General features: G+C 41.2%; 4 protein-coding genes, 1 long non-coding RNA gene, 1 other non-coding gene and 4 pseudogenes across 18 annotated transcripts; 5 read left to right on the forward strand and 5 right to left on the reverse strand.

Annotated features, from left to right (window-relative positions):
• Positions 1–41,979: 41,979 nt before the first annotated feature.
• LOC118605449 lies at positions 41,980–45,887 on the forward strand. 2 transcript variants are annotated; one of them, XR_004952163.1, is made up of 3 exons: positions 41,980–42,581; positions 42,663–42,966; positions 43,060–45,887. It is a non-coding gene; the product is annotated as an uncharacterized LOC118605449 (long non-coding RNA). The 2 variants fall into 2 exon arrangements; XR_004952162.1 differs by having other exon boundaries at positions 41,980–42,966.
• A 7,564-nt stretch (positions 45,888–53,451) lies between these two features.
• On the reverse strand, positions 53,452–54,470 carry LOC107506407 (annotated as a pseudogene).
• An 8,068-nt stretch (positions 54,471–62,538) lies between these two features.
• On the reverse strand, positions 62,539–140,730 carry POLR1A (RNA polymerase I subunit A). Its single transcript, XM_036223933.1, has 34 exons — positions 140,654–140,730; positions 132,554–132,758; positions 131,410–131,559; positions 126,901–127,008; positions 125,901–125,986; positions 125,677–125,780; positions 121,086–121,172; positions 119,784–119,889; positions 119,328–119,490; positions 116,744–116,914; positions 116,490–116,612; positions 114,169–114,399; positions 108,115–108,369; positions 104,298–104,489; positions 94,732–94,881; positions 93,472–93,655; positions 90,976–91,058; positions 90,701–90,859; positions 86,202–86,300; positions 85,060–85,212; positions 83,659–83,741; positions 81,085–81,250; positions 80,032–80,253; positions 78,964–79,178; positions 76,599–76,766; positions 75,595–75,730; positions 74,961–75,118; positions 69,345–69,471; positions 68,013–68,123; positions 67,115–67,423; positions 66,062–66,262; positions 64,643–64,760; positions 63,947–64,111; positions 62,539–63,570 (listed from the first exon to the last, which is right to left on the reverse strand). The coding sequence occupies exons 1-34, from the start codon at positions 140,728–140,730 to the stop codon at positions 63,470–63,472; spliced, it is 5,166 nt and encodes a 1,721-aa protein (XP_036079826.1). The 3' UTR covers positions 62,539–63,469.
• On the forward strand, positions 70,370–70,488 carry LOC118605980 (annotated as a pseudogene).
• LOC107506049 lies at positions 95,915–102,543 on the reverse strand (annotated as a pseudogene).
• A 376-nt stretch (positions 140,731–141,106) lies between the features above and the next one.
• On the forward strand, positions 141,107–169,350 carry PTCD3 (pentatricopeptide repeat domain 3). 3 transcript variants are annotated; one of them, XM_036223934.1, is made up of 24 exons: positions 141,107–141,264; positions 143,549–143,619; positions 143,704–143,740; positions 147,401–147,446; positions 151,991–152,059; positions 152,552–152,656; positions 153,808–153,931; positions 155,495–155,610; positions 156,554–156,624; positions 157,950–158,037; positions 158,447–158,507; positions 158,766–158,848; positions 159,527–159,671; positions 160,327–160,377; positions 162,225–162,314; positions 162,611–162,639; positions 163,511–163,617; positions 164,358–164,436; positions 164,534–164,624; positions 165,511–165,596; positions 166,126–166,274; positions 167,740–167,781; positions 168,216–168,374; positions 168,657–169,350. In XM_036223934.1, exons 1-24 carry the CDS (start codon positions 141,122–141,124, stop codon positions 168,757–168,759), a joined length of 2,145 nt encoding a protein of 714 aa, XP_036079827.1. In that variant the 5' UTR covers positions 141,107–141,121; the 3' UTR covers positions 168,760–169,350. The 3 variants fall into 3 exon arrangements, with proteins under 3 accessions (XP_036079827.1, XP_015992063.2, XP_036079828.1); XM_016136577.2 differs by having other exon boundaries at positions 143,567–143,619; XM_036223935.1 differs by lacking the exons at positions 167,740–167,781; positions 168,216–168,374; positions 168,657–169,350 and having other exon boundaries at positions 166,039–166,220.
• LOC118605882 lies at positions 167,203–167,339 on the forward strand. The gene has a single exon (XR_004952279.1). It is a non-coding gene; the product is annotated as a small nucleolar RNA SNORD94 (small nucleolar RNA).
• A 4,293-nt stretch (positions 169,351–173,643) lies between the features above and the next one.
• Positions 173,644–210,155, reverse strand: IMMT (inner membrane mitochondrial protein). Of its 9 annotated transcripts, none has more exons than XM_036223954.1 (15): positions 210,002–210,155; positions 201,001–201,074; positions 200,042–200,231; positions 196,086–196,197; positions 194,025–194,126; positions 193,579–193,674; positions 190,874–191,010; positions 187,251–187,354; positions 185,879–186,014; positions 185,221–185,350; positions 181,254–181,268; positions 179,731–179,954; positions 177,227–177,358; positions 175,973–176,102; positions 173,644–174,583 (listed from the first exon to the last, which is right to left on the reverse strand). In XM_036223954.1, the coding sequence occupies exons 1-15, from the start codon at positions 210,044–210,046 to the stop codon at positions 173,970–173,972; spliced, it is 2,241 nt and encodes a 746-aa protein (XP_036079847.1). In that variant the 5' UTR covers positions 210,047–210,155; the 3' UTR covers positions 173,644–173,969. The 9 variants fall into 9 exon arrangements, with proteins under 9 accessions (XP_036079847.1, XP_036079846.1, XP_015991995.2 ...); XM_036223953.1 differs by having other exon boundaries at positions 194,025–194,129; XM_016136509.2 differs by having other exon boundaries at positions 194,025–194,162.
• A 160-nt stretch (positions 210,156–210,315) lies between these two features.
• Positions 210,316–223,739, forward strand: MRPL35 (mitochondrial ribosomal protein L35). Of its 2 annotated transcripts, none has more exons than XM_016136525.2 (4): positions 210,316–210,761; positions 218,583–218,772; positions 219,432–219,576; positions 222,301–223,739. In XM_016136525.2, the coding sequence occupies exons 1-4, from the start codon at positions 210,710–210,712 to the stop codon at positions 222,487–222,489; spliced, it is 576 nt and encodes a 191-aa protein (XP_015992011.2). In that variant the 5' UTR covers positions 210,316–210,709; the 3' UTR covers positions 222,490–223,739. The 2 variants fall into 2 exon arrangements, with proteins under 2 accessions (XP_015992011.2, XP_015992021.2); XM_016136535.2 differs by lacking the exon at positions 210,316–210,761 and adding an exon at positions 213,423–213,517 and having other exon boundaries at positions 222,301–222,645.
• LOC118606268 lies at positions 222,847–222,962 on the reverse strand (annotated as a pseudogene).
• Positions 223,740–227,636: the final 3,897 nt, after the last annotated feature.

Here is a 227,636-nt window from a genome sequence, read left to right on the forward strand (position 1 = left end):
TCTCACTTTTCTTATTATTTTTGCATTGCTCTGGTATATTGATAACCTTTGGAAACAAATGAAATCATTCTATTTATAGCATTCTGTTTTTAGTAGTGGTATTTACATTTACAAAATATAGTAATTCTCAATCGCTGAAAATGTCAGATCCTAGAAAATGTAGCATTCCTATGTACGATGTCAACATCATTCTCTAACAGTTGTTTCCGAAGATTCATTTGATGAATCTGATTTATGTATACATTTCTATTACATTAGGATTAGAGACAAGTTCTGTTTAGAAATGACTCCAAGAATAGTTTTTATATTGTGTTTTCACATCAAAAACCGTCAGATTTGCTTCAGCCTCAAAGTGCATGTTTCCCGTAAAATTAAATTAACGCTAGCTGCAAGCTGCACTTTTTATTTCTAAACAGGAAATGGGTTAAGAGAATTATTCCTAGCTTATTTGAAATTAAAACTTAACTAGGTATCTGACGGTCTTACCCAGGGACACTGCCTGAGGACTGTCTCTTGCAGAGTGAGGTCAGAGTGGGTTTGTGCCCACCAAGTGTCCTTCCCTAAGTCACTTATCATCTCATCTTTTATCTAGAAATTTTGTCTGAAATCTTGATAATATAAACACGACTTCTCCAGCTGGTAAAAGACAATCAGAAGTGCCAGCATTTGATTCGTCCTGAAGCAGGATTAGAATCCTTGACTGTGTCGTTTGCCTTCAGTTCCAAGTACAGGAACAGGGGCTCACCATCAGGGTAATGTTCAAAAGGCAGTGTCAAAGGAGGTGAGGCATGCACCCTAAAAGCTTTGGAAAAGCCAAATTGTGTACTTGAAGAGAGAAAAGCAGGAGCTCATCTACTGAGCTGGCCAGAATGGGAGAACCTAGAGAGATGAGAGAGTAGCAAACTGTTATGGAACAATGGGGAGATGTGCAGAAATTTGTGTGACATGGGCCAATACTCAGTTGGATTTGTACCCTTTCCACTGTGTGTGCTAATAATGACAGCATGACCCCTTTCCGAACCCCATATAAATGACATGATTGAGACAGCCAATAACTTTTCTTGGGTAAGCATGATGTTCTGAAATGAAAGCAAGACGTTACAGCAGACACAGCAAATCTGGTGAGTTGATAACCGCACTCTTTCCTGTTGGATCTGGACCCCGCCTCAGAATCATTCTCAGCACTCTGCACTGTCCTTCATAATCAACATAAGACCCTTATTCCATCTCTGTTTTATAGCTGCTCATCCCACCCTTGTCCACTGCCTATTTTTGGAAAATTCTGTGGGACTCAAGTCAAATGGTCCGATTTTGTGAGGATTTTTCCTTTATAACTAAGCTTGATGCTGATGAGCAGTTTTCCGGTCATTATTCCATTCCCCCTTTCCTGAAAGGGAGGCCCTGCTGGGAAAACAACACAGGCTGAGACATGTAGAGTCTGTAGTGGAGGCCATGGGAGTGATCCTAGGAGTGTTTCTTATCTGCAGCCTGAGTCACAATGTTGGAAGGAAAATGTCAGGCTTGTGTTTGCATCTCTAGCTTTTTCAAAAGTCAGATGAAAAGTTATTGTGGTCAATCACACTGCGATATGTTGATCTGACTAAAATTCAACCTTGAAATAGTACATATTTTCATGCCTAGAAGCTCAATCTAAATTGTTTCTGCCTTGAATTGCATAATTTACTTAAAAATTTCAGTGTACCTGTCTTTTGCTCGGAAACCTTTATGTTAACCTTTGACTCGAAACACTAAAGCTTTGGAGAATATGATGAAATAAATGTTACTGTCTTCAATAACACATTTAGTGCTGTGTCTGAAGCAGAAAGATATTCAATAGATGGTAGCAATGTTTATTCTGTTTCATTATGTTTTGGCAAATAAACATTTAGAAATTTTATATCTAAGCCAAAGGGGTCGGAAGAAACAGCAGTCACACCTGTATTTGAGACTCTTGTAGGAAGTTTTTAAAAAGACATTAAATTACTGTCCGAGGTTTCTCAATCCTGACACTATTGATATTTGGGGCCAAATCATCTTTGTTGTATATAGGGTACTCTGGGCACTGTAGAATGTTTAGCAGACTCTTCAGCCTCTACCCACTAGATGCCAATAGCATCCCCTTCTTAATTGTGACAATCCATAACATCTTCAGATATTGCCAAATGTCCTCTGGGGAGAAGGAAGGTGCAAAATGAACAACTGATCATTGCCAAATCCTCTGTATGAACTGTAACAGAGAGGAACAAATTCTAAGGTCAACCACAGTGTCTTATAAAGAAGTAAATCTGTCACATAAGAGGCCTTTTTGCCCACCTCTGGTCACCTGATAAGTTGGAACATGCTCAGATCAGCTTAGCACTGAATCTGTTAGCAAGTAGCCATCCAGAGTGATTATTCCCAGCAGAGATATCAGAGAAACTCTGCCAATGTAGAGTACTCGGAAATGCTGAATATAATATAGTTTAAAATGTCTTTTTAAATGTAGGGTGAAAGTAGTGGGAAAGCAAGGAAAGTCCTCAGAGGCCAAAGATGAGAAAACTAAATACAGAGGTAAGCAAATGCCGAAGTCAGAACTCATCCTGAAGCTATCTGCTACTCCCCAGGGCTTAGAGCTAGGTTTTGATAGGCCTCATACACTGGGAACAAGTGGCAAACTCTGGGACCTCTGTGGGATGGAAGTAGGATTAGAGCCTCCTTCATCAAGCCAGTACCTCTGAACAGTAACTAGTAAAAATGAAAACCCACCCTCAAAGTTCTGTCCAGGCCTTGGCTCTGAGTGGAATGGAAAAAAAAGATCTCCTCTACTAATTTCTAATCATAAACCTACTCACACTTTCTCTAGGAGTTGGAATTCACACTTATGTAACTACAAGTGCAAAGCTAAAAATTCAGTATAAAAGAGTAGGTTGGTAGTATCTTCAGGCATCTGGCAGAAGAAATGCGAATCCTCCTGAGATGAACACACGATAAACCCACGCCTTAAAATATTCTAAGAGATCAAATGCTGAGAAACATGAGATAACAATAAAGAAATTATAAAACACTTAAAGAAAAAGCCACTATGAGTTAGAGTCAGCAGAAACAACAAACTAAAGAATCAGACATGCAAAGATAATAGATATGCAACAGTTGAATATGTAATAGAAAATAAACATGCTTAAAGAAGTAAAAGAGAGACTAGAAAGTGTGACAGAGAAATAAGAATCTGTCCAGAATGGCCAAAGAGAAAGGAAAAAAATGTAAGTGTTATTATTATAGATGACATATTTGTGTATATAGAAAATCCAAAAGAATCTTTGGACAAATTATTAAAATTAAATAAATTTAGCAAGGGTGAGGGATACAAAGGCAATATACCCAAATCAATTGGACTCAGAATAGCCAAAATAATCTTGAAAAAGGACAAAGTTGGAGCACTCACACTTTCTAATTGCAAAACAACTATAAAGCTACAGTGTGGTAATGGCACAAGGACAAATATAGATCCATGGAATAGAATTGGCAGTCCAGAAATAAACTCTCATATTTAGAGTCAATTGATTTTCAACAAGGGTGCCAAAACAGTTCAATGGGGGAAAGAATAACCTTTCAGCAGATGATCTTACTGGGACAACTGGATATCCACATGCAAAAGAATCAAGATGAACCCCTATCTCATACCATGTACAAAAAGTAACTCTAAATGGACCACTTAAATATCAGAGCTAAAACTATAATAAAGCTTTTAGAAGAAAACATAGGTATAAATCTTCATGACCTTAGATTAGATGCAGCACTAAAACCACATGTGACAAAAGAAAAATATAGACAAATTTAACTTCATCAAAATTTGTGCCTCAAAGGACATGACCAAGAAAGTGAAAAGAAGAGGGGAAAAAATGGCGTAGATGATAGAGGTCCTGTTCATCCCTCTGGTGACCAAATCAAAGTTGTGACAGAAGCAAGGAGCAGCAGCAAGGAAAAATCGTCTGGGATCTAGATGAACAAGCTATATAAGTAGGGAGAAATCCAAGAAAGCACCCTGCAATGGCAGAAGGACTCAGGGCAACCCAGTCTCGAGCAGCTGAGTGAGATGGAGGCTGCGGTAGCAGCAGCGGTAAAAGCCTCTTAAAGGGGCCGTATCAGTGAGCAGATTTTTGCCGGGACAGACCTGCTTGCTCTGAGCACCAGTGCTGATTTGGCTGTGAGCAGGGGGCACCAGGGAATTACAGGGCAACATTGTCAGAGTGAGGGCCAAGGCGAGATTCATTCTGTACAGAAGTGTTGGCGGTATCCATTGTTCCCTGTTGAGCCCTTCCCCCTACCATTGTGACAGACAGAGCTGTCAGGGCCATGACATCATTAAACTGGATAACATAGGTCACTCAGGCCAGAGGATTCCCTGAAATCCCACCTCCCCTAACTCACAGCCCCACTGAAGCCACATCCAGGTGTATCCTCAGTGAGTCAGGTTCTCCTTGCTGAGCAGCGCCTAGACTCACACTGGAGGCAGCTGGCCTCGATTTCTGGTGTGGCCTTTTGAAGCAACTATAAGCATCTGTGGATTGCTTGCTGAATCTTAACAGGCGGCCCCTAAGAGGCAGAGGCTTGGCCTAAATTTGGCCTGTAGTAGAACCCCCCTCAGGACTGTGCCACTGGATACCTACTTTACAAATCCACACTAATAAGACCAGGAGACTTAGGAGCTTTGCTTAATACATAGAAACAGACCTAGAAAGGCAGCCAAAATGGGAAGACAAAGACACAGAAACCATATGAGAGAACAGAACAGAGATCCAGATAAAATGGAGTCAAGTAACCTACCAGATGCAGAGTTCAAAACGCTGGTTATAAAGATGCTCAATGAACTTTTGGGAAGTGTAAATAAATTTAATGAACTTTTGGGAAGTGTAGATAAATTTAGTGAGAACTTCAACAAAGAGATAAAAAACATAAAAATGGAAATGGATATTATAAAAGGGAACCAGTCCGAAATGAAGAACACATTACTTGAGATGAGAAGTATCTTAAATGGAATAAACAAAGGAATAAACAAAGCAAATAAAGAAAAGGATCACATACCCTATCTAGAGGATGGGAAAGCCAAGAACACACAATCGGAATGGCAAGAGATAAGATGCCAAGACTTTAAAAATAATTTAAGGAGAATGTGGGACACTATTAAGGGTCCAAATATCCATCTGGTTGGTGTAACTAAAGAAAATCAAGATGTTAAACAGCTGTTTGAAGAAATAATGATGGAAAATTTTCCTAACCTGGTGAAGGAAATGGACATAAAACCCCAGGAAGCTCAGAGAATTCCAAAAATCAGGGATCCAAAGAGGCCCACACCAAGACACATCATAATTAAAATGCCAAAGTTTAAATACAAAGAAAGTATAATAAAAGCAGCCAGAAAAAATACAAATAATTACATAAAAGGGAAAACCTGTAAGACTAGCAGCTGATTTCTCAAAGAAATGATGCAGAACAGAAGGGCTTAGCAAAAAATATTCAGCAGGGTGAAGACCCAGGATCTACAACCAAGGATACTTTGTCCATCAAAGCTATTATTTAGAGTTGAAGGACAGATAAAGAACTTCCTAGACAAAAATAAACTAAAGGAATATATCACCACCAAGCCAGTATTACAGGAAATGCTGAAGGGAGTTCTTTAAGAAGAAAAGACATGTATCAAAAACAGGAATAAAAAATGTTAATGACTACATTCCTATCAAGATATACCTTAAATTTTAAAGAATTAAGTGCTCCAACCAAAAGATAGAGTGACTGAAAGGATAAGAAAGCAAGACCCCTACATATGAAAAGAAAGGGGATGGAAAAAGATATTGCTTTGATGGACCTAGAAGGTATTTAAGTCAGACAGAGAAAGATAAACACTATATGATTTCACTTATATGTGGAATCTAAGGAATAAAAAGAACAAATCAAAAACAGACTCACAAATATGGTGGACAGTTTGGTGATGGACAGAGGCGAGGAGGTTTGGGGGGCTGGGATAATGAGATGAAGGGTTAAAGAAGTACAAATTCGTAGCCAATGGATGGTCACGGGGATGGGGAGCACAGCATAAGGAATTCAGTTAGCATTAATACGTTGGCTAGGTGGAGGGCTAGGGGAAGGAGGGAGCAATTGTACTAATTGTTTTATGAACTATATAGATGTCTAACCAATGTAATGTATAGTTGAAACTGATTTAAATAAATAAATTTTTAAAAATCCACCTACTTAAGAAAAAAAGAAAGTGCAAAGACAATGATAGAATGGGAGAAAATTTTTGCAGATAACACATTTGATAAATGACTTGATCTAGAATACATGAATGAGCTTTGCAACTCAAATAATACTGTGACAAATAACCCAATTTTTTAAATGGGCAAAGAATCTGAATATATATTTTTCTAAAGAAGATAAACGAATGGCCAATAAGCACATGAAAAGATGCTCAACATCAGCAGTCATCAGAGAAATGTAAATCAACACATATACATTCATCAGATTAATGACAAAGATGACACTGGCAATACATTGGGGAACAGGGAAAAAGATCTTCTTTCCTAGGGCAATTGAATAGACCAAGGGTCAAAATAAATATTGACTCCTGTCTCACATCATTCACAAAAATTAATTCCAGATGGACTGTAGATCTAAATTTGAAAGGTTAAAAAAATTTTTTAGACTAAACCTCAGGGTAGGCAAATATTTCTTAACATGATACAAAAACAACTAACCACAAGGGGGAAAAATGACAAATTGGACTACATTAAGATTAAGAACTTCTGTTCATCAAAAGACAACATTAAAAGTGTGAAAGGCAAGAACAGAATGGGGAAAGATATTAACAATAAAGGACTCATGTGGCAGACACGGGTGCACCATCCAGGTCCTTCTTCAAGTAAGGACCCACCTCTAAGCTGTGAGGAACGTGGTAACTCACAACTTGCTGCTGTTAGTTCCTTCAGGTCCACATCGGCCTTTGAGCCAAGGTCATACTTTTTTGTGGTGATCTTCGAGCAATGATAAAGGCTCTGATGATGGAGTGTGTTCTTCGTGGAGTATTCCCTTCCAATGATAAACAAGGCTGTGGGACAGGGGCCCAGCTATTTCATCCACCGTGAAACTCCTCTAATGAGCAGCCTTTGCTCCAGAGCTCTCTGCTGGGCTCTCAGAGACCTTCAGGTCTGCACTGTTGTCTAATGGTCTCCCCCTCTATGTTCAACCCTGCTTTCTTTCCTTTTTTTTCATGAGTGTCACTCTACAATAAGCCCATTACATTTCTAATGTCAACTTGATCTCTGCTTCCCAGACAACTCAAATCAATTCAACTTACATTCAGAATATATAAAAGGAACCACTAGGTATCAATTAACAAAATGGCAGACAATCCGATAAAAAAACAGGCAGTATAGTTGAATAGGTACTTCATAAAAAAGAATATCCAAATAGCCAATAAACAAATGAAAATATTCTTATATTAGTTTCCTAAGACTGTTATAACAAATTCCCACAATTTTGGTGTCTTAAAACAATATAAATTGATTCCCTTATAGTTCAGGAAGCTAAAGGTTTGAAATCAAGGCTTTGGCAAGGTTGGCCTCATTCCAGAGCCTCTGGGGGAGAATCTAATCTTGCATTTTCTGGTTTCTGGTGACTGCTGGCATTCCTTGGCGTGTGCCTACAGCATTCCAATCTCTGCTTCCATCTTCCCCTTGCTTTCTCTTGTCTAATTTCCTTCTGTTTTTCTCTTGTAAGGATACTTGTTATAGCTTTTAGAGCCCAACAAGTAATGTTCTCAAAATTCTTAACTTAATCGCATCTGCAAAAACTTTATCATGTAAGGTAATGTTCATAGCTTTCAGGGATTAGGATCTGATATTTTTGGGGGGCACCATTCAGCCCACTAAAGCTTGTGTCATTAGTCATCAAGGAAAAGCAAAATAAATGCAAGTTAAGGTCAAAATGTGCTACTACTTTGCATTCACCAGAACAGTTAAAATGAAAAAGGTAACAGCAAGTGTTGGCAGGAATGTAGAGCCACCAGAACTCTTATACATCGCTCATGTATAAGTTGATACAACTATTACATACAACCAGTTGGCAGTACTATAGCTAAGCATATGCTTATGCTATGATCCAGAAATTCTAGTTCTAGGTATATAGCAGTTTTAAAACACAGTTTCAAATTCTCTGGCACTTCCTTCATCAAGAAATAAATGTCTCTATCTACTGCTTTTGAATCGTGAAGGGCTTATGGTTGTTTTCACCAATAAAGCATGGTGTCGATGACAATGCGTGACTTCTGAAACTAAGTCACAAAAGGTCTTACAGTGTCTATTTTGCTTGCTAGAATACTTGCTCTTACCGTCTCAAGCCTCCACATAAAAAATCTAACTACATGAGGCCAACATATTGTGAGGAAGCCTAAGTTACATGGAGAGACTATGGATAAGTATCCTGGAGTAGAGTCCCAGCTGAGCCCAACTTTGAGTTATTTCAGCCCAGATATCAGATAAATAAGTGAAGAAATCTCCACATGATTCCAGTCCCTAGCCATGTGAGTTTTCCTAGTTGAGACCTCAGACAAGGTGGAACAGAGACAAACCATGCCTTCTGAGTCCTATCCAAATTCCTCACTCACAGAATCCACGAGTAAAATAGAATGTATGTTTGATGCCACTAAGTTTTGGGGCACCTTATCATGCATCGATAGGTAAGTGGGACAATATCCATCAGAAATAGGTAGATAAACTTGTTGCCCTATTATACTAACCACAAAAAGGTAACTATTCCCAAATATCTATCGACAGTGGAATAGATCAATAATTTGTGGTATATTTATACAATGGAATACTACACAACAATAAGAATGAACAATTTACAGCCACACACAACAATATGGATGATTCCCACAAACATTTAGAGCTTTGAACGACAGAAGCCAGACACAAAAAGAACCTACACTTATTATTCCACTTATAATTTTAGACATAAGTTTTATACAATTTAAAAATAGGAAAAACAAATCTATAATGTTAGCAGTCAAGATAGTGGTTACCCTTGAGAGAAGTAGTGACCAGAAGGTTTATGTTATGGGTGATATTCTGTTTTTTGATCTGGATGTTGGTCATACAGGTGCAATTACTTTGTGAAAATTCATCAAGCTGTACACTGTGATTAGTACATTTTTATGTAAATATATTATACCTCAATAAAAAGTTTGAGGAAGATATATCTTAGAAGCAGTGAATTAGGGTCTTTCAAGGGGAGAAGGATCAATAGAGGGGAGACAGTAACTAAAAGATGATGGCCTGAAGGCTTAAAATAAACTATCTTGATTCCAAGTGGAAACTTGGAAGCCTACTAAGTGTTCAAGGGAACTTAACTGCCAAAAAAAAATCCTCGAACTGGCCTGCCACAGCCTGTGGCAATTAAACCTACAAAATCACACTCCAAGCCCCAAATTCATACCAGCAGAAGTAGACTGTGAAGGTATTGCAAGAATTAGGCCTTCCAGTGCACATTCACATGTGGCCATGGAAGATGAGAAACAAGGAAGAAACTCAGAGAAGGCAGAGCCCTGACCACAAAGGATACTCACATAGAGTAGGATGTTCATCTCAGAGGAACTTGGGACTGTCAGATGAGATAACCAGGCAGAAAACTCTACCGCCAGGGCTGGAAGTCTCAAGTAGTCCTTTTCAGCTGCGCTTGGTGATTTTTATAAACCAGTGCTGTATGCTTGCGGTAAAATTGCAGAACACCAGAGACAAAGAAATCTTAAAAGCTAAAAACAGACAGGGAGAAAAAATAAAGAATGACAAATTGATTGTTGACTTAACATAAAAGCTGAAGCCAATAAACAGTTCAATGATATTGACAAAAAATTAAGAGAAAATAACTGTCAGTCTAGAATTTTATATCCAGATAAATTCTTACTTGAGAAAAAGAGCAAAACAATGACATCTTCAGGTAGGACTTGCCACCAATAGACCCTGGACTGATTTAACTTCAAAAGATATACTTCAGGAAGAATAAAAATGAGCTCAGAAGAACAATCTAAGGTACTAGAAGGAAAAATTAACAACAACAACAACAAATTATAAACATATGGGTAAATCTAAACAAACACTTGACTATATAAAATCATCATCACCATCACCATCATCATCTCTAATTATGGTTAAAAAGAACTAAAATTCTAGAGAGTGGTTCGAGTTAAAGTAATCTAAGGCCTTTGTATTTTGGGGAGGTTAAAGACATTAACTGCGCAGATGATATCAAATCACAGAAGAAATAAATAAATGGAGAGGTATTCCATGATCATAGATAGAAAAATTGAATATTGTCAAGATGCCAGTTGTTCTCAATTTAATTTGTAGAGTAAATGCAATCTCAATCAGAACCCCAGTAAATTATTATACAGATGTTGACAAATTAATTCTAAAGTTTTTATGGAAAGGCAAATGATCCAGAATAATCAACATAATATTAAAAGAGAAGAACAAAGTTGGAAGACTGACACAACCCAACTTGACTTAATATAAAACTACAGTAAACAAGACAATGTGATTTTGGCAAAAGAGCAAACAAACAAATCAGTGGAACAGAATAGAGAGCCCAGAAATAGGCCACAAAAATATAGTCAATTGATTTTTGACAAAGGAGCAAAGGCAATATAATGTAGAAAAGATAGTCCTTTCAACAAATGGTGCTGAAGAAACTGGATATCTGCATGCAAAAACTGAATATATACACAGACTTTACGCTCTTCACAAAACTAACTCAAAATGAATCTCAGACCTAAAGCCAGAACTTTAAAACTTTTTAAAAAAATAACATAGGAGAAAATCTAGATGACTCTGGGTTTGGTGATAACTTTTTAGATACGAAACCAAAGGCATGATTCATGAAAGAATTAATAAGCTGAACTTCATTATGATTAAATTTTTCTGCTCTGGGAAAGACACTGTCAAGAGAATAAAAAGACAACCCACAGCCTGAAAGAAAATATTTGCAAAGGACACATCTGATAAAGGACTATTATTCAAAATATACTAATAAAGAACTCTTAAAAATCAACAATAAGAAAGCAATCCAATTTAAAAATGATCCTAAGACATTAACAAACACCTTACCAAAGAATATATACAGATGACAATTAAGCATATGAAAGAATGCTTTATATCATATGTCTTCATGGAAATATAAATTAAAACAATGAAACATCATTGCACATATATCAGAATGTTCAAAATCCAGAACTCTGGTAACACCAAATTCTGGCAAGGATGTGGAGCAACAGGAATTCTCATACATTGCTAGTGAGAATACAAAATGGTACAGCCACTTTGGAAGACAGCTAGGTAGTTTTTACCACCTAACTTAACATAAACATACCCTTACCATGGGATCCAGCAATTGTGCTCCCTCGGTATTTATCCACAGGAATTGAAAACTTGTGTCCACATGAGAACCTGCACGAGGATATTTATAGCAGCTTATTTATCATTGACCAAACTTAAAAGCAATCTAGATGTCCTTCACTAGGTAAATGGATAGATAACTTGTGGTACATCCAATTGTACATTCTAGACAATGGAATATTATTCAGTACTAAAAAGAAAGGCATGGAGGAATTTTAAATGTATATTTCTAAGTGAAAGAAGATAATCTGAAAAGACTACATGTTGTATGATTTCAGCTACATGACACTCTGGAAAAGTCCAAACTATGGACATGGTAAAAAGATTAGTAGTTTCTGGGGACTAGAGGTGATGGAGGGGTGAACAGTTTGGGGCACAGAGCATTTTCAGGACAGTGAAACTACTCTGTATGATACGTATCATTATACATTTATCCAAACCCATACAACACAGAGCAACTCATGCTGCAGGTCAAAGGAAAACTGATGGTCTGAGGCTCCAAACTTTCATGAGGTGAAACAGCTACTGATAAATCTCTGATGGTAGAAGGACTGGTAAACTTTAAACAAAAGAGGATTTAATGATGAATATGAAGCAGCTTTTACTTTTTCAGCATTTTCTGAGTAAAGAGGACCTCACTTATTTAATGCTCACATGGCAATCATGATTGGCCTTTCTTAGGTCACATCTCTATAACTGAATCAGTCACTATGGATAGAGAAATGGGATCCTCTTATTGGCCATGCTGGGCTAAGTTCTTAGTTCATGGAGGTGGAAATAGGGTTGGGAGCATCTTGACCCCTAGATTCTCCAGGAGCACAGGAGGTCAGAAAAGAAGTCTTTCCTAGAAAGGAAGCTAGACAAACAAAACCACCCTTCTTCCCACAAATACAATTCTACAAATGCCCCTGCCTAGCATAATACAATGACTATAAAAAAAAAAAAAAAAAAAAACTAAAAATCAATATCTTGTCTAGTTGCCACATCCAATCCCAAGACCAGGATTTCTTGGCGATGTGTTTTCCTCTTTCATTGGGTTCCAAAGCAGCCTTTTATGAATTTGGCAGCCAATGGCTAAAAGATAAATTTAACCGCTTTCACCAGCACCCTCAACACCTCCAGGACCCAGTAACAAAGGGACAACAGAGACACTGCACCGTGCCTCCCAGTTGGCAGTGGGGAAAAGGGAGGACCACACGAGCAGCTCCACGTGTACTCCACGGCCTGCAGGGCACGAACAGTGACAGCCAAGCAGAGCAATCAGTCTGGGTCAGTCCACTCAACTGCAAGGACACCCTTGACTAGGAATTTCCATGGCCACTTCTGAGGCGAGTGTCGGGGATGACTCCTCATGAGGGAGGCTGCTTCAGTGGCCACTTCCTCTTAGCATAATTGCAGGACCTGGGACTCTCCCTGGGGTTTACACAATCACAGACCACTGTTCACCAAGCTTGGGATCTTCTGGAAATATTAATATCCCCACAGTCCTAGGGGGTGGCTCTTTAATTAAGTTTATAAACTTTGTTAACTAGTATCTGCCTCCAGAAGTCTATTCCTGGTCATAATCCTTGAACTCAATTTGCCCTTGTGGTTTCTGACTCAGAGATAAGAACGGCTCCTTTGGCTTTGTGCTCAAATTGAGGGCTTTGCTCTGGACTCAAAATGGGAAACAGCTAATCTGACTCCTGCCTCCAGTCTGCATCCCAGTGTGTGGTGGGAAGAGAGGATTTACTAGCTTCATTTACAGGGTATATCCAGGGCTGGATCATGCTATAGATAAAGTTAGATTCTGTGCCTCAAATGACACTGTCAAGGTTCTGTCTCTTCTCTCTCTCAGCTTTGCTTGCCTCTGCTTGGCCTCATGCTAAATGAGGCTGTGTCCATATGATGGAAAAGAAAGCTCCTAGGAAACTTAGATTCATACCTTTTCAAACACAAGAACATTTCTTTCCCTATATCGATCTCAAGTAATTCTCAGATCAGTCCACCTTGAGTTACATGGCCATCCTTGTGGCCATGTGGGTGGAGCACTTTGGCCAGCCAAGTCAGGTGCCCACCTGGTGATGAGGGTAGGAGATGGGGCTGGGCACTATGATTGGCAGCTCTATAAGAACTACCTGGAGTGGGTAAAATTCTTCAAAGGAAGGAGATGCTGGTAACCAAAAACAGGAAAGGTTCACAATACAGTGAACCTGTGAAGGTATAATGACTCAAGTGAAAATGAAGTCCAAACAGTAGTATAAAGTGTGGGGAATAACTCTGCACAAGTTCCTAAACATTTATAATAAGCGACCTCCAGTTTGATTCTGAGTTTCCTGGCATTTTAAACCTAGATGGAAACATAATCAGTGATTCAAACCAGATGATAGTTGAGGTCTCCAGGCCCAGGAGAGGTTCAAAGCAAGTTCTATCTTTCCTGGAGGCTTACTATCTCAGAGTTCTTGATTTCACAAAGGCTACCTCTGTTCCATGCCCCGTGGCTCCCAAATGTGAAGCTCACCTTTTCTTTGACATCTACAAAAGATTCTAGTCACACGAAATAGTGATTTTCATAGGACGATAAGGTTATGGGGGTGGAGGGTGGTCTTCAAATGTCCTTTGGCTCCTGTTATAGGCTGCAATATGCTCCTCTCAAAACCTGTATGTGGAAGTCCTAACCTCTAGTACCTCAGAATGTGACTACGTTTGGTGATAGGGTCTTTAAAGAAGAAGTTAAAATGAGGTCATTAGGGTAGGCCCTAGTTTGATATGACTGGTGTCCTTATGAGGAGAGATTAGGACACTGATATGCACAGAGGGAAGACTGTGAAGACACAGGGAGAAGACGATCATCTACAAGCCAAGGAGAGAAGCCAACCCTACCAACCCCTAGATCTTGGACTTCTAGCCTCTATAGCTGTGAGAAGATAAATTTCTGTTGTCTAAGCCACCTGGTCTGTAGTACTTTGTTATGGCCACCCTAGGCAACTAATACAGCCCCTCTACCACTGGTCTTCACCTCATTGTTATCTTACAGCCATCTCTCCCCATCCTTCCCCTGGCTTCGTTGAATTTTCTCTGCTTCTCAGAAGCTCAATTCCCCTCTTAGTCTCAGGCAAAGCAGTCTACGCTTTATCTTGAGTCGCTTAGCCTACAGAAACACCCATTTCTTGGGCTCCTACTCCCATACCTTCATCTTATCAAAATACCTTCCCAACGAGGACTGTTTCCTGCCTAAGAAGAATTCTACCACCAAGAGTTAAAGATCAAAACATTTCTCCTCATTTTAGCATCGTGCCAGGGCTGGAGACAATATTTGTGTTAGAGAAGCGTTGCTGCAAGCCTCATGTAAAGGAAACTGCTATACAGTCAGAATATCCATCGCAACAGGCCCGCAATAAACACAATCATCTCAAATGCGCAGCCGAGAGCCCAACACCCCAGGGCAATGATGACGGTAGAAAGTGGGACACTTCGAGGGAAAGCCCGTGTTCCAAAAAAAGAGTCAAGGGCACAGCCTTTGACTGTCTGGCTTGGTCAAATCTGAAGGAGGAGGGAGATGCCCTCATATGCTCCAGGCATTCCTCTGTTAATATTATTTCTCACAGAGTTGAGATTGGGGTTGGCAGTGGCAATTCAAATCTAAAAGCCTCGCAAGACCACAGCACACTGACATAGATCGCAGAAGATCTGGATAGTTTTTAAATCAGCCAAAAGTAGATAGGGCAAAATACCATTATTATGCCCATTTTACATTTGAGGAAATTGAGGCTCCATTTGGTTGAGTTAGGCTAAGGTCAGAGCCAAAGTGTGTACCCTGGTCTATTTGATACTGTAATCTCTGAACTTCTAAAATTTGGTTCTTGATCTCATCCCTACTTAGTTTGAAAAGCATTCCTGTGCAGCCGTTAAGAGCAGAGACTGTGTTCAAATCTTGGCTTTATTAGTTAGTAGCTGAGAGACTTTGTGCAAGTCACTTGACCATTCTGTGCTTTAGTTTCCTTAACTATAAAGCGAGGACTATAATAGCACTTGTCTCATAGGATTATTGTGAATATTAACTGACCTTAGAACAAAGTCTAGCATGTAGTAGGGACTCAGTGCACCATTATTACCATTTTCTAGTTAGAGTTTCTTGCTTCTGTCTTGTCCGCAGCAACAGATATGTGATAAACACCTATTTGATGCCAAGTTCAGCCTCGGCCTTCAAGCTGCCTCATGGGTCAGGGGGACAGATGCATCGACAGCCAAGGCACCGTAACCCCAGTGTGAATGGTCAGTTGTGCTGTAGAGGCTGGAGCAGCAGGCTTCAGAGGACAGAATGGCAAACTACTGGAGAGGAGAGGGTGTACGGAGCAGCCGCTTCTACTTCACATCCAGGAGAACGAGTGAAAAATTTTGGGGAGGGCCGTGGTATTTGCAAACAAGGGGACATCAGGAGCCAGTAGCAAGTGGCGGTAGGGAAGTATAGCCCACTCAGAGGTTTATCGGAGCAGAACATAGGGTGTTTGGAGCTGGGGATGTAATGGTGAAGACCAGAAACGCTTTCCAACTGAAGGGATGGTTCAGATTGGTGTTTTAAGTAGTTCTGGCCAATACGAGTGGGAGGATGGTCAGTGGGCTAAGGGAGGCTGGTTAGGCTTCTGTCATCTAGAAAGATTCCATTCAGATTCCAACATGCCTGAGCATGAACTGGATGGGAACCCAGATGGGCCCAGCATACCAGGCTGTGGGTAAGGATGGAGAAGTTTCCACCCTGGATGGCTAAACACAAACTCCCTGGCTTGTTCCACCTGCCTCAGTCTCCCCTGTGAAGGTATAATGACTCAAGAGAGAGCCTGCAGGCTAAGGGAAGCCTGAGGCCTGGGTACGTAAAGGAAGGCAAAAGTCCTGCGGCCCCCAGCTTCAGAGCAAAGTTCAAGAGCATCGGATGAGATGTGTGACACTTCTGCCGAAACTCACTTAAGAGACTGTTGCTGGCTGCTGATAAGGCCAGGGAATTTCCTATATTACAGCAGGGTGTGTCCGCTCAACCTCTCACTTGACCTGGGAGTAAAAGTTAATAGCACATGATCAACATAAGCCTGGAATGTGCAGCTGCTCTTTTCCCTCAGAAGAAATGTTCTTTTGTGTGTGTGTGATAAACAAGGAATATTGAACAGCGAGAGCAGTTGGGTAGTTTTTAGACTCACAGTGCACTTTAAAGTAGTAAAGTTTGCAAGACTGCTGTTTGGGAAATCATCTGGAAGAAGCTGCTAAATCATAGGAAGGAAGAAAAAGAGGGAGGGAGAGAAGGGGAAAGGGGAAGGAAAGAAGGAGACTTCATCCTCAGGGGCCTTACATAAGTAGCGTGACCCCTCCCTCAGACCCTCCCCTCAAGCATCCTACCTTACGTTGAGCCCTAGAGCCTCCCTGTCCCCCTGGGCCCGATCTCCTGTGTTCCTGATACTACCTTTGCTCTTCTTTGCTGACTAGCCTGTGTTCCTGACAGAGCCTTCCTTTTGCTGGAGCTACCCCGATTCTCTCTCTAACCTGGCCCAGCCTCTGGGGTGCCCCTTCCAGCCTGGCCCGGGTCCATACCACAGTCCAGTCAACCCCGTCTTCCTGTTATTCAGGGTGATGTGCCTGAAGGTGAGCCTGGTGCCACATATGTACTTGGTGACTTAAACCTCAGGCAAGTCCCTCTCCAGGGCTGGCTGTGAATACAGTTGTTTGTCATGAGCAGCCTGTGGCAGCAAATTCTCTCTCTCAGATCTTTGTGTTTTTTTTTTTTTTTTCCCCAAAGTGCCAAGCACAGAGCCAGACACCTGAGAATTGTCTCACGAATGCCATTTGGAATGGAAATGTTTGCCACAGAACACTACCTTTGTTTCGGTAGAGTCTCTCCCTCACCTCCAGAGGAAGCCCTCTGATGAGGGCGAGATGAGGCCATTTGGTTGCTTCCAGGCTCTGACTCCAGGATGGGTGGAGTCTGGACCTGCGATGAGGAACTGAGGAAGGGGGAGAGAGCGCCTGAGGTTTCCTTCCGCATTTCCTTGCTCTGCTCTCTTCTACACACCATGGGCACCTGCTTCTGAGTCTGTTTCCTCCTGTCTCACAAACACTCTGAGATTCCGGGCTTTCACATCAGTTCTCCCTCTGGACACAAGTGAGGGACCTCTGGTGTCCGGGGCAGCATTGCACTTTGGATCCTAGACGGAAAACCCCAGGCCCAGCTCTACCGACTGCTGATTTTGGCCTTGTTTTCATGCCTGATACTCTTATGCAGACAGCCATCCACATCTTAGCCCAGGACACTGAGCACAGCTGCGGGACGCTGTGAAAGCCCTGGGATGTGTAACAACAACAACACACACCCACACAGGGTGTGGCTGTGCATGAGGGCCTGTCATCGAGAGCTTGCTCTCATTTCCCACAGCTGCTCTCCAGGACATTTTTTACCACCCTTTTAAAGGTGAAGAAAGGAGCTCACGAGGCCAGGAGTTTGCCTGACACCACACAAACAGGGCAGCTTTTGTGCTCCTGGGTCAATGCTCTTTCCACACAGAGTGGGCCGCGTGGGGATCAGCATGGGTGGGAATATCTTGTACTCTCTTGACACTCATGCCTTCCCAGTGGTGTCCCTCTCTCCTTCCCTCCCGGGCAGAGCAACACACACTTGCCATGCCAGTAACACAAGACTCACGGTTAGAGTTCACGGAGGACAGTCACTATTCCTGTTGTCCTTCTCCATCCCGAAGAAGGGAACTCAGGGTAGGAGGCACAGGGTTGTGGAGTGACCAGGCCATAGGAGTGCGGTGAGGAGTTTAAGTAGCTCATGTTCTGAAGTGTTTAATCGGCCAGCCAAAAGTGTGCATGAAGAGTAAAAAGGTAAAAGTAAACGGTTGTTTATACATAGTCAGGAACTTGCAGAGGGGCAAGTTCTAGCTTTTCAACACAGTTTCAGGTCAAAAGTAAAATTGTCACCCTCATTATTGCCCCCAAGTTAAATTTCAGGGCTCCCTTTGCCTAAGAACAAAGCTCTGGCTTTCAGGCTTCCCGGGGCCACTATAATTAATATCTTCTGTTTAAATTTGAGCGCTACTTCTGGCCTGATCTTCTCCTTGCTTAGATTCAACTCACGTTGACGGGCATGGTGCTAGAGGTTTTCACCTACAAAGTCTCATGAAATTCTCCTAGCTAGCCGATAAGATTGGTTTCTTCTCTTAATTTCAGAGATGAGGAGACTGAGGTTTCAAATCATTAAGTCATTAGTCCAAGGTCATCAGGCAATAAGTGGTACCCACGATGCCAGCCAGCATCACACTGACATGTGTAACATGGGCCCATCTAGGGTCACACATTTCCTAGCCCCACTCACAACATTCTCAATTGTTTTGTTTATGTTTTCCTTACAAGTCCGCCATAGCCTCAGCCACAACTTTTAAGTTATTCGATTATCCATATGTCTGGATTTACCTGTTTAGTTCTCCTTCTGAAGGGTCGACCTTCCCCAACATCCCTCCTCACCCTCCCAGGATGAGGAGCTTCATAGCAAACATTAGAGGCTCTCTGAGTCTCTGTTAAGAATAGTCTATTCCTGGAGCTGCCTGAAACATTCCTCCCTCTGCACCAGCTACTCCTGCTGTAGTGGATGGAAGTAGCTAGAGATTTTGGTTATTCAACAGGTTTTCTCATCCGCAGTCTTCTGCTAACAACACTCTTCCTTTTTTTCTTTGGGGAACTTCCTCTCCCCTAATTCTAATCCTCAACTGTCCATCATGGTTCTCCTCTGTCCCCTGGCAACAGAGGAGAGATATGTGACTGAAGTTTGACCAGTCAGATCTCTTTCGTCATCGTGACTGGTTCAAGGACGAGCATGTGAACTGGCCAAAGATTACAAGTTTCCTCTCTTCAAGCAATGATGCAATAAATATACTATGCTAGTACTGACGTCTTTTTTCATTTGTCCAATTATTCCTATTGGATAAACGCCTGGTTTGTAATTGCTGAGTCATATATATGTACATTTTAAATGCTTGTACGTTTTGCGCGGTTGGCCTACAGAAAAGTTGGCCCAAATTTATACCATCCCAGCAATATGTGAGGGTTGGCTCTGCATACCTCAGCAACACCTGGTGTTGTCAATCATTAAATGTGTGTGCCCGTATGAAAAGTGAAGACAGCTGTTGAAATCTGTTCCCAGCGCTGGGCCTCTTTTTGAGTCATGTTCCTACATGCCTGTTCCTAAAGTTATCTGCCCCTGGCCTTGCTTCTGTGTCTCTCACTTGGCCCTTTGCCCAGTTTTGTTGGTCTGCCTGTATCCTGGTCTCACTCTACAGACTGGAAAGTGAATCTTTATCATTCACATCTCCTTTTTCTCCTTAAGCTCCTTGCAGTTGCTAAGAACAGTTTGGAATCCAATAATTATTTGTTGAATGAATGAATGAATGAATGAATGAATGAGTAAAAACCTTTCTGTGACTCATCTATTCTCTGGTTCTGAGTGGTGCCATGTAGTTGGGTCAGTGCTGATCTGGATAGACAAATGCCCAAGAACATCATATTTCAAGGATGCCGACACTAGATGTTTAGAATAGGGGACAAGACTCTCCCATTCCAGGAAATGCCACTCCCCATGAAATGTCTTTGATTAACACACTGTTACTGCTAATCTGCATATTTCTAGTGTGGAATCAAAAGACACAGTCCTCGATCTCAAATAACTTATTCATGTGAGAGGCAGAACTAATAAAGAAGGATTTGAATTTAAATGGGAACTATATCATGTGGCATTTATGAAGTGCAATCCTTTGTGGAAAGTGGAGTGTAATGTGGGCTGGAATCATTCGAGAATGTTTTATTAAAAAGGTAATTGTAAAGGGGATGTTAATGAGGTTTAGAGAGGTGCTCTGGGCTCCCCGTTTACCTCCCGGGGGGATCTAAAGTCATAGCTCTCCTAATATAAGCCAGTATTATAACATCTAGTCTCTTTTCTAGATCTCTTACACCAAATTTTTCACCTTCTTGGTTTGTGGGTTTGGATGCTCATTGGCCAAGAAGAAGATCCTGAATCCGCCCACGATACTTTAGAGAGTAGTGCCTCAAATTGCCAAAAGTTCAGCAGGAGAGGAAACAAACATTTCTGAGTTAGAAGTAAGTGTTAGCAGTGCTCAGAATTGCTAGTAGGTTTCCCTATCACAATAAAAATTCCCAAACTATTTCAGAGCAATCTGGTCTTTGTCTTATCTTCATTGGTGCCAGGACACCAAAGGGCCACAGTTGCCAGAATAGGGGACTCTGGCTTTCTTAACAGGGAATTAGACCCAGTTAGATAGATAAAGGGAAGGAAAGGAAATGCATTCCAAGTAAGGTAAATGAAGAAGAGTATTTCCACAGGACTTTACAAACAAAATATTTTCTGGGGATGGCGAAGAATCAAACTATTTTATTGAGGGCCTTTTGGGGGATGATCAAAGTGAGACCCAGTGTCCCCTCCCAGCAGGGATCTCTGCAGCTTCAGTCTCCCAAAGCACAAACATTATCTTTTATAGAATTCCAAATAACACTGAAAATATTGTTGGTTAGTATCATTATCATTGCTGTTTTTAGGTTTTAAAAAAACTGAGATTCAGGGGAGTTAATAATCTTGTTCAAGATCTCTCAGCTACTAAAGGCATAGGGAGCCTCAAGTCCATGTCCTCTGACCTGCACTGATATCCAAAACAATTAACAATGAGTGAGGCGCAGGCGTCATGGCTGAGACAGGTCAGCTGCTCACCAAACCAGTCTCCTCTTCTCCTTGGGTCTACAGCTAGACTGTTTTTCCCAGCCTCCTTGTAATTAGAAGTGATGTTGCCATTTCTAGGGCAGCTGCCAAATCTTTCACCCATGTCCCTTCATGGTCTTTCACCTTCTTGCAGCTTATAACACTGACTCTATAAGACACACGCCGCAGAAGACAAAGTGTAAGGGGGAAGGTGCCTGGACCCCAAATTCCAGCTTAGAGGAAACCCACCCAACAAATCAGGAATACCCATTCTGGACTTTATCTGAAAAATAAGCTGTGTTCATCCTTGAGTCACTACATGTTTTTGTCAGAGCAGCTTGCTTTATCCTAACTAATGCAGACCCCAACCTATTATAGCAGAGGTCAGTGGTAGCACCCAACTAATTGTTCAAGGCAAGTAAATTCCCAGACACTTTGGGTTTTGGTAGCCTCAGAATAGTCCTTTGAGGATGAGCTTCAGGGGCTGGCTGTTGGGGGATGAGAAGACAAAAGTGATTTTTAAAAAGTGAGGTGGGAGGTTGAGGATCTAACTGAGCACCAGCATTTTCCCTCATGTGCGGCTGGATTATGACCGAACAGTAGTTTGAGCTTAGTGTTCCATGCAGAAGGGACCAGAGCAGTCCTTGAGTTAGAGTGTAAAGGAGTACACATGAGAGAGCCCAGTTGTCTCATGATTGGTCACCCTGAGTGAGACAGCTCTGCTCAACTCCAAACACATACCACAAATGAGTTCCACCTGGAAATAATAATGACTTTTTTCCTCGTGAGCTCCTGTATCCAGTCAGGTTGCCTCATCCCTAAGTGGCATATTTAGTTCAAGAAAATGCCATACTCCTTCCTCAGCTTGTCTGCTATCCCAGTCAACCCACCAACATCACGGGATCAAGTTCAATATTGAATTTCTGTGACCCTGAGTTCTGGCTGTACATGGAATCTGGAAAAACAATTAACATTTGTTGAGTTCTCACTATTTGCCAGACATCAGGCTAAGCATTTTACTGAGTTCATTCATCACATCCTTCAGGGTCCCTGGGCTGTCCGGGCCATTCCTGAAGTGGGGGTTGGGGTACAGGGGACGCTTGGCAGCCATGCTTTAGACCCCAGTTTTTGTCTATTGGTAAAACCGTATCATTTAAAAAGTTAAGTCTTTCACATTGCTTATTAGGTCTATTCTTAGGTGTTTAATCTTTCTGAGTATAGTAAATATGATTCTTTTTCTGTGATATTTTGAATTGGCTATTGTTCGTTTATTAGAACATTATTTTTATATACTGATTTTTGTACTTGGCCTCCTTTCTACACTCTCACTTTTACTTGTCTTTCAGTGTATTCTTTTTGATTTTGTAAGTAGACAAATATCTTCTAAGTAGTAAATACTTTGTAATATACGAGATGATGATTTTTTAACAGCTTCACATACCATACAATTTACCCATTTAAAGGGTAAAAAATTCAATTTTTTTTTAGTATATTTACAGAGTTGTGCAACTATCACCACAATAAATTTTCAAACAACAAATAACAATTTTTAATTTCTTTTTTTTCTTATTGGTTAGGGTCGCCAGTAGACTGTTAAGTAGTGATGGTAAGCATGTGTAAACTTGTCTCGTTCTTGATTTTTATGGAATGTTTGATTTTTCGCCATTGAATAGGATGTTTGGCAATGGTTTGGGTAGTTTCTCTTTATGAAGGTAAGAAAATTTCCTTCTATCTCTAGCTGGCCAAGAATTCTGTATTCTTATTTAGAAATAGGCACACATTTTATCAAATTTATTTACCAAGGCATTTATTGTGATAGAAATATCTTTTCTCTTCTTTAATCCATTAATGTAGCAAGTTCATAGATTCTCTGCTTAAAACTATCTTTTCATTCTTTATGCATAATCCTTCTAAAACACCACAGGATTCAATTTGCTAATGGTATATTTAGAATTTTTTGCCTTTAACTTTTTAGTGTAATTAGACTATAGTTTTCCTTCTTCCTTCCTTTCTTTCTTTCTTTTTTTTTTTTTTTAATGTGCTGTGGTGAGCCAAGGTCGAGCTTTTCTCAGGATGTTTCCAGGTAATGACTAAGCAAGACTGAGGAAGATTCAAGGGTTGAGCTATTTTTGTCCAGTGCAGAACTCCACTACTGGGCAGTCTTTGCTCTGGAGCTTCTCATTGAGCTGGCCAAGGCTTGGTCAGAACTGCATCCTGGTCTGACAGTTTTCACTGCCTAATCTGGATTATACCTTTTCCCTTTCACTGCATGGAACATTAAACTCAATATACATCTGCATGCCTAAATCCAGTCAGCCTCTGCTTCCCACAGCTCCAGCTGACACATAGCATAACCTAGCCTTTCCAGCTTGGTGTCTAGCCTTGTAGACTTTCGTTTTCTACACTCTGGAAGAATATATGTATCATAGAAATAATCGGGCCCCTAAAAATTAGATGTGGTTCACCAACAAAACCATCTGAGCTTGTTTTTTTTTCTTTTTAGTGATTTCTTGAAATGTTTTAAAGTTTCGATGGCTATTTCCTCTCTCGTTTCAAATATTATCTTTAAAAATTTTATTCAAATACCTTATTTATGAAATTTAATTAGATTCATCTATAGTAATGGTTTTTAAAAAATTAAGGTTTTGTTTTTTTAATCAAGTTTATTTTTTGTGTGTAAGTATTCCACCTCATTAAATTTTACTAATTTTTATATTCCATTTCTCTATTTACTTTGAGTTTATTTTGATGATCTTTCATTCTAACTCCTTGATTTTAATGCTTCTTTCATTTATTCTAAACTCTTTATTTTTATAATAAACTTCCCAAGTCCACCTGGATCACATCCCACAAATCCATGAAACATAGTCTCTCAATGCGATTTATTGCTAATTTCTAATGTCCTCTTTAATATGAGGATTATTTAGAGGGTGCTTTAAAATTTCCACTGAAAATATTTTTTTTTGCCACTTCTCATGTTTTGTTTTGCTTTTCAATTTGTAATTTTATTGCATAATGGCCAAAGAAATTTATATGATTTCTGCTTTTTGGATTTTTTGGGGATTCTCTTTGTGGTCAAATACATGACTAGTTTGTAAAAGAGCCGGGAGTATTAGGAAAAAATAAGTACTTTCTCTCTGTTGGGTACAATGTTTTATTTATATTATACTAAATAGATATATTTCAGACCTCTATTGTGAGCTGCACTGAGGCATATGACTATTATATCTTTCTGGTGGACTGTAGCTTTTATCAATATGAACTAATCCTTGTTTGTTGTGATGCTTTTTATTTGTTTGTTTGTTTGTTTTAAATTGTGGTAAAATACATGACATAAAATTTGCCATCTTAACCATTTTTGAGCATACAGTTCAGTGGCATTAAATACATTCACACTGTTGTGCAACCATCACACCACAGAACACCACATCCACAGAACTCCTTTTTATCTTGCAAAACTGAAAGTCTGTAGCTGTTAAACAACTCTCCATTCTTCCCTCCCTCCAGCCTCAGGCTGCCACTGTTCTACTTTCAATAATCTGACTACTCTAGGTGCCACATGTAAGTGGAATCATACAGTATTTATACTTTGTTACTAGCTTATTTCACTTATCATAATGTCCTCGATTTTCATTTATGTTGTAGCATGTGTCAGATTTTCCTTTCATTTTAAGACTTAATAATATTCCATTGTATGTGTACACACCACACTTTGTTGTTTATCTATTCATCCACTGATGGACACTTGAGCTGCTTTCTGCTTTTAGATACTGTGAGTAATGTTATGAATCTGGGTGTCTAAATATCTCTTCGAGTCCTTGCTTTCAGTCCTTTTGGGTATCCACCAAAAGTGGAATTGCTGGGTCATATTGTAGTTCTCAAATTTTTCAATTTGTTGAGAACCCATCATACTGTTCTCCATAGCCCCTGAACCATTTTGCATTTCACCAACAGCGCATCAGGGGTCCAATTTCTTCACATCCTCGCCAACACTTGTTATTTTCTATTTTTATGGTGGTGTTTTTTTTTTTTTTAGTAGTAATCCTAATGGATATGATGCTTTTAATTTTCAATTATTGTTTCTGTTTTTATAGCAATTATATAATATTTGATACCTTTTTAGGTTTTATATATACATTTCAAAATGGGATATAATTTTATTTTTTCTTTTTATTAACCTAAACTGAAAATCTATACTTTATATTATGCAAATTTAATCTATTGTGATTACATATATAATTAGACTTATTCTTGTCCTGTTACTTTATGTTTTTTATTTATCATACTTACTTCTTGTTTCTTTTTTTCCCAACCCTTTCTTCAGCTGATCAGTTTTTCTTTATTCATTGTTTTTCTTTGTGTGGGTTGGAAATAATATAATCTATTTCTATCTTTTTAGTGGTTACCATTTGGTCTGTGGGCCAAATCCCGCCATCTATCTTTGTACACAGCCTGCAGGCTAAGAATAACATTTAAGCTTTTAAATGGTTGGGAAAAAATCTAGAGAAGAAGAGTATTTTATTCGAATTTCGGCATTCATAAATAAAGTTTTACTGACACACGGCCATCTTTATTTGTTTACTCATTGGCTGTAGCTGCTCTTGTGCTGCAATGGCAAAGCCTAAAATATTCACGATCTAGTCTTTAACTGAATAAAATTGATGTTCTCTACTCTAAATGTACATCTTCGCTCAAATAATATGAGTTAATACAGAGATTAATTCTTCCTTTCAATCTACAAGCCTTACTCCATGCCACCCCTATGTTATATTCACTTGGGATTTTAGTTCCAAAAACTGAAAACAACCTAAGTGTCCATCGACAAGTGAGTGGATTAACAAACTGTGGTATGTCAATACAATGGAATGCTTCTCAGCTATGAGAAGGAATTATCGAAACACACACTAAAGAAACTAAATGCAAAAAGCAACATACTGTGTGAAATATCCTGATGTCTGCAATTTACTTTGAAATACATCATCTTGAGTGGCACTGATGAGAGGATTCCTGGGGTTCGTGAGGTGGTAACAGCCTGATTGTGAGTGCAATCTGAGTGTAATCTCTGGCACTGTGACTTTGGGCAAGTTACATAATGTCTCAGCTTAGATTTTTTCAGGGGAACTGTAAGATAATATCTTCCTCCTCAGGGTGTCATGATGTTTAAATAAAACATTGTTTATGAAACGGTTAGCACAGTGCCTGGACACAGTAAATACTCACTCCAAAGGAATCACTATTATTGTTATTACTAGTAAGTTTACTGTTCTGAGAATCTGAGAAATCAGATTTTGGCTACACTTATAAGCTGTGACATTAATTCTCACAGCATTCCCCAAGGTAGTAGCATTTTCCATATTTGACAAATAAGGAAACTGATATGCATGTCCAACATCAAGTCTTCAGATCTAGATCAAGCACAAATATTGTTTTCTAATAATCCTCTTGGCAGGTATGGTCTCAGCGAAACTAACATTCAGCAAAGTGTATTTTAGTACTGCCTTCATTTCTTCCCAAGCCTTTGTTCTCCTCTCTCCACTATGCTGGTGTGAGGAAGAAAAAGTCGTAGACAGCCTGAGATTCCTAGGTGATAGTAATACCCTAGGGACATCTCCCAGGAACCCTTGGGGCAATCTAGAAAGTTCTGCATTCTCCCTAGCACTGGCTGACAAATCCAGCCAGTAGATAGAGAAGATTCATTTGTGCTATTGCTAAGGCAGAAGCACATTTGTAGGGGAGGAAAAAGTTTTCCTCAACCTTCTTAGGGTCCCTGGCTGGGCCTGAAAATTAAAGTGACAGAGACAGATTAACAGGAGAAAAGCATACAGGTTTTATTGAATTTTTACATGTACAAGGGAACTGTCATAAGAGAATGAAGACCCCCAAAAGTGGCTAGAACAGAAAGCTTTTATACCTTTTAGACAAACAAATTTGTGAAGAATTGACAAGGCAAGGGGTCTGGGTTGGGGTACGAATTGGTAAAAACGTAACTAGTTAGACACGAGTTAGTTTAACAATGTTGGTTTATACAGCTTTCTCTGCCCTAGATTCTCTGTCTCTGATGATAAGAATGACTTCCTTCCTCTTGGTACAGGGAGGGCAAATTTCACATGGGGGTTTTATGATCTGCTTATGGAAAGAAGGGTGAGAGTAGGGGGTTGGTCAGAGTGACCTTTTCACTTCTGTCATTTTCTCATAATCCTTCAGCTTAAGATATTCAATATGCCACACTGCCATGTTTGGGGGTAATATGTCCTAAACCTCATATGTGCATCATCTGGGTGATTGTCAGAAATGACGATTCTGCCCTCACCCGCTTCCAGACCTGCTGATACAGAATCTCTAGAGGTGGGGGCCCAGGATTTGTTTTCACAAGCTCTGCAGGAGGCTTCAGCACAGTATAGTTGAGAAGTCCTATTTTAAGGACGAATAAGAGGACATAGGAGTAGACCAGCCTCTATGATCTTGCCTTTCTCCCAAATAGGATCCTGATGTGTGTTGTGTCTTTTCCAAGGAGGAAATAGGACTGAAAAGGGATAATTGTATAAATAATATGTTTCCTCATTTTCGTTATACTCATAACTTTGTTCCAACTTTTTTTTTTTGGAAATGGTGGATGTGGTATGTTTGGCAGCATGGAACAAATCAGAGAGGAGTGTAAAATGGATTTATACCTGACATGACCAAGCCAGGCAGGAGAGCAGCTTAGTAAAGAGGACATGACAGGGCCTCAGACTAGAAGTGGGCCCCAGCTTGTGCAAAAAAAAAAAAAAAAAAAAAAGGCTTCACACACCAAGCTGTCAACTGCTGCCCTGTTCTGTTACTCACTAGCTATGAGACCTTGGGCAGGTGACTTGGTTTCTTTCAGCCAAGGGGTACATGTGTGTCAAAGTACCTAGCACCCAGGAGGAATTCAACACAGGCTGCGTAACCTCACCTGGGGCCATCGTTGTGAAGCGAGGTGTGGCACAGGGCTCAAACCAAGCAGTCTCTCTGTTGGCCACCAACATGCAGAGGATCCCTAGAGTCTCCGGCTTCAGGCTTCTCCATAGAAAAACCATGGAATCAGAGTTCAGTGTGACTTCTCTATCCTGCAGCATGTGTCCTGTGGCCGTGCCCCAGTGCGGAAGACTTGGGACACTCCTTGGGATACCTTCTTCGTGAGCGAAGACCTCCCTTTCTTCCCCCAGAGCCTCTCTTTCCTCTCCCTACAGCTCCCGCCCCTTGGTCTTTTTCAGTCTTTTTCACGTGTTACCTGCTGCCCCTGGACTTCAGTATGGATGGTGAGTCCTTCTTTGATGTATTGGTTCCATGGCATGGGGTGTGGGGGAGGAGTGAGAAGTGGGGTGGTGAAAAATTTTTCTGGATTTTACTAGACTTTATAATGATGATCAGCTTCAGGGTGGTGCATCTACAGTATTAAATGTCCAATCTACAAAGAGTAAACGTCTTGCTAGCATTTCTGCTATACCTTTTTATGCTAAAATAACAGTCTCCCTCCCAGACTTGTGAAGGTCTCAGTCGTTGTCAGGTTCCAGGAAAGGGGTGCAAAGGAGAGACAAACGCTTGCCTCTTCATGCTGTTATTATTTGTGTTATTTGTGTTATTGTTGGTCCACCTAGGGCATCCTCAAAGGCATTTATCGAGCCTCACTTTGGAAGTTTTTTCTTTTCATCTCAATGGAGCACATAAGGATTTAGACCATCAAATGAGGACTCATGCTCAAGAGCTGAGGACATGGCTTGTGATGACTCATCCACAACCATGGCCTGTGCCCCCATGGCTGAGACACAGTGCTTGGCAGAACCAAATAAAGCTACCTGGTCCCACAGGAGGCTGTAAAATTAACCATGCACATCCTCAACAACAACTAACTCAATATATGTGGGTTTAGAAACTCATTATGTGTTATCAAAAGGTACACTGGTAGAACCCTCAGAACCAAGTCTAGTCCAGACAGTGGCTTGCTGGAGGGAGATGGTATTAGGGATATAAGAGAATGGAAGAGGTGCTAATAACTCAATTTATTTTCTCAGCCCCCTGGCCAGACCCAGCTTCCCCTGCTGCCCTCACCTCTGTTTTATTTACACCTTTTTATTACAGCTTCTGTCTCTCATCACTCCTAGTTCAGATGACCTCCAAACTCCATCACCAGACGCAGACACTACCAGAGTCCTAAATGCAGCTGGACAAACAATTCTGGAGCTTTTGCATCTGGCAGTGAATATCTCACCTCTTAACCAAACTTGATCACTTGCAGGAAGAACCTTGCTCCAAATCTGGCCCCTGCCCAGCCAGATCTAGTGCCAGGGTACGGCTGGCATGAGATTAAGTTATTTAATGTGTTAGCAATAGAGCTGCATTTAATAAAAGTCAAAGAGCTTCTGAACACACATGTTGGAGGAGAAAAAAGCAAATTAGAGCTCAGGAGCTGAGCAGAGGCAGGACATGCAGTGAGCCTGGTGGGAGATGATGTCACTTGGGACCAGGAGCCAAGGCCCTAAGGGCAGTGCAGGAATCTTCGCTAGGACCAGGAGGCACTAACAATCAGTTAATTCATTTCACAACTATTTATTGGCACTGTTCAGGCTACACAGATGAGCACTAGAGATGACTGAAAAAAAGGCAAGAATTTTTTTCTGAAAATTATCCTTCAGAAAAGACAAATTCCAAGCAGTCTTAACATTGGAATAATTCTTAGCCTCCTTGCTTACACACTTGCCTCCTTCCTCTCATCCCTTACTTCATTCTCTCTTCTCTCTCATTCTATCTTTTTTCCCTACCTCCCTTTCTTTTCCTTCCTTCCTTCCTTCCTTCCTTCCTTCCTTCCTTCCTTCCTTCCTTCCTTCCTTCTTCCCACCCTCCTCCCTTCTTTCCTTCCCTTCTTCCTTTTTTTCTTCCTTCTTTTAAAGTAATGAAGTAGCCTTAAAGAACCTTAATCAATGTTACTTTGTATATTTATAAAGGTCACATAATGACACTGGTAGAAAAAAATATGCAAAGAAATTTGAACAAAGATTTAGTAAGTCTTCCTAGGGATATAACCTCACAATGAAAAGCTGAATGTGTTTGTAAAGGAAGTTTTTAAAGGTCATTGTAAAATACAAGCTCTGGAGATGACAAATATGTACCTACTGGGTAAGTGGGTAGAATAACCGTCTTAATGTTATGCTAATGGGTTATTGTGGTTTGGGTTAAAATTTCCAATGTCAGCATCGCACGCAAGTTCAGAAAGTACTGTCTCTCAACAGCTTAGGCAGAATAAAAATGATTCATGGGAAATGAGTTGGAACTTGGAAAGCACTCCTAGTGAAGCTGTTACTTCCCCTACAGCCAGTTGAGTGGAACTGTTCTGTCTCCAGCTGTCACCCTCGGGCCCGAGGAGGATCCATGGTACCTTTCCTCAGTGCTGCTTCCGAACCATTCTCCTTCCTTCCTTCTTAAAAAACAAACAAACAAACAAACAAAAACCATGTGGCTGAATCTCCCTTTGAATCTTATCAAACTGTACCATGACCCTCACCTGTTGCAGGCACCTGCTGTCCCCAAGTCAGTTTTCATTCTTTGAGGACTTTGAGTTCACTCTCACTCTCTCCAGCCCTGCTTTGGTTTTATCTCAGGAGGATTCCAGTATCCACATAGAAGATCCTCCCCATGTCACAGTGTCTTAGTCTATTTGGGCTGCTGTAACAGACAATCATAGACTGGGAAGCTTATAAAGAACAGAAATTAATTTTTCATAGTTCTGGAGACTGGGGAGTCCAAGATCACAAAGCCCCCAGATCATCTGGTGAGAACCTGCTTCCTGGCTCATAGAAGGCTGTCTTTTTGTCATGTCTGCACATGGGGGAAGGAGCGAGGGACTGTCTGGACTCTTTACAAGGGTGCTAATCCCATTTATGACAGCTCCACTCTCATGACCTAATTGCCTCCCAAAAGCCCCACTTCCAAATACCATCACATTGGGCATTTTGTTTCAATATATGAATTTTGAGAGACACAAACATTCAGTCTATACCACCTGGCCTCTCAGTTCCATGACTTACTCTCCACCAGTGACCTTGTCACCTTCACGTACTCCTGTGGTCCTGCCCTGGGACCTGTCACTACCACTGACTGCATCTTCACATTCCCTCAGTTTTCAGTGACCCACGCTGTCCCTACACCCTTCTTCCACGCTGTCCCTACACCCTTCTTCTAGCTCAATCCTTCTCTTTCACAGACTCTAGTTGTGCTTCCAATTGAGACCTACGATCTATGACTCAATCATGTTTTCAGTAATAATTTGCCCCTTGATGGCCTCATTGCCCTCCTTACCCAACTTAGATCTCACAGCTCATCATTACAGAACTTCTTTGCACACATGCCAACTGCCTCCATTGTCTTTGCCGGGCAGAACTCAGTCATGGCTCACTTAATCAAAAGAAGATGGAGAAACAAAGTGACAGCAAACGTCTCTTCCTTTACCTCTCATCCCACTTCAGATATTGCTCCACTTCTCTACCCCTCTTAGATACAGAACTCTTTAAGGATTGTCCAATTACTGTCACCAATTTCTTTCCTCCCCATCTTGCTGGAACTCATACTTTGTCTTTGTTACCTCACTCCACTGAAACAGCTCACATCAAGACCCCTGAGGACCTCCAATTAACAATGCCGTGGGCGAGTCTCAGATGCCATCTTGTCCGACCAATCAGCAGCATCCTCTGATGGAGAAGATCACCCACCCTCCTGACACACTCCTGGTTTGGACACACCATCCCCTTGGGTCTCCTCTGACCTAATTGCCACTCCTCCCAGACCCTAAACACTGGAGTGTACCAAAGTTCAGGCCACAGACCTTTCCACTATCACTCCACACTGACCTCAGCCAGTCTCAAGGACTAAATAACTCCTGAAGTTAGATCTCAAGCCCAGACCTCTACCCCAAACTCTAAACTTCTAGTTCCAACTTACAGTTTGAACTCTTTACTTGGATGTCTAATAGACATCTCCTATCCTTCTGGTGTGTTCTTCTTGATCTTCTTCATCTTAGAAAAGGACAATTCCAGTGACTCAGGCAATACCACCTCAGAGCCATCCCAATTCCTTTCTTCCTCTCATGCCCTGCATGCAATCAATTAGTAAATCATGTTGGCTTACCTTAAAAATACATCAGAACACAGTGCTTCTTACCATGGCTTCTAATATGACCCAAGCTACCATCATCTCTCCTCTAGCTTCCTTGTTGCACTGGCCTCCTAACTAGTCTCTCTGCCTCTGACATCCTTCTCATCTTCTTTCCATCTAGCTACTGGAGCAAACTTTTTAAAATTCAAATCAAATCAAATTACCCCTTTGCTCAAAACCCTCCTGTGGCTTTGCATCTCATACAGAGTAAAAGCCCAAATTCTCACAGTGGCCCAAAGGCCTACTATTATCTGGTCTTCACCACCTGATGACCTCATTTCCTACTTTTCTCCACATCGCTCCACTTCAGCCTCACTGGCTCCTGATCTTGGATGCACCAAGCACACTCCTACTTTGAGATTTTTGCTCTTTGCTGCTTCCTCTTCCTAGGACAATTTTCCTCAGCAAGTCATATGGCTTGCTCCCTTAGTTTAGGTGTCACTTTATCGAAGATGACTTCTCTGATCACCCTGTATGGAATGTCAAACCTATCCCTACTCTCGTCTTCCCGTCTCCTTCAGGTTCTGCTTTACTCTTTCCCTTTGAGGAGGCAGCACCTAGACACTAGGCAAATAGGGAACAAGGCAGGCAGGGACTTTGATGTTTTATCAGTGACATTGGAACGAAACTCATACCCCTCCTCCTCTCCAGCCTCGCCTTTTGACTTAAGTTCTAAGCCACCAAGCCTTCTTGTACCTCTCCAGGTGGCTTTCTGCTTGAATAGCCTTGTCACTCTCATCCCTACACTTGGAATGCCAGCTCCCCTTCCTCTGTCTGACAAGCTGAAGCCCACCACTCCAGTGCAAGGTTCTCCCTTGGGAAATCTCCCCGGCCCTCGCCAGACGAGCTGTGCTCCCTCGCCTGTGCCTGTACTCTGCTTTGCACACCTTCTCCTATCTTTTGTTAATTGCAGGGACCCATCTGTGTCCTTCCTCTGGTCTGCGAGCTTTTTAAAGATGCCATGGTGTCTCATCTCTCACCTTCAACTCTGGTCCCCAGTCCTTGGCACTGAGTTGGTGTTCGACAGCCATTTGTTTTCCTGTGAATTGTTGGCTTGGAAATCTCACGGTAGTAGGCATGACAACAGGGGACCCTCAAGCAATTATCAGCAATGGGGAACCAATTACTTCAATATACTGGGCTGGGGCTTCTCCACACAATATTTTATTTGCATTTTACAAGAATATCTTGTGAAATATAACCATCTCTATTTACAGATGGGGATACAGAGGCAGTTAATACACGCTATTGGCTCCCCTTCTGGGATGGCCTGTTCAGTTGAGGCCAGGCCTCGTTATGAGCTCTCGCACGTTCTTTCATTTCATTTAATCCCACATCAACTCTAGGAGGAAGGCAGCGGAATTCTCATTACAGAAGTAAAACCAAGACTTCCATAATGGCAAAGCCAGGATTTCAAACTCTGTCACCTGAGACTGGGAGTCAGTCAGGTAGAACACCGGGTATGAGTGAAGAGACGCCTTGGGGAGAGCATTATCTAGAGGAGGTGGCATAGCCCAAGCATGAGGGAACATGGTGTTCCAGGAGCCTCGGGCCTCCCTCAACCCCTGCAGACACCCAGTTTAATCTCTGTCACCACTCCTTACCTGTGAAATGCTAGGGTAGACTTTTTTTTTTTTTCTTTTTTGTCCTTAGAAGGGCAAATGCTGAGTCTACACAGAGCTAGATTGTTGGGATTGCCAGCTAAGTGGGCGGGAGGGAAGATTAAGCAAAGACTTTTGTGGTGAACTTCTGGCTCTGGCAAGTGTTGACAGCTCCTCCTAGGAGCTTCAAGGGGCCAGGTTGTGTATTCCAAGTAGAGGAAACCACGAAGGAAACATGGCTTCTTACAACCTGGGCTGAATGCAAATAAATTCGAAATGCATGGAAGGGCAAAAGCCCGATTCCTTAGTTTAAGAAACACTTGAAATACAAACAAATAATTGTCGTAGCAATCCCCAAAAATGTTTTCGATGCAGAGAAGGCATGCAAATGTGCCTGGCGTTTTAATATTACCTCCCCTGTTCCCAAGGCCCAGATAGCCTTATCTTTCAAAGAAAGAGACTTAATGACCTAACGGAGACCAGTGGCACAGAAATACCCACCACAGTGAATGACACCCCCTTGAAGTTTCAAAGTGTGGGGTCCTCACTGCCCCTCGCCAGCACCCCTGTCCTTCTGGAGGTCTGATGCACACATTATGATGATCGGGGTATCCAAATTAAAAAATCAGTATACATTGTCTAACAGATAATTTCTGACTTGCAATTGTGCAATTTTATTTCTATAGATAGTCTCATAAAGACTGTTGGCTCTACACTTTCAGGCTCTAAGGCTTGACTGGAAAGAGTAAAGTTCTGTAAGAGCCAGACCACCTTGGACACACTGAGATGTACATTAGCCACATGTGTGATGTCAGATAATAGTGGTTTGGTTAATTCAGGGCTGGATTTTGAGGCCCCATGTAGTGTGCAGGGCAACACAGGTGGTAGGGAGACCACGGCCTTGGCAGCAGAAGGCCCTCCAACTGCATCTGATGCACTGTGGCCGGTGAGGCCCTGGGCAAGTGGCTGGCACAATGCTAGTGAGGATGGGCAGTGGTGCCATAAAGGGCACAGGGCCTGCCTTGTCAGGTACTTAATCAATGGTATTAAGATGAGACATCACTTGTAAAATTCTTAATCTTTTAGCAGGAAATGAAATAAGTCATCTCTTGCAGAGTTAATCTTTTAGTAAACCTAGTTTTCTTCCCTCCTTTCTTTGGAAAAAAGGCCCTCTCCCTCAAATCCTGATAATTGCTCTGCCTGCTCAGATCTTCTGGCTATTGATAAAATTCATCAGCCCATTCATTGTTAAGCAGAAATAGTGTTAAGCCAGGCAGGGCCCTTAGAGTCTGAGGCAGGGAAGGGACTTAAAGCCAAAGATCTTTCTTTTTACTCTTTAAGAAACATATTAACCAAGACTGTTTCCCTTTACTCACTTAATAGGCAAATCAATAATAGAAATTAATAGATGTATGATTTAAATAATGAGTTTGTATTTTCTTTTCCTTGTCTAGGAACTGAGGTAGCACTTCAGCAGGAAACCCAAGACCCCACCCTGACTGAGGCAGAAAGAAAAAAATTCCATGAAACCCCTGTAGAGAGGAACTACGTCCATTCTCAACAGGAAGCAGATATGTCCATTCTCAACAGGAAGCAGATACAGAAGAAGAGACTTCCCACCCCTCAACATCCATACTTCATGGCTCTTAGAAAAGAGGTAGGCAGGAAAGTTAGGGGGTTTCAGGTCTGCCTTCAAAGACACTGAGGTCATCCTGTCTTAGAAGGGGTCTGCCTTAATCCGCCCACAATTAAGCAAGCTAGAAGACATTTTTTTTAACTCACACAAAGAAACCAGTAGGCAGAGATTTAGGTACAAGTTTAAGCCAGTCACTCGCACCTGCACAATGAGGACCTCAATGACCTTCAACTCACCTGAGCCTCATTATATCGTCATTATAATATGATGCATATGCCCAGAAGTTCATTAATATCATCATAACAGACTGAATTCTGGGAACAAACATGAGCAGAAAGCAAAATGTTGAATCACTGAGTCCTGTCAATCTTAGTTGTCAATCAAGGAAGCCCACTCTAAGTAACCACCCACAGCAAAAAGGGATAAAAACCGTGAAGTCTTTGTTACCATGCCTTCTGAGCTACTCTCCTCTTGCTCAGGCCCCCTTCCACATCTGGAAATATGTTTTCCCTTCTAATGAAACTTTTCTTTTCTACTGTATTTCAGTGTCTTGCTCAATTCTTTGTTCGAGACATCAAGAACCTGGACAATGTGCCAGGAGAGGACCCCACTCTCCGGTAACAGTATTAACTTTAACTGTTGTTCTCCTTTCTTATGGCCTGGTGGTGCTCTGTGGTAGGAAAGAAGTCCCCTCTGTTCTCTCCAACCCCAACCCCTTTCACTAACCTGGCAGTTTGTTCACTTTGCTCTGAGGGCTGGAAGTGAGGGGTATATTTCCCTGTGGTGACCCCACTTAGGCTAATAGATTTCAACTCACCGTCAGCTCCAACTGATGGTCAGTAGTGACCTGAGGTGCCCTGTGGAGAAGGCCATGATTGATTAGCAATGTCTGCCAGAAGGAGGCCTCGGGAGCAGGATGTGCATGCCGCATCGTTATATCTGAGACAAGGCTCCCTTCCCCAGTGGGCTGCTAAAACTCGTCCCCCAGAAGCATACACGAGGCAAGGATTCATGTACAAGTAATTTGTTGGAGAAATGATAGGGGAAGAAGTGAGACAGGAAAGGAATAGCAGGGACAGGGAGGAAACCAAAGCAAGTGCTTTCATAAGTGGGTCACCACTAAAAACCCCTGAGGCTCAGCTGGGGCACCCCTGGGAGAGAGTGGAGGATACCTCAGCGTTGCCCCAACTGAGAGGAGAGAGAAAGGGACAATCATCCTTCAATGCCCCTCAGCTTCCAGTGCAACCTAGGGCAAAACCCTGAGATAGAGGTCATGGCCTGTGGGCAGATGCCCTAGGCACATGTGGACAGGGTGCCGACAGTGTCTGCTTTGGTGCTCTGCCCTATGTGGATGACCAGCCCTGCTCTGACAATGGAGCTCAACCCCAACTTGCTGCTTCTGAAAAATAGGCTTGACCCAAAGTAATAAGGGAAGTGGGGAGGCCCTGTGGGACAGACATGGGCTTTGCGTTCAGCCAAACCTGGGTCCAAATCCTGGCACAGGCTGTGTGACTTCAGGCGAGCTCCTGGACTTCCCAACATCCTCATAATAACCTAGAGGTAACCCACTTCCTCTCCTGCACGTCCTGATCTTGGCTCTGCTGTCCATCTTCACCACTCTGGACAAGCCCACCCACTTGGTTAAAATGTGACTTCTCAGGAAGACCCAGTTTATTGACTGGCCATTATTCTGACAGGAAAAGTCTGAGTTCTAGGGAAAAAATTAATTTATTCCAGAAAACACGAAGAAAAACTGCATAATCAAAATGAATAAATGTTCAACGAAATGCATACAAAGTGGAACATTATGTCAACTTCATTAGTTTACATATTTAGTATTTATAAAAATTTCATTACATTTGAAAAATGAATTAAAAGTAACATTTCTTCCTTGTGAGAATTCTTGAGGAGTACATGGAGGTCGTGAAGAAATAACATGTGTTGCTCATATCCTATTATTTTAAAAAGAACAGTATTAAAACCATTTAAAAATATCTTACAATAAAAATATATACACATAAAACATATATATATTATATGTAAGTATATACACATACTCATACAATAGTCAGTGTGGGTTATTTTTAAAGTATTTGACATGTTATTGGAGTAGAGTCTTGAAAAGTAAGAAGAGGGCCCGCAGTTCTTCACAAGGTTCAGACCACCCCAAGAAGCCTGGTTCTCAGCCAGGATCCCCTTCTGCAGGCATGAGATATGAGTCATTCTGAGTCAAAAGGAAGTTCTTGAATAATCTCTAAAAATAGTTTTAGCATGTGGGGCAGGATATTAGTGGTCTGGGAACTAGGGAATCAGAGGCAGAATTCAAAGAGCTGACAAAAATAAAAATCCATAGTCCAGAAGGCGTTTTCAAGGTTGCCTTGGTCCTCCAGAAAATCGAAAAATCCTATCATTAGAGCCAACGCCTTCATTGGTCTAAATCCCCACTGACGTGCAAGTAACTTCAGGAGAAAATGGCTTTTTTCCCCCTCCCTTAAAAAAAAAAAAAAAGCGTAACATGTATAATAAAAGGGCACAAGTGTTAAGAGTATGGCCTACAGCTTTTTTACACATGTATACCCCCAGGTTAGCACTGCCCTCATCAATACATAGAATATTTCTGTCATCCCAAAAGACTCTCTTCGCTTCCTCCCAGGGAAAATCTTCTCTGCCAAGGTAAACACCATTCTTATTTCTGCCACCACACCTAGTTTGCTCGTCATTGAACTTCATAAAAGGAATCATACTGGACATACTCTTTTGTGAGATTCATCCTTGTTGCCGAAAGTGAAAATAGCCCTTTCAGGTGATAGATTTAGCTATGACAAGTTTGCATATGGCCAGACGTTACTATTTTTGTTTGTCCCACTGTCCTTTTCCGTATCATGTGATTATCATCTCTTACTTTCTTTCCTTACAACACGCAGCTGTATAAATGGACAAATAAATGTCATAAGTTTTTACAACTTAAATGTATTTTTTCCTGAGTACAAAAGTTGCACATGCTCATTAAAAAAAAAAAAAATCTAGCTTTGAGAATCTTACATGGCTAACCAAACACAGTCAATCTGTGGTCAGTGGCCTGTGGCCTAGCTCAGAAAAATGAATCGGGTCTGTCACATTCTCCTTTTAGAAATGTGGCCTCTAAAGCTCAGAGGGAAGAAGTTGCATTTGGTGGAGATGTCGGTCCCGCGTGAGCTGTGTGTGGTGCTGACTACACCCTCTTCCAGACTGCAGGGCCTGCTTCCCTAGCTGCCAGCCTTCTCATCCCCACTCAGGACAGCTCTCAGGGGCCAGGCCAGCTCCAGAGCACCTCGTGGGGTTGGCCGACGCTTTTGTTGAGACCGCACTGCTGCCCGATTTCTCCTCCTGCCCACGCCCACGCCCACTCCTTCCTTCACCCACACTCCCCATGGGCATTAACTGCAGGGCACAGCACAATAAACTTCAGCTCACTAATCTCCATCTCAGAGTCTTTCCCAGAGGACTAACAGGGTAGGGAGGAAGGATGACGTGCAAGTATCAGGTATGCATGGAAAACGTCCTTCCCTCTGACCTGGCTGAGTCCTGTATCTTCCTCAGGGGCCTGGGGGAAACGAAATCTCCTCTGCACCCCTTCCGCCTCATGCTCTTGCAATTTTGTCCTCCCGGAGGATTGCTTACCCAGTACTCAGGGTCTCCAAAGGAAAAAGACAAGTTTTACAGAGAGGCAAAGCCAGATCTAGAATTACCTACCTGAACCTTAGTTTCTTCATTTGCGAAACGGGCCTTTGCCAAGACCACTCCACACCCTGTGTCTTTCCCACCATCCTCCATTTCCCTCCACAGCCCCCACGTTTCTCTCCCCATCCCTTATTTGGTCTCCCCTCCCCAATTCACCTTCCACCTCACCCAGCAGCAGGGCTCAGACTCATATGGGTTGACATTTTCCTGGGGAAAATGGGATAAACGACTGCTTTCACAGTTCGTCATTTCATGACAATCATGTGAAAGCCGAAGCACTTTTGCAGAGTGGACTTTCTGAGGCCCCATTTTAATTAAATGGTGCTCCCCCCATCACCTTCAGTGGTCTCCCCAGCCTGCCTGAAAAGCCCAGATCTGTAAGACCAATCCGGGGTCCTGTGAGCTCTCAGAACTTTGTCTCCGCCGCAGAGCGCCACGCGCCTGCGCCTGCCAGCTCCCCGGCGTTCGCACCTCTGCGCCTTTGCTCGTGCTGACCCTGCCTGCTGCGGCTCAGCTCAGGTTCTAGCTCTTCTACCCAGTTGTGTGTGCATTGATCTCAGCATTTGCCATCAGCTGCCTAGTGTTAAGGGTTAACTAGGTTAACTAGCTAGAGTGCTTTTTTGGTTAAAAATAAAAAGTGAGTAGCATGTCCTCATGGCTTGGAAACTTGTAAAATTCCTCCCATTTGGCACTTGAACTTATCATTGCTACAGGTGAGTCAGGAGAGGGGAGAGTTAATTAATGGCTTAAGTTTGGGGAGAATGCACAAAAGGGGTAGGTGTCACCTTTCTGATCCCCTCCCCCAGATGAGCAACTCTTGAGGAATGCAGGACTAAATGGGGACCTCATACAGTGCCCACTCAGGAAGGTCCCCAACATCTTCACCCTTTCCTGAGTCAGAGAGGGGTGGGTAGGCTTGGGAAGTCCCTGGAAACCATCCTGTAGTACATTATTAGGGAGCATTTCCCAGGACACAGGGGATGGTTCCTCCCACCCTCCCATCCCCCACCAGAGAAGAGGCTGGGACTCGAGGACTCCCACACAACGTCTCCATTGACACTTGTGGCCAAGTCAGCATCTGGGTGCCATGGAAACCTCTCTGGGAAGCAGGGAGGGAAAGCAACAGCCCAGCCTTCCCACACTAAGCTCATTGTCCCCTGAGCCATCCCTCCCTTCTGAGCCCCCTCCCAGGCCTGTAGCTCCTGGCTTCCCAGCCCACCGGCAGCACCAGCTTTCCTCTTGCTGGCCCAGCCTGAGGAACTAAAGGGGTCTCACCTGCCTCAGTCTACCACCCATCCTGCCCTCCTTATGCCTCTTGAAATCTAAGGCAGCCCCAGTCATGCAGCCAGAGAACTCACTCCTTAGCCTCCTTGAGAGTGGAGGGGACGCCAGGCAGAGAGACACTAAGGCAGTCAGTTCCCAGCTCTGCAATCTCCTTTTCGAAGTTGAAAAGAAAATCCATTTTCTGATTGGGGCAGAGTTATGACCCGAGTACCGGTCTGCTGTGACCTCCTAGCATCCAAGAAGAAGGCCAGGCTCTGGGAAACGTCTCTGGAACTGGCCTTAGGGCACTAGAATAAATCCCAATGGGCCACCCAGTCCTTGGTTCTGCTGTAGGACCTATCCATTCTTTTCTCCTCTCTGAAGTCCCGGAAACTTTTCCAAAAGCTCCTCCCACCCCCTCCTCCTATCTCGATCCTGACACAGAGTAGATCAGAGCACATCAGGGCCAGGAGAGGCCTGATAAATTTGAGCCCCGTGCCCTTCCCCTCTCCATTCCATTTTGTAGGGGGGAAGCTGAGACCAGAGACGGGGAGGGACTTGCCAGGGATCACGGAGCCCAGGAGCCTACCTCTGGCTCCAGCTGACTTCATCAAAAACATTGCTTCTCCTGCTTTGAAGAGACTTAATAGTCACAAGACCCCTGGAAGCAGCAAAACTCACAGGGGTTGGAAGATCCCAACCCAACCCAATCCAAAGTGGGGGTGTCGACAACTAGAAGGAAGAGCTTGCGGTTATAGTGCTTCCTCCCACCAGCAGTCACCCAGGTGTCCCCAGACACCGAAAAGGCCAACCAAGGGTACTTGCCTTGAGAAAAAGCATCTGAACCTTCTCCAGCTCCAAGAGGGAGGGGCTGGCCTGAGAAGTTATGCATAGTCAACCTTAGTTTCACTATCTGTAGAAAGAGAGCAGTAAAAAATTACTACACACCTTATTGGGATGTTATAAAAACTTCACAAGATAGTAAATAAAATGTTTAGCAGGGTACAGAAATCACTTGATAAACAGATCATGTGGACGGATGATGGATCATGTTGCTATTATTATCTATAGGGCAACCTTTTACCTCCAGAACTCTGGGCACCAAGTTAGGTGCAGAGGGATAAAGGAACACAGGAAGCAAAGGGAGGACCCTCAAGTGACCCTCGCTAAGGCGCAAAAGCAAACGGTTGAATTGCAGACAGCATATGCCCCCACCAAAGGGCCTCTCTGACGTTCCTTCAGGGATTTAATAGGAGGTGGCCGGTTAGTTTCTGGAATGTCCAAGAAAAACAAACTGGTTATTCTGAGTGAAATTGCAGCCTAGCTAAGGCAGGCTAGGTCTGCTTTAAATTAAACACAGCATTTCTGAGATTCTTTTCCTCTCCTGGCCACTGCGGCTTAGTGGAGACATTACCTCACCTCACCTTCCTGCTCTGAGGCGGGGAAGCTGGCGGGTGCAGGCCTGGGGATGGGATGAGATGTAGGGGAAGGGATAGGGGCTGAGATCCCCACCCTGGGTCCTGGGGAACTGGAGGTGAGCAGGCCTTCCTTCTCCAACAACTCAGTCTCCTTCTGGACTGGGGATACTGGCTATTTGGGGATGTAAGGGTGCTCCCATGTGCAGTCAACCCTGTTTGTGGTATTTAGCTGAGGAATTACAGCATTTGCTAATATACTGCTTTCGTAGTATTTGGGGGGAAAAAAAAAAACTTGACTGCAGTTTTACAGGTTCAAGGCTGGTCTCTTTCTTGCCCCTGTCAAACATTTAAGCACTGGGTGGCCGTGCCTGCCAGCCCTTCAGCAGAACTGTATGCTTGGCTTGCAAGCTGAGACAGAGAAGCCAAGTTTTCCATGGGGGTATCTTGGTCAAGGGGTGGAGTTTGATTCTGGTTCTGGAAATTGCTTTTGGCCAGCCTTGCAGGCTGTGAAGTCTAGAAAATTACAGAGTGTTGGAGTCAGGTAGACCCAAAGGGGAGTTCCAACTCCCTTAATGAAGTTTACCTAATCTGACTTGGACCTTGCATATCCTCATCTTTCAAATGGAGGTAAGGATGCCTACCTTTCAGGGTTATTATGTGTATTACATGAAATTAAGTGTGTTCGAAATTCTTTTGTTTCAAATGAAGTATACCCAAAGTTCTTTGGTTATGAGAAATAGAAGCTTCCTCAAGCTGCCTTATGCCAAAGGGAAATGTTTTTTATGGATCAAAAGACTTTCATGAAAACAGCCACCAGGCTTCTCAGAGAATGGAAACCAGGAACTGGAAAAGGGATTTGCAGTTTCTCTCTTCCTGCTGTCTCCACATGTCCTGGGGAACCTGCTTCTCTTGGGACCTCAGTGTCAGCCTCCTGCTGCAGACCAGCTTTCTCTCTCCCAATTACTCAAAGCCCAGGCTTGCCTTTATATCATTTCCTCATGCTAGATCCAAGGTGAGTGCTCGGTAAATGACAAGCAGTTTCTATTGTGTTATTTTGGAGTATATGTCAATATTAATGTGCTGAATATTCCGCTTTCCCCTCCAGATCGACTCCTCCTTCTTTTCTACTTTGCTCTGTCCCTGGAACCGACCTGTATGAACTACGTCAATTGAGCTTCCTCAGCTTCTGGGCTCTGGGTGAGTTCGCTCACAGTGGGCACCAGCAGAGGACAGGTGGGTAGCAGGAGGGACCTGGCAGGACATCAATTGTTCTGGCGCCTTGTCCGTGGGGGATGGTCTGGCAGCAGCCTAGCCGGTTCCCATCCCGAAGGCCACAGCAACGCTCCGGCCACCCCTCCTTTAGCTACAGCCCTCTTTGTGTTCTTGTGACCAGTTCCTCTCCTGTCCGTCCAAGCTGACCATGGAATTGACTCTCCACAGTTACTGTCCTGGAGGTGCCGCGCCATCTCTTGTTGTTCTCCCTTCATCTTGCCCGCATCTTCGTGAATCGTCCATTCGTTTTATTCTCTCCAAAGACAAACTCGTAAATTTGAGTGTCCATCTTGCTCCTGGTGGGACTCTGATGACATATTAAGATCGAGGGGGAAGACAGCTTTGTCTTCTCGCCTCACCTCCCACTCTGGTTCCTGTGGGAAATGTACGAAAAGCTAGAAGCTCTTTGAGATAAGCATTCAAGTAGGATATGCAAAATTGGGAAGATACCCAGAATTCTGCTAGAAGTGAAAAATAATATGTGTGCTCTGGGTAGAATTACTTCTTTTATAAGAAACTGTCTATTTTCCTGGAAGAATATGATACACATAAAAGAGTTGAAATATGCTCAGTTTAGTCAGAGCCTTCTTTCTTTCTGAGGACACGGCTGCCTAAAAGTGAGCATCATACAAGTTGTGAACAGAGACTATTTTTTGTCAACTTCTCTGTGTTTTTCATTCCCAAATTTAATGGAATGGTCACTAGGATCTCTGTCTTTTCCTTTCCTTTTCTAGTTGGCTCATGCACAACTCACAGTGGGCTTTGACTATAACAATAGCCTATGACAGACCTTCCCATCTCTGGTCTCTCTTGCCCAGTCTATTCCACAGCTTGCTGTCAAATTTGTCTTGGTTTAACACAGGCCTATGCATGTCGAGTCCCAGATCAAAAATATTCCACGGCTTCCTGTTGAAGTGTCTGCATGCTTCAGCCTGACATGCAAGGCCTCTGCAGTCTGTTCCCAACTCAACTTTCTGGCCCATTCCAGGAACTTCACACTCCTAACAAATCAGATTCTTCACTGACCTGCCAATCCTTGCTCCCCACCCTCTCCATCTATTCTTTAGCATGCAGTTCCGGTAGGGCTTTCCTGCCCACTCAGCCAGAAGCAACTTCTCACCTTGAAATCCTGCCATTCAAAAGAGAGCATTCAGAAATTGAGGAGGAAGAGTTGAAGGAAGGATAACTGAGTTCATACACCACTTAAAGTGCCTATGCTTGCTCACCTGGATGTCACTCATGTCACTCAGAGGACCTTCTGTGTGACTCCCTATGCGTATTCTGTGTGACTCCCTGTGCGTATGTGGAAGCACCTCTATCCCAGAGGAGCTGAGGGGAGACCCTGCAGCTCCAGGTAGAGTCATCTCCTCCCCAGGCCTCTCCACTGTCTGGTTCTATCACATGCTGGTGCCAGTCGTTTCCCTCTTCACAGACAAACTTGGGAACACTGGTTTTCTCATCTGAATGCTTGGGTCAAAGGTTAAGAGGAAGTCTCATGGGTGCATGGAGACTGGGTTGGTCTTAGTTCACTGGACTCGTAAGAGAGCACCAGGGAGTGGTTTCCCCAGGAGGTGCCTTCCTGGCATGACCTGTACATCTTCAGATGGGGTGTTTTGCCTTGGCCTTATGAGTGCCAGGAGACTTTGTGTCTTTTTTTACCCATGTACAAATCCCAAGTCTTCTGCTGCTTTTGAGATTAAACTTCAGCTGGTTTCAACCATTTTTGGTTACACACACACACACACACACACACACACACATCTTTGAGTACTGACCACATTACAAAGGCCTTCATAAATACCATGACGATAAATACCATGAAGTTAATTTTTCAGCGATTAATTTATGCATGCATTAAGAAAACCATAGACCTGTAAGTTTCTTTTATCCTTGAGAAAATTCCTTAATAATCAGTTAACCTTTAGATTGTGATTGCTTAGAAAGAGGAAACAAAAATAATTTAAATTGGAAATTTTTAAGTGTCTTTTTTTTAAAAGAAAAACTACTTATCCTGGGAACCATTATAATTTACTAGCAACAAATAATGTCAAACTAATTTAAGTTTCTTTATTTGTAGAGTCATCAGGCTGAATAAAGATCAACTATAGATAGAGAATCGAAGGTTAGGTGTTGCGTATCAGTTTCCACGGGCTTCTCATGTGAAGCTTCTCATAATAGCTGGGATAGTCATTAGTGCTGTACACAAATATTCAGTTTCTCCTCTTCTTGTTCACATAGTAGGGTTGCATTTTCTCGCCCTCTCTGAAGTTAGATGTTATCATAGAAAAGGCTTTGGCCAACAAAATATGAGCCAATGTTCCAGTTAATATTTGGATGAGCACTTGCAGACAATAAATGAAGCCAAATCTGGACAGCATTATCAGGCCTTCCTCAGGCCAGCTAACATTTAACCTGTGAGGTTAAGTAAGAAAACAGACAAGAAAGTGTACTGAGGAAAGTAATAAAAATTACATAGACATGAGGGTGACAGAGACTACTATCTGTTCTCCCCTCCTTTCTTGTATTAATAAATTTAGTCCCGAGATTTAGCTGTGCTCACAGCCATCCAACTAGAGACTTTATTTCTCAGTCTCCCTTGTAGTAAGATATGACCATGTGACTAAATCTGAGCCAATAAGATGTGAAGCAGAAACAATGTGTGCCATTGCCAGACCACGTTATTATCGGTAAACTGTCTGGCCTCTGTGTTCCTTCTGTCTTGTGGACTGGGGTGTGGCCATGGTGCTGGTGAGTGAGCAGTTTGGACAATGTAGATGGAGAAACCCTGAGAGATGATGGAGCCACAAGAGGAGGAACTCGATCCCTTCCAACAATGTCTTTAAACCAGATGGCTTATCTTATACACCTACCTACTTCTTAGTAGTTTCATGGGAGACACATGAACTTCCATTTGTTTAAGCCATTGTGTTCACTGTATTTCAAGGTATCTTACTGCAACCTCACTTGCATCTTTACTAATATGAGGGGTTATTAACTTTTTAGTCCTAAGAATATTCTTCAGCTTCTTGCCTCTGAAGATTAATGTGGAAGAAACTTGCGGTTGACTCTATTGGCATACTTTTTTTCCATTCCTTCAGTCAGTCAGCTCATCAGTCAGTCCATCAATGTTTATTGAAAGACTCCCAAGTGTCAGGTGCTATACACAGGGCTGGAGACAAAACAGTGAACAAAACAGATGTGGGAGCCACTCTCATGGAGCTTCACATCTAGTGGGGAGACTAACATTAAAGAAATACCACAAATACACATCCAACCATACATTGTGATATGTGTTTGAATTGAAAGTGTGTTGAGTCTTACAAGGATATAGCGTATGTGTGTGTGTGTGTGTGGGGGGGGGTGTCTTCATTTAGTTTGGAGAACTCTGGAACGCCTTCCTCTTAAGAGACACTTTTATGCTAAGACCTGAAAAATGTGTGGGAATTAACGAAATGAAGAGATGAGGAGAAGTGTTCCTGCAGCATAGGCCAAGTCCTACAGGGGTTATGGGAACCCCAATGTTTTTTTTTGGGTCTGCCTGCCTGCATGCATAAGTAGGAGTTTGCGGCAGAGAAAGAAAATATACTTTAATGTTGAATTGGCCAATACAAAGACAGGGAGCATGTGCTCTAAACAAACTGACTTCCCGATGACATGTAGATTACAGATTCTACGAGGCAAAATCACAAGACACTGTGTGAGTTAAGAGTTTGGGTTATTCTAGAAGTTGATTGGTCAGAGGTGAGGTAAGAGTGATAAATCTTTTCTTTAGGTCTTGAGGACAGTTCTGAGGTCTTTTCTAGGGTCCTTCTGTCAGGTCTCATGGGAAAGCAGTCAGGGGGTCGTTCCACCTTAGGGGTCAGGAGCTGAAACATAACGTGGATCGAGTTGTTCTCTTTAATCTGAAAGAGGTCTGGAACATGTGACCATTAGTCAGGTCCAGGCTACTGTCTTCTCCTGCCTTGGGGGTTGCTGATTATCTGGAGGAAAGGCTAGGTTTGCGAGGGGAGGTGAGAGAGAGGGAGGGAGTGCTAGGATTTAAAATTAATTTTACTCAAAGTCATAAGAAGAAGACTCTCAGTTTCAGAGGTAAGAAAGAAGTTGGTACTTCAGGCACAGGAAAGTTAATGTGGCCAAAGGAAGGCAGATATTGAGGACAATGGCTTGAATCAGGTCAGGAGGGAGAGAGATATAGAGGCCCAATCTTGCAGGACCTTGGAGGCCATCTGTGGTAGGCAGGATTCTAAGATGGTCCCCAAGATTTCTGCCCCCTGTATACACACCCTGTATAATCCCCTCCCCTTGAGTGTGGGTGAGGTCTGTGAATACTATGGGATGTCACTCTTGTGATGGTTACATTATATGGCAAAGGTGGAGGAATTTTGCCAATATAATTAAGGTTCGTAATAAGTTGATTTTAAGTTGAGCATAATGGAAGCATAGGTGAGCCTTTTCAAAGAAGATATGTAAGGCACTCACAAAAGGATAAATACTGTATGATTCTATTTATATGAGGTACTTAGTGAAGTTAAGTAGAATGGTAGCTGTTAGCAGCTGGAGAGAGGGGGAAGTGGGGAATTATTGTTTAATAGGTACAGAATTTCCATTTGGGATGATGGAAGAAGTTCTGTAGATGGATGGTGGTAACGAATGCACAACAATGTGAATATATTTAATGTCACTGAACTGTATACTTAAAAATGGTGAAATGGTATATGTTATGTGTATTTACTACAGTTTAAAAGGTCTAGATGTCAGATATAGAAAAAGCAGCAGAGATGTTCTCCTGTTGGCTTTGACAGAGCAAACTGCCATGTTGCAGAGAGGGTCATATAAGGAACCCGAGGCAGCCTTTAGGAGCTGAAAGTCAGTCCCACAGCAGCAAGGAATTGCATTCTACTGACAATCGGTGAGCCTGAAAGAGGACCCGAGCCTCAGATGAGCTCATGGCCCAGTCAACACCTTGATTGCCGCCTTGTGGGACCTTAAGCAGTGGACCCAGTTTAGTCATGCCTAGATTCTTGACCCCACGGGAACTGTAATATTATACATATGCATTCTTTTAAGTTGCTGAGTTTGTAGTAATTTGTTATGCAGCAGTAGGAAATTAATATAACATGCTATGGGTTTAGGAGCTTATCCTGTATCCAAGGAGAACCTATGGGATACTTTAAGAATGAGAGTGTCAAGACCAAATTTATACTTTCGAAAGATCATGCTGGATGCTTTAAGGAGGGTGAGCATGGGAGCGGAAACACTATGTGGAAGGCTACTGAATAGCTGAGGCAAGAGGTGACACAGGTGCTGGGACTCCACCGGTGGCAAAGAATGTAAAGAAATTGACCAATTCAAAATATACGCGGGAGATAAGCAATAGGATGGGAAGGCAGAGGGCAGTGACGGAATGGTCAGTGATGTCTTCTAGGGTTTAGGCATGAGCAGCTATGTTGAGGAACTCAAAAAGAGAAAATGTGTCCACAGGAAGTGCTTTCCTGGAACCTTTCATGGGAATTCTCTGTGCTCGTTTGGCTGCAAGTAACAGAAAATCCAAATGATTGGGCTTAAATTATAAATATGTTTAATTGTATCATAGAACAAAAGCCTGCAGGTACGAATTCCAAGTTTGGTTCAGCAGTTTGCAGAAAAAGGAAACTATGAGTGACATATTCTTTAATCCGGCCTTAGCTAGAAAAGTTTTATTCAAGTTCAAGGGTACAAGACTCAGTCTCCAGTTAATGAATAACCTTGACAGGATGAAAGTCTATCAACACAAGTGCTTTAGGAAGACAAGTCTTGAGTCAGCCATCATATATATTAGATAACAAAAATGTTATCAAAGTCCAGCACTGGCAGATGTCCTTTCTGGCACTCACCCTCTATCTTGATAACATCATTTGCCTCACCCTGAGCTCTTTTGTGGTCCCACCCTGCCAAACCCAGCAAACAGGCTCCTCCCAACCAGTGCAGTATCCTGGCCTAGCTCCATCAAACCCACAGGGTTTGTGCAGTCCTCACAGGGGATTCTCCTTGAATGTCTGGCATTGATGGCCAGGCGGGCTTGCATTTCTGAGCCTCATGGCACTTAAACAACCAGAAAGACATTTCTTGGCAGACTACCAGCTCCAGGATACTGCACAGAAAACAGACTGAAGCACACTCCAAGGCTTCCTGTGACCACTCCTTCAAGGCTGTGAGAGATTGGAGAGATTGCTGTTTTGCCTAAAACATAGACACAAATTCAGACAGTAAAGCAAACAGAGGAAACAGAGGACTACATTCAAAATTTAAAAAAAAAAAAGGTACAACCCCTTAGAAAAGTTTTAATGAAATGGAAATAAGCAATTTAGCTAATAAAGAGTTCAAAGTAATGGTAATAAAGATACTCACAAACTCAAAAGAAGAATAAATTAACACAGTGAGAACTTCAACAAAGAGATAGAAAAAATATTTTTAAAGTCCTAAACAGGAGTTACAGAGCTGAAGAGTACAATAATTGTACTGAAAAATGCACTAGAGAGGTTTGGCAGCAGACTAGATGAAGCAGAAGAAAGAATCAGTGATCTGGAAGACAAAGCAGTGGAAACCACCCAAATAGAGCAGTAAAAAAAAAAAAAAAAAAAAAAAGAATTGAAAAAATAAAGATAGTTTAAGGGACCTATGGGACAATATCAAGCAGAATAACATTCACATTATAGATGTCTCAAAAGGAGAGGAGAAAAAGGAAGGGATAGAAAACTTATGTGAAGCAATAATGGCAGAAAACTTCTCTAACCTGAGGAAGGAAACATGTATCTAGATCCAGGAAACTCAGAGAGTTTCAGACAAATGAACTTGAAGAGATTCACATCAAAACACATTACAATTAAAATGTCAATGGTTAAACATAAAGAGAGAACCTTAAAAGCAGCAAGAGAAAAATAACTTGTTATATACATAGGAACCCCACATAAGATCATCAGCAGATTTTTCAGCAGAAAATTTACAGGCCAGAGAGATTGGCATGATATACTCAAAGTGCTGAAATAAAAGTTGCAACCAAGAATATTCCAGTCAGCAATATTATCATACAGAATCAAAGGAGAAATAAAGAGTTTTTCAGTCAATAAAAAATAAAGAAGATCACCACAACTAGATTAACCTTAAAAGAGACGTTAAAGGGTCTTCTGCGAGCTGAAAAGAAATGGCATTAATTAGTAACAAGAAAACATAAAAAAGTAAAACTCTTACTGGCAGGTAAATATGTAGTAAAGGTAGCTGACTAGCTAATCATAATGCTAATATGAAGATTAAAAGACAAAAGTAGTAAAAATAATTATAACTACAACAATTATTTAAAGGATATCAGAATAAAAAGGTAGAAAAGGTGACATCAAAAACATAAAATGTAGAAAGAGGGAATAAAAATGTAGAATTTTAGAATGTGTTCAGTCTTAACTTGCTATCAACCTAAAATAGACCAGTAGAAATATAGGCCAATTATGTGAGCCTCATGATAACCAGAAAGCGAAAACCTATGGTAGGTACACAAAAGATAGGAAGAATGGGATCTACACATAACATGAAAGAAAGTTATCAAACCACAAGGAAAGAGAGCAAGAAAGGAACAAGAATAAATACAAAAGAGCCAGAAAACAATGAACAAAATGGCGAGAAGTATATACCTGTTTATAATTACTTTAAATGTAAATAGGCTAAATTCTCCAATCAAAAGATATAAAGTGGCTGAATGGATAAAAAAACAAGAACCATCTATAGCTACTTGCCAGAGGCTCATTTTAGATGTAAAGACACACACAGACAGAAAGTGAAGGAATGGAAAGAGATGTTTCATGCAAATGGAAATCAAAAGAAAATCAAAGTAACAATAGTTATATCGTACAAAATAGGCTTTAAAACAAAGACTGTAATAAAATATAAGAGAAATATTACATAATGACAAAGGGATCAATCCAACAAGAAGATATAACATAAGAGCACTTGAGTATATAAAGCAAATATTAAGAAACTTATAAGGAAAAATTGACAGCAATACAATTATAGTAGGAAAATTTTATACCCCACTTACAGCAATGGATAGATCATCTAGATAGAAAGCCAATAAGGAAGCATTGGCCTTAAATGATATGTTAGATTATATATATATATATATATATATATATATATATATATATATCTCAATGTTTATACCTATATCAAAAGCAGAATACACATTCTTCTCTAGTGCACATAGAACATTCTTCGAGATAGATTCGAGATAGATCAAATGTTAGGCCAGAAAACAAATCTCAGTAAATTTAAGAAGACTGAAATCTTAGGAAGCACCTTCTCAAATCACAGTGATATGAAATGAGAAATCAATCTCAAAAAAGAAATTGGAAAAATCACAAATATGTGGAGATTAAATGATATGTTATTGAACAACCAGTGAGTCAATGTGTAAATTAAAGTAAAAATTTAAAAATACCTTGAGACAAATGAAAATGAAAACACGACATCCCATAAATTTTGGAATGTAGCAAAAGTATTCCTAAGAGGGAAGTTCATAATGATACATGCTATCTCAAAACAAAACAAAACAAGAAAAATCTCAAATGACTCTATTTTTAAAAATCTCAAGTTTAACTTTACATCCAAAGGAACTAGAAAAAGAAAAACAAACAAAGCCCAAAGTTAGTAAGCAAAAGGAATTTAAAAAGACCAGAGTGGAAATAAAGGAAACAGAGATTTAAAAAAATAATAGAAAAGATTAATGCAACTAAGAGCTGGTTCTTTGAAAAGATAAATAAAATCGATAAATCTTTAGCTAGACTCACTAAGAAAAAGGAGTGAAGGCTCAAATAAATAAATCAGAATTGAAAGAGAAGTTACAATAGATATCACAGAAATACAAAAGATCATAAGAGACTAATATGAACAATTATACAACAAATCGGACAACCTTGAAGAAATGGATAAATTCCTAGAAATACACAATCTTCCAAGACAGAACCACAAAGGAATAGAAAATCTGAATAGACTGTTTACTAGTATAAAGATTAAATCAGTAATAAAAAAGCCTCCCAAAAAACAAAAGCCCAAGACCAGATGCCTTCACTGTTCAATTCTACCAAACATTCAAAGATTTAGTACCCATCCTTTGCAAAGTCTGTCAAAAAATTGAAATGGAGGGAACACTTCCAAACTCATTTTATGAGATTAGAATTATTCTGATACCAAAACCAACCAAGGATAAACCCCCAAAAATGAAAGTTACAGGCCAATACTCCTGTTGACCATAGATGCAAAAATCCTCAACAAAATATTAATAAACTGAATTCGACAACGCATTTAAAGGATCATAGATCACGATCAAGTGGGATTTCTTTCAGGGATGCAAGAATAGTTCAACATCTGCCAATCAATCAGTGTGATACACCACATTAACAAACAAGGGATAAAAATCATATGATTATCTCGATGGATGCAGAAAAATCTCCTTTTAGCATTTGAACTAAGAGTACATGTGTGCATGCACGAATACAAGACAAATTTCTCAGCTTTCTTTGAACAACATGATGACTATGCTGCCACTAGGGAAAAAAAAGTTTACTTATTTGTAAATATGTTTCCTGGGGACTAGTAGTAGGTTCTTTTGAATTAATAGTAAAGACACAGGCCAGCTTGTGCCAACTCTGAGCACCAGAGACTTCATAGATGGTAAACGGCATTATAAATCAAAGAATTTGCAAATCTAGTCCTGTAGAATTGTATTACTTTCTCAACTGGACTATAATCCAGGTTTATGTTACATAGATTTAAAAAGCTAATCTCTGAAAAAATTTTTCTTTTATAATAGCCATATGCGATCTTATATAAAATAAAATTGCTGCCTTAAAATAAAATACTTGAAGTTTCAAAGATATGAAAAAACAAAAATGAACTGAAAATAGTTTATATAAATTGAGGTCCCAGAAATGAAAATTAAAAGTAATCTGTTAGAGAAAGGAATGTTGAAATCTAGTATGTATTTTCACACACACACATACACACACATGGGCGCGTGCACGCGTGCACACGTGTATTTCGTGGACAGCTAATTTTTACTGCAAATTATAAACCATCACCTGATTCTTTTAATCAACACTAAATCAAGTCTGACAAAACAGTGAAAGGACAATACTTGAACAGAAGGTTTGCAACTTCCTTCCTTGATAAATAGTCTCCAGCTGCCATCCTGAAGCTGAAGTTATTTGATAGCTTCAGAAGCAGTGTCCACTGAGTGTTCCTTCCTGAGCTGAAGTGACTCACTGCTGGTGGAAAATAATTCTTGAAGTTCCTTATTTTCAAACTCTAATTGGTTTTGTTTTTCCTGAATCTTAAGTCACCCCCCTGAACTGCTTTCCCCATCAATTCTCTCATTTCACAGGTTCTGTCAATCTGACTCAGTTTCTGCAGAGTGAGACTGGTGAGATTTCAGGACTGGTTCAGCATCCGCTGCTTTTTAAATAACCATTAATTGTAACATCTGTTTCCGGTACTTGCTCATGATGCCTTAAAAACATCCTGGTGTTCCTCAAAGGAAACCCATAGCTCTCTGGTTTCCTGCTTCAAGCCTCGACTCTGTGTATTCTCCTGGAACATCAGAATGTGAGGTTTGTATCTGGACATGTCCTTTATATAGAATGTATCTTTTTTTTTTATTTCATTTTATTATTAGTTTCAACTATACAGTATATTGGTTAGACATTTATATAGTTTATAAAACGACCCCCCTAATTGCTCTTTCTCTCCTCTGGCTCTCCACCTAGCCATTACATTAACGCTAACATTCCCTATGCCATGCTCCCCATTCCCGTAACCACCTATCAACTACTAATTTGTATTTCTTTAACCCTTCACTCCATTCTCCCAGCCCCCCAACCCCCTCCCCTCTGGCTGTCTCCAGATTGTCCTCTATATTTATGAGTCTGTTGGACCTAGAGGTTATTACGCTGAATGCAATAAGTCAGACAGAGAAAGATAAATACCATATGATTTAGCTTATATGCAGAATCTAAGAAATAAAAAGAACAAACTAATCAAAACTATGGATGTATCCTCTTGACACCGGTCTGGAAGCACAGTGCCCGCCTCCGGCAGAGCGGCTGCCTGCTGGTGTGGCACCATGGACTGATCCACCAGCGACTCTGCCACACTGGACTCCCACAGCCTCCCCAGTGGCACCTTAGCATCTGTCAGGATCTTCTCCCATTTTAACCATTTTGAAGTGCGCAATTCAGTGGCATTAAGTACATTCACATTGCTGTGCAACCATCACCCCATTCACCTCTTGCAAAACTCTGTACCCATTAAATACTAACTTCCCATTTCCCCTCCTCCCAACCCCTGGCAACCACCATTCTACTTTCTGTCTCTATGAATTTGACTCCTCTAGTAACCTCGTGTAAGTGGAATCACACGGTATTTGTCCTTTTGTGTCCAGCTGATCTCAGTTAGTAATGATGTCTTCAATGTTCATCCATGTTGTAGCATGTATTGAAACACCATCCCTTTTTATGGCTGAATAATATTCCATTGTATGCATGTACCCATTTTGTTTATTCATTCATCTACTGATAGATATTTGGGGTGTTTCTACCTTTTGGCTCTTGTGATTAATGCTGCTATGTACATGGCTGTACGAGTAGCTCTTTGAGTCCCTGCTTTGAATTCTTTTGGGTATGTGTACACAGAAGTGGGACTGCTGGATCCAGAGGAATTTTTAACATAAGGGGCTCCGTATGGGCCAAGGTGCTGGTGGGCTTTTTGGGGGTCTGGGGGAAATGCCACACAGCAGTGCTGTAGAGGATGCCCGGCCCCACTGGGCACCCCAACAGGGGTCCTGTTAGCTGCCCCTCACTTACTAGGGGGAGGAGGTGCCGCAGGAGCCCCACACCCACCCAGGCATGGAAAGGCTTTCTTCCTCTTTATTTAGCTGTTTCACAGTTACAGATCTTGCCCCCCCCCCCAAGGAGTCAGGAAGTTCTTGAGGGAGAATAGTCATCAACCCCTCTGAGCCTCCCTTTTCTTCATCTATAAACTGAGGTGCTGGTATTGGCCGACCTATCTCACATATTGACAGGAGGTTCAAATGAAGGAATGAATGGCAGGGACACAGAGGTGCTGGTGATGCTTCTTCTGCGTCTGCCACTTGCCACCTCTGGCTGGGCAGCACTCTGTGCTCCCCTCCTGCTGGTTCAAACTGGGACACTGTATGGGCTACAGTCTTAGAAGGCCGAGTGGCCTTTGGGGCGAATTCCCAAGGTCAGAAGAGCCCTGGGGCTAAAATAGCTAAAAAAGAGAGCAAGGTCCTAATGAGGGCCATAGGGCAGTGGTTCTCAATCTAGAGCGTGAGTGAGAATTCCCCAGAGGGCTTGTTATGACATGGAGAATGAGCCCACCCAGAGTTTCTGATTCAAGAAGTTTGAGATGGGGACTGAGAATTTATATTTCCGCAAATTCTTGGGCGATGCTGATGCTTCTGGTCTTGGGGCCACACTTTGAGAACCTCTGCTCTAGAAAATGGAGGAGAAAAAAATGCTCATTTTGCAGACCACAGACATATGAGTTCCCTCAATTCCTCCTTTTATCTTCCCTTCATCTCTCTGTCCCTTTCTTGTTTCTTTCCTTCCTCCTTTGTCCAACATCTATTTTTAGAGCACATCATCTGGGCTGGGCTGACCAGATGGTCACTGGCTGCCAAAGGCCCCAGGCTTGTGGTGTGATTGGATATGGAGAAGTTCAAGTGGGTCAACCTGGCACTAGAGAGGAAATACCATGTTCTATGCAAGGGGCCCGGTCACTGCCCACACCCAGGGTGGCCTTCCTGCTAGGGTCAGGTGGGCCCCAGGCAGCAGGATGCTAGGCGAGAAGTTGGTCTGTGGGAGAGGCACCTGACACTGTGCTGTACCAGCCCACAAGCCAGGCCCCAAGGCGCTTGCCCATACTGGGCCTTCGGAAGGAGGGCTGGGGAGCAGGCTGAGCAGCACGGTGAGTAGGGGCAGAAGTCCTGTGGACACTGGGAGCAGCTGGCCCTTGGCCCTTAGATGGCCAAGTTGTTAAATTTCCCCTTTGCTCCCGCATCCTTGTGTCCCAACTATGACTCATGATGAACCCTGCAGTTCACTTTCCCACAGACTCATTAGCCACTCTCTGTTGACCTCCCCTCTCCTCCCTAACTGACCTGGGTCTCATTCCTCAGGGCTCCCCTTTCTACTTTCAAAGGAGATCGCTAACCAATCTGATCATTAGAGCCTAAGACTTGTCACCCAGTCATCAGAACCCAAAGAAAATGTCGAGAGAGACACTGTGCAGGGGTACATCTCCAGGAGGGACCCTAGGCCCAGGAGGGCCTTCATGGGGCTTTGATCTGACTCCAGGGCATTGTTTCCTCTTTCTCTAGACCAATTTCTTCAATCAATAGGATGCATGTCATGGATTCTGAGACTCCTTTGGTAATGTACAGTTGGTCAGGCCCTTGTGACATTTTCTGGAACTCTTTAGAATTGACTTCTACTTTATTTGGGCCAGAGGCTGGGGTTCTCAGTTCCTTAAGGTGGCTGCTTGTCATCTATCTGTTCCAGTTTCAGCTCTTGTAAGTTGCCAGTTCCTCAACTGTGCACAGACCCCCTGCCTGCCCGCACGCAGCCCTGTCTGTCTCTCCTGAGCCATGCTCGGAAGACGCGCTTCTGGGTCTGGGGAGACATTTGCTGCCCTCACACCTACCTGCCATACTCCACGCAGGCAGCCTCTGATGTGAAAGCTCCTTCCTTGGGGTTTGTCTCAGCAGAGGGGGTGGCAGTGAGGAGAGTGGGAGCCCAGGTTCTGGAGCCAGCAGCCTGGCTTCAACCCACTGTTGGCTATGTCTGTGAGCAAGTTACTGTGAGAGGAGTGTAGCTGCACCCCCTCGCCAGGTCGGGGGTTGGGGTTGGAGACTGGTGAATCAACCCGCTTAGAGGGTATGGCCAGAGCCCACACTCGGTGAGCCCTAGGTCAGCCTGAGCACTTGTCGCTGAGCTAAGTGGAGGCCCCAGGAGCCCAGGGCTACCTGCCTTCTGCTCCTGACTCCCGGTAACTGCCAGCTCATACTGGGACCCCTTCAGCACTGTGAGTTTGACTTCACCAGTACGGTTTTCTTGTTTGTTGCTCACAGAGGGGAGTTTGCTTTGTTGATAAATCCTGTACCTCAGAAGATGCTCTGGCAGCCCTGACCAGAGCCTTGGGGTGAGCACGGCCTAGTGTGGTCAGCAGCTAAATCCTTGGCCTGTATTATCTCATTCATTTAATTGGGGGTGGGGGTGGGGGGCGGGGGAGGAATGTATTTAGCGCAAATGACAAAAAGTTTTCTATATCTATGATAAATAAGTTATTGAATTTGACAGTAGAGGTCAATAGAAACAAACCTATAGAAAAATGGGCAAAGGATATAGACATTCCTCAAAAGTGCAAATCAGAATAACCAGTAAACATATGAAAAGATGCTCAGAATTATTAATAGGAAATTACGGTTAAAGTAACAGTGAGATGCTATTGTTTACCTATCAGAGTGGCTGAAATTTGAATAATTCCATTTGCAGAAGAAGCAATGTTAACTCCACATGTGTGTACATGACAAGGTCTCTCAACTTCTGCACCACTGACATTTGGGGACAGATAATTCCTCACTCAGGAGGCTGTCCTGTGTACTATAGGGTGTGCGGCAGCATCCCTGGCCCCCAACTCACTAGGTAACAGTAGTGCCCCCATCCAGCTGTGACAACTAAAGATGTCTCCAGACATTGCCAAATGTCCAGGAGGCAAAACTGTTCCCAGTTGAGAACTATTTGGTACATAAACATTTATAGTCATAAATCATTTTACGAACACTTTAATTTTAATCACCATTTGATAGATAAAGAAACTGAAGCACAGAGAGGCCAAGTAACATTCTTAGGGTCACACTGTCAGTTGAGGTGTCTGACTTCAGAGTTCAGCTTCTTGCCTAAAACAGGGCCACACTCCTCAACCACATTCGTTTGACTGGTTGAACATGCAGGGAAGTTCATGTTTCCAGGTAAGAACAGTTGTTGGGGAAGAAGAGTGTTTACAGGAAGAAGAGTGGTTACCATGGTCCAGCTGAACTGTGGTGTCTGGAACTGTCACATGTGAGGCCACGGCCCAAGACTGGCTTGGCCCCTGAGATGACAATGCCAGGTGGCCAGTCCAGGAGGCAGCATCCTGCATGGCCCTCAGACCTCCTGAGCAAGGCTGACCACAACTTGCAAGACCTAGAGGCAGCAGCGCCTCGGTTCAATCACAGAGCAGTCTCTCCTACATTTAAGGGGGGCGGTGGAGCAGTGGAGGGCAGGGAGTGGGTGCGTGAGTTGTGATGACTGCACTGCTGATTCTTTCTCAGTTTCTCTCCCTTCTATCCCTCCCTGCAAAGCCCCACTGCAGTCTGCTGAGCCAGGGGCCTACTCAGTGGCAAATGAGACGGGGGTGGCAGGGGGTGGCGTGCCTGTTCACACGATGCCTGGTGGATTCCTCAATCTTTGGCCTGGCCACAGTGTAGCTGAATTTCCTTTTGGCTTGTCTGCTTAGGGCACTGGACTATGACCTCTATGAGGGCAGACTTGTGTAGTTCCTGTGTCTTTGGGTGCCTATGCAGAGGACATCAATTTTGGATGGGTGCAGGATGGGGGGCAAGGGAGAAGTGGGGGGAGATGGTCAAGCTATTTACGTTGGAAGATACCTTCCAGGTGCTTGAGCCCAAAACGGTTTCCTAGATCTGCTCAAGGGCAGTCACCTGAGCTGCTCATGACACTGAGACCCAGCCAAGATGAATGGAGGTGCTCAGCCCTGCTCCCTGTAACCAGGTTCTGGCCTTTCCCTGGGCCAGCGAACAAACCAGAACTCTAAGCAGTTCTGAACTGAACGGAGCCCCACCCCTCACTTCCCCGATTACCACTCACAGCAGACTGTGAAACAACGCAAGGCGCAGTTCCCCTTACATCAGGTGTAACCTTTGAAAGGGAAACTTCTCACTGAGTGGTTTCTAAGAAGTACTCGCTAGTCAAGTGTCCCCTCCACCTGCCCCTGCAGGGGCTCCATGGTAGGAACTCTCAGGTTGAACAAGTAGTCCCCTTAATTGGCTGTGAGGACCTGAAGGCCTCCTTTCTGGCACACCTCTGTTGAACCCACAGGAAGAGTTGATCTGGATGCCCTTAGAACCCCACTGTCTCCTGGTGGACATCTACCATGGTGCTGAGAGCTTTATCACACACATACACACTCCTACTTTTTGAGGGAGGGCAGGGATCAGATCTTAAGATTTTAGTGGGGAAACTCGGTGTCAATGACATACACTGATAGGATGAGATAGAGGCTGTGACTTGGCACAATTTAGGGCTTACTCTAAATTGGTGGGTCTCAATCCTGCTGCACATCCCACCGCTCCTGGAGCTCTTCTGAGGCCCAGGTGACACCCAGGCCCATTAAATCAGAATCTCTGGGAGAGGAGACCTGAAATCCGTTTTTCTTAATGCTCCCAAGGTGGTTCCAATTGAACTTTGGCAAAAAGGGGGACTTCAGGTTATAGGAATTTTGAAATTTCTGACTGTATCTATTTTGGTGGTTGTGATTAAAGTAAGAGACCTGTGTAAATGAGGCAGGAGAGATAAAATTGCACCAAGGTTGGGAGACCTGTGGAGGGTCCAGCAACTCTGTCACCTGAACTGCATGACCAAGTACAAGTGATGAGTGCCTCACTCACCCCGCAGTCCAGGGCCATCCCATTCAGTAGTCTTCAGAGAAGTTACTGATGGGACTTGTCACCTAACCATCCTTTAAGGACCAGTCTTTCCTATTTCAAGAGCATTTCCTAGACTCCTACAACCAATTCAATTGTAAACTCAAAATTTTAAGACTGGCTAGCATAGAGAGACAATTCTTAGGTGGTTCCTCTCTGTACATGCAGACCATCTAAGAGCCCCAACATCTGATTAAAACACAATCCAAATCAAATGCACAATAACACCTCACACCCATTAGGACGGCTACTACATATAATTTCTCTATATATTTATAAAAACAGGAAGTATTGGCAAAGAGGTGGAGAAATTAGAACCCTTGTGCTCATGTACTGTTGGTGGGAATGAAAAATGATAGCGACATTGTGGAATTAGAGTATGGCAGCTCCTTAAAATGTTAGTAGAACTGCCATATGAACCAATAATCCCACTTCTGGGTCTAAACTCAAAAGAGTGGAAGCAGGGGCTTTAAGAGATATTTGTATAGCCATGTTTATAGCAGTGTTCATAAGAGCTAAAAGCAACCTGTGTCCATCAATGGATGAAATGAATAAACAAAATGATATACACATATAATGGAACATTATTCAGCCCTAAAGGAAAATTCTGACATATGCTACATGGATGAGAACATTGTGTTAAGCAAATAAGCCCATCATAAAAGGACAAATACTGTACGACTCCGCTTATATGAGGTACTAGCCTAGCTCAGAGACAAGTAGAATGGTAGTTGCCAGGGACTGGCAGGAGGGAGGAATGGGGAGTTAGTTACTGTTGAATGGGTAGTTTCAGTTTTGCAAGATGAAGAGTTCTGTGGATGGGATGGTGGTGATGATTACAGAACAATGTAATTACCTAATGCCACTGAACTGCACACTTAAACGTGATTAAATGGGTAAATCCTGTTATTTTACTAAAACAAAAACAAAACCAAAACAAAAAACCCCCCAAAAACCCTATAACCTAGTCTGTGACGGGCACATATGCAGGAGCTGACACTTACACAGAAAGTGGTTTATCAGGGTAATGGCCTGAAAGGACTCTGAAAGGACCCATGAGGCATGGGAGGGACCTACATTTTTTTTTGTAACATATATGGGCATAGGGGACAGCAGAAAGAAAAGTTCAAGTTCCAGATTGGGAATGGGAAGAGGTGCTTCATTCATTCTCGTTTCCTTTCTGTTTCAGAAAGAAAATGTTTCAGACTCAGGAGTACTGGTAAGAATGCTGGTAGTGTTTTTGATGGGAAACTCGAAAGGGGAGATTAAAAAAAAAATTAACTGTTACAAGCACGTAGGTAGGATGTTGACACACGAAGGGTAAGGTGGGGAGGACGTCCAAGAACAGTGGCTGCTTATGGCACCTCAGGGTTCCAAAAGGACTCGCAGCTTCCACGAAGTCGGAGAACCCCACCAGTCACTCTTCCGTCCGCTTTGATTAAAAAATGATCACGCAGCTTGATGCAGCCTTTTCATGTGTTTTGGCGTGGACTTACCAGGCTCTTTTGAAAAATCAAATGTGCCCTCAGATAAATAACATTTACAATACTGAGAATATTCCAAAAAAATATGCCATCTTTAACAGTAAGGGAGGCCACCCACGAGGCTTCTAAACAAAGAATCAGTGGAGTATGTAATTCGGTTAAGGAGAGTGAGGCAAGATCCCTGGTCCACCAAGGGAAAGCTCTGGAATGTCTGCTTACAAACCAGGAATCAGGTTTAACCCGGGAGAGAAAGGCACATACACAGGAAATGAGTGGAAGGATAAGGCAGGAAGGGCAGGGGGCCATCGCCTCACTCTCAACACAGGCCAGGGTCTGGCTTCAGTGAGCAGTCACGGCCTGTCTATATTCTGGGTTTGCTCCTTCACCTCTGTGCCCTCATGTCTGGGTGGGGCTGACCTGCAACTTCTGTGCTTATGCCCAGCCCTGGGGCCAGGCAACCATGTGTATTTGTCCACTGAGTTAACTCCCCCGAGGATTCTCTCCCACAATTCTAGTAGGAGTGGAAATCATCAAGTAGTGAATTGGCCCTCTAGCTCCCAGGATGTACAGCTTAACCTGTGTTGCAGGGTTCCACAGTGACCCTACTTCTGGTGCCCTTGGGAAGTTGTTCATACCCCAGCCCTGGTGAGCCGTTTCTGCCAGGTTTTCCCAGTGTGGGCAGAGGAGGCCCAGGCTGGCTTCTGTCACGTCTGGAGAGAGCAGTGGGGGTCACTCTTTCCAGGCAAGGCCTCCCTTCCTACCCTGACACACACAGCTTCTTCCCACTGGCTTCCACTCTCCTGGTGTCAGGGCCTAAAGCTGGCTCTGGAAGAAGGATGCTGTAGGGGCAGGCTGGGGTCATAGGGGGAGGCTGTAGGGCTGGGCTCTCCCTCTGGGTCCTCCGTCAAGAATGGGAAGAGGACCAACATGTGACTGCTGAGAAATTGCAGTCCTGAGCTCCCAAATCACAAATGCAGGAACCATAAACCAAGGGAAACAAAAAAAAAAAGCAAACAAACCCAAGTTTTCTCCCTCCCAATAGCTAGTTCCAGCGATGTTTATTACTCAGCCTCAGCTGGAATAACATTAGACAAAAATAGAAACAGCCTCTGGTTTTACAAAGCCTTTGTATAATTCCTCTGACTTTTCTGTTCATGCCAGAGCCTCTTGCTGTGGTGCCAGAGGTCAAGGGAGGCCAGTCGACCCTGACACAGTAGGGCCTGCAGACAAAGACATGGGCCTCAACACTGGGCTCAGAGCAGAACCAGGAAAACATGGCCAAGCAGCTTGTCTGCAGTGTAGCCTGGCCAGCGACTCTAGGTTAATGTCTCATGGTGAGCTGTTGGGGCCCTGGAGAAACAGGCCCCAGACTCAGGGCTGATCCGATTTAGATGGACATGTTGCCAAATGCCAGCAGGACCAGGACTCTGTCCCAGGCACAGAAGCTGGGTGGGCAGAGATCTGTGCCACCCAGTGGCTGGCCCAGGGAGAGCCTTGGGTGGAGAGTCTGCGAATTCTGTCCCCAGGGGTTGGTGCAGCCAGGAGCAAGCTCCTTGTCTCTTCTAAAGAGCCCACAGGAGTCCTGTCTACAGTGACTGGCTACTCATACAATGGGCCCCCACCTCCCCACCCTGTGGCGGCCAGGGATCTGGTCTCTGCAGCACAGAGGAAGGCCCGGCCACCTCGGAGGGACTCGGGGGACCTGGCGAAGCCTGTCTGCATCCTGAGATGGGGAGGGGCAAGGACAAGTGACACTACCACTTTCCAGTTGAAGCTGGTCCAGCCCAAAGCCCAGCTGCTTTTTGGAACCTCAAGATCACTATTGTGATTTGCGTTGTCATTTTGAACTGCCTGAGATTCTGGTCTCCTGGCCATCTCATGTGAAGGCCAGGCCAGGCCCTCATCTGGGTCCTCTGAGCCATCCTCCAGGCCGGGGAGATGGTGCTTGGTGGCTGCTATCTCAGGGGCTGCTTGAGTTCGAACAGGCCCGTTCCGCCCTTGACGACCTTTCCAACCACAAGGCAGGCGGAAGGAGACCTCAGCTCGTCGTGGGATCCTGGGAGAGACACAGAGCGCTTGTCAGGTGGCTGAGGGAGAAGATGGGGGTGATGTAAGAGTGTGGGGGGCTCAATACTGAGGCTGGGAGGATGGGGCATCTTGGAGGCCACGAGGAGCAGTCTAGAGTCTTGGAGGCTGATGAGACTATAGGAGGCATCACTGCTTCTGCACCTGAGTGAGGAAGGCCCTTTTCCCCTTCCTTCAAAATGCAGAGGCGCTTTCCTGTCTGCTGCCCACCCCTCCCCAACTGCTTCTTATAGTGAGTCAGAGATCTCGCTCGCACAGAAGGAGTAGGGGACGGTGCCTGAGGAACAAGTCCATTTGCCCAGAGCAGATTCAAGAGACAGGCCAAGGATACTTGTTCAGATACTGACCCATCATGGTGGCTTGTTTCAGGAACTGGAAGCTGGTTTCAAATGTCATCTGCTGTAGAGGGGACGAATTTGACCGGATCCCAAAGCGGTTCAGTGGCTTGTAAACACCTTCGAAGCACATATAGTCCGCGACCAGGGAGAGATGGCGGGGATCGACTGCAATGCCTGTCACGTGCAGCAACATCAGGAAGGATTAAGCAGTGACAAGGGGACCGTGGGGAAGCATCGCCTTCTGACTCAGGTCGGTGCAGGGGCTCAGGTGTCAGACTCCGGGGTTCCACTTCCAGCTCCATCGCCTATTTACTTGGCTACTTAACCCCTAACCTCGGGAGCACAGTCCCTCCCTTAGCCCTGCTCACTATTACTTCACCCTGCACTCTGCTTCCATCCAGCAGCACAGGAAACAGATTCCAGACCGGCAGAACACAAGTAACTAATAGCATCGCTTTCACCTGGGAACTGAAACCCTGAGGAGGATGGGGCCAAGTTTTCAGAGCCCAGAGGACGAGAAACAAGCGGTGGCTCTCGGTGATGGGACTCACCACACAAGACTGAAAGACAAGCCACCCCTTCTCTCCACGGTCATTCTCAGGGTCTTCCACAGGCTCCACACTCGCTGTGCCCCCACTTTGGCTCCCCTACGGTGCTGGACTGACACGCTGGAACCTCCCGACTGTGGTCTGCGGTGCCTCTTACCGTACACAGCGAACACGTCCTTGATCTCCTTCTCGATAACCCGCAGTGCAGCCTCGATGCCATACGTGCTGGCCATCGCGTGGATGTCATTGGAATATAGGCGGCGCAAATCCAGAACCTGGGGAGAGAGGGGGGATCAGTTTGGAGGGCCTGGCCTTCTGCTCCTTTCCTCAGGCCTGTCCCACCCCGGCCACGCTCTCTCCCCGTCTGGCAGTCAAGCACAACTGACGACAAAGCGGTCCCCAGGAGGCCCAAGATTACTGAAAGGAAACAGTGTAGGCAGAGCTGCCGAGGGGACGCTGGCCAAGCCCCAAGGTCTGTCTCCTCAGTTTCGGAGCTGAGAGAGAGAATTTGGTGCCTGCTGTAGAATCAACAGAAAGAAAGGTATTTTTTGTTTGTTTATTTACCAGAAAAACCTGTTTCTAGGCTCGAGGCTTCTCCTTGACGGGTGAGAAAAGTTCTCTAGCAGAGATACAAACATCTCTCCAGGGTACATGGGATGGGGACAGGTCAGCTCTGCGGGGTAAGCGGAGCCTTGTCAGGGTCCAGTTCGGCTGTCCCGGGGGGACTCAAGGTGGCTCTGTGCTAAGGCAGGTCACCCCCACAGGAGACCTCAGAGACCTTGGTAGCTTGTCTGACCTTGTTTAAACAAATCCACGCGCATGACATGGAGCCTGTCCAGCCAGTGGCTGACTCAGGAGGTATGAGCCTTCTTGCTCTGTCCTCTGAAGAATTTGGTGAAAGGCTCCAGGGCAGAAGGGAACTGTGTGGGGCAGCCACTGTGGCGGGGGGAAGTATGTGAGGTGGGAGAGCTTTGCCAGCTTCAGACACTAGAAGAGAGTGGGCTGGAGGGTCCGAGCTCCTCGGTATTCTACAGGGAAAATACTTGTGCACAAGGAGTGAGAGAATCTCAGAAAGCGGTAGGGACTCAGTGAAGTGGGAGGAGCCCGAACAGAGCTCAGAGGAAAGGACAGAAGTGCTAGTGCAGCAGGTGGGACAGGAACGCGTGGCCTCTGCCAGTGCTGGGTGTGGGGGCCTGGGCCTGGGCCACCGCTACACCCGGAGCCTCCTTTACCAGATAAAGCGTGCAGCTCCCGGGCCAAGAACTCAGCAAACTATTTCTTACTGTACTTTGGAAAGGTTTTAATTTCAAGGAAAAGCAATTATAATCAAATTAGTTTAGGAAACTCTGGGTTAGATAAAATTAAGTAGGTTTCTGTACTGCAAGCCTGCACTAGGCTCATGTGCCCTGCAGATCCCCAAGAGGTAAGCCAAGTTTGGGGACACTGGGCTAGAAGCTCCAGCAACTCGAAAAGGGCCAGGATAAAGTGGCTGGAGCCTCGCCTCTGAGTGGCCTGAAGCTGAGACAGTGTGAGGGTCTGTCCCAGGCCAGCGGACAACCTGGAGAGGGACACGTACCTCAGCATACTTGAAAAGCTCTGGCAGGTTGATTCCTTCTGTGTTTAAGACAAGCTCCTTCTCGTTCTTATTGTTGGTGGTTTCATTCAGGAGGCACCTTGTGATGCCCTTGGTCGCATAGATGACAGCACTGTGGGCCAAGGACACTACCAGGGAGCTCATGTCAAAGTTAACCTTCATTAGAGGGAGCTTCACTGTCACCTGCAAGAGGAGAAAGAGCTGAGTCAGGGGAGATGGCCACCCCAGCCCATGTAGGGGACTAGGCTCCCTGGGATACTCCTCCAAAGCCCTCTTAGGAAACAACCTTGGCTGGGACAGGTGGCCCTGCTGGAGCGAGCGGGGGCGGTGGGTCTGCACACGCAAACACCCGGCAGCCTAACCGACCACACACAGCGGCCATCTATAGTCACCCAGACTGAGGTGAGAACAGTGGGCAACATTTTCACAGACATCAAAGACAACAGTAAAAATCACATCGCTCAATGTCACCCTTCATACCCTCTCAATGACCACAAAGCATAAGACAGAGTTTCGCATGTGTAACCCTGGTCAATGACTCTTATCCACGGTGCCATCTGGGAACCACTGAACTGGATCAAAGGAAAGGACAAAGAAGCCACTATGTGTGTTTATGTCTAGGCATCCAAATCGCCCAGCTTGCAAGGGAACGATGCCATCCCAAAGTTGGGGACCAGGGGCCACGCGCACAAGGAACAAGGTACTCCTGCTTGCCTCTATGACGACTCTAATATGTTGACAATTTGTTGTACTGAGTGAGGACTGAATGGGGTGACAGATCCGAAAGTGCTGATCAGCCCTCACACACACTGTTTTTGAAAAATCAGAAGAGTAGTCCACTAGGGCTTTGAAAGTCTAAAGTGTGAGGCCGTGATTTGGGGCAGAGGGTCCACAGCTGTCACCAGATTCTGAATTTAAGGGAACAGAGATCAAAAAGGGAGCAATCAACTCTCAAAGGCTCCAACTGGCCACACCAGCTGTGCAGGGAGGCGCCTCCCGCGGCCAGGGGCCCACCGCGGCGCTGCCGGCTCTGACCTGGCACCACAGGCTCTCCTCGGAGTCATACTGGTAGTCCTCTATGAACGGGTGGGATTCGCGCACGGCCTGCGCCCGGCGCTCCATGGCCTCAGCTCCCTGGGGCTCTGGGCTGCAGGTGGGTTTCCGGTGCTGTCTTGGGGCTGGAGCAGGGGGCGAGTCCTCCTCGGGGCCTGAGCCCGCTTCTTCATCTTGCTCTTGGGCCATGTGGGTGCCCTCCCCACAAACGTTTCCTTCCTCCTGCACATCCTCCTCGTTGTCATTCTCTTCTCCCTCCTTCTCCCCCTCTTCCTCGCTCTCATAATCGACCTGGCAGGGGACAGAACACAGTATGTGTCACTGGGGCCCCACTGTCTACCTGGACTTGGCTTGCAGAATAAGTGTCCAGCAAAGGCCTATCTGATTGGCCCACCCATGTCCCACATGCTCCATGTGGCTAGGCTGCCTTCCTTGTCCCTCCTGTTGGCATCCCCTGGGAATGCTGGCTGCCCAGTCTCCATGGCCCCTCCTCACCCTCGCCTCATGCTCTCGTTCCCGTGAATTCCCTCAGCCTCTCTAACCTGTCCTCTGTCCTTGCAGGCACCATGTTAGCAGAGGCCTGGTTTGGGAGAGAGGAGGGAGGTATTGTTTTCACCGTATCGACAGGAGGTAGCTGAACTTCATCCCCCTGCAAAGGCCTCTGGGTCCTTGAAACTGACTCAAATCATGGGACAGCTAGACCCAAAGGGCAGCCCTGCGAACACCATCTTCTCGATCAAGAATGGTGTCAGCCAGGACGGTCTTGCATCAAGGCTCCTGACAAGTTCCATCGAGATACAAAGGTGTGGCCTTATGCATCAGGGGATGATCCCATAGGCGTGACAGAGGAGGGACGTGACCTCGGCCACAGTCCCCTCACCTCCTCCTCTTGCTTCTCCTTGCGTTTCATGTCAGAGGCATCAGCGTCCCCCTCCTCAGCTTCGGCGTCCACAATGTGCCCCTCCTCTTCCTCATCACCTTCCTGCTCACCCTGTGGTATGAGGACAAGAAGAAAAAAGGTTAGTGCCTGGAGACCCCATCCACCCACCCACCCTTCCATCCTGTGCTAGTCCTGGATTCCATGCCTCCTCTTTAGTCTTAGTCTTTATATGCACCACTTCCAAGATCTTGCCTTAAGAAAATTTTTCTTAGAAAGTGCCATGATTTTCCAAGTCATTAAAAGAAGATGGTTTTGCAAAATATCATTCTAAAATATTTTTGTTGCAGGTAGAGACGAAGAGAAAGAGTTATTCTGGTAAGATACCAAGTATTTAAAAAACAAATATTCATACCTTTCTCCTTCTGACCTTTGCTCCTAGTTTCTTAAGTTTCTTTCTGGGTGATTTAATAATAAGGACTGGGCAGCCCTTCAAAGACAGTCTGTGCCCATTTGTGCCTGAGTTAGCCAACTGTTACACGTCCATAACAGGAGACCCAGAATTCTCTCTGGTCTAAGCCAGTCCCTCATTTTAGGGATGAGAAGACAGGCCCAGAGAGTGAAGGTGACGCAGCTGAGATAGCAGAGTGCGCAGGGACAGCGCCGGTCTTCATTGCAACTCCACCTAAGGAGGCTCGCTGCACTGGCACAGACTATTGCTCAACAAACTGCTGGCTCAGGTGACACTCAGGGACCTGCCCCCATGCTGGCCAAGGTCTCCTGGCAGATGAGGTATTATCACTGCTGGACTACTTTGTCTCCAATGGCTTTTCTCTGGCTCCTTCCTTTTTTACCACTGAAGCACAACTTCCCTGCTTCAAAATGCCCCTCTGGTCCCTGCCAGTATCCTGTGGGCCTCAGTTCATTTGGCCTCGGTAAGTCAAAGGCAGAACAAACTGAGACTGAAAAAGAATTTCCGAAAGCTCGATAATTACCATTACTCTGAATCTATCTACAGGATAAAACCTCACTTATGGAGGTGTCCTTGAGAGCAGACAGATGAACTGGGGCCCTGCCCAGGGCCAACCAGATCATGCTGCCTCCCCGGTATGGCCCGCCACACCCAAGAAGTCAATATTGCTTCTTGGCTCTCAACATAGCAGACAAATGCTAAGGTAAGTGGAGAGATGGGCCGACACCAGGAAGAAGCTGAAGAGTGCTAAGAACAGTCACGGAGGCTTCCCAGGAGAGAAGGCTGAGTGAACTGCCACCCTACGTGCTTCCCAGCCCTGGAACCCTACTGGTGCCAGTCCCCAAGGGCCCAGGGGCACTCACCTGATTCTTCTCTGATCCCCCAGTGTTGTCTAGGTCTCGCTGGGTAGCTCTTCGAGTGTTCACGCTTCTGAAAGCTGATGCTTTGCTATTCTTCTTTCTGATGGATTCCATAAGAATTTTGAAGAATCTAAAACGAGAAGAAAGCCATGCAGACCCATTGAGCACCAGAATCTCCACTCTCCCCTTGCTGTAGTGATAAGATGTTCTGTGCAAGTTTCTTACAGCCATCTAGGCTGCTGTTGGGGATTTATACATGAGATGAGAACAGGCCTCTCCTATCAGCTCACTTTTCTTCCCTCTTGCTGTTTCTGAATGGCACATGGCATGTCAGAAAGAATACCACCTGACAGGCCTGGGCTGAATATATGCTCTGCCACTGCGAAGGGGCGTGGCTTTGAGCACAGTGGTCTCCTGAGCGTCAACTCCCTTGTCTGTAAAATACGGGTAGTAGTCACATGTATCACACAATCTTGTTTTTAGGGATTAGGAATCACGCTGCATTTGATACTCATCACAGGGCCTGGCAGAGTGGGTGCTCATTAAATGACAGTTGCGGGAGCACCTGTGGCTGTTGTCTAGTAAGGACGGCAAAACCTACCGTAGGAGGGGACAGTCCAGCCAGGACTAGGACTGTCCCTCTGCCCGCTGCATCCCCAGAAAGTGACACTGCTCAGGCCGGACAACTCCTGTCTCCTTGGTGTGGGAGCCCTGACAATTTGATGAAGGAACTAAGATGTGGAAATGCTCTTTGGCATTTCAAAGACAGTGATGACTTACTTTGTGGCAATAAATCATGTCAACAGGTTAGAACTAAACCCATTTAAAAGAACCAATTTCAAGCATAGCCCAGGGGGCCTTTCCTGACCCTTGGCCCCTTCCTCCTGAGTTATCTATTTTTATGGTCCCTTAGGGCCTCACCCCATCCCCCACAGAGGTTCTTTGTTCACATAATCTCTTGCCTGTCTTCTTCATTAGGCCATAATAGCATGCCAAAATGAAGTGCTTTTAATTATGGAAAGAATCAGGTCTGCGGCCATGCCATCCTGAATGTGCCCGATCTCATCTGATCTTGGAAGCTAAGCAAGGTTGGGGCTGGTTAGTACTTGGATGGGAGGCCACCCTGGAATACCAGGTGCTGTAGGCGTTAAAAAAAAAAAAAAAAAAAAAAAAAAAAAGGAATCAGGTCCCTCATAAGTCCAGCCAGCAATCCTCTGTTTTATGAGCATCTCTAATGTGCTTATCTTGTGCCCTGGGGCAAAGCGAGGATAAAAGACAGGAGCTTAGAGTCTTCTTTGAGAAACAGGCACATCGAATGTTTACTGTTTTGTTCATTAAAAACAAAAAATTGCTACTCTCTCTCCTCATTGTTTTTTAAAACTTTAAAAAGTTACACATGGTTTTGCTGGAGTTTCTGTCCTTGGCAGGAAAAAGGCTCCTCACTCACTAATCTGGGTAAGAGCTTGGTCACTAAAAAGGCTCCTCACTCACTAATCTGGGTAAGAGCTGGGGACAGGGGTGAGAAAGCCAGATGGAGGCACACCAGGCTTGATTTTAGGAAGATATAATCCAACTGGGAAAGGGGGCAGAAGAGATGTTTCTGAAAGGACAGGCTCTGGTTCAAGGCCCTGTTCCATCAGAGACTAGAGAGGAGGACCTTGCCCTCATCCGTACAGTGGGACCACTCCCACCTCATGCCCAAACCTACTGTGTAAAGGAGATAAAAAGAGATGCACGGGCATGTGAAAGCACTCAGCCTGCGGCCCGAACATAACCGCTCGTTACTTCCCTCTGTAGTGGGGCTGCTGCTCTGACTCATCAGGTTCCCCTAACCAGTCACTTTGTGGCGATATGACCCATCTGAGGCTCCTCCCAGGAGCATTTCAAGTCCCCCAGAGCTGTCTTCAACCCCAGTTACACGTCTGCATTCTCATGCTCAAGCCATTCGCTCTGCCAGCAATCTTCCCCGCTTTAACTAACATTGAAGCTGTATCCTCACCCCACCTCCCAACGCCCCCCACCCGAGGCTGGGTCTAAGTGCAGATGTTATTCCCCCAAGAAAGCTTATCTAATCTCCCAGTTAGGAATACTTTCTGCCTTGTCTGCCTCTTATGGTGAACAGGACTGGTGGGGAACATGAGAGAAGGTGAGAAAGTAGACTAAACTGCTGAGCAGTAAGTGGCAGACAGGCGACCAGCGTGCTAGAATTCTTCTGGGGGTGCAAGCAGTTTGCCCTTCTGTGATTTTGCCAAGAGCAAGGGAACGGAAGGCCCGCAGTGACTGCTCTGCGAAAGTTTTGCTGTGTGTCAGAATGTGGCAACCGGAACAGGAGGGACAGGCTGCAGAGAAAGCTCCTATCCCACATAAATAATTACAGAGAAAATGACCCTTGGCTGATTCTGAAAGTGCCTGGCAACACAGCTCCACCACCTGCTGTTTTCAAAGTCAGACTCACAGAAGCTGCAACTACAGACTGCCGGCTTGGTCATCTCATGGCTGGGGACCCGAGACCAGCACTGACACCCCGACTCTCAGTTCAGTGCTCTTTCTACTTCACCCCAACCCCTAGCCTGCCTTCCAGATAACTTGCACAAACATCCAAAGTGACAGGTGCCAGTACAAATATCTAGGGGATGTTCAAGGCTTATATGTCTCCATTTGTGGAAGTGCCACTGTGTGTCTTTTTTTTTTTTTTCGTCTCCTGTGTCAAAATAGTCTCGTGAACCTTCATGCACTGCTGGTGGGAATGTAAACTGGTGCAGCCACTATGTAAAATAATATGGAGATTCCTCAAAAAATAAAAAATAGAACTACCATATGATTCACTACTGGGCGTCTATCTGAAGAAATGCAAAACGCTAATTCAAAAAGGTATATGCACCCTCCTATGTTCCTTAATGACCCCGGCATTATTTGTAATGGGCAAATATAGAAACAACTTGAGTGTCCACTGACAGATAAATGGATAAAGAAAATATAATATATACACAATGGAATATTACTCAGCCACTAAAAAATGAAATCTTGCTATCTGCAACAACATAGATGGATCCTGAAGATATGCTAAGTGAAATAAGTCAGACAGAGAAAGATAAATACTGTACAATTTCACTTATATGTGGAATCTAAAAAACCACACTAACAACAAAACAAAACCCAGACTCACAGATTCAAGAACAGATGGGTGACTGCCAGAGGAGAGGGGAGTTGGGGGTGGTGAAATGAGTGAAAAGAATTAGGAAGTATAAACTTTCAATTATAAAATAAGTAAGTCATGGGGATGTAATGTACAGCCTGGGGAATATAGTCAAAAATATTGTATTAACTTTTTAAAGTAATGGATGGTAACTAGATTTACTGTGATGACCATTTCACAATGCATACAAATGTCAAGTCACTATGCTGTACACCTGAAACTAATGTCAGTTATACCTGAATGAAAAAAAAGTGTCATGATCCCAAAACTGGGAGGGAGGAAGGGAAGAAAGAGAGAAAAGGAGAGAAGAGAGATGAGGATGGGAGAGAGGAGGAAGAGGGGAAGGAGAGGGAGAAAAGAATGAGAAAAAGTTTCTTAGGGGGAGGATTACTCTTTTGAAAGCACACTCACATTTCCTGTGATCTGTAAGAGGCCTTCATGTGGCTGCTTTGTTGCCCAGGCAAAAGTAGTCCAGTCCACATGCTGCGGCTTCTCTCACCTTTAGCCCACTCCACCAAAGTCACATAGTAGCTCTGCCAAGAGCTACTGCACACAGCTTTGTTTATCACAAATTTACAAGTGCATAAGAGTACATATGCAAAATACAAACTAGGAGTTGAAAAAGTATTTCACTGCTTGGGAAGAAGCCAGGATTGTCTCTCAATAAGAAGAAATTTTTAAAAAGTGATGGATTTTCAACTTTGCAAGATAAGGTAAGTAACAAGAACTCTATGCACAGCCTGGTGCACACTTTATGCAGACCTACCTGCTCAGCAGGCCTTAGATATATGGAAATGGGGCAGATCATCCAGCTCCACCTGCTCTTGATAATTCTCAAGAGGCCATGAAATCCTAATTCCTATTTCTCAGAAAAGGGCTGCCTGCCCAGCACAAACATGAAGGACCCTTGGGAACTATGTTCCTCCCTGTTAATTAATGAGCCGCAGGCTGGTGCACTGATGGGTCTCCAGTGACCTGGCCCAGCACCATGAGAGCACTGGGCCTGCCTGATAGAACGAACCTTCTTTACCCAGGTGGATAGTGATGCAGGTGTTCGCTGAGACCTGGCCAGTGACAGCTTCACGCAGGGCTTATGTAAACTGGGACAGGATCTGCCTGGTCAGTGACCCCCATCTAAAAGGCTGAGATCACATCCCAGCTCACCTACCACAATACCCACTGTCCTCAACACCACATGCTTAGAAGGCCAGCTTGAAGCCAGCTCACGTCTTCAGGTGAGAGGAGAGAGGGTCCGTGGCAGGGCAGTCATTCTCTCCTGGCCATGCTGCCTTGTGACCTGAGTGGGTGTCGCTCAGTAAAGGTTTGTAGGACAACTGAATGCAGTGGACTTTCTGCCTCGACTCTGCCATCAGTTCTCTATTCTGAGGAGTTCCGGGAAGACCTGACGGCTGGTCTAGGTTAGAGGCGGTGGTTGGTGGTCCAAACAAATCCTGCCAACAGATGGCATCTATTTGGGCCTTACCAAGCTTTTAAAAAGATATGAATTAGTTGCCAACATTTAAAAATTAGGAGACTTCTCATTTATAAAAGCCAAAGCAAGTAAACAAAAACCAAAGACAGAAAAAAGATGGGGGAGCTTTCTCTTTTTTTTTTGAAGCAGAAGATTCACTACCCTGACCCACGTCCCTGCCCCCTGGAGGCAGGTTCTGCACACTGCAGTCTGCCGGGGGCCTGCCAACCCGCTTCACTGCCCTGTTACTTGCCGCCCTAAAGCCATTTGAGTTTGCACTCTAAGATCTGGGGTCTGCTTGCAAGTCAAAAGTACTCAGTTGGCCCTTCCTGGCTTGCCCCACCCCAATATGCCTACGCTTCTATTCCTCTGTACTCAGCACTGCGGCCTGTGCTTCTCAAATGTCCAATGGTAACTTGAACTTGAGAGAAAAAGGAAGTTCATTCTACCTACGAGAAGGAAAGCAGAATTTCTCTGTAAGGAGCTGGAGGTGACCCAGTTATAGAACTGGCATTTAAGAGCAGCAGACCATCAGTACGTGACTCATCATTAATAGAATATAAATGTATCAGGAACCACATTATGCTGCCTGGAATCACATCACGTCAAAAAAACCACAAGCTCCTCTGAAATCAAAGCAGCACCACTGCAACAGGGCTCGATTCTCTTTACCTTACTCATGCTTCTATGTCTTAAAACCTACAAACCCCAAAAGACAAGATTCGACCAGGGAGAAGAACAGGGTTAAGAGGCGCTGTGTGGTTACTGCATTCACGCCCACAAGCCAGAGCAGAGATGAGGTTTCTGGATTAGGCTACAGGGCCCTGCTGTTTTCTTAAACGCTTCCCATGAAGAACTAATTTAGGCAAATGGTTCCAATCTCCAGGAGTCCTAGAGCCAGGAGGGCTCAAGATCAATGACAAAGTCAAACAAACATGGCCCGAGTCCTGACCTTGTTTCCATGAAGTGCAGGATGTCCTCAGGTTTCAGGCATTTCTCTTGCTGGTAATACGCATGTGGCAGGAAATGAAACCGCAGCTGGTACATGCGAGATTTGTTCTGTTTTTCTCCCATACAGAAGGACTCCTGGACATCAATTTTCTGCAACACCTAGAACCAGAAACACAGAGAGAACCCAACTTCCCCTGGTACCAGGAAACTGAGCATTATAGGTGGGTTATGAGAAACCTGAGGCTTTAGGGGGACAGGGGCTAGGAGCACCCACCAAGACCCCAAAGAAACTCCAGTGAGTTCTGCTGGCACAGACCCCTTTCGAGGAGACAGGCCTTTAGCCTACAGGTTGCTGGCAGAGAATGGCCCAAGGCTACAGGGAGTGGGCTCCACCAGGGTTGGGAAGCTAACCCAGAAACCTCTTTATTTTTAAGGCACATGAGAATCTTGTAGAACTAATGATTACTCTTAAAGCTTTCTGATCCATTCCTATGCAGCTTCTGGCAGAGAAAGCATCCCTCTCCTTGGTGGAAGTCTGAGCCCATGGTCTGAACAGTCAGCCAAACTGTTCTTCATGGATGAGAGGATGCTGGAAAATGCCTCGCCCGGTCTGCAGGGGGTCGAGAGACCATTACCTCCCCTAAGCACACTCTGGTGAGCTGCCTCTTCAGGCTTTTCACTCTCTTCAGTGCTTTTTTGGTGTTGAGCACGGGCACACTCATCATGGGTGTCTTGATATTGGCGCTGGCCACCATGAGAATCTCCCTCAATCTGTCACAGAACAAGGGCACATTTGATCATAAGAGGCACCTGGGTTCCCTATTTGTGTGAGGCCTTTCCTGTCAGAGTTCTCTGGGATCTGAGAGAGACTTGGGATCTTGCAGGGAGACATGCTGAATCAGAGTCCCAGCTCTGGCCCCATGTGTGACAGCAAGTGACACTTCTAACAGTTTCCTCCACTGGAGTGTGGCTCTTCAATGACAGGACTGTGTCTTATTCTTGCTTCCTATGACCTATGCCTTACATACAGTGGGTGCTTACTAAGAGCTTACTGAATGGATGAGAGATGTGGCCTTGCCCATGCGCCCAGCCTGACTGCATAGAATGCTGGGCCCCTGTCCTTTCTTCCACAGGTGACGACCATGAGGTTGAGGAAGCTGAGGAATCTGCCTGAGTCACTCTACTAGAAAGTAGAAGGGCCAGGCATCGAATGTAGGTGGGTGTGGCCTCCATTCTTTCCTCTCACCTACTGACCATCATCCTGCAGGGTGCACATTTACCTAAAGGGCCTAAAGACACTGTGGGTCGCATCCTAGGTGAATGTTGCCCTGGAACTAGGCAACCAGGTGACCTTGCACGGGGCTTGTTTACAGCATCTTCCTGAGTCCTGACCCCAGAAGTGTGTAGTTTCAAAAGCATCTGGGTAACTCTGACACAGGAGTTGGCGGAAGAATAAACAAGGATTCTAAGAGGCCTGGGCACTGACCCAGCCACAAAGCTGTACAGAAAAGCAGGGTTCTGGAAATTCCAACCCTGATCCCCACTTTGATAAAACCCTCTCAGTCACACACACACACTCTAATAACTTCTCCAGGACTAGGCTAGGACAGGCTCCGCCCCACACCCCCTTGTAGCCCACCTCGGAATGCCCAGGGTGACATTCATCTCGCCTCTGCCAGCGAAGTGGAAGGTGTTCAGAGTCATCTGTGTGGAGGGCTCCCCGATGCTCTGGGCAGCCAGCAGGCCCACCGCCTCACCTGGGTCACACAGTGAGCGCTGCCACTTCAGCTGCAGCAGGGTCCTCAACCTTGAGAGGGGCAGGGGACGCCGGGATCAGAAGTGCAGACACCAAACAAACTAGGGCACATGGAACCGTTCCCCCTCCCTTTCTGGGCTGGTGTTTCCAGACAAATGATCCTTCTAATCCTTAAATTCCTGCTAGTGACCCTGAAATGTCCTAAATTACACAGCACACGGATCCCAGCTGGTGGCTAAAGCTCTAGATGCCCAAGCTCGGACTGTCCACATTCTCCCTGAGGATGACATGGGTTCACTCTGCACCAGGGACAAGCCCCCCAAATGGTGAGAATGTCTGAGCTCACTAGTCACATTTCCCTGTTCCTTTCCTCACCGGCTGTGGCAGTTTGGAGGGCCTAAACCTCCCACTGTATGAACTAGAAAGAGGTTCATGAAGCAGTTATGGGATGGGGGCAGGTGGCAGTAGGGGTTTATTTTCTTAATTAGCGTAAACGTGTGCCACATCAGAAGTACATGTGCCATCCAGCAGTCCCCAACCTTTTTGGTATCAGGGATCAGTGCTCCTATGAGAATCTAATGCCTGATGATCTGAGGTGGAGCCGAGGGGGTGATGCTCGTGCTGGGGAGGGGCTGTAAATACAGATGAAGCTTCATTTGCCCACCCGCTGCTCACTTCCTGCTGTGTGGCCCAGTTCTTAACAGGCCACGGTCCGGTCTGCAGCCTGGGAGGGGGGAGGGGTTGGGGACCCATGCACTACACAATTTTGCAGTTTACCAGGCATTCTTCCTTTTAGAACAGTCACAGGAATGCTGCAGTACCTCCGTACACGGAATAAAAAAGGGCTCAACAAATGGGGACTAAATGGATGAATGTGTGAATGCAGGAGAAAGCAACAAAACTATGTTTCTATGTGAGTTTTTTGTAAAAGTCTGGCTTTTCACTAATCTGATGTGTCTTCTCTCCCCTATCACTTCAAATCAATGAGTCTGAGTGCATAGCAGCATTTCTGACAGCAAAAACCTTCAAATACTTCCAGAACTTTGGAGTTACACCAGGGCTTGCTGCTTGTTAAAAGGTCCCCTGTAAGAGCTACTAACGCGGAACCACCATCCCATTCTGGCCCTCCAAACCCATGTGGTACTCCCCAGGGCGAACCTCTCCCCTTTCCTGATGTAGCACAGCTGGAGGGAGGACCGACTGGGTCCTCCAGCCAGTAAACGGTAACACCCTGAGCTGCAGGGGAGCAGGCAATGGGTGTGGGGATCCAGGGCTTCCTCTTGCAGGGAAAGCCCTGCCGGCAGCTGTGATAACCAGTATGCCTTATTCTATCCGAGAATCTCTGAGACCTAGCTGGAGAAACCAGTTTAAAGGGTAAAAAGAGGAAGCCCTGTCCCTTCCTTCCCTCGAGCTCTTCCATCCAAGTGTTTGTCTTTGCTCACTGCCAACATCTGCAGTCCCTGGACTCTTTTAGCTTCTCCAGGTACCTGGCGGGTTTCACCAGGGACAGGACAAGGAGCCAGGCTATGATCTCAGTCTTATGGCAGATGATCTCAGTCTTTCAGTTCTGCAGGCCAGGCTTAGTGATCCAAGCAGGAAGAACCTCCTGACAACTCCCCAAGACCAGTCCCCAGCAGGCATTCCTTGGGTGCACTTTTGACGTTTTAACGCATTGTGGCTTGGTGTCGGCTCATGCCTGGCTTCCCACCTGCCTAGACCATAGGAATTTTTTTCCTATTTTATTTATTTATTTATTTTTTTGAGTGAATGGGTCCAAACTGAGGACTCTATGTGGTCCTTCTTCCTTAAGGCTTTGAAAACCAAAGCTCAAAAGATCATTAGAGTAATCAGATCTAATCCCTCACAAAAGGCCAAGACATGGTGTCACAGGGCAGTGAATGATTTGTTCTGGGTCACACAGTTAGTTGGCAGTCACTGAATGGCTACCAGATTCCCTGACTCTCAATAAGCCACGCCCACCACATCAAACTCATGACAAAGGTCATTTCTGTAAGCCTCGCTCCCAGCAGAGCACTCTTCTCCATCTTGGTCCAGATTGGGGTGTCCACCCCTGCCTACTTGCTCCAGTCTGTCCTCGAGTCCTTAGAGCTTGCAAGGTGCCCTTCTATTTCACTTCCCTCCCTCCTGCTGGAATCTGGAACCCAGGGGGCTGCTGGAGGGGTAGGGAAGGGCCTGACAATAGACTTTCCCTCAGCACATACCATATAAACACTAATGTCATCATTACCTGTCAAGAGAAAGCTCTGATTTCTCATAACTCTTCTCTGCTTGGGATGCCCACTCGCAACTGTAGTCATCCATCTTTTTTTCAAATGTTTCTGACACTGACGCAAAGTAGATGTCCGGGCGCCAGATAGACAGACTGGGGTCAGGACAAGGAGCTGCCTTCTTCTGGTATTTCCTTCGACTCTGCTCATCTAACTCACCCCACATCCTCAACATCTGAAAGGAAAGACAGGCCTCAGCCACATTGGAGGACACCAGGAATGGGCTTCTTTTCCTGGGACATCCAGTAGGATAAGGAGGATCAAAGGCTGGCTTCAAATGAGAGTTAGGGAACGAGACAGAACCCTGCGTGCGATGAGAAAACCAGCTCAACATTTAAAACAGGCAGAAACCGAATCCATCCTAGGGTGCACTGCTTGACTGTGACTCTTCGTCCCAGCCCACTCGAGCATAGGTAGGGTGACCAGGTAAGTTAGGGTGACCAGGTAGAGTAAAATGGGACACTATTAATAAGAATGCTAGGGTAAGAGTTGCCAGGGCTGTCTGAAGCCAACCGGGACAGGTTTGAGCCCAGTAACCCTGCTAGATCTGTTTGTCCCATCCAGGCTTTCACACATCCTATACCCAACAGTGTCTACTTAAAAGCAACCTCCTGCCTCTTGCCTCCTAGCTGTGTTTGGCCAATGGAAAGCCCCAGAAGCAGAGGGAAAGGCAGGAGAGTGAAGCCCGGCATGTAGCTCCCATCCTCTCCAAGGCGCATCTGAGGCCACGTCCCTCCAATGAGGGCTCCTGTCAAGTGGCCTCTGCCCACAGCCACCTCCCTTTTCCTTCATGCCTGGGGTGATGAAGAACCAAAGTTACCAGACACATTTAGGTTCCTCAAACCCCTCCCCCACCTTTGTAAAGAGTCCCCTCCTTAAATCGCCATTTCAGTGCCGTGTGTTTCTTGACAGTGAATGAAGAAAGATTTTACCATTATATCTTCTCTTAGAAAAACAACCCTCATTCCCTCACCCCCTGACTGAGGCCTTTATATGCCAGGCACTGGACATATAGCCCCCTGAGTCACCTGGTAAGTCCCGGGGCTGCGACCATGCTGGTTGGCATCCTGGAGGTTCAAGGCTTTCACAGCTTCCTGAACTTTCTGGGAATAACTCAAGAAGGCGCCTCTTCTCAGCAAGGTGTTAGAATGCTTGTTCTGCCATTTTTTGATGGCTCTGAAGTGGCGGAGAGCTTTTTGGGGATCTGCTCTGGATAAAACTTCATGGAGATGCTTCGATTTCATTATTACCTAAGCAAAGCACACACACAAGACCAAAGCGATGAGGGAGTGACCCACGAATCAGGTCACACAACTTCACGGGACCAAGATGGCCTGTGTGGAGCTGTCATGACATCTCTCACATGGGCTGAGCACCCACTACTAATCGGGGACCTCACAGTGCAAACTAGACTTGAGAGCTGGTGGTCCCAGCAGCTGAGGGGGTCATGGGAGAACAGCATACTCAGAACCCCTTCGCAATACAGCAGCCTTTCTAGGAAGAACGGAGAAGTGACAGCCAAAACTGTGTGTGGATGGTGCCAGGATGGGGAGGAGCTAGCATCAAGCGCAGCCTTCAATTCGGCCGTCTGCTGGGTGACCTTGGACAGGCCACATCCGTTTTATTTTCCCACCCAACGAAACAGGGTGACTGCTTGGTCAACAGTAATGGTCATTACTGGAGCAGTAAAGTATGGCATGGAAACCATAAGCTAGTTCGTCACAGGCCTGGGCTCAAACACTGGCTCTGCCCCAGCTGCCTCGGCTGTGAAATGGGCAGAGGAAGGAATACCTCCTTCTCCAGGCTTCAGTGAAGGAGAGAACAGAAAGTGTGCACAACGCACCTGACTGAGGACCCCACGCACAGCAAACGCCCCTGAACGGCAGTTGCTGTTCTGGAGGAGCTCGCGCCTTTCTACCATCTCAAAGTCCCCAAAGGGGATATGAAAATAGCAAGTGTTTCAAGGCATCACTTGGTGCTTTATACTCTTCCCACTCTACTTTTCAACAGCCACTATGACTGGGTGGCAAAGCTCGGATGCAAGGCCCACCACCCCTGGGTGCCATGGGTCTAGCGCCTACCTCGTAGTTGCTGGCGAGGAAGGGAAACTGCTTGGGCTGTAGGAACTGTGTCTTGGGGATGTCCAGGCCATCCTCCCCATACAGGAACTGTACCACGCTGCCGTCACTGTCGCGGACTGTCAGGTCATACTGGACAACCAGCCCCTCCAGGTGCTTGATGATGCACCTGTATAAAGACTTGGCTCAGGGTCCACCAAGCTCACCACTTCCCAGCACTGCCTCTGATGGGAACCGGGGACAGGGGAGGAAGTGGTGGAGGGTGGAAAGGAGACAGCCGGACTCTAGGACAGGCTGGCTTCAAAGCCCCAGGCTCTGAGCTATAACATCGCCCAGCCAGAGGCTGCAACTGTGTGTCCCAGAGACCAGCTGCCACTGCTGGCCCCTGGCTCCCATCTTCAGCCCCAGCTGCTGGGACTACTACCTGCCCTTTCACTCTGCTGTACTGCAGAGATCCCCAGGAACAGGTAGCCTTAGATCCACAAAGGCAGGCAAAGCAGTGGGGTCGTCCCTCCACCCAATGCTTCTTCAATGCTGTCAGTCCAGACTGTCTGGGACACCAAGGGGACATTAGGAACTACATGCTGATGTGATATTTGTAAGCCAGTGCCCTCTTCCCTTGATCCTCCCAGTGGTCAGCTGCCTCCCTCAACTTCTCCCTCTCTGCTGCCGTGGTGCTGGCCCTGTACCTTGTCTCCGGCCACTCTGCCTCAGTTTCTCCTGCCATTTTAAGAGGAGGTTTCCTAGGTGCCACTGTTCCCTTAAGCTCCAAGGACAGAGCTCAGTGTTAGTCACCATTGTCTTCTTGGCACCCAGCCTGGGGCCTGGCAGGGCTGGTGCTGAGCACCCACTTCCCCTTCGCTGGAAGTGCTAAGGTGTCGATCATCGGCCCTCTGCTTTGCCTGCCTCACAGGGGGCTCCAGCTCTCAGCACAGCAACGGCCCCTCAAGGCTGCTTCTCAGGCCTCTCCCGAGCTTCAGGCCTGATCTCCAAGGTCCACCGAATGTATCCGCTTGCATATCCTGCTGCTGCCACCTCCTGCCACCCACACATTCTCTCCCCTCTGTGGCATCTCGCTTTGTCAGCTGTGCCACTGTGCTGCAACTCGGGCGTGAAAACGCAGCTGCGTCTGACACCTCCCTTCCTCTTACTCCGGCATTTCAGCTCATTGCCCTGTGTCTTGCCACATCTGCTTCTTCCTTCCTATTACCATCCTCTGGAGGCAGCCTTCTAACCTCCGGCCTGGACCTCTGCCACAGCCACCCTGGGATCCTCCAATCCATCCTGTCTGAAGCACTGCACTTGCCCTCTTCACCGTGAACTTCCACTAGCAGATGTCTGTGCCCTTTGTCCCAACTGCTGCTGCTCTTCTGTTCCAGTCAGGATCCCAACACCCCACATTCGAACGGCCCCACACACTCCTGCCTCACACACAGAATCCCACCCCAGACTTAGCTGACCGCTTGTTTTCTAACTTTCTCTAAACTGCACAGGTATTCTTGAATGATTGAAGGAATGGAGGTGGGGTGTCATCCCTGCTCGTGGAAGGAACTGGCCATGTGATCCATGCCTCCGAGAGGGGAGCTCACTGCCCTGCACTGAATGCAGCTAGCTCTGCAGATGGGCGCCTCACTGAATGGCCACCCAGGTGTGTCTCTACTCCAATCCCAACCCCACAGGCTGCAGCTCTGAGAGTCAAGAGGAAGGGACCACAACAAGGGTAGCAGCTGTGGGGGAATCTGGAGCTCAGAAGCAGGGGAAAGGAGAGAGCACAAAGCTTGGACAAGCAGGCAGGCCTCTGGGGTAAAGAAGGAAGAGAGCTCTGCCTCCCTACCTAGCAATCAGCAGAGCTCAACTTGTAACCAGGCCTGCAAGGTGTGGGAATTTATTTTTGCCGTCTCCTCCATTTCCCACCATCAGTTCTCTGGGCTCACAAAGAACCATTACCAAAAAGCCCGAAGGCAGAGCTACCCACACTGCACCCCCAAGGGAGGGAGGCTGGAGCGCAGGGGCCTGCTGTGCTGTACTGCCCGGCACCCTGGAGTCAGGCCTCGTTCAGATTTAAGCTTCATCCCCCTACCTGCTCAAACAGGCCTTTAAGAGTGGCTACTTGTTTTCTTTCTCCCCAGAGATGAGAGAAAACAAGCAGGTTTAGGCTGAGAAACCCCAAAGTGACACCTGCACCTGGAGAAACAGTAACTACAGACTCACAGGCAGGGAACCTGGCCTGGTTTTCTCTGCACTCTCCTGGACTGCTGCGCCCTCCTAGGGCAGAGGACCAGCTCCTCACTAGTCACTACCGTACCTGTAACTCCCCCCAGGGAATGGCATAGCCTCAGAATAAAAGGGTCCTTTGTTTAAGCCTCTGAGCTTATGTGCTACAAGTCCTTTAGAAGGGGAAGAATATCTACTATTTTAGATCTCAGGCTAACCATGGACATTTTAAAGAGTTTTGTTGTTGTTTTTTAATCCCAAGAAATCCTAAGTGACTTGTCACTGAAAATGTGAAAGATGACCAAGGTGAATGGTATTGCGATGCTGATCTCATCTAAAAGTGGTAGAACTGGTGCATTTTACCTTTGGAGGTAGCCAGAGCGGCTGGTTTTCACAGCGGTGTCGACCAGACCCTCTCGACCTGCCATGCAGTGAAAGAAGAACTCCTGTGGGAGAAACGAGACCCAGGTCCCAGCGGTGGAAGTGAGGACAGCATGCTTCCCAAAGAGCAGCCTAGGCCAACGCCTCCTTGCCTGATGGCTCCAGTGGCCCCAGTGACTCTGTCCTCCCCTGTGGTAACCCTTGTCTTATCCTGCCCGAGAGCAGAGGGACAAGTGGATGAGGAGAAGTAACAGCTCCTATCTACAGGGGCCAGGTGCGCTACCTGCACTTGTGTACTTTAAACTCAGGATTATACTCCGGATCCCATTTTCCAAATAGAAATGATGCCGGTGCCTCATTACTGTTTGGTTCAGCCCACAGGTCTGAATTCCACTTCCAACAGTGTTAACAGAGGTATGCAGTGTTTTCCAAACTTTCTGATTGCAATCCACAGTTAGAGATATATTTACGACAGTAATCGGCAAGTACACATATATACACATGCACATAAAGATAAATTTGTTCTCTGTACCATCCTGTTCTGTTTCATTACATTAAGAACTGACAGTCACTACCTATTACAATGTTTTCATGACTCGCTAAGGGGTCGCAACCAGTTTAAAAAATTATGGTATGTATCAGCTCTCCACCATCCTTTGCCAGAGGCCATAAATGAACACTGGAGAGTCTGTGTGGGACCGATGGAAGTGCCCCTGGAGCAGTCAGTGGCCTTGAAACAAAAGGTCAGTGCTGTTCACAATCTGGACTTAGTTGTCTGACCACAGGGTTAACTTTGCAGAGATGCAACAGACCAGGGAACTAAAGGTACTAATATTCAGAAGGCCATTTTTGACAAGTTGAGGAGTAAACCCTGAGGGGAGAATTTTGCTGACCGAGGGAAAACTAGACATTTGCTACAGCTAGTCAATTTTCCCATGGTGAAGGAGGAGCCATGGGAGGTTATTTTGGGGGGCTTTGTGGAATAAATCTCTGTGATGCTCCCTTTGGCAATGGAGATCACCCTGGTGAGAAGCCTCCCCTTCCCATGCTGCCTTCAAGTGCAGGTGAGAGCTGGTTGAGTGAGGACACATAGCAGGAAAAGGTAGAGCTAGGACTGGTCTCATTCATCTTTCCAATCATCAGCAAACACTGAGCTCCCACCATGTGCCAGGCACTGTGCTAGGCTCTGGTATCACAATGGTGGACATGACATGGTCGCATCCTTACGGTGCTCATGGGCCATGGGGTCTAGAGGGTAAGCGGCAAATGGCTTGGCATTTATAACTTGATCGTCTTTGCTCAAAGTTGTTGAAAAAGGTCAAAGGCCTACCACTAAGCCTAGAAACAAGGAGAAATGCCAAAAGGAAAAACCAAAATACATACAGGAGGTGTGATGCCAGTGAGGAATCTGCCAGTGACAAAGCCGCCAGCCCTGGGGGTGAATTCATAAGGCTCAAAGCAGGGCAGTGACTTGCCAGACGCCATCAGTGGGGGTCTCCGACCTTCCAATTCAATCTGGCCCAGCAGGCATGAAATCTAGGGGAAAGGAAATCCAAAGAAAACCCAAGATCTACATGTTACAAAATGCTTTGTCCTAGCAGAGGTGGGAGGGCCTGCTCTTCAAGAAAAGCTGCATGGAAACAGAGCACTTAAAGGCCAACCTAGATTTGTAAATGAACCAGGGAAGCATGTGTTTCAAGAAAATAACAGTGTTTTCCTTTTGTTGACAGAGATTTTTCACATTTGGTGTCAGTTGTAAATGGGCTTATAAAAGAAGCCATGTTTCAGAATCACCAAGGGCTAGTCCTAATGGGGAAACCGAAGCCTGCAGGAAAAGGTAATTTATATGATCCTTAAATTCTAAGGCCAAAGAGAGTAATACTGCCTATTAATTTGAGGAGGGGGTGCGGGGGGTGGGGGGATAGTGTGTCTAGATTTCACTTTAGTCAAATAGGCTTTCTGAGGGCCTTCACCCTTTTAAGCCCATTCTTATGACTCTCAACTCACCAAACAATGAGATGGTCCTTAAGACACTCTCAAGATTACGATTAAAAAAAAAAAAAAGTTACTAAGATCTGTGAAAATGCTGCCATAGTACTACAATAATCTGAGGAGATAACAGGCCTCAAATTAAGAAACCTCTAAGGAAACACATATAACATAATACTAAATGGAAAAAGCAGATCATGTAAAATTACAGGGTCTAAGTTAAGATTATATATACATATACATAGTGTTTCTATATAATGTGAATATATATAACACGATAACACCGTATATAAATTTATAATATCTATATTATACATATCACTATCTAGATACTTATATATCTGTGTTTGTTTATAACGCTGAGGTATTAATGATGGTTAGCTCCCATACTCTTTTCTGCATGCTTTTTTATTTTCCAGTACTTACCATGCTTTATATACAATGTGGATCCTTTTCAAATCAGAAACAAATCTGAAAACTAACCCTTGCCATCGCCCCACCCTCTAGCAAATCAGCCAGCCCGCCTTTGCTCACACCTGCATGGTGTTCACAGTTGAACCTTTGGCTCCAGACTGCACCATCATCTGCAGGTTGTTCTCTGGGAACTGTCTGTGCAGGCCAAAAGGCATGCATGCCTGTGGATTAAATAAATACACTAGTCAGTGAACTCACCCCCTTTTGAAGTCTCAAGGTAAATCCAGAATGTGGAGGCAATAAACTCAGACTATATAGAGATAAGTGCCAAACCCCACTTGAGGTAAGACGACATCTCATTTGGCATCAACTCTCTTGCTAGACCCCCTAGAGAGAAGTCTAGCAATGGCCACATGTGCTGCTCTTGATACTCTCTATCATGAAGCCCGAGGCTCCTGTCACTGGGGCAGCAAAAAAGGGAGAAGCAGAGGGGCAAGCACATGTAGTTTGTGATTCTAAAGAGAAGCTGGTTAAAAATAAAATTTAAGGTGATGGGAGCTTCCAGTTAAGATGGCGGAGTAGGTAAACACTGTGCTTGCCACCTTTCACAACTACAACAGAATTACAACTGAATTATAGAATAGCCATCATTGGAAGTCATCTGATATCTAGCTGAACAGAAGTCCTACAACTGGGGACATACAGAACAGGTGACCTCAAGATTGGTAGAGGGACAGAGATGAGGAAAAGGCTGGTCCCACACCCATGCGTGGTGGTTGAAAACGAGAGGGATATCTCAGCCTCGGAGGACCCTCCTTGGGATCGAGAGGTCCTGGACCCACACCAGGCTCCCCAGCCCAGGGTTCCATTGCCAGGATGAGAAGTCCTCACAACTTCTGGCTGTGAAAACTAGTGGAGATTGTGCTAAATGAAGAGCCTCTGGAGTCATAGACATTCCTCTTAAGGGGCCTGCACGCAGACTTACTCACTGATGGACTTACTCTGAGCTCCAGCGCTGGGGCAGTAGCTCAGGAAGTGACTGGGACACACAGGGAGGAACAGAGTTGTCTGGCTTCAGGGCAAGGGTTAGAGAGGCAGCTTTCTTCCACACAAAAATGCTGGTGAAGGTTACTGTTCCCTTTGTTGAACCTTACCCCTGCCTGCCTTGCAGATGCACATGGTCGCCATCTCTGAGTCTCCATCAACCTGGCTAACACTGGTCATTGCACCCTGGTGATTCCTTGAAACCCCACCCAACTCAACTTACGGGCCCACCCAAGCCTCTTCCAGTGGATTTTCCACATAAATGGCCTGTCTTGGCTCATGCTATACTTTCCTAAACTCTCATAAAAGTTCATAAAACCTAAAAGAGCAGCGTGTGGCCCCGGTGTGCCCTGTATCTCTTGCTGAGCAGCCTGGCACTAGCAGCAGCCAGTCTTAGTTTGTGGCTTAGCTTCTTGAGGCACACCCAAGCCCAGTGTGGGTGGTGGCCATCTGTGGACTGTTTGGTAGCTCATGCCAGGTGGCCCTGGGTAGGGTACAGGCTGCAGCTGAACTTGGCCTACAGCAGGGCCCCTCCCAGGAGGCTCTGGCCTGTACATGTAGTGGTTGGCTTTGGTCTGAGCTGGAGGACCACTAGGATCATATCTACGGATGATACACCTAAAAGGCAGACTGGGCACACACCGGAGCCCTACTAAATCTTACTCTGTAAGGTGGCCACTTAATGGCCAGTCCTCACAATCAATCAGCCCAAGGGTCAATCCCTCTCATTAATGTGCAAAAAGCAACCAAGGTTCAACTACAACAGGAGGGCACACAACCCATACAAGTTGGGACGTACCTGGAGCACCTGGCTCAGGTGGACAGGAAAGACTGTGCCACTGGGCCCCACAGTACACCTATTACATAATGCCACTCCACTAAGACTAGGAGACATAGCAGCCCAGGGAGGCAGGAAAAATGAAAAGAAAAAAAATATGTTCCAATGAAAGAAAAGAACAAAGCTCCAGAAAAAGAACTAAACAAAATGGAGACAAGCAATCTACCAGATTCAGCGTTCAAAACAATGGTTATAAGGATGAATATAGGAGAAGAGTAGATGAACTCATTGAGAACTTTAACAAAGAGATAGAAAACATAAAAGTGGAGACAAAAAACATAAAAAAGAACCAGTCAGAAATGAAGAATACAATATCTGAAATGAAGAATACCTTAGAAAGAATCGACAGTAGATTAGATGAAACAGAAGATCGAATCAGTGATTTAAAAGATAAGGTAGCAGAAAACACCCAATCTGGGCAGCAACGAAAAGAATCCTCCAAAATGAAGATAGTTTAAAGAGACCCTCTGGGCCAACATCAAGCTTACAAACATTCACATCATAGGAGAAGAGAGAGAGCAAGGAATTGAAAACCTATTTGAAGAAATAATGACGGAAATAGACCTACAACCCCAGGAAGCACAGAGTGTCCCAAACAAGATGAACCCAAAGAGGCCCACATTAAGACACATCATAATTAAAATGCCAAAGGTTAAATACAAAGAGAGAATATTAAAAGCAGCAATAAAAAAGCAGTTAGTTACCTACAAGGGAGTTCCCATAAGACTTTCCAATTGATTTTTCAACAGAAATTCTTCAGGCCAGAAGGGATTGGCAGGCAATATTCACAGCGATGAAAAGCAAGGACCTATAACCAAGACCACTCTACCCAGCAAAGCTACCATTTAGAATCGAAGGAATAATAAAGAGCTTTCCAAACAAAAAGCAAAAGAAGTTCATCATCACCAAGGCAGTATTACAGGAAATGTTGGAGGGACGTCTTTAAGAAGAAGAAAAAAATATGTATCAAAAATATGAATAAAGAATGGCGACAACTACATATCTCTCAATAAGTACTTCAAATGAAAAAGAATGAAATGATCCAATCGAAAGATCGAATGGCTAAATGGATAAGAAAACAAGACCCTTACATACTCTGTCCAGATTAAAAGACACACACATAGAAAATAAAGGGATAGAAAAAGATATTTCATGATAGACCTAGAAGGTATTGTGCTGAGTGTGGTGAGTCAGACAGAGAAAGACAAATGCCATATGACTTCATGTACGTGTGGAATCTAAAGAACAAAATAAATAAACAAAAAAACAGAAACAAACTCATAGATACAGAGAACACTTTGAGGATTACCAGATGGGAGGGGAGTTGGGGATCAGTGAAAAAAGGGGAAGGGATTAAGTAGTACAAATTGATAGTTACAGGATAGTAGTCACGGGGATGTAAAGTATTTGCATAGGGAGTGCAGTTGGAAGTATTGTGACTATGTATAGTGTCAGATGGGCACTAAATTTATCAAAGTGATCACTTTGTAAGTTATATAATGTCTGATCAATATGTTGTCTACCTGAAACTAACATATCATATTCCAACCGTCAATTAAAAACATTTTTTAATTATTAAAAAATATATTTAAGGCAATAACCTTGAAAATTACCCAGCAGAGCATGGCCTTGGTTCCCAAACACCTGGCAATGATGACCAATGCCTCTTATCATATTCACATTTACCAACATGCTGCCTGAGCATCATGTGGGAGGTTTGCTTCAGCTCCGGAGCCAGTGCAAGCAGGCCAAGCCCTCAAGCTGAACCTGGGGAGATGCTGGGAGGGGGGTTAAGTCTATTTAAGCCTCTGCCAAGGGTTGCGGAGACCCAGCCCAATGCAGAAGAGGCAGAGTGGGTGGGAAGAGGGGAGCTAGAGGGACAAGAAACAATTCTAAGATGTCTTTGGGATAATGTCCCAACCCGGCATTCCCAGGCAACCCTGAGAGCTGAGCCTCCAGTTTCTTGGTGAAGGTTCCTCTGAATAAAACCTCTCAAGGATGAGCTTGTATCAATGAGAGGTCTGTGTACTTGGCAGTCCAAGGGCTGCTGAAAGACAGTCAAGAACACACCACAGGCAAACATTGGCTCTGTGAAGTGTTGGTCTTTTCTCCAGGATGCAGGGTGAAGGTCAGGCTGGTGGCTTCAAGTCACAGGACAGGAAGTCCAAGCTTTGGGATGATAAGGTGGAGAGAACCAACTGTGGTCTTGGTTCCTGCAGGGATTTCCCTCTCCTTTCTTAACTGCACTGAAATGGCTTGGTGGAAAAGCAGACAGGGACTCTGGAGGACTTTCCCAGTACTCCCACCACACATCAGAGACAGGATTTAAATTCAGGCCTTTGCCCCTGGCTATACTATATATGCAGCAATGGTATTTTGGGTCCTTCATTTTGATCCTCTACCCGGCAGTAGCACCATAGGAGAGTCTTTCTTCAGAAGAGTCCCCTTTAATGTAGTGCACCGCCCCCCCCCCCAAAAATATGAACACTTAAAAAGAAAAACAGTGCAAAGCATTCCCTCTCAGTATCATGTGAAGACCTTCCCTGACCCTAACTGGGTGAGGGAATGAAGCCCTTGGCTCTTCAAAATGGATTTTGCACATCTCACTTCACATCTCACCTAGTCAGCTGTTAAACAGCCAAATTGCTCTGAAGGGACCCAAATGAGAATCGAAATGTAATTTTTTAAAAAACCAGCATTCAAAATGGTGGTGATAAGTGTACTCACTGCCAGACTAACCTTGTTAATCTCATTACTGTAATGGTTCACTTCCTCCTTGAACTTCAGATCGATCATGTTAAAGTCCCTCTGGTCTTTGCCCAGATGGGCATCCTGCCACTTCCCTCGGACCTCATCACATGATGCAGTTTCTGGCAGGTTTAACGCAGCCCTGACAGCCTAGAATGAGAAAAGGAACACGTTGGAGGCAGCAGCCAAGTGTGGTGGGTGTGGGTTTCACTCCGCAGGAAAGATGAGCCTCTGAGGCAGGCCGTGGCCTCCCAGCCTCTCCTCACCCGGGGCCCACAGTGGGTGGACTCGCCGATGATCCTGTGTCTCTTGCCGTCCGCCTTGGGTGTAACCAAGATGTCTTCCATGCCTGCGAAGTGAAACAGACAAGGCCTGACTTCTCAGAGGACGTAAACTCAGTGAGGGCAGAGCATGGGTAGCGTCGCACACCCAGGGGGCACCTGAATTATGATGACATTAACATCCTGAAGAGACTGCTACCATCTCTTAAGTGCTCCCATCTCTTAAGCAATTATGAGGCCAAACATTATACTATCCATTTTACCAACAACAAAACTAAGGCTCAGACTTGAGCCACTTGCCCAGGATTACACAGCTAAAAAGTAAACTCAGGATCAAGTCCAAACTTGTGCTCTTAGTCATCAGTTCTATGGCCTCTACTCAATAAATATATGTTGGATGAATGGGCTAGGGGTGAAGAAGAGCTTTTGGATAAAAAACTGAGTTTAGGAAAAGAATAGAGGGAGGGGTAGAACTTTCCAGTTTTGATTCTCAGAAGTCACTTGTCACAGGGACCACCTCACACAGTTGTGAAGATGGACGTACAGATACAGACACAGGCACACTCGAGCCTGGGTGGCAGGGACTACCATTACAAGATCCTCCCCAGGATGGAAGCCTGAGTCACTTCCGTTAAGGCTGTCCTTCTGGCTCCATAGCTGAGGAATTCCTCACTTTGGGAGGATATCTTTCCACTTCATTTTTCAACCAACTATTTTCTGTCTATATCTGTAAGCATTACTGGAGTCAAAAGTCCCTCAGCCAAGATCTGAGTGAGAAGGAAAACAATGGCTACACTGTTCAAAAGCTGGACTGAAATATCTGGAACCCCCAATGCAATGTCCTGGACCCTTGAGGGCCTCTAAAGAACACGTGTGAGTGGGAGGAGGAAGAAAGAGTCCCTCTGTGAGGGAGCCACAATAACAGGTCCTTCCATGGGGTCACCTCCAGGATACCTCGTTGTCCCCTCACTGACCCCTCTGGCTATGAGGGCTGGAGTGACGACAACTTCTCCAGCCTGCCCTTCCCTCAGAGCTCTATGCCCAGCTTGGCCCCACTCCCCTCGCAGCCTGGAGGCATCAGGGTGCTCTTTGCGCGCAGGGACCAATTTCTCTTGGTGCCATGTGCTAAGCAGAGCAGCAAGCAGGACTTATTTGTTAGGGCTGATGTTCACCATGCCCTGGGCAGGGAATCTTCCTTTACTTTGTGTTTTTCACAGATACTTGTTCAAGGTTACTCATGCAGGATTAAAGTGAAAACCAAGAAACAGCCTAAATGTTAAACCAGTTAAAGATAGTATCTCTACACAACTGGAATAATCTGTAGCCACAGACCTGAAGGTGTAGATTTATATTAATTCACCCAAAAGAATATTTACAAATATATTTGCAAATGGGGTGGGAGGTGGTTAGAGATCACAAAATAGCAGGGGGCATAGGATCTCATTTTTTCTGACTGTGTTTGCACTTGAAATGTCCAGAAAGATGCACATCAAATCGATATTGGTGGTTACCTCTGGCAACTGAATGCTGGGTGACTTTACATTATTTTCATGTCTGATTTATTTAGCCTTTTCTACAATTAATATATATATTATACAATTATGCGTGCCCCACTGCAGGCCAATGAACACACTTCAGCTTTTGCTGGCCCTCTGGCCCCACAGTGACACTCTCACCGTGCCTGTACTCGAGCAAATCCACAGAGCGGTCTCACTTCCACCACTAATGGTATCATCAACTAGACAATTCCCACTCACTGTAGCTCATGCTCAACGTGTACTGTGTCACTTACTCCTCACAGGATCACTGCAGAAGGACTTGGGCTCCACTCTGTATACTCAAGAGATGCGCCACCCTGAATAAGGTCAACTAGAGGCCAAACCCTTGAGCAGAACTTCTGATCTCAATTCTACCTGGTGCATAGAAAGTAAAAGTTCACTTGTTTTCTTTTTCAAAGGCAACTTCCTAAAACAGTGCACACTCATTTCTAGGGAGGAAACAAGGTAGTTCCTCTGCCTATCTGAGTGAGGATCACACCAACAGGCCTGCCCCAACATGGCGATTCCAACAGCACTGATGCCCACACTGTGTTGGGAAGTGCGGCCAGTTTTGACAACAGGGAAAACCCTTTGCAGAATGCAGAATGCCTAGGGAGTTCTGGAAGGGCACTTACAAGGGAGAATGAAGATGAGTGTGAGTGAAAAATCAACTCAGGGACAGAAAACTGTAAAGGGTGGGACTGAGAAAAAGACAGAATGGAAATGGGGACAGAGGGGGTCACTCTGCACTGTTGACAGTGAAGAAACACTGGTTGTGAGAGAGGGGTGGAAAGCACTGATAAGGAGCAAGGCTGTCGAGTGAGGACATCCTTGGAGAAGGAGACTGGTTGCCTCCCTGCAGGCTGCTGGTAGAGCCAGGAAATATCTTGGTGGGCATGCTGGGCAAGAGAGGGACCCCCGGGGCCACTCATCTGGGACTCACCCAAGGTGAAGCCTCTGTAGAGCTGCAGGTAGGCGGTGAAAAGTCGGGCCAGGCAGGTAAGAACCTTGCCACTGGTCTCCCCTCCGTAGATCTCATAGCAGCAGTGGACCAGGCCGTAGGCGGAGCTCCCGTAGTGTGCTTTGTCCAGCACTCCGCAGAGCAGCTCCCCTTCCCTGATGATCACCTGCGGAAGGGAGGGCCACCAATGTTGGGCTGGAGGTGACGCCTCCTGTGAGCCACCTTATCCCTTCGCTCTGGTTTATTAACCTGCTTGTATCTGTCTCTGCACTGTAACCTGCCTCTTCTTTGATGGAAAGAGGAAGAGCATAATTGGAAGCATTTTTTTTTAATAAAGGAGGTGAGCACATCTAGATCATTAAAAAAATTTTTTTCAGGGACGCTATCACACACGCACGTGTGCGCACATATACACGCACAGACATTTTAGTGTGTTTATACGTCCTACTCATCCCACCTACCCATACTGACTCGACAAAAACTTTGTGACTAGAAATGAAAACATTTACAGTCTAAACTTCATAACCATAACCTTGGCTTAGGTACTCCCTCCTCTGTACCCTGGAAATAACAACAACATAACTTTCTAACATCCTTTAAGGTCTAAATTTTTACTCTCACAAATTAATGAATTAGAAGCTAATTAAAAGAAGGATTTCTGGTTGCAAAATGTAGCATGCATTAAGCATATAATCTGCAAAGGGAAAGAAAAGTGGCGGCTTCAGTTCTAATGGAATATCTGTTAGACCTGGTGACAAAGCACTTGTGAGGGGGATACCACCAAGAACGTGCAGAGGCCGTGGAAATCTTTAGTGTGGAGTCACAGTCTTGCTCTCTTGCAGCAGCACTGTGCCTGGGTTTGGGTGCCCTGGGGTTGCCCCCTGATGCCTGCTTCCTAAGGCGCAGAGCTGACAGGAGTAAAAGCTCACAGCAGCTTCATGATCTTCAGCCACTCAAGGGTCTCAGGGAAAAACACAGGCTCTGCATTTCCAAGCTTCGCAGAGCAAGTCCAGAGGCCTTCTGCTGCAGAAGCCTCTCTAGGGTGGTTGCAAGTCTTACAGTGAGGGCCAAACACTACCAATCAACTCTGACCCTTTCTCAAACCAAAAGTTGACACCAAGTTGGGCATAAATCCTTCTCATAATCCTGCTTCTGTGGATGTGCCTCCATTTCTCTGTTTTAAATCAATCTGTCTAAACCCGGGACTAGGAGACTCCAGCTGAAACGGCTAGGCAGCCATACCTGGGACTCGCACATGGAGTTGGGGTTAAAGCCAGGAACAGGTCGAGGAGCCTCCTTCACCCAGGCTTTCCCGCTGATCTTCGCCTTGCCTGATAAATTCAATGGGATGTGCTCCTCTGGGATTATGTTTATGAGCAGCGTTGACACAACCTGGGAGGAAAAAGAAGACAAAGCTGATGGCAGGAAGAGAAGATGAGAAGTTCTCTTTTAGGACTTTCTGTTCCTATTCATCCTGAAAACCAGACGACTCCATTCTCATGATCTGTAGGTAAAGCAAGAAAAACGGCCATTTCCACCTCTGTGGAATAAGCTAATCTCAGTTCTAATCTATTCACATAGCTAGGAGGGAGCTTAGGAGCAAAAGCCAACACATAAGACTTCACTGGGACTTCTATTTGCTAAAATAATTGTGAAAGTGAACAATCTCCCAGACCTGTAAAAACAACATTAAGTTCCTGTTAGACAAAAGGAAGGAGAGAAAAAAAGTAAACTGCTGTGGAGTCATAGTAAAAAGATTTGAGGATGTGGTAAAAAACAAAAGCAAAGACAGCAGGGCTGAGAGGGATGGCGGGGCTCGTAATGCTGCCTTCTGCCAGAAGTCGGCCCGACATGATGTCAGGCCTAGCACTGAGGCAGAGGTTGAAGAACACTCCTCAGAGCAGCCCTCCCTGTCTTTAGGTCACATCGAAATCGACGACAATCATTATACAGTCAATAATGTCATTCCACAGAATAGCTTTGACTTCCTGGTGGGCACCAAGGAAGGAAAGGGCGCAAAGACTAAGAATGGAGAGCTTTCCTTCTGAGGAGCTGCACAGAGGAGGCCCGAGGCACCCCACTGAGAAGCAGGCTGCAGGGAAGCTGCAGGGATGAGGGGGTGCTCCAGTACCTGCTCCGTCACTGACTGGCCATGTGCTGTGGGGAAATGATCACACTCTCTTAGCCCTAGCATTGCTCATCCGTAGAGTACAGGTAAGAAAGACCCAGTCATTCATTCGGCCATTATACACTGAGCGCTTACTATGAGCCAGGCGGTGGGAAGAATTGTGAATAAAATAGTCTCTGCCTTCAGTGGAACCTCCATTCCCAAGAGGAATCCATGCTTTGAAGAAAATGAAGCAGGGAAGGAGGACCTAGAGCAGAAAGGGAGTGGGGGGTGGGGGTGGGGAGATGGGGAGATAGTATGTAGGATTTTAAGTAGACAGGCAGAGAAGGCCTCATACCAAGAAGGCAGTAAGGAAGGGAGCCGTGCAGAGATCAGATCATGCATTTCAGGTAGAGGCTTTTATTTTGAGAAAAAATGCTATTTCGTTAGTTTTGATCACAGGAGTGACACTCTCTAATTTAACTTTTACTAGGATCACTTGTTCCAAATACATTTCTGTTCTAGACTCTGAGGGAAAATAAATGCCATAGAGAATAAGCCTCCTAAGTGAAACGGACAAAAAAGACTTGCATTTTAGAAGTGGTTATTATAGTGGCCTGAGAGGGGAGCACCATGTGACGGAGTCTCTGTGTCAAGTACATCACAGGACATGGTAGTTATGTGACTACTTGGCAACCTGATGGCTTCCACACAATTAGCTACAGAGCTACACCAGAAATAAATTTATGTCACTGGAATTATTATGGCTACTAGAAGGCCAAGGAGCCCATCCCCTGCCCCAATGGACTCATCGGTGTGGCTATCTACTCAACAAGTGGCTGTTAACAAAAGGTAAGGAGAGACAATTTCTCAAGCAGCTGCTCCATAGAGAATCCAAGTAGGAGCAGTTGAACCTGGGGATAAACATGGGTCAGCTACCGAAGGACCAAAAGCATATATTCCCAAAAATGTAGCTGACAAGGGGACAGACTGGCTAGTGTGACAGGGCCCAGAGCTGTGGAGGGGCTGGGAGCCAATGAGGGGCATCAACAGCTCTTCATGTGCCTATGTCAGGCCCTACAAAGTAGTGTTGTTATATATGCACAACAAGGTCAGGGCAGTTATGAGAGCAGCTGCCTTTTCACGCATGTATACCAGGAGCAGGAGGACAAGTGGCAACAGCATCTTAAAAAAAAAGCAGACAATATTCCTTATTATCTCAGCAACAGATGACCAGAAAGATCATGACCCAGGCTCTCCATGAGGCTAGCACTGCCAGGTGAAGGAGTAAAGACAGGGGGGTGACACTTCCCCCAGAATGCTGACCACAAGCTCCACCACAGCTAAAGCGCCACATGTGCAGCAGGACGGCTAGGCTGGGCACAGTCAGGATGGGAAAGGTAACAGAAACACACGTATCCAGCCATCTAGGGACAGGGAAATATGACCTGCCATCCCATCTACAAAATCAAGGGGACAGAAAAGCATTTGTCAAAATCTCAACACCCTTTCACAATAAAAACACTCAATAGAATAAGACTAGAAAAAAAAAACATCAGCAATAAAGGGGAGGCATCTATGAAAAGCCCACAGCAAACATACTTAATGATCAAAGACTGGATGCTTTCTGCCTAAGATTAGGAACAAGATGAGAATGTCTGCTCTCATCATTTATATTTAACAATGTACTAGGTTCCATCCAGGGCAGTTAGGCAAGAAAAGAAATAAAAGGTATCCAGATCAGAGAGGAAGACATAAAACTACCACTACTTGCAGATGACATGATCTTAGAAATAGAATCTAACCCTAAAGAATCCACAAAAAACTATTAGAGCTAGTAAATGACTTTAGCAAAGCTGAAAGATACAAGATCAACAACAAATCAATTTTATTTCTATACATCGGCAATGAACAATCTGAAAGTTAAATTATGAAAACAACTGCATTTATGACAGCATCAAAAAGAATAAAATACTCAGGAATAAATCTAATGAAAGAAGTGTAAAACTTGTATGCTGAAAAGTATAACACCCGTTGAAAGAAATTAAAGAAAATCTTAATAAAAGACTCAGCTACATATCCAAAAAAAAAAATAGAAAACACACGTTTGCACAAAAACTGGTACACAAATATTCACTGCAGCTTAACTTGTAATAGCCAAAAAGGAAAACAGCCTAAAGTACCAATTTTTCAACTGTCAAATGGACAAAAAACTGGTATATTCATACAGTAGAATATTATTCAATTATAAAAAGGAATGAAGTACTGCTCATGTTACAACAAGAATGAATCTTGAAAACATTATATTAAGAGGAGCAAGTGACAAAAGGCCACATATTATATAATTCTATTTATATGAAATGTCCCAAATAGGCAAATCCACAGACAGAAAGTGATTGACAGTGAATAAGAGGGAGGAATTGGGACTGGCTGCTAATAGGTACAGAGTTTCTTTTAAAGGTGATGGAAATGTTCTGAAATTAGCTAGTAGTGATTATTATACAACACAGTAAATACACTAAAAATCACTGGATGATATACTTTTTAAAAATGATAAAATATGTTAAATATGAATTATATCTCAATTTAAAAAACCAGGGAGTCAGACAAGATAATTTGAGGTCTCCTTCTGCATTGACATTCTAAAAGTATACAATTTACTTTCTGGTCATAAATTATTATGCTAGGGAGAAAAGACCATTTGCAACATTCTCTTAAATTGTGAAGGTAGCAGTTATCTGAGAACCATAATTTAAAAATTTTTTTTTGACTTTGTCACAGTCTTTATTCCCAAAACGATAATTGATCTTGAGTACAAAATAACTGAAAATTCATTTGTATTTAGTTATCAATATAGGTTAACAATGCTGCTAACGTTTAGTTTTTCAGAAAGAAGATAAAATTCTATTACAATACCATATCCTGGGCTAACTTAAGTCCAACTTCTTGAACTTAAATAAATGAACTTTACTTATACCTTTATAACTCAACGTGCAGGGTTATTTTAAGTTTTTTGTTGTTTTGCCTCTCTTTATTGGGGGCTATAAACAGCTACAATTTTGTGTGTGAGGCTTTTCTTTCAAACAATATCTGTACTCCTACCTCCATCGATGTATTTCTCTTTGCTAGCCCATATCATTAGTCATCATCTCAAGGTTGGTGAACTTGAAGCTAGTAATTCTTAAGTTAATTTTTGCCATTCCCAGAATATCTCAAAGGGAGCTCCTTTGTATGTAGCCACACACTCGTCATTTGTGTAAAGATAAGACTGGATCTGTTCCCAAATCTTAGGATTCAGTTCCTTGTCAGGCTCTCCAGAAAAAACATTAAAAGTAATTCTGTTTCCAAGAACAGACCCACTAGGAGGTGACAAGATTTCAACTTTTTTCTGGTGAATTAGCACACACCAGCACTGCCTGAGACAGTATTCCCCTCATCTTTGCAGGTTTTAGGTTACCAAGTAAAATCACCATCCAATTTTGCATCTGTTCAAGAGGAACTGGGTCACCAGGCCACTGACAACTGCTCCTGGGGCTGCTTTTCCAACATTTAGTTCTACATACGAAGACCCTGCATCAGGATGTTTTCTGGCGTTTATGATACAACCAATTCAAAGATCCAGATGGGAAACATCTACTGGCTTAGAGTTAGTGCTTCCTGCTATTGATTGTTTTTTTTACTCCTTTTTCTCTCCTTTCTTTTCAAGTTTCTCTTTCATCTCTTTTCTCTTCTTCCTCCTCCTTTCATTTGTTCTTTGGCGCCAGAAGATACAGTTGTTATTGGTATACACTGTTATCACATTTTAAGAAACTGTGGAATTAGCTTGCAGTGGAGTACCAGAAAAAAATGCTATTTTTTTCACTCCATTTTTAATTTCTGCCTGAATTAGCTCTTGCTTCAATTCTTCAATTTAGCATTTTCAACTCTAAGTTTCTTCTCTCAAAGTTGCCTGGAAAATTGCTTTTTCCTTAAGAAGAGAAAGTTGCTGCTTAAGATATTCAATCATTTGATTTACCTCTGCACCCTTCTGTTCCAATCTCTTCAGAACAGTGTCACTGGTTGCCATTTTTTGCCAAGAAAAGGCAGAAAATCATGATCATTAGGAAACAGTATTAAGTAAAAGGGCAAAAAGGTTAGTCTTCAAGTTGAAGGTATTTGCAATACATATATATAGCAATGGACTTACACCAGAATATATAATAAGCGCTTACCTATCAATAAAAAAAATGGCATAGAATAGAAAATCGGCAAAAGACTTGACCAGCAGCACTTCATAAAAGATGCTATCCAATGGCCAATAAGCATATGAAAAGGTGCTCAACCTCATTTGTCAGTAAGAAAATGCAAGTTAAAACCACAATAAGATGCCAATATACACCCATCTGAATGGCTAAAATTAAAAACAAACAAACAAAACGGAAACAGACAAATATCAAGTTCTGCTGAGGAAGGAGCAACTAGAACTCTCATGCCCTGCTAGTCAAAGTATAAACTGCTACAAGCACTTTGGAAACCTGTTCATTAAACTATTTATTAAAGCTGAACATAGATCTTATGACCCGGTAATTTGATTCCTTGGTATTTACCCCTCAAAATGCATATACATGTTCCATAAGAGAGATATATATAAGAATGTTCATAGTAGCCCTATTTGTAATAGCCAACTGGAGACAACTGAAGAGAAACCAAATGTCAGTCAATAGTAAAATAGATAAATATACAATGGTATATTCATATAATGAAATACTATACAGCAATGAAAATGAATAAACCACTGCTATATGTGATGACATGAGTGACTCACACAAAAGATATGATTTACTGTATGATCCCATTTATATAAAGTTCAAGGAAAGACAAAACTTACCTATAGTGTTAGAAGTTAGGTTAGTGGCTACCTTTGGGGAGCAGTAAAAACTGAGAGGGGTCTGGTGGGGTCTTCTGGAAGTGCTGGTGATATTCTACTTTCTGGTTTGGGTGGTAGTTTACAAAGGTGTATTTATTTTGTGAACATTCACTGAGCTGTACACTTGAGATTTGCAATCATAGGCAAATCCTCTTTCTTTATAGGGTCTTTCGACAAATGACGGGAGACCTCAGAGTCTAAGTAGAAAGAAAAGCACTCAAGATGCTATCTGAAATGTCCTGGAAAGATAGCCCAAGCTCAGTTCCTTATCTTCTGATTCTAAACATGGCTCTTCTCTGTAGAATCAGACCGAGCCACTAACAAATTCTTGTGCAGTGCAGTCACTGTTCCACTTTGACCTATTTGCAAAGAAGTAAAAGCTTGTACCAACCTCTAAGGAAACAATGAATATTCTCAACTGTTACAGGAATAAAACCTGGGCCTATTTTCTAGTTTATTTAATTGTAAAATAATAACCATAGCCCAGAAATATTATAAAATAAAAAAAAATCTGAAATATTCTATCATCAAACTTTTCATATACATTTTAAACATGGTTACAACTGTGATTACACATAAAGTTGTGTACTCTATTTCTTCTTTCACCATTATGTCAGAGAATTTTTCAGATTGCTACAATATTTTGAAACCACTTTTTTTAACAACCACATAATATCTTAACAAGTGGATGTTTCACAAATTTACTTAGCTCCAACCTTAAGCATCTAGGGTTTTCTGAATTTCCTCCACTATAAACCATAGACTGCTTTTTCAAGTAGCTTTTTCTACATTTCAGATTATTTTCTTAGGCTGGATTCCCAGATTGAAGGGAATGAACATATTCATGGCTCTAGATATATATTTTTCATCCCCTATTTGGTTTTATTTTGAATACTGCTTACGTTTAAATAAAATTCTAATAAATTCTGGACACTAAATCACTTAAAAATTATAATCCATTCACTTCCAAAATACCTTGCAATCATATAATGAAAACATTAACAGGAATAATAAAAATAATATGAATAGAAATAATGTGGACAAATATATATAACTGACTAAATCAGGGGTAGGTAAACCACGGCCTATATGCTAAATCTGGCCCACCATCTCTTTTTGTAAATAAAGTTAAATTGGACCACTACTATGCCCACTCATTTATGTGTTGTCTAGGGCTGCTTTGATGTTATAATGGCAGAGTTGAGCAGTTGCAGCAGAGACTATATGGCCAGCAAAGCCTAAAATATTTGCTATCTGGCTTTTACAGAAAAAGCTTACTACTCCTTGAACTAAACTATCTGTACTTACAGATTTTAATCTTAAACTGTAAAATTCCCCATATTTTCTGTTAAATCGATTTCATTTCTGGGCAAGCTAGAGCAATGATGACTTGATTTACTCTTCCACCAGAAACAACAACAAAAGCACACAAGAATATGAAAAGATAGTTTTCAAGACAATGGATGGCAGGTGATAAAGGACAGTGATTGGCAAGGATATAGTATACTTGAACTATCAAGCCAATCTAATTGACATTTATAGAGCACTCCATCCAACGACAGCAGATTATACATTATTTTTAAGGAAACACAGAACATTTACCAAGATAGACCATAATTGAAACCACAAAACAAATCTTTATGAATTTAAAAGGGTTCAGGTCATCCAAAGTATGCTCTTTGGCCACAAGGGAATTAAATTGGAAATCAGTAACAAAAGTATCTGGAAAAATCTCTAAATATCTGAAAACCAAATTATGGACTTCTAAATAACTCCTGTGTTAAAAATAAATTAAAAGGTAATTTAGAGAGTATTTTCAAGTGAATGAAAATGAAAATAGAATGTATCATAATCTGAGAGATGGTATTTAATCAGAACTTATGGGGTTAAATTTACACATAAAATGCCTGTATAAAGAAAGGAAAAAGTCTCAAATCAATGATGTTAGCACCAAGCTTTTAGGTAACTAGAGAAAAAAGAGCAAATCGAACCCAATATAATCAGAAAGAAGGAAATAATAAAGATCAAAGTAAAATCAATGCAATAGAAAACAGAAAAATAGAAAAAGTCTATGAAAACTGGTTCTTTGAGAGCAAAAAAATCAATAAACCCCTAGACAAACTGATCAGGAAAAAAGAGAAGACATAAATTACCAATATCAGGAATGAGAGAGGTGACCCACCTACAGACTGTAAATATAGATTAGGATGGTAAATAACTATTATGAATAACTTTATGCCTATAAATTTAACAACTTAGATGAAATGGACAAATTCCTGAAGCTCATTCAAGAAACAGGTACTGTGAACAGTCCTATATATGCTAGAGAAATAGAAATTTTAGTTAAAAATCCTTCCAGTAAAGAAAACTCCAGGTCCAGATGGCTTCGCAGATGAATTCTACCAAATATTAAAATAATAATAACAATAGCAATACTACACACTTATAGAAAATTGAAGAAGAAGACTACTTTCCAACTCAGTGTATAAAGCCAATGTTACCCTGATACCCAAACCAGGCAAATATATTACAAGAAAAGAAAATTATAGATTAATATCCCTTATGAACACAAATACAAAAAAAAAATTCTAAATAAAATTTTTGCATATTGAATTCAATGATACGTAGACAGGACGATGTCTCTCAACCACGTAAAGCTTATCCCAGGAAAGGAAGGTTGGTTTAACAACTAAAAATCAGTCAAGACCCAAGTCTATAGACTTTAAAGAACTGCAGAGCTGGAAGAGACCTTAGAGATCGTCAACCTAAAACTCTTGGTTTTATAGATGTGAAATGAGGTCCACAGAGCCTAGAATACATAGCTGATTAGTAGTTGGGCCTTAAAACTGATGGAGACCCAGCCAACAGCAGAAGCACATATTTTATTGCACTGAATTATTTAGTCACCACATATATTATTATTTTATTACTTCAAAAGGAAGTATAGTGTGATGCCTTGGGAGTTAGAAAATCCTGGATTTGAACTCCAACTGTCTCCTATAGACTTGGGCATGTAATTTAACTTTGCTAAGCCTCAATATCCTTATTTGCTAAATGGTGATTGATAATAGTCTTTGCATTGCAGGTTGGTTGTGAGGATTAAATAATATATTGAACCCTTTTCCTGCTTAGAAAAAAAAAAAGTGCAGCTCACTGCCAGCATTAACATCATACATAAGAATGCTACATTTTTTAGGATTTGACATTTTCAGTAATCAAGAATTACTATATTTTGTAAATGGAAATACCATTACTAAAAATAGAATGCTGTAAACAGAATAATGTCATTAGTTTCCACAGATTAACAATATACTAGAGCAATGCGAAAAATAATCATAAAAAAAAAGCAAGATATTTCATGGCAAACTTTGACAGTAAAGTTAGGACTATAATTGGCGAGTTATCTTGGGGTAAACGCTGCAGCCCTAAGTGTCGCTGGCGAGTATTCTTGGGGCAAATGGGAGATGGGTTACGGCATTCCGCAAAGCACTTGGTTCCTCCCAACAAGCATGACTAATACTAACACCAACACCACTGCCTATAATCACCATATTTAGATTATGAGGACATCAAGTTAAGTTAGACACTAAGGACAGAAACCATGTAGCCTGCTCTTAGTCGGTACTCCCTTGAAACCACCTGGACCCAGGAAACCAACCCATCAAAGAGAAAATCAGACTATTGCTTGAGATGTCATATCTCTGTCTCTGGAGTGGGCTCTCCTAAGAATAAAACCTATTATATGAGTGGCCAGTTTCCTCCTTATATATACACTGGTTGTTTCCCCCCAATTACCTGCTTTCCCGTCCATAGTGGAAAAGGCTTTAGGATGGCAGGAGGAAAGAGCTTCACGCGCCCCACTTTGTCTGTGAGTCCTCGGTACACTAGTTGTATGTACTGCTCCCGGGTGAAAAAGCAACCTCGAGTGGTCATGTTTGCACCTGAAACCATGTGGTCCTGGATCAAGCCCGCCAATGGCTGGCCATCCTACAAACCAAAACATAAAAGAACGAAAATAAATTTTAAGTCACATTCTAATGCTTAATAATCCACTTGGAGGCTACCTATCAGCAACAGCCCTGCCTTACAGCTCCATGTCATCCTTCCCCACAGCCTTAGTTGGCCAGTGCCCAGGCCTTTCATCTTGAGAGCAAACTGCCTCCCACAGCACAGGGACAGGGCTTCCTGACTGACCAGCTCCCACCTTTGCCATTTGCCCCAGTTCTATACTAAAACTGCTTCAAACTCATTCATTTCCCAAAGCTTTCTCTCCATACTCCCATCTGGTTCTAGTTACTCCAGCATATTTTTGGTATTTATGAATACATCTGGCCTGGCTGCTGTTAGCTATGTTTTTGTTTTTATATTTGGTTTTATGCTTTAGTATTTTTCATACATTTCTGGCCTGGTTCTCCTCTAAATTGGTCATTCATTCAACAAATAGTTACTGAGAGCCTACTGTGTTGCCTAGGCCCTGGGTTAGACCTTTAATGTACTTCAGTAGACCAAACAAACATGATCCTTTAGGATGAGGAAGAGCTAGAAGAAGCAAATGATTGGATAAATACACTGACACAGAGGGTTTTAAATGCCATGGAGGAGAACAACACAATGGATCACCATACAGATTCAAGGCAGGGGGATAGTTGGGAATGGGCTCTGTGAAGGGAAGTATTATAGCCAGGCCTGATGAGGGACTTGGAATCAGCCAGTGTGGGGAGATGGGGGTTTAGGTAGAGGTTCCTCCAGAGGGCTGTGAGAAAGCCTTGACATACACGATTGTAGAAGGAAAGAATGTCCATTATGAGTGTCTTTTCACAATGCAGCATGTGTTCACATGAGCCCTTACTAAAGACTTACCTACCAGATGTCCAAACAAGGGCTTTTATAAAAGCCCCAGTTTTGGTGGGTACATTTAACTCATTTGACATGCATCAAAGGCTTTCTGATCCTCAGTCTCCTGAACTTTATCTATAGGTCTAAGCTCGCAGCAACACAGGGCACACTTAAGTAAAAATAGTTGTGCTCACTGTCATTCTTTGAGAAGCAGTTTTTGCAAACTTTTCAACGTGTATGGGAACTTGAGAAAAATCTGTGCTGTGGATCTAAAGATTGTTATCATTTGATTATTTGTTAAATACTATCCAACATTATGGTCATGTTTTATAACTAGGGCTAAAGGAACTCAGAAATGCAGCCGTGGAGAAACACCAGGAATTTAAAACCACATGTACTAACTCAAAGCTAAAAATGATGCTTGTCAAATAGTCTAAATACTGCAACAATGGCTCTATGTAAACGCAAAGCTAATTATTACAGATAGACGAAAGGCAAGATCAAATGGAGCACACAGCCCTTCTTATGAAAGCTTTGAGTACCAACTTGAATAAAAAATTACACCCTGTGTTTTGTTCCAAAAACATAGTCTTATTTTGCTTGGAGGAAAAACTCAAACCAGTATTACGCATTTGACTCATCCCACAGTCTTTGGAGGCAGAGAGTTTTTCTTTTGTTTTATTCCTTTAAAAAACTTAATTACAGGTTATGTGATCTATTCCATGCCTTCTCCACTCTCCATCTAGATTTTTACATAACTGGAAAATTATCTTAATGGCTAAATCGCTTTCAATGCAATAATCATGAATTCTAGGGAGGAATGCTGATTAAAGCAATTTACTAAGGGTCTACTTATAATTCTGAATTTCCTAAATCCTGCTTACGATCAGAAAGATCATCTCTGAAACATAAACCCAGATAACTGTCAGCCATCCTAGTCCACTTACTATCACAGCAAAATGTCATTACAGTTAACGTTTCTGGTTAAGATGCTTAGAGAATCAGAATATCGTGTGACTCGAATCTTCTAGCTAACTTAGCAGAAGCCAGGAAACTATTCCCAAGCCTTGTTAAAAGAATTTCCACAAAGTATTGGCCTTCAATAAAAACGAACAAACAAACAAACAAAAAACCCAGAAGAAAATAAATTAACCCACAAAGAAACACATAAATAAAAAGTTTAACTGTTTTCTGGAAAAGAAAAAAAATTCTATTCATCTCCTATTTTAAGTAAGAAGACAAATTACAACTCTATTAAATACATACAACCAACAACAAAAAAAGTACTTTAATTGGGTACTATGATTAGATAAGGAAGAGAACCTGGAAATGGAGAAGAAATAGAATCATAAACAAAGAGAAATGGAAACAAAAGGAAATAAAGATACTGCCACTACGACTATACCTATGACAGTTACCATTTTCATGAAAAGACAAAAGCCGGTTTTCAAATTAGTAAAATTATCTTCTTCTAAGTATTTCATCTAATTATTAGTACATTAGTAAAAATTAGTAAAATTATTTCTCCTAATTTCCGAGTGCCCTGAATGGGCCCTAACTCCTGCCTGCTTTCAGCCCCTTCACGAATCAATGGCCGGCTAAGGTAGGCACAGAAAGTAAAGACAATTAAACAATTGTGTTCATTATTAAGCCACTGTGGTGCATCTGGTGGGAAAAGAGGCTAGGGCACTAGGCCCCTGGCCACCTGCCTGAGTCCCAGGGAGGGAGATGACTGATGGGAAAAGAGAAGTTCCCAGAAAGAGAGGGCAGTAATCGATGCCGGACATCTCTGAGCAGGCTCTAGTGCTTCTCAGAGTGCAAAGGTCTCTGTCTCTCCTGCAGAAGGGCTGCGGGGCCCACAGAGGGAAATGAACAAAACCCTGAGGATCTAGGAGCTCCTGGTCCTTTCTCCTCCTTCTCAGCTACATGTCCTAGGGCAAGTTACACCACTTCCTCACATGCAGATGTGGACATCAGCAGCACCTACTCTACCCTCTGTGGGGAGGGTAAAAGGAGAAGCCTCCAAAGTGCTGCGCACCCTGTCTGGAACTGAAAAGGTGCTTGGAAATGGTAGCCACAATGCTATATTATCATTACTACTAGTTCTTTCATACTCTACCACAACCCAAGTGAATAATAGATTACTGTGAATCACTGATGCATGAGGCTTATGGTTTAAAAGGCCTCCGGTCTTTGGGTGAGTGGTGAGGAGTAAGGGGGGACGGGGCTCTTCCCCTGCTCTATTGCTCCCATGAGCACATACTCACTCCATCCCTGCCACTTAGTAGGAATGAGTCAGCTGGCCAGGCCTCTGAGGACCAACCTAAGTGAAAGAAGAAAGGAATTCAAAGAGGAGATGCCTTCGTGGGCTGGAGGGGACTTCATCTGGGTCCTTGGAGTTAAGTTGTCTCTTAAAATTCATTCAATCAGAATTCAAAGGATCAAAGTCATCTGAATATCGTGGGGACCAACTCAGTTGGGATGCTAATGCTTGCCATAGGCTAATAAGCTACAAATCCAAACCTTTTATGTAGCTGCTAAACTCAGCTTTTGGTGATGACTTATAATCTCTCCATTTAAGAGACAGCAAAACAGAAACCTTTCCCTGGCTCTAAGGAACTGGAGGGCCGAAAACTCTACCTGAAAGAAGCCAGGACCCTGTGTTCTGCATGCCCTTGCCCTGGGCCCACTGACTCCTGGAACTGGAGATGACTCAGATGTGAAGAGCCAAGTTGTGCCAGCGATAACTGTGGAATGGCCCCAAAGTCAGACCTACCTTGGGAACAAGGTACTGCTGATCTGTGCAGGCCAGGACATAGGCTTCGGCCCGGCCCAGCTCACTCTGGGGGAAGTGGGCGTTCATCTCATCTCCATCAAAGTCAGCATTGTAGGCTTTGCAGTTGGCATAGTGGAGCCGTAGGACTTTCTCTTCAGGAAGGATGCGGGCGCGATGTGCCTGGATGGAAGGTTTGTGCAGGGTGGGCTGTCGGTTCAAGAGGAGAACGTCCCCATTCTTCACATGCCGGCACACCTGGGGCAGGAGAGAGAGCAGAGGGGTGATCAGAGGCAACTTCAGCATCACTACAACTATTCTGGGAACTCACCTCCACCTGGCCTGAGTGTGGCCTCTGTCTCATGTTTTATTCAACTAAATAAAGGGGAAATTTTTAGTCTGGAGCAAAACTCTAGAATTCTTTGAAAAATAGCCACTAAGCCTCTCTGGTACTCTGAGAAATAGCTACTAGCCCAGTACAGCCCTGACCTGGGCTCTGGGCTCAGTGGTATAATCAACAGGCAAGTCTCTAGACCTCTGTCCAGAAACTTTGTCTGCTTCAGAGATGCAGGCCCTTTCCAGAGTCTTGAATTCCTCAGAGAATTAATTTGAATAAAGAAATGGATACATCTGAAGACATCATATTTGCACGTAGCTGTAAAACCCCTGGGCTTGAAAGGACTTGGCAGACCTCTAGAATCCCCCCTGCTTACAAATGAGTATGTTATTCTAAGTATAAATTCCACACTTTAGAAATATCTTGCCCAACCTCATATAGCAGAGACTGGAACATAGGGTTCCTGATTCCCAGGTCAATGCCCTCTGAAAACATTTTATTACATTCAAAATATTAATAAGTTTAAACTGCCATAGTCTTCGGGAAAGCAATTTGACAAAGGCGTTTAAAACATTTAAAATTCATTTCCTTTTGGCATTTCAGAAGAAAAAGAGTGCCAATGCAAGATTTTATAAACATTATGTTTATGTGGCACTGTTTACAGTGGCAAAAACTGAAAATGACCTGGCTACCCCACAGAAGGATCATAGGTGAATAAATCATGGTATATACCGTGGAATATTATGCACTGATGAAAAGGGCTCTGTTAAATCTCTACCAGTCTTGAAGTGATGGCAATAATGTATTCCAGTTAAAAAAAAAAAAAAATCCAGATGCCAGCTAAGGTGCTAGGTTGAGGCAATTCAAAACCCGATCCAACTCTGTATTTATACACACAAGGGGAGAAGGATGTATGGCTCCTCACTAAGCTGCTACTCTGGGCTCCTTAGGACCAAGGGCGCATGAGGAAGGCGAGTAAGGCACAGATGATCCTTACATCATTATTATTACCTTTAAACATCTTAGTATTGTTCATGTTACAATGAGCAGGTATTTACCTCTGTAAAAATTTTTAAAAGATCTTCAAGTATTTTTAAAGAAAGCAAAAACTATTAAGTGATATGCTCATTGTGGAAAAAAACAAAATACAGACAAATTTAAAGACAATAAAAACCACAAGTAATTTGACCCCTTAAAGATAACCACCATTCACACTTTTTTCACCACTGGTCATGTCCAGCCGACAGAACACCTCCTCCCACAAAGCCGACTTTAACATTAGGCCTGTTAAGCCTTTTACTGCCTTTTATCTTATACAAATTACCGGGCTTTCTAAATGATGAATAAAAACGGTATTTTAAAAAACAAATGCATGAGAAACTGCTACCTCAACCATTCTGTAGGCCCCCTTAGCAGCCCAGGGGAATCATGGAGACTCGGTAAGACCTCCCCTCACCCCAGTTCTCCTCTAAATCCCAGCAGATAACAGGCTGAGGGAACAACAAAGTTCTCCAAGGCTACTGTCTTCTCATGTTGTCCACATGTATGAAGCTGTATCAGGAAGTTGGAGAAAGAGAGAGGCTACAGTTAATAAGAGATGCCCCCCACCTCCTCCTCCCATTCCTACTAATCTGGGCTGAAAGTTTCCCCCAACTCTGTGGAGGAGGGGAGCAAACCTCACAAATTCTAAAAGGCAGTTCCAAAAACAATTGATGCAGAGTCAGTCTTTCTGCACCCCAAGGAACTCAAGCCTTCCCCTCCCTGCCTCCACTTCAGTGTTTGCAGGCAGACCTGGACTCTGAGGGTTCCCAAGAGCATCTGCCCAGGGCATGTTATTGAGCCTGAGCTGCCTTTCAAGGTCTTATTTCTTTAGGCTCTCAAGGGAGTAACTGCCCGACCTGTGGCCCAGGCTCAAAACCCCAGGCTGGGCCTCAGATCTAAGCCTCACAAATTCGAGACATCCTCCAGCATAAGCAAACCCCATAGCTGGGAAGGCACGCAGGCCAGACTGGCAGGCACCCGCCAACTCAAACAGAAGCTCTGGAGCACAGGGCACTCCCCTCGCCAAACCAAACCTGAAGTCCTTCCTTTTTCATCTGTCTCTAAATAAATACTGCAGTGAAAATTAGCATGCCCCTTTGCCCGGGTCAGAATTTTCAGAGGCACACTCAGAGCCAAAATCGGCTTCTGGCAGACTGCTGGGCTGAGAAATGAGACTTGGCTGTTCTGCCCACTTCCTCCTCCATTTACAAGGTCCAGGGGAAGGGGCAGAAATTTCATACCTCCTGGGAGACAGGTCCTTCGGTCATGCTTTTCTCCCATCTCTTAACCTCTCTCATCCTCACTTGGACCTGTGACTTCACCCAGCCCTTTAGCCCTGATCTATACACAATGCCACTGACGAAAGTCTTTACGAATTACAAATAAATTATTATAAGTGCACGAGTATTTTGATGAAATTTATAAGTATGTATTATATATATAACATGATCGAGTTTTTGGAGAATAAAGACAATCATCCTGAGTCCTCAGGTCCTGATGTCAGAACTACTTTTCCTTCATAAAGTCCTTTCCTATTTTTGCCCCTGGGCCTCATCGTCAGGTCTAGCGTGGCCCTCATGCCTCGAAGCCTCCCGTGCCTCAGCCTAGACTCATCCACTCCACAGGAGTTTCCGACTGGTGAGCAGAACACCCTGCTCTTATCCTCATGGGAACTCAAGGGCAGACAGACGGGTGCACACACAGTGCACGATAAGAGCCGTGAGAGGATAAGGGTGTGGTGGGAACACAATGGGGGGGACCACACAGTTTTGAGAGGGGCAAACGATAGATAGTCCACAGGCCAGTCACCTGTTTTTGTAAATGGAGTTATTTTGGGGAACACAGCCATGCCCATTTGCTTACATACCACCTGTACCAGCTTTCATGCTACAACAGCAGGGCTGAGTCACTGCAACAGAGACTGCGGGGCCCACAAAGCCTAAAATATTTACTATCTGGCCCTTTGCTGAAAAAGTTTGTGGACCCCTGTGCTGGAGGAAGGAGGGCATTGCTGAGAACAGGACTAGCAGAAGTTAGCGGGGGAGTCCAGGGGAGGGCCAGGGGTCAGCAAACATGAGGCCTGAAGGGGAGAAAGAGCCCTGCATGGACGGGATGGCTGCAGTGTGAGGGGCAAATTGAGAGGTGAGGCTGGAGGAAGAGGCAGGGACCGTGTACTCACGGCTGGAGATTCAGCTGGAAGACTAGCAACTGGGCCCACCTCGAACCACCTCATTGCTGCTCAGAATGCATTTCAGTCACTTCCCATGAACTGACCAACGTGTGGCAGTGAGGCCAACTGTCCCTCCATAAGCTCCCAAGCCTACTCACCTCCCTCCAACCCTATAGCTGTAACTGAGACCGTGCGAAGCAGTTTTGTTGCAGCTGCCTCAGCCTCATACCCCAGTGTCAGAAACCCCTATATTCTTCTATTTTTTCTTCAAATGTCCTTAGTTACAGCCTTCACTGACTTACAAAGGTTCTGAAACCTGGCTCCTTCCCCTTTGTTTGAATTGCTCTTCTAGATCATAGGTGATTTTCATTTGGACAAATAGAATGCATCTTCTCATTTTCCTCATTCATCTGAATTTCATATTTACCTCACAAATATCTAGTAAGTGCCCCTGGGAGATACAAAGATACCCAGGGGCTGATCTTGACCCAGAAGAACCCCGCGCCCACGTGTGAGAGGACAGATGCAGACACCACTCTCTTCTCCCTCAGCTTCCTGAGGCCCAACTTCCCAGTTCCCCCATTTCTCTCTCCATTGTACTCTGTGGTTAAAGGATTTAACACTCTAATAATTTCAAGTCTTAACTTTGTGGCCCCCTAATCCAAGTCCCGCATTTCTACCTTTCATGCAAGATGGGCCCTGAGATTCTCCATGATCACCTCAGTTTAGAAGGGCCCAGGTGCCACTCCGTCCAGGGTCCTCCCCTCCCATTCTCCCATTCTGTAAACCATGGCTTCCTTCTCACCTCTCCTCTCTTCCGCAGCCTTGACACTCACCTATCGCCAAGTCCTCCGGCTCTCCCTCTGAAACATCCCCTGCTTTCACCCCTGGCTCCCCAGCAGCCCTCAGGCTGTCCCTCACCTGCTTCCTGTTGACTCCAAAGCCCCCTGCCAGCCCACCCTACACAATGCCCTCAAACTCCTTTCTTCTTGAGCATCATGTAAATAAAGTCACTGTCCTCCATTGCTATTTCCTATTGTGTCTGCCATAGCACTCAGCAGTCTCATTCCTTGATGGTGACACAGTAAATTCCAGGGTGGCAGGATCCTGTCCAAGCGCAGTACATAGGAGGTGGTGAGCCCTCACTCAGCACCACGTGACCCCACTCTGCTCTCCACTCTCAATTTTTCTCTCAAAATTTCCTATGGGCACGATTTCAATGTTTGACTTCAGTTAACTGTTAAGTGAAATACACCTTGAATTCACTTACAGCTCTCACACAGCTCCTAGCAAAACACCAGGCACTTAAGGAAGGCAGGAAACCCTGTGAGCCTGAACACAAATCTTACTTAATACACTAGATAAGAAAAAATTTGGTGACTTGATTTGTTCCTGCATGTCCTGCATGTGTCCCCTGCCACCAAACCAGAAACCATGTGGCATGTTAACTGTTCTGCATCAAGAGAGCTGCAAGATGGGGAGGAAGCAAGACGACAAGCTGCAAGAAGAGCGGTGGGAACCAGTGGTCCCCATGACAAGGCCAAGAGCACTTCCTTTTCCTCTGTTTCTCCTCCAAGGTTCTTTCATGGCTGAGGAAACAGCAGAGCTTAGACCCATTGCTAAAGACCTGGTCAGCCACTGGTCTAGATGTGTCAGAGGGCAAGGAGAAGTGAAGAAAACGCAGTCAGTCACGCCCTGACTCTGGGCTGTCACCCAGAAATTAAACCCAAATTGAATCCATTTAACTCCAACTTCTACCACAACCACCTGGTTAGGGTCATTTGCTACTCTCTGCCACCATGTAGTGGCTACTATTTGACAAGGACACAAATGATGTCACCCACCAATTTCATTCTCTCAAATGACATTGTTAACCAGTCATATACTCTTGCCAGTGGAGCCCAAATAAAGCTCAGGATTCCTTAACACAGTACTATGGGCAAATACTAGCAATCATCCGAAATTGAAGCAGCAGATGAAACCTGTCAATTGTCAGTTATCGCTGACACAATATTTACTTCCTTTGGGTCAGTTCTCAAACTTGAGGGAGAGCTTGTTAAAATGCAAATTCCTGGGCCCCATTCCCAGAGATTCTAATCCAGTATGTGGGGGGAGGCTAAAAGGAAGGCGAATGTGTATTTCTTACAAGCTCCAGGGACATTGCTGCTGCTGCTGCTGACCTGAGGACCAGCCTGAGTAGCCCTGGACAAGGACAGCAAATTCTCCTGCCCTAGGACCACAACTGAGTTATTATTAAAGAACCTTTCTTGAGGCCTTGATGTGCTGCATGGCATTAAGGCAGCCAAATGAAGCTTCGATCACGGTGTCCAGGCCCTAGCGGCCCCAGCTGGACTGCAGAGATAAAGCAAGAACCACCAAGCCCCAGAGGAACACCCACATGTGGGAGAAGCTTCATCTTGGGGAGGCTCACAGAGCATTCCTGCCACGACACTCACTGGAGCCAGAGCCGATGGCCAGCAGTCATTGACTGAATCTGCCCACTACTCACAATCTTTGTCCCCTGGGGCTTTGGCGCCCCCGTGGCTGGTGTCAGAAGCTGTTTGGCCACGGCCTCCCGCTGGGTCAGGTCCACGGCACTCAAGGCTGTGCGACTGCCATCCTCGTTGATGACCATGGAAGCTCCTGGGTGCACATTGGGGCCATTGATGACTGCTTGCCTCAGTTCCTGAACGTTCCAGGGGGTAACTGGCTGAGGGTAGGTCAGCTTTGTGGCAAAAACCTGAAAACCAGGAGTAGTTATGAAAACTCAGAGTGGGCAGAGAAAGGTTACACTGACTCAAAATGTGACTTTTTCTCCAAGACGTGCAGGTGCTCTATTAGCCAAAAAGGTCCTTCAAGGAGTAAAGCAACATCTTGCCTGTCTTTTCCACAGAGCCATTCTTCCATATTTGTGGTTTTAAGGGAACAGAGATTGGGCTTTCCTTCCCACAGAGTCTGACCGAAGAGAATGACCTGCATATTGCAGTTTACACATTAAAATTTTTTTAACTCACTCTAAAACCTCCTCATTTCCTTATATGCCAATAAATTCCTGGGTCCCAAAAGAAACACAGAATGGGATGCTAGCTTGAGAAAGGTGGCAAATGCCTGCCCTCAAGTACCACCACACCCCCTTCCACTCTAACAGACATTACTAACTGATCATGATCCCTGCCCTGAACCCACATATGGCATCAGAATCTCTTTACTCAGCAGTTCCAGCAGCCTCTACAATCAAGGCGGCATTTGAGATGAAAATGCATATAACTATATACCAGAGACTCTGGGGAGTCCTATGCAAAGGACCTTGTTAAACTCTGTCTAGTTCTCTGCTCCAACAGCACTTTGTGAGAGACCTTCTTGCTCCTTTCCCTATAGCCTGTTCTACTTTTGCTGACGCACTGACTACCACCTGACAGTGTTTACATTCCTGTATTTGTTTATGTGTCTCCGCCACTGGAATATTAGCTTCACAGGGGATACTCTAGTTTGTGTGGTTCACTGCTGAGTCTCTAGCTTATTCTGCGAATTTATTTCGCCTTCTTTGCTCCCATAACACCTCTCCACAGGGCCCTAGGGGTAGGATGTGCTACACGGGACCAAGAGGACCATTTCACATACTCTGCTCCTCATGGCCATCCACTGAGTAACAACTCCAAGCCACCACAGCCCTGAGACCTGGGCATGTTGGAGAGGGGATGGGGGTTAACTTCCAAGTCTCTGTCAGGGAACAAGCCATTAACAAACAAATGAGCCCAGATCCAAGAAAGAGAGGCCCAGTACCTCTGAAAGTGGAAAGCGGAGGCAATGCTAAAGGTCTCTCCCAAAGCTCGGGACACTCTAGGCGCCAGGAGGCCAAAGCCAATGGGGTAGCCCCTGCCCTCTGTCCAGAGAAAGCAACAAACAGGTCACAGACCCCTCTTCTCAGGGCCTCAGACTCAGGAATGGTGCCACTGGCCTTCGCAATGCCTTTCCCTGCCACTGACCAGCTTCTGGATGCAAAGACCTATGGTTCTCAGGAGGTGGTAGGCACAAGACTGAATGTTCTGACTCTTGTCCTCATGTTCATTATGCCCTTGCCCAGGAAGCCCAAGTGTGCCCGAGAAATGAAACAGTGCATACACATGAGGCTATCAGAACAGCTGAACTCTGCTCATTACCAGTACTCACCCGAGAGCAGCAGAGGGGGCAAAGCATGAGGAAATGAGACTTACCACAGAGGGAATTAAACCATCTTCGTATTATTGACCTCAAGACTCATTAAGGAGGAAGTCGATTAAAGGACTACTGCTAATGAGCCCCACAGCTCGAGCTGGTAGGGAAGTGAAAAAAAAGGTTGGCTCCCCAAGGAAACACTAATGGGTAGATGGGGCTAACTGCTTACCCCAAGGACACACGGCTCCTCTCTGGGGCCCACTCCCCTCTGTCTCCCTGGCAACCAACATTCCTGACTCCTGAAGCAAGTAGAGTACAAGGGATGGAAATCCCCTTTTCCCTCAGGCTCATCTCTGTCATGTAGCCCATTTGACTAGGAAGATTTAAAGATTGGTCCAAGACAGGCACAAGAAAGATATGTGAGCGGGGACATGGAACACCCTACAGTCAGCTCCGTAGTGGCCCAGGAAGTGGGTCTTCCTCAGGGTAGGTGTGAGAGCCAGCAAGGAGAGAAATGCCGTCACACAGCCTCACATCCCCTACAAATGACCTGTCCAGGAAGAGGTAAAAGCTGTCCCCATCCCAGTCACCACCATCTGCTACACACTTCCCTAGCTCTCTTAGACACTCCCATCTGCCGCCCAAGGGTAGCAGGTGAGGTCCCTTCATACGCACCATGGGGATTCCAATCTCATTGGTGTTGATGTACAGGTCTGGGCAGATGACCGAGCGGGCTGCATAGTCTACTCGCTTCCCCATCATGTGCTTTCGGAACAAGCCATCCTTCTTCTCTAGGGTCTTCACAGGGAAACAAGTCAACACAAAGTATTAAAAAAACTCAAACATGTTTATTATTTTCTTGTTTCAATACAAAGATGTTTATTACATAACCCTTTCGGCTATCAATGAAGATCCAACTTACTGCTCACCTGTCTAATGCCGGGATACTTTTCCATCATTAATTTGTCCATCTCGCTATCAAACACAATATTGACGTGGCTCTGAAGGCGAATCCAAATGTTGTATAGTTTGTCTGTGAGGGACTGGCCTGGAAGCATATTCAAAAAGGATCGGTCCATAGCAACTGAAGAGTCTTTCTCCTGGCAAAACATAACCAAGAAAACAGGCATGATGGAAAAACCTCAAAAAAAGCCAGGGTTGGTTTTATTTCCTTTTTTATTCTAGTTCTGACAAATGATGAGCTCTGGAGTGTGCTATTATGTCTTTTGCAACTGCTAGATCTGTGGTAAAAGTGCTAAGAGATCCATCTTGTCAGTATGCATCAACAAAATATCAATCAGCCCCATTACATATCTACCAGACTGTCTCTTTCTGGTAGTAAAATGAACTCGAATTTATAAGCAGTCTGCTTTCTTTTCGTTTAAACCAACACACATTTATCATTTCAGTTTCTGTGTGTCAGGAATCTGGGCACAGCTTCTCTGGCTTCTCTGCTTCTGAGCATCTCCCAGGCTATGATGAAGGAGTCAGCCAGTGCTGGGCTCTCAACTGAAGGTTCGTTGGGGAAGGACCCACCTCTAGGCTGATGAGGTTGTGGGCAGGATTTAGTTCCTTAAAGACTGCCAGACTGAGAGCTAACAGTTCCTAGCTGGCTTTGATTATTTGCCACATGAGCTTCTCCAACATGGTAGCTTGATTCAGCAAACTGCTAGCAACAGTTGCTAAAGCCCTTTAATATCTAATTTTTAAGGCATTCCAAGAAATTCTTTCTACATCCACACTCTTTATGAAGCTTTTATCCTGGGAGTTAACAGATTCTCATATGGAATTTCAGCTTTACTTATGGTTTTGGAAAAGCTTGATCCTTTCAAAGCACTTATAAAAATGCAGGTGGGAAATTTCTTAGAAGGAAAAAGTGTTTGCCATATGATTTTGTATGTCATCAATTAAGATGTGGGTCCCCAACTGGGATATGTCAAGTGACTGGCTGATCCCCAAGCCTCATTAGAATATTTAACCAATCCTTTTCTGTCCCTGGCTCTGCCTCCTCCTCTTCTCCAGTACCTTCCCAGAAGACAGGCCTGAGGCCTTAAGCTGCCTTAGAGCACCACCTATTGATGCTATCTGGCCACCGACTGGCCCCATCTGGCAAGACATGACACAGGAGATAGACAGATGGTCCTATGACCTCCAGCGTGGGTCAGATGAGAGAAGAAACCTGTCAGGGTGTTCGGAGCTGGAGGCGGTGGGGGCGGGGGGCGAATGTCATGGAACCCACTAGTGATGAGATTGGCTTAGCCTCACCTAGAGGAACAGAGGGTCATCCTTAGTCATAGAAAGAGGAGATATATTTTCTGCTCTGGCTGAAGGAGCTTCACTGAGAGAGATGGTCACCTTGATGATGACAGGGCCCTGTCAACCTAACTCACTGCTATGGTATTACCTAACTCAGGGCCACGTGATTACTTATGAAATGAGTAAGACTGTCTCACTGGGTATCCTCAGTGCCTAGAACAGCGCCTGGCCCATGCCAGGCATGCAAAGACCTTCCAGAGAGAATACTGTTTATTTCTGTAGAGACTCAGTTGTTGTTGTTGTTGTTGTTTTTTAAAGACAAAGTACTACCTTATTTTGAAGGGACAACAAAATAAAGTTCTTATCTTTGATCATTTGACGTGGTCATCCAATAGCTTTCTTCCCTAAACTAGATTATGACCTGCAGATGGCAGATTTTCTTATACTGAGGATTTTTTAAAGCATACCTACACCAGCAAACCATAAAACTTAAGCAAAACCAAAGACAACCCCAAACGGAAAGGCTGGGTAACCCAGAGTGAGTGTCCAGGACAAACAGTGCTGCCACCTTGTGATGAGCCTGGTTCATAGCAGGACTGTCCCAGCAGCTAGAAAGGAGTCTGAAAGCCCTTCTTATTTGCATCTAAAGAGCATCTCAGAGCTGGGAAAGACCTTAGTGATCTCGGCAACCCTTCTGAGCGAGCGCCTGATTCATCTTTATAACCCAGGAGCTCAAGGAATGTTTGCTGAAATGGGAAACATAAATTTAGCTCTACAATTTACTGAGGAGGAAGCTGAGGCCTCAAACCTAACAGTCCTGTTCTGGGAAATTCCTAGACTCCACAACCCTGCCTTCCTGACCCCAATGTTGGAGATCTTAATAAGCCCCGAACAAAGCTGGGTGACTCAAGATCGAGTACTATAACCCAAGGGAAGCAAATTCTTCCTTCTAGAGCTGCCAAGGGCAGGTGGCCCAGAATAGCCTATGTGTAAAATCTCACCATAAACCATACCCATGTTATAGTAGAGATGGATCCACAAAATTAAAGCAACTCAACCAAGGTCACTGGGGCAGAACTCAGACCTTTCCATGTTTTCCTCCTGACATTACCTATGTTTTCCCCAACCAACAGCCCACACACAGCTGTACGCAATCCCAACCAGCGTGTCCAGACAGCCACAGTGTCCACGCCCACTGCAGGCGGTTAGAACTAAGTGTGTATATGCTTATGACATCAGCTCCAAGGCAGCCCTGACCTCATCTTTGTCAGGTGCTGCCACCTCACATGGCAGCTCCTGTTCTTGAGCCATCAATGCCAGAAGCTTTCGGATCAGAACCATGTCCTTCATGACAGCCTGCAAGTTCACCGTCTGGCCATTGGTAAACATCTGGTCCCCCAGGCGATTGACAGGGCGATACCTGCAGGGAGACACATGGAACCAATGAATGTTTAGTGTGTGTGTGGGGGGTCATGTTCTTCAGCTTCTCACCCACCCCCACTGTAAGCAATTCACACCCCACCACACTCAAGACAACCAACATTCCTACTGCGTTGAGGATAAAGAGGAAAATACTGCCACACCTGCAACCTGGAAGCAAAAGTGCTGCTCTATTTCTCGGTGCCCTTCATCCTTCCATCCTCTCCCAGCGTCATCATTCGATTACTCAATACATCTTTTATGGGCGAAATAAAGTCAATTAAAAGGCATTACCTTGAGGGAGGCACCACTAAGAAATCCAGAAAGAACATACTGGGGCTGAAACTGGACTCCATGCCGACATCTTCCAGTCCCGAAAAAAGGAAATTCAGAAAGAATCCTGTGTTTAAAACAAAACAAAAAGATCATTTAAATTTATGAGGGCAGAGATGGCTGAAACATTTTACTAGGTAAAAGCAAAAAAGTAAATGAGAATATAAGACAATATGTAGAATAAAATCACTTTTTATATATATAAATGAGCAAAAAATAGCTTCTCGGTGTTAAGAGCCTACACACAGATTAAAGGACAGTTTAGGGATGAGTACCACAGGGATGACAGTGCTTAGCCCGGGGACTGAGATGGGCAGAGAAGGGAAACAAAAAGCTTCACTTGTTGCTTATTATCCGCCTGGATTATCAGACTTACACACACACACACACACACACACACACACACACAAATTATTTTAGTATTTATAAAAAATGTATTTGAAACATGGAAAGAAAAAAATCAAAGTAAAAAAAAGCCTTCTTAAAAATAAAACAAAAACACTTTATGACAATGCTACTGAGAAGGGATCTTCTGTGGATTCAAAGGTATTATTTTAAGTATCTGGTGACCAAAAACAAAACACACACACGCTACAGAGAATGAATAAAATGTGTTAGTGCCTGCCACAGAAACGATCACACTACATTGTGTGCTCTTTTTCTCCCTGACATCACTTATCCCTTAAGCAATATTTTCATTTTTAAGTGCTTATCCTTACACATGGTCACTTCCAGTGTTCTGAAATACAATCTCAGAGGGAGGGTAATGCGAAGGCTTGAAGATAACTGCATAAGTTTTGTTATACACTCAAAAAGGAAATGGAAGATTTTCCTTTTTGTAGGGAATTAAAATATAGAAAAATACCAATAAAAAAAGACATATTTAATGAGTTCACTTTTTGATTCATAGAATGAATTCCCATAGAAACTTTTAAAAATAAAAACCTTTTATGGGCATTGAAAATAAGGTGTATCGCACTGAACCTTCTAGAAATATGTCAACTGTATTAAACAGCTGTCATTTAATGACCAGGCTCAGTTACAACAATTATCAAATTCACGGTTTGAGGTACAAGACCTTCTCTACTCTATAATGTATCAGTGAAGGCTGAAGCCTGCTCCAAATCTATGAATTAATTTTAGCAGAGATCTACAATAATTACAACTTCGAAAAAATAAAAATACGACAGGATAAATGAATCCGGGAAGTTAAGTTAAAGCCAGGAGAAGGTAACAGGCTATTTCTTTAGGCTGGTACAGCACCTTCATTCTTCCAGAGGGCACTAAGATGGTCTCGTGCACTGGTAGGTGTCAGGTACCCTCGTTTTCCCATCTGAGCTTCCTCAATTCCTAGAGTCGAGGAGGGGAATCAAAGCATAATATAATTACAGGTGCTCCTTTGTAATAGGATTTAGCAATTCTTTCTCCCCACCCTGCCAAGCCTGCAATTTAACCACAAACTCTAGGACAGCATATTCTCAGCTCTATTTTCCCCCATAATCTAATATCTAAAGTAATGAAAACAATATAACTATGTATAAAATCAAAAGAGCAAAAGAAAAAAATCATCCACCATTCCATCACATATCATTCGTATCACTTTTACATATTCTTTTCCAGTCCTTCAGTTTCAAGTGTTTTAGACAGTTGTCAACTGTGGATCAACTCTGTATACAACGTTGCTCATTTAGTGAGCATTTCTTCACGTTACCACATAGCTTTTGCCTGACCATCATTTTTAATGGCTGCATAATATTCTGCTGAGAGGACGTTTTCCTAGGTGGTTTAATCATACTCTTATAGTTGGACATGTAAGTTGATTCGGATTTTTACTATTATAAGTAACATTATAATAAATAACTTTATCGCATGGCTTTTTTGCCACAAATGTTCACAGAAAGAGAATTATAGATGAGTATGAGTATTTTTATGGGTAAATGTATATTCAATTTCTTCTACATATATTATGCTGATGTGTGAGGAGCAGACTGATTTTGGTTTCTCAGATCAAGCAAGATCCCTCCGGGACACTCTCAGCTACACCCAGGCTGACTCAGAACATCAGATCTGGGGCTGCCACTCAGGTCGGGCTCCAGGCACTCAGATGGTTAACAAAGATATAAGTAATGTGATAGCCTCTAAGTTCAAAACTATCAACTTCAGGGGGTGGCTCCATAGTGTAATGGTTAGTACATTTGTTTTACATGTAGAAGATCCTGGGTTCACGCCCCAGGTGGAGCCACGGACCATACCCCAGGTGCGCCAGGCCCTGGGTGCATGCCGCGAGCATGTGGAGGGAGACTTCCCACCTTCAGAGATCCAGTTCTTAAAAAAAAGGGAGATAGCGACATCCTTAGGTCAGGGGTGGAAGTAGGGGGTGGGAGTAATTAAAGAAGGGGGGGGGAAAGCAAAACAAACAAACAAACAAACAAACAATCAACTCCAGGGGTACATTCGCAAATATTAAATATTGCTCAGTTTTCCCTTTTTATGTACTTATCAGGGCAAGAACACCGTTGTGTCTATGTTCACAGCAGCAGACACAGTATCTAGTACACTGTGTCAGATAAAAAGTCACTGCCTTGAATATGAATGCTCAAAATATCCTAAGATAATCTATACTTAAAAACCTCACTCTTTTGCCTTTTCCCATAGTTGTAAAATCCAGCTTCATTACACCTCTAATTCTCCAATTAGTTTCTTTACCATCTGTGGAGGATGTTATTACAAGTTCTTAGAGAAATCTGTAACTTAGATAACAATTAATAGATATACCACAATTTAGTTCATTATTCTCTTATAAATGGGCCTTTAAGTCATTTCTAATTTTAAACTATATAAATAATACTGTGGGTATGTCTAATTCTTAGGATAAAGTCATGGAAGCAGAATTGCTAGGTCAAGGATTCTACACATTTAACAACTGGATTCCTAATAAAGCAAAACATTTCAACTAGTTAATTCAATTGAAGGAAGTGTGGGTATGCAATGAAAAGAGGCTCTGACCTTCGGGGATAACCACAGTATTGTATGTTCAGTGGGGAAAAAAGACCCCTAAAGAACAATGTTGTGGGCATTTCTGGAAACAACTATCTAAACTTCCTTTCCTACCAAATAGGCTAGAAGGGCTAAGGAAGATCAGCTGAATCTGGTGGTGCTCTTCAGCTCCCGTCTCAGAGCTGCCAGTACATGAAGTGCCTCCACCACAGTTTAACCTCCATGAAGGCAGACTGGGGTTGTTTAATCACAAGATTTGAGTCAGAAGTGACCTGCAGGAAACTACTGCCTCATATGGGCCATGCCCCTAACAAGACATTTTCACAGCCTATAAAAAATGAAATCTGCCTAGATGGGAGTTCAGAACAACCCTAAAGTGTGTTTCATTCAACTCTAAGAGCTGTCTTGAGAAAAAGGGGGTTGGGAGGTTAAATAACTTGAGGAAGACTGGATCACACTTGGTGGAGTGTCTTGGCTATAAGAATTCTCATTTTAAAATGTTAGTGTGCACTATGGGGCTCACGGAGCACTCTGGAGCATATGTAGCATTTCACGAGCTATGGCTCTCCTCGTGGGATGAATTGTTAGTGGAGACCACGGAGGCACAGTCACTGCTTGGCTCCCTTCGGTACCAGGAATGTGGCCAGACCCTTGCTCAGTACGCTCACCTGCCTCCACATCACCTGCTCCCTGGAGTTACTGACTTGTGACTCTTGCAGCCTCCTCTGAGAGCAGAGGCCGCATGGCCAGGCCTCTACCTTGGCACTGTGCTCGGCCACAAGCGTGTACTTAGCACATGGCTGAGTGCTCAAAAAGTAAATGTTTGCTAAATACCAAAAACGCAATCCTAGAGCCATAGAAGACTATTGTTGACTTGATTGAATGTACAGACGTTTGGCTGGCATCATCATATTCCCAGAGCTGCAGTAAGAGATTACTTCAAAGAATGGCTTTGACAAAGGCATTGAAAGGTTACTTGACTGCTAGATATTAGCCCCAAAGAAACAGCTATCTTCTAGAAATCTGACCATCTTTGTTCTCAATCTGTGAACATTTTCTAAGGCATCGTAAGGGATAGAGCAACAGTTCCAAACCTCAAAAATCATTTTAAGGACTATTTAAAAGTAAGTGTAAGTGTAAGAAAATCCACCCTGTGGTCAACTGCAAACTGTTAAAATTAAATAGGCTTTTAAGTGCAGTGTGGTATCCTGAACTAGATCCTGGAACATTAAAAGCATGTTACTGGAAAAACTGGAAATACTCAAATACAGTTTGTAATTCCATTAATAGTAGTGTACCAGTGTTAATTTCTTAATTTTGACAAATACACCATGGTGATCTAAAACGTTACGTTAGGGAAAACTGAGTAAAGAGTATACTGGAAACTTATTTGATTTTACTAACCAATGTTACCCCAACAATTTTAATTAAAAAAAAAAAAAAAGAACATATGGGAATTCTCTGTGCTACCTTTGCGATCCTTCTATAAGTCTAAAAGTAGTCTAAAATAAAAGGATTTTTCAAAAGTAATAAACAAGTTTGTTACTATTGTGGTCTGAATGTTTCTGTCTCCCATGTTTCATGTGTTGAAATCCTAACCCCCAAGCTGATGATGTTGGGAGGTGGGGCTTCTGGGAGGTGTTAGGTCATGAGGCTGGAACTCTCTTGCCCCTTTCTGTGAGGTAATAGGGAGAAGTTAGCTATCGATGAGGAAATGGGCCCTCACCAGACACTGAATTTGCCAGCTCCCCCATCTTAGATTTCCCAGCCTCTGGAACTGTGAACAAATAAATGTGTTATTTATAAGCCACCCTAGTCTATCATATTTTTGCTAAAGCAGCCCAAACAGACTAAGACAGTTATTTACTCCATGCCTTGCCAGAGTCCTCAGTATAAAAGACAGACTATACATCTCAAAGATAACTTACTTCGCTGCTTCTTTCACCTTCTCAAGCTCTGACATAAAGTTTAGTGACAATGCCCTATGGATTTTCACACATGAAGTTTCCTAAACTTTGGGCAAGAAGTTTTATTATTGCTACTAAATAGAGTTAGAAACTGAGGCTCCAAAAAGTGACCTTCCCTAGTAAGTCTAGTTAACTGCTAGGCCCACTCAGAATAAGTAGCAGAGTGAGGTGTCAGTCACAGGTAATGCTTTTCCCATCCTAGCACATTGACTATACAATAAAAATAAACAGTTTACATCTACAGAGCACATACTGCATAGCAGGTAATGATTTTAGTACTTCAAATGGAACACCTTATTTAATCTTCACGTCAAAAAAAAAAAAAATTAAACAAACTGACTACTACAAAAACAAAAAATCAGGAGTACTAAGCCAGTCTGTCAATTTTTTTCCTGAAGCATCCCAAGGGCAGAAGAGCTGAGGAAGACACTTTACCCCAGGAATTTAGTGGATAACCAGGAGCAGCCTGCAGGATGTGATAATGTTCTCTGATCACAGTTCTTTCAAATTCACCTACATTTTACTTCAAAATAAATCCACACTGGTTTGACAATAAAATGGTTCTAAATATTTGCCAAGTATATTACTTACATTTTTCTTTCAAAATCTTTCAGAAAACAACCACCTGAAGCAAAAGTCACCTTGTTCAGCCCACATGACACTATCTCATAACGCAGCCCAGCTCATTCGCTGTGAGAGGCCAGGCCTGGGTACCCTCACCAGAATCCCCACCAGTCCTAAAAGGCCTGGACACAGGTCCGCTACTGGCCCACCACAAGCACACAACTGAGAAATAGGGCACAGAGGACCAGGTATTCCCAAGGTTTGAGAAATCTGATAACCATGCATACATGGGAAACATGGCTGAGGGCCTCCTAGCGCCTGCTTACCCAGGGGCTCTGTGTCCTTCTGGCCAGCCTTCCTGTGCACCATGGCTGGATATGTGATTGTCAGTTTGCTGTTGTGCTCCTTTCGGACAATTGACCGCCCGGTCCTAGACATGAGGACAGTTGTGATTGAGGAGAGAAAAACCCAATAGGACATTAATAGCTGTGACTGACTGGTCAGAGGCTTTCACCTCAGGAAAGGGAAAGACAAGAGCCCTAATACTCACTTGCAGTGGGGACATCGCTTAGCAGTCATATGTGCCTTCCAGAAGTAAGTAATGAGTTTGCTTTTGCTCTCACAGACATTTTTCACCTGTTAAAAAAAGGCAAAGAACCTCAGAGTGCCATTTGAAGAGAATCCAGTGGGTATTCATTTAGTAGTTTTCACCTTTTTTGAAAAATCAGAGGAAGTCACCCCCTTTTTCAACAAAATATCCCACAGAACCCTAATATAGGCAGGCTATGCCAACTACTAAGAAACTTCTTAAGTTTCCTCATTTATAATATGGGAAGACTAGAAACCACCTTACCAAGATATTACTAAGATAAAGAGATCGTGAATGCAGTAGGGGAACTTGGAACAAAGTAAGTACTCAATAAATGCTAGTTACTTCAAAACCAACCTCTCTAGATGCAGTGGGAGTTCCTTCCCTGCTGCCTCCCCCAGATTTACCTCAGGGTCCTGAGAAAGATACATTCACAGTTAAGCTACATGAGTGGTTCTGGGCCTGGCAAATGAGAACCACTTGGGAGTTTTTATAATTCCACTTAGGCCTACCCTGGACCACTTAAATTGGAACCTCTGGTGTAGAACTTGGGAACAGAGGGAATCAGATTTCAAATTAGTCCTGTAGGTTGATTCCTTACACCACTGATTCACTACTTACAGAGGTGCTACAGGGGAATAGGGAGGCAGCGGTGGTTTATACTGTTAAAGAAAAAGGAGAAGAGGACACAGGCCTTATTCTCAAAGTGAAACTATAAGCCAGAACCTTGCTGGACACTACCTAATTTCATCCAGTCTTCTCACTGGTCCTGTGGGCAGGCTTCGAAGATGAGAAAATGGTGGCTCAGGGACAGTTATGTAATTTGCAAGGTCACAGGCCTCATAAGAGGCAGAGGCAGGATTCAAACCCTACCAGGTCAACTTTGGGAAGCCAAAAGCATGCATGAATGACAGTACTAAAAACCGAGTTTTCTGAGAAAAAGAGAGCCAGGGTAACTTACATGTGCGCCCTGGGATCCCAGGAGGTTGTTCTGTACAATTTTGGTTGTATATCGTTCTAACTCTTCCTGAATTTCAAAGGCAGTAGGGTCAGAGTTTTCTTCCAGAAACTGAAAAACAAAGTAGAAAAACCATATTATCAAAGTAAAATAAGCATAGGAGTAGCGGCACCATGGGCCAGCCTCGCTAAGGGGGCAGAATTTAGTTTGAGGGGAGAGAGAGAAACCTCATGGTTGCTATGCTGCATTCTGAAAGCAGTGAAGCTATTAACCTAAAACTGAAAAGAATCAAGGACAAAATATTTTCAAAATGTTAAAGCTCTGAAGCGCTGAAGGACAGTGAGGAGTATCCGGATCTAACTGAAGGGAAAAGAAGACTATGGGAGGTCAAGGAGCATGGGATCACATCAACTCTGATACAGGGCTGCTGCACTGCTCAGCTCCAGGGCAGCCTCAGTGCAGTCATGTCCCTCTGGGGAAGAAACTGACAGACTTCCAGAAAGTTCCCTGAAGCTGTGAGGCATGGCAGCACTGGCCTGGGGCACATTTTCCAATTCAGGAATTTTGAACTTCTCATTTTGGAGGCCTCAAGTGATGAAGGGGATAGAAGTCAGAGCCTAGAGCAAGTGCAACAATAGGAATCTAAGAGGATGCCTTCCCTCCCAGAACGACACCTCAACCCTCGAACAGAACACCTGCATTCCAGTCACCCACCAGTCCTACAAGTCATCACCTTTGACCCTGGACTGCGATAGTCCCATCCCACCAAGCACATGGCAGAAGCAATAAGAAGCCTCTGTGGAGGAAGGCAGCAGTGCCCTAGGCCTCGAATTATTCTTACAAAGAATTTTCTACGTACAATGAAAAACTGTCAAAAATAAGCACACAAGGTCAGAAGAGAGTTTCTGGGGACATAGATAATATCTTGACATTGAACGTGAGTATATGGGTGATAGTTAATTTTGTAACTATTTGTTAGATTGTTATTTATGATTAATGCATTTCTGTGGGTATATTTTACAAAAAAATTTCTTAAAGTAGGCATCATGAATAATTTTATGCCAATAATTTTGAAATTTTAAATGAAATGGACAAATTCCTAGAAAAATATAACTTACTCTGAGTAAAGGTTTAAGAAAATCAATCTCTCTCTCTGTCTCTTTTGGACAAGTTTGATTTTGGGATAACTTTTCAGTTCCATTCCCTGAAAATCTGATAACAGTGGAAATATCAATTGTGTTATTAGGCAGCACTGCTGATGGTAAAAATGCCCTCTACTGGCTAGACTGCATCTGAACTTGGAAGACTGAATAAACCACAACCACTTAGTGGGAAACCACAACTCTGAGCTTTGCTGGTGCTAAAGAGGCATGTCCTTGACAGTCTCCAGGAGCTGGGACCACGGAACTGTCACAAAAGAAACTGACTCTTATTCAGGTCATAGGCCTCTATTAGGGTGTCTGTCATGTCCACCGGTATACTCCATTCTTTTGCTCTTGAACAGTCAGCCACTTGGAGAGCCAAAGACTAGCCCCTGGCCAGTCGTGAGGACACCCACTAAAGGGAAAGTGTCTGGCAGCACCCTGCTGGTGTACCGTCTCCCATCTTACCTGGACACTTTCAGAGCACTTAGAGAAAGAGACCTCCCTAACTCATTTCACGAGGCCAACATAATTTAGATAACCAAATTCAATGTTACTCATGATTACAGGTGCAAAACTCCTAAGCAAAATCTTAGGAAACCAAATCCAACAACATACTAAAAAGGTAAATTATCAAGAAAAAGGAATCCCAGGAATCTGATGTTATTTTAACATGAGAAAAGGAACTGAGTTAAAGCACCAAGTGATCTGGTTAGAAGAGAAAAGCTACCTGAAACTTTCAGTAAGTACAGAAAAAATGTTTGATAAAATTCAACATTCAGCTATATCTTAGCAAAACAGTAATAGAAAACAGTTTCCTTAATCTAATAAAAAGGCTCTATAAAAGTTCAGCAAATGTTATACTTACTGGTGATATGCTGAACTGTTTCCCTGTTGTTATTCTCTTTTTTTTGATGTAATTTATTTTTATATTGACACACTCTCAAATTTACAGAAAAGTTGCAAGTACATATAACAAACCTTTTTTCCTTGAATCATTTGAGAGTAAGTTGTTGACCTAATGTCCCATTGTGCCCAGATACTTTAGTGAACATTTTCTACAAACAAGAACATTTTTTAATATGACAATACAATAATCAAAACCCAGAAATTAACACTAATAAATTACTACTTAATCCTCAGATACCATTTAAGTTTTGCCAATTCTCCAATAATGTTCTTTATAGCAAAAGTACCCACTTGTCTCTTTAGTCTCCTTAGTCAAACTTTGAAGACATTAATACTTTGAAGATTAAAGGAGAGTTAAATCTGGGTATGTGTCTGATGTCTCCTTATGATCAGATTCAGCTCCTGTATCTTTGGCAGGAAAATCCAGAAGTGATGCTCAATTTATTGCATTAGGTGATGTTCGCTTTGCCACTTGAGCAAGGAGGTGACTGCCAGACTTCTCCACCGTGAAGTTATTCTTTCCCTCCTCTTTGTAATTGATGAAGATTATGTGTGTGGGGGCAGTACTTTGAAATGTATAAGTAGCCTAATATTTAAATTTTCAGTTCATTTATTTACAGCAGTATGAACTCATGGAATTCATGGGTTTCTACTTTATTTGGTGGGTTATAATAATTTACTATCATCATTCATTTTGATGCTCAAACTGTCTTAGATTTGGCCAGTGTGAGCCCTCTAACCCAGCTCCTGTGTCCTTCTGACACATCCCCATCATTCTTTGAGTACTTCCCTGCTCTCTGGCACAATATTTCAGGTTCATCTTGTACTTTCTGCATCAGCCATAGAATCAGCCACTTATTCAAAGAGCCACTTTTGTGGAGAATGGTATTTAGATGCCAAGACATAGGCACTAGGTTTGTTCATTGCTACCACCGCTCCAAGACCCTCTCAGGGACAGAACTAGGGAATATATGCGTGCACACACACATCCCTTTCACACTGACACTTTTAACTCCATTCTAACACTACAGGATTAATTCTGGGTCTTCTCTCATTCATGTATTTGTAACTTCCTCCTTTGCTAGTGTGAAACCTGGGTGGCATTATCCTTACTATCTGTTCTTATTTGATCAATCCCCCTCCCTGTATGTAACCACTCTCCCATCACTGCCGCTACCCCTGCCTGTGCATGGCCCAACTTGGGCTCTCATCCCAATCCAGGACGCCCTCCTTCGGGACCTTTTCCTCACTCTGTTTGGGCTCTCATATCCCACACTGGGCTATCCAGCATGGGTACCTTCATACCAGACCTGGACATCTAAATCCCATGCTGAGCCTTTATCCCAAATGAATATTCTCCTCACCCTATTTGAGCTCTGACATTCCACACTGGGCTGCCCGCACATGCACACGCTCTCTCTCCTTGAATGCTTTTCTCATTTTGCTGGAACTCTTTCAATTCATACCAGGCCATGCCTCCATGTTGAATCCTATCTGCTTGGCCCATTAAATGTCTGAAGAGTCTTTAAGGCTAAGTTATTCAGGAAAGAGCAGAGGAAAGATGAAAGGTTTCCTTTTGTGAGGAAAAACCAAGAGGAGGATGCATGCTACTCCTTCAACCTCTAGCCACCAAAATAAGGTAAGTAAAAGAAACAAGACATAAAGATTGGAAAGAAATAAAACTGCTATTTATTCACCAGTGATGATTATGTTGAAACTCTAAAAGAATGCACAGATAAGGTATTAGAATGGATGAGATATGTTTGCTTGGTTGTTTCATACAAAAATTAATATACAAAAATGAGTAATATTTTGATCTACAAACAGAAAATGAATTTTAAACATTTATAATAACACCAAAAACTCTGAAGCAATTATTAATCACAAAGAAAAAAAAGCTCTACAATAGAGAGATCTGGTGATCACCACCTTATCCAAATAATCAAAGTAAGCACTATCAACAGAACAATGTGATAGCACCTGCTTCCCAAAATGATGCAATACAACGTATCCTGAATCATGTAGGTTGTATTCTTACCAAAATGTGAATCTAATGAGTAAATAATGAGACAAATTCAGGATGGGAGAAATCCTATGACACAACTGGCCTTGAATCTTCAAAAAAAAAGTAAGTATCATGGAAAAGAATTTTCTATGTTAAAATGCCCTACACATTAAGAGATGAAAGAAATAACAATCCAAAGCAATGCATGAACCTTCACTGAATCCTGGTGGTGGAGGGTAAGCTCACCAATGGTTAAAATGATATTTCTATATAGTTTCCATGAATTTTTCTTAAATTATCCTATGGCTTCATGTTTTCACATATAGCTATTGATATCTAGCTATAAGACATAAAGATCGAACATGCTGGTGGCCATTCTTAGAAACTACATACAAATAGCTCTTATTCCCACCATTTCTGCTTGCCTGATTTCCATGACAGCCACTACCCACCTACCCTGTTCAGAATTCTCTCCAGCTCATACACTGCTTGAAGAGCTCCAACTTCCAGAACTCGCAGCTGGCAGAGAAGGAGGTGAATCACAGCCCGGGGGCAAGTCAGCATGTGGCAGTTTAAACAGGAGCCCCGGAGCAACAGGTAGAGCTTCTGAAGAGGGAAGAGAAAGCAGAATATTAGAAAGAGATGTAGTAGCCAGGGTGATTTTCAATATACTCACAATTTCTGTTTTTATGTAGTCATTTACTCCCTTAAGAATTCCACTATAGGAGGAGGGAAAAAGGAGGGGGAAAAATAAATAAAATGTTAAAAAAAAAAACATTCTACTATAGGAAAGGCTTCATAATCCTAAGAACTAGATAAACATTCTTCTACAGAGAAATCATTTTCTCTATGATTTTATTCTAATCCATTAAAATTTGAAATTTACTTTGGGTCTAAGGTGGGGAACTACCTTTATTTAACTAAGTACTGAATATAAATTTAATATTTAAATAACTTCATTTAAATTTAGAATGAATATCCTAAATTTAAATTTAAATATCTACTGTTTAACTAAGACAATTCTCTTTCTTTAATACGATTAACAGCCAAAAATTATGTCCAGGTACACTATCACCTGTATAGCTTAAAACAGACCCTGGGGGCTACGGTAACTAATGTGTACTGTTGATAATACACAGATAGGACTCCAGACAGGAGCTTCATTCATAGCTCACTCTTGGCCCTTTGGGGCTTCACTCCTGTGGACACCTAGCAGGAGCCTACTAAGTCACCTGAAGAGCTCCAGAAAGCCTAGAGAACTCTAAAGGTCACTTTATTGTCAGGGACTTCCAAAGGGTGTGAAGCCCCTGAAACAAAGGTGCAGGGAATAGATCTGAACGCTTTCTTCCCCTCATGAGAAGAGAATGAAGCCGTGACTCTTCTCAACTGAAATCAAACTGAAATTCATTTATTTAGGGCTAGAGGCCAAGTTCAATGTGCTGGATTTGGCTTCTCAAGGTTTAAAATCTCATGGTAAAGAGCACTTGAACTCAGAGTCTGCAGCTAACATCCTCAGCCCCCTCCTGTGCAGAAAAAGGCAGGCTCATAGACCCCCCTCCCCCACCAGCCCAAGACCCAGGAGGCCCCAGGCAGAACATACATCGAAGAGGAGAGGGTTGTACACTGTGAGTGGGAGCTCAATATGGCCCAGGTGGCCAGCGCAATTGCTGAAGTCCTGCACGCAGGTAGAGCACACCTCTCTGGAATCTGCAGGGCCCAGAGCTAAATCATACAAGCCATTCACCGACGGGTTCCCCAGGCTGTCCAGGTACCGAGGGTTCGTAATAGATTTAACACTCAATTTCCTAAGATTAAAAAAAAAAAAAAGACACAAGGGAAAATGAAAGTTAGCGATCTCAAATGTTTCCTCTTTGGCGCTTACAAGACTGCAGTCAAGTAGAGATAGGGAAGTGGCATGTAAACTACATAAATTGACTAAATATTACACTGGGTTGTATTTAGAGCCTGATATGTTCTGCTAGACTTGGGAACCTGGCTGATCAGCCATATAGCCAGCCTATGGGGACCTACAGGAAGATTCCTGCTGAGATTCCTAACAACTACTTCCTATGCCTTTAAGGCTGCAGACCCACACCTCGAAAGGAAAACAGACTTAAACCTATTCCTCAAACACTCGGGGTCTTATTCTGACTCTGAGAGGAGACCACACTCTGTCTACCAAGCATTATTCCTTTTCTAACAAACTTTTCTTTGTCTCTCACTCTGGCTTGCTCTTGAATTCTCTCCTGCACAGAACCAAGGACCCTCCCTCTCTCAGCACAGGACTTGAGCCCCGACTAGGGAGGAATTCGCCCTATCCTGCATCAGAATGATGCTTTAATAATGTGTTTCCTCAGACACGCTGACAGCTCTGGGGGGCAGAATCTGTGTTTGCCTTGCTCACTAGTGCAGCTCAGCACTTAGCAAGGAGCCTGCACATGATAGTTGCTCAAAAAAAAATGTGCTGAATGAATAAGAGTGGTGAAATCGTTTTATATTTTTTTACTTTTATTAGCATTTATTTGATGCTGAATTTACTCCCAGGTCATGTTTTTGTTTCTCCAGTTTCTTCTGGAGAACCTTCTTTTCAGTGAGAATCATCTCAGTGTGGCAAGGGGAGCTCACGTAGACATTAATCCGCCCCTGAGCTCCATACCTTCTGCTCCGCATCTTGGGAGCTCTGTTCATACGGATGTGCTCAATGACCAGAGACTCTGCACCTAAACCCTTAAGTTTAGCATTACTCCGCATTTTTAAGCATGTACAGCAAAAGTTCAGCACTCTTTTTGGGCCACCAACCCTGTGTCTGGCCCCACTGTTTGGCCTGGGCACACCATGCGACTCTACCATTGTAACAACATGGTACACATCGCTTTTGTAAAGTGACATCCCTCAGGTACTTGGTGGCCTGAGCAGTTTCACAAGTATTCTTAAGGTGAACATGAAGAGTTGAACCTCTCTCTTAATTTACATGATTTTTTGGGTTTTCTAGGTCAAGTGACTAGCAATCCATTTTCAGAGGTCATTTCAGGCCACTTACAGGACAAGCAAGAGTGGTAAAATCTTTAAAAAACTGATTTAGTGCAAATCTTGTACTAATAGTACATAGAAAGACTATTTTAAAAGGAGTTAAGTAACTACTATACACCAAGTGCTTTACAAGTAGCATCTGGTCTTGACCTTAATGGGCATCACTACACACATATTTCAAGAGAGGAAAGCAGCTCACAACAGTTAGGTGATTTAACCCGGGTGACAGCCAGAATGGGAGAACGGGCAGGGAAAAGTGGGAGGTAGGGAAAGTGACCTGATAATACCTGGAAAGTGACCTGATAATACCTGCATGAAGGAACAGTAAACTGAGGAACATTAAACAAACATGCAAACCTTTGAGAAATATAACCTAAAGATTTATAACCTAAATACAACCTAAATATTTATTAAAGATTTCATCACAGTACTTTGTTTTGTTTAAAGGGGGCTCCTACAGAATACCCAACTACTTTTACCAAAATTACATTCATGCTGTTTGCTTTTAACCTTTTTTTTTCACTGATTTACAAAATAAAGACATAGACAAAGAAATGGTCCACAACCTAGAGAACATTCACAGACTATTTCTCTGTGCGTACATTAAAAAAAAAAAAAAATTAGCTGGGATCGTTTGGTATTTCTAGCATTGCCTTTGTCCATTTTCATTTTGCATACAATGAGGGTTTTGACATCACTAAAAATTCTTTGGAAACATAATTCTTAAGAGTTGCAAAATCTATCATTATGTGGCAATTAATATAATTCATTTAACCAAACTATCATAAGGAAGCCTATGATACCTATCTACGTAAAGATTTTTTCATAGAATGATTCAAACTTCTATTTCCAAAAACATAATTATTTCCTCAGTGAAGTGGAATCCATGAATCAAAGGGTGTAAACAGTTTTGAAGTTCTTGATATATCCTGACAACTTGCATTCCAGAAAAAGCAGGCTAACAGTAGATTGCTTTTACCAGCTGAGCTGCAGCACTTAAAAATCTTTCCAAATTTGAGGGAGGAAAAATGCTGATCCATTGTCATGTTAATTAACCTTTTATTACAGTATTTCTTTTTTTAAAAAGCTATTTTGGTCCTTTACTGATTTTTTCAATTAAAATCTTAATTTTTTCATTATTGTTCAGCATGAGCTCCTTCCACATGAGGACATTAATCTTTCACTATAGTGGTGGCGAATATTTTTCCTAGTTTATAATTTGCCTTTTGTCATTTTTTCATATGTGAAAGTTTATAAATTCTTTAACAGCTTTGTTGAGATACACCATATAATGCATCCATTTGAGTGTACACTCAGTGGTTTTTAGTATATACAGAGTACAACCATCACCACAACCTAAGTTTAGAACATTATCATACCCGGTCACTCTCTATCCTCTCTACCGCCCTCACCAGTCCTAGGCAATAACTAATCTACTTTTTGTCTCTCGAAATTTGCCTGGTCTGGACATTTCACATAAAATGGAATCATACAATATGTGGTCTCTTATAACTAGCTTCTTCTACTTTGCACTTTTTTAAGGCTCATCTATGCTGTAGTATGATTCTAAATTTCCTATTTTATTGCCAAGTAATAGTCCGCTACTATTATACGGACATACCATATTTTATTTATCTATTCATCAGTTGATGCACATTTAGGTTAGTTCTATACTTTGGCTATTATGAATAATGCTAATAGGAACACTGTACAAGTTGTGTGTGGATGTATTTTTTTCATTTCCCTTGGATACAAACAGGAGTGGAAGTGCTGGGTCACATGGTCATAATGTAGGGAGGAGGCAAGAGAACTAGTGTTAAATCAAGCTTTTCAGACTGCAATATGCTGATCAGCCCTACAGCCAGATTTCTGCTGAAATTGCTAACAAACCATTTCCCTACACCATGAAGAGGAAACAGAGTCTTTAAGTTGTGCCCTGCACAAAAGAAAATCATTCATTCCCTATGTCTAAAACCATGGGGAACCTATGGATCAAAGGTTGAGGATTGTCAGCAGGCCTTTCACACTACACATTCTTACCCTTGCATATTATGTCCATATCGTCAAAGGAAAATGGGTAAACAAAGTCTTTAAACTATAATTCACAGAAACTAAGAATGATATATAAACTAAATTCCACAAATACTGGGTGGGGGTCCCTCTCAGAGTCTTTTCCTCACTGTCCCTGTCCCTCTGAGTCTCTCTCAGGTCCTCTCACTCTGTCTCTAAGTGGAGACCACACTGTCTATGGAATTTTACCCCTTCTCTAATAAACTATCCTTTTGACTCTACTTTTGGCACGCGTTTGAATTATTTCTTGTGCTCAAAGAACCCTCTCGCTTGGTGCAGGACCACTCGGGGGGATTTGCCCTGTCCTGCATCAGTCACTTTATGCTTAACTTTTTGAGAAACTGCCAAACTATCCTCCAAAGCAGGTGCACCTCTAGCAATGTATGAGGGCTCTAATTTCTCCCTTTTCACCATGACTTCTGCTTCTAACCATCCTTGTGGGTGTAATGTAGTACCTGACTTTGGTTTCGATTTGCATTTCCTAATGACTAATGATGTTGAGCATCTCTACTAGTGCCTATTGACTCATTTGTACATCTTCTTTGGAAAAATGTTTCTTCAAAATCTTTACCCATGTTTTAATTGGGTTATTTGCCTTTCTATCATTGAGTTGTAAGAAAGCTTTACATATTCTGTATACAAGTCCTTTCTCAGATATATATTTGTAAATATTTTCTCTCATTTTTGTCTTTTCACTTTCTTGATGGTATTGCTTGCATAATTAAAAAAAAATTAATGGGAAGTTCACAGATCTTTTCCATGGTGCTTTCTTTCATACCTTTAGGCTAAGTCCTCCTTCAGAGGTGGATATTCACTTACGTTTCCTTATTTGTTTTACACTGAGCTCCACAACTGAACTGGAACTATAAATAAAGAAAACATTTACTGCAAAAGGCAAACACAAAGTCATTCACCACTAGATCCTCTTCTATCATGCTCTTTAAGTTAGTATTACACTTCTCTTGACTGGAACCTACAATGATGGAAAAAGAGTGTGCAGGTGGGACCACTACAGATCTCTTCTAACTGGAAGAAGAATTATGTCCTGAGGCAACAGAAAAGCTCGCATCCAAAACTATACATTTTCATCCTCAGCCTGTCTCTGTGGTGAAGCAGACCTTGGCTCTCAGCAGATAACCAGGGTGTAGACAGTCTCCCATATATACATGCCCAAACTAACAACTTCCTTGACATAAGAAAGGCTGTTGTTATTCCTGCTGCCCTCCCTGCTGCAACACAGCACTCTTCACAATTGGGGGTCTGGTGAGGAAAGAGCAGCTTAGAAAAAAACATGTTTTGGGGATAAAAAAAATGTGCGCTCTGTGTCTGCTCCCAACTAAGAAAGAGTACAGGAAAATGGGTTTTCCAGAACATTGGGAAGCTAGGAGTAGACTCACTGTTCAGGAATACCTGGCACTGACCCCACTCTCCTGCTCTCTCTTTCATGGAGCTGGAAGACAGTGTTAAGTTCTTACTGAATGGTGACTTACAAACTGAGTGTAAAATGACAGATCAGAGAAACAGATCCAGAAGACCCTGCCTTGCATGACCAGTGTCACTCTGAGGGCCAATGGAGAGCTCTAATTAGCAGTTCTCCATGTCCTCAGCCTTTGGAGAACTGCTAATGTGGCTCTTGTCTACACAGTCACTTTGTTGTAAGCTAGCTAATCACATGAGTAATTTACTCTAACTCTACGCAGTGAGTGTGGTCTCTTACCACAAACCTGGAGCCCACTTGCACCCCTGAGCTGCATAACCTTGGACAAACTTTTTCACCTAAGAATTGGTCAATGTAGTGGCTCCATTATGATGTCTAGAAGATAACGTACATAAAATATAGTTCGTGGAACAAAGTTCCTCTCTCTTGCTGGGGAAGAGGAGAAAGTTCCTCCAACCATGGCAGGAATGGGATGGAGGGGAGGTGCAACCAGTAGGGATTCCACTGAAGAGAACAGAACTTGAGACTAACAGACTTGGGCTTCAGGATGATCTTTGCTGCCTCCTAGGGAATCACTTTATTCTCTGGACCTGAATTTCCTCTCCTGTAACTGGAGATACCATCACAAATGGCTGTACTAGGACTGAAAGTGCCAAGTGCTAAACAGATAGCTCCCCTGTCCACCCATGCATGCACTCAACAAATATTTATTGAGTGCTTACTATGTGCTACATACACTTTTGCTGGGAAAACAGACAACAATCCCTATACTCATGGGCCTTACATTCTATTGGAGAAAGGAAGGCAGACAAAAACCGAAATAGGTAAGTCTGTTAGATGGCAGAAAGCAGAGAAAAGTAAAGCAGTAAAAAGAAAGGATGATATGGTGGGCCAGTGGTGAGGGAAACCCATAGTAAGAAGGATATACTATACTTGAGCAAAGGCCTGAAAAAGATGAGGGAGCAAGTCATGCAGTCACCTGGGCAGAAGGGCTTTACAATAGGAAAAAGGAGGGAGTGCAAAGGTCCTGAGGTGGGTATGTGTCTGTGGTGCTCTGGGAACAGAAAGGAGGCCAGGGTGGCTGGCACAGAGGTGAGTTCAGAGAAGTACCAGGGGCCAGAATGGCCTTTCCAGGCCATTTTAAGGACTTGGCTATTACTTTGAGTGAAATGGGAAGCTATTAGAACTTAGCACAATAAAACATAGCATAATTATTGAAATTTATCAACTCTAGACAGACATAGGTTTACAATGAGTAATTGGTATTAATTTGTTCATGCAGTTTCCTATTTGAAAACTCCACAATTATTATTTGTTTTTAAATTCGAGCAACCCCAAACACTTGCTTTTGGATGAAATTGTTATCTATGACTGGCAATGATATAATGGGAATTTCTAGGTGAGCATACTATTCCCAGTGTTACCAGAGTTGAGGCTCAGGAGTTTATTCATGCATTCACTGAACCAGCATTGAGAATAAAAGAAAGAAATGAGACATATAGGAAGCTCGAAGGCTAGTGGATGGAAACATAAATATAAACAAGCACAAAAAGTGACTGAATTACGATGGTAAAAAAGTGTTCCAGGTGTAGAAAGACCTCAGAAAATGGGGGAGATTGAGCTGAGCCTCAAGAGTGGCACAGATGCCCTCCAGGTGTCCACTGAGTGTGAGTGGACAGAGACAGAGAGAAGTAGAAGAGGATACTGCATGCAGAGAAAATAGTCTGAAGAAAGGTCCAGATGTTGGATCTTGACGGCAGGTTCTGGAGTGTGCAAGTGGTTTAGTAGGGCTAGAGAAAGGATACTGGGAAAACTTGTAGGCTAAGTTAAGAAAGTATCCTTTACTTGAGGAAAATGCAGAGCCTCTGGACGGTTTTAAAAGTGACAGTAGCATGGTCACATCTGCATTTTGTAAGAATAATTTTGACAGCAATGTGGAGGATGAACGGGACAGGTGTAAGGCGGGAAGAAAAGACAATTCAAACAAGAGATTAGGCTGTAAACTAAGGTAGTAGCAGCAGTGCTGAAAAGGATGGTACAGAACAAATAGATATGTAGGTGACACACAGTAAGAGCCCAACACATAATTAGATGTCAGGAAAGACAGGTCTAGAATTATTTCCCAGTCACAAAATAGTGACCATTTTGCACTAGACTAAGTACCATCCTGCAGTAGACTATATATCATTTTGGAGGGGCAAGTTCCTCCTCCGAGACTGTGCATGTAGAGTTTTTGGTATATGAGTTTAAGGTCTCTGTGTGAGATTTAAGTAGAGATGTCCAGAAAACAGCTGAATAAATGACTCTGAAAATAAGGAAAAGAAATTTGGGCTAGAAATTGGAGAATAGTAAATTGGAGAATATCAATCATGAAAGTGGTGAAATTATCTAAGGCTGACATTTAAGACAAGAAAGAACAGAACCTTGAGGAACACCAAGATTTAAGGAAAAGAGGGATCGGTTAAGGAGCCTGAAACACATTCGAATATATGCCATGAATGCAAGGCAACCTTGTTCACCAATTGTCTCTAACTCCTAGCATACAGCCTGACAAAAACTGGATGATCAATGAATATTTGTAGGTTGATTAACTGATCGACTAACAGAAGAATGAATAAGTACTTGTCACAAAAACAGAAGAACATTAAGACAATAAGGTCCTAGAAGAGGAAAGTTTCAAGGGTGTAGCCAAGACTGTCAAATGCTACAGTGATCAAATGAAGATTTAAGAGAGACGACTTGATTTAGTAACTAGGCAAGAGAAATATAGGGAGCCCTAGCAAAGAGGAGCTGTCGCCTGAACTGAGTCTTGAAGGAAAATCATTTTATAGACAAGAGGCTAATTACGTGCTTGATTAACCGCGTTAGTCAAGAGGCATTACAGTAACTCACAAACGCTGGTTAATTAACTAGAAGAATGGCGTATGATAACACTGCAAAACCGAACTCCCTGCACGCCAGCGGAAACTCTTTCGCAGTCCCACTGGGTTCTAAGTAATGCATGCCAACCCGACGTTCCCGGAACTGCGTGTCCCAGAAGGCCATGCGTCCAAAAACCATGGACTCAGAGGATAAACTGAGCGCAAGATCTTTTGGGAACAGTAGTTTACGGTGCCGACCTCAGGAGACGAGCTCTCAGCACGCTTCCCACCAACTCCTTACTTGAGCTCCTCAGCCGAATACATCCCGAAGGAAATGCCCTGAAGCCGCCGCCAAGGCATATTCTTTGAGCCCAACATCCTCCTGGTTAATTTCGAGTCTGACACCGAGAGAGAAGTTCCAAGCACCACCAGTATATCCTTAACACAGCCACAAGTCCGCAGCCACCATGTGACTTTAACTGCGCATGCGCGCGATCAACGCTCACTGGATGAGGTTTACGTGGATGAGATCACTTCCGCTCTGGGGAGCGATCACTAGCCCTCTTAATTTGAAAACCGAAGCTATATGACATTAATCATTTTTAGAAAATTTCTTCGAAGCGAGTGAAGCGTATTGAGGACTTAAGTTCTGTAACAAAGTCTTTCAAACCATGAGCTCGTAACCTACTTTATGATTGTTTTCAACTTGTTCCATCTCAGCCAATAGCCAACCTGTTCCCTCCCACTTTCCACCCTCCACTTGGTGATCATGAAGGTTTTCCCAAAATGCAATGGGAAGAAGCCAAAGATGGCGGTGGCATCGTCAGGTCGCTTACTGAGTGTCCGCTGCAGGCTTTGCCCGCCGTTGACGGGCCGGTGGGCAGGTCCATGGGGACGAGCCCATAGCTGCAGGTAAGAGAGGCTTGGGGAATTTACAAGGAAGACCGAGACGTGAACCTAGCCCCGTGTACCCCCTTTTCCTTGACAGCGGTGGAAATAGGCATGATGCAGTGGAATGCGCACGCGCTATCGTAGCCGCGTGCTCCGGCAACCCGGCGTGCGGAGCCCGCGTCCTTGAAAAAGGGATGAAAACGCATTTATTAGGGAGATATTTATTGCTTGGCTGGCCTACCCAGGAATTAGAACTATTAACAAGGCTAGGAGCTTGTCCTCGTGGAGCTAGCATTCCATCCCCCATTTTTTTTTTTTTTTTAAACTCGGTTCTCATGTTCACTCAACGGGAAGAAAGGAGGAAACTTAAGATTTTCCCAAACTAAAGGTAGCTTATGAGCGCCATGTGTGCTAGATGTTGTGGGGTATTTGGCCAAAGAAATTATCCATGTGTTTATATAAACAGAACAGTCTAAAAGATCTGAACAAACCCCTTGGAATGCTCTTAATTGGTACAGCTTGAAACATAGATCGTTTGGTTTTTTTCCCCACTTCCTATATAAATAGTGGCATTGTGAAAATATAAGGCGGGAATTTGTAATGAAAAATTGAGAAAGACCTAATCTTAGATTCGATATTTGCCATTTCCATAGTGGGACGATAGATAGGTTTTCTCATTTGTAGATGGAAACTAGTAATAGCCATCCGAAAAATTGTGAGGAATAAGTGAGATGTGTAACTCACAGTGAGGAATAAGTGAGATGTGTAACTCACAGAATACATTTTATATTTAATATCCTCCCTCAGCTCTCAAGAAAGAAAACGTTCCACCTGGTACTGCAGAAGCTGCAATGCTGCTGTTCACAGCCGTTTTCTTGGTAGTGCCCAGTGTCAGCATTTTTCTACCCATTTCTTTCGTTAGACGGCATCATGTCTGTCTTAGCATTCACCCATGAGATGTTGAACAAAAATTTTAACTCTCACCGCTGAAAGTCTTTTTAAAAGAAAGAATTTGTTAGGCTATTGCTAGCAAAAAAAAAAAAAAAAAATGGTCTTGGGCATAGAGTCAAAAACAGCAGCAGCATAGCTGGGTAGGAAATACAATATGTTGGTTTTCCCTTGGTTTTGCAAGTGTTTTTATACATCACTTAGTAGGGAGAAAGATGTAAGCTGTTCTGAAGAATTTATTAGCTGTAGACCAAGGAGAGATTGATTCAGGGCCAGTTCTGGGATAGACACAGCAGAGTCCATAGTAGAATCCATAAAGCTCGTGTGTAAACAAGAAGCAGAGGCTCCTGGGTCAAAAGCATCCAGCTATTCTCTCTTTTTAGATAACTTTGGATATAGCCACTTGGGAGGTAATTTAATAATTCCAACTAAGGAGTGTGAGCAGTGTTTTGTTAGTTTACACTGCAGTTGTAAACTGATTAACCTCTTTTTGTCTCTTCCTGCCATTTGGATTGCTGGAAAATCTCAAAATTTTCCCCTTATCAAAGATAGCAGTGGTCTTGTGTGTCTTGATGTCATAAGAAACAGCATGATTTGAAAGATTTGAGTTCTTTCTGAAGTTGATCCCTAGCAGAGGGGTATCACTTTAAAAAGATGCCTGAGAGCAGATACCAGTAGAGGAAGTAATTTCCAAATCACATCTTGACAATTTTTTGAATGGTACCAATGCCATTTAAAAAGGGAATGCACAAAGTAATAGTGCACATTACCTGTGTGGTATGTTGACTGTATTTCTTAGTGTGATCAGAAAATTTTAAAATTTAATCATGGGTCAGTGATTCTATATTTTAGATTTTAAAAAATCAGTAATTCCAAGTTTAAATTAGGATGTACACATTTGGCACATTCCTGATTGTTGAACAAAGTGGATCAAAAGGCTGTGGTGACCTTAGTTTTATAAATTGTCATGATTGCTTTAAGTCTTATTAGGACATTATCCATATAAGATCAGCTTATTAAATTGTCCCTCGTAACCTTAGAGTTTTAGGTTCCCAAAGTTAAAAGTTCCTATATTTCAAATCAACTGTTCAGTTGTTCAAGTGCTGTTAACATTTTCCTTTTTTCCCCCCTGATTTCATTTAATGAGATTGTCAGATTAAATTTCTTTGACCATATTTTGTTCATATTTTATATCTGTTTTGTAATTGTTTTGAAGTTGCTGTTGAGGCCATGTCTTCTCAGTGTACATAGACATGAATTATTTGGTCAGTTGGACCCATGATAATTGGAAAATTTGGGCTCAGAATGCATATACATGGAGATGAAGTGGGAACTTAATTAATGGTTTTAGCTTTAGAGCTTTTATTTTTTGCAGATTTTTTTCTGGAAGCGCAGCCCTCCCAAAGTTTGAAGGAGCTGATGTAACAGGTATATGTTATATTAACACATTAAACTTTTTTGTAATATTAGTATTGGGAAATTGATCTACTTTGTGTTATTTTTCACATTAAGGGACTGAAGAAGTGGTCATTCCAAAAAGGAAAACTTGGTGAGTATTCACTCAGTGTTCATTCATCAAGCAGTTGAGTACTTATTATGGACAAAACATTGTTAAATAATGATCTAGTAACATGAAAAACAACGAAGAGCCTTCTTAGGGAGGGAATAGCTGAGGGAGAAAAATCATGGGCGTTTAAAAGAATATAAAAGAGGAAGGTGGGGAGTAGTGAGCAAATGGGGAATAAGATTTACTTAAAAGAGTTAAAAGGCCTTTTAAATTAAGTTTGGGTTAATATTTACATAATAGTGATTAATCATGAGCATCATCTTTAGAATAGTTTATTTTTCTTAAGGAAGATCTCATATAGTTGGGAGATCAGACGAAAGTATTATCTTTATGGTCTTTAATGAGGCAAAATAAATGATGTAGACTGCAAAATTTATCTTTTTTAACTCACTGGATAGATCCTTGAACAAATTGCTTTATTCATTCAACATTTATTGACTACGAATGTTGTAAGCTTTGGTTAGAACTAAACTTTTTTTATAAATGTTCTTATGTACTAATGTTATTAAATGCATTTAAAGGCCCCTCAAAAAGCCATATCTTTCCTGAGTATGACCTGAAGACCAAGGCTAGTTTTTTAAAAAAGCTTTCTTAAATTACAAAAAAATTAATGGTTATCGCCAAAAGGTGGATGGGATAAAAGGAACATTCAAAAAGGATACAAAATTACTAGCAATCACACACAGAGGCAAGTTATTTAACCTCTGCGCCATAGTGAAATGTGGATAATAATAGTACCTACCTCAGAGGATTAAGCCTCCACATTATTAGAGCTCAATGGATGATACCTATTATTTCAAAGTTCTGGGGCATGACATTTTTAAATGCAAATTATATGTATATATTTAGTAAAATCGATTTGTTAGATGTACTGCTCTGTACTCCACTTCTAATTTTTAATTACTACATACTGTATTCAGGTTCATTTGTGCCTTCCCTGGCCTGGGAATCAGAAACAAGATAAAAGTAGGAATAAACATATTCATGAATGAATCATTTTCTTGAATGCCATTCAAGTCCAGCCTCTATCCCAGGTACTTAATACAGGGAATTAAAAAAAAGGGAGCTTTTGGAAGGCGTGTTCAGATGGCTTATAATCTAGTTGGGCCCCATGTATATTTTGTCCTTCATACCTTATGTTCATATTTTATTCATATTACATGTGTACAAAAATTTTACATGATTAAAGACAACATAGGATATGATATAAACCAAGTGTATTTCTATTGCAATAATCAAAGTGAGTTATATTGAAAAATGTAGCAATTTACTTGTACCTTATAATGGGTAACATTATTTTTTTAGCATCAGAATCACCTGGGAATTTTTTTAAAAATGCATATTCCTACAGGTAATGCTTCTGAACCCTAAAGTATGAGACCCACAGATACAGAGAACAGTAAGGTAGAGTGGGACATGATTATGACATGCGGATGGGAGGAGGCCAAGCAGGCAGGCCTATGAAAGATGCTCTGTTAGAATAGGGGAAATAAAGTAGTTAATACAGAGCCTTGGTCAGCAAACTAAGGCCTATTTTTTTATACCCCATGAATGAGCCAAGAATGGTTTTTACATTAAAAAAAAATTTTTTTAGCGAAAAAGTCAAAAGACTTATGGCATGTGAAAATTATATAAATTCAAATTTCAGTGTCATTTAAAATGTTTTGAAACACAACCTCACTCATTTGTTAACATCGTCTGTGGCTACTTTGGTGCTACACTGGCAGAACTGAGTTCTTGCAACAGAGTCCCTATGGCCCATAAAGCTTAAAATATTTACTATCTGCTGCTTTGCAGAAAAAGTGGTTGATGAATGTCCTGTGATAGCCTCTGAATTCCAGGCTCAGGAATTTATGCTTTTAGAGTTGGAAGGAGCCATAAGGACCACAAGTTACTGTTATCCCATTTTAGAGATGAAGCATGATTTGAGGCTGTGATTTTCTAGATCACTCAGGTGCCACAGAAGACTGTAATAAATTGTGGAGAGTCGTTATGTGTTGTTACATATGAATATGATGTGAAAAAGGCAGTGTTCTGAAGAAGTTAATCCGAGTTGTATAGTTTTAGGACGAGCAGGGGGCCCACTTATGATCTATCCATAGGTAACCAGGCACATCAAAGAAATGGATAGTAAAATTTACCAGATTGGCAAGGAGAAGGTATGGAGAAATGGTTTCTCAAATACATTTGCTGATAGGGCACTCAATTGGAACAATACTTTGGTGGGCAGTTTGGCAGAATTATAATTTAAAAATGTCTAACCTTACTGGTTATATGTTCTGGAGGAACACTTGAATATGGATGAGAAAGTTATTTAGAACCTGCAAATAATGAGTTGAGCTGGTCTGAGTACCCATGGATAACTAAGTGGATAATAAAAATAGTTACCATACAATGTAACATTTAAAGGAATTTAATTAGATTTATATGTAGTAACACAGATAATGTAGTCAAACTTATGTAAGCTCATAATGACAATATGTGTTTTTTATGGTGATAGGTATGTACAAAAGTATAGGTATGTTTAAAAGTTCTAGAAATATAAACAAACTCATAGTGGAAAGGGTCATAAGATGACACTATACACTTTAGCATAACCTGTAATGTTCTAATTTATTTTTTAAAGATAATGTATTTATCAAGATTGGTTTTTAAAATAACTTTAAAAAATGAAGTAGTGAGTAATCTGAATGTCACAATTTTTTCACTGGCATAAATTACTATGTTATAAAGATGTGCTCACTTGATAAGACTTAAATGTGCAAATTAAAATTTAGTTAGAGAATGCTGAAAGATTAGAGAACGTCTCTTGCTGAAATTACATAAATGTGACTTAAAAATGGTTAGAAAACCCCATGGATGTTATACATCAGGGAATTACTCAGCCCTGATGTAATGTAAAATTTCCTGTATGTTCTTTTGTCTTTCAGAAGATTTCTGTTGTTTTATATGTTAAATTTTGTTTAGAAAAATACTCTTGGTTTATTTCCCTTTTCAAAATGAAACACAAACTCTAACAGGAGTCAGAATGTTTGAAACCAAATTATCTTTCATTTATTCCAACAAAACCCCCTTTTCCAGTAGTTCAGTAAAGATCTGTACCCACAGGCTCCGTGGACAGGTGTCCTGAATGTCTTATAAAGATTATAGATTTGAGATGTTTGTTCTCAACCAGGAGGGTGCATGAGAACGTGAGAATCATCTGGGAATTCAGTAATAATGCATGTGACAGTTCTCCATGGAACATGGAGGTTTTGATTCAGTAGGTCCAGAGTACAGCATGTGGTTTATTCTCATATATAGCTGAATTAAGAACTGCCAATTTAGATAATAAAGACAAGAGCAGTCCGGAAATTAGACAGAAGAAAATAAGATTCAAGATAGAAATGAGGGTGGAAGTCCCTAGGCCGGGGTTATGGTATTAGGGTAGGCAAAGCATAGTAGCAACATGTACTAATTACCTTTAGGCAAAAGAACTAGACAATTCTCTCTTGTTATTCTAGTGATCTTGAGATATAAGAACTGGCTTTACTTGAGACCTGAACTTTTGTTATTAGCCAGTTCTTTCTGAGCAGAATCACTTGTTCGTTTTGTGAGTTTGAAAAGCCCTGATGAGGCTTACCTTATGATTCTCATTCTTAGGGATAAAGTGGCTGTTCTGCAGGCACTCGCATCCACAGTAAACAGGGTAAGTAGCAATTTTGGGTTTCTGTCTCTGACTCAGCTAATAATACATTTAATGTTCATACCTCTTCATTATTCATGATTAAACTGTTGTAGATCTAGAAATTTCTTAAAAATTAATCCGTTCTCTTCATATGACACATGAGGAATCTAAAACTTTTAAATTTTCTGACTTAGGGCTTGTTAGGATGTTAAAGCCTTGACTTAGTTTCATGTCTTTTGTTTCCAAATTCAGTGTTTTTATGTTATACCAGTGATCTTTAAATGTAATCCTCTGAAGGACTTGTTGAAATACATGTGCCTGGGAGATGATTTGGATGTGATGCTATAATTCAAGTGATCTGTAGACCAACTGAGCAGTAGAGTACCTGCCATGCAAGAAATAATGAAGTGATTAAGAATTTGGGTCTCAGAGCCAAATGTTTTGTTTCATAGCCTAGCAATTAGCTTTGTGATCTTTATCACAGTTATTTTATTTTGATGCTGCTGTCCCCTAATCTGTAAGATGAGGATTAATTATAGCACCAAACTTCAAGGTTTTGTGGGAAGTAAATTAATGCATGTGCAGGGGTAAACAGTGCCTAGCACAAAGAAATGTGTAGTAAATGCTAGGAGAAACTAAGAAATCTTGGTAAGTGCCTCACAAAGAGAACTTTATTATTGATTGTATTTTTCATTAGCTGGAAATTACCTTTAATTTCAACTATGGGGAAATGTCTAAAATAATTAAGTCCTTTCTTTTGCAACATTATGTAGATATTGATCCTCCATGAGAGCATGATCACGGATTTCTAGAATTGTTCTTCTCCTGTAGATGTTAAACCTAATGGGATGTTGGGCTAAATATGCACTTACACACCTTAGCAGTTTCTGAGGAAAGGTTTTAAATGTCACATCTCTGCACTAGCAGGACATTGAGATTTTCAACAGCTTACTTATCCATAAATAGGAACCTGAAATGTAAATTAGGGAAATGGGCCTCTGAGATTACTCTTAATTTTTTAACAAGAGTGGCTCAGAAGAAGTTGTGGAATTGTATGTACAACTGTCTGAGCTTAGGGTCCTTAAAATCCAAGGAATAGTATTTATTCAGTCAGTACTACTTATCATACCCTTATGATGCTTATTGGGTACTGTGCTTGTGGTTGTAGAATTAAGACAATCCTTGCACGGTTCCTAGAGAGGAAAACTGAAGGAGCACTGAGAAGAGTGTACATAAGATTGACTGCAAAAGGACTTCCAGAAGAGCTGAAGTTAGAGTGATGCTTGGGGAGGTGAGCAGCAAGGCCGCAGTAGTGGGAAAGAGCGTTTCTGGCAGAGGCAGCAGCATGAGCAGAGGCACAAAGGAATGGAATGAGGAGTTTGTATGGTGGGAATTAAGGATTTGTGGGGTAGAGAATGAAAGATGAGGCAAAATCATGAATGCTATCCTAGTGATTTTTATCCAAGTCCATGGAAGAATTTTAAGCAGTGATGTGACGTTTCAGACAAATTTTAGAAAAGACAACAATGTGGAGAGATGGAAAACCTTTTGACTGGAATGTATGATAAAGATCTTTAATTAACATGTCTAAAACCAAATCCCTTTCCCTCCAAACCACCTCACGGGTTTCTTTGCCATTTTGTTAATGGCTGTTCTGTTCTTAAAGTTGCTCAAGCCAAAATCCTGGGAGACTTTTTTTTTTTTTTTTTTTTTAACAGTAGAGAAGAAAAGTTTTATTAGAAGGGAAAATACACTTCCAGAAGTGGAAGTGGGCCGAGCAAGAGAAGCATGGCTCAAAAGGCCAGGGGAGACATCTTTGACTTTTCTTTCTCTCATACTTCACATTAGTAAATTCTTTGTTTCTTCCTTGAAAATTTATGTATGTGGAATTCCCAGGACCACTCCCAGGTTCAGTGATTTGCTAGGAGGACACGGGATTTAGCATATAGTCTTACAGCCATGTTTTATTACAGCGAAAGGACACAAAGCAACAGCAGCAAAGAGAAAGGCACTCGGGGTAAAGCCCAGAGGAAACCAGGTGCAAGCTTCCAAGAGTCTTCCTGCTGAGTCAGCACAGGACACGCTTAATTCCTAGAGCAGAGTTGTGACAACACATGTGAGATGTTTGCCAGGAAAGATCACTGGGGACCCAGTGTCGAGAGTTTTTTGGAGGCTGGTCATGTAGGTGCCTCTGCCTGGCACATACCAAATTCCAGCTTCCCAGAAGGAAAGCAGGAGTTCAGCATAGATCTCATTATATAGTTTAGGCACAATGAGCCATTCTTACCAGTCCTGGGAATGGTGGAACCCTTCCGAAGCCCAAGTTCTCAAATGCTAGCCAAGGGCCAGCCTTACAAACAGACCTTTCTAAGAATAGTGGTCTCAGGCCTCATAATTTTTCTCTGCATGATATCCAGATTCTGAACACTTGTCACTACCATGATCACCTTGGTCATCTAAGCCACCATCATCTCTTAATGTCCTAGATTAATTAAAATGTCTCTGTCCCTTCTACTTCCTCAGCTAAGCAGCTGTAATGACTGCTAAAGTGGTAGATTACAGCACTCAGCTCAGAACTTGAGTGGCTTCTCATTTGTCATAATTGGAATAAAAACTGAAGTCTGTCCATTGGCTCCTGAGGCCCTGCATGACCCCCTATGCACACATTGCTTTCGACTACATACCCTACTGAGTACCCTGCTCACTCTGCTCTAGCCATGCAGGCCTCCTGGCTAGTTCTCCATTTCTCAACAGGCATGCCCCTGCCTGAGGGCTTTGATGTTTGCTCTTCCTTCTGCCTGGACCGTTTTTCCCTGAGATATCCACATAGCTTGCTCCCTCATCTCTTGAAGTCGTTGTTTAAATGTCACCTTTTCAGTGAGGCCTCCCTTAACCACATTATTATTTAAAATCATATATTTTGGTGGGGTTTTTTTTCATTGTTGTTTTTTTAGATACTTATTCCCTTTCTCTATTTCATTTTTCTGTATAATAGTTATCTCCTCTGAATATACTGTACATTTGATTCCTTTATGGAGATGTTTTTCCCTCACTAGATTGTAAGTTCTCCAAGGGAGTGAGATTTTGTTGTCTCCCTGGTAGCTAGAATAATGCCTGGCAATATGAGGTGCTCAATAAATATGGAATGAGTGAATAAGGAGGAGGCACTGAACTAAGGCAATGGCAGTTGGGATAAGGAACAGTAGAATAGGTAGGGGATATTAAGGAGCTAGAGTTGGCTGGGCCTGATGACAGGTGGATTGGATAGACGTAATGGGAAGGAATCATAGGATTGGACTGCAGAGAGGTCAGTACCATTCAGTGAGTTAGAGAAGAGAGGAGGTATGGTAACTGTCAGGGAAGTTCGCTTCGGGGATAAATCTGGTTTGAGGCATCGGAGCTACAGGGCCAGAGAGGAATTGTTTTTAAGAGATAACAAAGGACTCAGAAATCACTGGGGAAGGAAAATTTGTCAACAACAGGAAGAGTAACTTTAGTAAATTTAAAGGAAGTCCAGCATGTTGCCAAAACTAGAGGCCCTGAACAGGTATTTAATAAGAGTGCTGAAGAGGACCAGAGCCAGAGCCAGAGCCAGGCAACACTTGGAGTATGATGAGGGAATAGTCCAGGGCAGCTAACCTATAGCTGCTACCTCTGGTTTGCTATTATGTGGTTTATATAACTACCTCATCTTGGTAGAGTGACATAGCCAGATGAAATGTGCCTCAAATTATGTGAAGGAATATGGGTTTTGAAAGTGGCAGCGGGAAGCTAGGACCCCCGCCCCAAAATACTGCCTTCACACTCTGTGTGTGAGCAGCCCTCCCTTGACAGCTGCAGGGAAGCTCTCCCCTCCCCCCACTGAGAATCCAGGTAAGACAAGGCATCAAGGGGACAATCAGAAGAGATGATTCAGGATAAAGGGTTCTATCAGGCCATAGAAAGGAGGCTCTGAGGGAGGGGAGAGGAATAGAGGAAGTAATTTTGGGGCAGCTCGGAGTGAATCCCTGGTGGTGCTGATGAGTGGAAAGAAGTGTGGAGCCTTGGGCAGCAGGACACGGGAGAAGCTGCTACTGTTCCCACCTTCTTAGAGGGTCCGATAGTGTCCTCCATTTGGAGGAGGGACTTTTGGGTGATTACTAGCCATTCTTTGAAGGAAACCCTCATGTAGGAAGTTGGTCCTCAGACTAGTTAATTTAGAAGATCTTTACCTAGAATTTAAAACAACAGTAGTCTATATTGATAGTGGACTCATATCTTAAGAAACAGTCATGGGGGTTGCTTTAAGTTGTTTGTACTTATGTTTGTAAAAAAAAAAAAAAAGTTTGCTTTAAGCTGGTTGTAATTATAACCAACTCTCACAGAGCCGAGAACGTTATAGGTGTTAGTGTCTCCTCCATGCCCCCCACTGCGTATACACACACAAATATAAAAGTACATACATATTTCTGCATGTGTATTACATACATAATCGAAACTTGTTTTATAGACCTTTTGGACATCACCGAAACTCACAAGATCCTCTTAATAAAAATCCTAAAGAGACTTCTGTGTCTTTTCCACAGGATACCACAGCCGTCCCGTATGCATTTCAAGATGATCCTTATCTCATACCAACATCCTCAGCGGAATCAGTGAGTACTTTCGTGTGACTCTTCTAGTATTATGTTTTCTCTTGTTGGTTTGGGTACAAGAGTACATACATAATTTAGTTGTAAAAACTTTTTAAAAGTTTACCGATGCTGATAAATTGGTAGACTTTTTGAATCCTTTGCTACTTTCATCAAAACCCCTCTCCATAATTAATCTCAATTAACTATGGAGAGGGTTTTTGGTTTTGGTTTTTAGCACTTAGGGCTCTTTAACACTGGAGCAATCTACTCAGTTTAATGCATTGTTTTTCTATACCTGAAGATGTGTGTAAGGCATGACCTGAAATTATGTCACACTTAGTAGCAGAGGTGGATATGTATCATGTAATTTAACTTCTAATTGGGATTCTGTGTGTTGTGGCATTCCTCTTTAGGGGGTAGAATAGTAATTCTTGCTGAGACTGTGACTTCGATCTCTTGAGTCTAAGTTACATGTAAATAACCAATTTATACCTAAATTTTTTCTTTATATAGCGTTCATTTTTGCTGGCAAAGAAGTCTGGAGAAAATGCAGCAAAGTTTATTATTAATTTACATCCCAAATATTTTCAGAATAATATAGCTGAACCTGATATACCGGTAAGCAGAGGTAATTGTGATTTTCAGATGACATTATATAAATGTAAATTAAGCCAAGCTTTTGTGGCTAATACTTGAGTAACCATTTGAGTGCTCTCAATATTTGGGTGAAAAGTCTTAATGTGTATAGTTATATGTGCTCACAATCCTAACTTTTTTTTTTTAACTCCTGTATTTATTTGCTCCTCATCTTTTCCCCATTTGGTTTCTGTGACACCAGACTTCTAGATCTGTACCTTTATGACTGTTCTTTTTCCATTTCCTTCAGTAGCTTTTCTGTCACTCCTTAAGCATGGATGTCTGTTTTAGGTTTCCATGTTCAATCATTTTCTCTTTTTTCCTGTTTACACTCTTCTTGCTTCAACAATCCTGGTACTCCATTTGGCATTTTTGTATATCTGGCCTAGATTCCTCTACTTTGACCTCTAAATTGTATTTCCATCTACCACTTTGTTCTGTAGTCATGAAGAGTATTTTGTGCAGTGCCTCCATGGCAAGCAGCACCTCTGAGATCTCTTATGTTGTTTACTGTTCACACCGTATCATGATTATGTCCTTATTGCTGTCTACATCAGATTGCGATATCTTGAGGGCAGAGAGTGACTTTCATTTCTTTGTCCCCAATATCAGGAGTAAAATTGTGGGCATTCAGTAAGTATTAGAATAAATTAATGAGTGAGATAAAGTCAGCATACCTTAGTGATATTAAATGTTTAGAATAAAAGAAGCATCAAAGATGAAAGGTTTCTGCGTTTGGAAACCAAGTATGCTCTGACTCTTAATCAAGATTGGGAAGAAAGGATGATTTTAGTAGGGAAAAAAATAATAAGTTCAGCTTGAAGTTGGGAAATTTAGTTGGAAATAGGATTCTTCAGACTTAGATTAGATACTTATGTTGAGGTGCTTTTAAATTTTCTTCCCCAAGCTAGGAGATAGCTAGTTTTCTTTCAGAGACTGGAGAATTGTGTGTGTGTGTGTTTTTTAAAGTGTATTTCCTACAAAGGCATGTCATATGATAAATAGTATTTGGTTCATGTAACATGAGTTAGAACAGTGACATTTTGGTGTGTTGGTAATAAAAATTTTGTCATACTCTGTTATTTTTTCACTTTTACCTGTTTGTAGTAAATTTAGCCATTTTGTTTTCCTAGTGCTTAATGCCTGAGTGCTTTGAACCTCAGATTGAAGATGTAAGTGAAGCTGCCCTGAAGGAACGAATCAAGCTCAAAAGAGTCAAAGCTTCAGTGGACATGTTTGATCAGCTCTTGCAAGCAGGTGACTAAGTTCATTTAGAGTCGTCCCCCTTCCACCCCCACCCCTGAATGTGAGCTTCAAAATGGGCCACAGTACACAATCCCAACCCAATCGTTGTGAGTATAAGTTACTAGTGTTATTGTACTTAACTCTGCTTGATGGCTGTGTTTATATTTTTAATAGTTTAATAAGTAATATTTCAAGTTCTTCTTTAGTTTCACTTTAAAATTATAGGTGGGATAGAGTTGCAACTTTATTAGTTTATTGTGCACTGTACTGTATCAGAAATTAACAAAGCCATTCTTCTTTAGCTTCCATTTTTAACATTGGAGTATACATACTATATTCACATTTCTTGTGCTCTTTAAGTATGTTTGGAAGACATAAAACAAATGTTTAAAAAGGAATAAGCACTAAATTATTGGATCAGAGGCTCAGACAGCTACTGGTTTTAGTTCTAACACTGATTAGCTCCATGGCCTTGGAAAAGTCACTTAATTCCTCTGAGCTTCTGTCTCTCAAATCCTGTGGCTCTCTAAGTTTGATCTGGATGCATGACCTTCCAGGGATATAGAGCCAGATAGCATGGCTTGTAATCACCATGAGAATATAGCTATAGTAATGTCAAAAGCAACAGTATTTTAAGTTTATGGAATCTGGAGTACAGTGATTTAGTATAAAAATAAAAGAGATACAGAGATGGAAACTGCACTGAATCACTCAATACAGCTTTGAACACAAGAAACATTTTAAAAGCTATGTTCAATTTGAGAATTTGTGTATATAGCCTGTTAAAACATTCAGTGTACCAATGAATTACTGATGCAGATTGTCATTTAGGGAGGCTTCTCCATCTGCTTGTTGAATAGGATAAATATCTGCTAAGTCTATTAATGAAGTTCTTAGTGCTAAGGTTTGTGTTCCTCTAGTTTTACATGCTGTGTGGTAAAAGCACATGAAGACGTTCAGTAAACATTTCTAAAAACAGTGTATCATCCATATATATGATAATTATAGATTATATAATTGTATATCCCATAATTATATATCGATGTTATTTATATATAATATATTCCATAGTCCTTTAATAAGATAATTTCATGTTGTGTAATATGAGTATTAATATTTAGTTAACCAATTATTAAGGGATTTTTTCAGGGTCACAATTCTCAGATAGTCAGATGTCCCATCCACTCTGCTGTACTCTTCAGAGCTTTTAAATTTCCTGGGCATTTTTATTATCAGTATATTTTCTTCAGAAAAATATAGTGACTCTTCATTTAAAACACTAAATTTGTATCCATGTTTTTCTCTTCTGTCCTTCTTAATTGTCAAGATTGGAGCACAATGTTTGAGCAACGACTTTTTAAAGGCTATTATAAGTAGACATTTATGCTGTTATTTCTGGGCAAGTGAGGGCATGGATCCAAGTGAAATAATTCTGCTTGCATTTGTAGAAATAGTGGATGATACTGACTGTCCAGGAAAATTACAGCTTATAGAAGAAGTGAAGACTTTTTATCTAACGGGCTTTAAATCTTTGATGTTTCAAGGTTTTCCCCCCTTTTTTTCTTCCACCCATAGGAACCACTGTATCTCTGGAAACAACTAATAGTCTCTTGGATTTATTGTGTTACTATGGTGACCAAGAGCCCTCCACTGATTATCATTTTCAACAAAAGGAAAAATCAGAAGATTTGGTAATGGCTCTGGTGATCATTTTTTAAGTTTCTTTTGGTGATAACACTTCAAAGTCAGGCAGGTTATTGTGTCGTATGTTAGGGTGATAGAGATTTGTTCTGAGATGAGAGTAGTACAGTAGCTTTGATAAAAAGTGGTGCAGAGGAAGATTTTTTAAAAAAAATTTGACCTTGCCTACCCCATGGAGGAAAAGCTTTGACAAGAAATATTCAGGCAGTCCCATATGTTGTTGTTACTTATAATGACAGCATAATGAGTAACGGACAGGTAAAGACCCCCTGGCTCCAGCCCTCTCAAAAATTTGTACATACATTAGCAGAATGGAGTGAGCACACTGCTGGGCGTACAGAACAGTATTGTGCCAAGGGATGGCCAGTCGATACTGCTCTCCCTCAATCAAAGCAGTATTTGACTTCTAGAAAAAGATTCCAAGGAAACCTTGGCTCATGTGAACAAAGATGTAAATAAGGCCTTTTTCCTAATAATTCATACTTATAATTGCAAAACTGTTGAAAACAAATGATAACCAATAATTAGTGATTTGAGTTATGGTAGCAGTCCCCAGGCATTTTGGTGCCAGGGACTGGTGCTCCTATGAGAATCTAATGCCTGATGATCTGAGTGGAGCTGAGGCGGTGGTGCTAGCACTGGGGAGTGGCCACAAATACAGATGAAGCTTCTCTTTCTCCCGCTGTGTGGCACAGTTCCTAACAGGCTGCAGATCGGTCCCGGGGATTGGGGACCTATGGATGGATTATGGTAATGGTGTTGTGTGGTGATTGAGAGTACTAGTGCGGTCTCTCTGGGTATGGAAAGATAAGTTGTATTTTCTTTATTTTTCTGAAGTTTCTTTTGCCTTCCTCATTTTGAATAGTTTTAACTAGGAGAATATATTCCATTGTCATCTTTTGTTTTATTTCTGTTGGTGATGGTTCATTGCAGGAAGAGGCCACAGAGGAAAACAATGAGAAATCTAAGAAGAAAATTGGTCATCAGTTTGGAGTTACTTGGAGGTATGTTACACATAATTAGAACCTTATATTACGGTTTTATATAGTGTGTGGAATGTTGTCCATCACCTCCTAAACAAGATATGATCCTTTAGTGTTCTAAACTAATTTGTTTTTAATGTATAGTATAAATATCATGATAGGTATTCATGTGCATTTTGACCTGTTTTCATAAGATCTTTACCTATAACCAGCAGTACAACATTGGCACTTAATTTTTCCTCCCCCATTTAATTTCATGTAACCTCCAATGGGTATGTGGTTCCTTTGGTAGTTTGTCAGTAGTTTCAGCTTGCAACATATACCTCTAATTTCAAAAGATTCAATATTCTTGTTGACGTAAGAATGCACGTATACTAGAGTGCAGTTCTTCTAAGTTAAGACTACTGGCCAGCAAGCAGAATATTCAGCACTTCCAAACAAAAGGTGAATAACATTTAACTAACATTTGAGGATTTAAATTAACTGACTAGAAGTGTCTAAATAAAAGAAAGGTATTTCATGTGGATAGCTGGAAAAGAAAGCAACTTTTGATATCTGAAGTCTCCTTTGAAGTGATTTTTAAGAAAAAGAGTAGGTACACTAGGTAGAATGTGACATGTACATGTGCTAGAATAGAACAAAGGATTCAGGAGAAACTGCAGGTTTGTGTTTGCCTGGGTATCATATCTGATGAAGGCAGATGGAGAAACTTCGCTGTGGACCCCGTGGTACAGGTTGCTTTTTGTTTAATACTTTGAGTATGTGATCATGTGCCACTGAACAGCAGGGATACAATCTGAGAACTGCCTCATTAGGTGCTTTCAGCCTTGTGTAAACATTGTAGAGTGTACATGTACATGCACAAACCTAGACAGTACAGCCTGCTACTGTAATTATATATAGCTATACTTTTATCCAGCTGGCAGCATAGTAGGCTTATTCACACCAGCATCACCACAGAAGTGAGAGAATGCATGTCACTAGGCAATAGGAGTTTTTCAGCTCCATTTTAATGTTTTGAGACCACTGTCATATATGTTGTGTGTCTCTGACCGAAATGTCATTATGTAGCACATGACTATATTTCTTGTTCATAAAAATTCCCTTTTCTGTCCTTGGTTCTGCCACCTAACTACAAAGGCTTGGACAACTGAAGCTTTTTGAGCCTCAGTTTGTGTCATTTTTCAAGATGATAATAACTATATCTCCCTCTCTGGGTGGTAAGAATTATTTGAAATTATATGCATAAAGTGCTTGGGATGATGTCTGGAACATTATAAGTTCTCGATAAATTGTGTTTGGCTTTTTCTTTCTCTCCTGGTTCACACTTACTCTTTTGTGTCTAGAGCAAAAAACAATGCTGAGAGAATCTTTGCTCTAATGCCGGAGAAAAACGCACATTCCTACTGCACAATGATTCGAGGAATGGTAAAGGTAACATTCGTTTTGTTTTTATATTTGTATCTTTAATTTCCATTAAATCAAGGTGTCTCAGCCTCAGAACTGTTGACGATTGGGCCAGATTATCTGTTGTGAGGACTATCAGTGTGTTGTGTAATACTTAGGAGCGCTCTGGCCTCTGCCCACAGAACACCAGTGGTACATCTTCCCCAGCGCTCTCTCATGACAACTAAAAACATTTACAGGCATTACCGAATGTCACCTGGGAAGCAAGCTGCCCTTGGTAAAGAACCACTGCACTAGAGCATAAGCTTTATGAGAAATGGAACCTCTTGTCTTTTGTTTACCACTATATTCCTAAACCCTAGAACAGGAAATATGCAAATATTTCTTAAATTAATGCATTTGATGACGCTTAATTTTTGTTTTTTTCTTCTTCCAGCACCGAGCTCCTGTGCAGGCATTAAACTTGTACACTGAATTATTAAACAACAGACTCCATGGTAAGTGTGTTTGGTGAACTCTACTGCCTCCTTTTTTTTTTTTTTTTTCCTTCTTTCTCAAGAATCTGTAAAGTCTTTGGATGTTGCCTCGATCACTAGCTCACTTTTAATCTTTACCTATAGAACTGGTGATTGAAGCAGGAGTAGAGATCCAGAAAAGAGTGGTCTTCTACTCTTGTGGCTACGTCGTAAGCCAGGAACCACATGTGCATGACCACTTTGCCTTTAATTTCATTAAAGTAGTTTTTTCTTTTACAGGTGATGTATATACCTTTAATTCATTGATTGAAGCAACAGCAATGATGAATGAGAAATTTGAGGAAAAATGGAATAAGATACTGGTAAGGAAGAACCCTCATTTTGTCTTCTAATGGTCCTAAAATATTTTTTGCTAGAAATACAGGAGATGGAGAGAGGATCCACTGAGCATCTTCATGGCATCTTGACTACACTGGGTTCTCAGATTAGTGGTTACCTGTTGACACTCTTCTAGCAACCCTGTAATTTAAATAGCTGGATCTGACATGTGAAAAGAAAGTTTACTTGACCCACAACATACAGCTAGAATTCAGGAAGACCAGGGTTGCTGGCCAGTGTAATAGCCACTACCACATAATAAGTTTTTTATTACAGAGATAATGCATATTGGTTGAAAAAAATATTAGGTAAATTTTATAAAATAAAAATTATTGGATTGCAATAACTTAAGAATAGAAACATGTTTTTATACTGTACTGATTTTAAAAAGGAAAAATGTACAATACATTCTAGTCTGCTCTTTCACTTGCATCTCCAATGCACTAGCAGAGGGCTGAAGACAGCTGGACACCTTAGGTTGGTGTGGGACAGCTGAATGGAAGAGCTTCTCTAAAAGGCAGTCACTGGTCCCGTTAGTTAATAGATAATTCTATTAACCTACTTTGTATATAGCCAGAGAGCAAGTTCTTTAGTATGCAATGTTTGTTTATTGAACAAATTACCCAGGCATAAAAAATTTGTCCGGCTTTGAATTTAACCAGGAGCTGCTGAAACAAATGGTTGCACAGAAGGTGAAACCAAATCTACAGACTTTTAATACCATTCTGAAATGTCTCCGAAGATTTTATGCATTTGGAAGATTGCCAGCCTTACAGACCTTACGTGAAATGAAAGCCATTGGAATAGGTGAGGGTGCTCCGTAGTGTCCCTTGTTGAAGACCAAGACAGTGCTGACCAGAAGTCAGGTCCAGATAAGCATTTTATATGTTATGCTGGGAATTCGTACATTAGACACATGTAATTACGTGAGTTTACCATAGTGGAGGTACTTTTATCACCTTCAGGGTTTTTATAGCAAATTACAACATTCTTTTAGTATTTTAGGTACTTTTTTAATGGATCTCTTGATTCTGGGAAGAGTTATTCACTTACAGTTAGCTAGTTTTAAATCCCATTTTCCAGCATAATTAGGTATTGGAACCTAAGTATGTGCCGATGTATATTTTTCAGTAATTCCTTTATTGAAAGCTGTTTTGGAACTCAGTTTACTTTAGAATGCTTTAGTGTTCTTAAAGATCTGAGTATGTCAGTTATAACATTTTAGTAATAGGTGTCTAGAGTTTCTAAAAGGGATTTAATCTTTATGACACACTTCTGCCTTTACATTAATCAGGTGAGCTGGGAAATGTCTTTATTCAAAAGACTAGAAGTGTATCATCTTTTATTTAAATACCAACATCAATATGTCTTTAGTTTAGTGTGCCTCAGCTATATTTTGGATAGCTGTGTTTGACTTATTTTATTTCTTTTTTTTTTTTTTCTGTGCACTTGGTAATTTGAGAACCGTCACTTGCAACATATCACTATATTATTCAGCTGTTTTATCAATATGGTATGTATGACACTGTGTTCTATTAATTTATGTAGAAAATTGACCCAGCACCCTTAAGTTTATGTGATTAATTATTGTAAGCTATGTTCACTGCATAAGAATTAAGAATAGAGAATTAACAAATTAATCTACAGTCTGAGCAACAATTTATTTTTGAGGGTAATCTTTTTTATGGTGTAAAACTTGGGTTAGATAGGAGGGGCTCACTGAATATGCTCACAGTGTTGGTCAGACAGTATTGTAGTTGGAGTTCCTTTTGCTCTCTAGAGCTGTGCTGGCCAGTGCAATAGTCACTACCACATGTGGCTACTTATTAAAATTAAATAAAATTTCAAGTTCATCATTGTATTAATGCTCAGTAGCCACATGTGGCTGTTGGCTGCTACGTTGAGTGATGCAAATATAGAACATTTCCATCTTTGCAGGAAGTTTTTGGACAATGCTGCCACAAGTAGTCTTAATTTTATTTTGCAACCTTGTAGGAAAATCTTGAGGTTCCATTTGCCACCTTCTTTTAGGTTCAACAGTCCCTGTTGAGCTGTGCTCTGTTGAATGGACTTTGTAGGAAGACGCACCTGAGTCAGAATTTTTCCTCTGCCATTTACTAGCTCTGTCAAAAGGGACCAGATACCCTTTCCTGAGAAATAACATCAGGGAAGGCACGTTGTTGGCTCTTATCCATTTGCCCCAACTCGACAAAGAACTTCCTGGGTTCAAAAATGATAATTCTAGTCCTTCTCTCCTGCGATGGACTTTATAAAAACAACAGAGAAGAACTTGATTGTCTCTGTTTTGGAGGGCTAATTTTATAAATTCTATGTCCTCACTATAGGGAAGTTTGTTACCTTTTAGGGTAGGGGGATTGGGTATCTTGGAAACAGGTAAATAGTTTCCATAATAATTGTATCTTCTAAAAGATTACTCAGCCTGGTGACATTGTAGTGAAACTGTTTCTGACTTTAAAACCTCTTCCCTTCCTCTGTACTGTCACATCACTTTGGTTCAGCTTCTAAGGAAAGTCAGTGGTACTTACACTTCCTAAGCAACACCCCTGACCGTGTAGGCAGGGTGAGGGGAGGAGTGTCAGTCTGTCTGTGTATATAAATTGGCTGCCTGCAGTAACAATTTTGAGGAATCTACCCAAAGGAGAAAGCCTAAAATAATGAAGAAATAATATATATAAAATAGATTATTGTGTAACTAGTAAAATACTTAAGATTGCCAACAAATGGAAACATACTAAAGGAAATTATTAAAATACATCTATACTATCATTAAAACTATATTATCACTTGTATATGGATACGGTAGGGAAGGGGATATGGTAAAGAGTGTGATATGTTTGCTTGGAAATGTTGGTGCATTTTCTGACCTATTGGTACTCAGGTCATATGATTTTGAAGGACTGCCCCCATCCATTATACGCTCTTCTTTTTCTTGGCCTTCTTATCCTGATTGTCCTTAAAAGGAACATAAAATGATTTTTAGCAGAAACCATTTGTTTGTTTTTCTAAATGTTTAGGCTTGGTACGGGTGTGTTTGTGTGTGTGTTGGTCTTTCTCTTACTTCAATGAAAGTCAAGTTTGTGAAGAGACTAAGATGGGAAAAGTCTCTGTCAGGAGCACATAGACAAAGACCCATAAGTGTCCCAGATTTAATGGAGAGTTGTACTCTGTAGGGTTCATTTGTTCCTTTAGCAAGCACATGCCCTGGCCAGCCCTGTATCCAGGCCTTAATGCTGGAGGCAGAGAGGAGAAATATGGTCCTTTGTACTGGGTGCTGTGTGATTGGTGGTGGTGTAGGAAGTAGACTCATGATAAAAACCCATTTGCTTCCTTGTTCTATAGAAAACCCTGCAAAAGGATCATCCCTCTTGATCTATGATATCATGAATGAATTAACAGGAAAGAAATTTTCCCCAAAGGACCCAGATGATGGTATGTACAGAAGTTGCTTGTGTGAGACAGGGAGCCTGTTTCCTGACTGTTAGTTTTTGGAGGACTTGTGATGAGGACAGGGTTTAATTTAGCTAAGTAATCTTTTTGATTATTCCGAGAAAGCTAAAATATCTACATTACTTTCCTGTATACTTACTTCCTCTCTGCTTGAGTTTTTATTCCTTTAAGTTTATCTTCTACATTACGAGTTTTTTTGGAGAGTTTTTATTAATGTTATTTATTTGAAAAATACTTTGTCCGAAGTAACCTAGGCTCTTGTGAACTTTGATTTTCAGACATGTTTTTTCAGTCAGCCATGAGAGTCGTAAGTACCATTTCTTGCTTAACTTTTGCTTTCCTTTTTTATTTTAACCATCTCCTAAATTTATCTGTAACTGGGAGCGGGTAGGGGTCCTCTCCTTGATTCTTTCACTTGCTAACTCTTCTGTCGATGTCTCTGGTTCTTTTTTCTTTGTTTAAAATCTGTACTAAATCACATAACATCCCTACCCTGTGTTTATTATATACATTGTCTTTTTTCATGCTTTTGTTCAGCTAAGGTTTTAGAGTATTTCATATTTGCCTATTGGTAACTTTTTAAATTGAAGGCATTTTTTAATTATGGTTTTTCATCTTACTATGCTAATATAGAAAAAATTTCAAGCAGTTTTAGAATGAGTTAGCATATCCTGTTCCCTAAGGATAATTGCTTTACAGTTCAGTGTGTATCCTTCCAGGTTTTTCTCTCTGGGCTTTCAAACAAGCACACCCAGACACATTTCCATGGTATTTTGTTCGTTTACAGCAATACTGTATTTCGTAGGAGGGATGCACTACAGTTAACTGTTCTCCTGTGAATATGTTTTGGAGTTATTTTATGGGTTTTTTGCTTTTACAGTGATGCTAGAGTGAATACTCCATCTGTCTTTGTGTATGTGACCAACTATTTTTGTAGAATTGATTTCTAGATATAATTACTAGATCAAAATCATTTTATTTTAAATTTCATGGAACTTGGGGGTTTGTTTTGGTTTTCCCCAATTTTTCGTAACTTATTTGCTGTCAACCAATAATATGTTGAATCAGCATAAATATTTCCACAAACGGTTATACTCATTTTTTTTTTTTTATGTGAGAAGACACCATTTAGTTGATATGGATCTCTAAGAATGTTGCTTGGTACTTTAAATTTTCAGTGCTCCTCTCTGAGAGATCTAGAACTTGCTTACCAAGTACATGGCCTTTTAAACACTGGAGACAACTGGAAATTCATTGGACCCGATCATCGACGTAATTTCTATTAGTAAGTGTGCTGGAAATGTATCCTTTTGCATTAATGGAGCACCTTTATGCAACCATTAGTTGATGCTACAAGTGAAAGGCTGTTGGTGACTCATTTCACCTCCAATTTCAGTCAGTGTGCCCCTGACTTAACAGTACATGTTAACAGAGCAGTAGGCAATCTAAGCAGTGGTAAAACTGATTTGCCAGGCTGAATTTCTTTGCAACACATTAAATCCACATAACTTTTTTTTCTCTTTGCACTCCTATTTATTTGAATTTATAGTAGGGAGGGTCCTTAAAGATTTTGTCACAGTCTCTTTATTTTTAAAGATGCAGATACTGGAACCTAAAGAGACTTCTTAAATGCATTTGCTTTTAGGCAGATAAAAATGAGAACTTAAAGAATCAGCCTGTTAATAGGTATGTGATGATTGTCTCCTGTGTGTCCAAATCCTTGCTGCACATGGAATGCTTTAAAATGAATGTAATATTATCTACTTACCATGAGCTGAGGGTATACCGAGGAGGCAGTCACTAATGACCAGTTGAAGATAAGAAGGTGTTAATTGGGAAGTTCAGAAAGCCATTAGCACCTCCTGGGTTAAGCATTGTCCCAGGTACCTTGAAATTATTTGAAATTGTAACTTCTGAAGTTTTTTTTAATTCTGTGTAACAAATCATTATATAAATATGCTGTAATATAATCATTCCCCTATTGTTAGAGATTTTTAGACTAAATATATTTTTTTCCCATTACAGTTCCAAGTTCTTCAGTTTGCTTTGTCTAATGGAGCAAATTGATGTCACCTTGAAGTGGTATAAGGACCTTATACCTTCAGTAAGATGATTTATTACTTATGTATAATTGTGCAAGTGTTTGTGGGTATATTTGCTGATTAATACTTTAAAAATATATTTGTATTTCTCTTACTTAGGTCTTCTTTCCCCATTCCCAAACACTGATAGATCTTCTCCAAGCACTGGATGTAGCCAACAGGCTAGAAATGATTCCTCAAATTTGGAAAGGTCAGTTTCAGCTTATGTGTTCAGGCCCATCTCACTTCATTGGCCTACATTTTGATGAACAAACAAACATGTTTACATTGTTAGGAATGAAAACTTTCATTTTTGACTAAATTGAATACATTAATTTCGAGATCACTTCTATTTCGAGATCACTTCTTCATGTTCCATATTGGATTTTTGAGTAAAAATATACTGAATATGACCTACATTAGTTCCTTAGTGACAAGAAAAGGCTGTTTTACGTACCTGTTGTATGATGTAACAGAAGGAAGATTAGAATCAGTGTCAATTATGTGGTACATGCTAAATCTAAGTGCAAGTCTCTAACCCCAAAGCCTATCCCATTTCTCTCTACTACTATGTTGCATCACTGTGGTTCAGTTGCTAACAGGTGATATATATGTTTCAAAGAAATAGTTGTGACTGTAGGCTTATGTATGCTAAATCGGCTGCAAAAGATGCTTTGTCTCTTCCATTAGGTGACTGATTATAAAGTCAATCTCTGTGTGCCTCAAGTTTCCATGTCTGAGACACTGAGACGATAACCCTGCCCTACTATCTCAGAAGACTGAAAAAACACTGCTAATTCTCAAATCATGTAAAACAGTGTCTTGTTATGTAGACCAGGTGGCTGCTCTGATCTAGTGTGTGCTGTGTTTAACATTTGACTGGAAGCACGCATAGGCTTTCACTGCTCTTGTCTATTCTTAACACAATTCCTCTGGCTGGTTTTCTGGAATCCTGAAGTAAACCTGGAATAGGTAATGTCAGGAGCTTATTTTTACCTACTAAAAAACATGGATGACAGCTGACAATAGATAAATGTTAGCTAAAGAGTGCTGATTTTACATAATCACTTCTCACTATATTCCTTTTTTGTTTCAAGATAGTAACGAATATGGTCACACTTTCCGCAATGATCTGAAGGAAGAGATTCTGATGCTCATGGCAAGGGATCGGCACCCACCAGAGGTAGGGTTGTATCGACACTCAGGATTCGTTATCATTATTAGGTGCATACTCACCAGTATGTCCTCTAATGCTGAGGGCCCTGTAGGGGCACTTTCCTTGGTTTCATCTGTGTGCTCATTGAGAGTCATTGTGGAGAATTCTGTCATCTAAACCCAGATTTAAATTATATGTCTAAACATACTTAGCCACTAGCAGTATACCATTTCTAAAGTGACTCTCATTCCTCTAGTTCAAAGCAAACAACATGAAAATAGCTTCTTTCTGTCCTGTTAATAGCAGCTTGTATTTTAAAAAAAGATATCTGAAAAAGAAAACTCATGATTGGATTTTAAAGATGTGGCTAATTGAATTATTTGCCCCAGTGCAAAATGCTTTATGTTTTACTATGTTATTTGTGCGTTTATGTATGTGATGTGTTCTCATGGTACAATGCATTGTTTAGGAGTTTTTAATGGTCCTGTGGAGTCTTCCAAACTTCAGTTTTCATAAAACCAGTTAGGCAATTCTGCTGATTCCTAGAGCTTCTCAGCTTCAGGTGGCGTTTGCTGACTGCGCTGCAGATATCAAATCTACTTATGAAAGTCAAGATGCCAGACAGACTGTTCCTGATTGGCCAGCCAGCCCTCTGAACTATGTAGCTGTCCTGTTCTTGAGGGCTGGGAGAACCCAGGAAGCCTGGTGAGTACAGTACCACAGGTGGGAGTCAGAAGCATTTGAACTTGGATCTCATGGAACATTTCCCCTGGTCGGCAGAGTTGCTCACATTTGGCTTTGTGATGTGTAGTTTATCAGAACACAAATTAGTTTTCTACATAATGAGTTTTCTCTGGAAACTTCCAAATAAACTGGAGCAAATTTTAAGAAGGCCAGTATACATGATATATTTAAGAGAGGATGTGGTTCATTGGGCTAATTTTCTTCCATTAATGACCTTTCTGTTTTGGGTATCCACGGACAAGTAAGTCACTTGTCTGTCCAGTTAAATAAAGTGATCAAAGAATTTTATTTCTGAAAATGTTTTTAACATTTGGTTTACTCAGGTATTTCATTTGTGAGTGCATCCTCATCATCTAGCTTAAAATGTAAACTGTATTTTGAACTTCAGGAAACTGGTATTCACCAGTACATACTAAACATGATCTTGATTAGAACTTGTCTTTGCTTTGTATCACTGTATTCTAGTTCTATGTGTTTTTATCAGCATTTCATCCACATACTAATTTTTAGTGTTTATTTGTGAATGGAGATCTTATGCATATTCATTTTTCCAAAAGCAGAGGAGTCAGTAAAAGAATACTTCGTAGAAGTTGTCCCAATTGTATGGTTCTGCTGTGCTTTGTTTTGGATATAAATGTTAGTTCTTAGAGTCAATAAGTGGGGCATACTTGTGCATGGCTTTTTCACAGAAAGTAACTTAATTTGAACATAAGATTGTGAATTCAAAGTATCTGTTCACTATCTCCAGGAAAAGCTGGCAAAGGCTTTGCTGCCTCAGCTGGTCTCAAGAGTGTGAATCACAAACATGACCTGCTCCACTGCTAGTGACAGAAACATTTGATGCTTGGGTTTGTCAACTCAGCCAGGTTGAGACACACTTGTTATGAATCAGGCTGTGATGATTGGCGCAGGGGTACGGACCTCAGCTGAGTCATGGGAGCTGAATGTATGTGTTTCTCCTTTGTCTTGCATGTGGCAGGGTGATGGCGAGCACATATATGAGACTGATGCCTGAATCTGAGCCTGCTCTTCATAATATAATTTGAGGCCACACTGAACTCATACTGGATCATACATACTCTGTTGCATCCATGTCATCAGACTGCCCAGGGGCTATAGTCCCTCCCTGGAAGACTGAAGTGGTCCTCTTAAAGAGGATCAGCAGTCCTCAGCACTGGCGACAAATCAGATTTGTCTGTGAAATTTGTCATGTCAATCTATGAAGTTGGGGAGGAGGGAGTTGGAGCAGACGAGGTGACTGTGATGTAGACAGGGCTGGGATTGGGGACGCTCACAGATTTGCGTGAGCTTCCACCGTGGTCAGGAAGGACACTTAATCTGTGAGTCCAGGACAATAGCAGTGGTCATCTGATTGTCTTCTGTTTTATTAGTATTCATAATCTGTCTCCTATTTTATCTTGAACAGGAAAATGTTGGGGCTTTTCAGGAAGCATAATAAGATCCCTAGGTAAGTTGAAGTTAATGGGCCTGTATCAGTACATCCTAGAATTAACTGCATGGACTTAACTCTTACTGTGGGGTGATTGGAATGTCTTCACGCACCTCAGCCACAGCAGTTGGGCACTCTTTTCACAGGCAGGCAAATGAACAACACAGCTGCCACCCACCTAGGGCATCTGAGGCAAGCACCGATTTATCCTCTGCGTTCAGTAATCGCAGCACTGGGGCTACACTTAATCACCCCTCAGTAAAGGCAGAGTGAAGCGATGTTCAGTATCTTTGGCCCAAAGTTAGACTTTATGTAACTTTGCCTCCAAAGCTAGTTGAGGATTTTATGGCTGAACTTTCTAAAATGCTAGCTAGATTTTCCATGTAAATCCTTGCCTGAGGGGACTTACGGGTTTAGTTGGGGAATGTTGACATTTCATCTTTCTTTTACAGAAATGAGTTGCTGAATGAGTTTATGGACAGTGCAAAAGCATCCAATAGCCCTGTCCAGGCCATCGAGATAGTGAAGCTGGCGAGTGCCTTCAGCTTACCTATTTGTGAGGGCCTGACCCAGAGAGTAATGGCGGACTTTACAATCAGCCAGGAACAAAAGTAAGTGGCTCCTGTATTGTCACCATGAAGGAAAGTTATAAAAATGGAAGCAGACCATTCAAATGGTCAAATTTTAATCTGCCCAGATATGTATGGCTTTATATTCCTTCAATTTCCTTCTTCACAAAAAGGCAGGATGTATTGATTGAATGATTCATCTGTCGGATGGGGTCGGGAGGCCTGTAGTTTTGGCTATTGGAGCCTTTTCCTTTATGAGGCGCCATAGTTTTTCAGCCCCGGGAATGAATTGCACTATAACTCTCCAGTTTATTTTCTTTACAGGGAAGCCCTGGGAAACCTAACCGCATTGAGCCATGACAGCGATAGTGACAGCAGCAGTGACAGCAGCAGTGACAGCGACAGTGACAGCAGTGAAAGCAAATAAAAGTGGTCCAATCAGGAGCATCTGTGGCCCAGCATAATTGCTCTAATTACACTTGAGAACTGAGATGTTAATGTTAAACTATGACATAAATAAAATGAGAATATGGATTTGGTGAACTTTTAAATAGTTGATCCAACACTGAGTTATTTAGGTTAAATTCCTAATTTGATACCTACTAAACCATACATTCAAGGTCTACCATTTAAACAGAAGCAGCACTACCATTTCATTTCTTTGGACACACAGTGTGAGATAGTAGCTCCTGATTTCGGCATAAGCTCTGCACACCTGCATTTACTTGACGCCTTCACACTGCTGTCATCAGTGTGGTTCATTGTCCCGTTGTGATTTAGCCGTTTTTGGCTGATGCTATGATGCTGGTTCTTCCTTGATCTTAGAGAAGGTGTCTAAAAGGAGGTTGTCATAGTTACATAACAATTGATACTGGGTCAATAGTACCCTAATTTCAGGGATATTTAGATGTAAAAAAATTGTATGTCTTAGAGTTGATTTTAATTTCTGAGAATGGCAGGAGTTTAAGCTGCATAACTTGGAAAATGATGACTGTAAATAAATACTGTGATTAATGTACATGTGTGTATGCACTTTTATTATTATATAGCCTTTGGCACAGTTCCCAGTATGGTCTTTGCACATTTCTCCTTCTCCCTTTTCATTTTGTCTGTGTGCTGGCACCTTGTAATGCTATACTTAAAGTGGTCTGAATGAGGGCCCGTGATGACATAAGGATCGCAGTGTCATCTTGACATGATTGTGTGTTGCTAGTAATCAAGTTGGTCAGGAGCTTCTACTTCTAGCATTTCTCTCACCACTGACTTCCAAATAGTATTAGAAGCTGACAGGAACTTATGAAATTTGCAGCATTCTTACCTTCACAAGGGCTTCGACTATAGGCTGCTTTGCTCACCTGATTGCCAGATTACTAAGGCACCCCAGATTCTGCAGGTGAGCACCTTCATCCTTACTCACCAAGACTGACATTTATGGGCTGCAGTATTGATATCTGTTGCACGTGTCTGTTGCCGTCTCTACTTACCATTCTCACTAAGCCAGTCATATGTCCTCGGAAGCCTAAGTATTGGTTCATGCTTTTTCAAGAATGTCAGTTTAAGACATCTGAAGCGGGAGGCAGGGTGCGGTGGGGTTATAGTAGTTAGCTACTCAAGCATTCACGTGCATTGCTCCATTAGCCCCTTGACACATTAAAGCAAAGGAGCAAAAGGACAGATCGGTCGTATTAGCCTTTGGTCTTGGTTACAACTTCCAAGGAGAACCTGGCTGCCTGGAAGCTTGGTAACTCAGCCTCTTTCCCCCTGGTTCTTAGGCACCTGCAAATGCCTCTGTTCCTGGCTAAGTATTCACCAAAAAGTGGTGCACTTCTTCACTTTCCGAGCCCCAACCAAATCTTCAGTATAGTGCTTTGCAGCTACAAAGTGATGGGGGAAAGTCCATCCATGATGTCATATGAGTTTGTAGTGGACTTTCCAGTGGGTGACGTGCAGCTCAGTAGCATTCACTGTGCTGCAGATATTCCAAACCCTGCTCTGGGCAAATAACCTTTGGTCTTTTCAGAAAAAAAAAAAAAAAAAAGTCTATAGATTGGTCTCCATTCTAATTTTTAAATGTTTATTACACTGATTAGTGAAATAGCCACTAATAGTAAAAGATGTCCTATGTTTCCATGTCAAAGTTAGTAAACTGCCAGTTTTTGCTTTTGGTTGGCATTCTCAATTTGCTGTCTATTCTACCTCACCACTGTCCACACCCCTAAAAGGCATTTACCAAAATGAGTGGCTTCTTGGTGATGTAGTAGGACCCTTCATTTTTAAGTTTACTCATGTAGAAGTTTTAACAATTCATTTGTCATAGAAGTCAGTGAGATACAGATTTGGATGATGTTTATATAGGAAACATATTTGCAAGCTGAGACTCAGTTTAAACAATAGGAGAAAGGTTTTAGTTATAATTCAGATCCAATTAGGACCAGAATCAAGTTTTGAAGCTTTGGTGCCACAGCTGAGGTATCGGCATCAATAATGTATAAAGCAGCCATATGTAAAAAAAAAAAAAAAATTAGAAAGTGGCCTATTGTAAATTGGGAACTAAGGGTAGTGAAACTATTTGAGAAATTTAACAAAAAGGAACAGGAGAAACTGGAGCATTGGAAGAATTGATGGCAGTCCGATGAGAAACAGAAAGGTAAAGGGAAGAGTCTTGTATGTGCAGTGACTTCAGTGCACCTTAGAAATTACCCGTGTGAAATTTAGAAACTAGGATGTTTTTGGTTCAACAGAACATTTGAGGACTCAAAATGAAATGGATTATCTTAGGTCTTTCAAACTGCAGGATTTGAAATCAATTTTTGTGGGTGATGGATATTTTAGTGAGATGTATTAGAAAATCTATGCTGGCATTCAGTAAAGTTTGTGACATGTTTCCCATGTAGTAGATATATGCATGTAGATGTATAAGTGTACCTGGTGAAGATATGATTATTCTACTGCTGGTCACAGTCAGTTTGAGAAACACTGAAATAGATTATGCTGTGAGACAGCAGTCACTAGGATCATGGGTGGGCAGTGCACATTTTATAGACTCATTTTAGTCTTTGAGACAGAGTGGCAATTTACCAGAGAAAGGGGTATATTTTATTTGGTTGCTACTTTGATCACATATAAGGTACACAAGAGTCTGGGCAGTGAAGGAGCCTAGCCTGTAAAAGAATGCTGTCCAACATCTTGCATAGTTTTGGTCTCTGTAAAAGAATCAGAAAGACTGCTGGAGATCAAGCCCAAGAAAAGTTCACAGCACAACTCAGCAAAATTTTACTTTTGAAAACTAAATGTCTAAGAGTAAGGGTCATATAATTTATTCCCAGGAAAACCTAAGGTTTGCCACCAATACCAGTGGACTGTTATCACAATGGCACCCTTCACTGGCTCTTGCCTCACAATCCCTCCAGAAACCCTTCTTCATGAAGACCCCAGGGTAGTGTCCATATAGCTAGCTCAACTTACAAGCCACTGAAACCACATCGCTTTCCCATGTGGACAAGGGCGGAGTGGCCTGGAAACCCTCCTTCCCCTCCTTTGTTTTCTCACGTTCCCCCGCCCACCTCAGGGCTCCTAAATGTACCAATGGGAAGGAAATTAGGAAAGCTTCTGCTTAATTCTGGGAAATGACCACTGGACGTGATAAATAATTTGCCCAAAACTTAATCTTTTTATTTCCCTTTTAATGTTAACTTGAATCAGTTCCGCAGAGTTCAAGTTACTTTAAAACTGGTTGGACTTTTGGGACTTGGAGACTGCTTTTATCCAGAACCTATAAAAAGAGCTGAGGATTTAATACTAAGGAATATAGTAGTATACCTTCAACTGTAAAATTATCTTTTAGCTTGCTACATTGATTTTAAAGAACAGTAAAGCAAAGATCAGTTTTAATGTTAAATCTGGAGGCATGAGTTTAAAATGTTGAGGAACTGTCCTACAGCACTCAGGAGGGAGTTAGGACCCTATTTAAGGCTAAAACATTGAGACTATAAGATACAATACAGGAGTGATGACTAGGCTTCTTATGATCCAGTCAGGAATGACAGAGGTGTAACTTAACCACTTGCAGTTTAAACAAAAATATGTAGTGAAGCGCCCTGCCCTAACTGCCCAGGGCTATCCTTGTCTACCTTCCTCACACCTTGCCCCTTTGGACTCCACTTCCAAATAGAACTGAAAACCCAGGTAAAGGACCTTTTCGTTAGAAAGCTTGCAAGTGATCTCCTAAGGATGAGGAAGGAAAATCAAGGCCTGGCCAAGCAGAGTCCCCTTTTCGACATTATCCTAATCTTCCAATTTGCAGTGGGGGTGTGGATGCTAAAGGAACTACTAAAATTTTCAAAGCTTCGGTATTTTGATTTAGAGTTAAAATAGAACTCTGTATTGCTTTTCAGCTCAGATAATCACATCTGAAGGAAGTTACACTTGCAGAAATGAATCTCCTTCCCCTTTTTTCATGATTTGCAGATGCTTCTCAAAAGTGCCTCCTCAGTATCTCCTTGTGAACACATAAATCCTCCCCCAAAATTACAATGTGTAAGGGGAGACTTTTTATGGAGTAAAAAGTTATAAAATTTTTTATGGAGTAAAAAATAAAATGTAGGAATTTGTTAATGTTTACACAATATGGCAATTCTCCTAATCTTCAGAGAAGTGAACTTAGTAAAAAAGTTCTCTGGGTTTTATAGCAATCAGTTCAAATACAATTATTCAATTATATTTATTGAATAATTATTCAATCCCTTTAAGATTCCAGGCTGAGCGGCCCCACTTCAATGAAGAGATTCAGCCCAGGTGCCAGAAGGGAGCAAGGTCAATCCCTAGTGTCTCAGAACTGAGCTGCAATCTATTTTGAAGGCCACTGAATTAATTTGTGGGTAGGAAAGACACCATTTTTTTCAATGCCATAGACCAGAAAACAGTACATCCCAAGTAGAAAGGAGGAAGTGGTTCAAGAAACTCAGGTATATGTGTGCATGTGTTGTTCATTAGGACCCAACATAAAATATTTTTTCTTTAGTAGCAAAGTTTGTGATATTATTTCTAGTGCCTTTCAACCACTAGGGATGACATATCTCCAATTATAAATACATTTGGTTGGCATTTTGGCTTGTACATCTCTCTTGAGTTGCCCAGCAGGAATCAGTTCACCAGAACCGTCAGAGCCAAGACAAGCTTTGGACTTTCGAGACCCACTTCACAGCCTGGAAACCGAGTGCACAGGACTTCAACTTTTGCTGTTGCTGTTCCTCGAGGAAATTTTATAACATATTGAGCCAGAAATGGCACTTTTTGAAAAGGAATAAGCTACTCAGTTTTCATATTTTTGTTTTATTCAGTTTGCTCCAAGGGCAAAATCAGTAATAATAGGGATCACCAACATTATTTTGATTGGCTCACAAGCCTGATCAGTAAAACCTGAAAAACAGAAAATGTTACACAAGTTGCAAAAAGTACTCCTGGAGTTCACTGACATGATAGCAAGTGGAAACACAAATGCAACAAGTGTTAACATTTAGAACAGTATTTGTACCTGTTCCTTTCTAGACAATTCAGGGACCCTGGTGCAAACTCTTCATGTATTACTGCGGATTTCCTTTGATAATAGGACTTTACAACACTCCTTCCTCCCAGGCCTTACTCTTGCTGCACTTGAGTGGTTCCTATTCCTACGGCGCTGGCGTATGCTGTCAGGATTTCCACTATCTGTTTAGTTTCTAGGGTCATGCGGGCTTCCTTCAGCCAGTCCTGTGCCACTCGTCTCGACTCCCCTTTCAGCTGGTTGACAAATTTTGCTGCTAGCTCCAGATCACCATGCTCAAGGCAATAGGAGGCATATGACAATAATTTAAATGTGTTTATATCCTCAGGGTGGAGTTCCACTGGTGGCTTCAGTTGCTGAGGCGGGAAGAGGAGCAGGGACTGCAAGTAGGAGAGGAAATACTGGTATAAGCTATTTCTGGTTTCGTCAATCATTGCTACCCTTTGGGCCAGTTTTTGGACAGCATAGAAACGGACTCTAAGTGTCTCCTCACTGTACACCCCACGGGTCAGGGACTCTGGAGGGATAGCTGAGGTTAAAGCTTGGGCAAATTCGCTATCAGAACAGGTGGCTTTGATGGCCTCAACTGCACCACCCAGTGGAACAGTGGGCAGATCCGCAGATGCTGTCTTCATGCTGTACTTTAATGCCTCCACCGAGAGCCAGAGTTGGTGGGCTTTTCTGGCCTCCTCTTCAGCAACTGCATGACCTACAAAGAAAACAAAAGGCAAAGAAAAACATTTTTCTTTCACATGATTACATGTCTTACTTGTATATCCGGAGAACTGATATATCTTCAACAAGCTAAATCCACGCATGTGAAATATGGGGCCAGAAAGTGCCTCTTCCAACCCCCCAGCCCTGGGGTGGTTCTTTTCTAGCTGGCTTCTTCATTGAAGGCAACAACCTACAACATAACTGGATGAGGACGTCTTTTCCCTAAAGCCTTTTTTCCTAAATGGAGAAAACAAGCAGGACTTAATGTGCACAAGCACAACTGAGTCTCCCTTCTGTCTTCTTGTGACATCTAGGACAATGTATGGCATCTACTTCAGATATTTATCTGCGGAAATATCTGAGAAGGAAACATGATATTTAAATTAGGACCAGACTTATGCTAAGACCATCCCTTTTTAAAAAGGGATGGGAGACGTCGAATAAATAATGGACTATTGGATCTTGAAACTTACCTTATTTTTATCTTTATCTGACAAAAAAGATTTCATAATATCCCAAACAAACCCATTTTATCTACATCCTCATTGTTAAGACATTTCCCTTTCAGTGTGGCTCATGGAGGCCTCAGCATATCTACTGTCCATTTGAGTGAGTGGAATCAGCAAGTCACCTACAGATAACCCTCTAACTACAGAGCTAGAGACAGGTCAGCACAGCATGGAGCACAGCGTAGGACCACACTGACCTTTTGCTCCACTCAAGGCACATGAGACATAACCAAAGTGTGCTGGGTAAACTGCTTCATAAATGGTGATCTCTTGTCAGTCACATAAGAAGTAAACCTTCAACTTATTTAATGTTTATTTATTTTTATTTTTTTTTATTTTTCTCTCCCCTCTTTAATTTCCTCCCCCAACTTCCACCCTTGACCTATAGATGTTGCTGTTTCCCCTTAAGAACTGGATCTTTGTAGGCAGGGCATCTCCTCCTACATGCTCACAGGCATGCACCCAGGGCCAGGTGCCCCCAGGGCCTGGCTCCCGCCGCCACCCAGACCCCCCCCCCCCACCTCCCCTTCCCCGCGCCGGGGCCTGGCACCCTCTGGGACCTGTCACATCTGGGGCATGGTCCGGGGCTCCACCTGAGGCGTGAACCCCAGGACCTTCTGCGTGTAAAGCAGACATGCTGACCACTACACTATGAAGCAACCCTTAAGATTTAATTTTTAAATTCTTTTAAATTTCTTCCCATGACTCTCTGTATTCCAAAATTATCTAATCTAGGGCTGATTTTCTAAGAAATGAATAAAATTTATTAGAGTGACTTCAGCATATTTATGCCTTAATGTCAATGCACGTATCCCATTATCCTCATTGAAAGCTGGATTAAATGAAATTATCTAAGAGGCCCACGTGCTCACTTTGAACAGCCTGTTCGATTCCTCTCAGTCTAGCATAGGCAGTGTTTATGTCCAGAGTAAAGTTGTCAACTTGCTCTTGACTGAGCCGACGAAACTGTAGTTCTTGTTCAGCGAGTTTCTCAGACAGGTCCTGAAATGAAACATAGTGTACAGAAAAAAAGATGCTACCTCAATGAACATGTAAGGACACTTACGTCTTCCAGCAACTGCTACTGCCAAGAGGAAAGACGGCTTTTAGAAGCTCAGAAAGAGTTCTCATGAAATACCTACATTATGTGTAAGGTTTCAAAATTTCCTAATACTCATATTTAATGTATAACTTTCTACAAATTTTACTAATGGAACGTAATACTGGAGGAAGCAGACTAACGGAAGAGAGAAGGCTATTGAGAAAATGCCAACTTTAGAAAGTAACTGTACTGCCATATAAACGTAATAACTAGATTAAATTGAATCACTATCCTCTATTTAAGAGCTTATTTATGCATCCATTTTTTTCAGAAAAACACTCATCAAATAGAATTTACAATAAAATGCCTTTACATATTGGCATAGGTTTCAATTTCCTGGAAGATTTCCTTATGTAGAAAACCTCATTTCCATTTTGTGAGACAAAATACTAAATTAATATATTATGAATGACTAGCTGAGTAAAAGCTAATTATGATTAAAGGTATCTTGATAATTTCCAAACTCAATGTCTCTGGGAAATTTCCTCAGATATAAATATCTAAAAACTACATGTAATCTACAGGAGCTTGTAGGGATAAAGCAGTGTCAATTCTCTCACAATGCTCTATTTATTTTCTTAAAAAATAAGTATCACGGTCTGAGGTATCCATTTTGTTTACTTGTTTATTGTCTGTCTTGAGCACCACTGCATCCAAGCATATAGTAGGCATTTCATAAATATCTATGCACTGACTAAATCGATTCATTCATTAACTACATGTGTCGAGTATTATTATCTGCATTCTTGAAACCTTTCTTAAAGCTTTGAAAACTCTAAATGACCAGGACATAGATGCAAAACACATCTGATCAGTAACACATAGCCACACCTTTATGTAAAAAGGAGTAATTCTGCAAATATACAAAAGCCCCACTCCACCAAGAGTAGGTACCATTAGAAACCTTTCCCTATTCTTCCATCTCCTCAGAAGGAATGACACACAGAGTGCATTAAAAGGAAAGGAGAGACTGTTACTAAAGGAAAGGGGAAAAGGAGGTCGATGCCTTCTAATGGGTCCTCACCTGTTCAAATTCATGTTTCAGTTCCTGTTCTTGTACCCTGAGGACATCCTGTAAGTGATCAGTGTGGGCAGCAGCCTGTCGGCGAAGCTGTGTTCTCATTTCACTCTCCATGGCATCTCTGACTTCTTCTACCTGCAAAACCAAACAGTACTGATTAGTTCCCAATTCTACACATACACTTTTAGAAAAAGAGAAAAAAACTAGTAACAATTATAGCAGCTTCCATGTCCTGATCCCCTATGATGCGTCATGCACACATACACATTCTTCTTATATGAATCAAAAAGCTGAATGCTGGAAGGTGATTCAAATGAGGTCACACAGCTATAGCAAAAATCAGATTTCAAATGGGGTCTCTCTGGCTCCAAAACTGTTTTTTCCTTATCACTAGGCTGCCTCCTATATAAAGCAAAAAGGGTCATTTCCCAAATCCCAGATCATGGGGGCAAAAAAATCACTATAAATAAAGACTTGGGATAAAAACAAGAGGGAAAAAAACGCAGAAAAAAATAAATAAAAAGACTTGGGATAAAACACTGCTTACCACAACCATCTGTGTGACCTTGGGGAAATTATCACTTCCATTTTCTCATCTATAAGCTGTTAAGAAAATTAATATCTGCAGTTGCTGAACACAATTTCTTTTAATTTAAATAAAACTCCTCTGAAACTGCTTATTTGAATATATAGATTCAACACAGACTAAATGAAACCAAAACTATGAAAAGCATATCATGTCTTGTCTAACAATTAGCCATGGGTCATACTGCAAATTATTTAACACAGATTACCTGGAATTCATTAATGTACTTATTCTCAGAAACAATATAATTAATTAATGAATCCACTCAGTCAGGGCATAAATATTTATGAAGTGCCAGCTCTGTGCCAGACCGTGCCTATTATATGCTTGGATTTGGTGGTCAAGACAGACAGACAGGAAACAAGTAAACAAAATGGACACCTCAGACTGTGATACTTGTTCTTAAGAAAATAATTAGGGCAATGTGAGAGAAAGTAATACGGAGGCTCTACTTTAGATTGAGGGGATAAGAAAGGCCTTGCTGAGGTGACATCCAAGCTTAGAACTAAGGTTTAAAGACAGGAACCAAAACAAATGTACCAGGCAGAGCAAAGACCCCAGGGCAAAAGATGTAGTCAAGGCATTAAACCACCTAAAAAAAAAAAAAAAAAATCAAAACAAGATATCTGGTAAATAAGGAAAGTAAAGGAGGCCTGGCTCACAGCAAACAGGAATAAGCTCAAGAGGCCTTATTAGTATAGGTTAAGAATTTAAAGATTTTATATTAAATGCAGTGGGCAGTTCAGTGGAGGATCTTCAGCAGCCTTGTGCCTGATCAGAACATGTTTCTTATAAGAACCATTTGTTTATGTAAATAGATAAAGAAAGATGGGTATGAAAACATGAAACCTTTAAAGATAATACTTTGGACTAAGATGGTGGTAATGGGAAAAGAAAAGTGAACAGATATGGGACTTAACTCTGGATGCAGAACTGATAGGATGTGTCAATGGACTGGATGTGAAAGTTGATGGAGGAACAACTAAGCATGATTTCTTGCTTCAGCAACTGGGTAGATGGAGGTTTATTTAGAGAGAAATAAGCTGAGGGAGGGGGTTGGGAGAACAACTGGAGAAAATCAAAAAAATTGTTTTAAATATGCTGAGTTTGAAACGACTACTGAAAATCCAAGTGGAGCTGTCAAGTCGGCTGCTGGACAGGCAATTGAAGCCAAGGCGGATGTCAGAGCTAGGGATATAAATGTCTCAAGTGACAGATAATACTTACACTTCAAAGCCACAGGACTAGTTAAGAGCACTTGGAGACAGTTTAGATAGATAAAAGGTTTAGGAGCCCATGTCAGTGAGTGCCAGTATTTGAGAGGCTGAGAGAAGAGGGAAGCCAAGGAGTGGCCACAGTAGGTGGGAGAAAAGCCAGAACAATGTGGTCTTCTCACAGACACGAGAAGGAAGAGTTTCAAGGAGGAGGGAGTGGTCGGCTTGTGCGGCCAAGAGGACATGAAGGTAGTATGAGTACTCAGGTTCCAGATTAGCTTACAGACACCTATAATGTATGATGTGCACAGACAGAACGCTAAAAAGCTATTCCCATCCATTCTTAACCACCAACTATTTAAAAATACTGGCAGAGAAAAATATACTCAGAATCCAACAGAGATTCTTTCAGCACGGCTTCAAGGGGCAGAAGCTCCCCTGGGAAAAGATAAGCTAGCTAATCCTGGGTACCAGTAGCGTGTAACTTTCTTACACTTCTGCTTCTGCTCTACATAAAGGAACTCCAGCAGATTAATCCTTCCCTAGACGTTCTGACTGGCACAAGGGCCAAAGCACCATTCAAGAGGTAGGTTGACGTGACTTCCAACTAGTCTTTTACAGTCAGTGACTGCTAGTATTATCTCTAAAAGTAGATAATCTAGTCAGATTCACTTTAAATGTTAGGCTATTGTTCTCATTTCTTCTACCTTTCTGTCTTGTTCAGCCTGTATCTCACTCCTGTGATGTTCTAATGCTTTTGCCACTGCAGAGTCAAACGCTCGCTTTTCTTCCAGCTTTTGTTTTTCCAAGGCTAATGCAATGTGCTGCTTCTCCGTGGCTTTCTGTTCAGCTAGCTCTCTGTTTAGCTGGTCAATGCGACGATGTGCATGAGCAACTAGGGAGTTCAGATCATCAGTAGACAGCTTGTCAGCTAAAGAGAAAACCACATTAAAATGTTAATCATTTGGCCAAAATTATACATCTACAATGTAACTTGTTTCAATTGATTAAGGTGTTTTCAATCCCAAGCAAAGAAATTTTGGCAGGCCTTTGAGTATATTAATCAGTTCTTTTCTAGGTACCCAAATTAGTATTTCTAATCTGAACTAATGATAAATTGGCTTAATAACTATAATTTTGCCTCTAAAAGACAGAGCTTACATATACAATCACACCCATGCATAACTACGATTAGTCATAACAGGTATCCAATTAAAGACTTTCTGCTAAAACTCAAATCAAATTCTCAGACTTTTCCCTAATAAGAGTCTGTATACCTTTTCTTAAACAGCTGATAGTATCTAAGATAGTGATCTGCAACCAGAGTTGTCCATCACAACCACCTGTAGAGCTTTTAAAAATACTCATGCTCAAAGATTCTGATTTGAAAGATTCTGATTCAACACTCTTTCCCTCCCAATTTCATACTCCAGGAGTGTTCTGATCTTATTAGTGCAGTTTAAGAATTATGGCTCTAACAGCAAAATACAGCATGCGAGAAATACTGTGATAAACGACTCTATTCTATAATAGATAGATTGAAAATCAAAAAACAAAGTAGGGGTAAGAAATTTATTGATCAAATTCAACGTGTAACTCCTTTGGATATTGATTTGAATAAAACAACTAAAAAAAAAAACTTCACTCTATAAAATAATTAGGGATATTGGAACACAGAATATACATCTGATGACATTAAGGAATTATTCGTTGTAGGTATGATAATGGTATAGTGATGTTTTAAAAAAACATACTGAAAGTATTTACAAGTAATAGAGTATGATATCTGGAATCTGCTTCAAAATAAGCTGTGGGAATATATGAGACAAAACTAGCCATGTATTGAAAATTGCAGAATACGGGTGATGGGTCAGTCCATGGGAGTACATTACAGTTCTTCTCCAACTTTTTAATGTTTGAAATTTAACAAAATAAACACTTAAATATATATTATATGTATGTATATACATCTATATCTATATATCATATATATAATATGTGTGCATATGTATATATAATATAGCTACATCTACAAGTTTCCAATCACTTGGGGAAACATTTTTGTAGATGAATGAATATGGATGTGAAAAATATCCGAATCAGATTTATCACATGCAACATAATTCTATTTTATCTTAACATATAAGAATCATAGGCAAAACAGACAGACTTCAGTCTTTTAAGACTCAAAACAAAAGCCTTTAAACATAAAAGACAGATAATTACTCACCTAGGTCAGAAATAGCTACAAAGGAAAAGAAAAAGGTTGAAAAAAAAGAATATACATATTTGAGTTATCAACCATTAATAGGACTATCCAAAAGGAAACAAGAAGGAATGAGAAACCAGTAGGAAAAGCTTACTTTAATATTAGAAAGCAAACCAAAAGAGTTTTTCCCTAAAATTTAAAAAGATTGTAAAACAATATAAATCAAGGTAAATTTTAAGATTTAAAAAAATAAGTCATTGATATTAAAAGTAGTTTTCATTTTCAGGGACTCATCTCTAACTATTTTTGCTAAAACACTTAGTTTTTACATAGAAACTAATTCTCGTTTACTCTCCCATTTACATTATTCATAGTATTTCACTAAGACACAGTTCTCAGTACCACATTCCTACTAACATTTCCAATAACTAAGAAATTATATCCTTTCTTCTCTCAAAATCTGAAAACAGTGAACCTAGATTAAATTTGCGTTTAACCTGTACAAATAAAACTAAGAACCATGACCGCCTGATTCGACGATAGAGAAAAATAACATTTTGAATAGCTTGGATAATACTCCCTGCCATGGCTACCATGTGAACACCTGATGGGAGAAGGGACCTGCCAGTCAGGATGAGCTTCTTAACATCCTGGGTATGACTCTTGGATCCAATAAGTTCAAAGACAGGTATTTTTCACCCAAAATGGCTCTGAATTTCAACCACATAACCTAGTATTAACCAGAGAAACAAGAATGTCCCATGTTGAAGGAAAAACTAGCAAAGACGAACAAGGTGAGAAATAATATGTCAATCTCACCACGGCACATAAATATGGCTATAAATACTAGCCTATAAGCAATAAAGAAAAGGTGGCCTGGGAATACTGACAATTTACAACTTGCACACCATTCTCCCACCCTGGCAACAGCCACATGTATGCTTCCTGATGGCTCCTCCCCCTTCTCCACAGGGCTAACTGCTGAATATGGTGTTTATCATTCATTTTGTTATACTTTACATATGTATGCATCCTTAAAAATATATGGTTTTGTTTTCTATGTGCTTAAACTTCATGAGTGGTATTTTACTCTATGTATTCTTCTGCAACTTTTTTGTTTTTCTTAACATCTATGTTTGAGAGATATAGTTCTGGTTCATTCATTTGCACTGCCATATGTGAGGTACACTGAGCTGTTTCTGATTTTTCTGCTCTTACAGTGCTACTACGAACATTTTTACGAGTATCTTTTAAGTACCCATGCGAGTCTTCCTGACCACATACCTGGCAGTTGAACTGTTGGATCACGGAGTATATACATCGTCAGCTTCACTAGATACTACACCTCATGGTTCAACAAATCAATTGCTAAATGATTACACATAAGATTCATTCCTATTCTTCATTTTCACTGCCCCTGGCACACATAATAGGGTGGCCCGTATCACTTCGCCTTCAGATAACTCTAGCAGCTTTTAACTAGCTTCCTTGTCCGTAGGCATCCCTCCCTATACCTTCAACTCTCATAAAAATGAATTTTCTTCATCTTTACAATCACATCAAAAACTCCGCAAACATCTTAGAGGGGATCTTATACCACCAATACAAATCAATCAGGCAGAGAACAGTGAGGGGTTAGTGGGTAAGAATAAAATCCTGGCTCTATCCTCAAACTTGGGCAAACTGGGTCTCAGTTTTCTCATCTATAAAATGGATATAACAACAACACTTACCTCATAGGGCTGTAAAGAAATTTAAATAAGTTAATACGTATGAAGCACTTGGAATATTTATTATGTTCTGTTAGCTATTATGTTTGCTATTATTATGTTATTATATTTGCTATTATGTTAGCTATTATTGTATGTTTGACACTGCTCAGCTATGAAAACAAAGAAAAAGTATTAAACGAATGAATATCACCAGGAAATTTATAACTTAGGGAAATAAGACTAATAAGAGCAAAGTAACTGATAATACCAATCAGCACTAATGAGTTTGGTATAGGTCTTAAATGAGTTTAGATTTCAGCGATGAGGATATATATTAAGGCCTGGGGTAATCATGGAGTACTTCATTATCACACAAGAAGTCAGTAACATTGGAGGAAAAACTGTGGCTGTGGGCATAAGTAAAAGGGAAACTTCGCCAGATGTCATTTTTCCCTTTTCAAATTTTTATCGTATGAATAAATAATCTATTTTAAAATTAATAAAATAATAAATGGAGGTTGTGGGGAAAAAAAGTAATTCAGAGACTGCATTGCACAGGACTTTCACTTTGTATATGATACATTTCTTTAATGCCTGTTTTCCATACTTGGTACTACTGACAATTTGGGCCAGATGATTCTTTTTGTGAGGGTCCTGTCTGTGTACTATAGGGTGTTTAGTAGCATCCCTGGCCTCTACCCACTAGATTTCAGGTGCAAACCCCAATGTGCCAAATGAAAACATCTCCAGACATTGCTAACTGTCCCTCTGGAAGGGGTCAAAAATGCCTGGGCTGAGAATAAATACGTCAATGATTTCATGTTTTACCAGTAGGCATTTTCAAAATCAGCAAAAGAATTTTTAAAAAGTTAAAAACTTCTAAGGCTGGCATGTGACAATTAGTAAGATTTAGCCTAGTGGGAAAACCAAAGACAAATATTTTAAATAAGAAAATGCAAATTCCTAGGGATAGCACAAAGGCTGTGTCCTGACTTTTCAACCTTATTTCATTTAATTCAGCTGACCTAGATATCCCACTATCTACTAAAGTCACATTTATGCCAAAGAGCTTATATCTAATGGATAGAGACACATAACAAACACAAAATCAAGTGAATAAGAATTTCAAAAGGATAAAATACAGTGACTTGTGGAGTGGGGGAAGAAGGAAGGTCTCTGGGCTGACCTCAATGAAGCACAGCCCTTGAGAAATTCTGATGGGGAAATTGGTGCACATGCCGTTTAAGCCTGCTCAAGGATAGTCTGTCCACACCGCTCTCTTTACTAGATGCTAGTCAGTTTGAATGATGTGCTAACAAGAGTCACTGTTCTCAGACTGAACTGCGTATTTCTGCACTTTATCCCCTCTTATAAATACTGCTTCTATTTTTTTCTTTGGTGTGAGTCTGGTATCTCCCTCTTAAGTAAATCAACTGCAGTCAAAAAAACTAACTAAATGTCTTGGTTATTTTTGACAGCCCTGACTTCACTTCTTGTTAAATCTCCCTGGCTGACCATTACACATATAAAATTCCTATACTAGTCTTTATTACCTTAGCTCCTTAGACCAGCTATGGTGCCATGATGCAACCGTATCTTCAACCCAGAGAGACCTCTAACACCAGTTCTTCAGATTCTACCTAATGTTCAGTCTCTAAGAGACAATGGCATTTAAACAGTATTTTCATCTGTTAAGACTGGTAACCTCTAATTCTTACAACCCTCACAGCACTACAGGAAAATGAGACTATTCTGTGCAGTTACACTGTATATTGCTTAATCATCGAAGTTCCCTCAGTCTGAGCTATTTGCAAGGAGACAGCCCACAGCCAATTTCCTTTTCAGTGCAGTGACCCTGGGCGAGTTCACAAGCACAGTGTTGTCACATAGCAGTCATAAGGTATGCTTAAGTAATTCATTATGGATATTTTTAAAGTACCAATGGTTTGAACAACTTTGCATATATATAATATTCTAATACAATCAAGGTTATGTCACTCTCACTTAGATTCCAAAAAAATTTTTTTTTGAGTAATAGAGACCAGAATGGAATATAGATTATGGAATTAAACACTAGCTGGAACTTATGTCCACTACAGTTAAAACCATGAGAGGCGTGTCACTTGTCATGGCTGTGACTGAAATAAAATGCTGAAAATATTTACTCTACACCAAGAGAGATATGCATGCCAGAGGGGTTTGGGCTAGATGAATAGAATTGAAGCAAGTTGTTAAAAACAAAAAAGGAAAAGTGCCAACGCTTCAGTTGTACTTACTCATCCCTTTCCACCCTGGCAAGACTTCTGGAGTAATGCTGTCCAGTTCGCGCTTAAAATCATCCCGGGCTTGGACCACCAGCTCATGATACTGAGACACGATCTTAGCCTCAGACTGAGCTGCTTCAACCTGAACAAATACAAGGGATATGTGGTTAAAGTGAACAAAAAGTACAATACACACTCCAAAAAACACAAGTTCTATTCATTTACTTACTGACATTTTGTTGGGAACATATAAACAACATAAAGAGAGAAATCTATTGCTCAGAAGAAGGAACATAAGCCTTATCTTTGTTTCCTTCTAATTCTATTCAAATACCATGGGGCAAGGCCTCTCCCAGCTTACTGTGCCCCATCCCCCTTTCTCTGGGTCACAGCCAACTGGTCATACAAATCAAAAGTACAGACAGACTATCTGCTACAAAAATGAAAATTTTGATAATAATAACAAAAAATGTTATTATAAAAAGTATCAACAATACTGAACAATCTACTTTGTGTCCAAGTCAAGTTTTTAAAATTAGTAACAACTAATATTCTTTGCAGGGGAAAAGGAAGATAGTAGGAATTCTATTTTCCTGAATTCTTAAAATCCTTTGACTAAAGGGTTATATTTAAAAGGAAAAAATACTTGTAAAAGACCTAAAAAATACACCTTTTGTACCACATTATCCAGGTCAACTATCATGTTGTGAAGTTTTCCCTCTGCAGCACTTATATGAGATTTGGCCCCAGCGACCTCTTCTTTCTTTGCATTTTCAATTACACTTTTCATCCTCTCTAACTCTTCTCTGGAAATCAATAAAAACAAAAACAAAGATTTAGTATTATTTCTTGTCGACTTTATTAAAGAGTTTGAAGTCAATATAACATATAATCGTTTATAGTCTATGAAAAAAATATAATTTGAAATACATTACTCAATGCTTTTCCATAGTCAATAGGCAGAGAAACTTTCCTAACAACTGAAAACACCTCAGTCAGAAGCTATATTTACTACAGTGAACCAGAGAAGTGGTGTACAGGAAAATATAGGCTTTGAGACCAGGTATACTTGGATTCACCTCCCAGATCAGCCTTTCCTTTGCTGCACACGTTTGTATAATAGGGACTAGAGGCAATTCATAAGAAGTTGCTGGCACAGGGCCTGCCACATGAAGTACATTCAATAGACAGTAGCTTTTGCAAGGATTAGGCTAACTCCCCTGCCAATGAGATAGCACATAAAGAAGGCAAAAGCAAGAGAGGAGACCAAAGAGCTCACTGAGCAACTAGCTGGGTGTCGGGGAGCCCTCGCTATTCAGAATGTTTCACAGGTTGGATGGACTGTAGTCTGCCCAGCACAAAACATAGGCTCAGAGGCATGACTCATGGTCTAGATGTGAGCATAATGTCTTAAATCTCCTAAAAAATATGTTGGTTTTATTAGAAGTCTTTCTTTAATCAATAATAAATATCTTAAAGAAGACAGCGATCCTGAATGAAAAGTAACAATTCCACTATGTTGATGAGAACATATATTCAAAGGTAGGTTTCCATTCTCAGAGGATGAGTTTGTACTTGGTTTGCTTGCTTGAGCTTAGTTTTAGCCAATTTCCAAGGAATCAAGGTCAACGTGGTATAAAACTAACCTATATTATATGACTACTTTGGTAGTTAAGACAAAGAGATTGCTAGATACTCTAAATTCTGATAAAACTGCTTGAACCATTCAAGAATAATCTTGAAATTAAGGCAGAATCTCAGGAAATCTGTAAAGATGTATCACGTAAGTAATAATCCAAAGAAAAACTGCTTTTTATTTAAGATCCCTATATAAGTTTCTGTCAAATTTATTTTTGTCTAATTATATTTTATTCCCCTCTCACTTTTAAACCTGTGTTCTTGATACCAAAACAAACCAAGAACAGGTGAAGGTAGGAAAGGGTTTCTCTGCTTCCTCTTTCTATACAGACACTACAAAGAACACCCAGCCCAAAGAAAGCCACCGGGAGGCCCTAATTACTTGTTAAAGTCCATGTAATTACTTGGCTTTGAGAAGAGCATCGGCAGCCTCATCCACTGCCTTTCTGCGTTCCTTCAATGCACCCTCCACTGTGCGCCACTGTGCTGACTTTTTTTCACCTGCAATCTGATCAAAAAGTTTTAGTTACTAGATTTACTGGGGTGATTACTTCGTAAAGTATGTATATGTCTAATCATTGTGTGATACACCTGAAACAAATATAATATTGCAGGTCAATGGTTATGTAAAATAATTTTTAAAAAATAAACAGAGCCAAATCTCATCACCGCCAAAAAAATTTTTTTGAGTGTGTAAATATGAATAACTATTACTGTCATAGGAAAGACCAACATGACCAAAGGCAGAAACAAGTGACATTAAATTCAAAGGTAAAACGTCATTATTCAATATGCACAGAAACACAATCTTTTACAGTTTTGCCACCAAAACTGTAAAAGATTGTGTTTCTGTGCATGTGAGCATTTTATAAGAGATATTTTTATTAGAATCTCAAAAGGAGATACAAAGCAGAAAAAATTAACTTTTCATGAATTTTGTTAATTAAATCATTTGCCAATGAGGCACTATCACTTAGAAATGTCTTAACTGTAGGTCTATCTACCAAAATCATAGTTTAAAGTAGAATGCTTAGACGTTTGTATGGTCCTTACTCCTCCAAAACATTATCCTAAAGAATGACCCTCTGTAATTTGTAAGGTAAAAATCAAATAATGTCAACCCCCCAAGGTGAATTTTATAGAATGTAAAATATATGTTTCCCTTGAAAATTCCTGAAGCAGGTCTAATATGGATTTGCTCCAGTGTTGGAAATGACTGATGCTTCGTACTAAAAAACAAAACAAAACAAAACAAAAAACCCACCTGTAATGCTATAATCACACTCAATGCAGCAAGACGCTCACACTATGAGATGAAAGAACCCAGATCACCGAAGGCATAGATGAGTCCAGCTTCCATCCTCCCCACATTCCTCATTGTATATACAGTGAGTGGGATGTTGTTTGGAACTCTAAACTATTTTAAATTACTTTTAAATTAACTGTTAACTTTTTTAAATGATTTTTTTCTCTCTTTCCTTTTGCCAAGTGCATATAAAGTGAATGTGTTCTGCGTAGATATGAAGCAAAAGCACTGTAAGGCTTATCTTGAAAGTATGCTGTGCTCGTACCCGGGAGGTGAACAGGAACATAGTAAATTATCAAAGAATAAAATAATCTTACCTAGGGAAAAAAGTGACTAATGGTTCAATAATTATATTTCGAATTACCCAGGGGCCACTATAGGGGCTGCTGCACAGCCAGAACATGCCTCTCATCTTAGTAAGGTGTCCTGGGCCATGGATGTCCAACTTGTATCTTCCCTTGTGAGAAATACAAGTAGTTCTGCCTCTGCAGTTCCAGGGCTGCTGCTTTGGGAGAAGGGCTCAGCAAAAGCCATGCCTGTGGTTTTTGGTCATTCAAAACCAGTTCTCCATTATGTTCCCAAAGTCATCCAGCATGGTCTCATTTTAAAGGTATCTCTACTGTCAATCCGTAGTTTAAAGAACCGAAGTCCCTCAGGGTAGCGCTAACTTTGCCACTGAACCACAGTGGCAGCCTGAGGAAGCGTCTCAGAATACTATTTTAAATGCTTAGAAGATTACAAAAGAACTCATTTACACTGAAAGATGGTCATAAAAAATTAATTTTTTTTTTAATTTGGTGCAGCGGAACTCAAGACCTACTAGTAGGACTGATAAATATTCTCATTTAGAAGTAGTGATGAGCATAAATGATACCTCAAGATTTTCAAGTACCATATAGTGATATGAAAATACCTGTGGCTTTCTATTATTGGTGACAAAGTTACAGGTACTAACATTATTGTGGCTTGTTGCCAATATTCATAATTGAAGGAAAAGTTCTTGTGGGTAGGGAAAATGAGGTTTTCCATCAAAATCCAATAAGCCCCTAAAGTCTATCCACAGACCCAACTCCAGGTTTAAAAATCTCAGCTTTTAGAGGAAATACTTGGTATTTTTCTTCTATTTTTGTATCTCACTCTTTTATGTTTTATTAATTGTTTGGAAGTGACAAAGCAAATTAATTTTATAGTGTGAATAATGAAGTTGATGTTTCAGTGAATTGCCACCTTAGTCATCTTGCAAAATAAAATACATTTAGAAAGGACGTTAGTTTGGGCCATATCAATATTTTGTCAGATATAACAAATTTTCCAAGGCTCTATAGAATGCTGTTAGAAGAATCTGGTAGTGCATTAAGAAAACTCTTTATAACTTATAAAGACTTATAAATCACTTGTTAATGGTATATCTGGGTGCCAAAATGTGTCTGCCTTTGTTATTATTAAAGGTAGTCTTCCTTATACAGGTCCAAAGATAAGCTTCCACATAAAACAGACACCAGATTCCCCTACAATCCAGCCAAGTCCAATTGTTTCCAAACACTGCTTTGACAAAGTGCTTTAGTGTGTACTATAGAGCCCAGAGTGCACCTGTAGCTTCTTTATAGAAAACACAAAAGTTGGAATCCATTTGTACATTTCAAAACTTTTATTCATACATTTTTCTGATTATTTTACAACACTAGTTAATTGGTAGTTAACTGCTACCATAAGGTGTTCTTTAGTTGTAAAATCGTGATTGCAGTAGATTTCATACTGTCTAACCCACATGCACTACATGTTACATGTTCACTGGGAAGAGGAGATACTCTCTTACTCAGCCTTCCATCAAAGTAGTACCATGGATATTTAAAGCTCCTAATCAGTGTCCTTCTGAAAGGTATTGGTCTACTTGGGTTCAAACCCAACTTCCTAATATTATGCAACTTCCAGCCTTTCCACATCTATTTAATTAAATATTATTAAATATTCTCTGTGTGGTTTCCACTTTCCTGATTGAATTCTGATCTAAAATTAAAAATGTTTTTTTCTTGGACTTTGAATCAAAGGTCTAATTTAACTCTTTTGTGATGTATGTATATATGACTAAAACAACATGAAGTGTTTAAATTTTTTAAAAACCACACAGTCATGGTGACTAACTTTACTGATCATGCATGATCCTGACCCATGAAATTTATAGTTTATATATATTGTTCTTATAACAACTTGGTGTCAAGATATATTTTTATATACTGAATAACTGAATGTAATTATAAAGGAAAATTACTGAGTCCCGGCAGTACATTTTATTTCAATGTAAATAATTTATTCTTTGAAGTGTTCAATGTAAGTTAAATAATCAGCATAAGCATGTAATACAGATGGTGTTTTAGGACATGGGATTTCTGTATTACTTCTTACAACTGCATGTCAATCTAAAAGTATCTCAAAATAAAGAGTTCATTTTTAAAAATGGTTGGTGATTTTAAAGCAAAAGTCGAAAGCAAACAACGAATATATTCAAGCACTATTAAGATATGAAAGCAAATATGAACTAATTCTTGCACCATATCAGTGTTAAGATAAAACACCATATAACATTCATTAAAAAGAACATCTAAGTTTTTCTTATTTTAAGACAATTACTTCACATTATCCTTGCTTAGTGAGAGAAAGCCCACGCTAGGAGGAAGAAATCAGTTTCTGAAATACTACCTGTCTAATCACTCCTCAGCTCACCTCAGAATTGTCCATGGCCGCTTTCAGCATGTTGGCGTGGGCACTGACGGCCTGGACTGCCGCATTCTGAGCTATGATGGCCTGCTGAGTGATAGCGGCAGTTTGGCTCAGAGCATCTCCTAAGCTCTTGGCTAGAGCTGAAATAAAAAGAATCATTAAATAACAGATCCCTCCCCCTAAATGACTTTTATTTTAAAATTTCACTCTTCTCTGAGTTTTCTACTGCATTTCCCCACAAGTGTTAAAACAGAAAACATACAGATTTACAGTTAGTTTCATTTAAAAGTATGATAAAATAGTAATAATTACTGAATCTGAATGATGGATCTGTGGGGGTTCATTATACTATTTTGACCCTTATGTACATCTAAATTTTTTCAAAATAAAAAGCGGGTTTTTTTTAAAAAGAAGTAAACTGCTTTAAAAAGGCTAGCATTTTCTTCCAATGAGAGCAACAAGGTTTAGAGCACTATAGCCCCTTTTACCTATTAGATGCTATATATTCAGCATTACCACCAGCATTTTTTCATTTTAAATAATAATTGTATGGATCCCACAGGGAAAAAGAGGTACTCATTTTCATCTCCTCGGCAGGAAGGAATACTCATAGTAAATTATCTATATTACCAAGCTATAAGAAGATAATAGACAGACAAGAGAATGAAAAAGACAAGCAAGATAACATGCAAACGAACAAAAAAAAGAGAGAGAGAAGGTTGCTTAGAAATGGACAGTATTTTTCCACAAAGGATTAAAAAATAGCAGAGAACAGTATTCGAGAGGCTCATCACATTTCAATATACTGCTTCAGGGATCAAAAAGAAACCTAATTTTTTTTAAAAGTAAAGCAAGGGATAATTTTAGATATACCAAAATGGAAAAAGAGTCATTTGAAGAAAGAAGGCCAATGAGATATCAGATACCAGAAGACAAAAAAAAAAGGGGAGCGGGTGGGTAAAATATATCTGGCAGGTAAGCTAGAGATGGGCAAATGGAACTTGATGAACCAAACACGGTACCTCTGCAATACAGATAAAAGGAGAAAGCTAATACTAAGAAAATGCCAAAACATATATATAAGATTGAAGTTCAAATGAAAACAAAAGGATATAAAGAGAGAAAGAGGCTACAGAGGAACATGCAAACATGCACGGATAATAGTCAAGCCACTTTACAGAGGCCCAAAGACCCCTGAAGATTGGGTTGCCAACTGGAAGCCCTCTTCAGGGCTCTACTCACTGGTTTGATTTTCTTTTTTTGCTATTGAGTTGCATGAGTTTCATATATAATTTAGATATTAACTCTGTATCAGATATATGGTTTGTGAATATTTTCTCCCATTCCATAGGTTGCCTTTTCATTTTGCTGTTTCTTTTGCTATACAGAAGATTTTAGATCGATGTAGTCCAACTTGCTGATTTTTGTGCTTTGATTCTTGATAAAATTTTTACATATACACACATAAGCACACATACACACACAAGCGCACACAAACACACACACACTTTTAAAGTAAAGTTTGGGAGAAAACTATGAGATGACATATAAAATCCTGAAATTTTTCGCTTTTCCCAAAACGAAAGATAAAGGAGCATGATAAAACAGGAGATATCGTCACCTTAAATTTACCACTTACTTCAAGGAGTCCATATGATAAAAGGAGAAAAGTGAAAAATAAAGAAAATATAAAAAGAAAAGAAAAAAGTGATCTTGATTCGTAGTAGAGAATTCAGGAAAAATTAAGACATGGGGGAAAAACAGAAATACTTCACTTATTTAGAAGTCATTTATTCAACATTCTCAACTATTTGTAATATGGCCATGAAGTCAGGAGAATGTAAAAAAACAAACAAAACAAAATCCTCGCAGCCAAACAAATCTTCTACATCTATGTTCCTTTTGTCCCTTCTACTCCTGACACAATTCTAGAAAATTTGCATCCTCTGAAGAGGGCAGAACCAACATGAGCAAGGAAATAGGTGCCACTCCAGGCAGCAAGACAAACAGACATGAGTTGTGAGGAGAGACAAAAAAACAAAACCATAAACACCTGCCATAAGAATTTCAAACAAACACCTACCTGTCGGTCTAGCAAAAATTTACATGCCCACTACCTCCAGAGACATCACTATATTGCAGCATGCAACATAGTACAATAAATTATGTTCCATGTGCTTTAAGACATAAAATATTTTTTACAAATCTCTTTGTTTAGGCCATCAAAACATTAAAATAGAAACTTAAGAAGAAATAGGCTTCGGGTAGCTGGAAACCAGCAATATGTACGACGTTCCATCCCCCATCAATGTCAGGTAAGTGAACTACTACAGTGACTGGGTAATAAACAAGAGTGTGAGCCACTCTGACTTGCACAAATAAACTGAAAGACTCAGGCAATTTGCAAACAAACAATTTCTGTTCACCAGACAATAAAACATCTTCAGCACTAATCGTAATAAAAACATATGGAGAAAGGACATATATTATTTGGAATTTTCACCAAATATACACTAAGAATAGCCTAGATGTAAATGAAGTCTAGATGGAAAGAACACAAATGATGAAATAAAGGTAGTGAATAGAGCAATGCCACTAAAGAAACAAAAGAACCCACAGATAGATGAGAAACTTGTGTCAATGACTGAAGAAGAGAGCAACTGACAGAAATGACCCAAATGATTTAAGAAGCTGTCTGGTTTACATACACTCAAGCTTAACTTGTTCTTGCTTTTCCTGCTGTGCAAGGCGAGCGGCAACTTCTTCAGGTGGTCGCTCCCTTATAGAAGTTAAGGATGCTTCCTCTTGCAGCAAAAGTAAATAAGAGGAAATCAAATTTCAGCACAGAATTTCAACAGCTCACAGGGATATAAAAATACCATCATTTGTACTTGCCAGCTATATCAACTGAGGGCATTTTTGTGAAAAGGATTCTCAAACTACATTATCACTCAATAATTCCAACATAAAGAAATAGGGATCAGCTCTTAAATCTTTGCTTTCAAAGATTTATTCAGACTTTGAAATTTAAAAAATTCCCAAAGCAAGTCTTCAGACTGTAAATGTGTACTTACATAGTGTCTAGGAGTTCTCTAGGCATTCAATAGTTCTGATGAGCATACCATTTATAAAACCACAAATATAAGTAAACTACCTGAAGTTGCAGGCTTGGATTTTCCTTCACCAATTTGAGGGTGATCTATTTTTATAGATTCTTCATGCTGAACCACAGGGGCTGGAATCGACAGTGTATCACCTGCTGCAGAAATAATTTGAGGTGCCTCTGGGGGTGCTATAAAGACATGTTACTCATGGTAGTTATAGTTTCCTGGGTTAACAGAAACACGCAGAATCTACTACCAATTACTTCGTGTCTGATTCCTCACAGACACAAATGCATGTGCTGCTACTATTCAAACACAAATAGATGGGGGCACCATTCACCACATACATAAACCCACACAAGATGGACAACAGCTGGGAAAGCAAAAGGGAACAAAAGGGAAAAAAGGAATCTTATCAGCATCCACCTGCATTTTAACCATCACTATTCTCAGGCAAAACTTCTAGTAACAGCACTAAGTGGTATTAAATATTAATATATGAGAAGTGAACATAAGATTTACATGGTGTAGAAAAATATTTTTAAAAGAGCCTGTAATTGAAGAAGGCAGACAAAAGAAAATCTTTTTTAACTGAAGAGTAGTAGAGATGAAAGAGGTGTGAGCAAGAACAGGATGACAATTTTAAACACAAAGAAAAGTTCACAGTGAAGGGACAGTGAGTTAGTGAAGAACAAAACTCCCCTAAAAAAACCATTTCATAGACATAATTTTAAAGAAAGAAAGATTGAAAAAATCAAGAGCTTATAAATTATAAATAAGAGTGTTGATGGAAGAGAAAATAATTCTAGTGGTAGAATAGAGGAGGGAAGGCAACAAAATGAAGAAAAAAATTTTAAGTAAACTGAAGGTCCCATTTATCGCAAAACTCATTAACTGGTCTCCCTCCTCTGCCATTGGTCCCTTATCTATTCTCCACAATAGTCAGTGATCTTACTGAAATAAAAGTCAGATAGCAACCTCTGGCTCAGAACTCTCCCAAGGTCTTCCCATTCCACTCAGAATACTGAGCAAAATTCTTTTTTGTTTTTTTTTAAAGCAAAATTCCTATGATGGCCTCCAAGGACTGCCCCAATAGGCTCTCTGCTCCCTCTTTGACCTCATTTGCTAGTGTTCTTCTCTTGTTCCACTCCAGCTTCATTTGCTTCTTGCTAGAAAATACCAAGCCTTTCTTTGCACTAGCTAAACCCTCTGCCTGGGATGCATTTCCCCACTAGAATTTTGAATCTCGTTCTTTCATTATTTTGTAGTCTTTGCTCAAATGAAACCTTCCAGGTGAGACTTTCTTTACTCTATTTAAAATCACAATATTCCCTTCCGCACTTATCACTGTCTGACATCCTATACCACTAAGAAATATTCCCAGAGTTTGTGTTTTTACTATTTTATTCATTGCTGTATCCCCAGTGCCTATAATAATGCTTGGCACATGGCAGATAGTAAATATTTGCCCAATGGAAGAAAATCAAGTGATTTAATCACGGACAGAAGTGACTAAGGAGAAACATAAGAAATTCAAATGTGTTACTGAACAGGTTAGTTAGGTAAGTGCTGTAAACTAGGCAAAAAATATCTACAAACAGATCTAGACTAGATCAGGCATTTTCATCACTAAGAAAGAAGAAGGGAAAAAATAGGCAGGAAAGAGAATAAATCTTAAATTCTAAAGAGAGGAAAATGCTTGGAGTCAGGAAAAATGTAAAAAAGTCTATTTGTAGGCAAGACAATTCTTGCTGTCACCTCACTCAGCAGCTGTTAATAATAAAGCCCAATTTTGTATCCCTCTCCACCCCTAAAATGAGCCAAAATGGTAAGTGAAAATAATTCTTCCCCAAGGTTAGAGCTAGGGACCAGAAGAGTCATTCATGAGGGGCTGCTCTCTTAACCATGGGTACAAATACATTAAAACCATTTATTTACGTATAATTTTTTTGTGTTGTTTAAAATTTTATTAAGTTTATCGGGGTGACATTGGTTAATAAAATTATTAGATTCCAGGTATACAATTCTATAATACATCAAGTGTATGCTGCACTGTGTGTTTACTACCCAAAGTCAAATAATTTTAAAAGAATGATTCTAAATATAGGTACCTGCTGTTGAAGCTGGAGTGTCTCCCTTCTGTTTTTGGAGGTATGAGGCAGGCTGTTTAGATTCTTTCATTACCTCTGATACACCTGAGATTTTTAGTGGACCAGACTGAATCTTGAAAATGAAAACAATTAACATTTCAGATATAATATGGTTTATTTTAAAAGGCAGCATAGTAATATGTACTGTTTCAAAAGCCGAATCTTTCAGATTTCGAACATAAAGTTAACACTTTACCACATACATATTTTACTAACCATAGTTGAGAAGTCATCACACGAAGAATGCAGCCCACAGATTTCATTCCAAACAACTACCCATATTTTAGTAGTAAGAAAGGCTTCTCTTGGGGCAACTAATAAAGTACATTATGTATGGCTTTCCCTTTAAACCACCGTTTTCACATACATAACATTGAGAAGGCTATTTCTATTTGCTTCCTAAATCAAATTATGTTGTCTTCTGTATACATCAGTTAGAAACAAATGATTTTGAGAGGCTGAGTAAAAATGAAAATTAGTTTTGTGTATATTTAATTTCCAAGATTTATGCAACTTAAACACTAAAATATATAATCCAATTAGCAAGCCTGCTTTTTCTCTTTCTCAATCACCACAGCCTAAGTTCATTATCACGACTGCCAAATGAAACAAATAGTCTGTTTCAAGACAGAACTTTGTCACTACCAGAAATTAAACCTATATGCATTTTTCAAAAATAATGAACTACATGCTCATTATTAACAAGCAAAATAATATCAAGATATATCAGTGGTTTTAATTTGCCTCTTCATTACTCTTTTCCCTTGCAGCACTCTCAGGAACCACTGCTAAGAGCCTGAACTCAACCTTTCCCTCCCAAGCATAAGCTCAGTAATACATACAAATACAATTTTGTAGTTCTTTAAACAACTAAAACAGGGTTATACTATACAAATTACAATGTAACTTGTTGTTTGTTTAATTTCATTTAATAATATATTATGGACATTCTCTTCCAGTTCAAGAAATTCTGTTTTGTTACATAATATCTTAAATTAATTGCATGTGCTAATGTAGACATTAGGATATGGCCAATTACTCCCCTATTTTTGGTCATTCAATTGTTTCCTGTTTTGTTTTGTTAAACATCCTTATCTATACAACTGAAAAAGCACTGTAGTATGGTATCTGTAAGAGCTTACCAGAAAAGAAATTGCTGGGTCAAAGGGCTTGTATATTTTTAACAGACAGTAACAGATCACTTTCACATAAGGTTCTAGCAACTCACATTCTCACAATAAATGGTTTGTGTATCATCTATTTCCAGTTTTTCTAGTATCTAATTTTTAATCCTGTGTCAAAACTTTATTTTTTCCCTTTTATATATATACATATATTTTTCATCTTTATTGAAATATAATAAAACTTTGTTTTATTAAAGTAGGATTATAACACAGTCATTATCTTGAAAAGCAAGTATCATCTGACCCTTCCCTACTTTAACTCTTTTTCAAAATGTTCTTGGCTATATTATTTATTCTTCCATATAAACTTTGTCTAATTCTTCGACCTCTATAAAAATCTTATTAGATGTATATGTGTGTATGAATGTATATGTATACATTGTTTCTCCCAAATACATACAAATTTTGGAGAAATTGAGAGAAATAAATATATTTGAAAGAAATAACATTTTTTAACATATAAAGTCCCATTCAGGAACATTACAGTTGTTTCGTTTCCATTTAGGCTGATCTTATTCAATATCTATTAAAAAGATTTTAAGTTTATCTTCTCTCAGTATTTACTATCTATGCATAAATAACCATGTTGGCACTAAAAGGGTTACCATGGAATAAAATACATAGTTTCTAAAAGCAATGAGTATAGTAACAATGCATAACAGTACGGAATACTGAATAAATGGTAAAAATTTTAAAATAAAAACACTAACTGCTATTATAATTCAGAGGTGAGAAAATTCACTTTGGTCTATAGTGAAGGATGCAGAATTTGAAGAGAACATTTGCAGGCAAAAGAAAGTTAAGTAATTCATCATGGGAAAAGTTGTGCAAGTGGACGGGATTTTTATTTAGTTCTCTGGTTTAAATGAGACCCTTGGAACAGTGCCTGGTATAATAATTATTTGATGGACATTTGTTGAATAAATGAATGAATGGAAAGCACAAGGCATATTTTTAAGGTAAACTGGCATAAAGCTAAGGATTTATGTGCCGGACTATCCAGAGATAATGCTGGAAAGGTAAATTAAAGACAGACTGCCAAGGGTATCACATGTCAATCTGAGAACCAGTAAACACCACAAACTACAGAATTAAGGAACCAATGGCCAGCTCCTGGGCAGTTAACCACTCCTGGCTTTACTCTCCTTATTCAGAACATGAGATAATCTCTAAAGTCTCTCTAGGTTTAACATTTTGTAGTCTTGTCTTTTAAACAACAGGAAATGTATAAAAGTTCCTGATAAGTAATATCATGAAAATATCATGAAAACATAACATTTATTTTATAAGTTTTCTGGTACTGATATGAGGATAGCTAGGTCATATTAGGAGGAGAGTTCTGAGGGTGAAGATGAATCCAAGAATTCTAACCTAGCTACTGACAGCATGGTACTATTTCTAATACAAAAAAAAAAGCAAATCAGGAAGAGTGTAAGCTTTGAGAGAGTACTGCATGGACCTGCCAAGTTATCCAAGTGGAAGCATTCAGCAGGGTAGATAAAATGGAATGAGACCAGACGAGGCTATTGAGAGAGATAAATGAGTTATCTACAAAGAACAACACTTGAAACCATTTCAAGCAAAAAGAGCACTGGGCAGAAGTGTTAAGCCTAATTCCATGCTCCTAGAATTGCTTCCAGCTATTCCCCTGGGTCTTGGAGCTTAAAATAGACCCAGGATTTTAGAATGTATCCTAAGGATTCTGCTCCTAGACTGCTGAAGCTGCAAACTGTCTCCCTCAGCTAGCACAGACACTTTAAAGTTCATGTGGAAGAATAAATAATGTAGAAGACTAACCAAGAATATTTTAAAAAAACATGTTTAGGGGTGGGAGTTGTCAGAGGACACTTGCTTTCCTAAATATTAACTTTATTACAGGATTGGTCTCTAGATCTAGAGAACAGAAATCCACCCGGCTTCTAAGGATGAACTGATCAGCCATGTCCAGCCTCACAGCATATAAAAAATACCCTATACCAACCAAAACGGCAAAAATCCATGCTCATTACTGTAATTTTTTTTAAGTTGTTAAATAAAGATATATTTAAGATTTTTTTTTTTTTTTAATTTTTAAGCCTGATGGGGAAAAGAAGAGGTGAAACTGAAGAATATGAACAAAGTCCAAGGAATACCAATTAGTACTGAAGAACCAGTCAGTATATAGCTGAAAATTCTGAGACTTTGTTTTGTGGTCTAGGATAAAAATATTTGGGTTCTGTGTCATGACCATTCTATATTTACGTTTTCAGTGTTTTAAGTCAGAGCTTAATAACTGCAATGGTGCTTACTGACAGAGACCCTCTCAGTCTACATGGCAGCTAGAGTTACCTCTGCCTGAGTTGCCTCTTCCACTTACCCTTATGTGCCACAAAATTATTTTCTATGTGGTATGTACTAAATGAGAGCACTTATGGGACTCCTAAAGGATAAAAATCCAACTCTATAGACTAATATTAAAGAAAAGTGACAACCACGTCTGGCAAGTTCTACTGAATTATACATGCAAGATATTTTCAAGATGACTTTCGGTGGCTGTGAAGCTGAAAAGGTCTCGGCTGGGCCGAAGACATTGGATCTAGTTGTCCTCCCGACATTTCGACCCACCTCCGAAGGCCCTCAATAAAATGTTTTGATATTCACACCCCTCTCCCCAAAAAAGATATTTTCAAGATGAAAACCTGCTTTTTAACAGTATTCCATAGGATAAATTGAAATAATGTTTAAAATTCTTACCGGCTTCTTTGTCAATGGAACATTATAAGGTGGTGAACCAAGAACCATTTCAAAGAGTTTGTCTGAGTAAGGTATGGTTTTCTCTACACTTTCCCGGAAATGGGAATCCCATTTAGCATACAGGATCGTGCCACCAACACCTCCACCAACAAACAGAAGACCAGCTCCAGCAATTTTGCCAGCAGACAATCTAAATGAAAGAAACAGGAAACATATTTATATTTCCTGGCTCTCCTAAACCTACTCAAAAGCCTAGAGCCTCTACTTCTCTACCACTGATTCAGATCACAGCAGCTAAGTTTATCACCATAGCTGCACATTATCTTTCCATGATTTGTTTTAAACATGTCCACAATAGAAAAATCACAATTAAATACAGTATTAGCAAGGATAGGAAGAATTAAGCAATCTACCCTTTAATACTTAAAATTCAAGATGTTCACAATCATGAGATTTCCCCTGAACCCAAAGAAGAAACACCACTAACTTTCAAAGCTCCCCTTTCTTTAAACATTTCTGTAAATATAATAAACCCTTTAGAAAAGCAACATAATATAAATATCAAACAAAAATAACAAATACTTTTTAAGTTACAGTGTGCTGAGTTCTGGATATAAATCTATTTGCCATAGAACATGAGGAAGGGGGGCCTACCTTGAACACCATCCAAATACCAAAGAACCAAGAAGAGCATTGTAAGAAATTTTCACCTACAAATAAATAATGCTCCAAAGATATTACAGTAAAGCTCCAGGGTTCGTACCCCTTAACAAAAAAGGTTTTAAGCAGCTATTCCCATAGTCAAGGAAAACTCACTCTTTCTCTTCTCTCTCTTCTCTTGTCTCTTCTCTCTCCCCTTCCCTCCCTCCCTTTCCTTCTTTCTCTCCTTCTCCCTCTCTTCCTCCCTTCTCTCTTCTCTTTAGCATGGTTAAAAGCTTACAGGGAGATGTACTACATACCCAGAACTGCCTGAAGTAGAGTATCTACGGCATGGTTGTAATGGACGAAGGACGAATTTCCCACAGAGACAACTCTAGAGAAGAAGGAGAAAACATCAAAACCAATAGTTAAATCTGGGAAGGTGTTCAGGTTGGTAACTCAGAAGCAATACTTTTATTATAAATGTCTTCATTAAATAAATTATTTACTTTCAGAAATCAACTAACCATGAAATATATTATAGAACTTTAAAAACAGTGATGCTTCCTCTACTCCAAGGCTCATATAAAATTGCTTTTAAGATTAAAAAAAAGATTATCAGACTATGATCGATAAGCATGTTTAATTGTTGGCATGCTAATTATTTCTTGGCTAAGCTGGATTTGCCATGTTTTGTTCGTTAGCAAGAAAAAAATAAAATAATATAGAAACCTCTTAGTTCTTTGTAAACTCTGAAATTTCAAATTTATTGCATCCAGAAATAAAATCTTTCTTTATACCAAGTAGAAAATCAAACTGCAACAAGTCAAGGGGGAAAAAAATGCTTTCTCTAGGTTCCTTGATGAAATTGCATCCTAGAAATATCAGAAAAACAAACTTCCTTTTAGAAGTATCTTAAGTTTGAAGAAAATATATCACATGATCAGAGAGTACAAGAAATTACTCTAGAATTAGTTGCAATTTATACTGCATTTGCCAAAGCCTAAAGGTAAACATTAAATAAACATATTATTTGGGGAAAAAACCACAAAATAATTAACTAGATGCTTTACAATATGTAAAGCATCTATAACTGATATTTTTAAAGTATTTCAACCATTACCTAAAGTGTAGAATTCTCAATATTTTTGAAAAGCATTTAACAGAAAAGGGTGTTTTCATACTATTCTGTAAAGCCGGTCACACAAAGTTTTAAACAGAACTGCGCTGACTTTCATGTCAACAACTCCAATATGTGGAGACCAACACTAGAATTTGGGAACACCTTATTCACATCAAAATTTATTTTTAACCTGTTTCTTTAGCCATCTTCTACTTCCTTGTATCTTCACCCTCTTTCCTCCCTTTGAAATGTAATATTTGAAATAAATTTATATTTTCCAGTTGTAAGTAAAATTAAACTGTAACATTTTAAATCAAAATTCAAAGTTTGGTTGTGTAGGGTGAACTCTCTCATACTCTGACCTCCAGCCACTCAGATCCCCTCTGCACAGGCATCAGTGCCATCAGTTTCTTGTATATCCAGAGGTATTTTGTGACAGAGAATTCCTGACATACCCTCTTTACACAAATAATACCTTAATATACACCCAGTTCTGTACTAAATTTCATTCAAACAATATATATTCGAGATCATTCTATATCAGTACATAAAAATCTTCCTATTGGATATTACAGAAATTCTGTATTCTACTGTATGTTACTTAATGTATTTAGCCAGCACCCTTTTGATGGACATTGGGGTTTTGTCTTAAATTTTGTTACAATAAGTTAATTCTTCCTGGAAGATATGTATCATTTTAGATCAATTATTAAAGTAAAATATGCAGTGTTGATTAAATGTTGACAAATTAGCCAAACTGTCCTCTTGTAACATGAGAATGTTTTCCCACAGCCTTTCCAACACTTTCAGTGTCATCTGCCCAGCCACAGTGTTTACCAAGATACCGCAAGATTACGGCCCTAACCTTACCCCCAAAGTTTGCCACAAAATACCTTATTTTTATTATTATTTTTGCATCGCTTTGGTATATCAATAGTCTTTGGAAACAAATGACATCATTCTATTTATAGCATTCTTTTTTTATGATAGTATTTCCATTTACGAAATAGAGTAATTCTTAATCGCTGAAAATGTCAACTCCTGGAAAATGCAGCATGTCTACACATGATGTTATATTAACACTGGCAGTGAACTGCATTTTTTTTTCCCAATCTGGATAAGGGTTAAATAAGATTGATCTTTTTCATGTTCTTTTTTCTCAGTGCTCTTTATAAACAAAGAGAAATGAGCCATGTATCTGCTAACTGCAAATGTTTTTATCCAGTTTATGATCTGCTTTTTATCTTTGTTTATGGTAGCTTATGCCATGCAAAAAATTACATAGTCAAAACTGTCAAGTCTTTTCTTTTATGCCTTCTGGGTTTTCTCACCTTTTTAGAAAGCCACCCTCAGATTATAAAATTCTTCTTCCACGGTTTCTTCTACTTTCATAGTTTCATTTTATTTACACACACACACACATTTAAATCTTTGAACCTAGTGTAAATTATAAGGTATGGAATCAATTATATATTTTTCCAGAGGCCTATTCAGTTGTCCCTAAATCATAGACTGAATAATCCTTTTTTTCCTGATTTGCAATGCCACCTTTAAAATATACTAATTCTTTGATGCATTCAAGATTCCTATTGTTCCTCCTATGTACCTATTTATACACTAATACTACAATGTTTTTATTACTGCATATTAGAAGTAGTTTTTAATATGGTAGGGCTAAATTAGTACTCTTTTAGTACTATTCTTTTTCAGAATTTTATGAATTTTTGAAAACTGAACTATCAAAATGCTTATGATTAAAGAACACACCTTCAGTTATAAATGTACCGAGTTGAGGATAAAATGTGAAAAAACTTTCCTTTTATAACCAAAATTATAGCAATAGTTTCATACTTAAGAAAAAAGCAGAAATGATTAACTCAAATAGGATTTTTACCTGAGTCGGTAGCTCTCGATTTTTTAAAAAAATTACGTACTGTATTCATTAGTCTACCCTCGTAATCTATTTAGCATTTAATATCCTAAATAGAGCTTGAAAAGTCAGAAAATTTAAATTTTATCATCCAAGTATGAGTCCCTAGACATTATAGTTTAGTTTTGCCTATTTAAAAAAAATTGACATCTTCTAAGTCTCTTTTAATCTATAGGTTTTCCCTCTAATAATTAATCTGAGGAAACTGGGTTGTTTAACCTGTAGAATTTTCCAGACTAATTCTGTTCAAGGTGCAATTTAACATGTTCCTGTTCTCTGTATTTCCTGTAAACTAGAGTTGGATCCAGACACTTGTTCTGACTCAGGTTTACTCTCTTTGGCAGAACTTTAGGTGGTGCTGTGTTCTTTCATCAGGAGGCAAACAATGTCTGGTTATCTCTCTTTTGGGGTTGTTTTCAACTGTATTGATGTATGATGTCTAGATCCATTAATTATTAGAATTTGCAAAAAGTGATCTATAATTCCATTATTTTTCACTTATTATTTGACATACTTTATAAAGAGATGTTTCTCCTCATCTATAATTTGGTTACCCAATAGTAATATAGAAAGGCAAGACAAATGCTTGATTCTTTTTACCCTTTTATACAGTTATCCTCTGATAATACCAGTTTTGGATGTTTTTGGTTTTCATTTATTAACTGTGACAGACTGTATTTTCCAAAAATTGTTATATTTCCCATACCACATACTTTTCTAGAACCTCATAATCTCATGAGACCTAACACAGCCCAGAAACCCTTAGAACTAAAACATATTTGTTATTTATATAATAAATGTTTCATTTATATTACATATATAAGCGTAATTTTTATCTATAATGTTACTTATTGTAAAATAAAATATAATAATGCTGTTATTTAATACCACTAAGTTTGGGGTGATCTGTTTGTTATACAGCTACAACCAAGTAGTTTCTTGTACCTGGAAGTGGATTACTGCTTCAACAAAACATAAAGCATGTATGTAGTAATGACTTTGGGACCAGATGGTGGGGGGTAAAAGTTGTAAGGGCTTTGAAGAAAGTGTTAGCAGAAGCCTAGTGGCCTTCATGAAGGCTGCTGGTGAGGGCTTAAGTGAGAAAAATGTTTCTGGAACCTGTGGGAAAAGAGACCCTTGTTATGTAGTGGCAGAAGTGTATCAAAATTGTCACCTACGGTAAAACACAGAAAATTAGATATAGCTGTAGATATACTTAATGAACTGACAGATTTAAGTAAAAGAAAGTTCCAGGCAGAATGTTCAAAAGTGCTAACTGGTTTCTTTTAGCACAGTATGATAAGGATAGAAGTGAGCTTTAAAACAAATAAACCAAAATAACTGTTTAGCTTTCAGGGAAATTTAAAGGAAAATATAAAGAAGCCAGGACTTGGTAGGTTCAAAAATAAAAGTGTTTCTTGTTTTCAGCCATCTCCAGTAGGCAAAAATTCTTTAAGACCTCAAAAGATCTAAGGAGGTGCTCCTCACAGAACCTGTTGCACAGAGAAAAGGCTCACTAAGGATCATAAGGGTATGATTCCTGTATCTTTCTGTTAAACAAGACTACTGAGAATCTTAATGGTTTCACCCCACATCAGCCTCACAGGGAACCCAAAATGAAGAAGGGATGATCTTGGTAGGATATGTGGGTGTGGCTTTTGTCCAATGGAGAAAAAAAGCCCAATAAGACCCACAAAAAACACAAAGTTGTTAAGAACTGTATTGATGAAAAATATGCCAGCTTGGATTTTAAAAGAGAAAAAGTACAAACAAAAAGGAGGCTTTTGGACTCTTGAAATTCTACAGATGGATGAGAAAATGACTCAGCCACTAACAGGTTACATATTCTGGGAAAGGATAATTCAAAGGGGAGAAACTAGGAGCCCAGAGAATAGAACCAAGAGCTACAAAGAAGCAGTAGGACTAAGTCCTAGTTAAGGAATAGCAATATGTGCCTGGCTAGATTTTACATTTGTTATGGAACAGTGACTGCTGTGTGCCTATTGTTTTCTGTCTTTCTGAGTGGGAGTGTCTAGAGTGCCTGTCACACTACATTGTATGCTGGATATATGGGGAACACAGTTCTTTAGACTGAAAGGAAAAATACTCAGAGAGCTATACCCTAGAGACCACATCCAAAATGTCTTATTTGCAGAGGAATCTGATTTAGATAAGATCGTGGTCCTTTAGTCTAAGTCTGATTCTGTGATGGGATGAAATTTTGGAGGGTTTTGAGGAAGGTTGTGAGTTATGACTAGAAGGCACACTGTATTATCTAAAATTGACTGCAACACTATTTCCTACACCATATGCTCTTCCAGAATTGTGCCACTCCTACCAAGTAAATCTACCCTTTCCTTGACAAGGGCAGGACTTGGTTACTAATTTACTAATATAGGGTAATGAAAGTAATGCTCTGTGACTTCTGAGGCTAGAACATAAAGGGGGATAACAGCTTTTGCTCGGCTGTCTCTCATCACACTTGCTCTTGGAACACAGCCGCCAAACTGTGAGAAAGCCAAAACACATAAAGATGTCACATAGATGTTCCAGCCAACAGTTTCAGCTGAGGTGTCAGCTGCAGCCAGAATCAACTGCCAGACATGAGAGTGAGGAAGCCTTTGAGACTACCCCTAGTCACTGTCTGATTAAAACCTCATGAGAGACACTGAGCCCAGCTGAGCCCAGGCAACCCTCAGAACTGAGACAATAAATATTATTTTACCCCAAACTCGAGAGGGTTTATGTAGCTACAGCTAACCAGAACACTATCTTTATGAACTCATGAATTTAAACTTATAATGAATTTTAACCAGTTATAATTATTATCTTTTTTGAAAATTTAAAATCCTATCTTTGGCCAATGAATGCCACTTCAAATTTATAATATACGCAATATTATTTTATATTATTTTAATTTATACCCACACACACACACGTACATATATAGATCTGTCTCTATACCTCAAGCCACCTACAAATACTTAGTAGCAAGTTTTTCTTTTTCTGTGTGTGGTAAAATTCACTTATAAAATTCACTGTTTTAAAGTATACAATTCAGTGGCATTCCGTACATCCGCATTGCTGTATAAAAACCACCACCATTATCTAATCCTAGAACATTTTCATCACTCCAAAAAGAAATTCCTGTACCAACTAAGCAGTCTCTCTATTTTCCCCTCTTGCTAGCCCCTGGCAACCACCATCTGCTTTCTGGCTCTACAGATTTGACTATTTTGAATATTTTATACAAATGGAATCACACAATATGTGGCCTTTTGTGCCTGGCTTCTTTCACTTGGCATAGTTTTCAATGTTTACCCATATTGTAAGATGCATCATGTATGTAGCATGTACTTAATTTCTTTTTATGGCTGAATGTAACATTTTATCATATGGATGTACCATATTTTCTTTATCCAGATATCAGTTGTCTCTATCTTCTGCCTATTGTGATAGTGCTATGAATATTCATCTACCCTGAAAGGCAGCTCTACTTTCTTCATCCTTCTAGCCACACTTGGGTACTACCACAGGTCAGATTCTAAGAAAGCCTCCAAGATCTCCAGATAGTGGAAAGAGCTACAAGGTAAAGCAAAGTAGGGTCAGGGTAAGTTCAGAGTGATGCAAAAAAAGGAGAGTGGTTAGAGCAGCTTTATTTATAATCATCAAAACACGGAAGCGACCATGTCCTTCAGTAGGTGAATGGATGAACATAAACTGTGGCAAATCCAGACAATGAAATGTTATTTAGCCCTAAAAAGAAATGATCTGTCGAGCCATGAAAACGTGTGGAAAAACCTTAAATGCATATCACTAAGTGAAATAAGCCAATCTGAAAAGGCTACATATTGTATAATCCATCTAAACAACATTCTAGAAAAGGCAAAACTATGGAATCAGTAAAAAGATCAATGGTTGCCAGGGGTAGAGCTGGGGGTGGGGTAGTGTGAACAGGCAGAAAACAGAGGACAGTGAAAATATTCTGTATTATGCCATAATGATGAATAATGTCATCACACATTTGTCCGAACCCACAAAATGTACAATACCAAAAGTGAACCCTAATATAAACTATGGATTTTGGGTGATTATGATATGACAATGTAGGTTCATCAATTGTAACAAAAGTATCACTCTAGTGGGGGATACTGATAATGGGGGAGACTATGCATGTGTGGGGGCATGGGGTACATGGAAAATCTCTGTACTTTTCCCTCAATTGCTGTGAACTTAAAACTGCTCTAAAGAAAAATAAAGTCTTACTTTAAAGAGAGAGAGAGAGAGAGAGAAGGAAGGAACACACCTTGGGGGTATATTTAGAGGTACATGGAAGCAGACTCAACAAAGAAAAACGGGAGAGTGATTAAGGATAAAATGGGCCCCAAAATACATGAGAAACGCCAAAAAAACAAAGAGTTTCACAGAGCAATAGTACAAAATGCTATAGAATGACTGAGAAGATAGTAAGAATAAACCAATGAATTGTATAAAATTTATTTTTTAAAAAATCTTGTAAGATAGCAATTTTCGGAAGGTAAGAAACCTAGCTTGGTCACAAGCTAGAAAAGGGTTCGCATTTTAGTATGAAGTCTTAATCTATCTTCTTCTAATTTCCTAATGGGGAACCCAGCGAGTGGAAAATATTTTGATAAAGCTAAGAAAGACAAAAGTAATTTTGGACCTTAAGGTAGACAAAGGGGACAGATCAGTGATAACCTCATGTAACCTGAGGACAGAAAAAGGAAAAGTGTGACATTGAAAGGGCTCTAAAGACAAACTTTAACAGTTCTATCCTGAAAGGCAGTTAGTTCTACTTTCTTTACCTTTCTAGCCTCACTTGGATACTACAGTAAGTTGGATTGAGAAGGCCCCCATGATCTCCACCCCTGTTGTTAAGCCAATGATTAGGGTTGTGTGGCAAAAAAGATTTTGCAGATGTAATCTGTTGACTCAGAATTAATCAAAACAGAGGTTATCCAAGTAGGCCTGGCCTAACAGTGGGAACCCTTTAAATCTGGGTCTAGAGATCAGAAACGGGGAAGGTGAGAGATTCTAAGGTCTGAGACAAGCTCCTGGTAGCCTACAAGCAACCAAACGATCATATTATGAACTGCCTCTGAGGATCTTGTGGCAAGGTAATATGCATGAGCTCAGGAGAAAACCCCTGAGCTCCAAATGAGAATCACAGCACAGCCAACATCTTGATTGCTGCTCTGTGTGACACTGAGCAGAGAGACCAGATCATTTGTGTCCAGAAACGCTAAGATAAGTTATTTTAAGTTATTAAATTTATGGGATTTATTATGTAGCAATAGAAAGCTGATTCAGACTTCATTTTCTCATGGAAGAGGCTGGTTCTCCTACCTAACAACAAATGGAAAGATAGGCAAACTTGAAAAAAAATATTGGCTTTTATGATTTCTAATTCATTCTGTTTAATTACTGCTTGAGTCACAGTACCAGTTTTGCAATACAATGTTTTGCCAAAACATCACTTTGAGCAATGGAAATTGGCTTGCTTTTTAATTTTAGAAAGTTACTTCGATAATTATGGAGAAAAGTAACTGGGTGTCTAGGTTCCTTGCACATCTGCCAAAATTGTCCCAATACCTTGAGACACAGATGACCAGGCTAATCTCAGAAATGAGCACAAGGTCATGACTCCTGTCCTTCCTCAAGTACCAAGGTATGAACTCCATAAACTACAATCTTCGTTTTAAGAATAGCTCATATGTGTTCTCAGCTACGTCAAGTCCCTCCCGAATAATTATAACCTTGACCCCTAAAACCCGGACTCTTAACAGTCCAAGCACCTGCTTATTAAAAATGCAACAAGCCTAGGCTCTGCATTTCCTGCTGGGAACTGTAGTTCTCCCCCTCGACCTTCAACCACTGGCTGCGCGAAACCAATCACGCGCCCAACCGGCAACCGGGCTCCAGGTGCCACGATTGGTCCTTGAATGGGGTAGCGCCAGGCTGATTGGATGATACGACCCCGAAGCCGTGCCTCCCGTCTTACGCCCGCCTCCCTGCCACCTTCTCCTTTCCACACCCCATCCCGCTACAGCAGTAACTCTCGAGGCATCCCTGCAGGGCGAACACCTGAGTTCACTGCCTGATGGGCCCGCCCAGGACTCTCGTGATGAGGGCGGCCCTGAAACACACCTCAGTCCCAGGGCCTAGCCAGAGCGAAAGCCTCCCCCATTTTCCATCGGTCCCGGAGTCAGCTTCACCACGCGCTCTCTCCTGGCCACCCCGCGCTCACCTGGGCTGCTGAGGTCATGCCCGACAACTGACAGGCTCGCAGCATCTCGACCCGGTGGACAGCGCTGCTGGTATACAGTGGAGCTGCCGCAGCGGCGCGAATCGAGGAGGGCGTGCGTGCGTCCGTACGTGCCGCCTCTCTGCGCCGGGCGTAGAGAAAGGCAGTAACGCCACTGCGCACGCGCAGCCGTCTTTCTCGTCCCCGCCCTGGAAGTTTGCAGAGGGTAATCCCTCCCCCTGGCGGAAAGGGCTATTTCTTTTTCCGGGTCGCGCTGGGCTTCTGGTCGGTACCCCTAATCCGAGGTTGCTAGGTGAACAGAGCGGATGGGGGGACGTCTGAAACTTAGGGTTCGATCCGCGCGGAAAAACGCATAGGGTTAACTCTTCGGAGAATTCAAGCAAGAAAGCATGTCCGCCTGTCCGCTGTCGGATATTTCGTAGAAAGCAATCGATTTGGCCAAATTGGTGTTGGTTAGTGCGTTTGTTTCGTTTGACAGTCCTTCCGGAGTCTTCCTGATTGGGGAAGACTGGGCGAGCGAACACTAGAGAGACATTCGTGCATACTTTGTCGTTCACGTATCTAATAAATGGCAGAACAGAGATAGGAACTCAATCTCCGGGTTTCACAGCTTCTGCTCCTTGCAGATTAAACCACACCGCTTTCTTCAACTTTTTATTTTAGAAAGGTAATTTGGCTGCAATCTGTGGGATGGATCGGAAGATATGGAAGTCAGTGCAGAAGCGCTGTTCAAAGTATTCCAGTGAGTCTTTAATCAAGGTATAACATTAAATATTGAACACGGTATAATATCATAGAAACTAAACTTTTATATATCTTGTGTTTGCAGAGTACTTTCAGATCTTAACTATATTACAGTATGGTGTTCTCTCTAGAGACAGATAACACTAATACCATTTGAAAACAATCTAAAATCAAATAATTACTTATGTTAGTATATATTCAATGCTTTTAAGTATTTTAGTAATCACATTACACTCTCCACTTACATTCTCCATTTACAATTCATTCTTATCACCATCACCTAACAGCCTCCAGAGCAGTCTTCCAATTTTTTAAAATAAAATTTTATTAATTGATATGCAGTCTTCTATCCTTGCCCACTGTTGTCATGCTGGGTGATGCCAGTGCAGTGACTTAGCTAACACCGTGGCCATAAACCTCTCAATGCCAGTGAGCAATTTCAGTCTGCTCCAGCCATTATGACACAACCACAGCTTGGGCCTGAATGTCATTAGCAACTTCACCAGCTTCAAGATCTCAAACTCAAAAACAATTTTCTATAGTTTCTTAACATCTCATTTAACCAAGTCCTTGATCCTCATCCTCCACATACAATTTATGAATTTTTCTTAGCTTTAAAATGGACCCTCCTAAAGTAGCTCAGAAATTTAAATCACTCCCCTGTTCAAAAATTGCAGTGACTCCTACTGCCAATTCAAAGAGCCTCTATTAAATGTCTCAAGAGTACTTTTCCAGCATGTGTGGATGTTTCTATGTTCAAAGTGGCCACTCTAGGTGAGAGAGAACAACAATAGCTGTCCAAACTTATCACGCACTTATATGCCCTATAACCCAAAGAAACTGAAGGATAACATTTTCAGTGATTCTCAAAGTGGGATCTAGAATCCCTGGGGAGACTCAGACCCTTTTAGGGGGTCCAAAAAATCAAAACTACTTTCATAATATTAAGATATTATTTGCTATTTTCATTAATTTTCTTGTAATTGTAGTTTTCCAGACACTGCAATAGAGTGTATGCATAAACAAATTTCAGAATCCAGCTTTCAAATAAACCAGACCTGAAAGATTTGTAAAAAGGTTAAACAATGCTACACTTCTCACTGATTTTTTTATATTGGATAGTTTTTTTTCATAAAAATATTTATGTTAATGTGTAATGGGTTTATAATTGTTCTAAAATAAGTGTGGTAGACAGAATAATTATCCCCAAATATCTCCACATGCTCCTAATCTCTGAAACCTGAGACTATATTCCCTTAAATGACAAATAGATGATTTGCAGATGTGATTAAGTTAAGAATTTGAGATAGGGGTACTATTCTGGATTTTCTATGTGGGTTCAATGTAATCACAAAGGTCCTGATGAATGAAAAAGAGAGGGGCAGGAAGGTCAGTCAGAAAAGGAGATATGAAAATGGAAGCAGATGTCAGAGTGATTCAATTACTGGTTTCGAAGATGGAAGGAGGCCACAAGTCAAGGAAGACAGACGGCCTCTAGAAGCTGAAAAAGGCAAACAGATTCTTCCTAGAGTCTCCAGAAGGAACACAGCCCTGGATGTTTTGATTTTAATCTGTGAAACCTAATTGGGGCCCTTACATACAGAATTGTATGATGTTTGTATTGTTTCAAGCCACTAAGTTTGAGTAATTTGTTAGAGTAGCAATAGGAAACTAATACAATAAATATTTTTAATTTTTCCGTTTTAATTTCCAATATAGTAAATACTAATAGATATAATACATATAATTAAAAGGCCTTTGGGGTCCTCAAATTTTAAGCAGGTAAAGAGATTCTACTCTAAATAAATTTTATGTATATCTTGGCTCCCTTCCTTCTCACCCTAGCCCCTGGTATTACTGCCAAGAGTGACCTTGCCCTTTTTAAAATCCTCCCCATTCTTTAAGTACCATGTTGTATTCTACTTCCTCATCCCTCATGATCCCAACCAGAAGTCTCCTCTCCTTAACTTTGAACTGCCCTGTGAATCATTTACTTGCCTTGTATTTATGTTCGTTATTTGTCTCATTAAATGCGAACTCCCTGAGACCCAGTATTTAACCGTTACCCATTTCAACCAGTAAATAGTGTCATATACTGTATATGCATGGAATATCTTAGACAACAAGGATGGGAGAGATGTTCATTGGTTTATTTTTTGTTTGAATCAACATTAGAAAAAAATGCACAATCACTAATTCTCAGGAATAAAATAAGGAATGTAGAATTGTTCAGGAAGGGTTTAGATGCTCTTCTACCAAATGACAGTCAATGTTACTGATTAGAAAAAGTGCATGAGATTTCCTTAGGATGTTTACATTTATTTGATTATAGTTGGCATTAAATTTAAAATTTTTTAAATAATATTTCTACTTCCCATTCATGTACCAGTTATGGAAGGATAATAAGTTATTCTCAAATAAATTTAATAAAATGAGCAAAAAGAAATTGTGTTTAAAATGTCATGTATTTTAAATAGATTTTTCAATCAAATTTGAAATAAAAATTTATTGCGGGCCTACGATATGCCAGGCACTTGTTTCACAGAGGTGAAGGACAGCCTGGCACATAGAAGACATTCAGTAAAGTTTGATTTGACCGCTCCTTTATTTTTTTTCCCCTTCCTTGGCTCTACCCAGGTTACTTTTACGTAATTCCCCTTTGCCTTGAACTTTTTAGACCCAATGCGGCTGCCGTAGAGCGAGGTGTCAAAATGGCGGCCGCGGCGTTTTCTGGTACCGTGAGGGCAGCATCAGGTCAGTGGGGAGAAAATGCGCTTGGTTTTTGCTTTCGCAGAAGGGACTGGCGTAGGACGGAATGAGCAGGTAGTGTGGAGGTTAACAGAAAAAGGAGGTCGGGGGAAGTCGTTATTTCAAGTCACAGAATTCCGAATTTTCTCCGGGGTTGCCTGTATTTGGCCGCCTAGGTTATCTCCGAGACTCTTGAACCCTCGGACCCTCGCAGACCAGTGTGGCTTGGAGCTTCCGCTTCCTTACTGGCTCCTAGCCATTCTGCCTTCCCTGGAAAGCAATCCAGAAGGACAGGGGCGGAGGGGAGCGAGGGAGACAGAAAAGTCTTACCTCATTTTCTAATTCAGAGTCAGAGGCTAGGACTAGCTACTCGCGACCTTTGGCCTTGAAAACGTTATTTCTCTGAACTTTAGATTCTACACTTCTAAAATGCGAATAATAACGAAATGAGCTCCAGCGCCTAAAGCACTTAGAGTAGTGTGCGGCACATGATAATTTTGTATGTGTGAAATTCACACAACATACGGGGAATGTGCTCGTTTCGTTCACTCAGTCCGCTGCAGAAGGGCAGTCACGTATTTCTTGGCTTAGATGAATGGAGGCAACTTAGTTGCTTATGGACTTGCAAAAAGTTAAAGGTCATTCACATATAAAATTATCAGTAGATTACTTCCACAAAAGGTAAATTAGAAAAAAAATCTGTGGAAGAATAGAAGTAAAGAAAAAAGATACTACGTAAATTTCCCACCTGTTACAGAAGAGCTTGTTTACATGGGATATTTTTAAACTGTAAAATATAACAAAGAAAAACTTATGTAACACACATGAATGGCTTAACAAATACAGGCATACCTCATTTATTGCGCTTTTAGATACTGCCTTTTTTACAAATTGAAGGTTTGTGGTAATCATGTGGAGCAAGTCTACTGGTGCCATTTTTCAAACAGGCTCAGGTGATGGCTAGTATTTTTTAACAATATTTTTTAATTAAGGTATGTATTTTTTAGACATAATGCTATTGCATACCTAATAGACTACAGTATAGTGTACATCAAAAAATTCATGTAACTTGCTTTATTGCGGTGGTCCGGGACCCAACCCTCAGTATCTTCAAGGTATGCCTGTAACTAACTGTAAAGCAGAGGTCTGTATAACTAACACCCAGGTCAGGACACATAGAACACTAATGAGTGCCTCCTCCACCCCTATGAGCCTCCTCAATCAAAGGTCCCTATTTTTGGCCAAATGTAAACGATATCCTCATTATTATTACCTTATTAATAATACATCGGTATTATTACCTCATGTTTCTTTTTTTTCTGTAATAGTTTTAGCATCCTTATTATATGGTTTAGTTTTATCTGGTTTTGTTTTTTACATGAATGGAATCACACAGTACTTACTCTTGTATCCTTTTTCTTTGTGAAATTCATTAATTTGCATGTACCTGTAGTGCATTCTTGTTGCTGCTGTATAATAGTCTCATGTGACTACTCCACAATTCTTCATTTTACTATCGTTAGGCATTTGGGTGTTTCCAGTTTGGGGTGATTAGGTACAAAGCTGATTGACCTTGTGTCCTGGGACATTGAGTGCTAGAGTTTCTCTAAAGGGTGTGTGTGTGTGTGTGTGTGTGTGTGTGTGTGTGTGTGTGTCTGTCTGTGTGTATACATATGAAACTAGCTGCGGAATGGAAGAATCAGAGAGCATGTATGTATTCAGCATTGCCTGATCCTGCCAAAGTGATGTGCTTTTTTAAAAAGTCACCCCAGCACCATATATGCTTCATGTCCTCACCAACAGTTGTTACACCTACAAATTTTCGTCATCCTGGTGTGTATTTAGCGGTGTCTCATTGTAGTTTAAATAGCATTTCTCTTGATTAGTAATGAGCCTGAATACCATTACCCATGTACTGGCCGTTTAAATTTCTTTTATGAAGTACCCACTTAAACATTTTGCCCGTTTTCCTATTGAGTTGTCTTAGAGTTCTTTATATAGTCTGGATACACGAACTTTCTCATTTAAGCTTGTTTCCAATTTCTTCTCCCACTTTGGTTTGCCTTTTTAGTTAAAGTATTGTTTGATGAAAATAAGTTCTTATTGTCATAAACATGAATTTTTTATCCTTGTGTTTTTTAAGTAGATGATGTATGAGTCCATTGAAAACATTTAAAAGAGTGATGCGACAGTTTATTTTTAAATGTCAGTATTTTAAATATACTGGAGATTATATCCTTTTTAACAATTTAAACTATTAAAACTTTTAGATATTAGGTAAAATTTTGTGAAAGGGTACATAATTTTTCAGACTTCTTCTAGAGGATACAGGATCAAAAAAACTAGAAGACCACCTCTCTGCCCATTACCCCATGCCTTCGCTTCCTGCTGCACAGGGCTATTTATAATTCCCCAAACATACTCCACTGTTTTTGCCCCTTCACCTATGCTTTTTTTGGGGTGCGGGGGGGGGGGGACTATGCTGCTTCTGTTTCCTCTGCCTCTTATTCTTTTAAAACCCTAGTTTTGTGTCACCTCCTTTGTAACTTCTGTGTTCTCCATATTGAAAGTGTGTTTAGAGAAAGCTGGTCTGTAATTAGAATGCCGAAACAGGGCAGAAGACTGAAGGAGCCATTAATGACTATCCTTGATTTATGTGCTGCCCTTTCGTTAAACACAGTCTGAGTTTGACTCTTCACTTTTTACAAACTAAGTCACATAATTGGTCCACTAGAGGGTATGGTGGATAAGGATCCCCAAGTCATTCTTCCAGGAACTCTCAAGCCAAGTTCACCCTTCATGTCATTACAGGTAACCATTTTTTTCTAATCTCAGTGTGTTTATCCCAGAGTTCACCTTGTTAATTTTGATCCATTTTCTCTTTGACTGAGGTCACTTTGAGTCTAGATAGTCTACCTTTTCACAACTATTGTGTCTAAGGCATGCTTCCCAGCTTGCTTTTTATGCAGATTTAATAAACATGCTTTATGCAGCTTCAGGACCTTCATAAAAATTTGGGGAAAATGGAATCAGTGACCCAAGAAGAGACTTTGACCATAACAGCAGTTGACTAATATGGGAATAGTTTCCAGTCAGCTTGGAATTTACCTAACTGTGCTATTATCCTGCCCACATTTTGGAATTTCTTTAGGATATAAAGAACCTTTTTCACATGACATCTTAAAGTCAGGGTACACTGTGTCTAGATATTCCCAGGCTAGTGTGTGTACATTCCCAAGTGATAATATATTTTGTTCTGTGTACTTCCTGTTTATCCATTCTAACATTTTCCTACAGATGAGCCCCTATTTTACCCATGTATATGTTCTAGACTCTATCTGCTCACTTCCTTCTTGGTTTCCAAGAATTTCTGAGAGTTTGTTTTTAACTGAGATAGAGCAAGCTTTGATGGCCTGTGAAAATTGGGATATTTTCTTGTCTGTAATCTTCCTTTTCAGTTCACTTAATCTTCCAAAGATTACTTCCTGTATTGTAATCATATCTGCAAGTGTTTTTAGTTCTTTGAGATAGAATTTATTTGTACCTGAAGTTTGAATCCCTGTACCGAGTAGAGAATTTGACTTACAGGGCCTGATGTGAGGGCTGTCTGACCAGTTTCCTGAATCTTGATTTCAGCTAACTCAATATTTATGCTAGATTTTTAGTTTGAAGATTGTTATGTTTGATAGAGAACACAAAAGCAAAATAAGGGTTGTAAGTGTTCCATCTTCCTTTTTCCTGTTAACATACCAACTTTGCTAAGCATTCCTTGGCTTTTCTTTATTATCTGCTGTTAGCATGCATTAAATGTTTTCTCTGCGCCAAGCACTCTTCCTAACACTTTACATATTTTATCTCATTTAATTCTTATTACCTCCCCATGATAAATTTCATTTAAATTTGAGGAGACTGGGGCACAGAGAGGTTAAATAACTCGCCATGGTCACACAGCTAGAATATGAATATAGTTGGACTCAAACTCTAGCACTTCATTTCTATATCACACTGCCCCCTCATTTGTTATGTGAAATCAGTGCAGTAGATAATAAGGCAGTGGTTCTAAGCCCTGGCTGAGCTGATGACTTAATGGAGCTTTTTAAAAAATCATCCATTGAGGTATAATTTATATGCCATAAAATTACCTGTTTTATGTGTACAAATTGATGATTTTTAGTAAGTTTAGTGAGTTGTGCAGCCATCACCACAATCCATTTTTAGGACATTTCCACCATCTTGTGGACTTTTTAAACATGTACCTTCTTGAGTCCTACACTAGACTCAGAATCTACAAGTGGAGTCCGAGCTCTGAGTAATTCTGCTTTGCAGACCTGGGCTCTAGCCTGGCAGTAATGTGTGGGATAGATAAAGAGGTCTGCATTCAGTCCACACATCTAGGCTCTTGTTTCTTACTCCTACTCCCCAGGCAACTCTTGATAGTCAGGCAAGCAGTGCTCAGCTTCTGTGGCAGGTCCAGTCCCATTCCAGACATATATTTGTTTCAGCCTTCTTGTTTTTGCATATGTTTTTTATTCTGGTCTGTGTACCTCCTCTCATAGCCTATTCATTTTTTGGAGGAGAGTTCAAGTACCTCTTCTATTTTCTTCATGTATCCTCTCTTGCCACTCTTTGGTCTCTCCAGGGAGTTGTCAAGCTTTGGTGTCTCTGCCCTGCCATTGCACTGTGTGTGGGAGTTACATTGCATCAGAGCCTAAGATCTTAGGCTCTGATGTTACATATAGTTTGTAACATTAATGTTACAAATAGTGATGTTACATATAGTTTGTGCTCTACTGCTGAACATAGAACTAGAATACATCAGACTGGATTGTGGTGATGGTTGCATAATTCTAAATTTACTAAAAAGCATTGACTTGTATATACACAAATGGGTAATTTTGTGGTATGTAAGTTATACCTCAGTAAAGTTGATAAAAAGCTCCAGGGATGGGTCTGATGCTCAGGATACATTACTAATGTATAACACTTGGTTACTTTGATATATTAATTTTAAATATCTAGGTGCATATTTTGGAGTATCATATTAAGCACATGTGCTTCTCTATCTTTACAGGAATTTTACGGCCCCTGAATATTTTGGTGTCTTCAGCCTATCGAAACTGTGTCAAGAATGCCTGTCTTAGTTCTGCACTGTCCGCCCAACATTTTAGTCACATTCAGACTTCAGTTATTTCCTCTGCTCCCAGACTTACCACATCTGTCAGAAACCTGACATGTGGTCATACTGCAACAATCCTCAATAGGTAGAGTATATTTCAGTAAACATGATGCTTGGACAAAAATTCTAAAATATTCATGCCTGCAGAGACATCTTGGAGTAGATGATGCTCTTTGTCTGCCTGTGATTTATTACACAGACTTTGCCTGATAGAATGGGAGAATAAGATTGGCATTCACATGCCTACATTCTAGCAGCAGGGACTACCAAATAGCATATGTCTGATCTAGATAAGGTTTTCTGGTTAGAAGCTGTCAGCCAAAGTGGAGGGCAAACAAGATACTCTGCTTACAAGGCAGGGCTGCATGTGGTGTTCATTTAGTCAGCAAATATTTAGTTAAGCATACCTGGGTTCCCAGTACTATACTTGGCAGAAAGGATAAAAAGATAAACAAGTTGAAGTCTTTAAGTTATAATATAGTGGGCAGGTGGATTAAAAATCAGATAATTAAAATATAATAGGATAAATTCTGTCATAGGGATTGGGGGCGTAGATTAGGACATGCTTGCAGGTTGGTGATAGCTGCTATTATTTATGTTTAGTGTCATGGATCATTTGAAGTGATAATGTATATTAAAAGTCAGCTGTATTCCAGTGGAGCTGCTTTACTTATTTCTAAATATAGAAAGATTTTCTCCTTTAATCACTTATTGCTGAGTTAAAATTTTTAAAATATATTTTAGAGTGGCCCCTTTGCTTCCAAATGTCCTGAAGCTGCCAGTCAGAACTGTAACGTACTTCAGTTCACGAAAAGGCAAGAGAAAGACTGTGAAAGCCGTCATCTATAGGTTTCTTCGACTTCATTCTGGCCTTTGGATAAGGAGGAAGGTGAGTCTTCACACTGTTACTTGATTGAAAAAGGAGTACAAGCAGATTAAAATGAAGCAGAATTCTGCTTATTCATTGACATGTCTTCCCAATTTTAGCAGTAGCTCTTAAAGTATGGCTTTGGCAGGCATCTCTTCATGTAAGTGAATCCATGTGAAGAAAACATGTTTAAGCATTCATCATCAAATGTTACAGTGGTGAAAGTCTTCAGTGTAGGACAGGTTCATATCAGGTCTCTTACATGCCTAGCTTATCTGATGCTTACCAGAGCCCTGTGAAACTTCCAGTGTGAAAGCCCTTCACATGTGGGAAGCTCGTTTAGGCCTAGAGTATTACAACAGTGGAGGCTTCAGCAAGAACTTAGTCACATGGCTCAGATTTGGGGCCTGAAGAGCTTTTCAGCCTACCTTGAATTGGATTCTCCAGGTGGCTTAGTATTTACAGCAAGAACATTAACCTCACATACACATTTTTTTTTTTTCAAGTTGTTCTCTCTGTTGATATGATTGGGAACCATATCAGACAGAACTCTAATACTTAATCTAGCCAGGAGCCACAGCCACTAAGGAGGACTCTGACAGATTATTACTACTCTGTCCTTTCCCACAGCTCTTCTGATGCATGACTATGGGATTTTTCATTCCCATTCATAGAAACAGAGTAACCGATCTTAGAAAGCAGCAGAAGACCAGAGCTTTGCAAAACCACCTTTGAGTTTTGATAACTATTCAAATCCTAATTCCCTTTTACTACTTGAAAATTAACAAATGGTTCTTTAAAGATTTGTTTCCCTGTAAAAATAAAATAATTGGTAGGACTGTCTCACTATTTGATAGGTTGAAAGGATTATCCCCTATCTCATACATGATCCTAAATTTGTACATGAATAGGTTGATTAGAACCCTCAGGTTATTTCTCCATCAGGATAATACTATGGTGGTTTCCTACACTAGTCAGTAGAAGCTCATGTAATCCATAAGTAGCTAGACTAAGTAGTTGAGCTAATAGTTCTGAATATGGGGAATTTTGGACCATTGGAAACATTTCCATTCCTTTATTATCATACTAATTATTTCCAGGTTTTCATCTGACCCTAGATAAAATGAAATAGGTGGTTATCTTTGCCTTCTTTTCCACGTCCCTTTAATTGGGCCCTGAAATCCTCGTGTTGTAAAGGACCTGACCAAATTCTCCAAATATAATACCTAGTTCCCACCTAGGGCCCCCAAAAGTACTCCATGTGCAGAATGGCCTGCTTCATCAAAATCTGATTTTAAGAGGAAAACAAAAAATCTGGGTGGGTTAATTGATACTAATGTATAAAAACTGAAATTATTTTCTGTGGGACAGTTTAATCCAGGTGTCCCTGATTTTTATTGTTTATTCTATCCATTCCTTTCTGAACCTAGAGATTGGCTAAAATGTTTCAAGTATTTCCCATTGTTGTATTCCACAAAATAATCTTCAAAAGACACTGATGGTGATGGGCAGGACAGCAAATTAGCTTTCTGTAAAGCAGAGAGCCATAGGGACCCAGTTTGGCTTGCAAACTAGAAAATTATTATACAGATAGGGGGATTTTGATTTGACTCTGTTTAAAATTTTAACCAGTGAGTAGTAAAAATCTAATCTCTGGTATTTTAAAACCGAAACTCCTAAGTAATTTTTCTTTATTTCTGAGATCACTTTACTATAGAGCTTTGCTGGTCAGAGTGAAGACACTAAGACATGTCAAAAACCCAAGGCACCTTCTCAGAGAAGAGCTATGGTTTTCTTCAGTTAGTATGGTGCCCTAAAGAGCTCTTGGCTTGGAAGGGCCCAAGGGCTTTTACCAACAGCATGGATTCTAGTTCCACCTCATAACTAACTATGTAGTTTTATTCAGGCATTCACCTGAGTGGTACCTAAGGTCTCTTCTTGTTTATACAGGCTGTGATTACAGTTTTTATATTAAATCTAGTTTTTTGTTTCTTCAAAAATTATTTCTCCAAAATTAATAATGCATGGATGGTATATATATGGCAGTTCCAGGTTAAACATATGGGTTAACTATTCATTTCTTAATCACTCCTAATAACAGTTTTACTATATTCGTTATTCTTTAGAAAAGTATTTACTACAGAAATTGGTCCCTAGTATATGGAAAGAAAAAATGAAGTATTATATTTGAGAACTGTGATTCTTGGCCCTTAACATATTTAGCCCCCTTAAATGAACATAAGTGTCATCAACCTAGCTGGTACTCCCTTTATCATTGTTCACATTAGGAAAAAAAAGCAGAGTAGTGGCTAAGAACTCTTATTAGTTCTCTGACCTCAGTCTGCTACATAACTTTTCGAAGCAATGGTTGTTTCTCATAAATCCATAAAGTGAAAATAGTATGTTGAAGATTGTTAAGGAGATGATAAGGTAATGCATATAAAGTTAACTATTATGATAATTATATACCATTACCCTGTACTTAATCAGCCACAAAGATTTATTTGGCTTTATTTTCTGTGGTTTTCATTTAAAACTTTTCTGAAATTTTAATTTTTAATATTTCTTATTCGAACCACACATACCTTCTATCCAACCCCCATTGAGAATCATCACATCTTTCTGAGGAACGTACCAGCTCCTGTGAAAGTCTTGTCTGTGTTCCCATTGGGCCTATAAACCATGAGTAGTAGAGCTATGTTATTTCTATAATGTTTTAAATGTCTTTGTAATATTATCTAACAGGCTGGTTATAAGAAAAAATTATGGAAAAAGACAGCTGCGAGAAAAAGACGCTTGAGGGAATTTGTGTTCTGCAATAAAACCCAGAGTAAACTCTTAGATAAAATGACAACATCTTTCTGGAAGAGGCGAAACTGGTATGCTGATGATCCTTATCAGAAGTATCACGATCGAACAAACCTGAAAGTATAGATCAGAAGTGTTACTATTTCCCAGTTATTGAATATGTATCTTTATGTATATGATGTCTTTGCAAAAATGAATAAATATAAAATGTGATATAAATTGTACCAACCCAATGGAAACATACAGTAACAACATTAAACTTATCAGAGTTTAAAAATTTAATGAATTAAACCTTGGCACATTTGTTCAGGGAAACAGAAGTTTAAAATTATTACTTTAAACAAATGGTAGTGGCTTAACTAGTTCTTCCAATTAGGTTTATTTAGTTCAAAGGAATCCCAAGTTAGAACAGACACATAAAAAGACACTAAAGCTAACAAGTTAGCTCAAGTATTGTGACTTCTTTTTTATTATTATTATGTATGCCTACAGTACCTGGTCTTCCTAGGTGGTCTCCCATCCAAGTACTAACCAGGCCCAACCCTGCTTAGCTTCCAAGATCAGACATCAGGCTTGTTCAGGATGGCATAACTATAGACCATGGACCTTGGCTCCACTGGGGCACAGACCCAGGACCTTCTGCTTGTAAAGCAGACATGCTAACTGCTACACTGTGGAACCACATTCTGACTTCTTTCTTAAGGATACATGCCTGGGAACTCAGGAACTACCACACCACCCCCATCTCCCACCCAGAAATAGCCTCCAGGCCTCAGGAAGAGTACAGATTGTATGATGATCCTGGGTCCCACCTTACCTTCAGGAGCCTCAGCAGGAGGTTTGGGGTCTACCATTCATGTGACTCAGTTCTTTTTAAGTTGCTGACTCCATTCTCTCTCTACTCACCAAATTGTCTAATTCATAGCTTTTGCTTACTTAGTTTCTGCTTTCTCATAATAACTCTAGCTTGACCCTTTAAAGTTATTTTCTACATCATGACCCTCAGCCCCTCTCTCCAATTGCCAAGAGACTAACTGGCCAGCTTATATTTTAACACCAGGTCTCATTTCAGGGTATCAGACAGTGTAGGGATTGACTGTTCTTAGGGCAGGAGCCCACTTGGGCCCATTTGGTTGTGGTAGCAGGTTCGTGTGGAGCAGAAAATAGTTTTGTGGGCAGTTTCACTTAGACGTGAGCATGGGTGACAACATGTCTAGTATACTAGGTTCCTTGTGTTCATAGCATTTCTCAATTTAGTTGATTGGAATAATTTTCTGTATAGAGAGAAGAGTAAATGTGAATCAAATAGCCTGTCAGTATGCCCGTTTGTGAAACAAGTCACTATACAAATAAAGACAAAAACTTTTTACCTAAGAGTCAAAATATACTGTATTTTTTTAAAGTTAGTTTATGCACATGAGACTTTTCATATTTTTAGTTGTAAGGATAAACTTTTTCCAAAATTTTCCAGATGTGCACGATAGAAACTAAAGAGTCAAAAGTCATCTCAGTCATTTTAGGAATGATGTAAAAGTTAAGTGTTCATTTAAAAAAGGGTCAGGTAAGAGCACTGAGGAAAATTCACTTGACTAAGTAGATGTAGTCTGTGTAGTGGTTCCCAGCTCTCATCAGAAATCATCTGGGAGTGTTTTCAAACAACAGAGCCCTTTGGTTGAAAAAAAAAAAAAAAAATAGAAGTGCCCCTCAGTTATTGCTTCAAATCCTTTAATAGTTGATAATTAAGATGAAGGACCTCTATTGTTAATAGAATAAGGTAAAAGATAACCAAATTGAAATTCTGTGGCATGTCAAATTACAATTCTTCGAGGAATTCCTTGAAACCAATGTGTGTGTGTGTGTGCATTAAAAAGAAAAAGGGACAACTATAGAGTGTTCTAAAACTAGAAAGCAAAGGTGTATCTATATATAGGACCAATTAATAAAGAACAGACATTTCATTAGAGATGAGGTAAGAGGCTACAGCGTAGAATGGCATTGTTTTGATGGGTTTTCATTATCTCACATTTCTGAGATGGCGGAAACCAACCACTGACAAGGCTTCCATGTCATTTCCCACCTGTCTGGCTCCTGCCCTGTTTTACCACCTTACCTCAGGTAAGGGGATGGAACTAGTGCCTGAAGAATTTGAGGAGGAAGACACGTTCTCCCTGCCTCCTTGACTTCCCTAAGTACAAATAAGGATAAGGGTCTCCGTCACTGGGGCATCAGAACACCTTGGTTTCTCCTCTAGGCATTGGACAGGGGAGGCAGAGACAAGGACTGTTAGGCAGGCCTCAGCATCCACAGGTGGACTGAAAGAGAAGGGCTGACAGGTACACAGTTTAAGGGAAAGTGAGTTTTCATTTATAATTTTTGTTTTGTAGGTAGCAGGGTTTTTCATCAAACTGATTTTATAGTCTGACGACAAAACATCTTTCATTAAAGGGTCTACCTAAATGGCGTTCAAGTATACATAAAAATATAATTTATTGAAAACCACCTCTGTCCCCAGCATAGGAATGAGCACTTATCTACAAAAGTACTGATCCTCATACCAGCCTTGCAAGGAGATATTAGTTATCCCTACTGTAGATTTTGGGAAACCGAAGCTTACAGAAGGTTAGATAAATAACCCAAAATATAGCTAATACGTCACTCAGAACCTAAGTCTAACTCCTTGGAATCTCATGTATTTCTCTGAAACTTCTAATAACATGAAAATTCATATCAAAATCAACAAGTGACTAGCATTATAAATACTAAGTATGTCTTCATGACACTGTAGCAAGTCAGCTTTTAAATTTTATAACTATTGCCTCTCAGCCTAGTTTTTCCTAGTTTTGTTGACATTGAACTTGGCTCCCTAAATGAATAAATGGATTTTCAGCCTTTCCATCTCATTTTCTTTTCAGTCTTTTGAATCTGCTTTATCTGCTGCTGCTTTATTTTGCAGTTCTCGTGTCTAACATAGAGAATATAAGCAAAGAAAATGAGTGTTTCATTTTGATGTTTCAAATTTTAAGTTTCCAAGTCTCTGTGACCACCCAATGAAGCTTATGTGTGCCTATTCATATTTTAAAGGCAAGGCTGCAGTGGTGTTTGGGGTGTCCATACCCCTCAGTGCACCTCCACAGGCACCCCTCCTCTAACCTACATATGTTCTCCCTTCATTTGCAGATGAGGAAACAGGTTCACAGGTCTGTTTGCAGAATTGAAACTGCCTTCCAGATGGACTAGTACTTTATTTTCACAGCTATCCAGTTTCCACTGGTGCCCTTTTAAAATATAAAATAATCATACTACCAAGTTTATATTTATGGAAACAGCTGGTTTTCAAAACACCAATATTTATTTATTTTTCCTTGCAGCAATTCAGTGCAGTAGGCATGGGGCCAGGTCACCAGGCACCAAGTCTGTTAGTGGCTGAGCATTCAGCTTCTAATCTTTGCTACCTTCCACGTGTTTTAAAGTATTTTCTCTTTCCTCATAAGCCTAACAATACAAAGATGTCTTTTAAAAGTAAAATGCTAAGACTTTATTCAAGATATATATCAGGCATTATAACAAAACAGCAGAACTTCAACCTTTGGAATACTGTGATTTTAACACCCCTTTGATGCACAGTCCAATATGCTATTTTATTACAGATCGTTCTATAGAGTCTACAGAAACTAGGGGGAATATGCACGGTTGCAGTCCGGCATGTTAGCTGTTTGAGAATGAAACACATCCTTTACCATTTTAAGTACTGTGCAAGATGAGGAACTAGGAAGGTGCTCAATGGTGGTCATGGTGAACAAGCACTGTTATCACAAACACACGGACAGTTTGCTATAGAGAACACATGTTTCAGAGACCAGCAAAACAAACAAGCTATTCACACAAAGCCAGGAGGGTTTATGACTAAACTTTCCAGTTTATAAGTACAACACCGTATCTCACCACTTCAGAAACAGACCAGGTACTCGATGGCAAATAAAAATTATTACATGAAAATTACAGACTTTTGAGCTAGCATTTTGTAAACAGCCTAAGTCTGTATATTAGCAAATTAAAAACATTTAGTTATATCTTCTGGACAAAACACCACACCACTACATGTACACTTTGAGGCATTCACATTTTATCTCAGTCCTTACACAAATATAACAGCTTATCGAATAAGTAAACACGTTTTGCCAGAAATATGACAGCTGCTCTCAGTTGTACAGTGAGTGTTTTTAAGAGAGAAACCAACTCCCTAATCAACACGAAGGAAAAATAGTTACATATACATTAAGACAGCAGTTTGGATAACTTTATATCTTTTAAATCTTGAGAAGTAATACAGCATATTTGAAAGTAGAGTGCTTCAAACTTGTTTTTGGCATAGTTGAGTGCAAACTTGATAGTCTATACTTGTTAAACTTTCCATTGTAAAATGTTGAAAATCTAGCTTGATCACAATAGAATTTTAATCTCTGCTGCTATAGGTATGTATTATTTTGGCAAAAGAAAAGTTGCTAAAAAGCTGCTTAAGCTAAGCTTTTTATGCACTTGTTTCTGATAATTCTGGGTACTCCCAACTAGCAGGTTTATACATTTAAAGCATATATTTTCCCTCTGAAACTATTCAGTGAACTTGAAGAAAATGATTTTTCTGTCTTCCCTAAGCAGGTTAGGTATTGGTGGGTGTGGGGCACAGACAATGAACAGACAGCTATTTGTCCTCTGAATCACAAATTTGCTTTTAGGTTTATTTTCCTAAATCTTTTTATAAAATACAAAGTCACCTTCAGAGTAACTGTGGGAAGAAGGGATTTAAATATGTACATCTGGTAACAATCAACTTCAAGTAGAAGCCTTTGTGAGGTGGCTAAGATCCAGCCAATGTGTCATCAGCAAAGACCACTGATATACTCGTGTAGCTCAATAATGGAACGGTCTAATTGGGCCTGTTTACTACTGGTTGACAGTAAGTTCTTTGTGGTACATAACACTAATTCTCTAGTCATCAGGGCATATCTAAGAACAAACACAATCCAAGTATTATAAATAACTGGGTTGTAACCACTGCATGCAGTACACTGAAAGAAAATACCAACTCTTAAGCACAAATACACAGTCCTACATTTAGGCTCAGCTCTCCAAGGGTAGAGCGGCTACCTTGGACCTATTTAAACCAGATTCGTCTTTTCTGACAACTTCTCAATCCAAGTAGGGAGTCCCCTTGGGTAGTACTTTGTTCTCCCATTTAGACCTGGAGTGCCTGTGAGCGTGCGACTTTCCTCTCA

This window comes from Rousettus aegyptiacus, unplaced genomic scaffold, assembly GCF_014176215.1.
Source record: "Rousettus aegyptiacus isolate mRouAeg1 unplaced genomic scaffold, mRouAeg1.p scaffold_m13_p_7, whole genome shotgun sequence".
In the NCBI taxonomy this organism is placed as follows: Eukaryota; Metazoa; Chordata; class Mammalia; order Chiroptera; family Pteropodidae; genus Rousettus; species Rousettus aegyptiacus.

Coding starts and splice junctions, on each gene's coding strand:
- IMMT (XM_016136509.2), bottom strand. CDS start 210,046: ATGCTGCGAGCCTGTCAGTTGTCGGGCATGACCTCAGCAGCCCAG. Junction 201,075..210,001: donor GCATGACCTCAGCAGCCCAG/GTGAGCGCGGGG, acceptor CTTCTTCTCTAG/AGTTGTCTCTGTGGGAAATT. Junction 174,584..175,972: donor AATCGAACAGGCTGTTCAAA/GTGAGCACGTGG, acceptor TTTTCTTTGTAG/GTCATGCAGTTGCTGAAGAG.
- MRPL35 (XM_016136525.2), top strand. CDS start 210,710: ATGGATCGGAAGATATGGAAGTCAGTGCAGAAGCGCTGTTCAAAGTAT. Junction 218,773..219,431: donor ACTGCAACAATCCTCAATAG/GTAGAGTATATT, acceptor AATATATTTTAG/AGTGGCCCCTTTGCTTCCAA. Junction 219,577..222,300: donor GCCTTTGGATAAGGAGGAAG/GTGAGTCTTCAC, acceptor ATTATCTAACAG/GCTGGTTATAAGAAAAAATT.
- PTCD3 (XM_036223934.1), top strand. CDS start 141,122: ATGAAGGTTTTCCCAAAATGCAATGGGAAGAAGCCAAAGATGGCGGTG. Junction 158,038..158,446: donor TGATTCGAGGAATGGTAAAG/GTAACATTCGTT, acceptor TTCTTCTTCCAG/CACCGAGCTCCTGTGCAGGC. Junction 158,508..158,765: donor ATTAAACAACAGACTCCATG/GTAAGTGTGTTT, acceptor TTTCTTTTACAG/GTGATGTATATACCTTTAAT.
- POLR1A (XM_036223933.1), bottom strand. CDS start 140,730: ATGTTGGGCTCAAAGAATATGCCTTGGCGGCGGCTTCAGGGCATTTCC. Junction 93,656..94,731: donor ACTCCATGTGCGAGTCCCAG/GTATGGCTGCCT, acceptor TCCCTTCCGCAG/GTGATCATCAGGGAAGGGGA. Junction 76,767..78,963: donor TCAGAGCTTTCTCTTGACAG/GTAATGATGACA, acceptor GCCCCTCTCAAG/GTTGAGGACCCTGCTGCAGC.